The 280,880-nt window shown below is 39.4% G+C and overlaps 6 protein-coding genes across 17 annotated transcripts in view; 5 read left to right on the top strand and 1 right to left on the bottom strand.

The window, feature by feature from the left end:
• Positions 1 to 11,923: 11,923 nt before the first annotated feature.
• NNT (nicotinamide nucleotide transhydrogenase) lies at positions 11,924 to 90,561 on the bottom strand. Of its 4 annotated transcripts, none has more exons than XM_046672486.1 (22): positions 90,541 to 90,561; positions 85,798 to 86,001; positions 81,200 to 81,429; positions 78,534 to 78,751; positions 75,226 to 75,313; positions 70,323 to 70,411; positions 66,313 to 66,500; positions 51,820 to 51,953; positions 51,341 to 51,532; positions 50,418 to 50,571; positions 47,402 to 47,563; positions 46,246 to 46,356; positions 44,828 to 44,973; positions 43,413 to 43,608; positions 41,508 to 41,741; positions 40,210 to 40,370; positions 38,088 to 38,267; positions 34,396 to 34,555; positions 32,306 to 32,387; positions 15,832 to 15,950; positions 14,446 to 14,561; positions 11,924 to 12,904 (listed from the first exon to the last, which is right to left on the bottom strand). In XM_046672486.1, the coding sequence occupies exons 2-22, from the start codon at positions 85,952 to 85,954 to the stop codon at positions 12,755 to 12,757; spliced, it is 3,267 nt and encodes a 1,088-aa protein (XP_046528442.1). In that variant the 5' UTR covers positions 85,955 to 86,001; positions 90,541 to 90,561; the 3' UTR covers positions 11,924 to 12,754. The 4 variants fall into 4 exon arrangements, with proteins under 4 accessions (XP_046528442.1, XP_046528441.1, XP_046528439.1 ...); XM_046672485.1 differs by having other exon boundaries at positions 90,404 to 90,542; XM_046672483.1 differs by lacking the exon at positions 90,541 to 90,561 and adding an exon at positions 90,022 to 90,283.
• Positions 90,562 to 108,850: 18,289 nt separating this feature from the next.
• On the top strand, positions 108,851 to 136,040 carry PAIP1 (poly(A) binding protein interacting protein 1). 2 transcript variants are annotated; one of them, XM_046672488.1, is made up of 11 exons: positions 108,851 to 109,329; positions 109,888 to 110,057; positions 117,233 to 117,418; positions 120,374 to 120,486; positions 123,861 to 123,972; positions 125,360 to 125,485; positions 126,643 to 126,749; positions 127,299 to 127,416; positions 128,187 to 128,241; positions 132,433 to 132,526; positions 134,846 to 136,040. In XM_046672488.1, the coding sequence occupies exons 1-11, from the start codon at positions 109,062 to 109,064 to the stop codon at positions 134,937 to 134,939; spliced, it is 1,443 nt and encodes a 480-aa protein (XP_046528444.1). In that variant the 5' UTR covers positions 108,851 to 109,061; the 3' UTR covers positions 134,940 to 136,040. The 2 variants fall into 2 exon arrangements, with proteins under 2 accessions (XP_046528444.1, XP_046528445.1); XM_046672489.1 differs by having other exon boundaries at positions 108,856 to 109,089.
• Positions 136,041 to 139,686: 3,646 nt separating this feature from the next.
• C9H5orf34 (chromosome 9 C5orf34 homolog) lies at positions 139,687 to 166,531 on the top strand. 2 transcript variants are annotated; one of them, XM_046671955.1, is made up of 13 exons: positions 139,687 to 139,970; positions 143,061 to 143,294; positions 143,683 to 143,772; positions 146,656 to 147,302; positions 149,042 to 149,143; positions 150,298 to 150,421; positions 154,204 to 154,295; positions 155,193 to 155,262; positions 155,918 to 156,088; positions 156,512 to 156,606; positions 158,051 to 158,149; positions 160,952 to 160,992; positions 166,181 to 166,531. In XM_046671955.1, the coding sequence occupies exons 2-13, from the start codon at positions 143,100 to 143,102 to the stop codon at positions 166,369 to 166,371; spliced, it is 1,917 nt and encodes a 638-aa protein (XP_046527911.1). In that variant the 5' UTR covers positions 139,687 to 139,970; positions 143,061 to 143,099; the 3' UTR covers positions 166,372 to 166,531. The 2 variants fall into 2 exon arrangements, with proteins under 2 accessions (XP_046527911.1, XP_046527910.1); XM_046671954.1 differs by having other exon boundaries at positions 139,690 to 139,827.
• Positions 166,532 to 168,281: 1,750 nt separating this feature from the next.
• Positions 168,282 to 188,859, top strand: TMEM267 (transmembrane protein 267). 2 transcript variants are annotated; one of them, XM_046671105.1, is made up of 3 exons: positions 168,282 to 168,524; positions 182,984 to 183,371; positions 186,981 to 188,859. In XM_046671105.1, the coding sequence occupies exons 2-3, from the start codon at positions 183,057 to 183,059 to the stop codon at positions 187,314 to 187,316; spliced, it is 651 nt and encodes a 216-aa protein (XP_046527061.1). In that variant the 5' UTR covers positions 168,282 to 168,524; positions 182,984 to 183,056; the 3' UTR covers positions 187,317 to 188,859. The 2 variants fall into 2 exon arrangements, with proteins under 2 accessions (XP_046527061.1, XP_046527062.1); XM_046671106.1 differs by lacking the exon at positions 168,282 to 168,524 and adding an exon at positions 175,627 to 175,671.
• A 15,090-nt stretch (positions 188,860 to 203,949) lies between these two features.
• On the top strand, positions 203,950 to 241,058 carry CCL28 (C-C motif chemokine ligand 28). Of its 2 annotated transcripts, XR_006890179.1 has the most exons (4): positions 203,956 to 204,160; positions 225,776 to 225,902; positions 231,459 to 231,703; positions 240,675 to 241,058. XR_006890179.1 is itself a non-coding variant. In XM_046672251.1 (3 exons), the coding sequence occupies exons 1-3, from the start codon at positions 204,091 to 204,093 to the stop codon at positions 231,649 to 231,651; spliced, it is 390 nt and encodes a 129-aa protein (XP_046528207.1). In that variant the 5' UTR covers positions 203,950 to 204,090; the 3' UTR covers positions 231,652 to 233,276. The 2 variants fall into 2 exon arrangements, 1 of the variants encoding a protein (XP_046528207.1); XM_046672251.1 differs by lacking the exon at positions 240,675 to 241,058 and having other exon boundaries at positions 203,950 to 204,160; positions 231,459 to 233,276.
• Positions 241,059 to 276,573: 35,515 nt separating this feature from the next.
• HMGCS1 (3-hydroxy-3-methylglutaryl-CoA synthase 1) overlaps positions 276,574 to 280,880 on the top strand; it is a 21,624-nt gene continuing 17,317 nt past the window's right edge. For 2 of the 5 annotated variants that reach the window (XM_046671424.1, XM_046671420.1), the window contains exon 1: positions 276,574 to 276,699. The gene's annotated coding sequence lies outside the window, so the exon portion shown is untranslated. Of the gene's footprint in view, positions 276,700 to 280,005; positions 280,075 to 280,880 lie in introns of all 5 variants that reach the window. The other 3 variants (XM_046671422.1, XM_046671421.1, XM_046671425.1) reach the window with 3 other exon arrangements.

A 280,880-nucleotide genomic window follows, 5' to 3' on the forward strand; every position in this document is an offset into this window, starting at 1 on the left:
GCAAACTAGTTCTATGACAGCATAGTATTGTGGTTCAGAGTGGAGCCAGACGCCCGGGTTCAAATCCTGACTCTACCACCTACATAATTGAACTCTAAGTGGTCACATCTGTACAATGGGTTACCTACTCAAAGGATTGTTCTGTTGTGATTAGTGAGTTATTACATTGAAAGTCTTTAGAATCATCCCTGGTATCGAGTGAGTATTCAATGAATGTTAGCTATTATTGTAATTAGCATGCTTGTAGGAACAGGAACACAGTAAGTATTTCCTAGAACAAGAGGATCATAGGGCTACAGTTATGGCAAAGGCCAGGAGACAGGTCACCAGGCATTTGGTAAATGGCTATACCTCTCCATACGCCCAAGAGGAGACCTCTCTAGGTTACATCTCCAAAGTGTTTAGCAGAGCACACTTAAATTCCAAAAAGCATGCTAAAAAAATAAATAAATAAAAATGCTTAAATTTAAAAAGTCAGTGATCAGATGAAAATTGGAAATGCTATATATTATATCTTTTATTCTTGAAGAGTGATAGTGCATATTATCAGTCCAGTGATTAAAAAGGAAAAAATACTGTTAGATTGTGTTTAATCCAACATTTCCTAAACTTTTGTGACCATAGAACTCATCTTTCTCTTACCTGCCATTAGCATCACATTTCAGGAAATACTTCTCCAGGACAACTACTTCCCAAATATTCTAAACCGAAAATCAAAGAGCAGTTATCCCTAAGGAAATAAAAGTGGAGGCTCCTGACTCACAAACCCCAGAGAATTACAAAAATGCTATTCATAAGTTGAATATTGGTTAAATCATGATTGCTATTCTCACTCAATCCATTCAAAGTCAGAATAGCAATGTTAAAGCAAAACATGAAGGGGCTGGCTCTGTGGTTAAGTTCACGCACTCCACTTCGGTGGCCCAGGGTTTCACCAGTTTGGATCCTGGGCACGGACCTAGCACCACTCATCAAGCCATGCGGAGGTGGCATCCCACATAGCAGAACCAGAAGTACCTACAACTAGAATATACAGCTATGTACTCGGGGGGCTTTGGGGAGAAGAAAGAAAAAAGAAAAACAAGCTTGGCAACAAATGTTAGCTCAGGTGCCAATCTTTAAAATAAATAAATAAATAAATAAATAAAGCTCCAACGCATCCTTTTTTCCTGCTCGTCTTAATAAACCCACTACAAATAACTTTTCTGTTTAAGTTAATTATTACAGGCTTTAAAGGAGATAAATCTGAGAACTGCAAAGTGTATTAAAGCATTATAGTTCTTCCTTCATAAATCCAAAATTGTTTAATTATAGAAGAAAGGGAATCTTTTAACTATTATTGCATGGAAAAACAGGAATAATATTTATGGCAGCCCAGCAATGTTTTTACAATGCAAGCTAGTGCTCATGTTAGCTCTCATTAGTTTTCTTGCTTCTGGGAATGTTTTTATTTGTGGGTTAGAATTTAAATGGGTAAAGCATCGTAAGGGAGCCCACATTGCTCTAATAAGTCTTAGTTTCAGCATAGCAATCTTAGCTTTAATTTTCCCTCTTGAAACATCTCATAGAGCTTTTAGAATTCCATGTGCCTGCTTTCTTGCCCACACTAGTAATAAAACACCCAGTCCAGGCACAAAAATTTCTAAAGTAAGAGAGTTTAATTGTTCACAATCTCAGTTCATTCATTCATTCATTTAACAAACATGTATCGAGTACATTCCAAGTGTCAGAATATATGCTAAGTATCGTGGGCAAAAATAGACAAGATCTCTATCCTCTTGGAGCTTATGGTCCGGGGGCGGGGGGAGGAACAATATAACCACTTACAAAAAATGTTGAATTGAAATTACTCCGAAGGAGAGATATTTGGTTCTATGAGCACCTATAATAGGAGAATTGACTTAATCAGGGGGTTCCAGAACACTTCCCTAAGAAAGTACACATGGAGGCAGGAGCTGAAGGAAAAGCAGTAGTTAACTGCATGACAAAATAGAGGAAGAACCCAGCAGGCAGAAGTAAGCATGTGGGCAAGGGCCTAGCACACAGTCCCTCTCAGTGAGCCGTTTCCTAGGAAAGCAAAGGAACAAACTAACCCTGGCTCAATGGCGAATGACAGAGAATAACATTATGTGTCCTGGGATAGGTGCATGGTCATTCTTGGAGATGGAAATTCTTAGCTTAGGGGGAAAAAATTCATTATTTAAATAACGTTGAAATTTCAAGTATCAGGACAGGCTGATAAAGAAGATATTCTGAGGTAAGCAGGGGTTCCCTGTGTCTCCCCTCTCATGCTACCTAGAATAAGGGCCATCCATCCTCCCTTGCGAAAAGGGGAAGTAGAGACAATGGAAAGAAATAAGAAGGAATCTAAGGAAGGGGTAAAAAGGGTAAAATAATAATAATAATAATAACTTAGAACTAAGTTATTGCATAGTTTTTTTTTTAAGAAGAAGGAACAGTTGGTTATTAATGCTCTGTCATAGCTTGTCTCAGTCTTCCATTGCTGTGTAACCAACCACCCCTAAACAACAGTTTGTTATGTCTCAGAATTCTGTTTGTTAGGAATTCTGGCAAGGTTCAGCTGGTGCTTCTCCTGCTCCATGGATGTTGCTCATGCAGCTGCCTTCAGCTGGTGAGTCTGAGACAACCCTTAATCTTCCAAGACTCTCCAGGTTGCCTCTCATGATTCAGCCCAAGTTTCTGTATAGCATGGCAACAGGCTCCCAAAACGGAGCTTTCCAAAAGGCCAAGCCCCAAGGCACAAGCACTAATCAAGCTTCCATCTGCATGTCACGTGCTAATGCCTCACTGGCCAAAGCAAGTCACACGGTCAAGTCCAGAGTCAAAGAAAGAATGCTTTACAAATGCAAGAGCAAGTGCTCTTGGAATTACTAAAAACGGTGTCACTCTTTCTCTCTATGTGTGCATATACTATCACCAAAGCAACATTAAAAATATTTCGCCTCCTCCTTTTATTGTGTCTGCAAACTTTCTCCACACACACCCCCACTCCCTGCCACAAAGAAAACAAATTTTACAAGTGTTTCAAGTCCCCCGTGGCATTAAAGTGTGCTCTTTGGAAAAAGCAATCATTTATATGAAAGAGTCATTAACCAAATTCATCATTCGATCCTTTTGTAAAAGGCAATGAAATGTGAGTCACTCAATTTTGATATTTGTCAGGAGAAATGGTTGAAATTATTAAATGAGACATTTGATCGCCTGTAATTTCAATGACTTATACCATCCCAATTCCTCATCGCTACTAATAAGCACAAATTGGCTACATTAGCATTCATGAGATGTTGTAAGGGAATTGTACCAGTGAAGTTTCAATCAGGGAAGCAGAAGCACTACGAGTGACAGGGAAGAAGAGATTTACTAGGAATTCAACTTTACACAATTGTAGATGCTAGTGAAGAAGTTTATGAAAGGTTATGGGCTCTGTTTCTGGTGATGGGCCTGAAGTGACTATGGGTGAGCAGGCTGACAGCCAGCTGTGAAGTGGGCAAGAGCAAGGACAAACTGGAACCTTCGTCTGTCTCTCACACTCAACCACACAGGTGACCTGCAGAAGCTGGTGCCCTTCACCAGCGAGCTGTACACGTGCCTTGCCCAGAATGTCGAGAAACTGAAAAGAGCGATCCAGTCGAAGCAAAAGCATCTGGGGTCCCAGATGGTGTGCAAGGCCAACAAGTGGGCCTGGAGATGAGTCACAGTGTGAACGGAGCTGCAGCAGTACTCAGGACTCTGACCAAGCCTTCAGAATGAAATGGTTGCTGCTTCACTTCGTCTGCCAAATCTCACACAGTTTCTAACTTACAATCAGACAAAGAAGGAAATTCTGGGAAATCTACTTCCAGCTTAGCTAAGTTGACATAAAACTACAAAAACTATGCTCATCACCCATCAGAAACAGGGCTGCTTCTTGCCTGATAGACTGATCTTCTGAAATCAACCCAGAAGGCAAAGAAAATCCCAGACCTCAGAAAGAGGTGGAGGCAGTAGGACTACTGAAGTGCTGCTCCCCAGTATTAACTGACTCAATATTTTCCTGGTAGCCTGAGCCTTCTGTCTCACAAAGAACAGAATTCCTCCTTCCCTCTTGCTCTGACTAAGATGGGGTAAGTACTGTAAAGAATACTAGGAATATTATTTTTTATTTGACTTTTGCTTGACAGCAGTATAAGGGAGATTAGTCAGTACCAAAATTGACAAATGACTATTGAAAGGCAGTAAAAAACAAAGTGATTATTCCAAGAGTCATGACCCCAAGACTCCTCCTCACAATAACCCAAAAAATGGTAGTGCCCTAGCACAAGAATGTTATTTATAAAAAAATCAATATTGTGTTACGTATTTGAAGAGAATTACTTCCTTTGAAATGTCTTGATTCGGTGAATTTTCACATGCTTTCTCCTCCATTTAAAACGCCTGTTTCTTCCTTGTCTGACTAACCATCTCTTATTCAACTTCCAGAACCCTTCTCTGCAAAAGCTCCCCAGAAGTCCCTACTCTTACCCCAGGCAACAATAATCATTTTCATCTATGAGCTCCATCCATAACTTGAAAATCATTTAAATTTTGCACTTGCACCAAATTATAATTTTACTGTCTTTATGTGTATCCCACACTACATTGCAAGGGACCATGTCACATGTATCTGCAACCAGGCACAGCACACAAAACACAATAAATACTAACTGGTTGGGCTTGTCATTGCCACTTGATCATATATTTTATAGATGGGAGACCAAACCAAGTCAATGGTGGGGGAAACAGAATTAAAAACATTTCAAGTACTAGTTTCTAATTTCTCACATCTTCTTATAATCTAGAAAATGTCATTCACTGCTACCATTAGCTCTTTTTATGGCCTCATTTTAATTGTAACTCCTCACTCCACACTCCTTCCAAAAATCTCATGTCAGTGGTCTCTCTGACTCTCTGCCCCTTTAACATCACCTACCTCCATTTGGAAACTAAAAGAATTACTGTAGTTTGGGTTTTACCCATCTCACAAATGCTCTTTTGGTCTCTCTTTTCCCAGGGGTCTTTTCCCCTCATCTCACAGGAAGTGAATGGCCCCACGTGCTCATCAATGGTCACTTTACTCTTCTCACCCTGTGTCCCACCTTGCCCAGCTCCTCTCCTCCCACAGGCTCATATATCAAGAACATCTATGATGCTAACCTCTACCTTATTGCCCATGTTCTCCCTTGCAGCCTGTTCTAATTTCATGCTCAGGTGATGGCATAAAAATATTTATCATGGCAGTTTTAAACATGTTTATCTTCTTTGTTCCATTTTGCTCAACATCTTTTATTTCTGTGGGGGAAAAAAATATTATTCCAAAGGATCAAAAGCTTATATATAAAATAGGAACCATGACATTTATTGAAATGACTAAGCACTGGTAATTTGAGGAAAAAAGCTAATGAATTGGCAGAAGATATGGTTCTTGTTGTTCCCTCTGCCACAGAGTAATTCTGAGACGATTGTGATGCTTTGTGCTCCAATGAAAATTACAATTAACATACACAGAAATCACTATTTAAAAAAATACTTCATCAGTACTAAAAAATTAGATGGGCTAAAATTGCTAACTTGTATTCTTAAAAGGCAATAATTATCAAAAGAGCTGTGTTTTGACCTTTCTGTCTTTGTTTCAGATGTGCTCCAACTATGAATGAATGTTTCTTTTCAATTTTTGGCTATAGATTTAATACCAAAGCACTTTCGATAAAGTAGTAGAAATTAGATGATAGCACATTTTACATTCCTCACAGGGCAATGAGGCAAAAAAAACCCTTCCCCAAAACAACTCAATGTCTTATGAAATTTTTTAAAATAACAGATTCCTGCAGCAATTCAGTTAGGCTCAGGAGAATAATTCAATGGCTCTTCCTTAAAATTTCTTTGCTTGAAGCATTTGTATCAATTCTATTTCAAATTATTTAAGTGATAGAGTACCTACTACTTTTTTTGTAGAAATAACATAAATATTCCATTCTCATACAAAAGCTTTAAAAAGTTTCACCCCCAAATATAAATTGTAGTAACAGGAGAAATTGGCCAAAATATGGCACACATATCCTCCATCTTGTGTGCTTCTTCCTTGCCATTCCATATTACTTTAAACATCTTGTAACTTTTTATTTCATTTAGACCAAAGAAGAATTAGAGGATGTCAGTTTGCAAAGATAGTAGTAACCAAGACAGATAGGACCATATACATATCAGGATGAAGACCGAGGACCCAACCCTCTCCAACTTTGATGTTTTGTAATTCACCTTGCTCTCCACATCACTTTGCCTCTGAATGAAGATGTGTCCCCAGGAGTAGGAGGAAGAGAAGGAAACACCCTGAATTAAGGTCAAGTTTCCACTACCAGGGAAAATGGGAGCTCAAGAGAGGAATTAAGTTCAGTTATAGAAAAATAAAGTCATATTTTGGCACATCTGAGTCTGTAGCCAGGGAGATGACAGTTCACAGCAAAAAGCTTTGACTTGACTGTCAGGTGGGAAGGTGTTGAAGGTCAAAGCAGGCAAGGAGGTGTAGCTGGCATGGTCCTGGAAAGCAAAACCCAGAAAGGTAGAGGATCTGCTGCAAAGCCTTCTTTATTCTGCTACTAAGTAGGAAGCATCCTCAAGATTTAGGCTTTTGTGTATGAGGCAAAAATGGCAGCAGCTGCTTAGAGAGAACGGGTGGAAGGACAAATCATGACTGGATAAGGAGTAACTTTTGTTGAGATATGTAAAAACAGCAGACATTTGTTTCCTCTATGAAATTCACATTTCTCCCTGTCCTTTTGTAAGTGGTTGGCATCTTCTTGCTGAAATTTTGACTGGGTTTTTAAAAAAATATTTAAGTAGTTTAGTATGATATGGTTCTTCCCTCTTATGAGTGCCATCCTTTCCTTTAGCTATTTTTGTCTAACATTGACAGAGTGGTTAAGAGGACCTTAACCACTGGGTTAACCCACTGCCTAACCTACTAGGTTAGCCCACTGCCAGATCTGGGTTTAAGTCCCACTGTGTAATTTTCTATTATAGGATGCACTGAAAACCCACAGGAAGTTGTCTAGCACAAAATGAGTACTCATTAACTAGTAGCTACTGTTACTATTACCCACTCATTGAGCTACTAAAATGAATGAGGGGGAGTCTGTCTATCTGGAATTTTTTTCAAAAAGCTAAGTCAAACTTCCAGATAATGGGTCCTGAACAGAAGTCAACGCAGAACCCACATAAAAATGTGCTCCCCTCTCTCCCTCTGCCATGCACGACAATATATTTATTAAAATACCTTTGTGCTTAGTTTATCAAAAGGTGATACACTCTAAAAATGTAGGCAAGATCAAAAGTAATTCATCATGTAGAAAACAGTAATACCTTTTATGGTGATGCCATTATCCAACTACTCATCCTGGTTCATCACTAAAATTCACCCTTTGGCGCTGTTTACACAGATAGTATTCTGGGTTGAGATGCATTACAGCAAGGACCAAAACCAGTACAGGTATTCAGAAATTCTTACATGTGCAGTATCCCCATAAGATGTTCTGTTACAGTCCTTGAATGTTCTATTGGTCTCACTTACAATCACGATTCTAATCTTTCTAAGACCTGTAATTATACCCAACACTAATGAAGCACTAATACAGTTATTCCCAATCAGATACACGGGTGTGGACCTGAAGTATATCTAAGCTTCCATGCCCATATATATCCCAATGGGACGAAAGATTTGCAAGAACAAAATTTTCCATGAATCAGTAAAGCCCTGAAAGCTTCAAAAGGTCTTTTCTAGGAGTGATTTCTGAAGCACAGTGTTCCTGTAAATTCTGAGAGTAGTGACAAAACATTCTAAAGATAAAGCCACCGCATTCTGTTTCCTCCCTGCTGACATAACACAAAGTGGTTATCAAGTGATGCATTCTCCCATTTTTCTGGAGAAGTGTAGATGGGACCTTTCAGTTCTAAACCAGTGATGCTGCTGCCTGTGTGTGTGGTAGAGGACTAGAATCACGAGGTCTGAATAGAACTAACCCAGGCACAAGACCCTGCTCTACTAGTTTAAGCTCTGTACTCTTGCGGAAAGTGGACTCCTTAACAGGGAGAAAGAAAGGGAAAAAAAGACAAGACTGGCTGATAGCAACTCACCGGGTTTTGGAAAATCAGTTCCTAAAGAGGACTGACTGGTTTAGATAAAAGTTCACTGGCTAAATCTATTTCCATAACTTATTGGAGAAGTTTCCAAGTTCTGCTTTTACTATAGTAAGCCTAAACCAAAGTAGGAGGATAGAAAAAAAAGGACCTTATTTCAATTTCTAAATCATCCATTTCCATGGGTTTTTACTATCGCCTACAACAAATCACATGACTGTTGCATTTTTCATCTTCCCAAATACAACGGGAAGGAGGAAGAGAAAAAGTTCCTATTCCATCTTTACAATAGAGGAAAGAGAAGCACCTCTGACCCCCTACTCTGAGTTCTCACTTTCCTTTTCATGCCTCTCCATTGTGGGAAGGAACTAGCCAACCTAGTCATCCCATGTGTCACCTGCATACCCCAAATCCACATCCCCTCCTCAAATCTTCTCGAAGTCCATGACAACCACTTCTCCCTGAGATTCTATTGCTGCCACAGGTACTTCCGCCCTGAACTCACAGGCACCTTAGGTGAACTGGTCATCGGTACCATCTTCATTCCAGTACCTTCATGTCTTTGTTATTCACAATGACCCAAAGTACCCAGCTCTCTAAAGGTCTGGTTTGGTCTATGGATGAAATTTGAAATATCCAGTGGCAAATATCCTGTAGGCAATCTTTCCATTAGTATTAGTATTATTCTTCACAAATAGGCTTTTGGAAAGCACTGGACAGCAGAGCTCAAGGTTGTAACCTTTGGCAAGAACATGAAGTACAAATATTTTATATAGAACAAGGCAATCATATGCTTTGACAATCAACACAATAGAGATGTAGTATCTCCCTACTACTTAGGGTTCAAGCTTTTAAAGTTCTCCATAGTCATAAACTGACATCTCTCTAGCTATGCAATATGATTTTCCACTCTTCCCCCAAATAAATTATCTACTATGATCTAACCTTTTTTTCCTATCACTATCTTAATCATTACATGTAAGAGTTTCGATTAGTCATTCTAATTACTGTCTTGTCACCTACATCATTATTTTACCAGCATCCAAAAGATTTCCATCCAGAATGACAGTATACGCCGTGTTAAATGTCTATAATCACTTAACCAGTGAAGAAAACAGTTCAATTCCTTAGCCCAATATGTAACTTCTATGAGATAATAAGAACAGCAATCTTGAGTGCTTTGAAATTCAAATTTTACCATTTCTGCTGCTTTATTAAACCAATACTTTAAAAGTTTCACTTGGAAAAGTTTTATTTTTCTCTTTGTTAATTAACGTAATTCTTCCTTCCATTGAGAATCTAAAGATCAGCTAGATTAAGCAAATTGCTGCCACAAGAGTGAAGTTTTGGTTTGGGCTTTTTTTTTTTTTTTTTTTTTTTTTTTACTATTCTGACCCAGTAATATTTGTTGGCAAAGACTCTCAAAAACTGGCAAGAGCTATAAACTAGATATCTGAACTATTCTCCTCTATCTATACAAAAGAGCTGTCCAACTTCCCAGTACTAAAATACTTTAATTCACAAGACTTATGCCTTAAGGGACTAGAAAATTTGCCTCTAAGTCAGATTGACACAGGGGTTATAAGTTATCAATTACACAGAATAAGGCTTTGGGATCACATGAATTGAACTAAACTCTAAAGCTGACTGATATATAATATATCCCATATTTGTGTTGGATGAGAAAACAGCAAAATCTAAAAGTTAGGGTCATGACTTGGATGGAATCAGAAAGGCCAAGGCCAGATTCATTATCAAATACTTTAACTGATAATCCCTGACTCAGTAAAGGCCTGAAACCTAGTGCATGAAGAAATTAGTCCTCTCTCTCAGTGCTCTCTATTCCAATCCTAGAAAAGAGGATATAGAATGACAAAAAGATTCATATATCAGAAAACTGTCCAAAGTCTGATAGATAGGTAGATATAGACAGATAGAAACATATACATAATGTATAAAAACTTGTACATTTACTGTTATACATTCTTTTGTTTTTCTTAAAGATTGCCCTTGAGGTAAGGTCTGTTGCCAACCTTTTTTTTCTTCTTCTCCCCAAAGCACCCCACCCAGTACATAGTTGTATATTCCAGTTGTAGGTCCTTCTGGCTCTGTTACATGGGACACCACCTCAGCATGGCTTGAGGAGCGGTGCTGGGTCTGCACCCAGGATCCAAATCAGCAAAACCCTGGGCTGCCGGAGTGGAACACATGAACTTAACCACTCGGCCCCAGGGCCGGCCCCTACTTATATACATTCTTTACTCAGATGAGTAACTTAAACAAACTCCCAATTTAAGACAAACAAGAGAAAACAAAGGATGGTTAATAAGGTCTAAAAGACAAATCAACATTAGCATTTCACTGCCTAGGTGTAATTCTTTTTTGTTTTTTGGTAACAGACAGTAGGGGGTATAATGAATTTTTTTTTTTTTTAAAGATTGGCACCTGGGCTAACAACTGTTGCCTTTTTTTTTTTTCTGCTTTATCTCCCCAAACTCTCCGCCGTACATAGTTGCAGGTCTCTCTAGCTGTGGGATGTGGGACGCTGCCTCAACGTGGCCTAACGAGCAGTGCCATGTCCGCACCCAGGATCCGAACCCTGGGCCGCCGCAGTGGAGTGCGCGAACTTAACCACTCGGGCCACGGAGCCGGCCCCTGAATTTTTTTTAAAAAAGTATTTCCAGTTGAACACCAAAAAGATATAGTGAACAATACAAGAATAAAAATAAGTCCTATCTACCAGTTAGTTGTACGACTTAACAGAAAAGGAGGAATAATAAAATAGGATGGATGAAAATTATTTCTGTTCATTTTAAACTTCACCCTAATTAATAATCCAAGACCAGCAACCTTTTGGAGTACTAATTTAAGATCCATTAACCAATTGCATTTATCACTTAGGAAAAATGAGTCTTTCCTGCTTTAAAACACGTGCACATGCACACACACACACAGTTCTTAATCTCAGGGATATCAAAACAGAAATTGAGGGGCTAGCCCAGTGGCTTAGAGGTTAAGTTCACGCACTCCACTTCAGCGGTCCAGGGTTCGCATGTTCCAATCCCAGGTGCCAACCTACACACCTCTCATCAAGCCATGCTGTGGTGACGTCTCCTATATAAAAAATAGAGGAAGGGTGGCACAGATATTAGCTCAGGGACAATTCTTCCTCAAGCAAAAAGAGAAAGATTGGCAACAAATGTTAGCTCAGAGACAATCTTCCTCATCAAAAAAAACAAAAACCCAGAAGCTGATTACCAAACCAACAGATATTTTAAATTATAAATTCAGTAATCATGAGCATTACAGCAAAACATTTTGCAACAGTTATTTCTTTTTCTGGTTTAGAGATAATTTTTATGTGTTAAGAATTGTTTCAAGAAACTTAGTACCAAATTAATTATATAGACAGATATTCCAAGTATTCATCACATATTCAACCTATTATAGAGCTTTTCGTACAGCAGCAAAGTCATGAAGAAAATCTACAGCTTACTGCAAAAAGATACGATCTCTACTGGTGCTTAAACGAAGAGGTAGCTTAAAAAAGCGCCACCATTTCTCTCAAATGTTATCAATTGCATAACACCAAAACACATTCTGATTTGGGGGAAAAAATAGTCTGGCAAATAATTAAGACAGATTAATTTCATCTACTTCATGGTAGGAAATCCTCCCCAGATATCAATAACAGGCAGAACTATTCAATGTTAGCCTTTTGTCACCAGAGAAAATTGCTACATCACTATGCAAACAGGATAAACTCATTTTATTAGTCAAATAGTTGAATTCCATTCAAGTGCACTTAATACAGTACTACACATTATAAATTGATTGAAATTAAAGAGATCTCTGATTGGAAATGGGCTTTAAAAAAATACAACTAATACTGATTTCAAATTGTGTGTTTCATCGGTGTTCTAATGAAACATACAAAGCAAATGATTTAATTGTTTCCAGCATCTCTGAAGATTATCTAGTCCCTTAATGTATTAAAATAGAAGTGAGAAAATACACCTCTGAAACCTAGGCTTGGAAGTACAGTTTGAAAAATTGAAACCAATTTGATATGGTTAATTCAGATTATGGTTAAATGGTAAGAGGACAGCTTAGGAGTTGATGAAAGTTTCAAATCAGTCACATTTGTTGAACAAACATAAATGCAAGTGCCTGTAATGTTTACAGTGTGTCCGATTTTTCAGATCCGTGTGTAATGTAAGTCCTAAAATCCTAAAGACCTAATTTCTTAAAACATTGCTGACTATTGAGGAAGAATTAAAAAAAATATATCCAAATGGATTACATCTAAAATGAGGCTGTTTTTTCTCTTTTTATAAAATACTGCTGGAATTTATAACCCAAAAAATACACACAGAAAGACAATGAGAATTTTCAATCTCTTTTTACAATCGAGGGGTCACTGCTCTTGAAAAATCTCCCTGTATTTGCTTTGCTTTCTTCAGTCTTTCTTTTCTTCCAAGAGCTTTGCTACAGATGCATATCAGCTATATATATTGATACTTTATTCGCCTGTTCCCATAACTGAAGAGGTGGCTTTGTTCGACAACAGTTTGATCTTTAAAATTTACTTCTGGTAGGATTCTCTAATTTTCGCCTGCAGTGCATCACACGTTTTCTTGGCATCACCTAGAAGCATGGCCGTGTTAGGTTTGTAGAAGATTGGATTGTCCACTGCAGCATAGCCGACACCCAAGGACCTCTTCATGACAATGACCTAGGAACCAAAGATGAAATGAGAGAGAGCATTGAACTGACCTGGCTGGGACGTGGTAGGCACACAGACACTGCCCCTCCTAACTTTGAACAAAGCACGCACCACAACTAACTCTTTAGTACAGACTTTCAAAATACACAAGGAGGGTTTTCAAACGTTTACACTGTATTAATTTTAATTTTTAAAACGTGCCCATAACTCTTATATCCATTAGAGAAAAAAATCATGCTAACAAAAGGTTTCTCTCTGAGTGATAAGATTACAAGTGATTGTCTTCCCAGTGCTTTTCTCTTAGAGAGACTATGTATAACATTTTCTAGTCAGAAAAAGCAGCATATTTCTCTGAATGGGCTAAAGAGAACAAACTTAGTGCATAAGCTTCCAATACCAACCCTAATAAGACAAATGCAGTTGAGTGGGAAAATGGTATGACTCTTATTCCATCACTTTAAAGTACCTCAGAAGGTTGTAAGACAAGAGTCCAAAGAGCAATCCAGCTTGTCACAAGGACAGAGCTAATAACTACTATTACGCTCCTCCAAGCAAAAGGCAAGAGTAAGTCCATCTCTAATATTGACATGTTATAGACATTTACAATTACATGGATTACGGGTGTTACTCTCTTGTTGAATATCAAGTCAGTCCTTAACGAAATGAAAAGCCTTTCTACGGTCCTCTAGGACACGTAACCTATCCAAAACTGGAAGCAGTGCAAATTTATTCATGCTTCATACAGCATTAGTACAGTAACGCACTCTGCAACCTCTCAAATATTGATGACTGATGCAGTAATTTTTCATATACACATGAACAAGTACATGTCCTATCTACTCACTCACCACAAATACGAAGTTGCAAAGTCACATATATACAAGAGAGAGAAATAAAATTAAAGGGAAAATGTATATTACGTTCTTAGATGCTTAAAATTCCTATCTATGACTTGAGAGTGGTAAAGAGACATGCCCGCTGCTAGGGCAGAGAAAAATTTACAAGCCTTTGAGATCTTTACAATCTAGCAATCAGCTTCTTCAGAAGTAATGTGCGTGCGCAGGACTTGCTTCCTTATGCCATGGTATTGTTTGGATTTCTAAATCATCTTTCTTCTAGACACTCTATAACAACATACAAATTCCCTTTCAAAAAAATTCAATGAAAAAATGTGCTCGTCTTTGTATAGGAAGGTGATGATACTGACTCACTGTCCCAGAGGAAAGCCATCTGCTTCTCTGTACTCAACCTGGAATTCAGCCAGACTCATTCCAAAAGCTCACAGCTCCTTTTTCAGCTGTGGTTACAGATTTTGTTAATCCATCCACATAATCGCATCTAGTTCTAATCGAGATCAGGGCATTCACTCAGATTCTCTGGTGACCACAGAACAGACAGAAGCAGGATATAGAGAGCTGGCTCATAAATCGACTCTAATTCCTGGGCCTCCTAAAAGGCATCGTCATTTCTCAAGTGACTACAGAAAGTTCTGTGTGCATATTTTAAGAGACAGCCGATTATTAGAATGGAACACAAGTCTGAAATTTTACCTGCTTTGACTTCCAGACCTCGAGGACTGGCATGCCTGCAATAATAGAGTTGGGGTCTTCTTGAGCTGCTGAATTAACAGTGTCATTAGCTCCAATTACAAGGACCAAATCAGTGTCTACATAATAAAAGAAAAAAGAGAAAATGTAAAACTCAAAGGGGTCACTTTTACTTCTTTTCAGGCAAACTATAGTGATCTAACTTTACAACAATAACAGAAGCTAATATTTATAGGACACACATTTGTGCCAGGCACTGTACAAAGAGCTTTGTCAGAGAGGGTCAGTAACGTAACCAATGTCACACAACTAAAACGCAGTACATCTTTTAGCAGTAGGTCTGCATCCAAACCTGAGCATCCTGACTAGAGCCTGCACTATGATGCTTTCTCTCCCCTCAATGGATCTACCTAATCTGATTTTATAATCCTTTAATTATCCCAAAATGATCTTGCCAGTTACATTATCTTACAAGATTTACATTCCATTTTCAACTTTTAAAATAACCACTTAAGATGCAATTTGACGTCTAAAAGAAAATGGTCTAAGAGTCTGTACTGTATTATAGCTGTGTCCATAATTCCTGGAACTGGCAGGTCTCACACATAATTTAGCAACAGTGAAATCTGAAAGGAGGAACAAAATTAAAATGGCCTAAATTCCTTCTTTAAGGACTATAATATAAACCACCTTAGAACTTTGCCAAAAATACCATGTGAATCTAGACATACACACGATTTCATTATTTTCCTCCAATAAACAGTATTTTTTAAGTTTAAAGTGGATATTTGCCAGACAGAACTGCTTTAATTTTAACAAACATGATCTTGGGCCAAATATAATTGGCATTCGACATCTACCCAATCACAGTCATAAAGTACAGCACCTTATCTAGTGAAGTCCTAGTCTTTTAAAGAAAACAGAAAACTATCTTACTGATCATGAATTGGTACAATTGGAAACCAGTAAAATCTCAGACACTGGCAAGAATCAGACACTAAATCATCAGCAGAAGTGATTTTATAAATGAGGAACCTGAGGTTGAGTACCTAGTTCAAGGTCACAGGCAAGTGAGGGTGAGGACTTGGATTCCAGAGCCAGGTCTGTTGAGAGTCTCTGCCATGCGCTCCACTGCTCTGCCTCCCAAGACTTTCACCAGCCTTCAGTTCTCCTCACAGGATCAGAATTACTCATGCTGCTCACAAGTCTGTTCCACCTTATTCAGTACTGCCTTGCATTTATTTAATTTTAACTGTGCACCTACTAGAAGCAGGTTACTATTTATCTGACCAGCAAGTCTTCAGTGATCCCACAATTTATGTCCTAGGACTGGCACTGCTTTATTCACACTAAGAATATTTAAACTTTTCTGGCGCCCCCATCACTTACCTGGGAAATCGTGGTTGATCTCATCCATTTCCAACACAATATCATATGGCACCCCAGCCTCAGCCAGCAGCACATTAAGCTGACCGGGCATCCGGCCTGCAACTGGGTGAATTCCAAACCTAGACATCAAACAAATGAACAGCTGGCCTTAACTTGATGGGCCAAAATGTACAGAGACCCCAATATCACCTCCAAATTTGCACACTTTGTTCTTGGCACCTCTGCTTCTTCTGGTACTATCTGATCTCTACAAGCGGGAATAGAATTAGTCCAGATATGTGGTCAACCTGCAAATATTGAAGTTGGAGATTCTCATCTTATTAGGAGTTCCTAAATAACTCCTCTCAGAAAAATCGGTGTAACTTTAGAACCTGACTCTTCCATATATGTTTTAAGTACAACGAACTTCCAACCTCATTAATAAATAATATCACCTTACATTTAATAAGCATTGTGCTTTCTTATGATACTTTCTGATAAATCTTGAATCTTTGAAAACTTATGGAAGCCAGCCTAGAATTCAACATTTGCCATGAAAAATCAACATTATTCCATCAAAACCTGACTCCACATTCAACCTGAACCTCTATGTTCAAAGGTGGAAAAATAAAATACTGTCATGTGCCTGAGGTAAGGGCCTACAATCTTTCAGAGAGTGATATGAAGCATTACTCCACATCACACAAAAATGTGATAGTAACATGCTGGAGGGTTTAAAAGACAGAGTAATACACAAATCAGAGATCCACACTTTTATTAAGGCAAAGGAAACTGAAGCAATTTCTTTCAACCACAGCCATAATGGGATCTTTGGAGTCATTTAGTCCATCTTCTTGCCCACTGCATTGATCTCTGTCTCCTCAGCACTGGGCACAGGGCCTGGCACAGAGGAAGGGCTCAATAAAAAGTGAGTGAATGAATGAATCCAGTGAAGAAATGCATTTTATAATATCTCTTGGTGGGGATCCATCAAACCTCAGCTCAAATACCTTCGGTGACCAGAAACTTACTCCTTCCTAAGGTCTATTCCATTACTAGACAATCCCAATAAATTACTTATATATAAAACACACACATATATACATACATAATTATATTAAGCCAAAAGGAACCCCCATCTCATTGCTTTCCAAGGTCTGCAGTCTTGCCATCTGAAGCCATAATGAGTCTACTTCCTCTCTCATATGTGTATTCCTTTCAGCCATCCTAGGATGCTTTCTAAGCAAAACATCCTCAATTCTTTCAACTGTTCAATGACTGACAAGACTTCTGGACCCACCACTGTCCTGGTCACCTGTTCCTACACGGTCAATGCCAAGCTCAAACCCCAGTCCCCCAAAGTGAATATAATATGCTGGATGGGATCTAGATGCATATGGCACAACAAGAAAATCACATCCTCAGGTCTTCCACTGATGAAACCTAAGTCTGCACAGCCTTGAGAGCTGCCACAATACATTGCTGGCTTATGCAAAACTTACGGGCATTTAAGATGCCCTGTTACTTTCATAGGAACTGCTGCCAAGCCAGGCCTCCCCACTCTTAACACAGGCCCTGTTAGGAACAGGTTAAAGAAGCATAGGAAATGACCCTCCCAAAAAGGAGACCTGAAAAGAGGTAGAAAATGGCCATTTATATTACCTAAATAACCGATAAATGGTTTTCTGCAACTTTAAATTGATAATGAAGAGACTGAATTATTGGGGGGCCTGTAATTGGAAAATAAAAAAGGACATCAAGCAATAGGCGTTCTTTTTTACCGAAATCTCCTTTACATAATCTTCCTTCTGGGATCGCTGAATGTTCCTAAATAACCAATTTATGTTTAAGAAAACAGAAACTCAGGGCTCAAAGGAAACAAAACATTATCACCAGGTGGTTGTACAACAGATAATCATTTTATTTCTCTTCTTTTTTTATATTTTCCAGATTTTCTATGAGAATGTACAGTTTTATGGTGGAAAAAATTAACTTCATTTAAAATAAATTAACACTTCATGCTATTATATTGTGGTACAATTTACAAATGATTTATCATATATTATTTCATTCTACCCCTAATCATCTTTAACAATCTCCAACAAGAATTAGAATTTAAAGCAGTTGATTCAAATCCAGTACTTAGTTAAATAAACTGCTTGAGAGTTGTAGTCTTAGATCTAAAAAAACGAAGTAAGAATATAAATAAGAGGGGTTACTGGCATATATTTTGGAATAATAGCTAATACTGACTCTTTAAGTACGCTATGCAATTTGCTCGACTTTTAGTAAATAGTTAAGCTGGGATTCAAACTCTGGTCTTTCTGTCTCAAGAGTCTGAAGTTTTAACTACCATACAATATAGTTAGTATAGTCAAGCAATTTAAGAGGTGTTTTTGCTTAGTTCACAGCTCAGGTTAACTAGTTGTGTCATGTTGAACAAGCTACTTCATGACTCTCTCTGTCTCAGTTTTCCCACAGAATAGTAATCAGCTGTTATTATAAGCCCACATCATGCCAAGGGCTATATAAAACTCTGTGCAGAAGAGGTCTGAGAAATACCTATTTATCTCTGCTTGAAATAAGGAGTTCCAAGAATCCAATTTACAGGGTTCTCTGAGGAAATTGAGAGCCCAGAAAGTTTGAACAATGCTACAAGCTATAAAACAAAACAAAACAAAATTTTAAATAAAAAACATTAAATATTTGCATGAACAAATAGGAGAAAAAAATGTCTCTTAGTATGCAAAGTATCTACAACAATGCAAACCATTCACCAGCACGTCTTAAGTGCTGGGGAATCAGATTCTGAAAAATTACTAGGGGTGGGAGGTGGAAACAAACCATATAGAATGAATTATTAACAATCTAAGATTCTTTTGTGTGTGTGTGAGGAAGACTGGCCCTGAGCTAATATCTGGTGCCAATGTTCCTCTTTTTGCTTGAGGAAGATTCTCACTGAGCTAACTGCACCAATCTTCCTCTATTTTGTATGTGGGATGCAGCCACAGCATGACTTAGCAAGTGGCGCTAGGTCTGCACCTGGGATCCGAACCTGCAAACCCCAGGTCACAGAAGCAGAGCACGCAAACTTAACCATTACACCACTGGGCCAGCCTCCTAAGATTCTTTTAAAAGGAATTTATGATCTCTTCCCTCTGTGGGCTATCTGAAATTAAGGGCAGTCATCAGTTTACTCCAGACCACGGCCACTCAACCTCACCATCTCATAAGGGTTTAAGTTCTTCAACCACAAATTCTCCTATCATTTTTGGGAATGTAACAGTTCAACACTTGAGTAAAAATTTTAAAATGCTCTCTAAAAACAAGATTACTTTTTCTTTTAAACTAGAAATTTCTATCCTCATGTAATCATCTGTACCACAGCAGAGTTTTCAATCACTCCTAAAAACAAAAGAAATGAGGCAAAATACTGACAACTGATGTTCACACTCTTTGTGCAGTTATATAAGCTATATTCAGCATGACTGCAGCTACTTTCAAATTGTCTCAGGGAAAGCACCTCCAAAATGTTACACACTCTTTGGTTCAAATAGCAACTTTAAAAATTTAATGTTTTTCAGTGGCAAAAAGATGAAACATTTGAAAAAATAATTTCTCCAGGCACAAAAGTATATGCTCATTAAATGGGAGTTACTATTACTAAGCCTCTAATCTGAACATAAATATTATTTTAATATTTTAATAATAATAGTATAGCATTTTAAGCATGAATATAAAAAACAGACTTAGAAAATGCATTACATTAAAATAACCAAAATATACTCCTAAGACTGCTGATTGCCATGAATTTAGGAAAAGAAAAGACATGACGAATGGAAGTTTCAAAGGTGCTCGATTTGGGGAACAAGTACCAGTCTTCGGTTCAGGACTTTTAACCTCTTCTTCTATGAGGGGGATGGCTGAATAATCCCTTAGGTTCATGGGTAAAACAGAAGCAGTAAGAAAAAGATAATAACAGATTCAGAGAAGGTAAAGCTCACTTAAGTATAAGAAGCAATTCAAATTTTTTAAAAGAGGAAAGATTGAATTGGTATAATCCTTGCACAAAGCAAACAACTACATATAAGAGAGTGACATGGACACATGTGGCTTTAAAGGCACACATAACACTAAAGTGTGTAAAAATAAGAAAGTAATTTGAACATCAAAATAAACAAAGATTGCAATAGACTGTAACCCACTGGGGAAAATGGGAATTCATGAGTCAAGATTGATAACAGATTCATAAGTCAATAAGTAAACAAGTAAAACAAATAAATAAAGAAGAAGGGAACACTCTCTCCTACAGTGGTTGACTATTGACTGATAATGTGGGTCATAAAAATCACCATTTTGCAACTATCATAATAAACATTGGTTCAGATAAAAAATCATCAGCACATGTTCAATCTGGGGAGTAGAGTTTGATGAGGGGGCAAGATATTTGCAGTCAAAGTGGTTTGTCCCTGTCCCCTTATGCTTACCTCAACAGAGAAAGGGAAAAAATTTTATAGACTTTCAGTGCTTTCTCTGAGTGTTACTTTATGAAAGTTGATCAATAATAAGAATGAGTAGTTAGAAATAGTAACCATCCATACACTTTGCTCAATGGACATTTGATTAAGTGGACAGAGTCCATATTTCTCTTTCTCTCCAACTAATAGTTCCTTATAAATACCAAACAGAATAGATTACCAAGATTAACAAACCAAATCTCAGCCAAGAAGAACTTAAATGGGAACTAATTTACTATGTCTTTTAATGCATTGTTTGGTATACATGGGTACTGAGGGAATACTTTAACTCAAAGTTCTTCTAAATATTGTGTGGGAGAACTAAAGGCCTGGAGAACGTGCTCTAACAAAGGCAGAGATGCCATAATTAAATTTCAGGGCCCTGCTGTGTCATTATTTTTGAGTAATGATGGAACAAAATAACTTCCAAAGTCAAAAATTTTCATTTGAAAAGGTCATTTCACTTTACAGAGCTCCTTAGTAATATAGCTAACGTACCAAATTACATTATTAATCAGATGATTTTCAGTCCAGTTAATGCCAATTTGTATTTCAACTGTGTCAGTTTCAAGTCAACATTCCAAATTAATGCAGGGTTGTTTTCCCATATTTACAAAAAGGTACTCCTACTTCTATCACTGACTAGACCCAATGATAAAACTAAATTAGTTCAGGGAGCTGCAGCTTAAAAGATTCAGAGGGTAGGTGGATAAGGTTCAAGAGAAGCACAAAATACCTAATGACTTAGAAAATAACATACTCTAAGCGAAAAAAGATCAACTGGCTAGAAAAGAGGCAAAACTTGATTTTCAAGATGACCAAATAAAACAGAAGTTGACCAAATAGTCCTCATTTTCATAAAACAGAAGAAAATGGTCTTCAAATGCAAAAGAAAGAATCAGAATTAAATTAAAAAAAAAAAAAGACTTTCTGTTAACAATTTAAAACAAAGGTCTCAGTTAGGGAAAGTCTCAGGCTTCATTTCTGTGGATCAGGGAGAGAGAGGCTCATTAATCTTATGTACTAACCACTGCTTCAGTACAAAATGGACTCAAGGGTATTTCACATACAAATGCTAAGGGAGGCCGGTTGGCAGTGGCCATAATCAAGACAGTTACGGTAGCTGAGGCAGACCTTCATCTACGGGAGGAGAGAGAGGATCAAAACCAATGGTCTTAACCACTGGTTTTAGTGACAGTGAGCAGCAGCTTAGGTGGAACTCAGGATTTCCAGAACGACTATAAGACATTGCTCTACCTCAGTCATATAGTACTAATTGCCAGGAATTACTCATCGGTGCTCTTTTGAGATATTAATAGTAAACCTGGACACCAAAAATTTCTCCTACTCTTTCAATCCTCTGCTCACCAATAAGTATTTCCTGTTTCCCCCAGGTCCCTTCCTCTTCCCAAAACCTGATTGGTGGGACTTAAGAAAGACTAAGAGTCACTGTACTACTTGACATTTAAGGTCTGTATTAGTTTCCTATTGCTGCTGTAACAAATTTACTAGTTTAAAACAACACAAACTGATTCTCTTACAGTGCTGAATGTCAGAAGTCTAAAATCAGTTTCCCTACACTAAAATCAAGGTGTTAGCAGGGCTGCATTTCTTCTAGAGGCTTGAAGGAAAAATCCATTCCTTGCCTTTTCCAGCTTCTGGAGGCTGCCCCCATTCTGTGGCTTGTGGCTTCATCACTCCGACTTCTGCTTCCACTATCACATTTCCTTCTCTGACTCTGACCCTATTTCCTCTCTCTTATAAGGACCCTAGTGATTACACGGGCACACCCAAATAATCCAGGATAATCTCCCCATCTCAAACTCGTCACCTTAAATCTACAAAGTCCCTTTTGCTGTGTAAGGTAAATCATTCACAGGTTTTGGGGATCAGGAGGTGAATATCTTCAGGGGCCATTATTCAACCTATCACAAACTCCCTTTCCAGTGCTAAAATCCCATGAACTAGGGCTTCTATTTTAAGTGAATAAACCAATATACACTTTGTTATTTACTTTTGGATTTCAACTTTGTATCCCTTCTGGATTCCAGTCACTTTTTTAAATTTTAATTAATTTGTTTTTAATACTGCCTTTGTTTATCTTTAAATTAATCCATCTGCCTATCATCTTCATGCTTTAACTGAGGTGTCTCGGACCAAATTAGCAATCAAAGACGTCTAAATGTATTCATTATTACTGTAACGTTTGATTAGCTGCAGACTGCATAAAGACAATGTTTCCACTGAGCTAGTTATGAAGGGTAAATAATCACAAAGCTAACCAACATGTTATGCTGACTATCTCAAAGGACAGATCACTTTATATCTGTTTGTATAATAATTTATTATACTAAACTTTAATACTCTGTGGTTGGAGAAAAACACATGCAAGGCTATTACAAGAGAATGCCAATGTTTTGAGAGAAATAACAGAACACTAAATTTGTAGAAATATATGTGTGCATGTCGATGAGTCAATGTGAGTTTATAACAATTCTGGCCCATGGAACTGGCTAATCTTCAAAGTATGTATTGCAGTTAATTGTATCAGACGGTTGGCCATGACCGGCAATTTCCAGGAAATTGATGGCCAATGTTCCATCATCACATGAAGAATATCCAGAATTCCAAAACTTTGCAAAGCCTATCAGCCTTTTAGTTCTTCCCTTGAGCCATGGAAATTATCTTTATTCCACACATGCTTAACAAAAACAGATCAGCTTTCCCTGCCCACAACAAGATGCAACAGAAGAGAAATTACTACTAAAATGAGATGACAGAAAGATCTTCCACGTTCCCAGAAATCTTTCTTTAATGCACCTCTTCCTTATGAAGCACCACATCATAATAACTGGTTGACATGGCCACGCTCTCCAAATTGGGAGCAACTTGAGTGCAGGAACCAAGTCTTATTTATCAGTGCCCATAGTACCTGGCACTCTATTATACAGACTCAAATAAATGGAGGGAAGGAGGGACAGCGGGAAGGAAGGAAAGGGTCTTAAGTAACACAGTGTGTCCAATAAGGTACATTGACTCATAAACTTTCTATGTCTCATTTTAGAGAAAGGATTTAGGCAAGTAGTAAAGAAAAGCAGTTAAAAGCTCTAGAGTGCCACTGCCTGAGTTCAAAACATTTGGACGATTTACTTCTGTGTACCTCACTTTCTTCATATATACAATGGGATTGACAATAAAACCTCTTCAGAGGATTATTGTGAGATTTAAGTAAGATAATCCATTAAAGAGTTTTTTATTTGAAACACTTTAGACCAACGCCTGGCACAATAATAATAATGTAATCTGCAATTGTAATGTTCTATACATTTTTGTAATATAAATGTTCATCTGTATTTTTCAAATAAATGCACATTTTAATGACCATTTATATAAAAAGAAATACACATTTTTACATTAAAACAAATGTTGGTTTTATGGCAACATTTTCTGAACTGGTTTCCTAATTTTTACCTTAATATCTCAGCAAATACCAGTATAGTCCAATAAAAGCCAGAAATTCTTTGTACTTGCAACTATATCAAAAGACTAGAGAAATTATACAGTCAATATAGACTGAGGTCAATAACTGTGAACACTGGACTCACTGAGAACTTGGTCATGAGCAATATTAAAATACACATTTATTTGATAGAATCAAATTTCAAAAGGCCACATTTAACTCTTCCACAGACACTATTAGGCAAATAAGTACTGTTTCCTCGACTGACAGATACAACAAATGTCATCATCAAGTCAAGGTAATCTCTTCACTTATTCTGAAGTAAGAAAAATGTCAACACTTGCTATTTTCCTCTCTCAAATATGAAAATGATAAAGTCTTCCACAGAACATTATATGATAAAAGGTAAGCTCTCAGTCACCAATTAAAAATAGACCCAGGCATAGTTCAAAAATGTGAAATAATCTACGCAAATCAAACAACCTGATCTTCAGAGCCTTTTAAATTAACCAAGAAAGAATACAAATAAATAAGAGTATATACAAGAGCTATTTCAGAATACCACGTGACCTGGGTAAAATTTGGTAAAGGAGCAATTCAAAAAACATTGTATTTTTTTAAGTCTCTTTTATAATACATGATGATATAAATCCCATTCTTACACTTTTTTGAAACTTCACATTAGATTTCAGATACCACATGTTCTAAAACGGACACAACACTGTGAATTCCCATGACTACAGGCCATGGAGACAATATGTCCTGCCCAGCGTGCATTACAGCAGTTACTCTTGGACATGTGAGACTATTAAAGAGTATAAAACATTCACCACAGGGATCCTACCACAATTGCACAAATAAACTACATTTTCCTTCTTGCATTATGGAAATATCCAGATTTAGTTCAGCAATAAAACATGAAGAGCCAAATAACCCAACTCAACAAAAGAAACTGCAAGGACAACTGGGCCTGTTCTAAAGTAGAGTGTTTTCTCCATTTTGCAGCTTCCTGCTATTATTAATAATGAAAAGGATCTCCAGATTAAAAAAGAAAAAATCACTTTATGACCTTTAACTATTTTGTCACATGTTTTGTGAGTCACTGTGCAAAACCTATTTTCATACTCAAGATGTTCAAAGGATTAATGTCTTTTCTTTTACTGTGTGTAATATTTTAAAATCAAATTGTATACAGGACGATGTACATTGATAGCACTTTGGAATTCTGCCTTCCCAACAGCACATCCCACAACTGTCCTAAATATGTTATTCTAAGCTCCTAGGAGTTTGACTAATTAGGAAAAAGACACAACAAAAGGAAAATAAAAAGAGGCTTAATTTGCTAAAAGCCTACTTATTCTTCCTGTTTTTAACCATGAGTATTTATAAATCAATAAAATCTTAAGAGTTATAATAGACCATAAAGATTCTCCAATCCAACCACTTCCCAAGGCAGGAATCCTTTATTTAGAATTACACCAAAAATGTGTATACAGTGTTCTGTCACAAAGCAGGCTGGGAGTTCGACTGTAGCTACAAGAGAGAGTCCATTGTGTGGACTACACGTTAAGCACCCTTGTATTTTATGCTTGCAGGTGGCAATGCTCCATTCTGAGAACAGTTCGTGGAGGTGATAAAAGGTTTGTTACTATATTCAATATCTTTTTTTTAATTTAATTGTGTGTTTCACCTGTGAAAAATATGATGGGAGAACTGAAAAGGCAGGTTTCTTTGGTTTATCACATTCTGATCAGAACTTCTGGTTGTACTTATTAAAAGTACAAGGAAAAGTTATTTTTTAAAAAAAGTAATTTTAGTAAATGCAGTTGGGAATAAAACCTAATAAAACATGAAGTAAGCAGGATAAATATTACACAAATCATTCTTGCTGGTGAAAAAGCTGACATCAGCTGGGTGGAGTTAGCCTATCCGTCTGAAGAGAAACACATAATGAAATAGGGAAAATCTTCCTGACAAGGCAGTTGCTGTCCACAAAACCTGATTAATGCAAAAGGTTGTGGAATCAACTTTATGGCAAGGCTTCTTGGGCAAAAGGAAAGACACTCAGCTTCCTAAAAGTGTGAAAGTCCTTCTTAGAAGCAGTGGTTCAAACTGATTCATACAATTCCAAAAAAGAATTTTTAAATGTTCATTTAATTTCCTGGAACTTTCCAACAGCCAGAATTAGAGAACATTATGTACCTTTCTTTCTTTTTTTGAAGGCAAATAAGGGCTAAACTGCTACTCCAATCTGAAATCTGGTGTTCGTCCATGGCCTTCCCGTCTTGAGGAAAAAAATTATGAACGTTAAAGAGTTTACGAAAATGTCTCAGGGGCACCATATTTCTGGTACAGAATAATAGAACCTGTTCCATGACTGTGAATGAGGACATGTTTGACAGAAGGCTGCACTCACATTTTCCATCTGTACATGTGGTCTGTGACACTGAGGCCACCCAAAGAATGAGAAGTCATCTAAAGAGAATCAAGTCAGACAATCTAGAGCAAACATCAATGCAGTCCTCTGCAGAACCACGTCACAACACTACCTTTTCCACTCCAAGGAGATTATTACAGATTGTGCCCAAATATGGCTTTTCCATCACTGAACCCATTCTAGCTACCATGCCCAGAATAGAAACTGTATGATTACTGACACGGTTTTTATTTCAGTATAACCAACAAGACTATAAAGAATAATATCAGAGGAAAAACAAACTCTATTTGCCACTAATGTTCTAGAATATTATATTCTGACATATTGTAGAGATTTAGTAAAAATTATACATAATTTCATCTTTCTGTCTGAATGACTTTAAATATATTGTTGAATAGCTCTTGGAATGCAATGGCTAGTGAGCACCATAAAATGGAAATTATAAGCAAGATACTGAAGAATTCGAACATGAAATGAGAAGAGGGCTTTTATTTACTTATACTCTGCCACAGTTACATGAACCTCGTTGAAGAAAATCAACTAAAAGAGTTTATTATGATCTATACAAGAACTAGAAGCCAAAAATCACCCTGATGGTCTGAGGCACCGGTTTCATCAATACTGAGAGTTTCTCCCTCTGAACATTGGAATGCCCGTGACAAGAGTTTACAAAGAATGAGTCCTAGAACGGTATGGCTGGAAGAGGCTTTACAAAGCAGCTAAATCACAGGCTTTTCACATAGTCTTCAGTTCTTTCGGCCACACCAATATGCTGTGGATAGTATAAAGCTAAAGGTAGTCTGGTCAACAGGCAGAATCTGGGAGGAAGATGGTCACTTTCTAGGAGCGCAACAGACACCTTTGATCTTAGGGGTTACTAGCAATTCTACACAATAGGTTGAACGTAGATGTGTGTGTATGTGAATGCACATACTTTCTTTGGTTTTCCTCTCTTCTACCAAAAGTTTCACTCATTTGACCAATTACACAAATAAGTCCCATTCACATCCACCCTCCTGCCACCATGTTTTTCAAGAAGGCAGGTACATGCAAAGTGCAAAGAAACATATCATATTATTTCAGAAAACCAGAAGCACTGGCTATTCATCACCAAATAGTGCCATCTGTAACTCTGAAATTCTGATACAATAACCTACATTATAACTGTTATTCCTCATTTCAGACAGCATCTGAATTGAAGATACATTCGGGATATAAGTGTCTCCAATTTAGAATATCTTAAAATCTACTGAGTAACCTCCCAGTGAATGTAAATTCCACAGGGTCAGGAATTTTTATCTGCTGTATTCGCTGATGTATTCTCAGGACTTAGAACAGTGCCTGGAACAAAGTACTATATAATTATTTGTTCAGTGAATGATCAATGACATGAATAGTCAGGTCTAAAAAGAAAGTACTGGGGGCCAGCCCCATGGCTGAATGGTTGAAGTGCCATGCACTCCACTTCGGTGGCCCGGGGTTCGCTGGTTCAGATCCCGGGTGCGGACATGCTCCACTTATCAGCCATGCTGTAGAGGCATTCCATATACAAAGTAGAGGAAGACTGACACAGATGTTAGCTCAGGGCTAATCTTCCTCAAGCCAAACAAAAAAAGAGGAAGATTGGCAACGGATGTTAACTTGGCAAATCTTTCTCACCAAAAAAAAACAAAAAATAAACAAAAAGAAAGTATCACAAAGATGGCATGAAATTGCTAACTACTGTCTATTTCTTTACTCAAATACTATACTGGATCTTTTATTTGGGCTAATTTCTATTCTCTTCAGAAGCATTCCCTTTATTACTTTACAAATTACATGTCCTAACTCCTCCTGCATTCGAAAACATAACAAATCCAAGAAGGCTGAACTCTGTTTATTTGAAATACATTTAATCCATGAACAACAGGAAAATACAGTTAGATCGACAAAATGTTTCATCTTCAAGCATCTTCAAAGAATGGATTCCTGAGCAAAAATAACATATATTTAAACACAAAGCCATGTCACACAAGACTGTAAAACACTATTAAACTGTAAATACCATTGGCAGCTAGATGTGTTTAAACAGAGGATAAAAAAATTTTAAACATTTGTTTTTTAATGCCTGCAAAAAATGTCATGTTATGAGCAGTATAAAAAGTTTAAAATATTCCCTTGATAGTTAACTTCTCCACTCCTTTGCAACTCTACTCTACTTTTACTCTATTTTTCTTGGCATACTATCCCATTAAATGGAATTCACTCATTGATTCATTTGATTATAGATTTATTTTCTTTATAATGATAAACTTTTAAGAGTGGGAACTGGGCTTATCCTTGTATTCTCAGTACCTAGTAATAAAATTCTATCAATAAATTATTAATAGAAAGATATAGTTGAACAGTAACATGAAAGCAATATATAACATCAGTTAATCAAAGAAGTTGAAAGGTGGTTTCATAAATTCAAAAGACAGCATGATAATCCAAGCAATAATGCTTTATAAAAAGAAAATCAAGCAAAAAGGAAAAAATTACACCTCTTTGGAAGAATTATTCATTGGGAACACTATCTCTGCTTTATAATGAAAAGCCTATCATATCAATCCAAATATTGGGAAATAAAGAGAAAAAAATGTCTATACTCTTGTATCATAAGATTTTTGTAATAAAATGCTTTTAGAGATCAAGAATAAATTAGGTAAGCTACAGATGCAGTCTGGGCAACTGGGAAGCAACAATCCCAGCCACTATAGAAAATCTAAGTCAGTGAACTTGCATGACATTCTGATATAAGCTCTTGTCATGAAATCTCATGTGCTTCATTATATCATCTCAGCGCTCTGTGAGCATGTTATGACTATGGCCAAAGTAAAGGAAAACAAGACTGTCTCTAAATCAATCATGGCCATGAAGCCAGACAGACTGTATGACAGATGCAATTTTTCTTGGCACCACTTGGGCATAACTAATTGATGACAATCGTATGTCCACATTGGCACACATCCACAGGGGATGTGCGCGAGTATGTCACCACATCTGGATACTAGGCATGCTGAGGTCCTGAGGCACAAAGATCTACTAAAACCAGAGGCCCAGCAGCTGTGCTCAATGAACACTGTGGGAGCTCCACAGAGTGATGAAAGGACTCAATTACCACGAACTGTAAATACAGATTTATTTCATTAAAATACGAGGTAACCGCTGCAGTCATCTCTTGTTCAAACAGACATTTGTCTCTTTAAAAAAAGGTAGCATCATGTATATACATATTCCTAACTTCATAAAGAAAATTTGCATTTCTCCTATGAAAAGATGATGACATACATAAAGCAAAATCAAGTTTCTATGATTCTCTTTAAATTAAGAAAAAAAATCCCCACACAGAAGCTAGAAAGGAAAAATATGATAATCTACTGTCATCATGTTAAAAGAATAGTTGTCTTCCATTTAATGCAAATGTGAGATTTACAAAACTTTTTTCAAAGTCCATGTTGAAAATTCAACATACTATAGTAAAAAAAAAACAAAAAACTGTAATATATTAACATATAATTTCATCTTTAATACGAAATAATCAATATAAATGGCTAACTTTTCCTAACTCACAAATAGAGAAATCAGACTGAACAATAATTTTATTCTGATCCTACATAATAAATTAGTAATAAATTAGTAATAAATTATTTAAAGAAACTATGACAATCATGTGAAACAATCAAAAGCTTTCTCATGAAAAGCCTGCTGTTTTTAATTCACAAAATTACTTCAATAAAAAATTATAACTAAGAAACTATTCATATATGTTTAATTAAACACCTCCCATAAATCTTTAGTGAAATAATTACTTTTCCCATGCAGTGTGACAGAAATCATTCTAAAACAGCAGTTTATATTATGACCTCATGGTAAAACAGCAGTTTATATCATGACCTCATGGATAAAATTCAAATTTTAATCAGGTCGGAAACGAAAATTTCATTTGTCTTATCCTTTTTCTTTTCAGATCATTTTTTTCCATCTCTCTCCTTCCTTTCCTTTTACATCCTGCCTTCTGTCAAGCTGCCCAACAGTCTTAATGATGCTCTCCAACTTCGCATCCACCTAACACTGGACTGATTTTCCAAGATGTCTGGTTAACCTAGGCTGATCAATGACAATAAGAGAGGTATGTCAACTTAATCATTCCCTTCCCTAAGGAGAACTGAGACGTGAAAGCCATTTCCCTCTATTTTATTATGATTGCCACTCATCTCTTAAACATTTATGTGGTGATAGAAGGCATTACTAATACATTAGACTTTTTCACATGTGGATTGAATAAAGAAAAACAATTTCTTTTTAGGAAAATCATAAAAGATTCTTTAAAACATCCTTTCCACTTGTAAGTCTGCAAACGCTTTATGCGACAAGACTACATCTAAAAGGGAAGCACACTTTAATATCCTCCATGAAAAGAGGGGTGAGTTACTAAAACGAGACTTCTTATGTGAAAATTTAAAAAGTCAATGACTTTTCTCATCTTCTATCTTCAATTCCTCTAAGATTATATATACAGAAGGTGGAAACCATCTACATCACAGAAATGCTGGTCCTACCAGAAAATAGTATTTTGACTATGCATTTCAACACCACAGACTAACTATAGATGGCAGGAAGGCAGACAGTAGGAGAAGGAGTGAGAGAAGGAAGGAAGGGTGGAAAGAAAGGAAGAAATAAAATGCAGTTGACACTAACACATTTTAGATAACCCTCTGATTTCATCATCCAAGGCTCCTTTACCACTACTAACAGCTAGGACATTAAAGCTGAAGATGAAGATTCTGCATCCAGTCTCGCAGATCCTCTGACTAGCTCTAGGCACACTGTCTGGCTTATTTTCTTATCATCTGCCCCCCAACAAAAGTGTAAGATTGACATCTAAAAGGAATTTTTATGAATAGACATTACAACATACATTACCATCCTGGTGAACAAACTAATTTTACTTAATAATGGAGTTCTCTCTCTCTCTGACTTATGGTACCACATCAAGGAAACCACTGGTGACCCAGCTTCCACACCAAACAGGCCGCAGTTCTCTTCCCCGGGATGACCCCAGACAGTCCTTCACTGAGTCCCAACAGCAGAGCTCCAGAAAAGGGATCCAGAGGTGCGCAGGACAGATGCAAACTACTGCAAGGGTTCATCATCCACTGGCTCCACTTTTACATCCCTCAAACCCTTTATCCAAGGTCACGGGGAAAAATCTAGAAATACAGAGCCCTCAACTTTGCCATTCTGCTTAACATCCGCCCAAGAGCAGAGTCCAGCCCCACCACGGCAAGTGGGAGGAACAGCTGCTGCTCTAATTCATATTTCAGAAAGCGTATGGCTTCAGACAAAGAAAACCTTCAGCAGTCTTTTCCACCCTGACAGTGTGACAGCTAAACCAGTCAAACCTTAACCAGGCCACAGGTTCACCACAGAGACTCATTCTTCAAAGACCTCTCATTTGAGATGTTTTTCTTTAGTGTGAACAATAGAAACCAAAAAGACACAACTTGATATGGTTCAAATGCTTTGCTTGACCTCCTTCCCCAAATCAAACCAGAGAAAGAGGACTTCTGTGTTTCCCCATTAATAAACATCCTGGAATTTAGTATAATAAAATTTCCCTTTCTAAAATCAGCCTATATTGAGGTTTGATGCTATTACATAGAGACAGCAAAAACTAGGTAGTAGGACCAAGGCTAGAAGAGAGTTTTGACAACTTAGTTTCTTTACCTAGTATTATATATGTAAAACTGCACTTTAAGAAATAATCATCTAAAAGAGCCAACCTTGTGGCCAAGTGGTTAAAGTTCCACGCGTTCCATTTCAGTGGCCCAGGGTTCGTGGGTTTGGCTCCCAGGTACAGACCTACACACTGCTCATCAGCCATACCGTGGAGGTATCCCACATACAAAGCAGAGGAAGATTGGCACAGATGTTAGCTCAGGGAAAATCTTCTTCACAAAAAAAAAAAAAAAGAAAGAAAAAAATAGACATCTAAAAAAAGTCATCTCTTCTCCTTTTCTCTCACCCACACACTACAGGTCACTCACAGCAAGCACTCACCTGACTTTTTTGCCCTGTTCCGAGAGCATCTTTACCAAATCAGCGATGGGGTACTGAGCTTTGGCTGCACAGAGACCGTAGCCTATGAGGAACATTAAGAACACAGAAGAATGTGGTTTTTATTTCAAAATTTTATGAATTATAATTTCTTTCTTTGACTGAAGCATATTTTTATGCCAAAAAGAGCAATCATTTAATAGGACTAGAAGTGAAAGCAAACTTACAGACTTTTTAAAATCTTGGCCTAAATTTCAAGTTCAAAATCTAATGTTCCCTCCTCCACCTTCTGCAGTAGCTCACACTGCTGGGGCCCCTCCCCACACACCACACACGTGCTTGCGTGCGCCCGCACTCTCGCACTCTCTGTCTCTCGCGTAAATGTTTTCAAACTGTCTTCCCACTTGGCCTTGGTAACACTGCAGTCCTCTGGTTCCCTCCTAACTTTGTTGCTATTCTTGCTTGATTTCCTAGAATAGAGCTTCTTCTCTTCGCCCCCTGGGATTTAACTTTGCCCCTCACACTCTCCCTGGAAAATGCTTCAACAGCCACCCGATGACTCCCGATCTGTCTCCACACTCGGCCTATCATTTGAGCTCCAGCACAGCATTGCCCATCATCCCATCTCCACCTCAAACTTAAAGTCTCCAAAAAAGAACTTGAAATTTTCCCACTTTGCCAAAAAAATCACACATTTCCGATGTCATTACAGGTATGACCAAAGACTTCAGTCATCTTCCTTCTCCTTTAACACTGACATTCTGTCCATTCTCCTTGTATAATAATCTCACATCTTCCCCACTTTTCTACCCCCGATTTTCCCAAATACCAAGTCTCTGCTCAAGCTATTCCCTCTGCCTTCCCCTACCCCCAACACCATCCATCCCCTAAGGCCCGAAACAAATCCTCACTTCCTGACAATCCTTCTTAGATTCCCCATGGTAGAAAAATTATCTACCCAGTCCAGTTTAGCCCTTATCACAACCCACTTCACATTATTTATAGGTCTGACTTCTTCAGTAGATGGAATATGCCTAAAGGGAAAAGAGTGTGTCCTTTACATCCTTGTACCTTTACACTCCAGCATAGTGTTTCTCAACAAGTAACACCAATACCACTTGGCTGGGATAATTCAATATGCAGAAATGTCCCCTGCATTACAACAGCATATTTCGTTTCTCTGCTCCCACACACTAGCTGACAATAGCAGCCCCATCTTTGAGACAACCAAAAACCCAAACCCATGTGTCTCAAATGCCTCTAGAAAATGATATTATGCTCAGTGGAGAGGGCTTCCACCTGAGCATTCAATTCTGCTGATGTTTGTTATTTACATCTTAGTATAAAATCAACCAGCAAACTACCCAAGGTCTAATCAATACATTTTCTTTAGACAAAATTCCTATGATAAGTATGATAGTTAAAATCTTACTTCGAAACTAGTGTATTGCCTGTAATATCACAGCATTCAGTGATAAGAGTAAAGAAGAAGTGGGCCACACCTTGGAAAATTAGGAAAGTCAGTGCTGGAGAGATTAAATGACTTGGTCAACGTCATGCTAATTGTCAGAGGCAAAATTATGATCAAAATTGAGGTGCTGTGACGCCCAAACCAAGTGCTTTCTACTAGGCCATGTTACCTCATCTTGTTGGAAACCACATAATTCTCAATAATTTTTTAAATATTTACTTTTGAAAAGGAAGAGATGAACATTTACCAAGTCTAATGAGTGAGCTGGACACTTTCATATACTACATCTACTTTAATCCTGATGATAGGCCCAAACTTTATCAATGAGAAAAAAATAACCCAGACTCAAAGATGATTCGAACATTTGTATAGAATCACTGAAAGACATGGCTGGAACCCACTACATCGAATTGTAGAATCTCTACGTGATCCCCAAAATGTTAACCTAAGCCAAGAATTCTCAATATTTTCCACTTAGTCATCATAGGGTTGTTTGTAAGTTTCCATTATGTTTTTAAAAATGAAGACATTCCAATTCGATTTTTTCCCACTATAAGAAATTGTTTTCACATAATCAATTACAACAGCTATGATTGGTTGTTTGCCTTTTTTGGTTTTTTACCTGGAGTAATAATAATGCTATTAGCTTCTCGAATCATGTCAATTGCATTGTCAAGGTTGATCTCCGTGTGTGTGCCAGAAATTTCCATAGGTTTTCCACCAGCTGTTGAAGTGGTACCATAGCCTCCAAGAATCACATTAGCCAGGGAGCGATTCATCGCCTGGAGAGCAAAATGATCAGCTGTAAGAGTCTAATCCACGTAACTTTTTGAAAATGGTATGCATCTTGTGAATAGGATATTCAGAATCATTTAAAGAAGTTTATTTGATCATCTAAAACATTTTAACCAAATAAATTTGATCCAGCTTCTGAAAATTATTTCAAAAATATAAACAATAAGAAGACATCTGGGAAATCACATCTATTTTTTTTCTATAAAATCCACTACACACTGATGTATTTTCAGGAAAAGTATTCCAAAATATGAAATTATTCCAAAATATGAAATGAGTTAACAAATAAAATATTCATCTAACATTCACTTAACAATTATACTCATTTGAATGTGCCAGTTGTTAAGTCAGGCTCCACACACAAAGGCATATAATAAATTGCATCTTAAAATATCTTCCCTGTAAAATGAGCTTAATATTTCCCACCGGAATTAGTGTGGGGATTAGACGAGCTGGTATTTGCAGAGCATCCAGCATGATGCCCGCAGTACTGTGCTGTGCCCAAGCACGAGCAGTTATTTCATTGTTATCATTATTATGAATCACTCTGAGCTGCTAAGCACCAGCCATGAAGAAACAACGCCTTAGAATAAAGAAGCACAAGCTAAGAATCAGTGAGGATTAGTGTGAAAAGCCACAAGTCAGGAAAATTTAGAAGAAAAGAAAATTTCTATCTTCAAAATTGAAAAATATGGCAGGCTTGTTTTTGTTGTTGCCTTGTTTGCTTTGTAACGAGACCTAGGAGTAGAGAGGGTGCAGTAACAGGAGCCCTCCACGCATCACTGCGGGGAGCTTTGCCCGGAGAAGCCTTCGTGGAAATCAGTTTATCCACATCAACAGCCAACAGAAAGACCCTACTCCTTTTGACCCAGTAATTGTTCTTATAAAAATCTGACCTAAGAAAACAATCAACGATGCACAAAGAGGAATACTTCGCAGCAAAAAAACCCACAAAGTTAAAAACAACTACAAAGGATATGAACTTTGATAAATAAATTATGGTATGTCACTGTGATATAATAATATGTAAACACTAAAAAGTATTAGTTAGAAAACTACTAGTTAGAAAATTATTAGAAAATTAAACATAGAATATAGTTAAATGTACATATGAAAGACGACTAGAATTAGAATATTAAATGTTAACAGTTAAGTGGTAATGCGATTATAGATGATTTTATTTTTTTATCCTTTTCCATTTTCTTCCAAATTTCCCACATTGTTTTATTTTTTAATTGAATAATATTTTTTAAAAAATTAAAGCTTCCACTGTCCTTGAATCCAAATTAATACAATTTTCTATTAAAAACACAGCATCAATCTGACCCAGTATGATATTTATAGTCTCAGAGAGCATAAGAATACCTTGCCAGCCTTATATACAGCATAGGAATAAAAAAATATCTTCAGGGTGCTGACAATAAATGGCATGCCTGAGGCAGTGGAAACAGAGAGAAAGCAAAGAAATGGAAAAACTGGAGAAAACGGATCAAGAAATATGAAAGAATAGAAAAAAATGTAAGAGAAAGAAGATATAATTACAGAAGGACACATAGAAAAGAGTACTTTCAACAAGTACCTCTTACAGTCCTATTCTAGTTACTGTTATAGAATATAAAAGTTAATCTAACTAACAATAATAAAAGAAACTAAATGAAGAAAGGAAAGGAGAAGAAATAAAAGAGACACAGACAAACAGAAATTTGGAAAATACTCTTGACAAATTCAAGAACTTAAAGAAAACCATGTAAGAAAAAAATGATAAAGACAAGAAGGGACCCATGATGACACTCCAAGAACCAGATCCAAGTCTTCCCCCAATCCCCATATCAGTATGTCACTAGCTTTGTTAAAATTCAAATCCCCCCACTTAATTTGAAAATCAGTTATTTTGACCAACTGCAAGTTTAAGCATTAATGAAAATCTGCTGCCCCCTGCTGGTCATTCAAATTCACCAAATGAAGCCAAGTCAAACTAAGGGGGTTAGAAGTTCACTTTTAAAGAAAACTATTTCTAACAAAATGGAATAAACTTTTTCTTCCTCATAAAAATTTTTAAAAAAAAAAACCCAAAGCCTGACACTTTTCAAATAGGGGACACAAACTTCCACCTTTCCAAATTCCCAGGACAACTTGCGGGATTTCATCTTCAAATCTCTTAGCTTCTTTTAAACTTGAGCTATCAAAACCTTTCTTTTACAATATGGACAAAGAAAACTAACTTTTTATTATAAAATGGTCACTTCGGCATTCAACTTACAATGAGATTTTCAATTAAAACATAAGAGAAATTCTGAGTTGTCAAATAAGGTTTTTTTAATATTGTAATAAAACAATGAAGGTAGAGTATGTATCCTTTTTCTGCCTGAATTATTAATCAGTGTAAAGTCACACTCTGACTTCACTCAGTTTCATGTCTGTCTTTTCAAAATCATTCAAAACTATTATTTAGAGAATAATATCCATAACTTAAAAAAGTTAAATCTTTAATTATTTGCAGGATATCTTCTTGCCATCAAGAAGAGAATTAAAAACAAAAAGGAAGCTAGGAAGTATTGTCTTGTTAATTTCTTCTTTTCTTTTTTTAAAAAATCATGCTGACCACAAAACTTCGAGATAGGCACTCTCACAGATGACCAGTGGGAGTGTAAATTGGAGCAAGCTTTCCGGAAACAATACGGCAATAAGTAGAAAGAGCCTATAAAAATGAGCACAACCTTTCACTTCTAGAAATCAATCCTAAGACAAAAACCAGAAGTGCCAAACACGTGTTCACGTACAAGAGAAATGAAAGTCAAACAACTTAAAAAAGTACAGCATTAGGAAAAACTTAAATAAATTCTGTATACCCATATGATGGATTAGTATTAAGTCCGTTAAAATAATATTAAAAAGCATATTTAATGACAAGAAAATGGCAAGAATATAGTTTGTAAGATTAAAAAAGCGTACAATATGATCAGACAAGTAAATACACAGGTATATGATACCCAAAGAAAAAAATATGAAATAAATCAAAATCTTAAGAGTTTATCTCCAGATGGAGGGAGTCAAAAGATTTTTTTTTTTTTTGAGGAAGATTAGCCCTGAGCTAACTACTGCCAGTCCTCCTCTTTTTGCTGAGGAAGACTGGCCTTGAGCTAACATCCGTGCCCATCTTCCTCTACTTTATATGTGGGACGCCTACCACAGCATGGCATGCCAAGCGGTGCCACGTCCACACCCGGCATCCGAACCAGTAAACCCCGAGCCACTGAGAAGTGGAACGTGCAAACTTAACAGCTGCACTACCGGGCTGGCCCCTAAAAGATTTCTATCTTTATATTTAATCTTCCTAATTATCTATACTTGGGTACTTTAAAAGCAGTCTTGCAAATTTATTCAAACAAAACACTCTGATATTTCTGCTGAAGAGAATAAAAACTGACATAGTTATTTTTACGGCAAATAAATGAAATGACAAACACATTCTTATTTTCGGAATACCATCTGCTTTTCTTTCAAACGTGTGTTTCTTACCACACACATGATGTAGGACAGGATAGCACCAGAGGAGCCGATGAGCGCACCCACGATGGTCAGCAGGTTGTTGTTGAGCAGGAAGCCCTCCGCACACAGGGCCCAGCCTGAGTAGCTGTTCAGCACAGTGATGACTACTGGCATATCTGCACCCCCGATAGCAGCTGTCAAAGTCACACCCTGGGATGAAAACCAAAGCGGAACTCCAAATTAATAAAAGAAAAAATAAAACCTCTGACCATCAACATTTTAGTTCTTAAATCATTCCGGTTTTCCAATTAATATATTTACACATAAGTTCCACGGCTAGTAAGGACGAGTGCCTCCGATCTGACCAACCTTCCCACAGATATAACATCTGTCATCACCGAACCACCTCCCTGCAAAAAAATCCCTAAATCCCTAAAAGGCATTGATGAAAAGCAGGCAGAAATTGGAGGAGGGTCTATACTTGGAAAAAAGTAACAGCACTGAGGGAATTTCCCAGTTTTTATGGCATTCACCTAAGGGCAGGCCACTGTTGATGTCAAGTGAAACAGCTAAAACTAAAATATAAGCCCACAGTCTTCTTAGTTTGAAAATCCAAGGATAGGGTTTAGGGTGACTAAGGTAGCTGGAAAGCGAGAAGGGAAATTCTGCAAAGGAGTAGGCTAGAGAAAGAAAGTCCCAAATTCTGTATATCAACTCTGCCCAAATCTTTGGCTGACTCTTGAACTAGGCATACACGGGCAGACTCCAAGCAACTCTGTTAAGGATAAAATAACAATAGATTTCAGCTGCCGTCCATCATAGGGGAGCCAGAATTGGAAATTTGAATCCAGTCAAGTTAACTGCCTCCAAAAACAAATAAATAAAAAACAATAATCAATACTCTTTGGAGTAATTCAACAGAATTGAAAGTCTCTATAATGCATCATTCACAATGTTCACAATGCAACCCAAAATCACTAAACACAGGAAAGGAAACAGGATGGTAGGGAGAAAGACTTTTCCTTTTTCCCCTATATACTCCCACATATTTTGAGGTTGTTACAATGTGAACGCAATTCAGGTATTACTTAATTAATCCAAAAGCGATTACAATGTCCACAAAATATTTTCTCTTAGACATTCTCACACAGCCATTAAGTATCTTTTAAATATCAAATTCACCTCTTCTCAAAAACAACAATTCTTGAAGTTTTATATTTCTGTGCTATAGGTTTGATTTTGAGACCTTTTTTTGCCTCTTCTGTTTTATTAGATAAAAAATCTCAAAACTATTTTTCTCTTCTTTACAATAAAACAAAAATCAGTGCTATATACGCCAGAATAAAATAGAATTTTAAGTTACTTTTCAGTCTTCTAAAGTTTCTGTGTTGAAATCATTGCTTAACTCTTGGGATAACATTATAAATCTTGTGTTTCTGAATCAAGCAGCCAGTAAGTGTTTGATAAGCAGTTACTGTATGTCTAACTTTGTGCTAAATACTGAAGAATATTTAAAAACTGAACACACAAACCTTGTCTACAAAGTATACACTAGACTAGATAAACATGAAGCAATCAGTGAATAACACAGCTGTATGCAAAAAGCATCATACACCGATACAATAACATGCTAAATTATAACATATAAACAACTAAATAATACTGCATGTATCAATATGCCAAATGCAAAATCAGAGAGGAAGAGGGGGACCAAATCTATCATGAAAGGCTTCACTAAACCTCTGAACACACAGGGTTTATCAACTGCATTTTATTTTATATAATTATTTGATTTAGTGTCATAGCTTCCAATGAATGTAAGTGCAACTAACGGGCAGGGACTACCTGAAACTTACTGAGTAAACCTCAAACCACTATTTTGTAGGGCTTGTCACACAGTAAGTGCCTAATGAATAAAATTGACTTGGAATTGACAACTTTGAAAGGAATAATTAAGTGGAGAGAAAGAGTGATTTTCTTCTTATACTTTTCTATATTTTCTAGATTCTAAAAAGACGAACACAGAACATCATTTTAAAACATGTTTATTCCACCAAGAGTCTTGAAAAGATAGAAATATGATTAAACCATAATCTAACAAAAAATTCCCAGTTCCTCACTAAGTATGTGCTTTCCCTCTCTGACTTCTTACCATGATAGCAGAGAGAGCTGACACGGAGCCCAGACAGGTAATGCCAGTTGTAAAGCTGGGGTCCATCATGAATGGAATAACTCCACCCACGCTGGCAGCCAGCAAGCCCGCATTGAGTGCGTGCCTCCCAGGCAGCAGGAGCGGGGCAGATTTCAGGATACCTAGGAACAAGCGCATGGTCGTCAGAACCCAGAACATGTCATAAGAAACCCCCTCACACACACACAATTGGGTATGTCACTTAATCCTAAATTACTAAAATTTAAAATCAGAATAAAAACATGGCATTTAAAATGTCACCTTCTATCACCAGATACTGAAACATAAAAGCAAAGTAGAATTCTCACACATAACAAATATTAATGGAAGTTGGAAAAGTATGGCTCAACTTAACGATTCTTTTCTCTACTTTGGTCACCCAACAATTTCTTTACTCTTTGTCATGGAATCTTGAAAAGTGATTTTGCCCCTTATGACCAACACAGAAGTTGTGTAGTTTTATTTATTTAAAACTTCAAAACAGAGTCCTAGCACATTAGCATTTTTGATTCCATCAACGAAGCCCAAGGGAGAAGAGCCCTGGTTTGCTAGTTGTTTCTAAAAACAAAGGATGAGACAAAAATGATTTAGGCGTGAAGTTCTTTCGTGATTTTTAAGTTTCGTGGAGGTTTCTGACTTAATTTCAAGGACTTGAATACTGAGAGGCAAGAGCAGATTTTTAAATCACAAGCTAGTGTCTCTAGAGACTCACTTTTTCATGAGAACACTGAAAGCAGCCTATGTGGGGTTCCTTCCCTCCACTTCTATTTTCATGACTAGCTTTAGCAGTCGCAAAAGTTGCCAGGCTAGACTCCTAACATGTGTATTTGTTTTCAAAATAAGTATGGTATACTAATCAAACAAATCTATTTGATAAGTTTCTTTCCTATTCTGGAAAATGTATAAAGTTCATTTCTGTGAACTCTACACATGCATGTCTAACCAAGGATTATGAAAATGTATTTTGTTCATATGTATTATCAAATGTCAACTAGTCCTTCTGTGTAAATTTCTGTGCACTAGTTTCCTCCACTAGCTGTCTGCAGAAGAAATAGCTTCAAAGTTTTCCAAGATTTGTAAGGATCAATAAAGGGAAGCCATCTTAATGGAGAGAAAAAAGAACTTTTATATATTTCTGAGTGCTATGCAAATACTCTTCACTTAATAGGTTGTACTATTAAGCTACTTTCTGAAACTGAAATACGCCTAAATCCCCTAAACAATAGATTTTTACTTTTACGTAATGTTGAATCACTTACCCTGCAATTTTCCATAGGCAACAAGAGACCCACTGAACGTGACGCCACCGATGTAAGTACCGAGGTAGGCCACAATCTTGGTGAGATTTGCTGCTGCATCCGTAGCAAAATGAGGATATTCGACAATGTACTCAGCTATGCAAGTAAGCACAGCTGCCAAGCCCACTAAACTGTGGAAAGCAGCAACTAACTGAGGTAAATCAGAAATCTGGATGCGTTTGGCAATTGTCAATCCTGTTGGGAAATGAAAGTCAAAGAGAAATTAAAACTTGACAGACCTTTGAGAAGTAACCACAATAAAGACCACACTTAAGGGTTTCTTGCCATCATTGTCACCAATAAATATTTATCGGCTTCCTAGTACGAGTTAAATATACTCTACAGGGACTATGAAGAAGGTTAAGACGCTGGCTACAGATACCCATTCAAAATAGCAGCTTTTCTCAACACACCTAACCAAGGCCCAACTCCAAAGAACCCAAACACTCAGCATCAACACATGCTTCTGCCACTCACGACCTTCGAACTCTCCCCTGGCCTCCTGCATCTTCACATTACTTAAAGCTCCAATTAAATCTCCTTAAATTCTCCCCATTGCATGAATAACCCAGGCGCTCTTCTCTACAAGCCGACACTTGCTCCTGAGCACACAAGAAACACCTGGAATACGAAGAGGGCCTAGGTTTTCAGGTGGGTGGGCAGGAAGCAAGTCCAATGGTAAAGAAATGAAAACATCTGCGTAGTAAATGTCCAATTTAGGAGACTCTGAGGGAGTTGCACAGTTCTAGGTAGGTGAAATAGAAGGAGTGGGGCTCAGAATGTTTGCTAAGCTCATGCCTAAAGGTTTTCCTGCCATGAAACCTATAGCACAGGCATTTTCCTTCAAGTGTCTTTCTAGGGACTGCAGGAAAGAACTCCAAACTTGCCTGGGGAAGTATAAAAGAAGGCGTAAAGCTAATGTTGTGCTGGTAAATATCTAACCACCACCTCCTCAGGATAAAAACGTGTGCGTATACATACACATGAGTTTTTACTGATAAAAAGGTATCTGGCACACAATTTTCAAATAATAATAAAATATACAATATTCTTTATTGTAAATTCCATATAGCCAACTGATTTTCACGGAATGCTTTTGTTGATTTTTGCTAAACTCTGGTATCTGTAGCCAACTTAGTGTTTACAACCGACGAACGAGTGTAGTTCCCACATGAATGTTGGCTATTTGTGTTCACATTAACAAGTAAGACAAAAGTGAAATAAGGAGATGTATATGAGAACTTCATTCATTGTCAACCATATGAGTGACGACTTCACTGAATCTGGTAAGACTTTTCAAATACTAGAAGAGTATTTGCTCAATTTTTTGTGCTATCCATAATGTAATGGCTACAGACATAACACACTTTTAAGTTTAAGCTGCATTATTAACATCTTCTCCATCACTTTCTTAGGTCTGGACAATCAACAAAAGAATAAATGAAACCAAGATTTGTAGCATTTGTTGATTTCCATGGTGTAAATACAACCACCATGGCTGATTTCAAGCTACCAATGTGACGTCATTACAAAGGGAGTTGGGAAGAGATGAACAGTAGCCCACCATTATATCGTGCTTCTACCATACGGATACAATAAACATGGATAACCTCAAGAGCGTAAATCATAAAATCTAGTAAATAAATTAGAAAGTTATGAATAGTATTATTAACTTTGTTTCTAATATATTATTTTATTTTAGTGAAAAGTCATCACAGTTGGTATAATTCTCATTCAAATACAAACATTTTAACATTTAAATACAAAAATATTTAACATTGAGTTAAGTTCATCAATTGAGTCAAAAGAGTGAGCTGAAAAAATGGACATGGGTTCACACAAAGGCAGAAACCCACAAGTGCTTACCAATGGTACCGCCCAAAGCCATTGCTCCAGACATCTGAGCTAACAATTCAGGGCTTGGTTGTAGGCCTCCAAGGGTGGCTGCCAGGCCTCCAGCCACCCCAATCATGCCCAATGCATTGCCAAGACGAGCTGTTCCCTGGGTGGAAAGGCCAGCCAGGGCACCAACACAGCATAGACCTGAGGCCAGGTACATGATCTTTTCAAAGGAAAGGTAAGAAAGAGAAAGAGACTATCAAAACTTTCAGTCTATTAGCTTAGGGAGACCTCTCTCGAGGAAACATAATTCTCTAAGGACAATTTTAAATTCAGACAACAGAAGAACCAATATGAGCTCTTCTTTTAATATTTCAATATATTTTCTTATCCATTAGGGATATTAACATATTAAATCCTTTAAATTGTACCTGCAATTATAAAATATATGTAAATTGGTTTCTTCTGGATAAAAATACCTAAATTTAAGCAGAGTTATTATGGGATCTAGAGCAGACCAAATGCTATAAAGGAGCCAATTCCTGATGTTGTAAGTGCCCGGGACCACGCTGTATGCTTTACTTATGTTGTAACTCAGTCTCGTGAGATTCACAGGAGGAAAGAATCATCATCTTCATTTTACAAAAGAGAAAATCAAAACTTAAAGAGGTTACATAATTTTTCCAAGGTTAAATGATGATTACATAGCAAATCTAGGATTCAGATATGGGTCTCTCTGACTCACTGCTCCAACTCTTCTCAAAAAAGATTTTGTTCATCCAACAAATACTACATCTTGGAAACAGCAGAAACTAAGAGAGACATGATTTTCCCTCTGTCAGAGAGGCTGCAGTGTTGTGACAGTCATTGAAAAGAAATGGAAAATATTGAGATCAGAAGAAAGTTGAGTCTTTAACTGTAATTATATTTAGACACAGAACTTGCAAAGTTCAACTTGATTATTTCTGTTTTTCTATATAGCATTCACTTTTAAACTATCTTTTTTAAATGAATTGATATAACATCACCCAGTAACAAGAGACGATGCACTGGATTTGTAGGGGAAGAAAGTACATAGGAAAAAGACCAATAGTATTTAATAATAGAAATTTTTCAAATTTTTTACTAATTATTTCATTGTATCCTTACAAAAACTCCAGCCAAGTACATAAAGAGGATACTAATAACCTTCTCGACTCTTTTTACATGTGGAAAAACTTAGGGACTAACAAGTAAACCCACATTTACACAGCAGGTAAACCTGTCTCTAGAATCCAGGGTCTTGATTCTTAGGGGACGAGAATGTTCTATTTGACCACGATGTTTCTAGAGTTATTGTTGTATTTGCTTGGTAGGGTCTGAATTTTGGTAATGATAATGTTAAATCTAATTGGGAAGAAAACACAGCTGCAAAAATAAAAACTTGCAAAAGAGCCTCTTACTTGCTCAGTGTTATAACCACTGTAGAGAGCAGCCAAATATCCTCCCACAAAGGTGCCAGCAGGGAGCAGATACACGTAATTGTACTCTGGGGGATCAGTGGGGCGCTTGAACATGTCCAGCATTCTCTGAGTCACCAGAAAGCCACCTTATCAAAACAAATACAAACAGAAAGAGGTTATTTCACTGAGCAACAGGACTTTTTAAAGTGCTAGGATTTTTCTAGTTTAAGCACATCTTTATCATCTAGGAATAAATATAATTTGAAGTAACACTTTTTGTTGTTGGTGCTGTCAAGTTGATTCCAACTCCCAGTGATCCAACGTACAGCTGAGCAGAACCCCACCATGTCTTTTTGTGCCATCCTCTCCTCTTCCGGCACTAGCTCAGACAGTTCTCCACTGCTACTCATAGGGTTTTCACAGCGAATTGTTTCAAAGTGGGTGGCCAGGTCCTTTTTCCTATTCTGTCTTAGTCTGGAAGCTCTGCTGAAACCTGTCCACCATGAGTGACCCTGCTGGTATTTGAAATACCAGTGACATAGCTTTAGCATCACAGCCACATGCAGCCACCACAGTACAACAACCAACAGATGGGTGGTGTGGTTCCCTCACCGGGAGATGAACCCGGGCCACAGCGGTGAGAGCACCCAGTCTTAACCACTAGACCACCAGGGCTGGCTAAGTAACGCTTTAGAATCCCAAAATTAAAAGTTATTCTATTATTCAAGCCAGTTCCATTGAAGGGGGTAAAAAAACTCTATATTCAGAAAGAAAACTTGCTATCAGAGTGCGGAACCAACTATTTTTCCATGACTAAAATAGCCATTCAAACAGCTTGGGAATGCATAAGATCAAAGGCCAGTATTTTTTTCTAATAAGTTATCCTGTTTGTTAAACCCTATAATAAATGATAAAAGAAAAAAAATACCATATCAACAGGCACGAGGTTTCTTGGACACATTAAAGAATTTTTAGCTACAAAATAGCATCAAATGAGTTTTGTACACAAGTGATATGCTAGGCTTTCAATTTTTAAGAGCAAACACAGGCTAGGATAAGGCAAAAGGCTGAAACTTTATCTAAAATTATACTCATTTTAGAGATGTTATGGTGATAGCTTTAAGTCAACTTAATTCAAAACTATGCATTCACTAACTTTCCAGTTAACTTGCAGCAAGACATCATTTTATTTGTTTGGTCTGGGGCACTGTGGAGTGGTTTTTATCAAAAGAGTTTCTAAAAATTACAGATGGGCAAAATAACTAACGTTCCTTCACAAAGAGCATTTATGGTCTGAGTGAAACATTTTTTAAAGGCAAAAATTCTTAAAGTCAGAATGTCTATTTTATATCGATTTATATTTGCTTCTTATGCCTCTATTAAGAATAGCACTCTGGGTTCTTTCACCACCATCATACCTGCAATGTTGACGGACGATATGAATGTAGCAAGAGCAGCAAGGCCCTGAGAAGTTGTGGAAGGATACAAATGTCCTCCCATAAGCGCCAACCCACCAACTGCAGTCAACCCTGGGAAGAGAGTATCAATATGCGAATAGTTATAGTGACGCTGCCAAATCAAATGTCATAGCTGAAGGACCTCACGTGCACAGATTCATAAAGGAGAAAGTTCTTACACACCATTCTCACTGAAGTACTATTACAAGAAAAGGGTTAACAAAACTATTTCTCCTTTTGCATAAGAATTTGACCTTTCTTTAGCTTTCCAGCTCTGTTCCCCTGCTATAGATATAAATCAACAATATTATTAGACAACATTGCTTATGGCAAAAAGGGACCTCTGTGGATAAACTGCACCTGACCTGGAAGGAACTATGCATGAACTATAAATATATGATGGTGAAGCCAGAGTTTTGGGCTTTCCTGAGCACAGTACTTCTTGGAATTAGACATGTTCCCTGCGGAGATCCTGGAAGCTATGCTTGTGGCAATGTTATAAGAAATGCCCACTAGGGCCATGAGGCTTCCAAGCCAAGGCCACATCTCTCTAATGTGGGTCTCATTCTTCAGAACTGAGCCATTGCTGGGGGCAAAAGAGAACATCTCCTGGGCAGCCATGCGGACTGCTGCATGGGCCGCTCTGAAGACGTGTCACACCGAAGAGAAACGCCTGACACTGCCCTTCTGGCCAGTTGTATTTCTTGTCCCGTATGCTTCACAGTTTGACCTACTATAGACTTGCTGGACTGAAGGTTTAGGTGAATCTAAGATGATCCCCTAAAGGATAGTTGCAACTATGATTCTGAGAAACACCGGTTTCCAAACTTTATCAGAGGAATCCTTTCTTTAAAGGAAATCATAACAGAAAGAAATAACAGTGGCTCTGCAATGCTTGAAATGGGAGCAGCCCAAAGGCTTGACACATTCCCTCAGCCTCTGATTCTCCCAACCCCACCCCTGCACCCTCTGGGAGCCCAGCGCACCACCACCACCACCTCATATGCCATGCCATACAACTTGAAAACAGAGACCTTATAAACCTCTTTGAAAGTGCTCCTGGAGTTGAATAAGCCCATGAAAACCTAAGAGGAGGGAAAATAAGAGAAGAACAAACCTGAGATTGCATTAGTCACAGACATCAGTGGTGAGTGAAGAGCGGGTGTGACTCCCCAGACGGTGTGGTAGCCCACAATGCCGGCCAAGCCAAAAGTGGTCACCATCTGGGAAAAGGCCAAGTTGGGAGAAGCAATGCCCAAGCCCAGCATCCCGATGAGACCTAAAGAAAGAGAAGAAAGAGCGTGAGCTGACAACCAATTATCTCAGGAAGATTCGAAACACACACACAAACATGTGGCATAGTCAATGCTTTTAAATTCCACCTTTGCCAATATGAGATTTTTTTTTAGACATTTCATGATTGGGAGAGGGGGGAGAGGAGGTTAAAGATATTGTGAACAAAACTCAACTTCCTGACCACCACTCCCCAAAATAAAATAAATTGCAAAGATCTAGTAAAATTTATGAGTCACCTTAGTAACAATTTGCACATTTTGCTCTGTACAGCTCGCTGTTTTAACTTACATTGACAGTGCCACATGTGTTTAAAAAAGTGTTTTTATTCCAGAAGTAGAGGCCTATAGGGGATCTACCAAAGCATTTTCTACTTGGGTAAGACATAACCTTTATACAACAGGACTTTCGTGAGGCCAATTTCATGTCATTCTCAGACTTGGACAAGGAAGAGGGATTTGAAAAGAGTAGGCAGGATTTCATTCACTCCAGCACCTCCCCAAAACACATGGCTTCCACCCACCCGGGACAGAAGTTTTGCAATTGCTCCTGAATCTGGACTGCACTGCTGGCCAGGGCAGTCAGCTCCAGCCTCAACACCAAGTCAGCAAACAGGATTTTACAAAGAAAAGGAAAAAAAGATACAAATTAAATTAAGAATGTGCAGAATACAGTCAGCTCTGAACATACATCTTTAATTATCGCCTCTCCTAATAGGAAACATGTGGATGGCTGTTCTGCAACAGAAGAAAGGGTTACCTAGTGGTCAGTAAAAACAGAATGATAGTAGGTGACCAGAGAGCCAAAATTCAACTTTCCTGAATAAGGTATCTTTTTTCCATGATATGAACTATTTCTCTATAAGTGGCACAGCTAGAATATCTAGGAATTGACATTAATTTTACTTTAAACCATTCAATAAGACTGTAATTTTAATTTATATTTTCCTACCCATATATAAGATTTCCAGGGTTCCAGTGCATGACCTGTTAACCATCTATCCAGAGAGAGAATTAGATAGAGTATTGTTTTGTGTTCCAGTTTAACATTAGAGAAGCCATATAAATTTGTGGTTAAGAATACGTTTTCTTAAGCCAGATTGTCTGGTTCAAATCGGGACTCTGTGGCTTGCTAGCCGTGTGATCCCAGGCAAGCTACTTAACCCCTCTGTGTAATAGCATCCTTATCCATAAAATTATTAACCCTCTCTGTCCTCATCTGGAAAATGACAATAATAGTATGCCCACCTCACTGAGTTCTTACAAGGAATAAATGAGCTAAGGCATGTGAAATGTTTAGCATAACGCCTAGCACTCACTAAATGACCACATTAGTCAAGCAGCATTATCAGAACCACAGTACATTGTGTGGGGCATCTAAGATAGAAAGAACACATCTGAAGGTTTCCTTCTGAACCATTTAATAAACTAATATCTTTTCTATAATACATTCAATAAAGTCAAATGTGCCATTTCTATAGTTTGTATAACAGAGAAAAAGAGAAAAGCAGAGAAGAAAAGAAAGAAAAGGGGAAAAAAGCAAATCACGTTCTTTGAAGAATGCTATTCACATAGATTCCTAACACATATACAAGAAAAATACTTGTTTTTATTATAAAGAAGGAAGTTCAAGGTCAAAAACAAAGAAAGAAATATATGCATTTTTTTAAACTGGAATACGCCATTGTTACACACTCACACACTTTGACTTAAACATAAGAGAAACCCAGAAAAACAAATTACACATGCCTCACTCTATTTCCTTATGAATCTCCAAGAGAAAGGGAATTTACAATCCTACTGATCATACTCTCCATGTACAATAATCTAGTTTCTTTTCTTTTTTTTTTAAACAAGTAAGTGCAAGTAGGGACACTGCCCCATCTATTCACAACATCCACAACGAGAGGCTTTTCAGTCATTTTGCTGAGATTGCTCTTTATTCAAGGAGAGTTACATATTTAGCTTTAAAACATCTGGACTCACATGGGAATTTGGAGAATGCTGAGGCTACAAGAATTCTGTGTGCCTGGTGCTCATCCTTAATTCTTTATAGTTTGATTTTGTTTTGTTTTTGTTTTGGCTCTAAGCAGATCTAAACATTTTTAATTCATTCTATGAAAGAGAAACCAATTTAAAATCAAATATCATATTTCAGACTCTAACAACTCATAGCCAGAATAAATATTTATCACTATTTTACAATAATTCTTTAGTGTTTCCATGAAGATGAATTTAGAAGCAAAGAATTTGTGTTAAATTGTAAAGAGATAAATATTTTTAAAGTGAATTTTTTACTAGGTGAATAACTTAGAGTGTTAGTCAAATGTTCAAAGGCTATACCTAAATCAGTGTTTATTCTTCCATGTAAACATTTGGTTCCCCAGTCTTACTCAACTATGCAGATAGTCACAACTGATGTTTTATAAGCCACAAAAATAAATTAATAAATAACCACATTTATATGCATTAACAGCAATACAATCTAATGTACATCACTACTCTACATATTTGATGTAGATAAAATATTAATGATTATATTTAAAATGTTTATACTATAAAAGGAAAAGTATTAACAGCCTGCATACTATTTCACACATATTCATTGCAGTATTTAGCATAGTGCCTGTATCTCTTAGGGTGGGCAATCAATGTCCTGTCTTCAATTCTACAGAAGTAGACAAATAACATGTTTATGAAAATCACTTCTATCAGGCCAAATTCCTAATGGAATCCAAACAAGGACAACAGCATTTCACTTACTAATTCTTCTGACAATTAATATATTACCTATAAAGTTCAAATAATCAGGACTAGATCTTAATAAACGGGACCCCTCACCTGCTGTATATGCCGAAGCCGTTGTCATTGTCTTCTGGAAGGGTGTAATAGTAGCTGCTTTTTCAGCTTCCAGCTCAGCCACTGTCTTCTGTTTTACTGGGGCGCCCTGAGGAATATTTTTCGGTGTGGGAGCAGGAAAAATCACTTCACCATCCTAATAGAGATTAGAAAAAATCACATTTTTTAAAAAAATCAATCCAGTGTTTCAAAAACACAGATGAAAACTATAATGTTGCGAAAAACAAAAGTTCTTTCAAAAATAATTTTAGGGGCCGGGCTGGTGCCATAGGGGTTAAGTTCACACACTCCACTTAGGCAGCTGGGGTTCACGGGTTCGGATCCCAGGTGCAGACCTACACACCTCATGTCAAGCCATGCTCAACAGCATGCCACACACAAAATAGAGGAAGATTGGTACAGATGTTAGCTCAGGGCCAATTGTCCTCACACAAAAAAATAATAAGTTGTTAAATAAATATATAAATTCATATAATTTATAGCTTATCATGTTACATAAATATATAACATGTATATCAATACATAATGTTTGTGCTCTGTATACATGCATAGATATATAATTCTATGCGTATGGAACATACATGGAAGAATACAGATCAAACCCTTAAAAGCAGATAGGTGGGGGGAACAGTTAATCTTTACTTTATTCAGTTCTGGTTTTTTGTTTAGTCTGTTTCTGTTTTTCAAAAGCAACGCATATTTTAGGTGAGACGTTTGTATATAAGTCTTTGCAATATTTTCTTTAAATTGTACTGCATTTTTAAACAATTAAAATTGGCATAAACCCAACACATCAATACTTTATTAGAGTATATATCAATTCCAAAATAGGATTCTTTCATGAACAGAAATCCTAAAACAAATTTATATTAAAAACACAGAAAGGAACAGATCTCTTTACCTACCTTCATCACTACAGTTCCTCTAACGACATGACCCATTGTGCCAAAGTCAAAGTCATCTTTCACTTCAAAATAAAAGTTATCTTTGTCAGGGCTGATGGCCTTCAGGAGCTTGGTGATGTTGTTGGAATAGAGGGTGCTGGCCTGAGTGGCCATTCGGCTGGGAAGGTCTGTGTAGCCTATGTGAGTCACTCCCTAAATGAAGAAAAGTACAGTCAGAAAGATCCATTCCCATATGCTCATAAACTTTCTAGGACAATTCCCACATGGTCAAGGCTAAGTTTTTAAATTGTATATCTTTATAAATATACAAACATACAAACAAATACATATTTCAAAAAAAAGCTTTACATGTGCCTATTTTTAATCTTAAAAAATTTCAGGCCTCAGTTTCTCTAAAAATTTAAAGGAACAAACACCCTCTCGCAAATCACTAAAGATGTAAAAATTGGTTCATAGATAGAAGAAGCTTTTTGCTATACCTTGTGAACATAAAGTTCTCCTGGCTTAGTGGTTGCAAAGTTTCCGCCAGCCTCCGCAGCTAAATCAACAACAACTGAACCTTCCTTCATTGACTCGATCATTTCTTTACTAAATAAAACTGGAGCTTTTTTACCTAATAATATCAGAGGAAAAAAAGACAAATTATATTATAAAACTCTATATTCTAATTATTACAGTAGTCTCCAGGTATTCAGAAATTTAACATCTGAAATTTTAACTCTTCCAAGAGACCCCTAAAGCCCACAACACAAGTGAGACTGGTCATTCTCCTAAGGAAGAAATAGGATGAGTGTGACCAGCAAAGCCAGCGTGCAGGAGGGAGCCAATTAGTTAGCGAGAGAGCCTTGCCGTGTGCTCGGCAAGGAAATCTCAGTCAGCACAGCTCTTCTCAACTAATTTATATCCAGTACCACTCAGGAAGAAATCAACATTTTGCCTGGTTTTTTTAGAAATGCATAAGAAGAAGCTATTAAGGAAACTAGAATTGGACCCAAATTGCACCCAAATCGGACAACTCACAAAGATTACAAATGTCCAGGGAATATTCAACAGTAATTTATGTATCACAAAACAGAGTATTTCCAATCATTTTAACAAACGTCACCAGATTTCCCTCATGTTATATTAACCTACCTTAATTTGACACAGGATGACTTCGAGGAGAGACAGAGAAGTGCCATGAAATGAAAACAGTAGGCTACCACAACTCCAAAGGCTTAGGAGTCACTCATATGCATTCATGGCCACTTAATAACTATTTATTCTGTGCCTCTGATGAATCAAGTCCTATGCCTGGTGCGAGGAATATACTGGTAGATAAACAGAAAAGGTCTCCTCTGTTCTTACGGTACACATTCTCCTCATAAGATATTTCACATTTTAAATTCACAATGTGTTTTCAGAAGCTAATTCTTACACAGATGACAAAGCCCCAAACACAAGGATTTTTTTTTTTTTTAAAGATTTTATTTTTTGCTTTTTCTCCCCAAAGCCCCCCGGTACATAGTTGTGTATTCTTCGTTGTGGGTTCTTCTAGTTGTGGCATGTGGGACGCTGCCTCAGCGTGGTCTGATGAGCAGTGCCATGTCCGCGCCCAGGATTCGAACCAACGAAACACTGGGCCGCCTGCAGCGGAGCGCGCGAACTTAACCACTCGGCCACGGGGCCAGCCCCCCAAACATAAGGATTTTTCAAGCTAACATACATCAATACGTTCAGTGGGGGCCCATGCTGTCAGTATATTATTGTGTTTGTTTCATAAAACAATATAAATAGCTAAGCCAAAAGAAAAAAGGAAATAAAGTTGTGAAATTGGTAGTAGGGAAGCAGAGAGTTAATTGCCTAATTATCTTTATTTCTTCTTTTGAAAGTTTTCAACTCTGTTACAGAATTTTAGTAAAATAACATCGTCAATTTTATAAATGGAAACCAATTAAAAATAAAACTTGCACTATAAAAAACTGTTTTTTCAATCTGCTTGATTGGAATACATGTGATTCAAAAAAGAAAAATAACCCTTATTTGTAGTATTGTGGGGAAAAAAAAGTTGTGAATATACAAGCGGGTCTTTATGTAGTACTACCTCCTTTCTTGATGTAAACTTAGTACTTCCAAGATAAAAGTCTGATCCTAAGCCTCCTAATCCTGAAGGCCTTCCCCTTGGGTTGAAGTGCTCTTTCTAACATCCCTCTCATTACTGCCCCATTGGACCTTCTGCCCTGGCCACACTGGGCTAGCTGCCACATGGTTTGTTAGACGATCTCTGGTTCTCTCTTCTGAGTCTCCATGAAAGAGCAAGAATGAGGAGATAGTTTCCCCAAAGACAACACCCTGACATCCTGGTAGTTCACCACTTCCCCAAATTCTCTGGAAGTGTTCCTTTCTCCTTCCTTCCCCAACATAGTCCAACAAAGGTATCTTGAATATTTAACTAAACTTTACTCAAGCATGAGACTTTGGGGATGAAAACCACATACATCTGAGGGCTCTTCCCACAATAAGGTCATGCTGCTTAGTTCCGTAGTAAAGTTATGGATCATAAGGCTACAACCATATAAAGTGGCAAATTTAAAGTGTTAACCTGTACTTTCCAGGTGTTTAATGTCATCACCCTACCCTTTCTCTGGTCTAGAGCTTCTTCTCTATCAACCAGGATCTTGATTGTTATAGCTTTTCCTCCCACCTTACTGGTACCTTCCAGTCTTAGGTTGATATGCCTTAAACTACTCCTTTGGCTATATCTATTTGGATCCAGGTCCACCTCCTTTGACTTCTAACTGTACCAACTTTATGACCATCAACCTCACAAATTTGATTTGGCAACTAACTAATTTCTCCTGCCCCGGAAATTCTGGATTCCTTCTTTCTTCTGAGCCATCTATAGCTAAAGATCAGTCCCTGGACTGTAATGCTACCCATTTTACAAGACATCAAGTGGCCAAAACCATTTAGGCTCCCTAGAAAATATCCAATGTACAACCTATTTGTCCTCCTTGATTTTACTCATTCAACCTTCACAAAGCAATTATGCAGTGGCTAACACAACTTTAAACACACACATACACATTTTCATCTAGAGAGAGAAAGAGTGTTCTGTCTATATTATCACTCTGAAATTCAATCACTTTTGAAAGGATAGCATATTCTTTCACATAAAGTAATTTATTTAGTGTACAGCCAAACGACTGGAGGGTAAGTTTAAAAAATTTACTTAAGTCACAGAGGAATATTTAAAAGACATGGAATTATTATAAGTAAAAAGCACACAACAAAACAGTATGTATAGGATGCTTGTACTCTGTAAAAAAAAGTTTTTATATATACATACATAGGAATGTTTCATATATATACACTTACATAAAATTCTAGTAAATTCTCTATAGTATAGCATTTAACAATACCAGGATATCTTTGAGTGGTGAGACTAAGAATAATTTATTTTCTTCTTTGTGCTTTTCCTTATCTCGCAAATTTTCTATAAGAGCTCGTTTTAATTGCATAATTTAAAAATTTAATAAGGGCTAGAGGGAATACAATGATGAATATAATACTGCAGCTGCCTTCAGGCACTCACATGTGGATCAATTTTTTGAAAATTCTGGAAAGTGCAGAAATGAAAATTGAAAACAGAAGGGAAAAAAACAGAGCCAAAAGAGGAGCAGGGTAGTACATAAAAGTTCCAAACGAACAAATCCTCAAAAGAATAGGTCAAGAGGGAAAGATTGAGAAGGCAGTTTCAAAATACTATCTTACCCTGATGGCCTACAATGATACAAATGTGTGATAAATGTGGCATCACAAAAAGGAAAGAAGAAAAGGAATAGGTGATTAGTTAGGTATTAGGGGGAAAAAAATCTACCCAAATCTAATATCCTACTTCAAAATAAACTGTAAACTCTATAGATCAGAATTAATTATAAAATAAGAGAATCAACCCATAAAGAAAAAGCAAAAAGAAAACCTTAGAGAATATCTGTCTAGTCTTTGAATAAAAAAGTACTTCCCGAACTTAGAGCAATGGGGAAAATTACACAGAAAACATCAACAGATTTAAACATGAAAAATGTATATAAATACTACAATCTTCAAAAAAATAAATATGACAAAATATTAATATCATAAAAAGCTCACAGAAATTTAATAAACATCAAAACACGAAGATCCTAACAGAGAAATGAATAAATACAAATGGTCAACTCAAAGAGAAATAGTAACAATCAAATGAAAAAAAAATGTTCACCCGCACTAAGAATCAAAGAAATGTCAGTAAAAAAGTGAGATACTTTTTTTGCCTCTCAAACTGAAAGAGTCAAAAAATCATAATAATGTTGAAATGAAACAATCAGCTAGACAATCTGCTGATGAGATTATGAACTGCAAAATCTTTCAAGAAAGTATAGTTTATCAAGCATGTATCAATTGGCCAAAAATGCTGATACTTCTAAGATTTGTTTAATCCTGGGGAAATAAATGAAAATATAGCCATAAGAATTATGCAGAAAAAATGTTAGAGCATTATTTTTAACAGAAAAAAACTGGAAATAAATGAAAAGCTCAACTTTGAGGGAAGAGTATGGTACATTCAAACAAAAAAATTCTACAAAACCATTAAAATATACTTACAAAGAGTTCTTAATGACTCATCACATTATATTAAGGGGAAAACTTCAGATATAATATTAAATTGAGAAATAAGAAAGATACTCTGTCTTGATCTCAACATGATAAAAATGCATGGGAAATGGGCGAAAGAAAATGGTAAAATGTTAATAGTATTTATCACTAAGTAGAGGATCATGGATAATCTTTATTTTCTACTTTGTACTTTACTGTACTTCCAACAAAAGTCACATACCATTTTTTTGAAAAAGGTAAACAAATAAAGTACTCCTCAATAAGCACAGCCAGTTTCTCCAATGCGATGAGGAAATGGATTTAAAAATTGTAGTAGAAGAATTAGAACAAGTTAGAAATGGCCATTAGATCAACCTATTTACTGTCCAATTGAAAAGGTTCCACTCAAAGTCATCTGCTCTCCGTGCTACAGCAAATGAAGCTACACAGTTAGGACAGCCTTTCAAAGAGTGTGTCAAAACACTTATAAAGGGAGACAGAGGCATAACTAAAGATGGATAACCACTAGGAAGATGTGTACAGGTTTTTACAACATATAACACAGAAAACAATATATCCAATGTTTAATGCAAATCCTTCAACTATAAAGAGATGTCCCATATATCTCAGAGAGAGGTTTTAAAGATCCTAGATACAAGGATGAGGATCAAAAGAGCATAGCAGGTATTTCAAACACAACAGTAGGAGAAGGCAGAAAAGTGAATAAAAGAAGGCAGACAAGAGGTATTTTTTTCAGAGACACTATTGGGCTTTTCCTTTTTGACTGCTCATTCCTGTTAATTTTATCATTTAGCTGCAAAAGATGAGAAACACAAAAAGACCAAGAGTGTTACATTTCCTCAAACCACCCCACTAAAAAAAAAAAAATCACTTTGATAGAAAAAATTAACACGGAGAGAACTTTTTTCCTGGCACTATACAAACTGTGGGTGAAAGACTTGTCATGATGTCCAACTTCATGAAATTATTTCTTGGTTCCTTCTGGTTCATGGACATGAAGTTCCCTGGTAAGATTACTCAGTTCCCTCCCAGCTGGAAGTTTATTTCTGTACTTTCGTCAAGACAATGGCCAGACAGCATGCTCTCACAGTCATCATTCAAATAGTCATTCATTCATTGACTCAGTTAATACTTATTTTGCGCCTACCATGTGCAGGCTAGATTAGGACGGAAAATTTTACTTCTAGCTCTGAGTTCTAATAAATTAGAACTGAAAGAGGCTGCATTCAAAGGTTAGTGAACAGTTTTATTACTAGAATAGCTAATGTATTTAAAAGTACTCATATAAAATTTTAATTATAGAGTTTCCCAACTGGTTGGCCATTTTTGCAGGGGAGTAGGGGTGCCATAGATCACTGTAAGTTATCCTTGAATCCCTGTGTGCACCAAGAATTGACAGTAGACTGAATAAATGCCTCAAACATGTGCACTGTTTCTAGATGTACACATACATGGATGTGATTCATACAAATTTATTCTTAAATGTGACTAAATTCATACTATCTTTTCATACTCTTGTATTTTCTCATTAAAAAACAAGATGCAGTTTTAAAAGTATTAAAATTAGAAACCTAGAAAAAATTACTCATTTCTAAAAATAGCTTTAACAATTTATCACTACGTAGCAAAAGAATATATCATTGGCCTCTCTACAAGACTAAATTGAAAAAGTGATTTGACTTAAACTAAAGACCAATAGCTAAAGATTTACCAGAAAGTTTTGCAATATATTACACCTCTCTGAATGAATCAGGCCTAACACGATCATCTGAAATCAATAAATTCTCAGATTCTATCTTCCTGGGAAAAGAATCAAGCCTTCACAGATAATTTTAATCACACTAAAAAAGAAAAAAGAAAGAAAGAAATTAAGAGGAAACCACTAAAAATATTAAGAACAACAAAACACCACGATGAAATGGGTTTACCACAAAATTTTATAATGATTCCAAAGAGCACTTAGCATTATTTACTGGAATTATTCAATGGCATGTAATCAGATGGGGAAATTCCTAACTTCCTGGCCTGTAAGGCATCAAACTAGCCAGGCTCAAGAAAAACTTTCTGCTTTAATAAGAACTATATTTAACAATATAGTAGCAAAGAAGTTAATAATATAAATTAAAGAACATATTTATCCAAACCAAAATAAATTCTCATCAAGTACTAGTAAGACAAGGATAATTTTTAATGTAATGCAATACTATAATTGACTAAACGCAAAATAGAGTACGTAAAGACTTTCTGAACTATAGTATTTACACTTTAAGAAATGTCATGATAAGAACACAGTGTTGCACTGAGCATTGTTGGTGTTTACCCAGCATGCATTTCCTCCTCTTGTCACTACTCTAATTTCCATTTTCTCCACATAGTCTATGAACTTCAGGAGAAACGACCTCAGAAACTGCTCCACAGGCGGGCCTACCTGGCCTAAGGGTAATCTCATCACCTTACTAGTGGCTGGTTCTGAAATCCAGGTGTAAGCCGAGGAGCATCTGATTGCCCTGCCTACATGGACTGGTTCAGAAATGGGCACGTAACCCAATTAAGGCCAACTAGAAGAAAGGAAAGTTTGCTAAGGGCTTCTGAAAAAGAAGTTTCCTTGCTCTTTAAGAGGGAGCCAGCAGAGGTAGAGATACTGGCCTGTCTCGTCCTCTGGCTGTTGTGTTGTGTGAACTGCTGCTGCCTTCCACCACTGAGGATGAAATCAACTCAAAGAGAAGGGTGGAGCTGAAAGCATACAAAGGCACATAGCCAGAGTTCCCCTGACGCACCCCTATCCACAGCTACACCTGGACTTTTTTCAGTTACATAACCCAAGAAATTCCTTTCTTATTTAAGGCAGATTGTGTTGGAATTTCTGCTTCTGGTAGCCCAAGGCATCCTAACTGATATACATCAAAGGCTCTTTGGGAAATTTCAAAATCACAGATAGGGCTAAAGTTTAGGGTCTTGAGCTATAAAAACTTATACATATATGTAATACATATAAGGAAAAGAGCTCATTAATTATGTAATAGAGAGGATGTGGCAAAAAATTGCTAAACATTTGGTCCACTGGTCCATTATCTAATCAGTCTCCGATTTAGCCAGCCTAGTGGTGGTAGAGGTGGTAGTGGTGTTAGAGCAACGTATCGATGCAAGTCCTCCATCCTGTTATTGCTAAAGAGGCTATATGCAGCTGTGGTTGCAATCACAAAGAGATAAAGAGATTTTGACCCAAGCTTAAACAGTCAAGCAGAGTACTTTATATGAGAGTTCTCTCTCTGGAACCAGAGAAAAGAGTTCTCTGCATAATTAATTATTTGTATAAGGAACCAGAGAGAAAGGTTGGCAAATACTTGGATTTTACAAACTGGACGCCTTGAGATATTTCTAAATGTGATACTTAAAAACTAGGATTAGTCAACAGCGTATTTTAGCAGATTGGAGAAATCCCTAAAGATCTATTTAAAGAACAAACCTAAAAACAAGAACAGGTTTAAAAAATTTTTTAAGGATTAGCTTAATTTACCTCTCAAAGCTGCAAAAATTCTGTATAGATAAAAACCAAAATTAGTCAACATTTTACGATGGTTTCACAAGCTATGGGACTTCTCCAAAAAGGAAAACAATCTACCCAATTTAAATGGTAGCACAGATAAGGAAATATATAATATTCTTATATAAATTATAATTCTTTGTGTTCCCTTCAATACATGTTTAGATGTACATTAGCTATCAAAATCCCTTAAAATTAAAGCAATGAATATTTATTATACATTCTGATTTTACTACTTAACATCAAATAATTAAAAGATTATTTTTTTAAATAGAAATAATACTGTTTATTTCCCATGTCATTCAAATTAGGTCGGAATGAGGTAACTGACAAAAAAGCCTTAATGAAATGGCTAGCTTCAGAAAATTAAGATGAAAAATAAATAAGCTACATTTCTCGGCGGGAAAACCTAAGCCAGATGGCCATCTAATGAATGCTGGTTTTGTAACTTCACGGCTATGTCCATAAGCCTCCTGATCTCAGGGACGATCTTTGACATTCCATGCAATCCTTGAGAACGTCTGGACTTTCTATTGCAAAAGTCAACACGCATTTCAGTCCTGATCTGACATCCCCAATGGAAGAAAGAGGAATTGTGCTACTATTCTCTATGCCAGGCCCTAAACTGGGTTTTAGCTTCATCTATTCCTCAAAACAACTCTGCAAGGTAGAAATTTTTACCCCCTTTTCAGAGATGAGGAATCTGAGGTTTGGGAAGACACATCAGCTGATAAGCAGTGGAACTAGAATTAGAATCTACACTCTATGGCTCTAAATCCATAACCTGATTCCCAATAAAAGGATTAAACATCAGCAAATAAAATTACAAAGTGGGAAGAGAAAAGAGGCTGTTGGCTGCTCACAAAAATCCATGTTTATTATGGGCTAAATTGTGTCCCCTGAAAATTCAGATGTTGAAGCCCTAAGCCCCAGCACCTCAGAATGTGACTGTATTTGGAGTTAGGGCCTTTAAAGAAGTGATTAAGTTAAAACGAGGCCATTTGGGTGGGTCCTAACCCAACCTGACTGGTGTCTTTAGAACAAGAGGAAATGTGGAACAAAGACCATGTGAGGACACAGCAAGAAGAGGACCATCCATAAGCCAAGGAGAGAGGCCTCAGAAGAAACCAACCTGCTGACACTACGACTTTGGACGTCTAGCCTCCAGACTGTGAGAAAATAAATTTATGTTGTTTAAGCTGACCAGTCTGTGGGATTTTGTCATAGCAGCCTTAGCAAACTAATACAACATTCTCTCATTCCTGGGCACACAGCTAGGCAACAATCCCCAGCTTCCTTCACAGTTAAGTTTGACCATGTGACCAAGTCTTAGCAAAAGAAATGTGAGCAGGAGTGATGTATGGCACTTCCAGGCATTCCATTTATACTTCTCCAAGTCCGTTTCCCTTCTGGCTAGCTGGAATAGAGACAGTGCCCAGAGTGACTTCATAGCCTCATAATGATGACGGCAACAATGTTATACCTGAATCTGCAGATGACCACGTGAAGAAGAGTTGCCCACCAATGTGTCAACCACCCATTACTGTTAACTAAGCAAGAAGTAAATTTCTATAATGTCTGAGCCATTATACACTTTTAGGTTACTTTGCTATAGCAGCTAGGACCACCCTACCTAATACTGAGGTACAAGAAAGTATAGGGAGAATGGAAAGAAGGAAATACAGAAATGCATACGGTAGGAAGTACTAGTTGTTAACAGTAACTCTATTGGGTACTGCTTCACCAGAGACAGCCTCAGCCTCCCAATCCTTTTCAACTCAAAGACTGCCAAGGAGGGGAGCACAGTGCTTTCTAATCTTGTAACAGACTTTTGGAGAAATAACAGACCAAACCAGAACATAATTCTGTGCCATAAATTTCCTAACAGAACATTTATTAAATTTAGCCCAGTCACTCACTAAATGTGCTCAAACACACTCTAAGAAGTCAAGACTGGAAAATGACCATGGGAAACTCTACAATTTTGGCATCTTTCTCTTGATAACAAGTTGCCCTGTCTGTGTTGAAAGCTACCAAAAGGTGTATAGACAGCATGTGGTTTACCACCGTTTGATGTTGCAACATTTAAGTACTTCTCTCTGTCCTTCAAAATTCTCAAAACACAGGAAACTTTGTACAACTAATATTACAAAATTCCCAAAAGTCATATAACACATTTAAAGGAGGGGAAAATGGCAATAAATCAGATTAGTCAGTAAAAAAAAAAAAGTTAATTCCAAAAAAGTTGGAAGTCACTGATCTATATAGTTTTGTCCTTTAAGATCATGATGTTTACAGAAGAAGGAAAAGAACAATCTGAAAAATAAACCTTCACTTTAGAGAAAAACTGAATAGTCATCAAAACAATACTATCCTTGTGGAATTTCACAAATGGAGAGTATATCATTGTATTGAGTTTGACAACTACTGTGGAAAGTTGTTCTTTTGTACTATATTTCTGCTCCATGTGAAAGATGGATTCAAAGACACAGGCTGCACCAATCCTGATTTTCCTGCAGACTGTGAAATCTGTCTGGTTTGGCCTCATATGTGTGAGGCCCTTGCATAACAGGGGAAAATACCCCCTCCTAATTCTCCAGAGTCATGTAAAATTACTACAGGGGCCCTTTGAGAGGTGTATTCTAAGGCCCTAATTGGTATAGATAAAAATAAAAAGTACTGTTACCCTCATCTGGATTGTGCCTAAAAAGAGGTCCAAGTATACATGGCCTAAGGTATTACACTTTATAAGCAAACAATGAATTTCCTAGCTGATAGGACACTGTCTAACTCCTGAACAGACCTTCCACTACTTTCTAATTCTGTCTCCTGAGAGGTCCAGCTAACCACCTCAAATCGCAAACTGGGCAAGTGTCCTAGTTTTGAAAATTTAAGAAAGCTAGGATTCCATCTTTAAGTAGCCTCGCAATGTTTCTATCCAAAAGTGAGCCAACAGAGCGTGCTCTCTCTCTCCTTGGATAGCACTGGAAAAATAAAAGGGATTGTACCAATCGAGACCTAAGAAAAGTACCCGGAAGGATTAGCTCAGCAATATTTGCTGAGCCACTGTTATGTACAAGGCCCTATCCTAGTACCCAACAGGACAGCAGTAAACCAAACACTCCTGGTGCATGCACAGGGAGACAGGGCAACTAAGGAGCAGTGAGACTGAACTACTGGAATCTGAGGCACAGGCAAAGTGCTACAAATGCAGAAAAAGGAGTGTTTACTACTGAGTAGGAGATGGCAGAAACTGTGGAGGAAGTAGTAACTGAGTTGAGTAGGATTTCAGAAGGCAGGGACAGCATTCCAAAGAGAAGAAAATATGTGCAAAGGCCTGAAGGTCCTTGGCCTATTTGCGGAGACAACAGCAGCCAGCATGACTGAAATCAGGCCCAGAGAGTATGAAATTAGTTTAAAATGCATCCTGAAAGCTAACACAGGACTAGAAACTGAAAGGCAACCTCACAAAGGAGTGCAAACTTTACAGCACAGGTGATTCGGGAGAATGCGATCCAATCCTGATCACTTTAGATGGGCTTTATCTAGTGATGCTGGGAACCCGAGTGGTCCAAGATACCGTCATCATTACTAAACAAAACCCCAGGCTTTCCGATAGCCATGGTTCAATTACAAAATAAGGGCAACACCTGAGGTGTGGAAAGGGTGAGCTGGAAAGCTAGATGACCCTATGAAGCTTATCATTTTTTAATTAGGTGGTTATCAGGAAAGAATTTAATGGAAAAGGTTGTTTCTATCAGGGTTGACTCAGCATGTGCTCCACAGTACTCCTAATTCTCACTGGAATTTAGGCGAAATTTGCCTAACAGTCAGTCAGTGCTAAACCACTATGCTTCCTCCTCACACCACCCCAACACTCCCCTCCCTAACTTACCAACCAGATTTTCAATCTGATTCCTTCTCTTTCTGATTACATATTCCAAGTCTCTAAAAGGGTTCCAGAACAATAGGGATGCTGAAAATCTCTCATGTCTCAAAAAGTTTAGCAGAAAAGTTTATGAGCACAGCCTAAACATTACCAGAGAGCGGGGCTATCTTACTTTTTAATGGTAGCCCCAAAGGTCAAAGAGCTGGACAGCAAGGTAGGGAGCTTTCCCTTGTGCGCACAGTACCACAAAATGGGACCAGCAGCAGGGCTCTATCCTGAAGTTACCTACATTAATGAAATTCTAGCCTTTAACCCATCACCCAATCAAATCTAAGGGGTCTAGACGACGGTGCAAGTAAGCGGTACAAGATACCAGGCAGGATAATACCTAGCCGGCTACAGAAATATTTCATTCCATGTACAATCTACATAAGAACAATGTTACTGTTTTTTCCAACCCACTGACTGATGTGTGCCTAGGAGGAATGAAAATTTACTAACTCCATAAGATTGCTAGCTGAAGCTAGCTACCTGCCAGCGTCCCTCTCTCAACCTTCTTGTCCATGCCAGGTCTTCAGTACAGCCACGGAGATCTCCGTGAAAGGAATCTCAGCCTGGAGAACTTCTGACATTTCACTTAATCCCCTTTGGATTCGTTCAAGGAAAACATTAGAACAACTTCTGCCCCAAGAGTCTTTCAGGAGCTAGACACCAACAGGTGACCCACGCAAAGGCTCAGGACATAAACCAGCAAAGGTACAATGCCAAGGACACTGTTTTTCACAGAGCATTAGTGCCTTTATATAATCTTTTCAATCATTTTTTTAAATGCTCATGCTTTCAGGTTTCAGTCCCCAAGGGATATGAAAGATCTTTAAAAAGATCATCTTCTTCCTTATAACAATCTAATTAACTTTTGTCTTTTTTTGGTTTTCAAACAAGTAACAGAAAGGTCCTTCTCAGCCCAGCCTTCTGAGCACGAGCTCCGGGCCGATCCACTGGTCAAGGGCTTTGCACAAGTTTAACGCGCTCTGAGCAGACCACGGCTTCAGAAAAGGCTGAAAGCGGGAAAGGCTCAGTGGAACAGACTAACAAAACTTCTTCAACAAGTCTTCTTTAAGACTATTATACAATTTGACCTTTTACTAAAGTAAACGTATCATAAACTACTTAAAAAAATAAGATAGTATAGGGGGTAGGCCCTAAAACGCTGTATGTGTTTTAAATAAGAAATCTTGAGTTCTAGCACTCACTTCAAGCTTTATAATCAATAATAATTCTATATACTGTGTCCAAATTATCCTCAGTTCTTTATTAAGCGTCTGACTTGACTAAAACCAGCTTCACTTCTACTCCATGAGGAAATGTTTTAGCACCCTCTACTGGCCACTTCTTACATCTGGTCAGCTCACAACTCTCCTCAACCTGCGGCTACCTTTCAAAGGTCAGACAGTGGGTACAGCACAGGCCACCCTATCCTTCGAAACTGAGCCAGGAGTCCCTGAAACGAAACAAACAGACAAATCCTGAATTGCCCTCCTGCCACTGCTTGTTCATGAGTCTTGTTTGCTGGCAGATTTCACAAATACCACCCTGGGCCCTAGCTTGCCTGATCTGTATCCACCTCCAGTAACCAACCCTGGGCCTCATTTCTACACTCACAGATTCTTCTACAGGCTGAGCCCACATCACCCTCCTGCCGGTCCGCTTCATCTAGTCAGCTCTGGAGGGATGGGGGTGTCTGGTGAGACCAGCTCACCTATCAAGTATCACCTGGGTAAACAGAGGACAGAAATAAGAGCTTGGGAGGCACGTTTTCCCCTAAAAACTCAGAAATATGATGTCAATCAACCACCTGCCCTTGGCTTCATATTAGCCAGATTTTTTGGCGGTGGCAGGGATACCAGAAAAGAACTTCTCCTCTCCCATGACCTCATGACAAAGCAGCTTCTCCTAATTTTCCACAGTTCTCTAGAGAAAGCAAGGCACCTTTAGTAAGATCTAACACAAGTAACCATGAACCCTGTCAGCTCCCATTATCTGGCCCACTTTCTTTCAGATGAAAAATATTAGAGTCAGCATGGTACTCATTATTCAATAACAGAAGGAAAGAACAGGAGAAGAGAAGACGTAAAACTATAAAAGGTGGAGAGTTTCTTCATTCCCAAAGCTTGCTGGATCAAGCTACTGTTAACTGATGAACAACTGCTGATTGATTTGGCGTCAATCATCTATTGAGTGAAAAATATTCTTTAGAAGAGGATATTGTAAAGGGACTGGCAAGTAATTCCTGCCAGCAAAGAGCTCACGATCTGGTTGCAAAGACCAAGCATCAAAGCAAATAATTAGAAAGTGACAAAGTGGCATATTCTTAAGTTAAAAAATATATACTTGGAATTCCATAAATACATACACGCACACACAAAAACTCCCCCGCCATGTATGGAAAAATGATCATCAAAATATTAATAACAGTCATCTCTGGTGGAATTTCAGATTATCTGTACTTTTTTTCCTCCATATTTGTCAGTACTGTTTGAATTTCCTACAATAAGAAAGCATATCTTAACAAACAGAACAGAAATAAATTAAATATTAATTTATCAAGGGTGTAAACAGAGGAAATTCCCTACTAATTATTATACATAGAATATGATCTATGAACACAGCTATATAAAAATACACAGAAAAAAATGAAAGAAAATATACCCAATTATTTACAACCATTATCTCTAGGGCCCACAGTGATTTTGTCTTTTCTACTTTTCATATGCTTTCTCATTGTCTAACACTTTTACAGCAAAAATTGATCTTTACTTAAATTCGAATGTTAAATTTTCACCCTTATTTTAAAATACCATTAGTGAAGGTGCTTGACCGATGCCCATCGACTTGATGACACACCTGGAATAAGCGCCGTGCTGATAAGGATGTCCACTTCCTTGCACTGTTGAGCAAAGAGTTTCATTTCGGCTTCAATGAATTCCTTGGACATCTCTTTTGCATATCCTCCTTGTCCTTCGCCAGATTCCTTCAAGTCTACCTCTAACGGCTCAGCACCAAGAGACTTGAACTGCTCCAAAGCTGCAGCTCTGGCAACGACAGAAGGGAAAGCAGTGGTTATTTTAGGCCCCTGATACAGGAGTCAAGATCATCACTTACACGTACATTTTTTAAAAGGGCAAACTGTATATATTCAAAAGTGCAGTCCTTCTTTTGACGTCTCTGACTGGACTATTTCAATTTTTTTCTAAAGGCAGATAATACTTTTCTAATATTTTTTTCTGGAAAAAAAACATATAGGGAATTCCACCTTCTACTTAGTTAAGTTACAAAAAGAATTTCACCATTGCCAACTCTAGTAATCAATTATGCTTCTTGTGGCCCCACTGCCAATGATGATGTGAGATTTGACCTACAATAAGACTTGACATCATTCAAATCACTCAAGTTGAGGTTTTTCATTTGTAAATGTTAGGATTTATGGGGACTTTTCCCATATAAATGACTTATTTAGAAATATTTTAACGAAGTGATTTTTGCCTCCAGTCCTCATTAAATTGTGTTTGAAAAAAGCAACCTATAAACGGCATAAATGGTAAAATGTAAAGAGCCAACATATTTAAGTTATATAAAAATACATTCAGTTTAAAAATAAATAATGTAAATGTTAGCCAAGCTCTGTGCACGGGTTGGAAAACCAGAGCCAACAAAGATCTCAGCTTTGTGGTGCACAATGTGTTTAACTCACCAACATCCATCCCACTACAGTGAATCGCAAACTTCCCTAATGACAATGATCACTGCAGGTACTTGTCAAAAATTCAAATTACCAAGCCCCTTCCCAGACCCACTGAATTACAATCTCCAGCAGAGAGGCCAGAAGCTATATTTTTAGGAAGAGCTGCAGGTAATTCTTGCCATCATGGAAGTTTGGGAAACTCTGGTCTGAGCCCATCAGTCCCTAGCAACTGTCATGCTCAGGGAATGGACACAAAGGGTAGGATGTAAAAGGGCAGAAACGACATGGTTGAGCAAGAGGTTCTCTCCCTTTCTGCTGGCTAGAGCAAGGAAGCTTGTAACCAGGATTGCCTAGGGAGGTCAACTTGTGACACAAAAAAAATCAGCCAAAGCTGAGAACAGCAGAAAGAAGAGACAGAAGGAAGCTGGTCCCAGATAGCACCAATGAGCCACTGACTCTAGCATGAAAAGGAAGTCCTTCCCACAGCTTTTCACTTAGGCAGGATAAGGCATTTTCTTATAGTTTAAGCCAATATTCCTACTGGTATTTCTAATCAGCCAAAGGGATATAGACCTTTAAAGTTTTAGAAATGTCTACTGTTTTTAATGAAATAAGAAGAATTCAAAATGATATGTACGTGTGTGTGTATAAATATATATAAAATGATCCCAATTTTATTCAAAACGTATCTACATAAAAATCTGTAAGAAATTACACCAAAAAATCATTAGCAATTATATCTGGCTGAAGTACAAAAGATATTTTTATTTTCTTCCCTAGGTTTTTCTGTATTTTTCAATAATGAACACGTATAATTAAAAACATAAATGCTATTTTGGAATCTTTGCCTTCAAAATAATTTTATCATTTAAAACTATTATAATATATCAAAATTTAAGGTTGAATTTCTTTTAACCCAAAAATTCCATTTCTAGGAATTTATCCCAAGGAAATAATGAGATATCTCCAAATACATAGGTTCTTACACATGCATATATACAGTATTGGTTATATTTAGTACAAACGTCCATTTATGGAGGACTAGTTAAATAAGTCACTCTACTTCTATACAATGGAATCCCACGCAGCCATTAAACACATTTGTAGGTAAGTGAAGACCTTCATGATCTACTGTTAAGTTAAAAAAGTAAGTTAAATAGTGCTATTAGTAAAATTACATTTTTAATTAATGTGTAGAAAAGGGAACATGTACTAAAATGTTGGTAGTTATCTCTAGGCAGTAGGATTTAGGGTATTTTATTTTCACTTTTTGTACTTTTTTATATTCTTCTGAAATGGGGGAATAAGCATGTATTGTTTTTATGATCAGAAGGAAAGTAAACTAGATAAGCTATAAAATTGATTATATTTCCCTTTATATTATATAAAATAAGGCTAATTATCCCTACTTTACAGAGTTATTGTAAAGAACAAATAAAACACAGCATATAGCACAATGCCTGGAAGAGAGAAAGCATTTAGTATGAGTGTCTGAAAACTACAGCTCTTGAACTGTCAATTGTTTTTGTAAATAAAGCTTTATTGGAACTCACACACATACAAAAAGAAAGATAAAAAAGAAAATAAAGATTTTATCTTTCTAAACTTTGTAACACAGGTATTAGGCAAGATACTACTATTGTTATGAGGGGAATCTCCTAGCTATTCTTTGAAAAAATTCAAAAATCATATCCCTTTAAGATTACTGGGCAATGAGCTGTCCTTAAGTTTTTAGGATGTTTAACTGAAAATATATACCATTCAGTCTTCCAACAAAAATTTATAACGAAGTGTGCTTTCCAATACATTTGGATTTCATATTTATAATATGATACCAACTTCTTATCTCAAAATAGTGATTAGAATTAATGAGCTATAATCCTTAGAAAAGTATTATATCAGTTCAGCCATATCTTTCTTCATTGTGTACTTGAGTTATCTGAACAAACTAAATAAAAATGGAGTTAAGCAACAGCCATATTCCAGCTGTCGACTCTGTACACAGTCAAAACCAATGACATCAATAGAATCTAATAAGTTCTCAGTAGTTAACCCAACACTGAGTTTCAAATCATCTCTAAGTCAAATATATACATTTCTACTCTAATACTACTGTCCACTACAGTGAAAACTTGAACAACCTGCTTTCTCCAGGCTTGGAGGTATTCAAAAACTTCACATTAGCAAATATCAAAAATTAAAAGATAGGACTAATATGCTTAACTCTGGCTATCCTTGGCTTCCGCCTTGGTTACTTCAGAAACAGCTTTTCTCACTTCAGCAGGACAGCCTTTATCAACGCATCACTTCTCTAACTCCAGGTAAACACTGTAAACTGTATTCTATGGAACACTCTTTACTCTGAAAAGTTACAATCTTTCCAAATTTTTTTTTTAACATTCTAAATTCAAGATTAGCAGTGGCATTATTCTTCTATTGACTGCAGCTGATAATAAATAACTACGTTTCAACCTTGAAAAAGTATTGGAACACATAAATGATAACAATACTCGATAAGCATTTGATAAAATCTAGTATCTAGTGTCTTCTGAAAGGAAGAACAATTTTAATCAAACTTTAAAGAAATTCTATGAAAATGTTGATATGTCTGCTTTAAAGAAATATACAAAGAACATAATCAAGTACTTTCACTCAGGGGCTCTACCGCCGCCCAGTCAGCTTTATCTGCTCCCATCCACTCAAGACAGAGCACCCCCCGCATCCCCCAGTCTGTTCTCCAAGATGTCTCCTGTACTACTTTTCTTCATACAACAAACAGCTTTGCTCATGCCCTGCCTGGTGCCTAAACGCATTTGGAACAGAAATAGAACATGGCAGAGCAACAGGTTAGAAAGTCAAGAAAGAGAGAACTCTTGTCCAATTGGTAGTCTACATGAAAAAACAAAACTGAATGTGAAGAATTACTTTTGAATTCTTTTGTTTTTTAAATTATTCTGCTGTCCTGAGTCTGGGTTCTTAAATTTTTTTCCACTAAGTAATACTTTTTTCACTTTTGAGTTAACTTTGGAAAAGTAGAAACATTTTTAAATGGAAAGAGCACATATAGCAGTTTTCAACGTGCTACATCCATTTATAAATTCTGAGGAAAGCATACTACCCACCTGAAACAAAATGTTTTCACCGTAACAGCAATCACTAGTAAAGCACTCACCTCGTGTCAAAACCTCGAACAATTGCACCCATCGACTTCGCGGCACCTGCAGAAGCCAGCCCAGCAACGCCACCACCAACTATCAGAATCTAGGGAAAAAGGCAGAATCGGCATGTTCTAAATAAACTTCATTATCAACTGATTATGAAAAACCATCAACTAAGAGCTATCAGTGCCTGGTACACAGCATTCAATAATACCCCTGGTGGTCCTGTTGGTGACAACCAGCCCTCAATAAACGTACTGAGTGCATAGACTACTCTTTAACTGAAACACCACTGGAATTCTTTTTCCACCACTGTTTTTAAAAATTTAGCAAAGGAACAACTGCTGGCAAAGGCCAAAGACCTTTGAAAAACAGCCCGACAGCCAGCATCTCAGTGCAAAAGCAACATGCAGCACAATCAGCATTACATTTGTGAAAGATTAACCAGTTATTTCCCACTGTATAAAAGCTACTTCTATGAAAATGCTCAGTCTAGCATTTTAGCTATCTCACCCCTCTCAAATTTTAAGGTTTTTCTATGTTCATAAAATATCAAAATAAGTTTCAAAGATGGATACAACAGTAGTGAAACATCTACTCCAACCCCTATTTTGAACTGAAAGGAAGAGCAGGTGACCAACCACCTAATTTTGAACCATTTTGAATGAACTGTACCTGAAATGCAAAGCAATGTAACTAATCTCCCTAACCATGGAAGGATCAGAGCCAAGAAAACCAAAGAATTCCTCAGAAACAAGTCTCCCCCGTCTTCTAAGCAGCAAAATAAGAACAGTGTTGTCTCCAGTCTAGAGTGGGCCCTCCAGAGAAAAGTCCTATTATACTTCCCAGTCAATTGATGGCAACTCCTTGTTGCTGAAAAACAAAAGTCACCCACAGAAAGAGTGAAGTTTATAAATTCCCCCACCCATCATGCCCACACCTCCTTCCCCCTTTTTAAGAAGACTCAGCTAGTGGAACTGTGCTCCAGTGACCCCTAGGCAGGGTCTCAGAGATCACATGAATTGATCTTGACAGCGATGGTTTGTTGGGGGAGCGGAAGGTCGTCTACAGGACAAAGACGGACCAGAGGGAACAAGCAACAAGCAGGCTCTGTGCTCCAAGGCACCAACCCCGCTCCACACTCTACAGCCTCACCACTGCTAAAACAATGAAATAAAAATAAAATAAAATAAGTAAAAATTAGAGGACCAAGCCGTTATCCTGAATCAAGAAATAACAGAAGATCCCATAATTTAAAAGACAGAATTGCACAAGAACAAAGCTATGTAGATCTTACAAAAGGAATTTACTCTTTCACTGCAGCATGGGGTGAAGAAAAAGACAGAGATTAATAGTCAGAGAGCTTCAGTTCAAATCCTGACACCGCTACAGACTAGTTCTGGGTGACCTTGAGCAAACTGCTTAGCATCTGCAATAAAGCAGTCAAAACATCTTCCCAGAAGGTTGTTACACTGAACGATAAATCAAAAGCACTGACAGCTAACTGGCACACCATAGACATATACTCAAGAAGCAGCAGGTTAAGGGCAAGGGAAAGGAACCAACTTTAGAAATGTTCTTGATTTCGAGTCATGTAACCTGTTCCTCTCCACTTTCCCCATCTCAGTAAAGGGCACTAACTGTGCACACAATTGTTCAAGTCAAAATAGGGAGGTCGTCTTGAGTCCTCCCTTTGTGCATATTTCCACCTCCAATCCATCAGCAAGTACTATGGGTGTTAACCCCCAAAGATCTCCCAATCCATCCCCTTCTTTACATCTCTATTGCCACCACCTTCCCAGGGCACTATTTCTGTAATCAATTCCTAACAGATCGTGCTTTCACTCTTCTCTCTACTATCCATTCTCTCACAGAACAGTTGGATGATTTTCTGTAACCCTTGTGAAATAACAGAAAATATATATATTGGTTTCTGCCCCCGGTTCCTGGCACAGAGTTCCTAAAATTTCTCTAATTTCCTAAGTGAGAAGAGTACTAAGGGCATCTTTTGTTCTAACATTTGGTCTTTGGCCCCAGTTCCTGACACAGGGATCCTAATTCCCTTGGAATTTCCTGGGTGATAGCAGTGTCTTTTGTTATAATGAGGTGACTGTTGGTGGGCTCTTGGCTGGGGGCAGGTCACCAGAAAAACCAAGCCATGATTACAAGTTGGGAATTTTCAGCCCCATCTCTCGTTCTCTAGAGAGAGGAGAGGGGCTGGAAATGGAGTTAACGATCGATCATGCCTATGTGATGAAGCCTCCATAAAAATCCCAAAAGTACGGGGTTCGAAGAGCTTCCAGGTTGGTGAACATGGAGGTGCAGGGGGAGTGGTACGCCCAAAGAGAGCATGGAAGCTTCATGCCCCTTCCCACCTACCTTGCCCCACACATCTCTTCCATCTGGACATTCATCTGTACCCCTTAACGTATCCTTTTATACTAAACTGGTAAACAGCAAGTAAACTGTTTTCCTGAGTTCTATGAGCCACTCTAGCAAAGTAAATGAACCTGAGAAGGGGGTCATGGGAACCTCCGATTTATAGTCGGATCAGAAGCACAGGTAACACCTGGTCCTATGATTGGTATCCGAAGGGGGATGGGGGCAGTCATGTGGGGCTGAGCCCTTAACCTGTGGGATCTGACATTATCTCCAGGTAGATAGTGTTAGAATTGAGTTAAATTGTAGGACACCCAGCTAGTATCACAGAATTGCTTGGTATGGAGAAAAACCCCACACATTTGGTGACCAGAAGTGTCAAAAGTGAAGTGTTCTACGTGAAAGTAAAGGAGAGATACAGGAGCAAGAGTGAAGTTTTTCTAAAACAATCCTAAATGTGACATTTTCCTCATCTGCAAGAGAATCTGAACTCTATAACATGACCTATAAGAGAGGCCCCACATCATCCAGCACTACCCTACCTTTCCAATATCCTCTCAGATCACTCTCCACCTTGCTCACCACACTCCAAGACCAATGGCTTTCTTTACTCTTCTAGAACACACTGAACTCTTTCCCATCTCAGGGACTTTTTATGTGCTGTTCCTTTTACCTGGAATGCTAAACCCCTCCTTTCTTTCCTTCCATCCGTTAGGTCTCAGCTCAAATGTGAAAGGAGCCTTCCTCATCACCCTAACTAAAGTAGCTTGCTCCCATGACCCACTATCATATCACCATGTTCATTTCTTTTATATCTAAAATTACCTTGTATACTTATTTGACTGTTTATCTCCTCACTATGGCCCCTACCAGAATGGAAGTTTCATGTGGCAGGGATCTTGTTCGCCCTGTTCATGCCATATCCCCAGCTCCTAGAACAGCGCCTGACGTACCACAAGCCTTCAACAGATTGATTTTAGCTCATTCTAGACAAGTAAGAACGCTCCACGTTTAAAGGAAACCCAAATAAAATATTATGCAATCTACTTTGATAAGCCCATCTAGTGTCTAATTCTTCAATATCAGAAAACTATTTCTGACATGTAACCAAAGTCCCTTAAGCTACAATTTACATTCTCAGAAAGACAGTCACTTTTCCACCTCTTAAAGGCTGATGATTCCCCTTCCTTTAGGGACTCTTTTGTTTCACTTTTTCATCCCTTATATTCACAGCTTTCCTCTCAACTTCCACATGCTTCAAGAAAGATTCTAACCAAAATTGAGTAGCGGATCTGTGTATCAAAGCATTCAGCCAGTTTAAGAACAGCATCCAGCTTCTGGCCACAAGTGCCAGGTGTACTCTTATAATCCTGAGAAAGAGATCAAAATGTAACCACTTCACACATCACATCTCGGGTTGTTGCTCCTACTTTCTTGCTAAGTACTCTGTCTCCACTTGAACCACTTGCCATTTTCTTCACCTGGCCTTTTTTGAAAGCAATATATAACTAGGTTTCTCAAAGCTGCTATTATCTTTTTTTTCATTTTTTCTAGGAGATTTACTTCGTGTGAGAACTCTGGGTCTATATGACAAAGTTCTCAAGAGCAGGAAGCACCAAGTAAACCTGTACCCTTTGGACAGAGTATACTCTGCAGGTAGATGACAACATTTAAAGTCCTCTTTCCTATACCTTGCCAAACTGCTTACATTGTTATTTGGTCACAATATAATCTATTCTTTCACCTAGCCATCCCCACCTCTTGTCAACTGCTCCTCTCTGCTCTCGACCTAGATTAAAGAAACTGCACCCTTTCCCTCTGCCAAATACTGATTACACCACCTCCTGATTTCTGTCCTCTTGACCTAAAACTTGACAAAAAGTGAGGAAACCAAGACAATTATTTCCTATGAACCAAAATATGTTGCAACAATTGGGAAATTGAGAATTTGCTGAATGGTATCTTGAAGCTTTTTAGAAAATTAGTAACAAAAAGAACAAGTTATCCAAAATCCCTTTAAAATTCAGGTTAGTGGGGCCAGCCTGGTGGCATAGTGGTTAAGTTTACACACTCTGTTTCAGCAGCCCAGGGTTCACAAGTTCAGATCCCAGGCGCAGACTTGGCACCACTCATCAAGCCATGCTATGGTGGAATCCCACAAAAAATAGAGAAAGATTGGCAGAGATGTTAGCTCAGTGGCAATCTTCCTCAAGTAAAAAGAGGAAGACTGGCAACAGATGTTAGCTCAGGGACAATCTTCCTCACCAAAAAAAAAAAAGAATTCAAGTTAGTAAGTCAAAAACAGAAAAACAGACTAGAACAATCTTCTAGATTGACATTTCTAATGTCAAAATTCTTTTTTTTCAAGCAATCTTAAGCAGCTATGAGGATCTACCATATATGTGTAACATGCCACAAAAATCATCAGTGTGAAGTTAACAAGTAACAAAAATTTTAAAATAACTGTATTTTAAGACCATACATACCCTTGCCTTTAATTAATTCATAATATGAAGAAACATTAAAAGTTTTACCTACCTTAGCTGGCGGAACTTTTCCAGCAGCTGTGATCTGACCAGTAAAAAACCGTCCAAAATGATTTGCTGCTAGTACAACAGCCTTATAACTTAAAAAAAATAGATAAACAAATACATGGATAAATAATTCCATAACATGAAAGATCTTAGGCTCATATATCATCATTCATCAATTAAGCTTTAACTGTCAAATAATAATAGGTAACATTTATATAGTATCTACTATGTGTCAAAAAAAAGTTCTAAGTGCTATTTCTTATTCCTTTAATCTTCACCACAATCCTAAAGATGGGTACAAGTATTATCTTCATTCTCTAGGTGAGGAAACTAAGACACAGAGAGATGAAGAGACTTGTCCAAAGTCCCTCAGCTAATAAATGGCAAAGCCAAAAGTCTAACCCTGGCATCTTGCCTCCGGAAGCACACTCATCCATAATGCTCCCTGGTCTCTTTATAACAAATACTGCAGAAGATCAGTTGTGATCAAAAAAAAAAGAAATGAAGGAAAGACAAGAAAAGGCAAACAATGGTTTTCTTTTGGGGCTAGGACTACAGATACTTCAAACTTTCTGTTTTACTTTACTGTCCACGTTGTCTTTGACAACTACGTAGTATTTATATGATGGGGGAAAACTTTAAAATAAAAAAAAAATTAGATTAGGTACATGATTGTACATAATAAAATTCCAACCTCAGAACGAAAAACACTTCCCTTGATGTCTAATGGTTGAAAGCAGGGAATTTTGAGACACAGTGACCTCAGTTCAAGTCCTAGTTCTATCACTAACTAGTTTTGTGATCTTGGGCAAATTTCTTTAATTCTCTAATCCTTGGTTTCCTCATCTATAAAGTGGGACAAAGAAAGCATCTACCTCTTAGTGTTCTTAGGAGGGCTAAATGAGATAATGCAGGTAACACGCTCAGCATAAAGCCTGTCACTTAAGTGATTGGTAAATATTAGTATTTTTAGCTAAGGAAACACTATTTGCAACAAAACTAGTAAAATATACCATCTTTTCTTTAATAGGATATTTTTACTATTACACTAATTTCATTTTCATATCATTTTACACTTAAAAGGCACTTTTTCACATTCTTACTCAGGAACACACACTCTACCTTAATATTACAATCTAACTATTTAATGTGAAGCTCCATCTGCTAGCTGGAAACAAAATCTTTCCCTCATCATATTTTCATAAATATAATAATTAATGCAAAAGCATGTAACGGTTACCACTATTAATTTCAGTTAAATCATATTAGAGCAGGAAAACAGCATTTTAGAGATTACATTATTTGTTTGTCTTCTGAATCCAAGTGATAGAAATTTTCAAAGAGTAAACATGATAAAGATTCAAAGGCCATTGTAAGAAATTAATTTTGGAATTAATATTTTAAAAGATTCAGTTGCTATACTAAAGAAAATAACAAGAACGAGGCTAATTACACAGGAAATGCACAAGAAAACGTTGATAGTGAAAAAAAGTGATAAAAGTGGGCCTTTTTTTGATAAGAAAAAAGATCAGAATGAACATCAATAAACTTGGAGAGGCATGTCTTCACTGTAATATGGCTGTGTGTGAGTTAGGCAGATAATGATTTATCGCACATTGTATGGGTGTGTATACCAGATGATTCATCTCAAATTATGCTCCTCGCATGTATCAGCTCAGGACATAAGATAGTGATTCTTTAAATTGTGCCCCATTGATGTCCAAAGGTTCAAATTTCAGCCAACTCTGGGGCCAGAGTGGGTGGGATAGAGAACAGACATGTTTCTGGACACCCCTCCATCCCTCAATTCAACTAAGGCCACTCTGCTCTTAATTGGGTTTGTTTACATTGCCTCAAAATATTTCATTTGCTCAAAAGATTCTGCAGCTAAAAACCACTGATCTAGAGCTGCTGGTTTTGATAACCTTTCACATACATGCATTTCACATCACAAAATCAACAGCACCCTTAAAGGTTCACATTGTACGTTTTCTATATAAAATTTTAAGTCCCACATTGTGTAACATAACTCTTCTACAAACTAAATAAATATGGCAAAAATTTATTTTGTCCCTTGGTATATAATTTACACCACAAAAAGCATCTTCAAACCAGTCATTTGCCATATTACATTAAGGACAAGAAAATGTATTTTTAACTAGTTATTTTTGTTTATTGCATCTCATTTATATCAAAAGCGAAACCCAAAGTAGGATCCGTGCCATATCTGATATGTACACCTAAGACCTAAAACCTAAGAAAACCTTCAGCTCATGTGTTAGGCCATAAAAGTCTTTATTCAGGTTCATCTTTCTTTCATGTAGTTTTATTTTTCAAACATTTTCATTTGCTCTTGCTTGTTCATATTAGCAAATTGTCTCTACTAATATTTTTCATGCTTAAAATCTAATTCAACTAGTTTCTTACATGAGCTGATTTTGTAAGTATCATCTGATTCCTAGATTTTTCCCACTTTCTAGGTAAAGTCAGCAACACGCTTCACTCACATAGCTATTCCTATACCTCTCCCATGACAGGCACAGCCACACTCCTTTGAGCAGAATGGGCCTTAGAATCTTTCTCAACACAGCACTCCAGACAATAATTGGGGAATGCATTATTGCTGGAGAACAAATGAAGTTTATTGCCGTCTTGGCCTTAAAGGTAAGAGAACACAGTTAGCCCTCAATTATCAATAAGAGTTTTGACACCAGATGAAATTTCCTCAAGTGCAGACATTTTCCCTATTCTTTAAATATTTTATGAATTTAACCTAACAAAACCTAATTAAAATGGCAAATACAACCATTTTTGACCTGTAAAAACAATTTATGTTAACTAAACTTATTGTGGCATTTCACAATATATACATATATCAAATCATTATGTTGTACACCTTAAACTTATACAATGTTATATGTCAGTTATATCTCAATAAAACTGGAAAAAAAACAGCAATTTGAGCCTAATACATACAGGTATTCACACATATACACACATATATGAAATACAGTATATTCCTCACACAAATAATCTGACGGTCATTCCCTTTGGTGGAAGGAAATACTACTTCTCTTCCATTCATGAAGATTAAAAAGGAATGTAAAATAGAGTTCCATATGAAGAGCCATTTGCTATCTGATGACTGTGAAACAATAAAATGAGTCAAAAATAACTTAGTGCACTCTCAAAAGGCTGCAATCTCCAACAATTATTACAAGTAAAATCATTGTGAGAGAAAAGCTACAGTGAGCATGTTTCTGTAGTACCATTGTGCTTTTGTTCGTTTGAAATGGAAAAGAATCAACCTACCCAGCGATGTTGGCCATGGAGCTTAGCGCATCATATCCCTGAGCGATTGTGACTCTTGGAACCTGGTCCATGGCCAAAACTGTAGTTTTTCTTTTGGAAAGTTTATTTAGCAAGTCTGGATTTTGAGCCGGGTAAATAAAACTAATCAGTGTTCCTGATGTCTTTAAAAGGTCAGCTTCATGAACACCTAATGTTGGATTAACCATGGGGGCTCGCACCTGAGAAAAAAATCAAGTCACGGATTAAAAATATAAATACCTCCATCATATTTTTAAGTAAACAAGACAATTGGGTAATATACCATGATTGAAATAATAGTCCAAGAGTAAATCTTTCAGCAATAAATTTCTGACTAAATTCCTAAACAAGGCAAGGCACACAAAGATCTCTGCCATCTACCCTCTGACAGATGACCTATGAACTGGTCTGAGTAAAGAGTACACACACCTGGAAATAGTGTCAGGACAGGTTTGACAATGAACTGTAGTGCAGTGGGGAAATACGGAGGTTCTACAACAAACGTGTTCTCCCAAAACCTATTATTCTGGTAAGATTAAGAGACATTAGAATAAACAGACGGGAAGTTTTTGTTGGGTGTTCAAAGTTTCAATTCTTGCTGATTTGGGTAAGCACAAATGTTTGGAGTAGTAAGAAGTTAAGAACATTGTAAACTAAAATCTCCAGGGCAGTATGTAGAGATTTATCTTCCAGAATATAATTCCAGAGCTTAATATTGCAGAAGAATATTTACAGAGGATCACAATTCAAACTAGCAGCCGTGCTGAACTGAGTTTAAGCAAAAAGCTATAATATATTCTGTTATGCTAAGAAGTATCAAGTCAGTCAATGAACACACACTCCACATTCTTAAAACTTTCAAATATCCATTTTTTAAAGCCGAATTTTTTAAAAATTCCATTTTAAAAGTGTTTTAAACAGTGTTTTACACCCAAGTTTAAAATCAATCTTCAATTAAAGTATATCATTTCCTTAGCTCCCAGTTCACAGCAGGGCTTTTAGGCGAGTAAGCACAGAAAAAACAGCTCTGAGACTTAAGTTTTAAAAGGAAATAGAAACACAAATACTGGGTCAATACTTCCATTTCAGAGTATTTCATCTCAGTTTACCTATGAGGTACCTTTATCTGGCATTCCCCATTTCTGTGGTTGATCTGGTGATGCATGTGATTTTAGGTTCTGGACTTTAATTAAAGACTCTGTGACAAGGTCTATTTTTCCTCAGTGAGAATCTACAATATACATTTAATAAAAATCAGAGGACAACTTTGAATTAGTTCTACCAGCCCCTATCAAATGCTTAGCTGAGACTGCTGGCATCTGAGTGAGTTAAGCCAAAAGAATGTTTCCCTGAATGTGCTTTTCGGATCACTAGTTCCTCAAGATATTAACAAGTTTGACTCAAAAAGAGGTCCTAAGGTCAAGTAGTTGACAGGCAAGTACAGTTTAAGGCAAGTATAAAGTTATATAAGTTTCTATACTATAGGATTTCTCAGTGACTTTAACATGCTCATACACAGCATGAATCTCTAAAAGGAACACAGAGCATTACCAAAACTTATGTGCACTCTACTAAACCTTTTTTGTAGGACATCTCAAAAGATTTTGATCCCTAGAACATACACTGGAATGGATTATACTTATTTTTCTATTTTCTCTAAGCTCTTTTACTATACAAAGTTATATCACCAAGTTTCTGTACACCTAAACACTTTAAAAACTTCAGCTGAATTAGAATTTATCTCCATAACATAACTTCACTATTAATTTTCTATAGCAAAAAGAGTTTTGTGTCTCCTGCAAAAACCATTGTTTTTTAAAAGTATATCAAGTTATTCAGTGAACTTTACATTTAAAAAAAAAGCTATGTGATTGATTCCCCTTTAGAAATTAATACAGAAAAAAGCTGGTCTTTCCTGAAAAAGTCAGAAGCTTATTTTCACCTCATAATCATACTTATATAATCTATACTCCCTGATTGCCTTGGTTGTGGAAGGCTTAGAATTTAAGTTAATGATCAACTCTAGTAACCTATGCTGGACTCTTGACACAGTCTCTCTTCCTTTCTCTGTATTATTTTTTACTTCAGATTTTATTTCTAAAGTTCTTCAGCATATAGATTTCTATTCTATATTACCTTAACACCTTTTATTAAAGTAGGTAAGGCTACCTCGCCACTAGCCCAGTGCTGTTTTCTCCAGAACAGTCCTGCCCTCTCTAGAAATAGCACTAAATGTCAGTTAAATCGCTGTTCCTTCCAGGTATCAGAAGATCACTGAACATTCAGTCCCAGGAGTTCCATGCCTTCTTTCTACTCTAGTAGCAGTTAAATATTCACCTGTGGGTATTTTGGATCTATATGAACCACGTAGCACAAATTTTCCCTAGCCAATAGAAACAGAACTTCCACATAGCAAATGTAAAAAGGAAGATCACTTTTTCTCCTATGGTCAGACATAGATCACATTGACTGATAAAAGTTCTACTGGAACATGAAGAATATTCACAACGTGCAACCATGTCTTTGAGAAAAAGGTATCATTTGAAAATATGAAAAGCCGTAACAATAGAGAAAGCAATTTGACTTTTCTACAAGAAGATTTTGAAAAGACAGCATGCCATAAACAGAAGGGGAAAAGGAATAATTACTTTGACCACCAAATCAGAGGCCAGCACTTCCTTCGCCCCTTGGATTTGGGCACCTGCTGCTCTGTAGTGATCATCGGAGAACTTGGAAGATTCGCCAGCACCTGATTCCACAACAACATTAAAACCCTGCTTCACCAAGGCCTGGACGCCAGCAGGAGACAATGCCACTCGCTTCTCATTTTGGAAAATCTCCTTGGGGACCCCAACAGTCAGTTGCTTATATGGAACTCCTACAAACAAAGGCAAAAAAAAATTTTGGTAGAAAACAACACCAAACATCAACGTCTTAATAACAGAGTTCAGAAAATGAAAATGGGCAGTCTACTCAAAATATACTGCACATACAATTTGGTGTTCAAAATGATGTTTCTGATTCATAATCAAAATTCTTTGACTTTGTTTGATAGATAATGGGAAATTTTTATGCCCACTCTCCTAAAAATTCTAAATATTTTATTTACCCAAATGGTTCCCTTCAAGGCACATGACTAGCTTAGTTTGTTCTCAGGAAAAAATGCATTGAGAGATCACTCACATTGCTAACTCTACTCTTTAAACTAACCATCTCGGGTTTACACTGTCCTCGTACTTACCTTTAAGGATGACAAAAGTAATTAACTATTTCGAAGAACATCTCTATACTAAACACTTCGATGTTCTGTCACACCCAAAGTCCCCTTCCTGGCAATCTGGCCACATAGAATTCCTCCTAGATTTCCAAGTGCTGTATCTTGAGACCGTACAATCTTGGCCACAACTGATTAGAACAGAGGTCAGCAGCCAGGTCAAAAATAATAGTCTACAGGCCAGATATAAGGAAAACCAGCAGTCTATGAAATGACATAGAGGAACTCTGCCCAAGGGCACTCCATGTTAGCCAGTGACTACCCAACCTAACCAGGTTCTCTCTCAGGGAGTTTGATGGGAGACTCACAAAAAAGGTCAAAGAGAACAGAATGGAGCAGCAGCTATTTTTAAGCACTGCCATGAGGTAACTAAAGGGAGGCCAGTAGCAACAGTAGTAGAAACATCAGTAGTGGACACGTGAAGGGGAAATATGAGTCATAGCTACAAGATCCAGAACACCATTCCATTTCTCCAAGTAGCTGAAGGGTTTCTTGGCTCTCATACTTCTCAAGAATCCATACAATAAACTCTCATCACAAAATATAACCTGATACGATTCTGTTCCTTGCACCCAAAGAAGTGTGTATAATACAGAGTTAAAGTATTTATATATGATTCAGAACAGCTTTAGCTAAAATACATTAGTTTCTTCTGTTGTTTTACTCAATATGTGGATATAGATTTTTTTTAAATAAAGAGGATCTGCTTCTATACCTTTTACTAAAGTTCAGGAAGTCTACTCTAGCAATCTAAACTCTGATATACATAATAAGAAAATAAACCAAATTATCTCTATGGAGTAACTTATTAAGGGAGACCTTAGATTAAGTCAATCTAAAAATATCTGCATTTGAACGCAGTCTTAGATCCCACACTACTTAAGCAGTAATAATTGACAGTAAGCCAAAGACAAACATGGGCTGAATCTCACTCTCTACTTGAAGGTCAGGGAAGAAAACAATAGAAAGCTGGAAAATATTTTGGGTTGACGTGCAAAATTAAATCCCATATACTTATCTGGAGTTCACTTATCTGACAACCTCAAATTCTCTAGGCTCTACATACCACAAGTCAAGGAAGCTACCAAAGACAAATGAAGTCACATCACAAGGATTTCGGAGCCAGCCTGAAAGGGCTTCTACTGGCCAAATATGAGACAACTGGAGCATCAAAAAGAATAATAATTAATTGCAATGTAGTAAAACACATCTAGGAATGATAAAATCCATGACTTCATGATGATACTCAAAAAATAAATGAATATTTTTTAAAAGCTTCATTGGTCAACTTTGGAGGAAGTAATGCGTGGTAGGCAGAATAATGATCTCCCATGGATACCCATGTCCTAACCCTCAGAACACATGAATATGTTACAATACGTGGCAAATGGGAATTATGGTTACTAATCAGCTGACTTGAAATAGGGAGATTATCCTGTATCATCTGGGTGGGCCCAATGTAATCACAAGTGTCCCTAAACGTGGACAAAGGAGGCAGAAGAGTCAGAGTGAAAGAGTAATTTGAAGATGCTATGCTGCTGGCTTCGAGGACGGAGGAAGGAGCCATGAGCCAAGGAATTCAGGCCGACTCCATAAGCCGGAAAAGGCAAGAAACAGATTCCCCGCTAAGGCCTCCAACAGGAATGCAGACCTGCCAACACCTTGACATAAGCCTAGTGAAAGCCATTTCAGACTTCGACCTCCAGAAGTGTAAGATAATAAATTTGTGTTGTACGAAGCCAGTAAGTAGGTGATCATTTGTTACAGCAGAAATAAAAAAACATAAGGCAACCAAGTGATTATTACCAACGCTAGTAAATAATGGAAAGAATCATTTATCTCATCTTACGAGTACAATCTCAGGGTAACTAAGTAATAGAGGGAAAGTTTTTCTTTATAGAAAAGTTCTAGCTAATAAATGAAGCTAGAGCGATGGAACATCGCCATTTTAAGACCCCTGATAAAATCATGGGTTTAGTTAATGATCATCAAATGGCTGCTACAGGCTTGAGTGAAAAATTGATGGGAACTTCAAATACATGGATCATATTAACAATATCCAAACTCACTGACTAACCTTCTTGATATAATGCAATAGATAGTACCCGGCATCACCCATGAAATATCCCTGGCAAAAAAAGCAACACTGAGTCTGATCAAGCCTCTAGATCAGCTGAATGTTACAGAAAATACAAAGGACAGAGAAACTGGTTAAATAATACCAATGGAATTCAGTCAGCCAAACCTAGAATGTGAGAAATTCTAAAGGGCAACAACTAAATTCTTTAACAAATAAATCAAAAAGAAAAAAGAGGAAGAGAATATACAGATCAAAAGAGACATAGCAAGCAAATACTACAGTGGACCCTGTCTGGATCATTATTTGAACAAGGCAACTGTAAAAAAAAAAAATAAAGAAGAAAAGAAAAGAAAAGAAAAAACTGAAAAAATATGAATACTGACTGGAATTACTTTTCATGCTTTTCATATTGAAATCATGGTCCTATTAAGGAAGAAATAGAATCCTGATAGAGATAAATAATTATTCAGGAAATAGTCAAGAACCAGAAATCAAACAAACAAATAAAAAGTCTCATGCGTAGTCAATATAGAGATCTTGATGTCCATGCATTTACTCACAAGGACAATTCTCATGTCTCAAAGAAGTAATTTACTTTTATTTTATACACAATTTTATCACACCAGGTTATCTGGCTTTCTGGAACACTTTAAAAAAAACTCTGCAGATAAAGTTGAAGGCTCTCAGGGGCAGGTACCTGCCAATAGTGACTTCTCATGTGACAACAAGAAAAGAGGCTGTAAAATCTATTAAAGGCAGATGTAAGAACTCAAAAAGCCTAGCAGTTTAGGGGTCCTTAACGCACAAACAGTCCTACAAACTTAAATAAAAAAGAAAGGCATTACTCTACCTGGCAAAGACTTGTTTGCCCCCCAAATATCCATCCCGTTCCTCTGCCTTAGTAACAGAATGCCATTTTTGGTTGAGTATGTTACCATCTAGAATAAAAGACTGAATGCCCGAGTCTCCCTTACAGCTAATAAGGTCCAGCTGTCTGCGTTCTGGCCAATCAGATGTAGACAGAGGGCTGGGAGGGTCTCTGGGCATGCTTAAAGGGATCTGACTCAGCTTAGAAGAGCCCCCTCTCAGACTCTCCCCCAACTGGCCTGCACCTCAGAACAGAAACAAGTAGGGGTCCTAGCAGGGAAGGCCTTGTGGGCCACTGTAAGTCTTCAGCTCTTACTCTGTATGAGCTGGGAAGCTAGCGGCAAATTTTGAGAAGACTGATGTGATCTTTCATTCGAAAAAGATTATTCTCGCTGTTGTGTACAGAACAAACTGTAGGGGGGCAGAGGTAGAAAGCAGAGAGCGTTTAGGACACTAGAGGAATATTTCAGGTGACAGATGATGATGGCTTGGGCCAGGATGATAACAGCGTGATGGCAAGAGGACAGATTCTAGATAGAATGTAGAGCTGATCTATACATACTAAGAGGATCTAGGATGACCCCAAGGTTTCTAACCTGAGCAACTGAGATGAAGCTGCTAGTTACTAAACTGAGAAGCATTCTTGCAGATCACATTTGGTTCCTAATTCTTGAGCACAGATGAGCCATATAGGGTACACGTCCCCAATACTGATGAGGAGAGAGGAAGAGCGGCTAGGACAAATGGTTACTATGAGCAATAGTTTCCTGGGTACAACTCAACTGGTTTATCATTTTTCTTTTTCTATTATCTTTTCTTCTCTATGAGCACTGACAATGAAGAACTTATATACATGGAAAAGAGGCACTCATTTTCCATGAGGTATTCATTTGGTTTTTTATTCAAAATGATCACTCACAAGCACCAGGCTGTGAAACTACATGGCCTTCCTTTTATCTATCATCAGATCTCTCAGCTGCTAGGCCTCGAAGGTTTGATTTACGCACACTGAAGTGAGACTTTACCTGGTTTCACAGGGGCTTTACACCACAGCGCCTGATGAGTATGAAATGTTCGTAAAAAGTCCTTCTTCCCAGGTAGAACCTTACAGGATCCCAAATTGCTAAGAAAAGGACATGAACAGCCCGTCACCACTGTTTTCAGGAGGTTCGCCATGGTCATAGGAGCTCCCAACTTTCTGAATCCCCAATTTCCTTGACGGTAAATCACTAAAAGGAAAGAAAATAAAATATTTACTCGCCAACAAAAACATACTTTGTCTTTCGAACATCAAAAAAAAAAGGCTAATCCAAAGAGCTTGGAATATAACACAAATGTGGGCATCTACGGTGAATTTATTTGGCCAAGTTCTTTATTTACACAAGATGCTTCAAAAGTTTCTTTCCAATTCAGGTATTTAAAACTTGGAATCCATTTTCCCACTGAAATCGTAGTTATAAAATCACTATTTAGTTCCAAGCCTAGGTCACATAAGTCTAACTGATCCTTAATGTAGTTGGAAAGTTTTTTAAAAAATTGCTAGAGTCCTGTCACATCTTACACAAAAGTTTTCTTCTACGTAAGCATGTCCAGAAAAAATTGCATATAATCAAAGCTACCCTTAAATTTCCCTAAAATTGTCTAAAATACCGTAGAGTACAGTAGTAAAGCCACCATGTGTACAGAACACCAGCTTTCTATCCAGTGCAGCAGGGTCTCTCATCCTGTGAGACCCCCCAACAGAGGTGGAGTGAACACGAGATTCATGTTTGCCAAGTGCACGTCTCAAGAAAATTAAATATGCATGGGATATGACTCCAATAAAAAAAAGAAAGGAAGAGAAAAAATTCCATGGTTATCTTTATCACATAGCTTTCTGCCTGTAGACGTGGGCGTAACTAGGAACTTTTCTGTCAGTCGTTCTCACAAGTAGCCACTTTTTGCCAGCTCTAACGAGGCTGGGTGAAGCATCATTGACCTTTGCTGTTACTGAGGCTTCAACGGCTACCTCCACTGCTCTCCTTGGCAGATCCCCAGGGGTGCATGGAAGGCAGTCCCACCACACCCATGATTCCTGATGTTCCTCCATCTTTCTCTTCTTTCCTTCAAAAATTGGAAGAAGCAAAGGACCTGGAACTCTGCCCCATCATGTGGGCCCTCGCAGGGCCAGCACCTAAACCCAGCAGACTCCACAACCCTTCTTCCAGCCTCCAAAAGAAGAAGAATCTAGCAAATTTTTAATTTCAGAACTGTTACCACAACTCCCTAAAGCAACTTCTTGCAACACCAGAAAGCAACACTAGGAATGGAAATCCTCAAGCCAGGTGGTGCTTATTCTTAAAATACCCTTTAATTCAACAAACATGTATCAAGGGCTGAGTCTCACAGGCACAGCAGTTAGGAGCATCTGTAGAACCAAACTAGAGATAAGAAAAGTCAACGTGTGTTAATACCACAATGTACAGTAACGCCCAAGTTCAAAGTTCTTGGGGGATCAAAGAAGGAGATCATGTCCTCTTACAGGGCTCAGAAAAGAAAGGGAAAGTCATTCAAGATAGAATATGGAAAAAAGGCTAAGGAAGAAGGAATATTCAAGATGTGTTCATGCATGCAATCAAAAATGTACATGAATAATTCTCTGCATTTGAACAGAAGGTTTTATATTTTCAAAGTGCTTCCAAATATTCATTTCATTTCAGTCCTAAAGCATTCCTGAGTCCCATAAATACTCTCCTCATTCATGCATGGGTCACTTAGGGTTATTCATGGCTGAGAATGGAGAGCAAACTGAGTTCAAAATTTAGCCACATATTCAAAACATTTACTGAAACTATGCCAAGAACTGAAGGAGATAGATATATAAAGATAACTCTTGTCTTGAGAGAGATTTTTTTCCTACCATTACTAACGACATAGTCCTATCCTACGCTCCACTTACCCTAGGATCTCTTCTTAGATCATCCCAGCTTTCCAATGACCACCTTTCTCACAGGGCTGATGGGGCTTACCAGACCTCATCAGCCAAAGAACAAAGCTCGCTCTATAGCTAGCCCTGTATTGTCTAAGTCTGCCACGCACTTGCTGTTTAACCTGAATCCTTCTGCGCCTCAGTCTGCTCATCTATAAAAGGAGCACAGGAAAGCTGGTTTGCAGGGCCCTGTTAGGCTCTAGAAATTTTATGATCAAATAAGATTTTGCAACACTTTAAAGCTGAAGTCCCATTCCATGGCCTGGAGACTGGAAATTTTGCCCTGCCTACTTGGAAAATGGTAATTTGATGTTGAGCACACCCCTGGCATCAGATGCCAATATGGCCAAGGCCTTCAGAGGCCAATTGCTCCCCAAAATTCCAGTTGATTCAGGTTATGAACATACAGGGCAGTGATCAGGAGGTAGTTTATAGGGAAGAGCCGTCCCTACACTAAGCTTGAATCAAATACAAATGACCGTGAAGGATATTCAGAGAATATTTGAACACTGTTATCACAAGCTGGTACTTGTTTACATTAAAGACAGGATTCCTTCTTAATTGTCACATTTTCCCCTAAAATAAAGTTCTCTGCTGTTTTATTATCCATGTGTTCCATAGCATTGAAGCAATGGAGAAAAACTACAACTCAAAATTGAAAGAAAACAAATGTTTTAGTATGGCGTTCATACCGTCATTCTATGTAAGTTATTTGGGTATTTTCTCCCCTAATAGATATTCAAATTCTTGAGGGCAAGCACGTGACCTAGAGAAGATAGCATAGAGGGGGTGGGTTCCAACTGTGGGTTGGAAGCCCCTACTCTGCAACTTAACTGTGTGACCTTGGCAAGTCAGTCAGTTAACTTCTCTGTACCTGTAATGGCAATATAACTATATTGCTATAATACGCCTGCTATAATTATAATGCTATAATAATAATAGCACCTACCTTATAGGGTGGTTGTGAGGATTAAGAAAACACAACATGTTTATTGCTATTACTATTCACTTTAGTATTACCTCTGGTCCAGTGCTTTGCACAAAACAGAGGAAACCAACAAGCATTTTTTGACTGAATGAATGAATAACTAGGGCTAGGTAAACTGAAGCCTGGATATCTATGGAACACACTCTCCAAGGAGTTTCAAGAAATTTCCTTTGAAAATGAAAGGCCGTGCAGCCTTATGGAAAACTGATTCCATCAGCAAAGGTAAGCAGTTGGAGCACATTTGCTGATAAGAATCGTAAACTGGCCATTCAATCAAAAAACAGCGAGGTTTGCTAATAAAAAGGGTGCGGTGGAGAGGAGGGGTGCATTTTAAATAAAAGTTGGCACGCAAGCCCCACGATTCCGCATGGAGCTTGTCCTCCAAGACTCCTTAGGAACAGATCCCTCAGGGACTGCCCTGCACCTCAGGACGAATAAAGGACGCCTGCAACAGTAAACAAGCCACGCTTTTAAAGCGAGACATACCAACCAAGGACACAATACCCGACGGAAGCTTACACTGGCGGGCAACGTGGCCTTGCCCAAAGTCACCGGTACCGCCACTCCCTCAGCACCTAAACTGCCACCAGGCTGGCATCTGCCCGGGACCGCTATTTATAACCTTCCCCGGAAGCCCATTGGCGGAGGCTGCGTCAGAGGCAGTCCGCCTGCGGAGTTCGAATCAGCTCTGCCCCCTCCGCTGCCTCTCCCCCCTCGCCGGCCCGGGCCCACTCTCTGCCCGGGAGAAGCTTGCCCCGACCACCCTAGGCCGCCCCGACCCGACGTACGCTCGCAACTTTCGATCGCCACTTCCTATGTCTCCAGCCGGTCACTCACCCCGAATTCCCTCAAGGTTTAAGCACCATTTCGGGGCGTCCAGCTGCTAGCTCTCTGGGTGCACCCCCTATCGAGAGTCCTCAATGACCTCCCTCCCATCTCCCATCTTGCGGGCCGAAATGACCCCGTACAACTCCTGCCTCTCCCCAAAGCTCCCAGATCGGCACCTGCACAGCTGCCGCCTCGTCCCCTGCCATCAACGGGGTCCCAGTTGCCGAATCCACCGACCCACTCTCGTCCACGTCGCCCCAGCAAGAGACAAGAAACCGGGCCCTCGAGGCACGGTTCTCCTTCCCGGCCCAAGCCTCGGCCCGCGGGCGCCCAGGTGCACCCCGCGCCGGGTCACTGCCGACCCCGCCCCCTTCTGCTCTTTTGACAGGTCTCCCTCCCGGCGGTGGCCCGCAGCGTCCCGGCCGGCCCGCGCCCCTTCCCCAGCTGTGCCCCAGGCACGCTCACCTTGGCGGGGAGGCCGGGCGGCCGTGGGCGGTGCGCCGCGGGCCGCGAGGGGACGCCGTGCTGGCAAAGCGGGCTCGGGCCCCGCGGCACTGCGCCTGCAACCCGGAAGAACAGCCCCAACCCGGCGGCGGCGGCCACGTGACGGCGACGGAGCCCCCACCCCGGCCAGGCGCCCCTTCCCCGCAAGGCCTTTCTTCCCGCCTGCCCTCTTCGTGGCCGAGAGAGCGACCCCACGAACTGCCCCCTAGAACGCAAAGGCCAGTTACCCCAAGGACCCCTTCCCTCTCCTCGGTGGGCAGCCAAAACCCCTTTGTCTGGGGCTCGCCCCGCGGCCCCCAGCCCCGCCCCACGCATTCCCTTGGCCCGTCCTTGTCAATCAAACCTGCAGCCGAACCCGGGCGCTGAAGTTCTCAAGGCTACATTTGTCCTCCGCCCCTGCAGTTACGGTTACAAAGTGTGGTTTCCTCTCTAGTGTTCCGCCAGAACAAATAAGAGGTAATATAACTCCACTTGTGGTACCTGACTTTCCTCTAGCTCTTTAGGGAAAATCAGAACCTCTCTAACAGGAGAAGACCAAAAGGAAAGCGGGAGGAGGCCGGGCGGTGGTGAAGGGCGGGAATGAGGGTGTTGTTTTTCCTTTCGGGTCGAAGAGGTGGAGTTAAACTTTTCAGAAACGATGTGAAGGCCCGAAAATTAACATACATCTGTGTACTTGTCTTCCAACGGCTGGCCCAGAGAAGGCCGTGCATGTCCTGCGGCTGGAGGGCAGCCTTGGTGGACGTTAAGTGTCCTGACCAGGTCTAGGCTGATTTTGGCAAAACTATTAAAGGACTCCAAAACATAATGTCCTAGGTGTTCTTTGCACATAGTTCTGTTGCTTGGTCTGCAGGTGTCTTCTGATTAAAAATGGGAGGAAAAAAACAGAAAGTATAAAATGGTTCACTTACCCAAAGCTGAATCATCATGCAATGTCAGTACGGTCACTGCTTTTTATTTTAATTGAAATATTTAAGATGAGTAAAAGAATTCTGAATCTGAAAGACATAAGCCAGAACAGATATTCTACATCCTTAAAAAGAAAGAAACTGCAGGGAAACCCTTACTTTGGGAACATCTCTTGTGTTTAACCAGCACAAAATGTCATTCGACTAATGGACTCCCACTCCCCTTCAGACAAAGTAAAACACTGTCCTTGTCCTGCAAGAGTTCACAGATGGCAAAGGACACAGCCTCACGTTTTAAAGTAATAATAAACCATGATAAGTGCAACCTATAAAGACAGGTTCAAGATACTGCAGGTACAATGAGGCAAGAATAATTGATGAGTAATTGATAAAACTAAGTTCCTTTCACAATATGTGTAAATCAAATCATTATGCTGTACTCCTTAAACATATACAGTGCTAAATGTCAATTATATCTCAATAAAACTGGGGGGAACTAAGTTTTTGTTTTAAAACACTTGTGGGGGGATGCATGTAGTAGAGGTTTGCTTCTTTTCTTTTCAAGGCTTAAAACTCAGTGGTTCCCAGCTGGGGAGAATTTTGTCCTACGGTGACTGGAGATATTTTCATCGTCACAACCGGAAAGGGGAGGCACCTAATGGGTAGAGGCCAGGGATACTGCTAAACACTCTATATTACACAGTCCCTTACAACAAACAATTATCTGGCCCCAAATGTCAGTAGTGCTAAGATTAGAAAAACTCTGGCTTAAATAAATGCTCAATGAGTTATTTTACTTGACTGACTTAAGATAATATCACATCAGAACAAATCCAAAGACGACGAGTCACCTTTCACTTTTCCTGTTAAATAGTAAGCATATGATAATTTTTAAATTCATTCTGCTCATTTGTCCAAAACAATTTGGGTGCTGTTGCTCCAGATGAAAACATCTGTCATTTGGAAGGTTCTATTTTAGGTCATAAGCTCCTACAAAGTAATTACAATATATTCATGGGAGTCCCCAAAGAAAATTGAATTAAGTTCCAAAAGTTTGTTTGTAAATTAATTTTTTATGAATCTTAGACACTGTCTTATATAAATTTTTGCAAAGATTTTATATCCCCCATTAAGTTGTGAGGGGTTTGTCTATTTTGATATGTGCTCCTTCCTCCTTGGCTTTCTCAGCGTCCACACCCCTATTTAGAACAGTACCTCTCACATACAGGCACATTTTCACTGCAGATTGTTCTATGATTGGATAATTTTAAATTTACTTTAAAATCACGGTACACATCAAAATTTAAACCCTCTGAAATTTAGATTTTGTACCCACAAATGCTTAAAGATAGTATTTAATATTTAGAGTCCCACCCAAAAGCAAAAAAGGTTAAATCTTTAGACGAATTTAACACACCATTAGAGTCTGCTTTGAAACCTCAAACCAGAGAGGTGCCCAATAGCCAAAAATCAAAATGTAGACTGAGCCTGAGATGATAGGTGATCAGAAACTGAATTCTGGTGGGGGAGAGAGGAGGCGGTTAAGAGGGACATTTGTACAGTGACAGATGGAAACCAAACTTTTGGTGGTGAACACAATATTGTCTATACAGAAGTCAAAAGATGATGATGTACACCTGAAATGTATATAATGTTATAAACCAATGTTACCGCAATTAAAAAAAAATTTTTTAACTGAACTCTAAAGACAACATGTTACGAAAACTCTGCATCTAGTTAAAGCCAGGCCAGAGAACAGGTCAGTTTAATGTGTTTTCATTGTGGTTATTACATTAAACAGTTACCAGCAGTTTATTGTTTCAAGCTTCTCTTTTATAAGTAATTATTAGCAAAGTGAACCACTCCAATGAGAGTGTATTCTTAGACTCTGGGCATTTTTAATCATGCAGACACCTGACAGATTTTAAGGCTACCATCACTAACTCAATCTCAGCCTCTTCTCCCAGGCAGACCCAGACAACAGTGTGTTTGAATTAGAATTGTTGTGAGCATCTAAAAAACTAGCTCTTAGCATAAATTTGCGGATATTGTTCTCTCCATATAGTAAGTGCCAATGATAAAAATCCATGGTATTTTTTTATGGGTGTAGAAATTTTTTTATTTAATGAAACATTGTGGGCCTGGGAAGATGGTGAGGGATAGGGGGCCATATTAGCATCCTAGGGCTGCTGTAACAAATTACCACAAACTGGGTGATTTAAACCAACAGAAATGTATTCTCTCAGAGTTCTGGAGGCCGGAAGCCCGAAATCAAGGTGTCAGCAGGGTTGAGTCCTCCGGAGCCTCTGAGGGAGGAACTGTCCCATGCCTGTCTCCAAGCTTCTGGTTGTCGGCAATCCTTCGTGTTCCTTGGCTTGTAGACACATCACTCCATTCTCTGCCTTCTCTTCACATTGCTACCTTCTCTATGTGTCTCTCTGTGCCCAAATCTCCCTCTCCTTTCTCTTATAAAAACACCACTCAGTGGATTTAAGGTCTGCCGTAAATCCAGGATGATTTCATCTCGAGATCCTTAACTAATTACCTCTATAAAGACTGTAATTCCAAATAAGGGTGGTCACAAATTTTGGCGGGACACTATTCAACCCACTACAGTGGCATTCTGTGTGTTTAAGGGTACTATAATGTAAAGATGGTTTTTTGGTTGATTTTTTAAAAACATGGATAGATTTACCAGTTCTTGAGTTTAAAGTGAAAATCCAAATTATTTGGGGAAATTCAGGTGAAAGTCGTTTTGTATTAATAATTAAAAGAATTTCCTTATATATTTGTTTTGCTTTCTTAATAAAGATTCAACCTAGTTGAATTTTTCCTTAGTTTTTTAATAGTATATATAACTATATATATTATACAGTTATTACCATTATCAAACTACAGTCATGTGCCATATAACAACATTTCAGTCAACCGTGAACCACAACAGTGGTCCCATAAGATTAGTACCATATAGCCTAGGTGTGTAGCAGGCTATAACATCTAGGCTTATGTGAGTATACTCTATGACATTCACACAACAACAAAATCCCCTAACAACACATTTCTCTAACATATCCCTCTCATTAAGTGATACATGACTACACTTGATTATAAAATTCCAGAATAGCAGTTAACATGTTTATATTTAACTGTTTAAATAATGCATTTGATGAAAACTCTAGTTCAGATAATTTTTCTTTTTTAATGTACTGTTGGCACTTTTTTTTTCTCCTTCCTTGCCGAAGCCCCAATACATAGTTATATATTCTAGTTGTAAGTCATTCTAGTTCTTCTATGTGAGCCACCACCACAGCAAGGCTACTGTCAGATGAGTGGTGTGGTTCTGTACCCAGGAACCCAACCCAGGCTGCCGAAGCAGGGTGTGCCAAATTTTAACCACTAGGCCATCAGGGCTGGCTCTCAAATACTTTTTAAACAGTTTGGTGAGATATCATCTCTTTGTAGATCATTGTTTGTTTATTTTGCTGAGGAAGATTCACCCTGAGCTAACATCTATTGCCACCATGACAGCATGGCCACTGACAGACCAGAGGTGTAGGTCCATGCCCAGGAACTGAACCCAAGCTGCTGAAGTGGAGTGCACTAAACTTAACCACTAGGCCACCAGGGCTGGCCCTGTAGATCTTTTTTCATGCTAGATGTTACCCAGAACAGGAAAGGAAAAACCAGCATTTCTCACCTCCATTGTCTTTTGTCATACCACTCTCCTATCTCCTCCTACTTCTTTAACCATTCATTCCAAGTTCTTTCACCACTTAAATGTGCAAATGTTTCAAATGTTCCCTTGACCCTCTTTCCTTTCAACTCTAATACTTTGTTCCTGGAAGTCCAATGTCAGTTGTTCTATGACAACTCCCAAAGCTCAATGTCCAGCCCAAATCTCTCTCCTGAGCTCCAGACTCACACAGCTAACTGCCTCCTGGTCATTTCCATTGAGATATCCACAGATGTCTTAAACTCGACATGAGAAAACTTCTCCTTTTCCTCTCCTGTTAGACATAACAAAATACTTGATGCTTACCAAATGTATGAAGCTATTCTACGCCCCACCCCCTGAGCCTTTTTATAGGAATGGAATGCTCTCCTTCTCCACCCTATTTTTGCAAACCTGTGCTCATCCTTGGGGTCTAGCTTTTGTCTCTTCTTCTGTGAAGCATTCCAGGATGCCTTATTGGACTCATTTCCCTGAGCTTATTACAGTGCTTGGCACAGAACAGATGCTAAATAATTATTTTGCAGGTTGTTGTGAAGAAGAGAAAAAACTTGTGTAAAGAAGATAGCTCAGGGTATGGCACATAATAGATTTTCAAAAGTGTACCCCGTTCAATTTTAGCAAAGGTGCAAAAGCAATTCAGTGGAGAAAAGAAAGGCTTTTCAACAAATGGTGTTGAAGTAATTGGACATCCACAGGCAAAAAAAAATTTAATGAACCACAACCTAAATCTCACAGTTTATACATTAAATCAGAATGAAATACAGACTTAAATGTAAAACCATAAAACTTTCAGAAAAAAATAGGAAAAAATCTCCGAGACCTAGGGCTTGGCTTGACACCAATAGTATGATATATAGAAGGAAAAATTGACAAATTGAGCCTCATCAAAATAAAAACCTTTAGCTCTGTGGAAGACCTGGTTAAGAGGGTAAAAAGACAAGCTAGAGACTGGGAGAAAATATTTGCAAAACACATTTCTACAAAGGACTTGTATTTAGAATACATAAAGAAGTCTCAAAACTCAACCACTTAAAAAAAATTCAAGTAGAAAATGGGCAAAAGACATATTTTACTGAAGACGAATATAAGCACATGAAAAGATGTTCAATATCATTAGTCATTAAGTAAATGAAAATTAAAACCACAATGAGATATCACTACACATCTATAAGAATGTCTGAAATAAAACATAGTGACAATACCAAATACTGGTAATGATTGGGAGAAGCTGGATCACTCATACATGGCTGATGGGGATGTAAAATTGTACTAGTCACTCTGGAAACCAGTTTGGTGGTTTCTTAAAAAACTAAACATGCAACTACCATATGACCCAGCAGTTATACTCCTGGGCAGTTCTCCCAGAGAACTGAACACTTATGTTCACGCAAAAACCCATACATGAATGTTCATAGTAGCTTTATTCATAGTAGCCCCAAACTGAAAATAACCCAGAAGTCCTTCAACAGGCGAATGGTTGAACAGATTGTTGTTGTACATCCTGAAAATGGAATACTTCTAAGCAATGAAAAGGAATGAACTGTTGATATACACAACAACTTGGAATAATCTCCAGAGAATTATGCTGAGAGAAAAAAAGCCAATCTCAAAAGGTTACGTGCTCTATGATTCCATTTATATAACATTCTTTTTTTTTTTTTTGAGGAAGATTAGCCCTGAGCTAACTACTGCCAATCCTCCTCTTTTTGCTGAGGAAGACTGGCCCTGAGCTAACATCCATGCCCATCTTCCTCTACTTTATATGTGGGACGCCTACCGCAGCATGGCTTTTTGCCAAGCAGTGCCATGTCTGCACCCGGGATCCGAACCTGCGAACCTCGGGCTGCCGAGAAGCAGAATGTGCGAACTTAACTGCTGCACCACCGGGCCGGCCCCCAACATTCTTGAAATAACAAAATTATGGAATAGAGACTAGATTACTAGTTTCTGGAGCTTAAGGAGGTGAGGGTGGATGTGACTATAAAAGGGCAACCGGAGAGATTTTTGTGATGATGGAAATGTTCTGTATCTTCATGGTATCAGTCAATATCCTGATTGTGACACTGTAGTATAGTTTTGCAGGATGTTACCATTGGGGAAACTAGGTAAAGAGTACAGATGTTCTCTCTGTATTATTTCTTACACCTGCATGTGAATCAACAATCATCTGAAAGTAAAATATTTAATTTAAAAAAGAAACCTGGCAAGTATAGTAAAATGTCAATGGTAGAATCTAGGTGGTGGATATACAAGTGAGTATATAAAATTCTTTCAAATTAGCTGAATTTTTGCAATTTTTCTAGTAAAATTAGAAAGAAAAATTTAACATTAACTATTGTAGTTGTACTGAGACAAAGTCTGCCCACTCCTATAATGTAAAGGATAAAAGTACCATGGATTCAACTCATTAGAATCAGCATTCCTAAGGGCCTCTTTCCCTGTGTCATGGGTTTGTCAAATGAGTTTGCCCATGGAACAAGAAACCAATTCCATGAAATGGTTTTTCACACAGTGGGGCTTTTCTGAAGTAGAGAAAGCAAATGTTGGTGGTTCAAGATACCTCCTAAGTTTGGGGGTAAAGATTTTTTCTTCCTCCTCCCATCCCATCTCACCTGTAGTCAGCATTTCCAATCCTATTAGGTCTGCTAATGGTCAAATTCCCCTCTCTACTGATCTTTTTCTCCCTAGAATGGCCAAGGTACTCTAAGGATTGCATTGCTCACTCTACTGCTAGGTGATATTTTAGCTGCCACATCTTCTCTGTTGTGGCTTTTGAGTAGAGGACACAATTACAATAATTTACAGCATTACCTCAAACACTTTAAGTAGCTTCAAGGAAAAATTCATTTCAGAGCTTAAACTTGGCAAACCTGAAAAGTAGGTATAAATCCATAGTGATGATTAGGGGTTCTTTGTTTCTTAATCTCCATAATGGGCTCAAGAGTACAAAAGCAGGCTGGCCCCGTGGCCGAGTGGTTAGGTTCACGTGCTGCGCTGTGGTGGCCCAGGGTTTCGCTGGTTCGGATCCTGGGCACGGACATGGCACCGCTCGTCAGGCCACGTTGAGGCGGCATCCTACACGCCACAACTAGAAGGACCTGCAACTAAGATATACAACCATGTTGGGGGGGGGGGCGCGATTTGAGGAGATAAAGCAGAAAAAAAAAAAAAGAGAGAAGATTGGCAACAGTTGTTAGCTCAGGTGCCAATCTTTAAAAAAAAAAAGCGTACAAAAGCATTTGGCATGCCACCTTAGGACACTAAGAAGAGTTAAAATTTGCGTAATATTTTACACAGCACTTTCCCATGTATTTCTTCATTGGATTATTTCAATAACTCTGAAGTAGTATTGTTATTCCTGTTTTAAGATGAAGAAACTGGCTTGAGGTTAACTGACACATCTAAAGTCACATCAATAGATATTGCTGAGTCTTAAATGTAGACCTTCTGGGCTCTAAATCCAGTGATTCCCGGTGGGGAAGAGTATCCTCCAGGTAGGGGACGCTAAGATGACTGAACTCTGGGAATGAAGGTACCAAGAGAAGTAAGGAAAACAGAGGCCCCTTCAAAGAGAGAGATGCCTCTCTGAACATCAAGAGGCCCTCTCATTTCCCCCTCCCCACTGACTTGCCTGAATTACACCTACTACTTCATTTCATTTGAGATAAGACCTTCTCACAGAAGCCTTTCCTGACCACCCAAGGTTGAGTTAGGTAACCTCCCCTAAGACCCAAGTTTTAACATAATTATAGTGTGTATCATTCTGCCTTGTTACTGCCTATTTGTCTGATTGCTACACTTAAGCGTAAGCTTCTTAAGGACATATTTTATCTTATCCATTGACATGTCATGAACACCTGACAGACTGTCTGGATTTATTAGGCAGCCAACAAATATTTGTTAAAACAAAGAAAAACATTGTGAGTGCCCTGTAGGAGTTGAAACAGAAAGAAGATACTGGCTTTTGACCTCACGCCAACAAAAAGGGCAGTGAATAGATTGTGCCAGAGAGAGAGAGAAACAGAACGCACCAGTAGCAAAAGACCTCTTACTTGATATTTGTACATTAAACATTGATGTTCCTAATTGTCTTTCGAATGCCAAATTTAGACTCTGAAAAGAGCATTTCCAGCTATTACATTACCTTGCTACTGGCCAGCAAGCACTTCAGTTCAATTAGTTGAATTGTGCAATTAGTAGAATATTGCATGTTGTATTATTCACTCAGAACTCTAAAATGTTCAACTCCGATATCTCATGCGCTCACCACTGCTTTCTTCCTTTCCAACTCCCTTACTTCCATCTCTTCATCCTCCTTTTCCTTCCAATCTATCAGTTATCTTTCGTCATCAACCCTTTCTCTATCTAGCTTAAACCATGAACAGCCTCTTAGCCTCTTTGTCTTTACTCTTCTGCCTTAACTTCATAATGAAATTACACTTCCACTAACAGGTTTCTCAGTTCCTACACCAGGTTGTCAAGAGAAAAGTCACAGAATTGTTCAGTGTTACCTCTACATGTCCCTGGTCTCCAACCTCAGTGGGACTTTCTGAACCCCCCAGCAGTTCTCCTATGCACATCCACTCCCCCATCAGCTTCCTCTCCCAGAGCAGCTTTTGCAACCATTTCCCACCCTCACAGCAAAGACATTTCCTCTCTTTTACTGAGAACACGGAGGTCATCTTAAGTTTCCAGCACCCTCCCCCTCCTGTAATTTGTCTGCGGCTCCTTCCATTTTTTAGTGAAAGCTTTTCTCCCATCCAAAGTTATTCCTGCCACCTGTACTCTGAATTTATGATCCACCGCCTCCTCTGGTCCTTTATTCCCTTAATTTTCCCCCTTTTCCCTGACATGTTCCCTCGCCTCACTGTCTTTAGCAAACAAACTCATGTTTCTCCCACCTTTTAAAAAAACTATAATAACAACAAAAACGTCTTCAATACACTTGTCTTGCAAACTTTCCATATCTCTCCCATTTATTTCCCCATCAAGCTCAGAGCTGTCTATACTTCCTGATACTCACAATTGTTTGCACCCAGATCACTCACAAATCTATATTATTCCAATTGTTAATATCATTGGAATGCCCATTTATTAATTTTTAGTGAGAAATATAGCTCAAGGAGAGTAGAAGGTTTGCATCAGCATGTCCCACTGATTCCGGAGACAAAGTGCAGCATATTGTTTCAGCTTGTAGACTCTGAACTTAACAGAACTGAGTTGCTAACTATTTATGTCATCTTGGGCAAGTCTAGTAACCTCTCTGAACCTCAGTATTTAAATCTACAAAATGGGGTAAGTAATAGTACCCACCTCAGAGGGTTGTTTTAAAGATTAAATGAGACAATTAAATCATTCATGTAAAATGTTTACTTGGACTATAGTAAGTGCTAAATATTAGCTATTATTATGATTGCTATTGTTCCTCTCAAAATGCAAATTTAGGCAGATAGTCAAATTATGATCAGAATGTTGCATGGTGAAGGAGGACTTGTTTCCCAGAGGCAGTTGTTCATTTAGTTGTGTAATGGCTCAGGCAGGACACACCCGCCAAGGTGTATAGAGTGCTCAAGCTCAGAAAATGGTGCACTTTCATAGATTCTTTAGACTCCTACTCGTATTTAACATCTCTGCAACATTTGACACTCTTGGGCTCACACTCTTTAACCTTCTATTCCCCACTGGCTTCTCTCAGTTTTAGTCCTATGTAAACAGAGTAAACAGATTCCTCGTCTTTAACTCAGCCATTAAACTTGGTGCTTCTCTTTCTCTTCTGCCTCTATACCCTTTTCCTAAGAAATCTCACTTCATCCTGTAGCTTCAGCTCTCAAATCTCTAACTCTAGGCAACATTCTTCTGAATTCCCACTCCATAACTTAACTGTCCACTGAACAATTCCACTTGGTTGCTCCAGGTGCCAAATGAAATGTCCAAAATGGAATTAGTGAGAGTCTGCCCCACTATGGTGTATCCATTCTTAGGGACTGAGGCAATGAAGTCAGAAGCCTGGGAGTCGACCTTATCTCTAGCCTCTCATTAAGCCTCACATACATCTGTCAACTTCTTCCTAAATATCTCTTGAATTTGACCCTTCTCTCCAACCCCACTCCCACTACCTTAGTAGCCACCACCATTTTTTGCCAGAATTTCTGCCATGGCCACCAAACAAGTCTTCTTGCTTCTGGTCTCATACACCTCACACCTAGTAATCTCAAGGCCCTGCATATCCTCAGCACCTAGAACAGTGTTTGGCACAGAGTAGACATGCAATAAATATTTATCGAATGAATGGATGAGTGAATGAATGAATTTCTATCCTGGTGGAGTTTATAGTCCAGCTAAGAGATTAACATTAAACAAGTAAGCACACTAGATGTTGGGGACAGCCCCAGCAGCACTCCTGGCTCTCAGACACAAAGATGTTTTGGAGCCCTAACCCAGATGGGAATCAAGTGCTGACTGGCTGGGGCTATAATTCATAGCAGACCCAAGAGACCAGGAGAGGAAGACAATTTACACAATGAGACCCAAGAGAACAAACACATCAGCTAATTCTTCTTCTCTCTCTTAATGATGCCCCCACTAATTTATAATGATGTGAAAGTTGCTGTGATGATTTAGGTGGAGAGGAGTGAACTGAACTAGCTAGGAAATGGTTGGGAGTGATGGAACAAGATGGAACAAGGCTTATGTATATGCGTTTGGTTTTTAAAACTTTTTATTTAGAATCAACGTAGATTCACATGCAGTTGTAATAAATAATACAGACAGATGTTGTTTACCCTTCACCCAGTTTCCCCTGATGATAACAGCTTGTACAACTGCAATACAGCCAGGAAATTGGCAATATACAATCCACCTACGTTAGTTTTACATGCACTTGTGTGTGCATGCCCCCCCCAACACGTGTATTTAGTTCTATGCAATTTTATCACATGTGTAGATTCATGTGACCACCACCACAGTCAAGAAAAAAATAGTTCCATCTCAAGGATTCCTCATTGTACCTACCTTTCAATAGCCATACCTACTTCCCTCCAAAACTCACCCCCTCCTTAACCCCTGGCAACCACTAATCTGTTCTCCATCTCTATAATTTTGCCATTTGAAGGTTGTGTAAGTGGAATCATATAATAACCTTTTGAGATTGGCTTTTTTTCTTCTCAGCATAATTCCCTTGAGAGCTGTCAAAGTTGTGTGTATCAGTAGTTGTTCCTTTTTCTTGCTGAGTAGTATTCTATGGTATGAATGTACCACAGTTAGACGATTCATCCCTTAAAGAACACCTGGGCTGTTTCCAAATTGGGGCTATTATGAATGAATCTGCTGTAAAAATTTGGGTTACAGGTTTCTGTGTGAACATAAATCTTCATTTCTCGGGCATAAATGCCTAGTTTGGGCTGCTTTAAGAAAATACTGTAGACTGGGTGGTTTAAACAACAAATTTATTTCTCACAGTTCTGGTGGCTGGGAAGTACAAAATCAGGGTGCCAGGCTGGGCAGGTTCTGGTGAGGTCCCTCTTCCTGGTTTGCAGATGGCCATCTTCTTATTATGTCCTCACATGGTGCAAAGAGGACTCTGGTCTCTTCCTCTTCTTATAAGGGCATGAATCCCATTATGGAGGCTCCATCCTAATGACCTCGTCTAAACCTAATTACCTTCCAAAGACCCTGCCTATTGGGGATTAGGGCTTCTACATACAAGTTTGGATAGGACACATTTAGTCCATTGCATTCTGCCCCTGGCCCCCAAAATTCATGTCCTTCTTGCATGCAAATACATTCATTCCTCCTACCAGCCCCAAAAGCCTTAACTCATTCCAGTATCAACTCTAAAATCTGAAATCCAAAATCTCATCTAAATGTCACCTAAATCACATATGGATGAGATTTAAGGTACAATTCATCATGAGGCAAAATTCCTCTCCAGTTGTGAACTGGTGAAACCAGCTAAGTTATGTGTTTACAAACTACAGTGGTGGGACAGGCATAGGATAGACATTCTCATTCCAAAAGGGAGAATAGAAAAGAAAGAAGGGGCGTGGGCCCAAGCAAATCCAAAACCTGGCGAGGCAAATTCCATGATATCTTAAGACTTGAGAATAATCCTCCTTGGCTATATGGTCTGCCCTCCAGGCCCACTGGAGTGCCAAAGGATGCCACTCCACATCTTGTGGGGTTGCATCTCCAGGGCTCTGCCAGGCAGGGGATCATACTCCAAAAGCTCTGAGCAGCACTGTCCCCATGGCTTTGGTTGGAGGTTGTCTGGCCTGTTGAAACCAAGGTGGTGGCCCTGATGACCTCTGAATCACTTTTGGGGGCCATTCATCCCCTTTCTTGAAGAATAGCACAAATTCACAGTTGAATAGTTTATCATCCTGTCCCATACATTCGAAGTCTGACAGCTTTTTCTCCATTGTTCAATAACATCGTCCTCATTTCTTTTTTTTTAGAATTATATACTTTTAATTTTTATGCTGTGTATTATCTCTTTCTGATTATAAATTTTAAATATACAAAATGTATAAATTAATAAATGAAATTTGTGAGTAATCACAGGACACAGAGAGTAACCACTGTTGGATTTGTGATGTGAACTTTCTCATTCTCTCTCTGGTACGGATAGAGCTGTCATTTCTTGAGTGATTACCAAGTGCTTGGAGAATTTTACATGTATTAAGGAAGTTCACTCTCACAGCAATCTTCTGAGGTGGGTACAAAGATTATCTCCAATTCATCAGTGAAGTTCAGCTTCTGGTTCAAGACTTTGCAGCTGGGAAGTGGCAGAACCAGGTCGTGGAACCACGATGTTCTGGCTCCGAGTCTGTGCACTTAACCTCTCTCTCCATGGCTTTGATACATTTATAAACACATATTTACCAAAGTGAGATTATATTGCACCTAATGTCTCGTAACCTGATTTTTCTATTTAATGTATCTGAAGGGCATTCCAAGTCAGTAGAGATAAATCTGTTTCAGTATTTTTAATGTCTGCACTGTATTTCACTTTTTTATTTTATTTTTTGGTTGTAACATTGGTTTACAACACTATATAAATTTCAGGCATACAGCATTATATTTCGATTCCTGTGTAGATTACACCATGTTCACCACCCAAAGACTAATTACAATGCATCACCACACATATGTGCCTAATCATCCCTTTCGCCCTCCTCCCTTCCCCTTTCCCCTCCGGTAACCACCCATCTAATCTCTGTCTCTATGTGATTGTTTGTTGTTGTTTTTATCTTCTACTTATGAGTGAGATTATACAGTATTTGACTTTCTCCCTCTGACTTATTTTGCTTAGCCTAATACCCTCAAGGTCCAGCATGGTCCTCATTTCTGTCTGAGACCAAGTCAGAATGGCCTTTACCGTCCATATTTCTGCCAACATTCTATACATGATTATTTATCATCTCTAAGATGACAAATAAAAACGGCAAGCAATAGGAGTATATGAGGAAGCCATTTGGTGTAAACCTAATTCGGCCTGACCTTGTCTTTCCAAAAGGGCCTGACCGAGGCCGTTGAGCATGCATTGTATATCTGCTTTAGAGATTCCCTATGGCAAGAGCAAAGGCCCTTGAGATAAAGGTGCAACTTCCCTCCCCCTCCCAATGTTGGCATCTCCTTAAGGATTAAGTATCTTTCCTTAGGCTAGAAACTGATTGCTGCGCTCACCGGTGACCGCCCAGCTCGAGACAATAGACTTGCCTCCTGCTACCTGCTGTGTCCATCAAGCGCTGTGCTGACAGGGCAATCTTGTGACTATTGTGGGAGGGACATTTCAATCATATGTGAAACACCCTCTTTGAGGGTATATAACCGCCCTGTGTACCCCCACTTCTTTGGAGTGCTCTGTTCCCTTGTGGAAAGACTCTCCTGGGTTATAATCCTAAGATTTAAGCTCAGAATAAACTCAGCCAAATTTTCATTTATAGATTGGTTATGGATTATTTTTGTCGACAAAGAAGATGGAAGTTTTCTCTACAGCTTCCTTTTCTTCCTGAGCTCTCACCAGAATTACCTTAGCAGTCCCTTCATGCAATGTCAGCTTTTTCTAGCATGCACCAGAAAACACTACCAGCCTCTACCCATTAACTGCTTCCAAACTACGTCCACATTTTTTCAGGTATTTGTCACAGCAGCACCCCACTTCTCAGTACCAATTTCTGTCTCAGAGTTCTCCAGGGAAACAGAACTAATGAGTTAAATATATATATATATATATATGATTTATTATGAGGAATTGGGTCACGTGGTTATGGAGACTGAGAAGTCTAATGATTTGCTGTCTGTAAGCTGGAGACTCAGGAAAGCTAGTGGTGTAGTTCCAGTCTCAATCTGGAGGCCTGAGAACCAGAACACCAGTGGTGAAAGCCCTGGTCCAAGGCCAGGAGAAGACCAATTTCCCAGCTTAGCAAATCAAGCAGGGAGATGAAATGCTCCTTTTCTCTTCCTTTTTGCTCTCTTCAGGCCCTCAATGGATTAGGTGATGCCCACCCACATTGGGGAGGGCCATCTGCTTTACTCAGTCCACCAATTCAAATGCTAATCTCTTCCAGGAACACCCCCATAGACACATGCAGAAATAATGTTTAACCAGATATCTGGGCATTTCATGGACTAAACTGACACATAAAATTAATCGTCACAAATGCCCAGGAGTGCAATTTTGGGGTTGCATAGTAGTTACATGTATAATTTTTAAGGAAATTGCCAAACTATTTTCTAGAGTGATTACATCATTTTACATTCCCGCCAGCAAAGTTTGAGTGACTCAGTTTCTAGTTTCTCCACATCCTTGCAAGCATTTGGTGTCGTCACTATATTCTATTTGAGCCATTCTGATAAGATGATGGTGAAATCTCACTGGGGTTTTAATTTTCATTTACCTAATGGCTAATGATGTTGAACACTTTCTTTCACGGGTTTAAATGCCATCTGTACATTCTCATCAGTGAAACCTCTATTCATGTATTTTGTCCATTTTCTAACTGGATTATTCTTTCCAAGTTGAGTTTTGAGACTTTTTCATGTGTTCTAGAAACAAATCTTTTGTCAGCATGTGCTTTGCAAATATTTCCCCCATATTTATGGAAACTTTTTCCTCTTAGCTGGACCTGAAAGCCTGCACTGTCTATCCCCATATGGTCCAATGACGATCTCGAAGTCAATAAGTTCTTCAAGGTTTCTGAAAACCAGTCTTCTTTACCCTCATTATACTGGTGACCCAACGAAAAGCAGGAGTATTGCAGGTGAGTCCAATTATGTTAAAAGCGTATTATGTACCAAGTACTGAGCTAAAATGTAAAAGTGTAGAGATTAAAAGGTGTCCTCTACCTTGAGAAGGCTTGTTTAGTGGAGGAGACAGTTAAATCAAATGTTAACAATCCAGCACACTAAGCGCCAAGTCACAGTTTTTCCAAGATGCAACTATCACAAAGGAGGAAATTGAAGACTAGGGAGCTTGTGGAAGTCTTCCTGGAAAAGATCTTTCGAGCCCAACTTAAAGAAACAAATCTTTTCCATAGTTCAGAGCAGGTCCTTTTCCCATGTTACAACATATTTTCCAACCTCTCAGAATTTAGTCCTCCTACTTTCCTTTCACCATAAATCAATAAGAAAGGTGTAAATGTGGAGGAGGAGCTTGTTTGATGATTCTCTTCAGAGTCCCAGATGGTGCTTACATTTGTGTTTGTGTGTGGCCCCTTGGCATTTTACAATACCTAACATCTGCCAGTTAGCCCTATAACGGTCCCCAGATAGATTTGAGCCCCCATAATATCTTAGCACCTTTTCTTTTTTTTTTTTTTTTTTAAAGATTTTATTTTTTCCTTTTTCTCCCCAAAGCCCCCCGGTACATAGTTGTGTATTCTTCGTTGTGGGTTCTTCTAGTTGTGGCATGTGGGACGCTGCCTCAGCGTGGTTTGATGAGCAGTGCCATGTCCGCGCCCAGGATTCGAACTAACGAAACACTGGGCCGCCTGCAGCGGAGCGCGCGAACTTAACCACTCGGCCACGGGGCCAGCCCCTCTTAGCACCTTTTCTGTAAAATGGGGACAATTGGAATGTTTACTTCATAGGATGTGAGGATTGAATCAAACGATAAAAGTTAAGCTTGTGGAACAGTGGCTGGCATATAATAAACAGTCAACAAATATTAGCTATTGTTATTATCATGAATATAAATCCATTCATGTTATCCCCAAGTCCACTTTTATATGTCATAAGGCTAAAGTTACCTAGTAGCAAATGAGAAGACAAAGGATGACATCGCAATTATCTAACTTATCTAACAAAAGGAGGTTGTAAGGACTCCCTGATGTCACCACGGATGCACAATAGCCTTATCCTCAGATAAGAAAGTCTCAGGTGTAGAAAAGGTGCTATCCACCATAAAAGTTCTAAGGGGAAAAAAAGTTTGTGACAGGAGTGGGGCATCTACTTCAGTGGAACACACAGGATAACTCACTCTCACGTTTGTTCAGCATACAGTTTGTGGCTTTTCCTATATAACAGAAAAGTCCAGGCAAGAAGAGATTGATGACTACATGAAAGAATAGATTTTAATGTTATGAACATTACCTTATCTAATTTTTAAATTGTAATCTTGTCTTTGTAATATATACTCAGTGCTACAACATGCTTATTATTTTTTAGATGAGGAAACTGAGGGTCAGAAAAGCTAAATTCCTTACTCAAGATCACACAGGCATTTAAGGGTCAAAGCCAGGATCCAAACCAAGCTCCAGCCTACTTTGAATCCTATCTTCTTTCTTCTTTGCTGGCTTCCTTCCCTGACTTCATTATTTTTGCCAATCATCAACAGCATGAATCATTTATTCATGATTGCCCTCATTAAAGCCATTTTTTCTCATTTGTTTAGGTGAAGATGTTATTTTCTGTATTGACAAGAGAAAATGATTAACAAGAGTTTTGTTCCTAATTGAAATGATTCTCAAGATGACAAGACTGAAAAAACATTAAGAACTGCTTAAAATACAGGGCCACAATCAGAATTTGGGAAGATGTTTCAATCTAACAGTAAAGAAATCAATTTTTTTTCCTATTCTTTTCATTACTTACATTCATCCTTCATTTGGCTTTAACTCTGTCAGGCCTGACAAACACAACAATTTACACCTAAATAATATCTACAACTTTGCCATGCAATGAGGCAGCCACTAGTCACATGTGGCTATAGACCACTTGAAATGTGCCTCATCCCACTTGAGATGTGCCGAAAGTGTAAAATACACGTTGGATTTTAATTACTATGAAAAGAAGACAATATCTCAATATTTTAATATTAATTACACGTCAAAATGATACCATTTTGGATATATTTAAGTAAAATATATTAGAATTAAAATTAATTTCACCTTCTTTTACTCTCATTTGTCTTCTAGAAAATTTATAATTACATAAGTGGCTTGCATATGTGGCTCGCACTATTGTTATGGACAGCACTGGTAGAAGATGAGAAAGAGGGGCGTTTCATTGAAAGGTAGTGTATTTTCCTAAAATTCCGGGAGGGGAAGAGAAAAGGGAAGAGACTGAAGCTTGGTCACGGTAGTTGTGACCTGCCGTGATAAACAGCTACCGCGAATTGAAAAGGGCGCGGGGAGGGGGGAGTCTTTCGAGTCAGTTTCCACTCCCCTCTCCGGCTCTAAGGAAGCAGGCGGCAGAGCTGCTTCCCGAGGACCCCTTCGCGCCCAGTCCTCGGGGCGCGCTCCACGCCGGGCATTGATCACACCTGCGCGCCCACGGGGGTGTGCGTCCGCGAACAGCGGCGCGGCTCCACGCCCCCTCCCCCCGTACTTTTATTTTCCCGGCACCAACGGTCAGTCTCGCCAGTCTCTCCTGAGACCCACCGCGTAGGTTGCGCCCGCCTCGGGTAAGCGCTGCTCTCTGCCCCCCGCCCGGCCCCGGTGGCGGGCAGGGCCGTCCAGTCACGGAGACGCCGCTGGTGCGGCGGCCTGCTGGGCCGCGGCGGTTGCCAGCCCGCGGTGAACGAGCGGAGCCGCCGCGGCGGGCGCGCCCGGGGCCTCCGGGCCGCGGGGGGCCGCTGTGACCCGCCTTCGTCCCCGCCGCGCCGGAGGCGGGGAGCCGGGTTTTCGGGGAGAATCGGCAAGTGGAGGGGAGCCGGGGGGCGGGCACTGTGGAGCGGCGGCTTCGGCGGGGGCTCCAGCTGCCGCCGGCTCTGCCCGAAGCGCGGAGGAGCCGAGCGGGGGCCCGCAGCCCTCCTCCTCCATGAGGCCCGAGTGAGCGCGGCTGCGAGAGCCGGCCCGCGGCGCCTCCCCCCGCGTCCTCCCCAGCGCAGCGGCCGCGGCCCCCGGAGGAGGCGGAGGAGGAGCATGTCGGACGGTTTCGATCGGGCCCCAGGTGCTGGTCGGGGCCGGAGCCGGGGCCTGGGCCGCGGAGGGGGCGGGCCTGAGGGCGGCGGTTTCCCGAACGGAGCGGGGCCTGCTGAGCGGCCGCGGCACCCGCCGCCGCCGCAGCCCAAAGCCCCGGGCTTCCTGCAGCCGCCGCCGCTGCGCCAGCCCAGGACGGCCCCGCCGCCAGGGGCCCAGTGCGAGGTCCCCGCCGGCCCCCAGCGGCCTCCGCGGCCCGGGGCGCTCCCAGGTACGGAGCCGCTGTGGGGACCCCGTCCTCCTGGGCCAGCGCTTCCGCCGAGGGCCGGCGCGCTGGCTCCTCCTTGGCCCCGGCTCCCCGAAAGCGTTGCCCGCGGGGCCGGGTTGGGGGGGTGGAGGCGGGCCCGGAACGGGTTTGGAAGGGGCTGCTGGAATCCTTTGTGCGCCCCGGCGGGGGAGGGGCCCCCGCGCGGTCTCGGAGTTGTGCTGTCCCGGGAGGAAGTCCAAATCGCCGCCCCCTCCCCAGCGCTGGAAAGGGGAGACCTTTGGGCGAGCGACCACCTCTTTAACCGACTCCTTAAAAAACGAAGAAAAAAAAAAGCCCACAGGCATTCACTTGGGAGGCAGGTGTGTTCAGAAATGAGTTAAAAGCAAGTCTATTGTTCCTTTTTGCAGGCTTTTGGTACATATCCTGGCGACAACCTTAAATTTCTTGATGGTCCTTGTTGAACTCCTAAAAGCCGGCCCCTCTTAGATGGCTTTTCAGTATATAGCAAGTTGTTGCACAAAGGCGTGAACGCCTTTAACACCCCTTTTTTTCCTTTCGCAGAACAAGCGAGGCCCCTGAGAGCTCCACCTATTTCACAGGATACTGTCCCACAGCAGAACTCGGAGTCAGCAATGGCCAAACCCCAGGTGGTTGTTGCTCCTGTATTAATGTCTAAGCTGTCTGTGAACGCCCCTGAATTTTACCCATCAGGTTATTCTTCTAATTATGCAGTAAGTACACCCTTTTACTACAACTCCAGTTTAATATTACTGGAATAGTGTTACTTCATTAATCAGAGTATGCTGATTAATGCTTTCTGTACTAGACGTAAAAACATTTTATTATGAATTCATTGAACTCATGAGAAAACAAAACTGACTCAGGATTATATTTTGTAGTTATTAAAAGTTATATTCAGAATGTGAGCTTGGGAGTAGACATTCTTGTTTGTTTTGTTCACTGCTGTATTTCCACCATGTATGGAATATCTCTAGGCTAATAAACTAAAATGTGTCCATACTTTATGGACAGCCTGCCTGTAGAATAGTGGCCTGGCAAAGCTGATTTTCAATTTGATTTTAGCAAGATGGCTGAATATTCATTGGTAGCTTTACAGTAAATTAAAGAGTTGTTTTGCTGCAGACTAATTGAGGTAGGTTTTTGAACGCTGAGAAGTACACATGTGGGCTCTGTTATATTAAAAGAGAAGTCTTTCTGGTTCTAATTAACTACTGTTATGCAGAAATGTTGTAGGGGTTTTGATAAAGTGTTTACATAGGTATAAAGAACTTTTAAACTTCCAGATTAACCTTTGTCAATATTATAAGAATTTTAAAAATTGGTCACGCTTAAATAGCAGGAGAAAACACAAAGCACAATTGGAATATTTAGAAAAGAATCTGTTCTAGGTAAATGTATAGCAATTAATTATAGATAAATGGGATAGGAAACATTCTGAAGAAATGATTGATAATACTTTAACATGTCCTATATTCTTAGTTTTATTGACATACATAACATAGAATAGTGTACATAAAGGTTAGCTCAGAGTTTCTTAGAGTGAACACTCAGGCAACCAGCATCCAAATCAAGAAAAGAAGCGTTAGCAACGTCCTTAAAGCCCCTTCTGTCCCTTCTAATCATTACCGCTCTCCAAGGGTAACCACTGTTTTGACTTAACGATAATTTTGCCTGTTTTCAAAGTTTATATAAATGGAGTCATACAGAATATATTATTTTTGTTTCTCACTTTCATTCATCATCAAAGTTAATCCATGTGGTAGCATGTAATTGGAGGTGTCTTATTCTCATAGCATTCTGTTGTGTGAACCACAGTCCCGTTTGTTGATGAACATTGGGTGGCTTCTCCTTTGGGGCTATTTTGAGTAGGATTGCTCTTCTTTTCCTTGTCTTGGTGGCTATCTGCCCTTGTTTCAGTTTGGAGTATACCTAGAAGTGGAATTGCTGGGACAGAGTGTAGCCAGCTTTAGTAGAAACTTGCCAGATAGTTTTCCGAAGAGACTGTCGCAGTGTACTCTCTGAGGACTGTGTGGTTTCCACTTGCTCTACTTCCTTGTCACCACTTGGTATTTTCTGTTTAAGTTGAACCATTCAGTGAGTGTGTGGTATCTAGTTATGGTTTTAATTTGTGTTTACCTGATAACTAATGGTGGCAAACCTTTTTTGTTACTCTTTTTTTTTTTTGGTTTTTCCTCCATATTTGATAGAAAAAGTATAGAAAAGCTGTATTCCATATTTTAGAAATTCCATGCAGCTTGGACTTTTTGGGAAAAAGCTTTCGGCCTGAAAAGGGAAAGTATAGTCATAGCAGGAAGAACAGTTGATTTTGGGTGAAAAGAGCCATCAGTCATAGAAGGTAGAAGTGAGAACTGCTTGGGTTCGTGCCAGAAGATAGTATTTGGCTCAGAGAAGAAAGGAACCATTGGAGAGCTGTGAGTAATTGAATAAACTCTTGAGGATACTTACCTTCTAACAGCCACAAACAGTTCCGCCTTTGTCTGCGTCCCTCTTGACTTGGGCAATTTTATGATGGGGGAGGGATGCAGTTTTTTCCACAGTTCTGTACCAACATACTTCAAGTGAGTCCTGGGCTATAGAGCAGTGAATTGAGCCATGTTAGTCCACTTACTTTGAGTCACTGTCATCTTTTAGGCATTCCTTGGTATCTTCCAGTAGGTCGGCTTCTTCTGTGCTCAAGTCTCCAGAACAGATTGCAGGCCTGTGGCTCACATGTGGCCTCCAGGTATATCTTTGGCCCTCAGAGTTTTTTGTCTTCTTTTTTTTCTTTTAATAAGTTGCCAACGCTTAAGTTAGATACTGCAAATCTGAATTTTCTGGTTTCTCTTGAAATCCTAAGATCTGGCCATACTGGACTGTTATTTTGATAGAGCAAAAAATTGGCGGGAGCTGAAGAGAGGCAGCCCCTTTAGATGGAGTGTGTGAGCTCTAATTTGCTCACTGGTTTACTTCATTCGTTTGTAATCCACCTGTATTCTATAAGCATTCAAACTTGCTAGCCCTGCTCTGGTACATTCTCTGGCCTTACTCCTTTACCCTTTCACCCCTGGCTGAGTTTTTCTCAATCCACTTCACAGAAGAGCAGTATCTTTGTTTTTCCTGACTCTTGTGATAAAATGTTATTGTGAGGGAAACTTTTCCTCATAGTAACCGTAATCAAAAGTTAGCTACATTCACTCACTCATTCAACAAATAGTTGGATACTTAACATGAGTCAAGCACAGAGGATACAGCAGTGAACAAATCAACAAAAATTCCTGCCTTCGTGGAGCCTCTTTTCTAGTGGTCTCCTGGCTTGGTTTCCAGAAGCTCCTTGAGTCTGCTTTTGTTAATACACGTAAAAATCTATTGCTTGAGCTGGATCTGCTGTCAAGAATGCATGCTTTTTCTAAAAGCCTTGATAATAGTCCTTTGCTGTTTTCTTAACCCTTCTACAACTGCAAGCCCTTCAATCTTTCCTCTAATCTCACTGCCAGAATTTCCTGCTTTGTATGCCTTCTTACCAGTGAGCTGCTGTATCCATCTATTCCTGGCCATTACTTCTTCTCAGAGTAACTATCACATCCTAAACACTTAATCACAGAACCAGAAATTCCACCTAGGAACTTAAAAAGCATTTAAGAGACAAAATTCCCACACACACACACACACAAATCCCAGCTTTTTTCTAAAAACATCCTCCTTGAAGTTACTGCCCAGTTTTTCTTCTGCCTTTCAGTGATAACGTTCTCCAAGGTGTAAAATTATTCACTGTTGGTACTACTGAACTTCTCACTGACTGTTCAGACCTCTGGAGAACAATCCCACTAATTGTATTGATGCTGTTTTTGCGACAGTTACTGCTGCTCTTTGGGTTTTAAAATGTCCTCTTAACCCTCATCTTACTAGACTTTGTTGACCACAGTATGACATGTAAGGTTTAACAAGTCCCAGTGTGCCAGGCCCTGCACCAGGTGCCAAGGGTACCTTTCTGTCTTTCAGAAGTTCCTCTTATTTTTATAAGAACTGAATATTTAAGATACTAATTTTCGTTTTAATTTTTCCCTCTCTGTGTATAGTCTCCTTCACTCCCAGACTCTGCAACCACTCTTCTCCCAGATTTCAACCTACGAAATTGTTCTGTGGCGTTTGATATCATGAGCACCTCTTCCCATTTACCTTTTCCTTTGGCTTCTGTGGCAGTACTCTTCCTTTATCCTTCCAACTTGCAGATCATTCCTTCTTCCCTCACCCTGTAATCGCTGAGGTTCTGTCTTTTCTCCATTTTATTACCTCGTTTGATCCTACCGGTCCCCTAGAATCTGACCATTGCCTGCCTATCTGCTGACAACTTGGAAATCTAATTCTTCCTCTGAGTTCCAGGCTTGTGTCTCCATTTCTTTGACCTCTTCATGAGGATCTCACATTCAAACTCAAAGATTAAAGAAGAGTTTATCTTCTGCATACCTCTTATGTTTTTATATTCTAACCAGCTGCTCAGGCTAAACGCTTGATGGTATATTGACTCCTCTTTCTCTTTCACCCTCTTGCCCACCTTCAATCCAGTTAAAGTAGTCTTAATTATTCCATCATCTGAGTGATCAGTTTTCTTTTGGTCCCACTGTTTTAGATTAGGTTTTCATCCCACCAGTGTAGTCAAAGTACCTACCGTGAAAAGTGAGTTTTCTGATTGCTGTCCCTCCTAATCTCGTTACAGAATTCTTTCTAAGAAAAATAAATAAAACTTAAATATTTCTCAGCGTGGAAGACATTTGACTCCACATTGAAAACTGAAGAAATTAAAAATCTGGTACTAGAGAACTAATGCAAGCTTTGATTCAAACACATTGGAGTGTATATCTGTTCAGGATGTTCTTTGCCTTCTCTTTTCTTAAAACGACAGGCTCTGAATCCCCTGTTCTGCTGTATTCAGAGCAGCTCTATGTTCCCTTTTTACTTCTGGGCTTCAGATTTTCTTAAAAGAGAGTTTGCTAATTTGAAGGAAAAAAAAAAAGACTGAAACCAGTGTTCTAAACCGCGTTTTACCACAATGAATCACATTTGATAGAAACAGGAAATTAACACCTTCAGCTGGGACCTGTAGACTTCCTGCATTTCATTATCATTTATAGGATGCTACAAGTGTGTAAAACTAAACTATATATCAAAAACTTAAACTAGTTTTTAATTGTAAAATTCACACGTGTGGTTGACATTAAGTATATTAATGTATGCATTTATAATTCTTAACTGCTTTCACAATTTTATAATAAAGGGTCAGTATTTATAATATGAACATTTCTTCACTCCAGAGGTAACTACTATTATTCCTTCTCTATCTTTCCAGAAATTTTCATTGCCTATAAATCTTTTTTTAAAAATTAAATTGTACTAAAATATGGTTCTGTATTCTCTTTTCATTTAACACACTGTATTGGCAATATTTCTGTATTGGTACACGTAAATATATCTTGTTTTCTTAAGTGACTATGTGATATTCCATTATACAGATATAAGGTAACATATTTCACCAGTTCCTTGTTGATGGATTGTTAAGATGAGTCTTTGGCAATGAATATCCTTGTATGTATCTCAGAGTTGAGCGTTAAGCCTTTGGTTATTTGGAGTATAGCGTAGAAGTTAAAAAGTACAGGATTTGTTCTGCGCTCAGTTCTTCTAACTAGCTGTGTGACTATGCACGAATTACTTAAGTTGGCACGTGGTCCTTCCTTGTTCAAACCTACCCCAGCAGTCTTTCACCCCCAACTCCACCCGCCATGGCTTTCCTACTGCCTTTTGAGCCAGTGTCCTCACTATGGTCCCCAAGACCCTACATGATCTCCCTGTCTGCCTCATTGATCTCATTAGCTACTGCCCCATCGTCAATTTCTTTGTTCTGGCCTTTCTTTCTCAAAGGTATCAGGCAAGCAGCTATCTCGTTGGGGCCTATATGCTTCTTATGCCCACTGCATAGAATATCTTCCCTAAGGTATTTGCATGGCTGGATTTTTTTTTTCTTTCTGTTGCAGTTTAGATGTTAACTCTTCAGAATCCTTCCCTGACCATTTTTTCCATACTATGTCTCAGCGTCCGAATAATGTCTTCCATTATGGAATATAAGCTCCATGAGAGGAGGACTTTGTCTCCTGTATTCACGGCATGATAGTACTTCCAGCACCTAGAACAGTCTTTGGCACTTAGTAAGCACTCAAACGATTTGGAGTGAATAACATATACACACTTGGTGGCTTTTAGCTTTTTGATGAATTAATCAGTTAGAGTACCATCCTAGGTACCAAGAAGTATAGCTTTTATTCTGTTTTTGGAAGCTTCTACACTTTAGCCCCTTTAGGTTTGAGAACATGGCTATTGCATTTGGGATATGTTTCACTATTTTCCTAGAAATTTAAAAATTTATTTATTGAACACTTAGTGCCTTACTGTGTGCTAGTCACTGGTCCAGGGGCATTTACTCATTAACTCACTTAACTCATTAACTGGTTTAATCCTCAGTCACACAGCTGTAATGTTTATGGTTCATAAATTTGAGTTTCATCAGCATTAGTACCTTTATCTTACAGTAATTTAATTTGGATTCAGTTGTGTGATCAGACAAACATTTAATGTGTGAGCGTTTCCCTGCTCTTCTGCTCAGTGAACGCTGTATGAGCATGATAGGGGTGCATGAATCTGCTATTCCTGCAGCTGGTCTTATTTTCTGAGTGCCTCTCATAGTACATGAAACTTGTCATGTTAAGTATCACTTTAGTGTCTAGAAATATATAAAAATCATGCAACATGGCCTCTAACTTGTGGTCAGCTGAAGAAATAGTGGCCAGCACCAACAATAGAGGAACCACTGGCTGTGTCAGTCTTTCCACTAAGATTGTATGTTCATCTCCAACATGGAACTTTCCTAAAGGGAATTTTGACTAGATGTGGGGTTTTTTCCCCCATATGGATTCCCTGACTTTAGAATGTGACCCCTTCATAAAATGCTTCTATAGTGCAGTCATAATTCTTTCATGTGGTTCCTCATTTGACTCCTTTTGGGGAGGGGTAAATTTCATCACGCAATATATTATTAAATCATAACTGTTAAGTAAACTTCAGAATGCTTTGGAGGGTACTCCAGGCACTGCGAGTGTAAGGGTTCATAACTGTGATCTGATACTTTTTGCAGTACTCATCCTGCTCAGCCTCCTGCCATTTATTAAAAGGTTGGGGACTTCCAAAGGTGATAGTGGTGGAGACCTTAGTTGGAAATTACTGCTGCTATCAAGATTGGCTAGAAACTTGGATATAGCAGCCAAAAAGTCTCCTACCACTGTACAATATGATGAAATTTTATAGTCACTTAACCATATATATTTCCTGTCCTTGGGGATTGACAAATGACAGCCCTACTAGCTTTCTTGTTTTCAATATAGAAAATGTCCACTATCTACAAGAACATTGAGAATGGTATAATGAATCACCGTAGTCTCAACAGTTAGCTACATGTGGCCATTCTTGTTTCCATATCCATGGCCTCTGCTCCCCTCCCATTTTGAAGCAAATCCTAGATCTTATTGTAAAGTAAATACATTAAAATCTTAATTTTGTTATTGGTATTATAGTGATATATTGGTTTAAACTTTATTTCTCAGCCATTTTGTAGATCTGCCAGGGATAAGATGACAATTCCCTACCCAGTGAGATGGAGCCCTTCTGTTACAACATTTTAGCCATTGGGCAAGGAAGAAGGATAGCTCAGTGGACTTAATTTTATTGAGGAAAATAACAAATTTTATCATGTGAAGGATCCTTAAAAAAAATTATTTGTGCTAGATACATCCCAACTTGAAACTGCTTCATTTTTATTTATTTTTTACCTTCTGATCTATAGGAATCCTATGAGGATGGTTGTGAGGATTATCCCACTCTATCAGAATATGTTCAGGATTTCTTGAATCATCTTACAGAGCAGCCTGGCAGTTTTGAAACTGAAATTGAGCAGTTTGCAGAGACCCTGAATGGCTGGGTTACAACAGATGATGCTTTGCAAGAACTTGTGGAACTCATCTATCAACAGGTAGGTTGGCTATAGCACGGAGTGATCATCAGGTGGCTTCCTTGAAGCCCAGGGATGGTGGCTGCTCTTTGAGGGAGGCCAGGTTCATGTTCACCTGCCTCCACACTTGTTAGCTCTTTATGGTTCATAGGAGCTTTTAAGTCTCTGCTGTGTAAAATTCCTGTAGTTAGGGATCCAGGGCTGGAGCCAGACCTCAGATTCACCTGTGTAGCCATGGCTCTGTCCAGGCCGTTGGAAGGAGCTTTGGGCATCTATGAGGAAAGCTACATAAGTATCATACCTTTTTTCCACTCCGCTCTGTTTTATAGGATGTGAGATTAACAGTACACAAAAAAGACTGCATTTCTTTTCTCCTGGATGTTAAATTATATACCATTATTGGATTAGGGGAGAAAAAAACATGAGAGAACTTTCTTGCCTCATAAATGTCTTGGGGAAAAACAAAAAAGGACCACAAAACACCCTGTCTTGAGTCTTAACATTTCTGCTTGTCTTCACTTTAAAATTTTCAAGGATTTACATCTTAATTCCTTATTCCTTGAAAGTCAAATGTCAGTGTAGATTGTTTCTTCACACAAAGTTTAGTTTTGATCCTAGCATATTGGTCATTGACACGTTAATGCTATTTTTAGGGAGAAAAATAAACACTGGACTTTGAAGACAAGTTTAAGGTCAGTGTGTGAGACTGGCCAAAAACAGAGTAGGATATGAACAGACCTATAACCTTTAGTATTCTTTAGTTCATTGCTGCTAGAGCAACTCAAACTTGGCATGTATGGAAAAGTGATTGTGATAGCAGGTTGATTTTTCTTTTGCCTGGTGTTTCATTTGACTACTTTTCTGATTTGTTCTGTATTCTTACTGAAGCCCAGTATTACCTAACCAACTCTCAGATTTCCGGAAATGCCTGAGATCTTAGGAAGATAGAACTGCTGCATTTGTCCTGATACCTACTCTCAGCTTCTAAATGGGTTGAAGAGAAAAATGAGAGAAAATGGAAGAATTATACTTATTGCTTTCTGGTTTCTCTTCTGTTTAGTTTCAGCTCTTCAGTAGGCTGCCTGATTATAGTTCTTCATGGCTGGACAGAAGGACTGTAGCCTGACAAACTGCAGTTTCTGTGATTGTCTCAAAGCCAATTCCTCACATACAGTCATGCGCAACGTATACAACAGTGGTCCCATAAGATTAGTGCCATAGAGCCTAGGTGTGTAGAAGGCTATGCCATCTAGGTTTGTGTAAGTACACTCTATGATGATCGCACAAAGACAAAATCGCCTAACAGCGCATTTCTCAGAATGTATCCCTGTTGTTAAGCCATGCATGACTGTATGTACTCAGTATTTTAAGTTTTAACATTCTGGGGTCAGTGATACACAGATTTACCAACATTTCTCAAGTTTCATTGAGAGAATTTACTCATAGCAACTAGCAGAAGAAGACCTGTTCTAAGAAGAAAAACAAATGGCAAATTAAAAATTTAATTTAAAAAGCCAGACGCCCGTAAGGACTGAGATGGGGAAAGGAGATAGAAGTACCAGTTTTGGAGACTACAAAGCAGGAGAGTGAGTGATAAATGACTTGGCAGGTCTAAAAAGTTGAATTCCAAGACAGTGGAGAAAGCTGAGAATCACCCTGATTTATAATACAGAATCTCCAAAAGGTTCTGGATAAGGATGGAAGGAGGCTAAAAATATTGTTTAAAAATCTAAAAAAATTAGACTATCTAGATCTTTTTCTGAGTAGCCAGTTTGAAGTTTTATTGTAACCCTTGAGAAGTTATTGAAGGAGGTATTCCACCAAAAAGAGGAATTAAGCTAAGAAAGAAGACGTGGGAACTAGGAAATGGGGAATTTTATAGGAGAGGCCAAGTGGATCATCCAGATGATGGTGTACAGGGTCCCATGTGAGCAAGAAAATAATCAGAAATAAAAAGACCTAATAATTATAAAGTACTTACTACATGCCAGGCAATACTAAACACTTGACATGAAGTTAACTCATTTAATCCTCAGCGGTTGCGAGGTATTACACTTAGCCCCATTTTATACCTATCTTAACAGAGATGGTTAAAGGACTTGTCTAAGGTTACCACAACTAGTAATTAGACCTAACATAGGGTAGGAGGGGCACCAGGCCATTTGTTAGCTCTAGACTGGTTAACTACAACCTTTGTGACCTTGGCCAAGTCCCTTAACCGCTTAATGTGTTTTACTTACCTAACATTAGGTAGTGAACTATGTTCTGTATATCTCTATTCTTTAAAAACTGAGATGAAAGTTAAACTTCCTGAGTACTGCTTTGGTTGTATCAGTCTTTGATACATAGTGTGTTCTCACTGTCTTATTTTTTTAAATAGCTTATCTATTTTGATTTCCTCTTTACCCCAGTTGTTTTTGGATTGTTCTTTAAGTGTTAATCTCTCGCACCATGTATGAGTAATCACCTCTTTAGAAATCCAGAAACTGAAGCTCAGGGAGGTTTAGTGATGTCCAAGGTCACAAAGCAGAAGGTCTGAGAGTCTTGTTCTGGACTGCTGGATGCCAGAGTCGGTGCCATCCTATCCTTGAGAAACACCACAGATCAATAGTTCAGCAAATGCTCTTGTTCATAATTGGCACTGTGCAACTGGCTCTACATGTACATATTTTGTGCAAAAATGGGTTAGTTTAAAGAGATATTGTCTATTTGCTTTCTGGTAACCTCAGGCAAATGATGGGGAGAACTTGCCTTAAACATTTTTCTTTGTACTTGTTCTGATTCTTGGTGTAAGGTTGGGAGGGAGAGTTAACAATTTCCTTATGCCTAACAATTACAAAAGACTTGTACATTTTTCTGTACAATATGGTCAGTTTTGGGGACAGAAATGGTTTCCTCTTTAGAATGTTGCTCTGAAGTATTTGCATTAATAACTTGCTGTGTCTGTGTCATACAAAACTTTTTTCTTTTTGAAAGGCCACATCTATCCCGAATTTCTCTTATATGGGAGCTCGACTCTGTAATTACCTGTCTCATCATCTGACAATTAGCCCACAGAGTGGCAACTTCCGCCAGTTGTTGCTTAAAAGGTTAGTGTGAATATATGAACTTAAAGGAAAACTACTACTAAACGTACTAGAATTTGACCATTCCTCTTTTCTAGAGACTACGTAATAGAAAGTTGCAGTGGAGAATAGGGCAGGCCTTTCTTACTTGTATAGTATTGAAAGCTTGTAGTCACATATTTTAGTCTTTTTCTGTAATGGTCTCTGCCATTGATTTTTGTCTTTAGGAAGGCCTTTTCTTTCCTAAGATCTTAAAAATGATCACTTAACATATTTCTTAGCACTTTGCTACTTTTGGTTTGACTAAGGATCCAGTTTCATTTATTGCCACAACTTTAACCAGTTTTTCCCATACCACTTTTGTGAATGGTCCATTACCTTACTGATTTGAACTACCTTTGTCGCACTACATCCTTATATTTGGGTTTTGATTCTGGACTTTCATTATATTCAGTTCATCACTTTTCTATTCCTATTTCATTACCATACTATTAAAAAGCTCTAATTTTTTAATATCTAGTCTAGATAGTTCCCCATTCTTTTTTTGTGGAATCTTCTTTCCTGTTCTTGCATGCTCATTTTCTCCAGTCAACTTTAGAATCAGTACATGAAATTACCCAAATCTTGTTGGTATTTACTAAGGTATTTTGGGGATGACATTGCATTCATAAGCTAATTTAGGGAAATTAATTTACTTATAATTGGCATTATTTTATTCAATAACAAGGTTGTCTTTGAGTTTATATAGTTTGCCCATTAGTTCTCTAAAGATACTTGCAGTGGTTGCAGAATATTCCGTTGTATGAGAAGACTGCACTGGAACAGAATAAAGATTCCAAAAGTACATTTCTGAGACACTTGAAAATTAAGCTTTTGATGAAGGTGGTACCTCAAATACATATGTGAAAGATAAACTGTGCTGCTGACACAGCTAATCATTCATGGGGAGAAAGCAAAACAAAGATGGGTTTCTGTCTTACTCTTTACACCAAAATATATTTCAAATATATCAAAGATTTAAGTAAAAGTGAAACAGTAAATACTAGGGGGAAAATTGACAATTAAAATCTTAGGTTGGTAATGTCCTTTTAAGCAAGCCAAGATACCCACAGTCCCTAAAGCAAGAGATTAAACTTAATTACATATAGAATATAATATTTAGGGAGGTGTCATCAATTTCTTTGAAATAAAAATAGGGATGCGTGTAACACGTGGCAACAAGCTCATTTATTTAATATGAAAAGCGGGGCATCTTAGGAATAAGTAAGAAAAAGACCAGTATTTTAATAGAAATATTAGGAATGTCTCTGAATAGGTGCAATTTGGAAAAATATAAATGACAAAGTTATAAAAAGATATCTAACCTTCCCTGTAATTAAAAAAAATGCAAATTATAGCTTCTAGAAAGATGTGAAAGTGGGCCCTTTTAGAAGGTAGGATGGCAGAAAGCCTTGCTTATCATCTTCCCCAGTGCTGCTCTCCCCTGGCTGTGCCTTACAGTTACCTAGAGACTTAAAGTAGGGCTGAGACCCTGCCCCCACTCTTGGACATTCCTATGTAACTGGGCTTAGGTGGAATCTGGGCTTGGTTTTTTAAAGCTCCCCAAGTGGTTCTACTGGGTAGCCATGGTTGAGAACCACGCTTCTGACTCTTTTGACCCTTTACCCATGTATGTGCTTCTATAGTAATATGATACTGTCAAAAATATTAACATGGAGAAATGCCAATCATAAAACAAGTGAAAAATGGCATAGTTCTATTACCTAACTTAAAAATCTATACATACTTTGAAAAAGCAGTTACCTTCACAGCATTTATCTCTGGGTTGCAGTGACTTTGTTGTTTATATTTCTCTCTGTTGCAACCTTTGTGAAATAAGCATGTATTGCTTTTATAATTGAAAATCTTTAGCTTAAAAAGGTTCGGGGTCTTTCATCTCGCTTAGATAATCAGCCATGTACAGGGATAGGGATTTACTTTTGCACATAAATTAACACATCTTAATGTATAATGGGATAGTTACAGCATTTATAAAACAAAAGGGAAGTCACCTGCAAAGTTGTAAAAGAAAGGACAGAGAAAGGAGACCAGCCAGTAGGTGCTCGGATAACTGAATTGGCATTAGTTAACTGATCCTTTCCATTATTAACCAGAGTGTTCTGTTTATAGATATCCCAACTTTTCTTCTAATGAGGAATTAATATGTATGAGAAGGTAACAAATATCTTCTCTGACTCAAACAGATGATGTTGCTCATTTAATATAGCTTGTAAGCATTGGAATCGGCCACATAGGCACAATAACCTATCCCGAGTTTATGGTTAGTTCACACCCTGACCCAAGGTAAATTCTTGGGCAAGAAGTGACTTTTTTTCTTCTTTGAAGAAATTTTTTTACAAAGCCAACCTAAACTGATCCCTCCTGTACGAAGCCATTAACTCGCTGTAAGCTCCTCCCTTGGTCTTTAAAAGAAGTTCTATCAAAATCAGTTTTATAAAGCACACGACTTTCCTGGAGTTGTCTCATCACCTTATCAGTAAAGATGAGAAAAAATATTTAACACCAAAATGGTAAACATTTAAAGCCTATTTTAAAAATCCATTCTAGTAGTAGTAGCTGACACCATAATTCACTGACACAGACAATTACAGGCTTATTGTGATTAGTTTAGATATCTTGTAGGAACTTTGTCTGTAAGCTCCAAGAAGAGGATTTCTTTTTATTATTTGTGTAAGGCAGATGGGGGGAAATAAAGCAAGGGAAAATAAGTTATTTGACTCCTTCATTCTCTGTTGGAAGTAGGGACCAAATTAATTGCTTTCTGTGTTTCTATGTGGTTTCAACTGGGGACTTTTTTCCTCATTTTTCTTCTCTGATTTTTATAATGGAAATTAGAAGGATAATGGGCTCAATAAGATTTCATTTTCAGCTTAGTTGGAGGCCATCTATGTGTATTTTTAAAGCTCTATTTCAAAGTTTGTATATTCATAAAGAGTAGAACATTTTACAGAGACAATTTGAAGTAAAAATAGTTCTGTCTTAAAAAACCTGTAAGGCAATAAATAAGGTATGGCATTTTTTTTCTTTCTTTTTGATACCCATATACAATGAACCTTGTGAAACGTATGTTGCTTAAACATCGCAATCTTAATATGATACAGATAGTTGAAAATAAACCCATCAGTTTCTTAAAACTAGGAATCGTAATATGAAAAGATGGTGCATATTCTGGTCCCTACAATGGACAGGAACACTTTTTATTATAGAAAGTCAGGATGTTGGTGTCTTGTACTTGGCTCTGTATTGCTTGTAGACAGCCAAACCAACAAACAGTCATCTTGTTTGACTACTTAAAAAAACAAAGCAATGTGATATTATAAAAGATGTATCTTTATTAGATGTCGGACTGAATATGAAGTTAAAGATCAAGCAGCTAAAGGGGATGAAGTGACTCGAAAACGATTCCATGCATTTGTACTCTTTCTGGGAGAACTTTATCTTAACCTGGAGGTGAGAAGAAATTTTTCTTTTGTTAAGTACTGACAAAGCCTGAGAACATAAATTGATCTCAGTTAAGGAATTTGTGTTTACGTTCTACTTTTACAATGTTTAGAGTGAAATGGAAGAAGGGGAATGAGAGAGAAGGAAAATGATGTCTTAGTACCTGCTTATGGTAGTCTCTGTCCTCTAATGGGACGTCTGTAATATTTATGTCTCCTGTTCAAGGGCCGGGTGTTAGGAAGTAGCTACTAAGCATTTTAAAGTCTTTATGTACTTCTGGAAAGCCATGGGTTACGTGGAAGTTTAAGCTTTTGAAATATAGACAGTCATACCTTTTTGAATCCTGGTATCATAAATATTAGTACATTTACTATGTTGACTTTCAGATGGTGGCTCAAAAGCGACTTGCCCTACAAAACACAAAGCTTTGAGTGAAGAGGGGAGAGATTAGAGTTTCTAGTTTTTTCACCCTAATTCACCCAGAATGGTTCTTCTTGGTCCTATTTTATATATTAATCTTCCGCATAGAATGCATTTGTACAAAGTCTACAGCTAAACACGTTTATAAATTGGTGTACTTGAGTATATGCTTATCAGTGAGCGACATAAGTGTTGACTGAATATTACTTTGTAATGGATTTGCTTGATTTTTTTTTTTGCACTGGTTACTTCCTTAAGCTCTGATTTAAGGACTGAGTATCATAAACCCCACTGAAAAGACACGTGTATCCACCATCAAATGTGCATGTCAGACAGTGTATTTAAAATGTCTAGGTCCATTCTAGTGCCTAATTTACCATCCCCTTTTACCACAGATGGACTTAATTTTTTAAAAATCTCGTGCTTTAATCTTTTTCAGTTTTTTAATTTAAACCAAAATAAGAGTACCGATCTAAAATGTGCTTTAAATCAAGGGTCATTTTAAGAATGCTGTTGAGTGTTTCCTACGTGGAACTATTCTTGGGAAATAGAAGGATAAGGCATGGCTTCTGAACCTAAACTTCTTCTAGCCAGAGAGCTAAGATACGTACCATTCTAATGCAAAATAGAACATTTTTAAATAATATAAGAATCAGAATAAAATGCTATATGTTCCCCAAAAGATGGTAAATTAGTAGACTAGAGAACGCTTTATGTAGCAGTAATATTAAAGAAGGTTTAAATTATCCTGATCATATGCTATGTGTGATAAATGAAAAATTTTAGTTATAGACTGCTGGTTTTATTAGAGGTCTTAGTTACAGGTAAAGTCAGTCTAATTTTGGAAGATACCAGAGTGTGTTCCTATGATTTTTGTTTAACTTAAAACATTATTTTGTCAACATATTGTTAGACCATTTATGTATCTGTATTATATTTTGGCATGGTTACTTTTCATTTTCTTTTGTCACAAAAGATCAAGGGAACAAATGGACAGGTCACAAGAGCAGATATTCTTCAGGTTGGTCTTCGGGAGTTGCTGAATGCCCTCTTTTCTAATCCTATGGATGACAACTTAATTTGTGCAGTAAAATTACTGAAGGTAGGTTTTACTTACTTTTTTCATAAAAATTTAACGGTTCCACCCCGTTAGTGTATACTTTAGAGGAAGGAAAGTATGTATAGTGCACAAATGAATTCAAGATTAAGTTATTAAGTTAAATATTGACAGTTTACTCTTGATTTAAATATTGAAAAAGCAATATGTACTTAATTGTTTAATAATATAAGAAGCAAAATTTAGAAGTGAAAAAGGAAGTTCTTCACTCTGTCCCCATCTATAAGTACACTTTTCTCCCTTTCCCGTGTCTGTGTGTATGCTCTCATGAGTAAGATCTTATCCTGTCCTGGCTTGCTTTTTTAGCACCTAACAAACATCTTGGATCTTTGCATGAAACACAGGTATGCAGTCGTTTTTTTCAGGAGCTTCCTGGTATTCCAGTGCACGCACACACATTGTTTATCCATTCTGTCATTGAACAGTTGGGGTATTTTCAGTTTAGCCACTGCAGCACTGTCAGTAATCTTTCATCGTGTCTTCAAGTGTGCAGTTGTTTATGTAGTTTAAATTCCTACACATCCATCTGGTGGCTCAGGAAGCATGTATACTTTAATTTGATAAGTAATGCCTCCTAGCAGTGAGTGAGTACACCTCTTGCCCCATATCCTCATTAGTGATGAGATATGATCTGTCTTGGGTTTTGTTTTGGCATAGGTGGTGAGTAAAAACAAAAACCTCATTTTCATTTGCATTTTCCTGATCACCAGTGAATTTAAGCTTTTCTTCATGTTGATTAGCCATTTTTTAATTTCTGTGAACTACCTGTTTATATTCTTAATTCATTTTTTTCTGATGAAAGTTTTTTTTTTTTTAAATTCAAAAGGCCTATATTTATTACATCTTAAAAGTGATAGGTTGACGAAAATTGCGTAGCTTATCTTGGTCATACAAGGACTATACCGTATTGCCATTGACACATAAAACCTATGATTAAAGTTCTGCTATAATTCATTCTTTTAGTTTCTTTCAGTTAAGAAAAACAGCGGGTATAGAGATCCTTGAATATTAGATGGTAGAGAATAATTGAGAATATTTAATTTGCTAAATTCATCTTGTTCAAGGAATGCTTGAAGTGCTACTAATGTCTTTTCAGAATTTCTGTATTAAATTCCTTATTTTACTGATACCTGCTTTTTTAGTTGACAGGGTCAGTTTTGGAAGATGCCTGGAAGGAAAAAGGAAAGATTGATATGGAAGAAATTATTCAGAGAATTGAAAATGTTGTCCTAGATGCAAATTGCAGCAGGTAGGAAAAGAAGTAATGTAGATAGCCAGTAGATCTAAATTTCTTACTTTTTCTCTGGGGGTGGTTTTTTAATCTGCTATACTTCATCAGAATAATTGAAATAGATTGATCTACAGAAGTATTTTCTTTATAATATTTTACCTATGGCTTCTGCTCACTTATCCACTTTTATTCCATTATGTTTATAAAATAAAGAAGTTAAGATTTTCCTGTGGTAAGATATGAGTCCATTGAAAAATGTTTCAGACTTTAAATTGTTCAATAAATATTTGGATAAAGTACTATTATAAATCCAGTAGGAGGCATAAATGTTTGCAGGATTGCCACTGCTTGTAAGAACCATATGGTCACAGTTACATGGAACAAATTTCAAGGCTGTTTTAAAAAAAAAAATAATAAATTCATGTCATTATAGGAAATATCTAGAAAATTAAAGCATTGGATATACGTATTAAATTTGTGAAACAAAGTTTTAGAAGTCTGTGGTGTTTTAGAGCCTGACAATACTTGTGGTGGATATACTTTAACTTATTTTTGACTTGTCTGCAGAGATGTAAAACAGATGCTTTTGAAGCTTGTAGAACTCCGGTCAAGTAACTGGGGTAGAGTCCATGCAACCTCAACATACAGAGAAGCAACACCTGAAAATGACCCTAACTATTTTATGGTATGCCGGCGTTGACATTTTAAGTTTTGCTTATTGCTTGAATTCAATTTTAGAAATTTCTAGATGAGTTATATAAAGCTGTTCTCAGAATTTAATGCCTAATAATTCTTTTCACTGGCTTAGGGTCACATGGCAGCCAGCAGACCAGGTAAATAGGAGAAGAAACATGGCATCCTCCAGTGAAAGGGTGGACTAGAGAAAGATCCATCCAGTGGCAAGGGAAATTGATAAGGCTTGCCCGCAGGTGAACATAGGGATTCCAGGAAGCAGTTCTTCTGGAGAATTCATAACCAAAGACCTGCATCTCAAACTTTTACCTTGCATGTTGTAGTAAAGTAAATTAAGAAAATAAAAACGGTTATCAAGCCAGTGATGCCCTGAAGTTCCCAACATGACCAGACACAAAGCAACTATAGAATAACCCTCCTACAACCCCAGTCTTGGAAATTCTTAAAGAAAAAATTGGTGGGGAGGGGGTAACCACAACTAAAAACAAGCTGACACTAAATCACAGTGCACAACAAAACAATTCACTGAGAGTGTGACAGACAAGAGACAGCAGAGTTAGAACCACAAGAACTTAAGATAATAGAAATCTGAAAACCATAGACTTCTCCAAAGAAATGGAAATGGCTGTGAGGAAGTTAGTTTTTTACTTGTTCTTGCATTATCAGGTGCAGACAAGTGACATCAGCCATGCTTCATTAATGTGCTTTTAAAAAATCAATTCTGAAATGATTACATATTTTTATCACTTTGATTCATCCTAGAATGAACCAACATTTTATACATCTGATGGTGTTCCTTTCACTGCAGCCGATCCAGGTATGTTGTCTCAGTCATTTTTCCCTCCATTTTTTGGTAAGAGAGTAAATTACAGGAAACCATACTCCCACCAGCACAAACTTGTAGCTTTTTGAGGAGTTCACATCATTCTAAAATAAGGTAAAAGTTTGTTGCATATAGAATATTCTTTAGTGACCACTTAGAACTACTTCAGATGGAAAGTCTGACTCAGTATGTAGTGTCCTGTCATCCTAACAATGGAGGATTGGAAGAATCTCTCAATTAAATGCAGCCATTTTTATTTTATATTTTCTCTGATATTTTGTTTTTATACTCTATACTTTCCAGTGGTTAGAATGGAAGAGATAGATGGTTCTAGTTCACTATGTAATCAGCAACTTTCATTAATATGGATTAATACTTGTAGATGCTAAGAATTACAGATTCAATACTTGGTGGATCAAAGTTAGTTAACTCTAAATCGCTGACACCTTCCCTTCCAGACAAAGGTCATTTATAGAAAGGTTGCTTTAATTGTGATAAATGGGAGTGCAGTGAGAGCAAGAGAGAAATTTTTCCCATTTGGTACAAACTACAACCAGCTTATTGTCGGAATACTCCTATTTGTTTCCTCTGGATAGCAGGCACTGACTATCCTGTGCCTCCAGCACAAATGAGGTAGAAAGAACTGCTTAACCTTCAGCTTTAAATTATGAAACATTCAAAAAATATAAAAAAAACTGACTACTGATTCACTGTCAAGATTAAAGCAATGTAGTTTTGTTATTTTAATATATACTTTGGGTCTTTCTAAAGAGAGAAAACCCTATAGATACTACTGAACTATTCGCAGTTCTGTGATTGATCCCTCACCCCAAGTCCAGTCCTTCCATCACTTCTCTCCCAGAGGTAATTACTATCCTGAAGTGGGTGTCATTGCGATTATCTTTTTACTTCATTTGTGTCTGTAAATAATAGGTATTATCACACACGGTAGTATTAACCTAAATGGTATGTTATGCACATCCTTTTGCAACTTATTTTTTATTCAGTATTATTTTCAGTATTTATCCATGTTGCTATATATAGCTTTACATCATTTATTTTAAATGCAAATAATATTCCACTTAGGGGAGCTGTAAACTGTGGTTTACTCTACTTATGGATGGTCAGGTGGTTCACACTTGTTACTACAGACAGTACTGTACAAACATCTTTAGTCTTTGTGCACAGGCAAGAGTTTCTTTGGGGAAGGGAGTGTGCGTCTTCAACTTCATGAAATGTTGCTCAAGTGCTTTCCAACATGATTATACCACTTAATATTCCCACAGCAGCCTCTGAGCATGTTTCTCATCCTTGGCAGCACTTATTGTCATCAGACCTAATTTTTGTCAGTCTGATTGTATGAAATTGTAAACTTGTGTTTCCCTACTAGTGATAGGAATTTCTTTTCATGTTTCTATTGACCTTTTGATTTCTTCCTTTGAGAATTGCCTGACTCTCTTCTTTGCTTCTATTGGATCATCTCTTTCTTATTGATTTGTAATTCCTTACATAGCCTAGCAAGTGATCCTTAGCTTCTCCCAGTATGTGCTGTCTTCCCATTTTGTTTATGATGTCTTGTCATATAGAAACTCTGAGTTTTGATGTAAACTAAATATATCTGTCTTGTTTTGCCCTCTGTGACTTAAGTTTCCTTACAATTATCAAATTCCATTTTCTTCTAAAAAATCTTACTTTGCTGTTTTTCATATTTAGATCTTTAATCTATCTGGCTAATTTTTATATATGGGATATAGTAGGAATTAAATATTTTTTCCATAGTCTCTTGTCTCAGCAACAGGTGTTGAGTCATCCTTGCTCTCCTAGAGAAAAAGTCCCTCTGTTGTGTACCCTGGAACTCCTCTGTAAACTTGTGTCTTATTCCCATGTCTATGCATGTGGATCTTTCTTCTTTTTATCTCAAGACCAATACTGCATTCTAAATTATTCTTACCTTACTGTAAATCTTGCTATGTCTGGTAAGACAGACTTTCTTCCTTCCCTTATTCTTCAAAGTTAGCTTGATTCTTTGTTCCTCATCTTTGTCTAATCTGTTTATTCTATTTAATATTTTATTTCTGGTAACTATTTTGTTTAGAAATTCAGTTTGGTTTTTCAAATTGAATTTTATTTCCATTTTGTTCAAAGTATCTTGATCTTTTCTCACAGTTTTGAGTCCTTTTTTCTCATTCTAAACATGCTTATTTTTATTTCATATTTTCATTCTGTGTTTTAATTCTAATCCTGCCGTTATTTCTGATTATCACACACAAAATTGTTTCCTTAAGTTGTGATCATTTTTACTGCAATCTCGTATTTAACTTAAACTTTTTTTTGGAAATGATTTCAAACTTACAGAAAAATTACAAAGGTAAAAATTGTACAAAGAACGTCCATCTACCCTTTACTCAGATGTACCTTTGTTAATGGTTTACTCCATCTGCTTTATCGTTTGTTCTCTCCACACTTATTTTTTTTCCCCTAAACCATTTGAAGTTGTTACATATATTTTGGCCCTAGATGAATGCTCCAGTGTTTTAACTGCCTTTTTGTTTTTCTTCATGAAAACTCCTTGTGGCTTGGATTATAGGAACATCTATCCAAAGTGGATTTTATATTTGCTCCTGCCAGGAGCCACAGGGGTAACATTGGCTTGGGCAAGTTTTTATTTTCTTGTCGTGGGGGTTCTTTATGTGGGTAGTAGAAATTTGAGGTGCAGGCCCATTGTTACAAATTCTCTGGGAAACGAGTTTCTTCGGAGTACTTCTGTCTCCACTCCAAACCCAGGCAGAGACAACCAAGCTCCTTTGCCATCTCCCTGTGCCACCAGGGTGTTTTTTGTTTTGTTTTTTCCTGGTCCACTTTTTGCTTGAGAATATCAGCCCTTTGAAGGCCCCGGGTTTGTGCAGGGTGATGTGGGCATGGGACCTGAATTCCTTCTCCCTACTTCACATGGACCCAAGACCTTACTTTCTGACCTTCCGTGGGTTTTAAAATCCAAGCCCTTTGTTTCTGAGACCACACGGTCTGCCAGCCACCAACTGCAGTAGTTGTGTGTGGCTTCAGTTCCTTTTGCACTTCTAACATGTGGTTACTGGATTGTCTCTTTTGTGAACTCATTTGTACATTTAAAAGGATGTTTGTCTTATGTGTTACCTCCAGTATTTGTTGAGGAAGGTTTTATAGTTAAAATGGTCTCCAGATTGCCAAAATTGGATGTCAAAATATCACCAGTGGTTTAAGCTGGAATAAGTGTTTTACAGAGACTGACAATTTTGGAAAAATATGGTCTTTACTCAGTCTAATGTAATTATATTATCCTCTTGAAATTTGAGCTGTTGGTAGCTGTTGGTCACAAGAAACTAATTTTAAGCTAACTAGTTTTAATATACACTGATCTATTTTATTATTCAAAGGTGAGGCCTCCATACAGACATGCTGATCTTAAAAGATACTCAGTAACTCTAAGACAGTTGGTAAATGGAGAGAGATAATATCACATATTACCTTGGAAGAGCCCAACCTGGGGAAAGTTGGTAGAACTGAAACATTTATCAGGTAGCTACCTTCCAGCTGTCTCCAGGGGGAAGGAAGACAAGAAAATCCCCTGTGCTCAGAACCTTTGCTAGGTTAGCCTCCTCTGATTGAGAAACATGGAACAATGGCTGTGACCTCTTAGCAGGTGGCTCACTGTACCTCCTTGGAGAGGAGTAATTGGGAAGCCAGAAGCCAGGATGTTTGATTGAAATCCTTCCTTCTGCGAGGAAAAACAGGAATATGGCAGGAACTTGTTCTTCCCCGACAAGTTATATAGCCAATACTTTGTCTGATAGAAAGAAGCAGTAGAGAATGTAAACAGCATACACATTGGCCGTGAAATGTACTCTGGTATATTCACAGTGGCTTTGATTTCCAGCTTATATTTAGAGGAATATTATATATATATATATATATATATATATATATATATATATAACTAATATTTATGAGCATGCAGGGAGGCAAAAGCAAGCCAATTAGAATATGTTTTATAAAAGCTATTCTTAAATACGTAATTGGAAGCTTACTGCTAATTAAACATTGGATCTACTTAAATGAAAAGTCATAATAAAAATAATTTTTAGGGATAACAGGCCATTTCATATGAATTTTTTCAGCATGTAAACTTTTTTCTTTATTTTTTTATAGATTACCAAGAGAAATATCAAGAGTTACTTGAAAGAGAAGACTTTTTTCCAGATTATGAAGAAAATGGAACAGATTTATCAGGGGCTGGTGATCCGTAAGTTCTCTTCAGCTACTAACTTCCTTTGTGAAATTTTCTGTGGCCACAGTTTGTAGACAGTTTATACTAGAAAAAAGTAGATGAAAGAATGTGCATTTTGATTTGATGGTAATATGGTTGTATATATGTAGTACTTATTTACCAAAAATTTTTAGAAAATCGGATTAGAAAACATGTAAACTGTGATTCTGAAAATTTACATATAGTTGAGGGGAAAAAATATTAAAATGTAGCATAGTCAAGCATAATTAGTTTCTTGCGTTTTTGTTGTTTTCCAGGGGAAGATTCACCCTAAACTAACATCTGTTGCCAAACTTCCTCCTTTTTTCTTCCTTCCCCCCATCCCACCCCACCCCACCCCAAAGCCCCAGTACATAGTTGTGTATACTTGTAAGTTGTTCTGGTTCTGTGTGAGCCACTGCCACAGTATGGCTACTGACAGATGGGTGGTATGGTTCTGGGCCTGGAACCGAACCCGGGCTGCCGAAGCAGAGCATGCCAAACTTCAACCATTAGGCCATCAGGGCTGACTCTTAATTAGTTTTTGTAAAATAGATGCTGTTATTGTACCTAAGACTTTAAAATAAGTAGCTCTAATACAGTAAGATCTTGGGCTAGTTCTGTGCCTGTTTGTCCATCCATAAAGTAGGAACAGTAGCAGCCCTTGAATATTTTTGGGAAGTAAATGAAAATACATAAATACTTAGAACAGTCTTCTGGCACATAGTAAAAGGCTCAAATCTTAGCTGTCAGTGGATAAATTAAGATTAAAGAAAATAGATATTCCTATATAAAATGTTTGGACTGATGGGAAGATGTAAGTTATAGTCCTGTTCTCATCACTCCATTTCTTCACCTGTCATTTTTTGTAATAAAAGAAATTTTTATCGTATTACTCATTTACCTTCAGATTGCACTACTTTTGTTATAGAAGAACCAAGAACTTGTGAGGTTTAGTCCTAGTCCTAGCCCTGTTAACAATTTCTATGAACTTGGACAAGCTACTTAGATTCTCTTCTTCCTAAGTAAAAGCGAGAACAAATTAAATCTGACTTCAATTTTTCTTGTATCTCATCTCTCACGTGTGTTGTAGATTAAAAAAAAAAAAACGTGAACCACCTTTATCCTCTCCTGTTTAGTGACATTTTAATTATAAGTCGGTTTTTGAGATCTTCTAATATAAGGTTGCCATACTTTTACATACTACTAGTTTAATAGAAAAAAATATGGGGATGTAAGGACCCAGGCACAGTTAGGCAGATTCAGCCCTGCTGGGCATAGCACTGGAAGTTCAAGTTGTTCTTGGCATTGAATTCAGGTTATCCTCTAAAGTTTTGCTTGGTAAGCAGCATAGTCTCTTGCCCTAATGAACTTGTGGCCATTTCAACACATGGCCTTATACTGGAAATGGGGGAGGAACAAAGCGAGAGAGAACCATCAGCAATTGCTTGGAGTGGCAAGATAGTTTTGTCACACATGTAGGTGGAAAGGCTTTTTGGGGAGTGGGGAGACATATGGACAGCATCTTGTTGTAAAGGAAAAGTGCAGAAAAGAGAAAGGATCTGGAGTCAAATTCTGGTCTGCAGCATACTTACCCAAATCCTGTTATTTATTTAACCTCCAAGAGTCTTTTTTTGTTTTTTAATCTCTAAAATGAAGATGATGGTAGTACGTATTTTTTTAAGATGGCTATGGGAATTCAGCAAGACTGTGCGTATTAAACCCTTAGTGGGCGCCTAAAATTTTTCCCCTATTCTTAGCCATGGAAAGCCTTGTATGCCATCATTTTAATAAGTGGGAAAAAAATCTGAAACAAATTATCCAGAAAGTAGCTTCTTGTTACGAAAGTCTAATTCCAAATGAGAATGTAACTAAACTGTCATCACAGGAATATTTCTGGTGTTAAGTAGACATAAAATATTGTATCATAGAAGTGAATGGCATATCTGAAATTATGTTCTCATTATAGTGTAATTGTTGATGAGGTAAATTTGTGAAATTAATATCAATCTTGAGCCCCTATGTCAAGTCTTTGATTTAGCTTTGAGATTAAATAATTTAACCTATGTCTAAAAGTATAGCAGAATCTTAATTTCAAACACAAGGGGCCTCAGAATCCAGTGTAAAATTTAACTCATCAAATTAAGCATTTGTTGGTTTGAGGACTGCCATTTTTGTAATTCTAAGCAGTGCTTGAGTTCTAACTCGGTCTAGGAGAGTTATGTCACATACTTTCCTTAATCGTGGCGTAGCATCTCGGACGTTTTCTGAATTGAAAAACATTAAACTTGTGAATCATCTTTGCTTCTTTCACAGATACTTGGATGATATTGATGATGAGATGGACCCAGAGATAGAAGAAGCATATGAAAAGTTTTGTTTGGAATCAGAGCGTAAGCGAAAGCAGTAGAGCTAAATTTCAGCATATCAGTTTTATGAAGCAGTTTAGGTTATGGTGATTTAGCAGAACACAGGAAAGCAAGAAAATGTGTCATACTTATACCAAATTAAGGATTTTGAGTTATGTTACTAATGTATGCAACTTTAATTTTGTTTAACACTATCTGCCAAAATAAACTTTATTCCCTATAACTTAAAATGTGTATATATATATAATAGTTTATTATGTACAGTTAATTCCACTGTTTTGGCTGCAATAAAATCGATTTTGAAATAAAATGTTGAAAGTAAATTTTGCTAGCTGGTTAGAAGCTTATCCTTTAAATTCTCCTTTTCTTGAGGTAAAAAGTCTTTGCCTGGAAATACATATTACTGCAAAAATGTAGCATCCTTTTTTTAGATATGAGTATTACAGCTATCATTTAGTTTTACATTTAGTGTCTCAGTGAATTGGGTTTCAAAGATGAATCACAATCGTGAAATTCTTTAGCACTGAAGTCTTAGACTATTATTAACAACTGACTTACATATCCAGATGCTATTTGATACCAAGGGCTTTTAAAATCTCATTTAAAAAAAAAAACTTGGAACTCCCAACCAAACAACTAAGATTCCTCACTGAGGCTTTATTGCAATTCTAGAGCTATTCATTTTTTTCACCTAACTTCATTACTCTAAAGCCTAGAACATTATTCTGCTTTATTTATATGGTTTTCTCATTTTTATTTTGTAGCATGAGTTGCATTGACTTTTTTACTAGAGAATTTTACTAGATCTTTGTCACTCAAGTTTTCATCTGCTTTACAATTGATATACCTTGAGGATCACTTTTCTAATACTTTTACTACAACGTGGTACCACCTCAGCCCTAGTTAAGTAATATTTTTACCTAATGTCAAATCTTTTTCCAACTAACTAAAAGTAAAACTTATGTACAAAAGGATTGCTTGTAAATATGCATGTAAATAGTTCTGTTAATAACCCACTGTTGTACATTTGGTACATCTGTGTCTGCTAATACAGTTAGCTTTCTCACTTTTCTCCTTGTTTGTTCAGTCTGGATTAAAATTAGACTTTGGAAATAAAATTTAAATAGCTTTGTTTCCTCTAAGTTTTTTGGAGTGGTATCTGGTATTTTTAAATAACTTGTTGAACATGATGATAATCATTACATGATACCATAAAATTAAGGTTTGAAATCAGAGAAACTGTGCTAGGATAGAAGATGTTCTGTTCAGAGTCTGTTGAATAAGAAGTCAGTTCAATAACAAGTCTACCTGGGAAAACTAGCAAATATAAAACATTAAAACTTTTAGATACCTTATTGTAGAAGGGAAGTATATATATATATATAATTGGGGATTTTGGAAATTATAATAGAATTCTTTTTTCAAAATGGCTGCTGTAACATGGTGGCTATTACCTTAATCCACAGTTCTCTAAAGACTGTTTCCTGTAAAGCTTACTGTCAATCGCAGGGGTGTAAATCTCAGGGAGGAAAAGGGTGTAGGGAAGGGGCAGTACCTTGGACCAGGGCCAACCATATGCTACCTGAATATGCTTTAAACTTCTCATTGCTCTGTGAATAACCATCCAGTTTTGTCCCCTAGCTTATTGTCGCCAATCACTGCTATAAAGTCATGCACCACATAATGACAATTTGGGCAACAATGGACCACATATATGACAGTGGCCCCAAAAGATTAGTACCATATAGCGTAGGTGTGCAGTAGGCTATACCATATAGGTTTGTGTAAGTATACTCTGTGATGTTTGCACAACGACAAAATCGCCTAACAACACGTTTCTCAGAATGTAGCCCAATCATGAAGTGATGCATGACTAAACTCACACTAGCTACCGACAGGATCAACATATGTTCCAGTTACTAGTGCTGCTTAAGTAACCACTCAGACTTAGAGTCTTCAAACAATAAGCACTTTATTATGCTCTTGGATTTTGTGACTCAGGAATTTGGACAGAGCACAGTAGGGATGGGTTTTTCTCTTCTGCAGGGTTTGAGGCCTCAGCTGCGACAACTAAGGACTAGGGCTGGCTTGCAGCTGGGGGCTGTAATCATCTGGAGTCTTCTTTACTCGTGTCACTGACATAGCTGATGTCTGGGCTGAGATGACTTGAAGCAGTCACTCAACCAGAACCACTTACACATGGCCTATCTATATGGCTTACTTCTCACAGCATGGTAGCTGGATTTTGAGAGGGATATTGCAGAAGACCCAGCAAGAACTGCCTTAGGAAGCTGCACACAGCCATTACTTCCACCACAGCCTTTTGGTGCTAAGTGAGTCTAAAGCCACATCAGATAGGAGATCATCAAGGAATAAGTGGACATACTTTAAAACTGCAGAAGTCATACTGAAAGGAAGAGTTGGCCCTGTGCCACAGTTGTTGGCCTTTAGGATTGCTATATCTTCAACAGAAACATAGGTCAGTCAGTCTTTTGTCGGGATTATTAGTACAGGTCTCCAATGAGCAAGGACACAAAGGTTCCAGTGAATGTCACTGTCTTCTGGCAACAAAGTGAAAATATTGGTTTGAACCTGGCAGTCATGTCATCAACTCAGGCCCTCTGTCTCTGTGTTATCAGTGCCCTTCCAGCCAAAGACTACTAGGAACACACCTGTACCTGAATATTTTGGGTTTAGTACTTGTCGCAGTAAGGCAGAATATACACCATGGGGAACTGTGGGGTGTCAGTAAGAGGGTGTTAGAAAGAACCTATTATAGGATTTGGGCTTTGCTTGGATAATTTGGGAGAGGATCTAAGAAACTGGAGGTTCACTGTGGATTGGATTGTCAGAAAGCAGGCAATTCTATGAGTAGGTATTTCATTCAGTTTTATCTATAGGAAGGACAGATAGGTATGGATTAAGTTGTAATTTGTTAAAAAATCAGTCACATTTAGCAAGAGGGAAGATGCTTGGTATGAAAGAGTGAAAACCTGTCCAGGACTGAAGGATTGAAAATCGGTTCCAACTGAAAAATCAAAAAGCAGCCCTGCCATTTATCAGGCCGGGAGGCCAGGCACAGATAAAGCCAGCTGCCAAGTCAACAGGAAACATTGTTTCGTCCAAGGTCATGCAGCAGCTATAGAATGCCAGCACGTCCCCCTCTTTGTGTGACCACAGCTTTATTAGCAATGAGGCCCCCAGACATGCTTTGCTATCCCCATCCATCTATTACTGGGGATACCCAATTACTAAACCACTCTTGGCTCACGGCAGCACCCAGTCCCTAGTTAATCCCTGCCTCTCCTTATCCCGCTGCAGAAACAGCATCCAGCCGGCACTGGTCCCCCTTCCCTTAGAGCTTCCTCAGGATCCTTCAGCAGGAACCCAATATCACCAAACATGGCACCCCCGTCCCCTTGTGGATCACGCCATCCACGGTTCCCCTGGAGAGTGTTCCCTTGCTTTCAACCCTTTCAAGGGGGCAAGATCTTTCCTTTGAGCCTCAGGGCTCTAACACAGGCTGTTAGCTCTGCTTGAAACACTTTCCCCCTGCTTTACGTGGGTAACACCTACTTATCCTTTGGATTGCAGTGAAAATATTTCCCCAGCATAGGTTAGGTCTGCCCACTATATGCTCTCACAGACCTCTGTATTTTATGTTAGGAACACTTACCACAACCGTGATTAAATTATTGTCTAACCGTTCCTTTCCGGTTATGCTCTAGTGCCCATCCCCAAACCCAAGGAACTGGGTCTCATTCTCTGATTTATCCGCAGCATGCCTAGCACATAATAAGTTCTTCATAAAAAATTGTTTAATGTCGGCGGCTCAGTGGCCGAGTGGTTAAGTTCGCGCGCTCTGCTGCAGCGGCCCAGGGTTCGGATCCAGGGCGCGGACATGGCACGGCTCTCAGGTCACGTTGAGGCGGCGTCCCACATCCCACAACTAGAAGGACCTGCAACTAAGATATACAACTATGTAACTATGTACGGGGGCGGGGTTGGGGAGATAAAGCAGGAAAAAAAAAAAGATTGGCAACAGTTGTTAGCCCAGGTGCCAATCTTTAAAAAAAAAAAATTTGTTTAATGTCAGTAAATAAATATAGCACGTCTATTTGCTGTTTTAGGGGAAAAAAAAGGTGTAGCTAGGTAGTTGAAAGACATTATTTTTCGATACCAAATTAGGAAAAAAAGAGGTCTCTATCTTCGGCCACTTTTTTTCTTTTTGAAGAAAACTGGCCCTGAGCTAACACCTGTGCCCATGTTCTTCTACTTTATATATGGGATGCAGCCATAGCATGGCTTGATGAGCAGCGCGTAGATCCCAACCCCGGATCCAAACCGGCAACTCAGACCGCCTACGCAGAAGGCGTGAATTTAACCGCTACCCACGGGGCTGCTCAGCCACTTTATTTTATTTTTCTTAACAGCTTTACTGTGGTATAATTGTTGTTTAGATTATTTAAATAAGCATCACTCCAGTAAAATCCATCCGTGTGGTTCTTTGCTGGACCGTCACAACGCAGCTCCTCACAAGGTTTAATTACAAACAGCTCACAACAGTTCCGTGTGTGGTACCGGAACTACAGACAGCAGAGAAAGCAACCAGATGCCGGACGAGGAACTCCCGCCTCCCCGACTTCCGGTCCCGCCCTTCGCAGCGGCACGACGGGGTGTGGCCGCGGAGCGGAGGGCACGGTCAGGGCGGGACTTCCGGCTTTCTTCCGGAGGCAAGGCGCTTGCCCGGGGTGCGGGAAGGTTTGAACTGGCGTTCTTTCCTGTGCTTTCTCTCCGGGCTTACAGCTGATGCAGCCGTCGCTTTCCCGCTCTTCGGACTTGACGGAGGTTTCGCCCAAAACACTCTGTGTGACCTTATTCCTCTGCGGTTGTGATTGTTTTTCTTTCATCAAGAAACATCACTTGTTGGTAATTTGTCAAATTCAAGGAATAGCCCCCCCGAGAAGCGGTCGCGGGCAGGCGCAGACGCCGAGGGCGAGCATTTTGGCAAATTAAAGACAGGGGCTGTTGATTGGCCTCATTCCCAAGACTTTTAAGCTCAGAACGGCTGTGTGAGTGCAAGACCTTGGTTGTTGTTTTGATGAGGGTTTTCTGTAACTAGATACTGCATTTTGAAAAATGAGGTTCCCATGGATGTCAAAAACCGACTTGTGGCTTTTTGATCGTTAAACATACTCTGGTGTAATGTGTTGGGTGGTGAAAACACAAACAGAAATAAGGCAGTAGAGAGGAGGCTGAAAATGTGGGTTGGAACCAGATTATGGCTTTTAGTGATACGCCAGAAACTTTAGACATTGCACTGTTTCTTGTGCATGCTTTCTGTTTTTAAAAAGACCTTGGGCAAAGATAGAAATCGTTTTCCAATAGGTATTAGAAAATAAAAGTTTTCCATCTGTGTATCTGCACCTTTTTTTCCCTGAAATAGCAAGTAGACATCTGATATATATATATATAGCTGCAATATAAATACATTTATTGCCATTAACATTTATTGCCATTTAACAAGTATGTAAACAAGTGATGTTAGGCAGTTGGTATGGTCTGGGTTGTGGAAAATTACCTATAGCAGCAATACTGGAGATGGATTGCAGAGGGGAAAAACTGGAGAAAGGTCCCAGACAGTTGCACGAGTTGAGGGAAGAGTTGATGGCCTGAAACAGAAAAAGAGGAGCCAGGTTCATGAGAGAGACTTAGAAAATCAACAGTACTTGTTACAGGGGTAAGGAGGGGAATAGAGTGAGAGTCAAATTCTGCTAACATTGGCTGCTAACATTGAGTTGCCATAAACTCAAATTGCAAATTCAGGGAGAGCAAGAATTTTAAAATTCACTTATTTATTCGTTCACCGTTAAATAAATATTTATTGCACCCTTGTTATTTGCCAAGTATTGTTTTAGTTGCCAGAGATACAATTGTGAATAGGCAGAGGAGGTCCCTGCTCTGATTGAGTTTATATCTGAGTGGGAAAAGAAAGAGAGCAGGTAAATAAATAGACTCAGTTTTTATAGTGATAGACGCTTTGAAGAAAAGAAGATGAAATGGATAAAAAGTGATTGGGAGATTGTTAGGCACAATTTTAAGTGAGACAGTCAAGTCAAGACTTTGAGGAAGTGATATTGGTGCTGAGATCTTACTGGTGGCAAAGAGCCAACCAAAGTGATGAGACAATGAAAGGACATGCTAGGCAGGAAGAACAGTGCAAAGGTTCTCAGATGGGAAAAAGCCTGTTTTAAAAACATTAAAAAGGCCGGTGTAGCTAAAGTGTCCTGAACAAGGAGAGAGTTAGGAGATGACATTTGAAGAGGTAGATGGGGCCAGACTGTGTAGCTGTTGTAGGCTGTGGTTAGGAATTTGGATTTTATTCTAAGTGCAAATGGTGGTCTATAATCCAGGGAGTAACCTCATTTTTATTAAAAGATCCGTCTGGCTACTGTATGTAGACTGGACTGAGAGGAAAGAGTGAAAGTGAAATTAGAGGATAATACAGAAGTCTGCTTTTGGTGCAAGTGTTTCAGTTCCATTTTAGTCATGTTGATTTATACATGGGACAGGGATGTGAAGAGAGGTCTAGCAGGCAGCTGGAAGCTTTGGAAAGAGGCCAGGTAGATTTGGAAGTTCTCTAGAGAAAGAAAATACTTGAAGTCGTCTGAATCTCGTCAGCAGAGACCATATGGCTTAATACTATATTATAGTACATATAATATTAATATTATATCCTGACATAGTCAACAAAAGATTATAGGCCATGTCATATGTAGCTAATTACATACATTGAAAAGGGGTAAGATTTTTTTTAAAAGGGAGGGTGGGCATAACAGCAACATGAGTGAATATAGTAAGAAAGGATGAAATGGGAACTAAGGTCAGTCTTGAATCCTTCTTCTTGGTGAAGAAAAGAAATGATTAAAAACAGAGGTAGATGTAGGGGAAACCATGGCAGCCTTTTCTTTCTTTCTTTCTTTAAATAAAAGGCAGAGGAAGAGAGAGTTTGGTGCAAGGGAAGGTAGACAATGCTGTCACAGGTTGACCAGTTGAGTAGGATGAAGACTAAAGTCATTGGATGTAGGAAGACGTTGGTGACCATTGTGAAACGATTTCAGTAGAGAGATGGAGGAGAAAGCTGAATTGCAATGAATTGAAGATTAATGGGAAAGAAAGTGGACAATGAGTGGATACTACACTTGAGAAGTTTATTAGTAAGGAATCTGGGTAAACTGGGGAAAGTGATATTTATGGAAAGTTATTTTTTTCTGTCAGGTGAAACTTGATCACCTGAGTGGTGGAAGGAGATAATGTCCTAGAAGGGGATGAGGTTAGCATTAGAAAGGAATCATAAGATTTGTTGAGCTCCTACAACACGACATTTGTGATACTGGGCACTGTCATCTGTGTTGTCTCATTTAATCCTCATAACAATCCTGTTACTATCCCCATTTTACAAATAAGGAAACAACCTGAGGCTTAGAGCTGTGGAGTACTAGTGGAACCCAACCCTCTAATTCCCCTTCAGTCGTACCTATGTGGAAAGCACAGGTGAAGATACAGAGTCATTTTAGAGGTAGAGAAGAGGAAATTGGATTCAGAAATAAAGATGAATCAAAGACACTAGGAGATTAATTAGCTTGCTTAGTAGTGACGTGGAGCTACTTCCATAATGCCAGGCTGGGGTGACAAAAAGCCAGGTATTTGGATTTCTTTTTCAGTGTTGTTTCTTCTTAGTTACTTTCGGTCTGCCTTTTGCATGCATTACAGATGATTTGCTATATTCTTATTGCGATGGAATTTGTTCTTTGAAATGAGATACTGAGCACATAATTTACAGAAATTAAACTTCAGGAGAAGTAAAGCTGCTAAAATTATAAAGACAGTTATAACTGGGTGGGCTAGCCTCTCCCTCTAGGTTATCTTCCCACACAGGAGTCCGTAAATCCCAAAGGGTTAATCAAGGCATTAGTTACAAGGGATGTTAATTTCAGATCATTTAACAGTATGTAGTAAAATGATCACATTTTCTCCAACTAAAATAAATGCAATGGCAATGTGTTTTGCTTATATTCTTAGAAAATGCATCCATTTATTTTGATATAACTTGTGTACATTAAGAGAACCATTTGTGCAACTGTGTTTCCTATTTCCATCAGTCTTCACCTTGGAAGGACATTTTATCCATAGTCGTAGTAATGGCGGCTGAAGTGCGAATGGTGCTTTATGAAGATGATTCAGTGCAAGTACAATATGTTGATGGTTCCAGACTGCAGCTTTCTCCCTGTGGCTCTGAATTTTTATTTGAAAAGGCACCTCCTGTTTCAGCACATCCTTTGGAACAACCAGAAAGAATTCGCCAAAGGACACACTTTGTTATTAGCACTTACCGAGTAAGTAAACATGACACTTAACTCTTAAACAACAAATATTGTTGAGGTGGCCACAATATGGAAAGTAATTAGTATTCTGGACTACTGTCATTCTAAATTGATTCTCAAGTTGGTTTTTTTTTTGTGAGGAAGATTGGCCCTGGACTAATATCTGTTGCCATTCTTCCTCTTTTTGCTTGAGGGAGATTGTCGCTGAGCTAACACCTCTGCCAATCTTCCTCTGTTTTATGTGGGATGCTGCCACAGCATGGCTTGATGAGCAGCGCTAGGTCTGCACCAGGGATCCAAACCTGCGAACCCAGGCCTCTGAAGCAGAGCGCATTAACTTTACCACCAGGCTGGCCCCTCAAGTTTTTTTAAGATTACATTTTGTATTTCTTTTTTGTAGGAGCAATTACAGCGAGCACTAGATTTTCGAAACTCTTCTGCTACTTGCCCTTTTTTATCTGACAGCATCATACCTTCTGAAAAAAAAAAGGTAATTTTTTAAACTTCATTTTTATAAGTAATATTTGAGAACAAGTAATTAGAAACAGGTAGTTTAATATTTAATATTTTTCTTCATGACACTTGGGAATAGACACATTGCTATAGAATGCATAGGCCTATATATTACACCAGACTTGGGTGTTTTTATGTTCTGTGTATTGATTGAGACACAAAAGTTACATAGTTCATCTCCCTGCCTTTTTCTTTATAGCCAAGGATTATACTCAAAACTTTTCAGATTGGTGACTTTTTGATTCTTGGAGGTGTCAAAACTAAGAAACTATGTGGCAAATTTTAGTAGGTTGTGTGTAGTTATTTGTTAATGTGCACTAGAGATGTGTAGTTACTTATGGGTATACACATTTTATTCTTTTTTTTGAGGAAGATTAGCTCTGAGCTAACATCTGCTGCCAGTCCTCCTCTTTTTGCTGAGGAAGACTCGTCATGAGCTCACATCCGTACCCATCTTCCTCTACTTTATATGTGGGACGCCTGCCACTGCATGGCTTGACAAGTGGTGCGGAGGTCCACACCCAGGCTCCAAACCAGCGAACCCCAGGCTGCCAAAGCGTAACAAGTGAACTTAACCACTGTGCCACCAGGCCGGCCCCTATGCATTTTATTCTTTTCCTAAATTCTACTTTGAACTTTTAGGAGTAATAATAATAACTATCATTTATTGAGGGTTTACTGTGTGCCAAGAACTAGGAATGATATTAAAAATATTTAATAACACCAGTACGGCATGGGTACCTGCTGATCGAAATGGATGTCCAACCAATCAGAACAGGTACATTGGCTTGATATAAGCCCCTTTTCCAGGAAATTTTCTAAGTGGCAAAGTCAGGATTTGAACCCAGCCTGTCTGACTCTGAAGACTGTCTTTAACCACCTTCTGCCACCGTCATGTTGTTTGCCTGTCTACTGAGTAATTTTCTAGTATATTGTCTCATGGCAAAGGAGCCATGAAAAATTTTAAGCTGTGACTTAGACAACAAGGCTGATTTCCCCTGTATCTTTTGAGTAGCTTTATTCATTGAAACTCTGTAGCTTGCTGCTGATGCTGCCTTAGGATTAGTAGAAAGTCTAATTCTAGAAGGGAACTTTCTTAAATGACCAACCTTACAAACCAGCTTTGCCATCAGTGAATACTGTACTAACATCTGTACACATAGATAGCACTGTAAATTTAAGACGCTTTCTTGACAATAGTTTTTATAAATTTAAGGTTTTATATAAATGGAAGTTGAAATGTTTCACTGTTGGCAAGATTAACTGATTAAAAGACCGTTATGCGACACCTACTGTTTTTATCTTATATGAAAAGATACGTCAGGCACTGTTAGCTGTTAGGAGTCTGTGTGCTATTGGTCAGGATCAATTTACCTTTGAGTAGTTCAGTTTTTTTAAATGTTACTCTTTTTTCTTTCTTTAAAGATTTTATTTTTCCTTTTTCTCCCCAAAGCCCCCTGGTGCATAGTTGTGTATTTTTTTTTAAAAGATTTTATTTTTTCCTTTTTCTCCCCAAGGCCCCCCGGTACATAGTTGTATATTCTTCGTTATGGGTCCTTCTAGTTGTGGCATGTGGGACGCTGCCTCAGCGTGGTTTGATGAGCAGTGTCATGTCCGCGCCCAGGATTCGAACCAACGAAACACTGGGCCGCCTGCAGCGGAGCGCACGAACTTAACCACTCGGCCACGGGGCCAGCCCCCATAGTTGTGTATTTTTAGTTGTGGGTCCTTCTAGTTGTGGCATGTGGGACGCCGCCTCAGCATGGCTTGATGAGCAGTGCCATGTCCGCACCCAGGATCCGAACCGGCGAGACCCTGAGCTGCTGAAGTGGTGTGTGCGACCGTAACCACTTGGCCATGGGGCTGGCCCCTAAAATTTTACTCTTTAAGTCATCTGGAATTTATTTCATTCCAGCATGCCAGGTGCTATCTAGGACAGATACTTTATCCGTGGTATTCTGTTTAGTCCATGTGATAACCCTTTACTATTTCCCAAATGCTATTCAATAATTTCAGTACTGTTTGTTAAATAATTCTCCCTTTCCCCCTTTGTTTTGAAAAGCTCATGTTATCACATGTAACACTTTAAGATATGAGTGGTCTATTTCTGTGTTCTATGAGTTGTTCTGTTGAAGATTTTTATGCTAGTTCCATACCATTTAAGTTATGATTGCTTTTAATATAGTGCATTGTAGTGCTCATCTTCCCTCGTTTATGTTCTTTTTCAGAGTAGACTTTTGGGAGAGTCTGGAAATCTATTCATCTCTGATTCAGTGTACATTTTAAACAAAAATATTTCTAACACTAAATATGATCTGAATGATTTTTTCTTTTTCTTTTCTCTCATTTTTTGTCAGTGTGTGTGTGTTTTACATCTTTTTTTCTAAATGAGATAATATTATCAATATCAAACATTCTGTTGAAAATCTTGTATAGGTTGACACCTGGTTCTCCATTTTTCTTTTCTTTTCTTTTTTTTAAAGATTGGCACCTGAACTAACACCTGTTGCCAGTCTCCTTTTTTCTTTTCTTCTCCCCAAAGTCCCCCAGTACATAGTTGTATATTCTAGTTGCAGGTCCCTCTGGCTCTGCTATGTGGGATGCTACCTCAGCATAGCTTGTTGAGCTGTGCTAGGTCTGTGCCCAGGATCTGAACCAGCAAAACCCTGGGCCGCTGTAGCGAAGTATGAGAACTTAACCACTCAGCCACAGGGCCAGCCCTCCATTTTTCATTTTATCTGATTGTAAACCACAAACAAAACTTTGAGCTCTCTTACACAATGTGTAAGTATCAAATGTTTGGGAACATTGAACTGTTAACAGAAAATACTCACCATCTCTTCTTTTCCCCTCAACTCAGCGTATCTTCATTGACGTCTCAGAAGTGAGATGGCCCAGTCTTGATACTGATGATGGCGTGATACGTATGCAGAGTGGCACCGTGAAGATATCATCTTTAGACGGTCACGCGTACCTTTGCCTGCCCAAATCTCAGCAAGAATTTACAGTACAATTTTTGTGTAAAGTAAGCCAGAAACCAGACTCATCTAGAGTATTGTCAGAAAAAAATAATCAAGCCAAAAAGGACAAACCAGTTGAGAAAGCAGGCAAAATCTGTACTTATGGAAATTTATCAGGACAGAGACTGAAGAATAAAGAAAATGAACTTCATTGTCAGATCTTGAAACCCAGAGATCCTTTAGAGAAGAAGAGTTGTGTAAATGGAACTAAAGGGAGGGAGGAGCTGCCCTCGTCTGGTACAAAATACACATGTGTGTACACGTGGGTAAAGCAGTGCTGGTCTGTGGCCTCCTGTCCAGAGGAATGGAAATACCCTTTGTCTTTAGCACTTCGTTTTCATAATAAAATCAGCAATATGTCTAGAATTGATGTAAATATCACTCAGAGTGGAATTTTAACTTCTGATGTTTCAGAGGAAAGAGGAAAAGAGGTTTCTGTTCTTCCCAGAGCCCTGTTACTCAGCTGTCCTGCCCCACACCTGCACAGGTAATGAAGAATGACTTATTTGTCATAAAGCTTTTGTCAGAACTAGTCCTTACCTTAGGATAATTTTTCTTGCTAAATCATCTGATACCATTCATAAAGGAAGTTCATTCAGTCGATCTAAAACTTTGCTTATAACTAGTAGTAAATAATTTCCCTAGTCAGTGTGTTGCTTGTGTTTCTTACTCTGTCCATGCATTGAATGTTGATGGAAGGCTATACACTTGACACTTTGTAAGGCACAGAGAATATAAAGATGAATAAGACACAGGCCCTGCTTTCTAGGAGCTTAGAGCCTAGTGAAGGTCACTGTTGCTGAAAAGATTATTAGAGTGTGGTAAGTGATGGCATAGGGCTCTGTGGGAGCTAGCACGGAGGAGTATCAGCTGCTGCTCAGTGGAGCCCGTTACCTTGGTCACTTGGATCTGACAAGTTTACAATCGTGGGTTCTTTCTTTCATACCTTTCTCAGAGGCCACCCTTATCTTTGGTTAACTGATTATAAATATGTCCATCTTCAAAAGGGGTAAACATGGAGAGGCTTCTGGAGGGCTAGGTATAAACCTTTTATCTCCACTAATTGGTGAATAACCTAATGCTTATAGATTTGTGACATGAACTTTGTGTAAGTAGTGCAGTAATACTGGAGAATAGCTAACACAAAGCACTATGTGCCAGGCCCAGCTGTGCTTTGCCCATTTGACCCACATAATAATCCCATGAGGCAAGTACTATTATCATCCCGACTTTGTAGAGGAACCTGAGGCACAGAAATGTTAAATGCCCTGAGCAAAGTCCCACCGCTAGTCCTTGTAGGATTGGGATTGATCCCAGGTAGTCTCTGAGTACCTGTTTGTTATTTAAACAAAACATGGGAATGATTTTCAGGCTTGTCATGATCATCTAGTTAAAAGTGGAAATTCCAGTATTATAAGTACACATCAAAAGAGATTCATGCTTCTAAATTAACGACTGTTAAATAACTTGCCACTGGCCTTAGATTGAAATCCATTATCCTTAAACATGGTTGAACAGGCCTTCTGTTATCTGGTCCCTTCCTATATCCATAATCCTCCACCCTCTCACTACTCTTGCCCTCTTGCCTCTCACCACTCTTGCTTTCCCGACTCTTGCTGAACTGGACTTCTTGCAATCCTTAGAGTGCTTGCTCTAAGCCTCTCTGCACCTTTCTTCTGCCAGGAACACTCCCTTTATCTCTCAGCTCGCCAGCTTATGCTTATTTCCACATCTCAGCATAGGCCTTACTTCCTGAGGGTGGTCATCCCAAGGCAGGATTAGGTTCTTATACAATCCCGTAGCATCTAGGAACTCTTTCTTTATGCTCAATATTTACTATTTAATGTCCTTGCTAGATAGGAATCTCCATTGAGGGCAGTGACCATGTCAGCTTTTTTGGGTGTTATATCCCCAGTGTGAACAGTACAGTGCCTGGTTCACCATAGATATTTCAGTAAATATTTGTTGTTTGAATCCTAAATTTTAAAGTTAGTGAAACTGTTAATTTAGGTAATTGTGCTGATATTTAATAATGAGATTATTGAAAATACGTGGAAAAATAAGACATTTTTAAATTTCATTAATATGCTTTCATATTCATTTTTACTTTTCTTTGATCTAACAAATTAAGCAAGAAGTAAATTTGTTACAGCAGCACTGTGCAGACTTGTAAAGGTAATTTTGTGGAGCAACCAGAATCAATAGTTTGTATTTTGTCCTTCACAGGTGGAATTTTTGTGATTCGCTTTCACAGAGACAGTCTGAGGAAGAAGAATATTCCTATCCTGAACCAGTGAAAGTGGTTTGGTACCAGGGTATTACATATAGGTAAGGCACCTGTGTTGGAGTGGGAGCTATTTAGTGATGTTACAGAGGGGATGGGACTAGCCTTGCAGACAGACTCCCAAAGAGGACACAGTTTTGTCAGGGCCATTGTGCTCCTGTGTTTGGTCCTGAGTTTTACAGGTCTCAAAACTTAATTTTATGAGGGCACACAGGGCTCTTGTGACTAATTCACATTAACCATATTTTTGTGATAACTCCAAAGCCAGTGAGGGTTTACTTTTGCTAGTGAATGAAATACTCATGTCAGTTATTTAGGATACCCCTTCCAAGCATCAGTGGATCTAGTTGTCTGAATTAGTCACATCAGAAGGTTGCCTGTTGAGCATGGAATTAGAGAAGGTAGATAGCCTAGGGGGGTTTCGGCCTTCATTCACACAGCAAATATGCATCGAGGGGCTGCTCTGTGCCCACACCATTGCATTGTATTATCCCTGCCCCGCTACGAGTTACACCTCTGTAGTGACTGGAATACTAGTGTGGGCCAGACTCAGAGTTTTACTTCCATAAATAATGCTAGAAGAGCACTGTGAAATTTTTGTTTCTTGGGCCCTCCTTTTTCCACATGAAGACACACTCCCTTCTTAAAATATATTCTTCATCTGTTTCAGTAAAATTGGCTTGGCTCAAGTTTTTATCCTTTCAGTACCCAATACCTTGGTTATGCCTGGCTGCTCCAGGTACAGTCAATCTCTTAGGGATGGCTCCTTTTACATAAGCCTAATCTCTTCCATCAGCTATTGATTCTTCTTGTTTCATTATTAAAGAATAATCTTATTTTCAGGTTCTGGAGGTGTCATATTTAACTCCTATGCACTGGGCATTGTTTTAGTGACTATTTTGTGCCAGCTACTGTGATTGGCAGCGAGGATATCAGGATGATAAGACAAGATGCCAACTTCCAGAAGCTGAGCTTAATTGTTGAAATAGATGCATTAACCAGTTCTTGTTTGTTCTGTTTATCTTTTGCAAAAAGATTAATTTAGCTGGTTGGGGTGCAGAGTATGAAACTATTAGCTTTTCTATATAGGCCAAACCCCATACTTCTTTGCTTTTTCTTTTTATAATGATTGCCTTCATGTATGTTTTAATCTCAATTAGAAAAAAAAATTTTTTTAATGATTATTTCTCTGCCTTAGACTTACCCATAAAAATGTGAACTCAATAGAGATTTATCCTGGAGATGGATCTATTTTCAAATCAGAAGGAGCATATTTTGGGAATTATTTTACATATTATTCCATTCAAGAAGGATCAGAAGAGGTAAGCTGACAATGAGATCTCAGAAGATCTAAGAAGATTTTTGGTATATAGCTGTTTCTAAATAATTCTGAATATCTATGAGAAGTTTGATCTATATATATCATTACTTGCTACTACTCCAACACTGGCACAGTAATTATTAACCACCGTATTTTTACTGTATTCTCATACTGTTTTCTGTCATCCATTTGCCTAAGCAATTCGTGTTTAAATCAGAAGCTAAATTTCTTCTGTCATAGAATGTATCAGTAGAAAACACTGAAACCGGCAGCATTACTTTGAATCAATATCCTTCTTTGAATTAATATTTGCACATTAAAAAGCACATTCTTTTTTCCCCCACCATGTCATTGTTTGCACATTTTAAATACCTCGTAATTCCTAAATCTCGATCATACAACTACAAGTTGAACAAGATTGTTCTCTGTTGCTGAAAACAGTGAAACATAACATGATGGATTTAATATATCAGACCAAAATGTAATAATGTGGATGTTTTGTTAGTGAGTCTTAATTTGCTGGTTCCATCTTGACATTGGCATCCACCCATTTTTAGGGATCTCCATAGTATCGCATGGCTTGGCTTTGCAGGGTGGAACATAAATATGTTTTCTTTCTCCATTAGAGGGTGGAGTATTTGGGTGATGAGATTATCAGAGTTGCTAGGAAGAAGAGTTAAAACTAGAGCAGATTTTTTTTTTTCTTAAAGATTGGCCCCTGAGCTAACAACTGTTGCCAATCTTCTTTTTTTTTTCTGCTTTTTTCTCCCCAAATCCCCCAGTACATAGTTGTGTATTTTTAGTTATGAGTCGTTCTAGTTGTGGCATGTGGGACGCCACTTCAATGTGGCTTGATGAGCGGTGCCATGTCCAGGCCCAGGATCAGAACCACGGCCGCTGAAGTGGAGCACGTGAACTTAACCACTCGGCCACGGGGCCAGCCCCTAGATTTTTTTTTTAACTATGGAAAATTTCAAATATACGAAAGTAGAAAGACAAGTAAATAGACTTAGTACATCTTCCTGGAGGTTCAGTTTTACTCAAAGGTGTTGGGGGAAGGGGTGAAAATTTTTATACTGAAGCAAACATCATGGAGTAGAAGCATGAGCTTTTGGGGTAAAACACAAAACTTCCAAACAAGTTGTGCCTTTGTGGTGGGCTGCTTTGGGCTTCACTCTCACATGTCTGTGTTCATCACATTCCCTCTCCTCTGTCTACTTGAGTGAAAAGATTTAGAAACAATTGGCTGTCTTTTGGGGATAAAATTGTTTGCTTCTTACTTTAACCCATACTCCAAAATAAATTCCAGATGGATTAAAGAGCTTAAATATAAGAAAGCAAACTTTATGATGCTTAGAAGAAAATACAGAAGGAAGAGTGTTTATGATCTTGGGTGGGGGAGGCCTTCTTAAGTACAATACAAAACACCAGAAAGCATAAAAGTTTGATTAGCTGGAAACTTTCAAACTTATATTAAATTTTAAATATTTAACTTCTCTTAAATTAGATAAAGTCAAAAAGAAAAGCAAAGGGCTGGGAGAAAATATTCTACACTATAAATCAGTAATAAAAACCCTAATAGAAAAATGAGTAAAGGATAAAAATGGTGAAGCCACAGAAAAGGCAATATAAATAATCCATAATGTTTGAAAACATGTTCAACTTTACTACTACTTGCATCAAAGAAATACAATTAAAAGAAATGAAAATGACATGACGTTTTTCACTCTGTGCAAAATTGTCGAAAACTAAAAAGGTTGGTAATATCTACTGCCAACAAGGGTGTGTGGAAAGGGCTGCTTTCATAGTGTTGGTTGGAGTGTAAATTGGTTCAGCCTTCATGAAGGACAATTTGATAATATCAAGTAAAATTGGCCAGAAATTCTTCTAGATATCTATTCTAGAAAAATATTAGCACATAAATACAAAGAAGCATGGCCAAGGATGTAGGTAGTGGCATTGTTCATAGTAGCAAAAAACTGGAAGCAATGTAAATGTTCATCAACAGGGAATTGGTGAAATAAGCTAAGGTGATCAGATTATGGGAATGCTCTGCAGCAGTTTGAAAGAATGAGAAAGATGTAGAAGCTTAAGAGGGAGAGCTTGACAGATCTCCAAGACACTGTTGAGTGAAAAAAGAAAGTTGCATAAGAACATGTAGAATGATATTTTTTGGGTAAAGAACAAAAAACAGACCCCAAACCTATATATTACCATATATTATACACATGTTAATGCACAGGGAAAGACGTATGCAGGTATACACTGAACTGAAGTGGTTACTTTGGGGGAAGAGTCTGGGATTTTGTGAGGGAGGAAGAGTCAGGAGGGACTTAAATCATATTTGTTGAACTTACTTTTTTTTCCCCAAGAGAAACATGTTGAAGTTGAGACGTCTTTGTGATAAGCAGGGGAGAAGCCCAGTAGAGATGTAGATATTCAAGTCCACAGTCCAGGATAAAAGGGGAAAGACTGTTGTTTGAGTACCTACTATATACTAAATTCTGTCCCAGGTGCATTCTTTTTGTGTTATAGCTTTAATCCTCAGGACCGTCTGGATTGGTAGGTAGTATCCCCATTGCACAGATTGTAGTCACTGAGGCTTACAAAAGGTTGTATAACCTGCCCATCATTATAGTTAGTAAGAGGCAGACCTGCAATTTGAGTTCAGATCTTCTGACTTTGTAGCCCATCTTCTCTCAGTGATGGTAAAGTATGGGCTACACTCTCTTGAGGTTCAAATCAGATCTCTGCCACTTCTTAGCCTCAAGCCTCAATTTCTTCACCTAAAAAATAGTCATTAGTAGTTCTTATCTTTCAGAGTTATTTTGAGGGGTAAATGAGATCATACATGTAAACTGCATAGCACCTAGCACATAATATTTGTTCAATAAATGTTAGCTGTTGCTACTATGATTTTTTTTTTTTGAGGAAGATTAGCCCTGAGCTAATATCTGTTGCCAATCCTCCTCTTTTTTGCTGAGGAAGACTGGCCCTGAGCTAACATTTGTGCTCATCTTCCTCTACTTTATATGTGGGACGCTTACCACACCATGGCTTGCCAAGTGGTGCCATGTCCACACCCAGGATCCAAACCGGCAAACCCCAGGCCACCAAAGTGAAACGTGCACATTTAACCACTGAGCCCCCGGGCCGGCCCCCACTATTATGATTTTTATGAACATAGCTTTGGACCCTATTGGAATCACCCAAGAAGAAATCAGGAACTCAGAAGAAAAGGCGGGAAACAGTTCTGGGAAACTCTAGCAGTAAAGAGTCTGAGAAAGAGGAAATTCAGAAGGAATAACAAAATAATTTTTTAAAGTTCAACACCCTGAGCTTGTAAATAATATTGTCTTCCATAAACTGTAGCAATAATTCTTCCCTTAGTAAAATATGACAAAATTCTATATTCATTCAATTAAAATAATTTTTAACCTATATAGCCAATTTTGTTGTAGTTGTTGTCTAAAGGGAAAAGTTTATGTGGTAAGTTTCTTGCTAATGTGTAGGAAAATTAGTTTGGTAACCATGTTAAGTATAGCCAAGATAGAAATTGGGCAGTAAGTTATAGGCTATTAGAATGAAACTTTTGAATGGGTAGGAGAAATAGGAAAATGGAAAAGTATCATAAAATACCTTTAAAAATGTACCTTTTATGGGCTTTAAGTTAAAATAACTGCTTGCCTTGTCACTATGTAAATATGTATTTCAAGAAAGAAATAACTGTAATGGCCAAAATTTATAATTAGTGAGATTTTTTCATTTTAAACTAATTTTCAGAGAGAAGAGAAAACATATTCAGTAAATAACCTTCCTCCAGATAGACCAGGAAGTCTGTTCTCTGTGCGTTCTCTAATTAAACAGGCAACCAGGTAAGTTCTCCACCTTCAACTGAGTCAAGTGTTATGTGTCTGAGATCTTGATACATTTTCTAGTGGTTGGGATAAGATTAAGAATTGGTAGGTACAGTGGAAATAGATGTCTTTGGTAAAATCTATCAACTTTTCTAATCTCATCATTTATAACATAAGGTAGTCACTATATCATTATAAGAGAACTTCTGGCTTTGAAAGTTAAAGTTAAATATGGAGGAACATCCATATATGGTGGGCAAGTGCTGGTAGGAAGTAAGTGACTTTTCTGTGGGTAAGTGTGGCATCATTACTGTAGCGTGGAATCAGGTTGAGGATTTGATGATACCTTTCAAATTTTCATTTCTTTATTAGCCTCAGAGTAATAAAGATTTCTAGAGTGTACAGAAGATGAAGTGTAGTTTGGTTCTTTGGCTCATATGTTTTTTTAATTCTCCTAATTAATCAATCTGTAGCACCCAAGAGAATGAAAGTGGATTGTTGAATTAAATTATTTATGTTTATAAACTTATGTCTAAGCAACTTCAAAGTGGATTTGAAGGAGCGGAATTTGTCTTTTGATTTCACACCCCCCCCCCCCCTTAGACTATGCTAACCCTTTCAAGGGCTGCGAATCTATTACCTCTTCTAAAGGAGCACAGGAAAATGCTATTTGGAGTCATTTCATTCCTAAAAATTAGAGGAATAACCTTAACTAGGTACGATTAGCACAAAGGGAAGCAACAGGAGTAGTTCCCCTCTAAGGGCTTAAGGATTTCTGGAAGAAAAGCAGTCTGGACTGTTTCAGTGGAAATGAGTTACTTGCCTACAGTGTTGTATGGCATTGAGAATGGTTTGCTAGAATTGGAAAAATGCCATTATTTGCAAATGTTTAAGTAGTGTTTTTCATGTTCACAGAATTCTTCAACATTGTGCCAAGATGAGGCTTTCTTTAAGCCATAACTATCGTGTATGCTGCTGGAAAATGGTATCTTAAAATTATTTCAAAAGCAGGATATTTTTAAATTGTTTTACTCTTTGCATACATACTTCTAAGTTCAAATTACTTTCATCTAAGTCATGAGAAATTCTTTGTAGCGTTAATATTGGTTTGTTCCGGAGAATATCCACTTAATAGATAAACACTGCAAAATCAGGCTTTTATGTTATACTTTTATTGTATATAGTTTGTTTTTGTTTCTTTTTTTTTAACAGAGGGGGAAGGGCAGGGGAGTTGATTGAATTTGAAGTATCTTTTTATAATAAACCATGATGTTACTGTATTCTATTCTATTTCCCTAGCTGTAAAAGTAAATTCTTTAATTGTGATTTGGAGGAAGTGGTTCTCAGACTTTGCTTTCTGTAATTTCATTGTAAACCTATATATTGCTGTAGTTGCTAATTTTTGTTTATGTTCTATGTAAAGTTCAGAACAGAACGGTGAGTTTACAAAGATCTTAGAACTTAATCTGCTTGTGATAGACTCTTTTGGGTATCCACTTCTGGAAAAGTTGAAACATACATAAGGATTCCACAATATTCAACTTCTGAGTAAGAATCTGAGGTTGCCTTAGAGTTCATTAATCATTTAAATCTTATTAATGGATAACTATTTCCCGCTATTTTTATTTACTTGGTTTTAGGTACCTGGGATAAATGATAGCAATATACTGCCTGTGCTTTTGAGAGAATCTCTCATACCCAGCGTGGGAAGATTTCTTGCATACTCCGATGACAAAGTACATGCTATCTTTTTAGATGGCGTTACTCTAACCCTAAATTGGAATTTTGCCTCTTTTACTGAAAAGGGACAGGTGAGTGTACTTCAGACTGAAATACATTTTTTATTGTTTTTTAATCTGTGGAAATAGTGTTGTACTTTGTTTTCCTTGTTCTATCTTTGTTTTTTGAAGTATAAAATCTGTCAAGAGGCTTTACTGATCTCATTGGATTTCTAGCAAAAATTAGAAAAGTGTGACAAATAGTATTTTATAAAGGTAACTCCTTATAGAGAGAGGGACTAGTACTTTTTTGCTTTTGATAATTATCTATATAAGAGTGGTGGTTAAATAATACGCATATCCCATGTAAAATATACCTTTTAAATTAGTCAAAATAAATTTTTAATGATTTATCTACTTATTTTTTTAATTGATAAGTTAGAAGAGGGTTTTGTTTTGGGTTTTTTTTTTCAGTTTTAGAATGATAAAGCTTACCTTTCCTCCTTGCTTCTTAAGGTAAATCGAGGCCTCCAGTTAGGTTGGTGTAAGTTAACTTTTCCTGATGGACAAGATCAGTTAATTCAAGTTGAACACCCTGGACCTTATGAAAGGTACTGCAAAGCAATGTTTTAAATTATTTTCATGTTAGTAAATAACTTTTAATTGACAGAGAGGAAACATAATAAACATTATTTACATGTTAAATCTTTTTTTAGCTTTTCCATGTGGATAATTTGAATGAAGTCATTTCAGCAGGTTTCAAAGTTTATAGTTATATTGGCATCTAGCATAACTAAATAGATCAGGTCAGCTTTAATCATTTCCATTTTTATTCAAGTGATTTTTCAAAATGAATGTATTACAGATATAACTGGTCAGCTCTCTTAACCAATTAACTAATTAATCCACTAACCAATTTGAAATAAGGTTTGCAAGCACAAATAAACTTCCATATATTTCTATAAGGTGGAAAGAAATTAGCTGATGGTGGTTCTTAAATTGGAGAAGAATCTTGAAATCAGCTTTTTATGAATATACTTTTTCTCTTTTGGTTTATGTAATTTGTTATAATTATTGCACTTGTGATATTCTTGACATTTTAGTGATTTTACTTGAGAATCTTCACAAAAGAATTGCTTTCTTATCTCTTGAATTTATTTTTCTATTGAGATTTATTGCATTTTGGTCAAAATGCTGCAACACTCGTTGCTAGTTTGAATAATTTACCCCCAAAAAATAGTGTCTTTAGAAAACATTATTTTTTTCAGCCAATCACTTTATTTTTTTTAATTTATTTTTTTTTGAGGAAGATTAGCCCTGAGCTAACTACTGCCAATCCTCCTCTTTTTGCTGAGGAAGACTGACCCAGAGCTAACATCCATGCCCATCTTCCTCCACTTTATATGTGGGATGCCTACCACAGCATGGCCTGCCAAGCGGTGCCCTGTCCGCACGCGGGATCAGAACCAGCGAACCCCGGGCCGCCGAGAAGTGAAATGTGCAAACTTAACCCCTGCACCACCGGGCTGGCCCCTCAGCCAATCACTGTAGATCGTTCATTGTATTAAACTTGATACTTGTTTCGTATATTCAGTCATTTACATATAATTGTATATGTATGTGTATGCATTAATGGATGTTTTCTGGTTTAAGTTTTGGAAAGCAAATGCTCAGTTTCATATATGTAAAGACATTTTTATGATAAAATTTAATGAAACTCATTTTATTTTGAAAAACTAAAAGGAGAATTTAGACATTTGAATTTGAACTTTGAATGAAATCCAAGTATCACATTTGCTCTGCTTCTTAAATCTCATCTTTATTAATCATGAACGTGAGTAAATCACTTTATTCTTGAAGACTGAGGATAACTTGCCTTTTTTATTTCCAATGAAAAAGATGCAGAAAATTGCCCGGTAAATACCTTACTTTAGAATTCATTTCTTTATTTCTTTTTTCCCCAAATTGTCTTAATGATTTTTTCATTTTTTGAATACTTTTATAAATATTATCCAAGTTCATTTTCAAATATTTATTTGAATGTATTCAATCTAGATATGTGGCAGCAGTAATATTGTGGTGCAGAAGACTGGCGCAGACTAGTCAGAGAGAGCAGCCCAGACGTCCCTCATCTTCTATTCTTGAAGAAAATTGGTATTTATATATTTTTTAAACTCAATCTGTGTAGAAGAGCCAACTAATACTCAAATATTACAATGTCAAATGGTAAACTCGAAGGCTTTTTTCCCAAAAAACTTTCTCGTAGTTAAATATATTTAACTCCTATAATGTTTTTGATAGCTTAAGCTTGAAAATAATTTATCTTTAATCAGATACCTAATTTATTACATTTCATCATCTTCTATTTCCTCTGAATGTCAGAAGACTGCATTGAAAACTTCATATCAAAATGGGTGACTTTTAATGTGATAAATTCATCCTGAAAACTTTATGGAAAAATTTAAAGGAGTTTCTTTAAAATTTTAGTAATATTAAAGGAAATAAAATGTTGACTAACACAATAAGCTTTCAGAAAAAGTTGATTTTTAAATAATTTCTATTAATTATCTCCCAAAAATTAATTGTCAAATCAACAAGTAAAGCAAGTATTTTAGTCCCTCCTGTGTGCCTTTCACTGTGCAGGGGACTAGAACTGGGCTTCAAAGGGATAGTTAGGGAAATTAAGACATTTTAGGGAGGAAGCAAGGACAGAGGTCAAAAAAAAAAAGAAAAGAAAGGGTAAAGGATATTTTGACCTGTGGAGATAGTGAGAAGATAGTTTTTATGGAGCAGATGCCATTTGTTCAGGTGTAGTATGAGTTTTGACAGATAGGAATGGATTTCTAATCAATAGAGAAGTTCAGACTTGATGGAATTACAAGTTGCTAAATAGAAAAATGACAGGAAGCAAGATCATTAGAAAGGTTAGTATCACTGACAGTATAATCTCCAATGATATATTGGAAAAGAAGGATACCATGAACAATTTAGGAAGCTTTAACGTAAGTCGTGTCTTATTATAGCTTGGTGAAAAAAATACAAACATTAAGCCTGACTCTTATCACCTTTTCATTCCTAAGTTGCTTAGAGAAAGAGGTACAATCAGTAGGTGTTGTTTGAATAGTTCAGGTATCTTAAGGATCCAGCTTTCCAGATCCCTCATTCTTCAGCTACAGCTGTTTGGGAGCAGAAAAGTTGTCCAAGTAGCTATTGAAAAACATAGTTGGGAGGAAAGAGAAATTGCACATGGCTGTAAAATTGGTCACTTCATCATTGCTTCGCTGGCAGGGTTTGTAAAATGCCAGCCTTTTTATATGAAAGCTTAGAAGAAAATAACTGTCAGAATACACTAAAAAGTGAGAGTGAGAGAAGTGAAGACGGGTGATAGCAGTTATGGGTGGAAGCAACGAGGAGCAGCAGAGAGACAGAGGGATTGAGGAGGAGTAGGGAGGGAAGATGCAGCCGCTTGCAATTGCTCCATGCCCCTTGCAAAGCCTAAGACATCTCTATCTTGTCAAAAAGAGTATGTTGAAGGAGGAGAAGAGATTGTGCTATAAACAGCTACCTAAATTGTATTTCAGTATTTTTTTCAACTCACCTTCTATCATTAGCTTACTGATTCAACTTTTTAGTAGGGATGCTAGTCAAAAAATACTGCAGAAGACATTTCATAAGAAGATGGTTCATGGTATGAGCAACAGCATTAAAGGTAGTTTGTATTGTTGCTTACACCCAGAAAAATGAGTAAAAAAAAAAAAGGTATTTTGCAGTGATGAACAATCAACAGGCCTTGGAGTAAGTCATATCCAAATCTTTACCATGGATGCTTAAAATGATGAAAGATCTCTTTCATTCTCCGTGCATAGGCTGGAGTAAGAGTAAAGAGTGCAAGCTGACAAGTGCAAGAATGTGGTCCATTGTATAAAGCAGACAAGTCATCCTATTATGAACTGTGAAGAAGACCTTTCTAGTGACTTGAATAAAGAGATGTGTTAGACATTAATATCCTCATTAATTTTGTAGAGAGCTAGTCAAGTTACTCTAGTTTCTACTTGTGTGCCACTGCTCATATTTTCGTTCTAGCTTGATGAGGAAAAATACAAAGAACACACACATAAGAGGTTCTGCTGGAGTTGTATACATTCAGCCCTCTACCCCATACCAGTTGCTCCAATATCTGTTTCTGTGCAACATGGTAAGAGCTAATGTTCATATGTTAACCCTCTGAGTCAAGGAGAAGAGAATGTTTAGTATACTGTGCTTAATAAAATGATGAAATGAGTAGGTTGTCTATTCCAGAAGAAATTTAGTAGAAAATAGTTATGTTTTGACACCTAATTCAGCTGTGTAAAAACTTGGTCCTCCAAAACCATCCATTTTCTGAGAGTTCCATATAAATGAGGTCTTACTAGATGTGCACAGTACAGAAGAATAAGAAAAGATCCTTTCTACTGAAAGAGACCATCTAGGTATGAAGATCAGAAAATTAATTCAAGAGAGGACATTACAAATGAGTATACGATTAATTAACATAATGCTATAGGAATTCAAGGACGGAGAGAACACTTCTTTCACAGAAGTGATGGGATTTTAGTAGGTTTTTAAAGTTTGCGTAAACTTTGAGGAGGAAAGTAGAGGGTATGCCAGGTTAGTACTAAGAAGTTGTAGCAGGAAGGCCCATTACCTTCAGATCAATACTTGATTCAGAAGTGCTTGAGGCGGGGACTTTTATTCACTGGCCTTACTCATTAAAAGCACTCAATAAGGATCAGGATCACTTGAGTCAAGTTGACTCGTTGCTAAATAAAGCCAATATAAAGGGAATTCTTAACTTCTAGGTTCTTCTGTCTAAAATTCTAAGCTTTATGAAAAAAAATCAAGTATGCCTATTTGAAATATTGTGGATATAAAGGACTCACTCAACCAGCATGAACTTAACGTTTTTTTTGTGCACAGGTCTGTGGCGTCTGAACTTGAAAAGATACAGAAGTTTAACTGTATCCTTTGAACAGAATGTATTGTCCTGCATAATTACTCCCTTTCCAGTCTAGGCTTAATTCAAAACTCTGTATATTAATTCATACATGCATATTGTGGAGCTTTACTGAATAATGTTTATGATTGTAATTTAAGATGTATCTTGTCTATAGAAAGTACATCATGTTAACATTTATACTTTTCATTGAGTTTAAATTAGGCAAAGGACAGTGAGCTAGGGTTAAGGTCTCTGGAGACTTTTTCACTTATGTAATTATACTCTAACTTGTAACTGAGACCTATATTTGACTTGCTTTTCTTTTTTCCTTTTTTTTTTAAGGATTTTTGTTATTTTTTATTTTTTTAAATTTCAGCTTCATGAGGTATAATTGACAAACAAAATTATGAGATATTTAAAGTGTACATCATGTGACCTGACACACATATATATTATGAAAGGATTACCCTGTCTCATTAGTTAACACATCCATCACCTCACATATCCAGCCCTCCCCTTCCCTTTTCTTTTCGTGAGAACATCTGAATTCCACCCTCCCAGCAAACCTCAACCATACAACACAATGTTATCAGCTATAGTCACCATGTTATACATTAAATCCTCAGACCTTATTCATCTTCTAGCTGAAGCTTCATGCCCTTTTATCACCCTCTCCCTACTTCCCCCACAATGCCAGCTCTTGGCAACCACCATTCTGCTCTCTGTCTCTATGAGTTTGACTTTTTAAAAAATACCACATATAAGTTACATTGTGCAGTATTTGTCTTTCTCTGTCTGGCTTATTTCACTTAGCATAATGCCCTCAAGGTCCATCTCTGTTGTTGCAAATGGCAGGATTTCTTCTTACTCATGGCTATATACTATTCCATGGTGTGTGTATATGTGTATATATGTGGGGGTGTGTGTGTGTATATATGTATATCTTCTTTATCCCTTCATCCTTAATGGACACTTAGGTTGTTTTCACATTTTGACTATTTTGAATAATGCCATGAACTTGGGAGTGCAGATCTCTCTTCAAAAGTCTGTTTGATTTCCTTTGGATATATACCCAGAAATGGGATTGCTGAATTACATGGTAGTTCTATTTTTAATTTTTTGAGGAACTTCCATACTGTTTCCCATAGTGGCTGTACTGGTTTACGTTTCCACCAAAGTACACAAGGGTTCTCTTTTCTCCACATCCTCGCCAACACTTGTATCTCTTGTCTTTTTGATGATAGGTATGAAGCTCAGAGCTGATATCTCATTGTGGTTTTGATTTGCATTTCCCTGATGATTGGGGATGTTGAGCACCTTTTCATATACCTGTTGGCCATTTGTATGTCTTTGGGAAAATGTCTATTCAGTACTTCTGCCCACTTTTTAATCAGATTTTTTTTTTTTGCTTTTGAGTTGTATGAGTTCTTTATATATTTGTATATTAACCCCTCTTCACATATGATTTGAAAATATTTTCTTCCATTCCACAGGTTGCCTTTTCATTTCGTTGATGATTTCCTTTGCTGTGCAGAAGATTTTTAGTTTGATATAGTCCCATTTGTTTATTTTTAATTTTGTTGCTTTTGCTTCTTGTGTGAAATCCAAAAAATTATTGCCAAGACTGATGTCAAGGAGCTTACTACCCACAACGTTTTCTTCTAGAGGTTTTGTGGTTTCAGGTCTTATGTTCAAGTCTTTAATCCATTTTAAGTTGATTTTTGTGTGTGCTGTAAGATAGGGTCCAGTTTTCCCAACACCATTTATTGAAAAGACTGTCCTTTCCCCTTTGTATGTTCTTGGCTCCTTTGTTGTAACTTAATTGACCGTATATACATGAGTTTATTTCTGGGCTCTCTATTCTGTTTCATTGATGTATTTGTCTGGTTTTATGCCAATACCATACTGTTTTGATTACTCTAGCTTTGTAATATAGTTTGAATTAAGGATGCATGATGCCTCCAGCTTTGTTCTTCTTTCTCAAGATTGCTTTGGCTATTCTTTTGTAGTTCCATACATATTCTAGGATTGTTTGTTCTAGTTCTGTGAAAAATGCCATTGGAATTTTTATAGGGATTGCATTGAATCTGTAGATTGCTGTGGGTGGTATGGACATTTTAATAATATTTGTTCTTCCAGTCCATGAGTATGGAGTATCTTTCCATTTATTTCTATCTTTTTTAGTTTCTTTCTTCAGTGTCTTATAGTTTTCAGCGTGCAGATCTTTCACCTACTTGCTTAAATTTATTCCTAGGTATTTTATTCTTTTTTATGTAATTGTAAATGGGATTGTTTTCTTAATTTCTCTTCCTGATAGTTTGTTGTAGGTGTATAGAAGTGCAGCTGATTTTTTAATACAGGCATACCCCAGAGATATTGTGGGTTTGGTTCCTGACCACTGCAATAAAGCAAATATTGCAATAAAGCAAGGCACACAAAGTTTTTGGTTTCCTAAGTGCATATAAAAGTTAGGTTTGCACTTGGACCAGCCGGTGTTGTAGTGGTTAAGTTCACACACTACACTTCAGCAGCCCAGGGTTTGCAGGGTTTGCACAGACCTATGCACTGCTTATCAAGCCATGCTGTGGCAGGCGTCCCACATATAAAATAGAGGAAGATGGGCACGGATGTTAGCTCAGGGCCAATCTCCCTCAGCAGAAAGAGGAGGATTGGCAGCAGATGTTAGCTCAGGGCTAATCTTCCTCAAAAAAAAAAAAAAAGGTTTACACGATACTATAGTCTGCTAAGTGTGCAATAGCATTATGTCTAAAAAACAATGTACATACCTTAATTAAAAAGTACTTTATTGCTAAAATATGCTAACCATCATCTGAGCCTTCAGCGAGTTGTAATCTTTTTGCTTGTGGAGGGTCTTGTACAAAATGCAGTTATCTGTGAAGTGCAGTAAAGTGACACACAATAAAATGAGGTATGCCTGTATTGATTTTGTATCCTGCAACTTTACTGAATTTGGTTATTAGGTCTAACAGCTTTTTGGTGGAGTCTTTAGCATCTTCTATATATAACATCATGTCATCTGCAAATAGGGACACTTTTACTTCCTCCATTCCAATTTGTATGCCTTTTATTTCTTTTTCTTGCCTAATTGCTCTGGCTAGGACTTCGAGTACTATGTTGAATAAAAGTGGTGAAAAGGGGCATTCTTGTCTTATTCCTGATCTAAGAAGAAAAGCTTTTAGCTTTTCACCATTTAGTAGGATGTTAGCTGTCAGCTACTCATATATGGCCTTTGTTATGTTGAGGTACATTTCCTCTATACCTGGTTTGTTGAGAATTCTTCTGCATCTATTGACATGATTATATGATTTTTATTCTTCATTTTGTTAATGAGGTGGTTCACATTGATTTTCATAGGTTGAAACTTCTTTGCATCCTTGGAATAAATCCCACTTCGTTGTGGTGTATGATTATTTTAATATATTGTTGAATTCCATTTGCTAATGTTCTGTTGAGGATTTTTGCATCTGTGTTCATCAGGGATATTGGTCTGTAATTTTCTTTTCTTGTAGTGTCCTTGTCCGGTTCTGGTTGTTAGGGTAATCCTTTGTAAAATGAATTTGGAAGTCTTCCCTCCTCTTCTGTTTTTTGGAAGAGTTTGAAAAGGATTGGTATTAATTTTTCTTTAAATGTTTGGTAGAATTGACCAGTGAAACCATCTGATCCTGGGCTCTTGTTTGTTGAGAGGTTTTTGATTAGTGATTCAATCTCCTTAACTGTAATTGGTCAGATTTTCTATTTCTTCATGATTCAGGCTCTCTAGGTTGTGTTTCTAGGAATTTACCCATTGCCTCTAGGTTGTCCAATTTGTTGGTATATAATTGTACACAGTAATCTCTTATGATCCTTTGTATTGTGTGGTATCAGTTGTAATTTCTCCTCTTTCTTATTTTGAGTCCTCTCTTTTTTTCTTTTGGTAAGTCTAGCTAAAACTTTGTCTATTTTCTTTATCTTGAAAAAAAAAAACAGCTCTTTGTTTCATTTATCTTTTCTATTGTCTTTTTACATGTGCACAAGCTCCTTCCAGGGAGAGAGCTGGTAACCTGGAACAGGCCAGAGGGAGAATGTGGAGATGTCACCTGCCAGCCTCTGGGGAGAATTACACTCAGCTCCTAGATGTGTGCTAAATTAGAACCCTGACCCTCAGGCAGCAGCTTTTAAAGTATGCAGTTAGGCCTCTTTTAGGGAAAGACTGGGAAATGAGTGTTTCTGTCTGCTCCCGCTGTGCTGAGTCCTGGGGGAGGGTCCCAGTGAGTCCTTACAAACCCATTAAGAACTGTTTCTTTGTTAGCTATAGCTTGTGGGTCTCTTGGACACAAGCCCTGTTGGCTTTCAGAGGTAGGTGTCTTGGAGGCCCATCCCTCAGGTGGAAGTCTTAAAAGTTGGAGCATTAGATGTTGGATCCAAACCCTTTGCTCCTGAGGGAGAAGCTGGGAGTCATGAATTCCCTCCTGATTGTATGTTGCTATGCTGGGGCTGGGGTTTATGGCGAGAGAGCATCTCAGCCTTTTCTACCTGTTTCAGTGTGGGTATTTTCTCATTTGCCAGATGTATAGAAGTTGCCCAGGTAGTTCCTGGATTTCTTTCAGAGGGAACTGCTTCATGTGTAGCTGTAGACTCGGTGTGTTTGTGGTAGGAGGTGAGTTCGGGAGCCCTCTATGTTGCCATCTTGTATAGGACCCTGACTTCTTTTTCTTATGAAACCTTTGTTCTGTGCATTCCCACCCATTCATCTAAATTTCTTTTATCTTGTGATTTTTCTGTAATCCTATTCATATAATAAAGTAGCTCTGCAACAGAGGACAGGTTTTTCACTCTAGATCTTTTTTAAGTTAAAAAATAACTACACAGATTGTTTATAGTCCTAGCACCCCTACTTTTGTTCCCTTTTATTCCTGCTTTACTTCTTCACTTAAACGTTACTGAGATTTTCTTTTATTTCCTCCCTGTCACCAAACCTCTATCCAAGCACACACATGTACATCCTCTTTCCTTTCCCCCTCTTATGCTGTAACCATTTCTTCATCTATAAGGGTAAACTTGATAAGTGCTGAAGTCCCAATTCTATTAGGAATCCAAGAGATCTTCCTTCCAATGGAAAAATATTTTAATATGAAGGCCAGGCTTTCTGAAATTAAAAATACTTATATAATAAAAAATGTGGGGGAACGATCCTTAATTAAGCAACTTAGTGTTATTGGAGAATAGTGGTATCCTAAACCAGACTGCTAAGAAGACAAATGAACAGTCTTCTGATCAGTATGAACCAAAATCTTCAGAAACCGTGCTAGAAGTTAATGAAAACAGAGTATTGGCAGCATTGAAAAAAACCTCTGAAATCCTTCAGGATATTGACTGTCTTCTATCAAACTCTAAAAAGTGAAAATGGAATTATTACAATATATTATTAAACCTTAAGGATGTTGTTTCAAGTAACTGGTACAAAGTTACTAGTAAGCCAAGAAGTTGTATATATTACTTCTGTACAATGATTATATGATAAATGGCATTTAACTTGGGAGATCTTTTACCTAACTTGTAAATTTTAAAATATTTATTTATAATATATGTTATTAATAAAGAACTTTTGAAATTCTGTACAATTTATTTCAGATTTATGAGAAAAAAATTTATAAAATTATAATTGCTGTTTTATCTTGTAGAGCATTCATTATTAATCTTCAAGATTTTTTTTTCATTTTTTTTAATAGGCAGAATTGTGTGCATTTGGTCATTTGGTACTTAGTCTCTCTATTCCAAGCATTTTTCAACAGATCTATAAGAAGAGAATTAGATCTTAAGAAAAAAAGAAAACTTAATGTAGGTAATGCTGCTTCAAGCTAAGAATCGAGCCCTTCAGCAAAGACTAAATAGTATCTGAAGTGTCTCATGAACCAGATATTTTCACTTCTTTTGAACATCTGAAAATATTTATACTACAAAGTATGCGAAAAGAAAAGAGGAATGAGCTCACCAAAAGTCCTATTTATTACAACCTTGTCTATTGGGAAGGAACAAAACCACACACCTAAAAAGACCTCAAGATTATACCAATATAGCCAGAAATGTTCTAATTATCTTCTGATTTCTCGAAAAGATCAGGCTCTTCACATAAAAGGGAAAAAGCACCAGAGGAAACAAGGAGAAAAAGGAAGAAAGCAGGCAAAGCCTAGTAGATTAGAAGAGACAATGTCAGCGCACAATGTTCTCTCAGCTCCTCACGCTGGGCTCCTTGCCACCTTCAGGGCTCAGCACAAGTATCACTTCTTCAGAGGGGCCTCCCTGACCGCCCTATGTAAGTTGGCCTCTCAGTTATCCTCTATTACGTCACCCAATTTATTTCCTTTACAGCACCTATAACAATCATCCAACTTGTTTGGCTCTTGTTTGGTCTATATCCTCTACTACAACTTGAGCTCCATAAAGTCATTCTGTAACCTTGTTACCAAGCATAACACCTGGCACACTGAGAGCACTCAGCGTGTGTTGTATAAATGAACCAGTGCCTCGAGGCAGTAGATTGACCACGGAGAAAAGAACCCTAACAATTTTGTTGTTTTGGTTGCAAGAAGCCATCTATGTCTGTCCCTCAACAGCTCTAGAAAGCCTAGAGTATAAGACATGTACATGCTGCCGTAAGGGTAATGCCAAATTGTTACTGCACTCAGACAGAAACCTGTCCTTAACATGACTAAAAGCACCCAATATTGTGGTTAATCTATTTGGTCATATTTTTAAGTAGCTTTTAAAATGTTAAAATGTGTGTAATTTTCCCCTTCAGTTGAGTCATTTCTATTAGCTAAGAACCAGGAGTGTGACAAGCAATGAAAAGTTCTATCAGTGAGAAACTGAGCCACACTTTAAGGTTCTGTGTGAGACCTAGGAATTTGCTTGAGACTGAAGATTCCAATATTCTACTATATAATTCTGCTTCAACTATGTAATTCATATAATTCCACTGCTGCTCTTGCTTTCCATCTGACACTTGTTTTGAGAAATCGTAGGTAGGAAGGAGAAAGAAATGTCCCTCTTTGAGCCTGTTCTTTGGGGCTAGTGCTTCGTAAAGCCAAATGTCAAGCTAGACATCTCCACGCTGAGAGCACCCACCACTCCAAGGCAGGGGGCCGGGATGGGACCTGACCATAGTCCCAGTAAACAAGCTGCATCTTGTGAGTCCAGTTAATTAGGGTCAAGCTACCCTTTATGCAATTGCTTTTTCGACTCCTGAGCGTTTAGTATCATGATTAAGTGTTCCAGCCATGTCACCGCTATCCACAAGAAAGGAGCCCACAACGTCGGCCTGCGTAGTGGCAAAGAACGATTAGTAAAAAATCCCCAAGGGGGCGGTGAAGCGCTACGGCGGAGCGTCTGGTCCACGAGGTCGCGCGGTCCCTCGGTCTTGTGGAAAGCTCTCTCCGACGCCCACCTTGAAGGATCCATTAAAGGCAGTCGGAAATATCTACACCTTCGGGACCCACGCCGGCTCGCGGCTCCCAGCTCAACCGTCTGGGAAGAAGGCCTGCGCATCCGACACTGGTGAGGACACTTCCGCGTCCCCAGCTTCCCGGCCGCCACTTGGGTGCACTGTGGGTATGTCGGCGGCTACCTCTGTGGCACGGCGCCGGCGAAGCCGAGAACGAATCCTCTGGTTTGACACAAGGGAACCAACAAGGCACTTGTCACTTCTCACCCCGTCGTCCCAAAGTCTCCCCTTTTAGGGCAGGCCGGGAGAGAACTCGTAGTACCCCGTGGCTCGACCAAGGAGCACAGAACTACCGGTTTCCTTCGGCTCAGAATGGGGCCAGTATCCCGGCTTCCTCGCGGCCGGCTTTGTGGGCTGGAGCCCTTCTGGCCGGCGGGCTGCATCTCTATGGTGCCGACCGAGAGTAGGAGGAGAGGGGCGGGGCTATCGTTCGCTGGGCTACCGTTGGCGGGGCCCGTTTCACCCGCGAAAGCCAAGGGTGGGTGCGGCTGAGCTGCTGCGAGGTCTGGGCGGGAGTGGCCGGGAGTGGGTGGGACGGACGCCGCAAAACTGGCTCCTGAAGTGGGAGGTCGGAGGCGGAGACCGCTTGAGCCCGAAGTCTGGAAGATCCAGCCTCCAGATGTAGAGGGCTTGCGGGGCTGGCAGGCGCGTGGACCCCAGAGCAAGTGAGGCGTGCGACGCCCCGGCGCCGACCCCCGCTGGGTCGCGCCTTCTGGATCCCGTAGGCGCCCCGCCCTCGCCTAGGCTCCGCCACCCGGCGTTTCCCTGGCCTGGGCTGGAGTGCTGGGGGCCTTGGGGGGAGCCCGTTGCCGTCCTTACTAGTCTTGAGAGCCCGTCTGCCCCGCGGGTTCTGGAGGCGTGAACACTCTAAGTGTGACGTGGCCCTTTCCCTGCGTAGGAAATGTTTGGTTCCTATGGCGCCAGGGCTTCCTGCCCTATTTTCTTAACCGATATTTTAATAATCATTGCATCATACCGACCTTAAGAAAGAATGACTTTGGGAATTTGCTGAGACTTGAAACATGTTGAAATCCAGCATTGTATGTTTTATTCGTAATGGTCATAGGAACTAAAGGTTTTATATGCAGGCTGTAACAGGTTTCCGTGAGAGTGAACCGCATTTGTGTTTCCTTCCTTTGCAAATTAGTTGTACTAGATTTGGCATCTACTTTAGGTATTATAACATTAAAAGATGTGTATACATATATATTAACTTTCGCGGCAACTGCAGTTCAGTGAAGAGGACTTGTAAAGCATGCTAAAGGCAGTTATCGGATTTGCTTTTACTTCAGGTTTTTGTAAATATTTGCGGAGCGGGGGTATTGGGAAGGGCTGAAGCAGAAGATGACGTTGAATTTTTTAGCTCTTGTTTTGGCAGAAATAATTCTAAGAGATTATTAACAGACAATGCACAATAGTGTATAAGTAAAGTAACTGGCTAATTATATGTTTGTGGAGTTAAGGAAAGGGAAGATGACTACTATGTTTACTTTGAAAGCACCATAGTTGATGGCATTTTACTATAATGGGGATCGGGAGGTGGCAGAGTTTGGCCGTTGTAGAAAGTGGCTCCTGCAAGTCAGAGAGAAATTTATGATCTGGGTAACTTACGGGAGAGAAGTCATCCCAAATAATATCTTTAGTTATAGGCTGAGGATTGCTTACCCCTTGTATTAGGATAATGAAATATTTACTAAACACCTTGAGCACATTAGATTTTAGGCATGATAGGGTTAAAAGATTATAATTACTACTCTTAAGAAACCTGGCCAACAAAAGTGAATATGTAAAATAAATATAAAGCTATTTTACAGTTTAGGAGGTTCTGGAGTCCGTTCTATTTGTAGTGGGAGGAGCAGAAGGTGGAAAAAGACAGCGGTAAGGGGAAAAGAATGGGCACACTTAGGTGTTCTACTCAGAGACAATAAATAAGAGGAAGTACACTTCTTAAATTTCTTTCTCATGTTCAGAATTTGATCCAGAGATGTGAAATATCTGCACCAATGATAGGAGTGGAATAGACGTCTGAATTGTGTGTTTCTGGGACCATAAATATACCTTTCTAAAAAACAGAAACATACTGTTTTAGTTATCTGTTGCTGCATAACAAATTACTCCAAAACTTAGAGGCTGGAGACAGTGAACAGTTATTATCTCACTGAGTCTGTGAGCCAGGACTTCGGAAAAGGCTTAACTGAGTGATTCTGGCCCAGAGTCTCATGATGTTACAGTCTTGATATTGGCAGGGCTGCAGGCATCTCAAGGCTTCACTGGGCTGAAGGATCTACTTCCAGGTTCACTCATGTGAGATTTTTGTTCCTCTCTCCTCAAGTAGACTGAGTTTTTTGGGTTTTTTTGTTTTTTGAGGAAGTTTAGCCTTAAGCTAACATCTGCTGCCAATCCTCCCCTTTTTGCTGAGGAAGACTGGCCGTGAGCTAACATCCATTCCCATCTCCCTCTACTTTGTATGTAGGACACCTGCCACAGCATGCTTGACAAGTGGTGCGGACGGAGGTCCACACCCGGATCCGAACCGGCAAACCTGGGCCGCCAAAGCGGAATGTGTGAACTTAACCACTGCACCACCCGGCCAGCCCCAAGCAGGCTGTTTTATACTTTCCATTTATAAAATGCGTTTTGCACTGCCTCATTATTTTCATGTTCTGATCGTAAGCCACAATACAGTTATTTTGTAAACAATACTTTTTTTTCACATACTTTGAATTTGGGTCATCATTTAAATACTTGATCTTTTGATGTTTCACTTTGCTTTATTAGTCACCTGATCTTTTTAGAACCTAAACTCATGTAAAATATAAGGTTAGAAACATTTAAATATGTTTTGTGATTATAAAAATTGTTTCATGAGTAAAAGAAGATGGATGTAATGCAATGGCTTTATAGAAATATCATGCAATTTGCAATTAAGTGGATGGATGATGACATTTTATTTTTGTCTGCTTTCTGGGATAAAATATGAAAATATAATTTCAATTAAATGCAAATAGAAGCATATTTTGAGTGGCAGCAGAGTTTTTCTGTTAGGGTTCTGTGTAGTCTGTGCCCAGCCTACATTCTCCTCACGCTTATCCACCCGAATGGCCTTCTTTCTCCTTTGGGCTAACTGACAGGCCTCAGTTTACCGAAGGAGGGGAATATTGCTGCTGCTGCTGCAGCCACCGCCGCCCCACTTCTCTAGCTTGGTCATTAATTCAAGCTTTCTGTGTCCCGGTTCCTATCCAGCTAAGTGGATAATGGCGTTTGTCTTTGGTTCAAAGGGATACTTTATAAAGTTTATATTACTAAACCTTTAAAGACTGACTTCTTTATTCATTCAAATGTCTATTTTGTAAAGTAGAGACAAATGATTCATAATTTGTGGGACTATAAATCCTGAGGTTTATAGAAAGGATTTATGACTTTGGAGGTATCTTTTTAGTGTTCTTATTCAGTAATTGTATTTTTTGAAGCATTCATTTTACTATGCACTGCTTCTGTTGACCTTTTATTTGGGCAGTCAAGTATTTCATCTTAATCTCTTTCTTGTCTTCAGATTGCTCCTTTAACATGAAAGCCTGCTGTTGTTATTGACAATAAAGTATATTTTCCTAACTTTTTAACATTTTTATTGGAGTATAATTGATATGTAATAAACTGTATGTATTTAAAATGTACAATTTGATATGTTTTGATGTATATATGAAACTATGAACCATGAAATTATTACCACAATCAAGATAATGAACAGCTCTGTCCCCCTAAAGTTTCCCGATGCTCCTTTTTAATCCTTTCTGCCTCTCCTATTCCCAGGCAACCACTGATCTGCTTTCTGTCACTTAGATCAGTTTGCATTTTCTAGAATTTTATGTAAATGGAATCGTATATGTACTCTTTAAAAAAACATTTCTAAATGAAAATTTCAAACGTACAGAAAAGTAGAAGATAGTAGAATGAACTGCAGTGTATCCATTACCTAAATTTAACAATTATAACATTTTCCCATACTTGCTTCATTTATTTACTTTTTTTAATTAATACTTTATTTTTTATAGCAGTTTTAGGTTTACAGAAAAATTGAGCGGATAGTACGAAGTGTTTCCATATTCCCTCTCCCTCTGCACATATCTCCATATTATTAACATTTTGCATTAATGTGGTAGGTACATTTGTTACAACTAATGAGCCAATATTGATACATTATTATTGACTAAGGTCCATAGTTTACATCAGGGTTCATTCTTTGTGTTGTAGGTTCTATGGGTTTTGACTATGTACTCTTTTTTTTTGGTCCTACCTTCTTTCACTTAGTATTATTTTGAGGTTTCATCCATGTTTTTGTATGTATCACTTTTTTTTTTTCTTCTTCTTCTTTCTTTTTATTCCACCGTTTGTTTATCCAGTTGGGTTGTTTCCAGCTTAGAGCTAATGTAGATAAGGCTGCTATGAACATTCATGTACAAGTCTTTGCATGAATGTGTGCTTTCATTTTTCTTAAGCTAAATACCTAGGAGTTGAATGACTGAGTCATATGGCAGGAGTATGTTTAACTTTTTGAGAAACTGGAAAGTGGTTGCACCATTTTACATTTCCACCGGTAGCATATGAGAGTTCTGGTTGCTCCACATCTTGTCACCATTTGGGATAGTCAGTCTTTAATTTTAGCCATTCTAATAGGTATATTTGGTATCTCACTCTGGTTTTAATTTGCATTTCCCTAATAATTAATAATGCTGAGCATCTTTCACATGCTTATTGGCTATCTGTATATCATCTTTGTAAAGTACCTTTACAAATCTTGCCTATTTTTGTATTGATTTGTTCTTCTGTTATTGTTTTGAGAATTATTTATTCTGCATACAAATTTTTTATCAAATATGAGATATGCAAATATTTTCCCCTACTCTGTAGCTTGTCATTTTCTTAACATTGTCTTTCAAAGAGCAGAAGTTCTTAATTTTGATGAAGTTCAATTTATCAATTTTTTTAAACAGATTGAGCTTTTGATGTTACATCTAAGAACTCTTTGTATAACCTAAGGATACAAAAATATTCTCCTATGTTTTCTTCCAGAAGTTTTATAGTTTCATGTTTTACTTTTAGGTCTGTGATCTAATTGAGTTAATTTTTGTATATGGAGTAAGGCATGGATTGAAGTTCATTATTTCTGCATATGGATATCCATGGATATCCTTTTGTTCCAGCATCATTTGTTGAAAAGGATATCTTTTCTCCATTCGCTTGCTTTTCCATGTTTGTCAAAAATCAATTGGCAGGGGCTGGCTCAGTGGCATAGTGGTTAAGTTTGCACGCTCAGCTTCAGCGACCCTGAGTTTGCAGGTTCAGATCCCAGGCACAGACCTAGTACCGCTCATCAAGCCACACTATGGCAGCATCCCACATAAAATAGAGGAAGATTGGCACAGATGTTAGCTCAGCGGCAGTCTTCCTCAAGCAAAAAGAGGAACATTGGCAACAGATGTTAGCTCAAGGCCAGTCTTCCTCACACACACACACAAACACACAAAAAATCAATTGACCATGTATGTGTGGATCTATTTCTGATCCCACTCTCTATTCTGTTCCATTGATCTATTTGTCTATTTTTATACCAATACCACACTGTCTTCTTTACTCTATCTTTATAATAAGGCTTGAAATCAGATGGTGTAAGCCTTTCAACTACGTTCCTCTTTTTCAAAGTTATTTTCCTGTTCTAGGTCTCTTGCATTTCCCTATAAGTTTCAGAATATATATAATGAGCTATGTATAGTTTTTATTATACAACGAAAGTTGAATCATTCTCAAGAAATCATTTAGGTATTCTTTAGTCTCAGAATTAAAACAAAATAATACAAAACAAAAACTTATGGTTACACACAATATTAGCTTTAACTAGATAAATGATTTCAATATTTTTTGCCAGGTAAGCACTCAGCACAGAATTCTGATTGCCTTTTTATATCCGTTAAGGTTCTTTGGTTAGAGGCAACAGAAAGGAAAATAGGATTTATTGGAAAAATGCTGGGGTAGCTCATAGAAGTGAAGAGTGAGCTGGGCACTAGGAAGTAAGGCAGCTCTGAGAACCTTAGAGATGGGACCTGAGGACTTGGTGTCCTCATCAGTCTTTTTCCTAGGCTGTTTCATTTGGTGGAGCCTCTGGTCTGCAAGAAGAAAAGGAACTTTCCCCACCCACTCCACTTAGGAAAATTCTGGAAAAGAGTCTGGTCAGCCCAGCCTGGGTCACCTTCATCACTAGATTAATCAGTACTAATCTAATCACTACTGGAAAATAATTACTAATTACTGATTAATCACTACTGCTAATAAAGGAGATAGGGAATTCTAATTGGTTGGCTCTGGAGTTTAGGTATTATGATAAGCACTTTTCTCAAAGGAAGGGGATGCTGTTACCAGAAGTAAGGAAAGTAGTTGCTGAGTTCATGACACAATGGATGCCCGCTACCACGCAGTACACATTGCTAAGAGAACTAGTCGATGACCTGAAAGTAATAGATTACAGTCGATGGGCTTTCTTAAAATTCTCTTGATACATATTACCATATAAACCGTTGCTCCTACAAAGGTAATTTATTCTCTTTAGGTCCCATGGCATATTATATATAACAGGTAAGAAATACCAGTTTTTATACTTAAAAGTTGCTAAGAGAGTAGATCTTAAATGTTCTCACCAAAAAAAGGTAACTATATGAAGTGATGGGTGTGTTAACTAACCTTATTGTGGTGATCATTTCACCATATATACATATATCAAACCATCATGTTGTATACCTTAATCTTACACAGTATTATGTATTAATTATAGCTCAGTAAAGCTGGGAAAAATAAAATGAAATTACTGACAACTGTTTAAAAAAATAGCAATTTTTAGACTTAGGACCAAGATGGCAGCATGAGTAGTCTTCTTTGTCTCTCCCCCTTCGAATCTACAACTAATTGGACATTCATCGCTTAACAAAGGATATCCATATAGCATCTCAGGACGCCTGAGAGACCCGTGCTGCTATACATCGGAAGGCGGACGGACTTCGCCCCGGGAGGAGGTGGAGATAGGTGAAAACTCTCCAACCCCTAAACAGCCTGGTACCTGCAAGCGGCTTTCTTCCAGCAGATGCCCCCAGAACATCGCCACACACCAAGGGCAGGAGGGTGTGCACACCAGAGGAGCGACGGTGGAAACAGGTGACCACAGCCCTACCTAAGCCCCCCGCGGTTACACCTAAGCCCAGGGGGAAACTCCAGAGTTCCACACCGGAGGCGGCAGGGAAAACCTCTACTGGCCATTAGTGGAGAGGCCCCGCCCAGCATCCAGAACGCTGGGAGGCTCCCGGAGAGAATCCCGAAGTGGGCAGCAGCCCGCCAGCTGCCACCGCCGGTCTCACAGACTGTGGCTGTCACCCGGTCGGGGCACGGGGCTACCGGAGATCTCCTGGGAGAGGACTGGGGCTGGGTGGAGTTCCAGCGGCCGGCTCCGCAGCCCAGGGGAAAACCCCAGGCTTCCGTCCTGGCAGCAGGCAAAGCCTCTACCCGCCATTCGCGGAGAGGCTCCGCCCAGCATCCACAACGCCGGGAGGCTCCCAGAGAGATTCCCAAACGGGGCGGCAGCCCACCAGCTGCCACTGTCAGTCCCACAGACTGCAGCTGTCACCCGATCGGGGCACGGGACTACCGGAGATCTCCTGGGAGAGGACTGGGGCTGGGTTGAGTTCCAGCAGCCAGCTCCATGGCCCAGGGGGGATCTCCAGGATCCCGTTTTGGCAGCAGGCAAAGCCTCTACTTGCCATTAGCTGAGAGGCCCCGCCCAGCATCCAGAACACCGGGAGGCTCCTGAAGAGAATCCCGAACGGGGCAGCAGCCCGCCAGCTGCCGCTGCTGATCTCATGGATTGCAGCTGTCACCCAGTCAGGGCACGGGGCTACCGGAGATCTCTTGGGAGAGGACTGGGGCTGGGTGGAGTTCCAGTGGCTGGCTCCGTGGCCCATGGGGAAACTCTGGGGTCCCGATCTGGCAGCAGGGAAAGCCTCTACAGGCCATTAGTAGAGAGGGCTCCGCCCAGCGTTCAGAACGCCGGGAGGGTCCTGAAGAGGAGAATCCCAGGCAGGGCAGCAGCCAGCCAGCCACCACTGAACTCATGGTTTCCGGCTGTCCCCCAGACAGGGCAAGGGGCTCCCCGAGATCCTGGGGGAGAGGACGGGGGCTGGGTGGAGTTCCAGCGGCCCAGCTCCGTGGCCCAGGGGGAAACTCTACAGTCTCACAGCAGCCTCAGCGAAAGCCTCTGCACAGCACTAATAGAGAGCCCCCACCCAGCAACCACAAGGCTGGAAGACCCTGGGACAAAAGTAGCATAGCTAGGTGAGCTAACCACAGATGTAGAAGATGCCCATACCTCCTCTGTGACCTATAGTGGACAAGTGAGATTTTGTGGGCGCCAACAGTGACAGAGCTGCAAATATAGGTGATCCTGCCCTGGCTGCTGGGAAAGCCCATAATACCACTGCAGACCCCAAGGAGGGAGCACGTCTAGGTGGTCTGCAACAGTAGGCACCAGCAGCCTGAAACCCCCTTGTGACTGCCCCCACAGCTGAAGAGGGACCCCACAGGACCACTGTGACTACGAGGAGGGGCCCAGGCCCAGTTAGCAACAGCTGATAGGGTTCCTTGTCGGTGCAGTATAAACAGCTGTTCCCCCACCACATCAGTAGAAACAAGTGGAAGCAGTAACTAAACTCTATCTCTATGCAGAGGCACAAATCTACACCATCAAGCAATATGAAAAAATCTATTAAATCTCCAGAACAATATCCAGAAAACAATCCCAAAGACAATGAAATATATAACCTAAATGACGATGACTTCAAAACAGCCATCATTAAAAAACTCAATGAGTTGGGGCTGGCCCCATGGCCGAGTGGTTAAGTTTGTGTGCTCCGCTGCAGGCGGCCCAGTGTTTCGTTGGTTCGAATCCTGGGCACGGACATGGCACTGCTCATCAAACCACGCTGAGGCAGCGTCCCACATGCCACAACTAGAAGGACCCACAACGAAGAATATACAACTATGTACTGGGGGGCTTTGGGGAGAAGAAGGAAAAAAATAAAATCTTTGGAAAAAAAAAAACTCAATGAGTTAAAAGAGAATTCAGATAGACAACTCAACGAGTTCAGGAGCTATGTCACAAAAGAGTTTGATACTATAAAGAAGAACCAAACAGAAATACTGGAAATGAAGAACACAATAGAGGAGATTAAGAAAAATCTAGACACACTGAATAGTAGGGCCGATAATATGGAGGACAGAATTAGCAATTTGGAAGATAGGAATATAGAAATGCTGCAGGCAGAGGAGGAGAGACAACTAAGACTAAAAAGAAATGAAGAAACTCTCCAAGAATTATCTGACTCAATTAGGAGATGCAACATAAGGATTATAGGTATACCAGAGGGAGAAGAGAAGAAGGGGGCAGAAAGCCTGTTCAAAGAAATAATGGCTGAGAACTTCCCAAACCTGGGGAGAGAGATGGAACTTCATCTGACAGAAGCCAACAGATCTCCAAACTTTATCACTGCAAGAAGACCAACCCCAAGGCATATAGTAGTGAAGCTAGCAAAAGTCAACGACAAGGAGAAAATACTAAGGGCAGCCAGGCAGAAGAAAATAAGCTACAAAGGAACCCCCATAAGGCTATCAGCAGATTTCTCAGCAGAAACTTTACAGGCTAGAAGAGAGTGGAATGAGATATTAAAAACTCTGAAGGACAAAAACCTGCAGCCAAGAATACTCTACCCAGCAAAAATATCCTTCAAATACGATGGAGAAATAAAAACTTTCCCAGATAAACAAAAATTAAGGGAGTTCATTGCCACAAAACCTCCTCTTCAAGAAATGCTCAGGAAAACCCTCATAACTGAAAAATCAAAAAAAGGAAAGGGGCTACAAAACCAAGAGAAAAGGAGATAAGTAGAAGGACAATAATAGAAAGTAGCAGCTCTCCATCAGAACAGGTTAGCAAAAGTTAAATAAAACATTAAAGATAAAAGGAAGGGAAACACCAAGAATAAATATAACCCTGTCATTTTAACCACAAACTCACAACACAAGAAAGAAGGGAAAAAAAAAAATCTGACAATAACAACCTAGAAGGGGAAGAGAAAAGGGATAGAAGGTTTTAATTTAAGGAAATAAGAGGCTATCAGAAAATGGAGTATCTCATCTATGAGATGTTCTATACTAACCATATGGTAACCACTAAACAAATAACAAGAATAAAGACACAAATTACAAATAAGAAGACACCCAATACAGAAATTTACATACCTGAATTAGTAATCCAAAAACCATGCGATAAGAAACAAAGGAAATGCAAGAGAACCGGAAAACATGAGATAAAATGGCAGCAGTAGGCCCCTACATTTCAATAATCACTCTAAATGTAAATGGATTGAACTCTCCAATCAAAAGACACAGAGTGGCAGGATGGATAAAAGAACAAGAACCAACAATATGCTGCCTCCAGGAAACACACCTCAGCCCCAAAGACAAACACAGACTCAGAGTGAAGGGATGGAGAACAATACTCCAAGCTAATAATGAACAAAAGAAAGCAGGTGTCGCTATACTAATATCAGACAAAGTAGACCAAAACAAAACAGATAAAGAAAGACAAAGAGGGACAATACATAATGATAAAAGGGACACTCCACCAAGATGATATAACACTTATAAATATATACGCACCCAACACAGGAGCACCAAAATTTGTAAAGCAACTCTTAACAGAACTAAAAGGAGACATCAACAACCATACAATAATAGTAGGGGACCTTAACACCCCATTAACACCAATGGATAGATCATCCAGACAGAAAGTCAACAGGGAAATTATAGAATTAAATGAAAAATTAGACCAGTTGGACTTAATAGATATATAGAGAACACTTCATCCAAAAACAGCAGGTTACACATTCTTCTCAAGTGCACTTGGAACATTCTCAAGGATAGACCATATTCTGGGAAACAAAGCAAGCATCAATAAATACAAGAGAGTTGAAATAATATCAAGCATCTTTTCTGATCATAATGCTATGAAACTAGAAATCAACTACAAGAATAAAGCAGGGAAAGGTGCAAAAATGTGGAGACTAAACAACATGCTACTGAACAAACAATGGATTATTGAAGAAATCAAATATTATCTGGAGACAAATGAAAATGAAAACACACCATACCAACTCATTTGGGACGCAGCAAAAGCAGTCCTAAGGGGGAAACTCATTGCAATACAGGCTCACCTCACTAAACAAGAAAAATCTCACATAAGCAACCTCAAACAACACCTAACAGAATTAGAAAAAGAAGAACAAACAAAGCCCAAAGTCAGTAGAAGGAGAGAAATAATAAAAATTAGAGCAGAAATAAACAATATTGAAACAAAAAAGACAGTAGAAAGGATCAACGCAACAAAGAGTTGGTTCTTCAAAAAAATTAACAAAATCGACAAACCCTTAGCCAGACTCACTAAGAAAAGAAGAGAGAAATCTCAAATAAATAAAATTAGGAATGAGAGAGGAGAAATCACAACAGATACCAAAGAAATACAAGGGATCATAAGAGAATACTATGAAAAACTATATGCCAACAAATTGAACAACCTAGAAGAAATGGACAAATTCCTAGACTCTTACAACCTCCCCAAACTGAATCAGGAAGAAATAGAGAATCTGAATAGACCAATCACAAGTAAAGAAATAGAAACAGTAATCAAAAACCTCCCCAAAAATAAGAGTCCAGGACCAGACAGCTTCTCTAGAGAATTCTACCAAACATTCAAAGAAGATTTAATACCTATCCTTCTCAAACTATTCCAGAAAATTGAGGAAGATGGAGCACTCCCTAACACATTCTATGAAGCCAACATCACTCTGATCCCCAAACCTGACAAGGACAACACAAAGAAGGAAAACTACAGGCCGATATCACTGATGAACATAGATGCAAAAATCCTCAACAAAATTCTGGCAAACTGAATACAGCAATACCTCAAAAAGATTATACACCATGATCAAGTGGGATTTATACCAGGGACACAGGGATGGTTCAACATCCGCAAGTCAATCAACGTGATACACTACATTAACAAAATGAGAAACAAAAACCACATGATCATCTCAATAGATGCAGAGAAAGCATTCAACAAGATCCAACATCCATTTATGATAAAAACCCTCAATAAAATGGGTACAGAAGGAAAGTACTTCAACATAATAAAAGCCATATATGACAAACCCACAGCCAACATCATACTCAACGGACAAAAACTGAAACCCATCCCTCTCAGAACAGGAACAAGACAAGGGTGCCCACTTTCACCACTCCTATTCAACATAGTACTGGAGGTGTTGGCCAGAGCAATTTGGCAGGAAAAAGAAATAAAAGGAATCCAAATAGGCAATGAAGAAGTAAAACTCTTGCTGTTTGCAGATGACATGATCTTATATATAGAAAACCCCAAAGAATCCATAGGAAAACTATTAGAAACAATCAACAGCTACAGCAAAGTTTCAGGGTATAAAATCAACATACATAAATCAGTAGCATTTCTATACACTAACAATAAACTAACAGAAAAAGAACTCAAGAACTCAATCCCATTCACAATCACAATGAAAAGAATAAAATACCTTGGGATAAATTTAACCAAGGAAGTGAAAGATTTATACAATGAAAACTACAAGACTTTCTTGAAAGAAATTGATGACGACATAAAGAGATGGAAAGACATTCCATGCACATGGATTGGAAGAATAAACATAGTTAAAATGTCCATACTACCTAAAGCAATCTACAGATTCAACGCTATCCCAATCAGAATCCCAATGACATTCTTTACAGAAATTGAACAAAGAATCCTAAAATTCATATGGGGCAACAAAAGACCGCGAATTGCTAAAGCAATCCTGAGTAAGAAAAACAAAGCCAGAGGCATCACAATCCCTGATTTCAAAACATACTACAAAGCTACAGTGATCAAAACAGCATGGTACTGGTACAAAAACAGGTGCACAGATCAATGGAACAGAATCGAGAGCCCAGAAATAAAACCACACATCTATGGACAGCTAATCTTTGACAAAGGAGCTGAGGGCCTACAATGGAGGAAAGAAAGTCTATTTAACAAATGGTGCCGGGAAAACTGGACAGCCACATGTAAAAGATTGAAAATTGACCATTATTTTTCACCATTCATAAAAATAAACTCAAAATGGATCAAAGACCTAAAGATTAGGCCTGAAACAATAAGTCTTCTAGAAGAGAATATAGGCAGTACACTCTTAACATCAGTTTCAAAAGAATCTTTTTGGACACCATAACTCCTCAGATGAAGGAAACAAGAAGAAGAATAAACAAATGGGACTTCATCAGACTAAAGAGCTTCTTCAAGGCAAGGGAAAACCGGATTGAAACAAAAAACAGCCCGCTAATTGGGAAAAAATATTTACAAGCTACTTATCCAACAAAGGGTTAATCTCCATAATATATAAAGAACTCACACAGCTCAACAAAAAAAAACAAACAACCCGATCAAAAAATGGGCAGAGGACATGAACAGACATTTCTCCAAAGAAGATATAAGGATGGCCAATAGACACATTAAAAGATGCTCTTCATCACTAATCATGAGGGAAATGCAAATCAAAACTACACTAAGATATCACCTTACACCCATTAGACTGGCAAAAACATCCAAAATCAAGAGTGACAAATGTTGGAGAGGTTGTGGAGAAAAAGGAACCCTCATACACTGTTGGTGGGAATGCAAACTGGTGCAGCCACTATGGAAAACAGTATGGAGATTTCTCAAAAAGTTAAAAATAGAAATACCTTATGACCCAGCCATCCCACTACTGGGTATCTATCCTAAGAACCTGAAATCAGCAATTCCAAGAGTCCCATGCACCCCTATGTTCATCGCAGCATTATTTACAATAGCCAAGACGTGGAACCAACCTAAGTGCCCAGCAACTGATGATTGGATAAAGAAAATATGGTATATATACACAATGGAATACTACTCAGCCATAAAAAAGGATAAAATCGTCCCATTCTCATCAACATGGATGGACATTGAGGGTATTATGTTAAGTGAAATAAGCCAGACAGAGAAAGACGAACTCTATATGACTCCACTCATAGGTGGAAGTTAACATATAGACAAGGAGAACTGATCGGTGGTTACCAGGGAAAGGGGGGTAGGGGGGTGGGGGGGTGGGGGGAGGGTACAAAGGGTGATGTGGTGTACCCACAACATGACTAACAATAATGTACAACTGAAATCTCACGAGGTTGTAATCTATCGTAATCTTAATTTAAAAAGTCAAAAAAATAGCAATTTTTACCACTTGGTTTTATATTTGTGAAATTATTGCTGATATTCTGTTCAAATGTTATATGGCAACCCATAATCTTCATTAATGTTTTTCTCTGCTTTCTATTTTAGGGTAACTGGAAATGTAAACAAGAATAAGTTGTTTGTTTCCTGATGGCTTTTGGTAGATACTGACACATTGTTTATGATGGCATCCGAGACTGAGAAGACCCATACTTTACTCCAGTCTTGTAGCACTGAATCTCTTATTTCCAGCCTTGGTCTGGGAATATTTTGTCTAGTAGCTGACAGACTTCTTCAGTTTTCTATAATTCAGCAAAATGACTGGGTTCGTGCCCTCTCAGATAATGCGGTACATTGTGTGATTGGCATGTGGTCGTGGGCAATAGTCATTGGAGTCAAGAAGAAGACTGACTTTGGAGAAATCGTTTTAGCTGGATTTTTAGCATCTGTTATTGATGTCGACCACTTTCTTCTAGCTGGATCCCTATCTTTACAGGTGAGAAGCATATATGTTAAATTTTTACAGTCTTTCCCTTCATTTCTTTGGCACCATTTTATTGATCTTCACAGTGTCATTTTAGTTAGAGCTAGAGATTTGCCTTATTTTAAAATAAGAAAGCTCATTCATCCAACTTTTTCGAGCGGTTGGTATCTCCCTGAAGATACATACAGATATGTTGCTAATCAAGTTATTTGGCATCACAAAGTGCATGGATGTGCACATGAGGACTCACTGATTGCATCTGAGGCATTACGTGCTGGCTTTACAAAGGATGTATTTAACCAAGTCTTGAAGGAAGGATTAGCCAACTGGTTTAGAGTAATAGGGGGTCATTCTCGAGGCTGTCCTAGTTTTTATATCAGTGTTCTTTCTTCAGGACTACACTTAAAGTTTCCCCTTATTCATATGTTTAACAGTTAATATGGAGCTCCCAAGCGCTCTGTAACAGTTGAGTCGTTTTAAGATTATTTCCATTCCTGGGGAATGATTTTAAAGGGTTCAGTCCCTGAGTCCCTCTTGGGAGCAAAGGTGCGCATTTCAGTGGGCTGATGAGGACACAGTCCTTGATGGAGAAATTGAAGAATTTCATTAAGGCTTCAGGGGTTAGCTATACATTAACCTATTAGCCTTGCAAATGAACTATACTGAAAGTGGCAGTTAAGATCATATTTTCTAAGTGTAGTCAACAGATTTGCCTATTTTTTATGTGTTTATGATCTGTAAACATTTCAGGAAAGAAATACAAACTCATAGAGCAAGGACTTTATCTGCGTGGTTCACCACCGGCCTAGAGCAGTGCCTGGCTCACCTCGTAGGTGTTCAGTCAATATTTGTTGAAAAAGATGAGAAATGATCATTTCTTCTTCCTGTTGTGTGTCAAGTACTGTAACAGGTATTTCTCAGAGGTTGTCTCACTTAATTAGAAACTTATCAGTCAGGAATCAGTAATTTCTGATTAAAGACAAATTTTAGCTTTATTGCTGTAAGTGGAGACAGCACAACATTGCTGTTTAAGATTGGAATCAGAAAACCTGAGTTTGAATCCTAGTTGTGAGGTGTTAGAAGAGCACTTTTCTGCTTTCAGTCAGTTTTCTCATTTATAAAATGTGGATCATAGCGTAACTTACCTCATAGGGTTGTTGTGAGGAGTAAATGAGCATGTTATGTGACATACCCTGGCAAATAGTTAATAATAAGTGTTAGTAAAGATTGGGCTAACCTGTGAAGTATTATGAAAAGTGTGGTTCAAAAATGCATTCATCTAGAGTTTAACTATCCTGTTGTAGTTTTTAAAAACATAGAGGCTGTCTACTGTATTTATTCTTTGATTCATTTAGAAGCAGTAGTGTTAAGAATATGAGCCACTGGGCGCTGGCCCAGTAGTGTAGTGGTTAGGTTTGTGCACTCCACTTCAGCGGCCTGGCGTTCACCAGTTTGGATCCTGGGCGTGGACCCGCACACTGTGCATCAAGTCGTGCTGTGGGAGCATCCCACATAGAAGAACTAGAAGGACTTACAACTAGGATACACAACTATGTACTGGGGCTTTGGGGAAAAAAAAAAAAAGAGGAAGATTGGCAACAGATGTTAGCTCAGGGCCAATCTTCCCCACAAAAAAAAAAAAAGAAAGAATATGAGCCACAGAGTCAGACAGAGCCAGTATCAAATCCAAGCTCTGCCACTTAATCACTGCAAGACATGGGGAGAGTTACTTAGTCTGCTTAAGTCTCGGTTTCCTCCTCTGTAAAATAATCCCCACCTCAAGACTGTTATAAGGATTGAATGAGGTAGTGCACGTAAAGTATAGTGTAGTGCTGGCATTGATCCTTACTTTTGAATGAAATCCTAAACTTTTTTCACTTTCATTATAAGATTGTATGTGATCATCAGTATCAGTAATACATATCAAAACTGAGTATTCATGATACTTATTTTTAAGTATCTATTTTGACTTCTATTTTTTAAGTGATTTATTTTTACTTCAATAATTTTGATACTGTCCTTTTCTTCTTTCATTATTCGTTATTTTTCTATGAGTGAAAAATCTGCATTGATATTTTAGAAATTAGCCCGAGCAACAGCAAGTTTTTTCTTCTTCTTTAGCATCTATTAATATAAATAGACTTCACATGTAAGTGTGAAGAGTCAGTGGCCCTCCAGATGTAGCCAGAGCATAACTGCTAATCATCTCAACATCAAGCTAGTGCTTTCTTCCAAGTGTGGATGACCGTAGGCCCCCTCATCCCACTCTGCTATCAGGAGCATGATATATTGTGGGTATAGAACTTAAAAACAAAAGTGGGGACAGAAATGGAACAGTACAACAGAAATGTTATGTGCGCTGAGAAAGTAGAAATGAAACAACTAAAAATGTGGAGGAGAAGGGAGAGGGAAGAGGAATGTAGAATAAACCCTTTGCTCGACGTGCAGTCAATAGGTGGGAGTTAAAGAACACTGGTTCAAGGAGTGGATTTACAAGGTTCCCAGTTTCAAGGTGGTCGATTTGACAGTGTGGCAAGGTACAGTGTCTCTGATGGATGAATTTTTTTTTTTATGTGGTAGGAAGGTGATGTCCTCTACATTTTTTCTTTACTGCTTCTTTTCCCCTTTACCACCTCATCTCTGAAGGGTACCTCTCCCTTCCTTTTCACCATCTTCTCCCGCAGAACCAATGGCTTCTAAAGCTTTGTATTATTCCCACTTAAAGTCCTTTCTCTGTGGTCAGTGCTCTGATCGACCATGACCCTTGCCAGTGTTTTCACATTAGGTTGGACTCTCTTCCCAGTGGTAACTGTAGGTCGATCTTAGGTTTCCCCTCCTCTCTCTTCAATGCAATTTTTCCTGGCTTGTGGTGGGTTCGTGAGAGAGCTCACTGATTTAGTGTTGATTTCATCACTCGAGTATCTGAAGTTTGAGCATTCTCTGAATTCTGTCTGTACTGAATGGGGTTTGGTAATAGTTTTATTTGTCCTTGTTCTGTAAATGTTTTGCAGGCCATGTGGGGAAATTTGGATTTAGGCAATCTATCCTCAGCTTTCTTTTTATTGGGAATTATCTAGTTGCAAATTAGCCTTTAAAAAATGAGAGAATAAAAGCTTACTCATGGATCATTCAGGGGTTAAGCCTGAAATTTTCATTCGTTCAGATATTGATTACGTTTTTTTGCAGTGATTTAGAAATTTTATTGAAGTTTATTTAATTCAGCTTTAGAATACTTATTTAAGGTAATATAATCTTTCTAAATGTTGTAAATAAATTCTGAAAGTATTCAAGGCTAATATAAAGTGGTTATAACAAAAACATTCCCCTTTTGTGCCTTTATTAATTGAAGAATATTTTATTCTGTTGTGAGATTTTTCTCAATCTTCTTAGAGTCCCCAGATAATTCTTTGAAACTCCAAATTTACCCAAATCATACATTTAGGATATAGATTATGTTTGTATTGTGACTTTTCTAAGCAAATAATAGGAAACAAAAAAATTAATCACCATGTTCTTGAGATCCTGATATTATTTTTAATGCAAAGGATGTTGTGCTCACACTTTTATCTTCTTTGCCTTATACAGAATGGATTTAATGCATTCTACTCCTTTCCCCCTCAGGCTGCTCTGACTCTTCCAAGAAGACCTTTCCTTCACTGTTCTACTGTGATACCCGTTGTGGTTCTGACCCTGAAGTTTACTGTGCACTTTTTCAAGCTCAAAGACTTGTGGTGCTTTCTTCCCTGGATGTTATTTATATCCTGGACCTCACACCATATCCGAGATGGAATTCGTCACGGCTTGTGGATATGCCCATTTGGAAAAACTTCTCCTTTGCCATTCTGGCTTTATGTAATAATTACATCATCTTTACCTCACATCTGTTCATTCGTTATGTATTTAACAGGGACCAGACGAGCGATGTCTTCAAAACACGGAATTCATATTGATGTCTGAGGTAGCCATATGGCAGTCTTAGAGAAGCAACTGATTCAGACATCGATGAGTAAGGGTAGCCAACATTAACGTGAATTTTTAAAAACATATTAGCTCTTTATATTAATGATTATAATTCCTGAATCCTCTTGCTTAGGAGGCATGTACAATTTTTAAAAATTTTATATATTTTTTGTAATTCTATTTCTCTCTTCTATAATACTCTAGTGCAATATTAGAGTTTCATTTATTCCATGATATATTTTTAATGTTTCTTCTGTTGGTCTGGCTTTACTAACAGCTCTATTAGATTAACATCCATTAAGTTTTCTGGGAGTAAACCTTTAAGGTAGTGCATTTCCTGATGAAAAACTGCTCACATTTTAGGGGGACTAATTTGTGGAAAGTTAGCATTATATTTGGATCCACATTTTCCTGAGATACTGAAACAGTGAAATGGCCAAAATAAATGAGGTCATGAATAAGATGTATAGTGAACACGAACATTTCTTGATTTCACCTAAGTTGATCCTGACTGAAGTTTAATTTGCCAAGTGCCTTAGTGAGTTGTGGTTACTAGCAGAATCTACTTTGTTACACTTCTGAGAAATCACTATAATATTCATAAAAGACAGTAACTAACATTATGTCTGCTTATTGTTTCAGAAATCAGTTTAGGAAATAATTACTGTAATATGTTGGCTATAGTAACATCTTACTCAAGTATTATTTTTTGAGTATCTTTGCCCAAAAATTGAATGTTAGGGTTTTAACTGCTTTGAAAAACATAACTATATTTAACAAAATATTTGTTAAAAATTAACGTGAACAAAATATTGATACTTGGCTCATAAACATAGAATTTGAATTCACACAAAAAAGGACGTACCAGTAACGTCATTTCAAATGTAAATTCCTGAATGTGCGATTAAAATTGTTTTAGTTGTTATCAATTTGTTTACACACTATTGTAAAGTATTATACCAGTTAAATAATTTTTTAAAAATCTGCCTGATAAAAAACATATTTTTTCAAAATAAAGTAATTTTAGGAAATTTGCTTTTTCCTTTGTTCTTTCAGATTGATCTTCTGTTAAAAGTGATTAACCTTTATTAGAGAAGGAAAATTTAGTCACTGTGAATTTTGCATTTGCACAGGTTAATGTTACTTTGATATAAAGGTCAATGCCCCAAAGGCATCTGCTTTTTTTGGTAGGATGTGTGTTATCTGCTGTCTTCAGATTGTCTTACATATTTGATTTGTAATGCTGGTGGTTGTGTGCCCTATTCTCTGAGAAATGATGAAGCAATGGCTTATCCACAGCAGATTTTTCTTACTTATTAAGTTAAACAGAGTTCTGTAAATTGTTATAAAATTTCAAGCTCTAATTTGGTTTAGTTTCTCTTTTTGTTGTTAACCAATTGGTCTCATTCCATTTTATTTTATAATCTGCTAGATCTTATAATCTGTTAGTATCTTTCTAGAGCAATTATTGTGTAAATTTGGTTGTTTTAATAGTAAATATTATATAAGTGGGTAAATTTGATTAAGTTAGGGATTTTTAAAAAGCATATGATTTCAGAAATCTATGGAAATAAAGCATACATCTTGTGTAACTTTGAGTAAATTATAAAACACTCCTTTTTTCTTTCTCCACATTAAACAAAAGAATATCATTAGAATATAAGGCCTTATTTAAGAATGTCACATTGGCATTTTGGGGGTTGTCCTAACTTTCTTTATTAGATTGGGAATCCACTTTGACCATGACTCCTTGCTTAAACAATAACTGCAAATTTTAAGAGTGGGTTTGTCTTTGTTCCTACCTCTACCATCAAAAATGTTTCTTGTCCTCTAAATGGTCTTTGAAAGCTGTGGTTATAACCTCTAGAAATATAGCAGCCAACTTCCCATGCTACCATTTCGTTCCTGCTCCTAGTGAGAGAGTTTGTGTCAATACAACATTATGTTGAAAGTTGGATTGTATCTTGTTTGCATGTGTGTGTTTTTTCCATCCTCAAGGTGTTCCCTATTCCCTTAGTGGTTTCTCTCTCTGCTGTTTCACTGATATGACCTCCCCATCCACTGTTTTCTTGAGCCATGTTAGTTATGCTGGCTACTCAAAGAGAACTTCCACCCCTGAACTATTTTCTACTCATCCCCAAGCCTAGTTTTCTTTAGTGGTGAGCTAAGACCCCTGTTTCATATGGATTAAAACTCCCATTTTTCCTCATGTTCTTTCTTGAGTCAGCCAGCCCCACCCCACACCCCCAACACCCACCCAATTGGGCAGATGCTCCCTGGCTCCTTTTTCTTTGGAAGTTGAAACAATTACTTAGTTTTTCACCTTTTCCCAACTGAATGGAGGAGGAATAAGGGCTCTTCTGGTTCTTGCTCACCACTGTCATAGCTAAACCTTTTATCCATCATAGTTCTCAGTTTTCTTCATTTGCTATCTCATTCTATTGCTCGCTCCCAATCCTCAGCCTCACATACTACCGTCTAAGACTTCTTTGACGGTATGAGTACTTGGATCCCTTCTTCCCTTTTATCCCTTTGATTTTGTCCTCAGTCATCTGATGGGCTCCAATAGTCCCCACTTCTTGTATACCACTGACTCTCATCACCACATTACATCAGCCATCCGCCAGTACCACAGCCCTCGGTACCTCCTTTTTAGGTGACATTGCACATCTCTGAGATCTCAAACTTTGTTTCCTTTTTCTAGACCAGTGGTTCTCAAACTCTAGCATACATCAGAATCACCTGTACGGCTTGTTAAAACAGGGATTGCCTGACACCCACTCCCAGAGTTTTAACTTGGTAGGTCCCGAGAATTTTCCAACAAGTTCCCAATTGATATTGGTGCTATTGTTCAGGACCCATACTTTAAGAAGCCCTGCTCTGGACCCATCCCGTTTCTTTAACTTCATTTTTCTCCCCTCCCTTCTCTTCATTGAGCCAACTCTTTGCCTTATCGATCTCTTTCATTGTTCTTAAACTTCCTTTGTAATCAGGTCCATCAGCCTTCTGCTAGGGACATTAACTGTTCTTGCCCTACCTACCGTGGTGCTGTAGGTTATTGTTTCAACTATTTCAATACCCTACTACCCCAGACTTCCTCGTGAACTAATCCAATTAGCCAACCCTGAATAATCCGCTTAGTCCACTTTCCCTGTTCTACTTTAGACCACATGTCTCTAAAGTAGTTATGGAACCAGGCTTGCTTGGCCTACTACCATTCATACTGTCTGACTTCAGCTGGGTACTTAATAACACTCTGCTCACTACTGAGCAATTTTTTCCCAAATATTGTACCAGACAAGACAAGCCTCAGACTCTCTGCCCACATTAGGTCTATCCCCAAGCCAGGAGGCTCACAGCATTCCATTGATCTGAGCAACTCCTATTAATAATTGATCTCCACAGTTACTTTGCACTTTGCATAAATCCAAGGCATTGCCACATGCGTCCCCTTGGCATTTCTTTACTTCCCAGGAATAATGATAATAATTAAAGGGTTCCTGAAGCATTTTACCCTTTTGACTGACCTTGCAAGGAGTTATTTGGCTTACATACCCGCCAGCACTGATTAATGTTGCTTCACGTCTGGGAAGCATTCCAATCCCATCAACCCCATAATTTTCTGAACAGGATAGGAATGTCAGACAAGAGCTCTGACCTCTCCTCCACTCTGACCCTCCTCAGACATCTGCGTGGACTCTTAAGGAAAGCTCCCATCAGAATTCCCACACCATCCCTCAGTCAACAGTCACCTGACTTCATTTGAGTGTCGCCCAGGTTTCCAGGTCAGCAATATTGATACCATGCACTTAAAGTGGAAGGCAGAGAGAAAATGTTCCCTGAATATCTGGGTGACGCTAAATAAAGTATAAAATGTGGGATAGTGGTCACATAACAGACCGCATGCAAGTGTTCCATGTCTAAATGATGGTGATCATACCTCACCACCCTCGGTTATTTCACACAATCACAGGGAGTGGCTGAAGCTTTTTAAAAGCATTCTTGAGAGACCAGCCATAAGGAACACTGTATGCTGCCGAGGCCCTGCTCTTCTTGGAAAGTCATGTGTAAATACTCCACTTCCTTCTTCCTGCACCTCCTTGGCTTTTTGCCCAGTCTATAACAATAGCCTCTCAGTTTTAGGCCTGATTCCCCAGCCAGCAGAGACTCAGGTGTTTCTCTTGAGTCTCAACTGCTTGGCACAGGGCTGCTTGGTTAATCCGACCTCATAAAGGGTGGCATGGGCCCCAGGCCAATCCTGGAAAGGGCTCTGCCACTCCTAGTGTGTGAGCCGCACAGCAAATCACTCTGCAGGCCCTCTGCTCCCATCTCGACGAGTCAAGCCAAGTGATATGGGATTAAAATAAACCTCAAGGGATCTTTAAAAGGATAAAAATACTACAAAAAAGTGAGAAGAAAGAATGGAAGAGAGATGGGAAGCCTGCCTCCTTGGCCTGCTTAGAGGTTCTAGGGTGTGTGTGTATGTATCCTGTATTACTCTTCTTTTGCAAGACAAATGTATTATCTTACAGTTTGTTGTCAGAAATCCAACACAGGTCTCATTGGGTTAAAATCAAGGCATCAGCAGGGCTGTATTCCATCTGAAGCTTCCAGGGGAGAATCTGTTTCCTTGCCTCTTTCAGTTTCTAGAAGCCACCTGCATTCCTTGGCTCCTGGCCCTCTTATTCCATCTTCAAAGCCAGCAATGGCAGGTCAGTTTCCTTTCCACGTTGCATCTTTCTGATCCTCCTTCCACACTCATGTCTCTCTCCAACTACAGCTGGGGAAGGTTCTTCAATTTAAGGACCCATGTGATTATATTGGGCCACGTGGATAATCCAAGCTAAGCTCCTCATCTCAAGTCATATTTGCAAAGCCTCTTTTGCAATGTAAGCTAACATATTCACAGGTTCCAGGCATTAGGATGTGGAGATCTTTGGAGGCCATTATTCTGCCTCCCCTTAGATATTTTTAGTGGTTGTTTTGTTGGTGGTGATTTTATTTTCTTTTTTGGCTGGGAAAAATTTGCCCTGAGCTAACATTTGTTGTCAATCTTCCTCTCTTTTTCCTCTTTTTTTTCTTTTTTCCTCCCCAAAGCCCTAGTACATAGTTATATATGCTGTAAGTCCTTCTAGCTCTTCTCTGTGAGCCACTGCCACAGGATGGCTACTCATGGACGAGTGGTGTGGTTCTGTGACCAGAAACCCAACATGGGATGCCAAAGCCAAGCATGCTGAATTTTAATCACTAGGCCATCAGGGCTGGCTCTGTTGGTGGTGGTTTTGTTGGTTTAACATGAGCATTCCTGAGACCACTTTCTTGAATCCTGTGCACTGGACCAGGCTCTTGTCCTGGTGTCTTTGGACGAGTCACTCATCCTCTTTGAGCCAATGAGGAATAGGCTAGCTGCTTTCCAAGACTCCTCTCCTGCTGTAACTTTCTAGAGCCCACAGCTCCTTATCCTAGTGATGGTGGGGCTCCTCAAATTCTGGGGAAATGGCCTCCAACTTGCCTTGCCAGAGTTAAGTTTGTTCTCGGGATAAGAATGTCCTTTTCTTCCCTTGCTATTAACACTTATGGTTGTATTTCTCCTCTGTTTTCTCCATGTAGAACTATAGAATCTTTATACAAACCCTTTCTCTACTCTCCGTGAAAAAAAAAAAAAGATTTAAATTCATAAAAGTCTTGGCCAGTTAAACATTCATAGTTCCTTTGGGTGAAAATGAATACAATACTTGCCGTGTTCTAATGGCGAAAAAGATGCAGACCCTTAAAAGAACTCCTAGGCTAGTTATGGAGAAACACAGGAGACGGGACATTTCAGTACAGCCTGGTAAGTGGTGCAAGAGAAAACACAGGGTTTCTGAAGTCCCACTGGGGAAGAAAGGGAAGTTCCCTGAGAAGTAAAAGAAAGGCCAGAGGGCTCCAGTGAGCGTGAGGGTGAGGTGATGGGAGAGGGTGGGAAGATCCCAGAAGGCAGAGGGAAGAGCATTTACAAAGGCCCTGCGTGACAGCTCATGGGTGAGATCGGAGATAACTCAGCATTGCTAGAGCAGAGTGCTTGAGGTGGGAGAGTGGTGAGGGTTGAAGGCAGTAAACTGACCTTGACTCAAGCCTGGAAAACGTTGTCAGCCTGTTAAGGAGTTGGGAATTTGTCCAGAGGGCAATGTGGAAGCATTGAGAGGTTTAAGCCTGAGGTTGGTACCATCGGGTTTGAGTTTATTCCTGGAGGCTATAACTGGGAGCCAAATCCAAGAGCTCCTACATTCTAATTGATGTCACGTAGCCATGTGGCCTTCCCATCAAGAACTTTGAAGGTTAGAGGCACGGCAGCAATAAGAAGCCTCTATACTCAGTGCCAGTGACCTCTAAATTTGGGCTACTTATAATCTAAGAACAAAATAGTCGAAATAGTATCTAAGCAAAATCACCCCTACCTTAAACAAACCAGGGATGTGGTCTCTCTCCCCTTGACTGTAGCCTTTTTGGATCAAGTCTGGCCTCTTTCCATGGAGCACTGGACAATCTACAGTCTTAGAATGGAACATGCTAGGGCTCTCCTTTGTGCACATGCTGTTCCCTCTATCTGGAAGGCTTTTCCTTCACAATTAAGCATCTGGGTAGCTCTTACTCTCCCTTCAAGACTCACCTCAAGTGTGTCCTGTCTGTAAGCCATTTTTATAAACCCTCTCAATCCAGCCTCTGAGGCAGAGCTGGGGCTCCCACTTCAGCGCAGTCTTCTGCATCCTTCTGTTTTGTCTTATCATGGTGTGATGTGGTGGCAAATGCTTTTCCTGTCCTGTCCTTACTCAGCTACTTCACCCCTGACTCCGCCACAAGGCCAGGAGAGAAGCCTTGTAATTAGAACACGTTTGGACATTTACCATTTATTATCAGTTAATGTAGAATTAAGGCAAATGCTATTTTAGTATAGTAGCACCAGGATATTAGTTAACAAGAAACCAGTGCAAAGATATGTTAATGAAAAGGGTAGGCCTTTCTCATCTCACATGGAGTTCAAATGGAATTCATCTTGGGTGGAGTGCTGAACCAACCATAGCCCTGCATGATTTTTCTCTTTGCTGGGAGCAGTAACTGGGCAGAGGAGGAAAGGACAGGGATGCAATATCTGCAAGTCAGCACAAGGCCCTGGTGAGGATGGAGACTTGATTATTTCCATAGGGAGGTGCCAGGCTCTGGGGAAAGGAACACTGAACAGGCGAATGCTAAGGGGAGAAGCCTGCAGGCAGGGAGGCAGGAGTGGGGAGATACTGGAAAGGATGCTCACCTGAGGATGCCCTCTAAAGGCCCAGGGAGGAGTCCCTGGAGAGGTCCAGGTGATAAGGCCTTGCCCCGAGAAAGAAGAGCTCAAACAGTGTGTGTTCACTTTGAAGAAAAATATAAGGAATTATCAGGAAAATTGATAGATGAGGTACTCTAGAGGTTTCCAAATTTTCTTGGCTTACAGTTGGTGTTCTTAATATCTCGGTAGTTTCTTCACCATGCCACTAAGGCCAAAAGAAATACCATATAGTTTTTATTTAGTTAGATTCAAACAACTTAATAGTAGTAGCTGTGTGGCGTCCAGCAGATGTCCCTATGTTTCCCTCCACGGTTTAGAATATTCCACAGCACCCATAAGAGTTCATTTCAGCACCCTGGGGTGCCTCGGCACATAGTTTGGGAACTGCATTACTAATTTTAATGCAATGGCAGCCTTCTTTTTGAGGACTTGGCTGCTAGGAAGCTTCAATCCCAGACAAGACAAAGACCCAGCTGAAGACCTCTAAGCTGAAGGTTGACTCCAATAGACTTAAACAAAATGAAGTTTATTCAGGGTTTTAGGACGGCAGCCCAGGAACACAGGTTCAAGCAGCACAAAGGCCAAGAAGAAAAAAAAAAGAAAGGAATGTCTTTTAACAAATTCCAGGTGCAAGGTAGTCATGGGGTAAGGGTCAGTTGAAATAAGCCACTAAAATATAGGAATGTAGAAGACAACCCTGACGGGAATGAAGGTTCTGTCCCCATTATCTTATCTTCCTTGAGAAGAAGTGCAGGTGCATTTCAGGCATCTAATGAGTTCAAGAGTTCATCCTGAAGGAGGAATTTGTTCTTCTCTTCATGTCCACCCTGCTCCATTTTAGTGCCTTAACATGAGAGACTCCATCTTTTTTCAGTTCTACACTATTACAGGAATTAATACTGAAACTGTTGTTCTCCTTCTCTCCCCCACCAACATGGGCTCCTTGAGGGCAAAGACATTGTCTCCATTTCTTACTCTTTCCTTAGGGCTGTGTTCCGTTCAGGGTGGGGACTCAATACATTTTTGTTAAATGAATGAATGAACGATTATATCTATTTCCCCTTTCCCTATTTTCTTAGAAGATAAGAGCTGACATGTTCTAGACAGTCCTAACTCAGAATTCTTCCCTGAAGTATCTTAGAATTTCAGCCAAAAGAAGGAAAATATAATTATCCAGATTCAAAGCCCGCAGCAAAGACCTCACGAGATCTTCAAATTTCTTTTGTTCTTCACCCTAAGGGAAATGTAAGGAGAAAGGTGATCTATGAGTATGAAAAGAAAGATGGACATTACTTTGATGTTTTATTATTTAATATTGTGGGGCCTTTTTCTTGATGCTTTTAACAAAAAGAATAGATAAATTATTGGGATGATTTGGGTACAGGCTAGCTCTGGGATAGAGGAATAAATTAATCAAACTTTTTCTTTTCTTTTTTTTTTTTTGAGGAAGATTAGCCCTGAGCTAACATCTGCCAATCCTCCTCTTTTTGCTGAGGAAGACTGGCCCTGAGCTAACCTCCATGCCCATCTTCCTCTACTTTATATGTAGGATGCCTACCACAGCATGGCTTGCCAAGCGGTGCCCTGGCTGCACCCGGGATCCAAACCGGCGAACCCCAGGCTGCCGAAGTGGAGTGTGCAAACTTAACTGCTGTACCACGGGGCCAGCCCCTAATCAACCTTTTTGAGGCAGACTGACAGCACTATTTCAAGTCCTCATGCTCTTCTAGAACTTTGCCATTCTCCATTGAGAGGTGAAGTCTATTTCCCCTCCCCTTCAACATGAGTAGGACTTTGTGACTATCCCAACTAATGGAATGCAGTAGAAATGAACCTGCTTAAATGTCCGAGACAGGCCATGAAGGCAATGTAGCTTCCACCTGGCTTGCTTTCTCATTCATGGGATACTTGCCCTTGGAACCCAGCCACCATGCTGTGAGGAAGGCAAACTAGTCACAAGGAGAGGCCCACGTACAGAGCAACTGAAGTCCCCAGCTGACACCCAGCAGCAACTGCCGGATATGGGAATGAGTGAGCCGTCCAGATGATTCCAGCTCCCAGCCTTCAAACCACTCCAGGTGACACTGAGTGGAGAGGATGTGAGCCGTCCCCTGCTTAAGCTGCAGATTCAGGAGCAAACTAAATGCTGTAGTTGTTTAAGTCACAAGTGCTGGCATATTTGTTATATAGCCTCAGTCACTGGAACACTTAAAACATTTTTTTTTCCTCTGTATTTGAACAATACATACATAAGGTAGTGAGGAACACAGAACTCTAAATATATACTGCCTGGTTTCCAGTGGTAGCTCCAACACTTACAAGCTCTGTGACTTTAGGCAAATTCCTTAAACTCATGCCTCATTTCCTTATCTGTAAATAGGGGTTATAAGAATTCTTGCTTCATAGGATTGTTCTGACCATTAAGCGACAATATGTGCAAAGCATTTGGAACAGTGCCTATTACGAAATAAGCTCTATATAAGTATTAGATATTATTGTGGTGGTGATGGTGGTTTTATAGTTGGTAATATTGGTGTGGTAGGCAGAATTCTAAGACCCCAGTGACTCTTGCCCCCTGATATCCAAGCCACTGTATGATCCCCTCGCCTTGAGTGCAGTGAAACCCATGATTTGCTTGCAGTCAATAGAACACGGCAAAGATGCAGGAATTTTGCAGATGTAATTAAAGTCCCTAAAGTTGACTTCAAGTGAATCGAAAGGGAAATTATCAGGTGAATTCTTTAAAAGAGTATCTAGAGCTCAGAGACTTTCTCTCCTGCTGGCCTTGAAGAAGCCAAGACACCATGAGTTCAACAACTGCCAGGAAATGAATGATGCCAACTACCCCGTGAGCTTGGAAAGGACTTCTAGCCTCCGATGAAAATGCAGCTCTGGCTTAGGTTGCAACGTCGGTTGTGAGATCCTGAGCAGAGGCCCCAGTTCAGTGTTACTCAACTCCTGACCCACGGAAATTGTGCACTAACAAACAGATGTTGTTTTAAGCCACGATGTTTGTGCTAATTTGTTATTCAGCTGTAGAAAACTAATACAATTAGTAAAAATTCAAATCATAAAAAAGTATAGACAATGAAAAGAAAAGGAGATTTTTCTACCACCCTAGACCTTCACTTTCTCAGAGGCAGCCACTAATAAGAACTTGTGCTGCATCACTCCAGAAATCTTCTTTGCCTCTATAAACATCTACATGTGTCTGTGTGTTGCATATGTGCATTTCATCTCTCTATATATACACACATGGGTGTATATATTTATATATGTGGATATATCTCGAAACTAGGGCCAAGGGCAGTGAGTGAGTAGGTGTGTCTGATATATTAGAAATCTGTATCCTTTAGAAACCAGATAGAACATCCCCCAGCTGAGATGGCTTTTAGGAGAACCAGGCTAAGGCCCTTTTGGTGCTGCGGTTTCATGATTTACACTCTGTAATTAAATGTGTGATGGGGTTGGGCATCAATATGCCCAAGTAAACAGAGAGGAAAGAATGTCGGACTATATATTTTTCCACTGCTCTGCACCTTGTTTGTTTTTTTCACTTGCAGACCAGAGATCTTTCCTTACAGCACATTATTATTATTATTACTTTTACTGTTGCATTGCAGTCCATTGGAGTATGCCATAATTTATTTTTCTAGTAACTTCTTGATGGATATGCAGGTTGTTTTTCTTAAAGATTTTATTTTTTCTTTTTCTCCCCAAAGCCCCCCGTCCATAGTTGTGTATTTTTAGTTGTGGGTCCTTTTAGTTGTTATGCAGGTTGTTTTTAATAATTTGCTATTAAAAATAATGCTGCAATGAGATTCTTATACTTACATCTTTGCATACATGTGTCTGTATCTTAGTGTAAATTCCGATAGTGAAACTCTTAAGTCAAAGGATATCTTCATTTTAAATGGATAGGTATTGCCAAATTAACCTCCTAAGTATTTGCACCAATTTACCCTCCTACTCACCCATGAGTGAATACTTGCTAACCCAGCGTCATATTGAACGCTTTGACCTTCACCAGCCTGGTAGGTGAAAAGTCCATCTGTGAACTACCTGTTCATACCCGTAGCCCATTTTCCTATTGAGTCATTCGCCTCTTATTGATAGTCAAGATCTCTTTATATAACAGCCGTTTGTTGCCTTACAAATGTCCGCTCCACCCACCCACACAACATTTTGCCATTTGTCTTTTTTTTTTAAAGATTTTATTTTTTCCTTTTTCTCCCCAAAGCCCCCCGGTACATAGTTGTATATTCTTCGTTGTGGGTTCTTCTAGTTGTGGCATGTGGGACGCTGCCTCAGCGTGGTTTGATGAGCAGTGCCATGTCCGCGCCCAGGATTCGAACCAACGAAACACTGGGCCGCCTGCAGCGGAGCGTGGGAACTTGACCACTCGGCCACGGGGCCAGCCCCTGCCATTTGTCTTTTATTCAGTTTTATTTTTCCATGATGGAATTTCACTTTTTTGTATAGTCAAATTTTTCATTCTTTTCTCTATAGCTTCGAAGACTTGTTTTATGCATAGAAAGTTCTTCCCTCTCCAAAAGTTTAAAAAAACACACAACTTCCATATTTCCTTTGGATACTTTTATATTTTAATCATTTACATTAAATATTTAATACATCTGGAATTTAAAGCTTCAACTTTATCTTTTTCCACATGGTTAACCAGTTGTTTCCAAACCATTCACTAAATAATCCACAGTTTTCCTTGATATAAAATGCTAACTTTACTATGTATCCAATTCGCACAAGCATTATATCTTCTGGATTATGCATTGGTGTCTACAGTCTACTATAGCTATTTTAATTACAGTAGATTTACAACATATTTTGACATCCAGAGGGACTAGTCACTCCTCAAGGCTCTTCTTTTTCAGATTTTCCTGGGGGCATTCTTTTTGTGTTTCTTCGCTTGAGTTACTATTCTGCTCTATGATTCCCAATTTATTGACTAATCTTTGCCAAGTGACCTAACTTCTGTGCCTCAGCATCCTAATAAAACTCATAACAATGACATTAAAATGAATTTGGATTCTTTACATATCTGGAAAGCATGAATGCTAAAAAAGCAAACAGTTATGTTTAAGTCTAGAAAGGAAACTATTGTGTTAACCAGGAATAAGAAATTCAGTGCAAGGGAAATTCCCTACTTTGGCACTAGGTTCAAACTCTGTTTCCACTGATCAGTCTTGCATTCTTTCCTCTCTGTTTGCTTTGGCATACCTGATGCCCAACCCTATCACATGTTTAATTCAGAGTGTAAATCATGAAACCACAGCACCGAAAAGGACCTTAGCCTGGCTCTCCTAAAAGTTCTTAAATCCTGATTTGGGAAACAGATCTTCCGAGGAGGGAAGGGCCCTGCCATGTGCTCCGCAGAGCCATTTTAAAGCATGTGATTTGCTTTATATAATTAGAGTTGTCATGTGGGATGCCGGAAAAAATGTGGAAAGTGTTGGAGAAAAAGATGTAGGTAAATTTTTCAGCTTAACGGCCTGAATATGTATCAAAAGGCTTTCAAACAACTGTGCCCTTTAGCTTTGCAATTCTGCTTTTCAAAATTTATTCTAAAGAGTGAGCATAAAGGTTTAAATTATATAAGGGATTCACTGCAGAATTGTTTATAATAGTGAAAAAAACACTTTTAAATCTAAACTTTCAGAATTGAGAGGTTGGTTCACCAAAGTACAATACCTCTGTATTATAAAACACTAAACTTGGCAGCAGTTAGAAAGCATCTTTTAGAGCTGGTTCATTCCCAGACTGGGTGAACCGCCCCTGCTCTGGGTGCCTTAAGCATTGCACTACCCTGTGCTGGCACTTACCCTTTCATTATTGTTGTGGCTGCTTAATTGTCTGACCTCCGGGCATCAGAGACTGTGTCCTCTTAGCTCACCATTCATCTAACACATCTTGCATATGGTAGATCCCTAATAAAGCTTGACTCAGTGCATGAATGACTAGATACGCACAGAAAGAAGACTGGAGGAATAGCCACCAAAGGGTAAGAAAGCTCATTGCTGGCTATTTAAATATTTCCTTCCTTATACTTTTTTTTTTACACATTCCACATTTTCTACAGTGGACCCAATATAATTCTGTAATTAGAAGAGAAGATACTATCTTTAAAAATTGTAACTCAGAGCCTGCCGTAATGTATTTGGAGCCCAGTTTTGAATACGAGACCCCGTTTGGCTCTGCTTCAACAAATCCACCATCTACAAATCAGAACTCAAATATCACATAGTTTGCTAAAGGGTGATTATTCTCAGCATGGGAAGATTCATGGAAGGCATCCATTAAATTGTAGATTCTTCTAGAACATTTAAATGTCGACATCATTTTCAAAATAGTCCATCTACATACTAATTTTCAAGACAAATCTTTAAGGGAAGTTTACTGGCTTAATTTTATTAAGCTACTGTTTAGAAATAGTCTTCATTCCCCTAATCCAAATGGGTTGTTTTACCTAGAGCACTGATAACATCAAGTATTTTTATGATAGCCTGAGGTTTACACTTTACTTCTCTTTAAAGCGAAAACAATTGGGTTTTTCCTAGGAGAGTAAAGAAAAGGTAAAAAAAACTTTTTTTAAAAGGTTGCATCCCTGTGTTCTTTTTGTTTTTAAGATTGGTCTCTGAGCTAACAACTGTTGCCGATCTTTTTTTCTTCTTCTCCTCTTCCTCCTTCCCTTCCCTCTCCTCCTCCTCCTCTTCCTCCTTCTTCTTCTTCTCCCCAAACCCTCCCAGTACATAGTTGTATACTGTAGTTGTCAGTGCCTCTGGTTGTGCCACGTGGGTGCCGCCTCAGCCTCACCTGATGAGCAGTGCCATGTCCGTGCCCAGGATCCGAACCGGTGAAATCCTGAGCCACCAAAGCAAGTCCAGGAACTTAACCACTCGGCCATGGGGCAGCCGCCATCCCCGTGTTCTTAGCCAGGACATTTCACAGTGGAAAACACAAAAGCATACATGGCTTTAATTGTCCTCAAACTGTTTATTTCATCCTATGGCCCTACCCTCCAACTATCCCCTGGTCCTGTAAGCACTCATTTCCCAGGCTCCTTGTCATTTGGTTCTGTAGAAGCCCCAAGTCCAGATAAAAATATTTAAATAATGAAAATTGCTCTGATCGCACTCTTTGGAGGCTCTTTCCTAGTTAATTGTGGTCCATGTCTGCCTAATGAACACGCCAGCCACACACAGACACATGAACCCCATAATTATAGCTTGCAACATGAGCTCTGCAGACAAAAATCCCATCATTCAGTTTACCCCTCGTCCCAATCAAAACTGATCTGCCCAGCATTCCTCTCATCCATGTCTTGTTATATAATGTCATGGTATAGAGTTTTCCAGTAGTTTATTGGTCACTGCTGGAAGATGTCAGGGTTTGCTGCTTAACCCCACGTTAACATAATGCCCTCCCCGAGGCCAGGATTCTAATGGCAGGGGTTTCATGCATGCAGGCTTTAATAATTTTGGCTCCACATATCATACCAACTGTCTTCCAGTAACCACCACCCAACCCACCATCTCATTCCAGTGCCCCCCAGGAAGGAGTAGGAAGGAGAGGGAACGTGCTCGTCACCTGTGACAGCTCAAGGAAGGGCCCCTGTGCTTTCCAACCCCTTGGATTCTGTCCCTATGCCTTCTTCCTGGCAGGGCCATGGTGACATTTCCTATCAGAAGAAACAGGCACACAGTGAAAGGGAAGCTGTCCTGTCAAACAGAGAAACAAATAAGAGAATAGCACATGAGTAAGCTCACAGGGTCTGTCTAACTCCAGGCTTCCTTGTCGGTGCCCTAATAGTTCTGCGTAAATTATGTCCTGTTGGATTAAAAAATCACTCCTATTAGCCAACAGTCACCCTCCAACTGATCCAAACAGAGGCTTTTTTCTACTGCAGAGAAGCCATCCTCAGGAAGGACTCAGGGTGGGAATTCAGGCGCAGCGGCAGGCTGGTAAACGTCTAGGCATGGGAGTTCTTTTGTAATTTTCGCTACTTCAGGCTATGACTTTTACGCAGCTTCCCACTCTTAAGTTCAGAGCATACTGCTGGTTCCAGAGAGGCTACTGTGGTTGTGGTGGGTGCACAAAATTTCACAGGCCTTGACAGTCACCTCTGCAGGTTCTCTGTGCTCTGAGACCTGTGGCAAAGTCCCCTTGCTTAGTGGCAGCGTCTGGAAGTGCTACACTGTGTGACTGGGTCTTCTCATTCAGGAGGTCACCATCTTTGTCCTCCAACGATTTCACTTCCTATTTTATTATAACTCCAGTTCATGACAGTGAAATTGGAGACTGGTTAAGTACCACAACTTGATGGGGGCGGGGGGGGGGGGGGGGGGGGACGATTCTGACCTCAAGCTCTTGACCTTTTAAAGTGGCACTGCCCATTGCAAATATAATGGAAGCTACACATGCAATTTAAAATTTTCTGAGCAGTCACATTAACAAAGTTAAAAAAAACAGATAAAATTAATTTTAGTAATATATCTTATCTAATTCAATATGTCCAGATATTATCACTTCAGCATGTGATCAACATGAAAATTATTAACAAGATAGTTTATATTTTTTGGTACTAAGTCTTTGAAATCTGGCATGCATTTTACACTGACAGCATGTCTGAATTTGGACTACTACATTTCAAATGCTCAGGGGCCACATGTGGACAAAAGGCTACCGCATGGGACAGTGCAGTGAGAGAGAAAGCATGATGTGGAGATCAGCCAGCCCAACTCCTTATTCACAGAAAAGCTAAGTACGTTTTCTGAGGTTATGCAACCAGTTAGGAGAAAAGGTACAGCCTAGAGGGAGTGGGAAGAGGCCCCTCTACCTGTCTTACCCGTCTCAAATAAACTGACAGCTTCACTGGAAACAGTTTGGCTGCAAACCAAAGACCAGAGTGGGATCAAATTTTTCCATATCTTTCCACCAGATATTTTTTTTATGACTTGTCACCCTTGTTCCCAGAAACGCCTAGTTTCAACAAGCTACTTAAACACTGATTCCTTTATGCAATGGAGGTATCCATCAGAATCACCTATGGAGCTTTTTTAAAAATTCAAATTACTGGTCCCGTGCCCCCAATTCTGATGTATAGATCTGTGGAGAAATTCATGTAGACAGCTATTTTTTTTTAATAGTTCCCAAGTGATTCTGATGCACACCCCCAACTCACAATGACCTCACCAGCTGCCAGATTGTCTGGCCACTGACATCGTCTAACACTGCTCCCCATTCCGTGGTTTGACCACAAGTCTGCTCTTAAGAAAGAATCTGGTCTCAAGGAAAGAAACAGGAGAAACAGGTACCCCAGCACCTCCCAGGGCGGGGCTTCCTGGCTTATTTTTCCTCCGCGCGCTTTTTCTGCACCCAAGGACACCTTTGGCTTCATTTCCTGATCTCACTGCCTCACCTGCGGTGCTGTCCCAGCTGGTGGAGCAGGCGGGCATGCAGCAGACAGGACTCGCTCTCGCCCTCGCGGCTTTGGCTGCCTGTGTGGCTCTTCGCACCTCCGAAGGTGAGTGGGGGCGCCTGCTAACTAAGCCTCCGGTGGGAGGAGGGAGGGGTGCCGCCCAAGATGGAGCTGGAAGGAGCTCCGTGCTGCCATCAATTTGGGTTAGGAATTTCAATCTTTTCAGGTAGGAATTTCCAGTTATCTACAAGAGAATGGCATAGGTTTAAATTCCGGATCTTCAAGAAGAAATTTCGGGAAGGAACCTCATGAGCAACAAGATTAGTAATTTACCACCTGGAGGATGAGATCTTTCACGTCAGTCAGTGCAACTTTGAGCTGCGTGTCCTTTTCTGAGGACAGTGTCTTAGAAAATCCCCAGGTAGAGGTTGGAGGAAAGCCCCTGTTGTTCATCTGTCTCCCCCTGCCCCTAACCTGCTAACCTGTCTGGGTACGAGTGTGCACATTCCTGGAAGAGAGACTCGCTTGACCTTCTGTGTTAGGATTTGGGAAACTGCAACTTCTCTGAACAAAGTCAGCCCTGTGGATACAGAAAACCAAAACTTCACTCTGACCTTTAAAAAGGGACCCAAGATAAAGGAGGTTGAACCATACAAATTATGTCAAAGAGAAACTTAAACTGTGAGTTGCTAGCATATATATGAAGATTACAACCATATTTGGACAGGAGGCAATCTTTTCTACTGTATTTAGGAAACTCTAAATATAGCAACTTAATACTTGGCTGATTTGACTCTTTTCCACTGTCTTCTTTTCTGAAACTTTATCCTGAACAGATTCTCTAAATCCAGAACAGAGGAGAAATATAGATTTTGTTTGGTCTGCTTTTTAAAAAAGTAAGCCAACATTTTAAAACTGGTGAATTTCACATACACATATTCATATATAAACATACATACAAACTGGATTTTAAAGCTTCTCTTGAAAAATCAGGTCTGGCGTCTATGGTTCCACGTTCCCTGGCAAGAACTGGCCGGAGCAGACTAGCCTCTGTCCTTCTCTGAAGTTGGCTATCATCCCATTAATTGCATTTGTTTAGGGACCCCCCATATAGTGCATCAATATACTGGGCTTGTATTACTGAGCACAGGAAAAATCTGGATAATCTCTGATTGATTTCAATCAATCTATCTTCTCAAGACAAAGACAAGAGTCTGTTATTTTATATGTTTCTGTAAAATTTTTCAGAAAAACTCACCATTGAAATTTTAAGACTCACTTGCACCGTTTCTCAAAGGTCTGCCTGCTAAGGCTTTATTCCTAGTTTTAGCAATGCAAGGTTTTTTTCCATATAAAACTTTGCAATAAAGGTGTATTATTTCTCTCCCTTCAGCTTTCTGACCTGTTTCCAGCTGTCCCCACAGCAGCAGCCGCCCTCCTACAGGCAAGGAGGGAGGGAGGGCAGGGCAGGGCAGGCCAAGGGCAGGGGTGATGAGGGAAGCCCTGCCAGACCCAAGGCCAGGCATCATATGGGACAGTCTTGGCAGAGGGAGTGCTACAGCAAAACACAGAGTTGTTTGAAAAGGAACAACTGGTGAAGATAAGAAAGAAAGGGAGCTGAGGAGACTCAGCAGTAGCCTTTTGGGTTGATTTCAGGGCTTTTCCTAAGTCAGTTTGGGCCACAGGACAATCCCAGTGTCTGAGAAGCCCCAAGCCTCCGCCATTTAAAAATAAGTGATGTCGGGTTAAAATACCTGAAAGTACGCCTGAGAACAGTTGTGGAACTGAGAGGGGCAACTCCACTGCCTTGTGTGGCAAACTTCCATTCAAGTGTCTGTGTGTGCCAATGCCCTGGGGGAGGCTCTAAGGGGTTCGGGCTTCAGGGAGGGAGGTGGGGAATACTGAGCAGTGCAGGGAAGAGGGTATAGGTGGCCTTGGCAACTGTTGCAGGCTGGGGGAGGGGATAAGGAAGTGGCCTGTGCCAGTTTGGGACTTTGGAAAATACTTTTTGTTCTTCCAGGCACTAACAGTTCCATTGCCTTAATGATACCTTAAATGGCCACCTTGATGTGATGGCTCAGTAGTTAGTATTCCCAAAGGGTTCTGCATAAATCAAGAAGCAGCTGACTGACCCATAATTAAAAGCCTAGGATTCTACACAAAGGTAAGGCATGCTCCACACCTGCTGACATGGCTTTTGGCTCCCAGAACTCAATGCCGAGTCCATAAAAATGTTGATCATCCACTCTCGGGGGCCCTGAGCCAGATTATTTAAAGCCACAACCTAGGGCTTTGTGGGCCCGGCTGTTTTTATTGTACGTTCAGACTGGGGCTCCGCTTGTGTCCAGCAGATGCGAGTTGAGGGCTTTTGCTTCACTGAGTCCCCAACTGGCTTCGTTCTGACAAGCTGCTTTCTCGCAGTAGATGGCTCTTGATTATACAGATGCTTGCTAGGGACTTGCTTCTTGCATCCTAAAAGAAAACTTTCTCTTTTGTTTGTTTGAATCATAGGAGGCTCACTAGGGAGCGTTACGCAGAGTATGCATTTGTGCTTGAAAGCTGTTCTGCACAGCTGGGACTCTCCATTTCACCAGGCGTGGTCCCTGAGAGGCCTGGCATGATGGGCCGGTAATTGGCCGTTCAGTTTCTCTCCAGGTGTGCCCTTTAGTTAAAACAATACGTCCTGCATTCCCTGAATTCAGTACCATTGTTAGATTAAGCATCTAGATTTTGGTTCCAAAACCCTGTCATCATATCTGTAATGTATTTCAGGGTTTTTTATGTCCTTTTCTATGTCTAGAGAAGCAGAGTGGTATAATAGCAATCTTCTCAAATTTGAGTCATAAATGAGTCTCTTTAAAGGAAGACGTTCTCTTTACTGTTGATGGGAGGATGCCTTTCAAATTATTTTACTATGTTACTTGATGTATAAACATAAAGCCAGGTATAAACCCTTGTGTATCTCTCTCTTCTGCAATTGTAGAGCCAAAATAAATTTAAAATTTAAATAAAAACGCAACTACAAAGCCAAGAAAATTTAAATGTGACAACATTAATTTAATGTAGTAGTGTTTGGCCAAAACTAAAATCACCATTCCAAACGTGAGTACAGCACTAATTCTTGAGTTGCAGTTTTTTTGAGTTTTCTGTGCATATGTTGCCATGTTCAGAATGTGAGGTGTTTTCTTCCCCACCACTGTTTTCTGTTTGAGCCATGATATAATCTGGCCCTCCCTTGGCATGAATGCCTTATGAAATTCCACTCTGTTCTTTTCTGATTCGCCTGGGACAATTAAGGGAGGATGTGACTTTGGTAAGAACACTAGCATAAACATAAGCAAAATTCAGATGTCTGAAGTGCTCTTTTAAGATGGTCTTCCAGAAGATCCAGAACATATCTACTTAAAGATTATCATTGAAATGACATACTAAAATTTAGGAATTGTCTGGAGAGTTCATGAACCTTGAGAACACGTCTATGGGCCTCCTCTCAGAGGTCTATAAAACTCAGTTTAAGAAACACTAGCATGGTGGGAAGAGTCTGGACTTTGGATTCCAAAAGGCCAAGGCAGAATTCTAACATGAAGTTGGAAAATTGCTTAATCACTCTGAGACCCAGTTTTCTTATCAGTAAAATAGGAATAACAATGCCTCTCTCATTCGCACGATTAAATGAGATAATATATGGAAAGTGTCTGGCATATAATAGGTGCTCAATAATTGTTAGTTCCTTCCCTGTCCTCCCACACAAGGTTCTATCACCTGCTGACTTTTTTAAATTAAAATTACAAAAGTCACAAAAATTAAAGAATTTAATTCCTAAAATTATAAAAATTATAACAGTAACAATAGTGTACATTTTTAAAATATAAAATATAAAATAAAAAAATGAAAGTCACCCTTCTCCATTCCCTTAATCCCTCTTCCCTCCCCAGAGGTAATATCCCTTCTGGGCTCTCTGTATCCTTCCAGAACTTCCTCGATACTTACAAATATGAACCCGTGCACATCCACACAGATTTTTTGTTTTGTAAAGATTGGCACCTGAGCTAACAACTGTTGCCAAGTTTCTTTTTTTTTTTCTGTTTTTTCTCCCCAAATCCCCCCAGTACGTGGTTGTATATTTTAGTTGTGGGTCCTTCTAGTTGTGGCATGTGGGATGCCGCCTCAACATGGCCTGACGAACGGTGCCATGTCTGCACCCAGGATCCAAACCAGCGAAACCCTGGGCTGTGGAAGCAGAGAGCACGAACTTAACCACTCGGCCAGGGGGCCGGCCCCCACACAGATTTTTAAAAGTATAAATAGGACTATCATCTACATATTGTTTTACTTATTTTTTTCACTTAATCACAGATAGCAGTATATCTGTTCAACACACATAGTCATTTCTTAAAAGTTTGCATCATTCATCTTACAGACAACATACAGATTTCCCAGAGCAATTGGAAATGTTAAAATTTCATTATCTTTCAGGGTCCTATCAAGAGACAGAAACCAGATGATAATTCGAATAGGGAAAGTTTAATATAACAAATTATTAACTAAAACAAGAGACAGGCTAAAAGAAGTAAAGAGATCGCTAACGAATATAGGAATAGTAGATATTCCTAGGACTGAAACGGAGTTTTCAAGGAAAAGATCCTGTACCCTTGCCTGCCCAGTGGAGATCCAGACCTTGTTGGAGAGGACATAGCCAGGGCTCGCCAAATCCATTTTTTGTCTGTCTTCCAGTTTGTGGGGGGAAGTTCCTCACAGGGAGCTGTCTCCCTAGAGGCCTCTGCTACTGAACTGCCTGGGGAGGGGAGGATGCTCCGAGCCGCCCTGCACTCCCAGGGCCGGGGCTGGGGCAGCCGCAGCTCTGCAGGAGTTGGGCCTAGAGGAGCCTGCTGCCCGGAGCACACTGGAGCCAGGAAGGAAAGCCCCTTCTTCCTGCAATGTCTTTCCTGGGTCCTCTACCAACAAAGTTTAACATCATGCCAGCTGGCAGAGGAAAAATATTTCAAGGGCCCATCTTAATTTCCTAGGACTGGCAATTAAGGGTGAATTTGAAGCTGAGAGGCAGTAAATAGACAATGGGCACATCCCATGAACACTTAATAGGCACCTGAATACCTACTATGGGGCAAGCACTATGCTGCCCATTGGCCCCTAGATAATGTTTTTTTTTGTTTGTTTCCATTTATTGAGTCTACTACTTGTCACCCCCGTTCTAAGCACCTAAATCTATCAACTTATGCAATCTTCATAACAACCCTATGAGGTAGGTGTTATTACCATCCTCATATTACAGAGAAAGAAACTGAGACACAGAGAATTAAGTAACTCACCCAACTTCAGCTAGTCAGTGCCAGGAACTGAACCTGGTTGTCTGTGTCCATATGCTTAACTACTGTGCAGTAATGCCTCTCAGCACATCTCTATGGCATAAAATCATCCAGTCCCTTTCGAGACTCCCCCCGACCGGTCCAGCTTCCATGCTGGGAGAAGTACTGGTGACCAAATGTGTTCATATAAAGGTAAAGAAAAACCCTCACTCACTCTCCATTACTCCAACATTATCCCAGGGTTCCAAATAGTGTCTGGGAGGACTTTATTTGGGCATAGCAGTTTCAGGCATCATGGCTTGGTAAGTCCTTCCTGCCTGCTCAGTGACACCAGAGGATACCTTTAAAGGCATCCACAATGTGATGTGGCTCCATGAAGGCAGGAAGTCCACTAGAATGGGGAAGTGTGTCCCTAACCAACCACATTCAGAACGTTATGTTTATTTACAAATTGCCTCGCTTAAATTGCATTCATAGACTGGAGATACGACAGCAGCCAAGTGAATCTTTCTTACTGTTTTTTATCTTTATCCTGGGAATCCTTTCTCCAACAATGGCATGTACCTTTACTCTATATCCATTTTGCTGTGTCCTATGAAGTGTTCTTTATACCAGTACTTTTTCAAACTACATTTCTAATAAGCCCCCAAGTAATGCCATTGCTGCAGCTCTGGGAACTGCACTTTGAGTAGCAAGACCCTGTACAAAACATCTAAGTAAGAGAGGAGGCTGGTTCACCTCTCTACAGTAACAGGATCCTTTCCTTAAAACCCAGAATCTCATTTTTACATCACGAATTTGATGTGTAGTGTTTTAGGTCATGAGTACAGAAATCTTTAAAGCCTTCTAGTGACCACAATTGGGTCACAGACAGAACCAAGTCAGGGAGACATTCGTGGCAAATCACCCATCCGACTCTCTGACACTTAATACTGGAAACAATGACAACCACCCCAAACCAACAGGATCAATTGCAATAACACTCTAATTAATGACAAATAGTAATGCTTTTAATGAGATACTAACACCATCTTTAAAATATGAAATATAGGGGCCAGCCAGGTGGCACAGCAGTTAAGTGTGCACATTCTGCTTCGGAGGCCCAGGGTTCGCCGGTTTGGATCCCAGGTCAAGACATGGCACTGCTTGGCAAGCCATGCTGTGGTAGGTGTTCCACATATAAAGTGGAGGAAGATGGGCACAAATGTTAGCTCAGGGCCAGTCTTCCTCAGTAAAAAGAGGAGGATTGGCAGATGTTGGCTCAGGGCTAACCTTCCTAAAAAAAAAAATTAAATACACTGAACAAATGATTTATCATATTGAGTTGACCCCTAATTACCTGAGGGTGGAAGAACGGTATGTTTCTGAAAAGTACTGTGTAGTTTTAGGACATTTGGAACATAAGACCTTGACCAAAAACTGCTAATCTTATTTCCTAAAAAAGGAAAAATATTTTAATGGCATTAAAAGCCTTAAAACAAAATAAAATGAAACATCACTTAAGACTACAACAGAGCTTAGTTCAGCTCAAGAGACATTTCCTCAGCACTAATGCCAAGCCCAGTGCTATGTGGTGTGGGTACAAAGATATCCTGAGGGAGCTCACAATCAAAATGCGTAGTCACATAAATCCTTAATTTTACATATGGTGAAGACAGGAAAGCACAGGGTGCTGTGGGACTGCAGATTGATGTGGGGAAAGGGCAAGGCTGGGAGAAGGAGGCAGCTGGGAGGCTCAGCAGGCCAGGAGCCAACTAATGAGGTCTTGAACTTGAGCAGTGGAGGGGACGAATGCAGAGGAGACAAATCTGAGAAATGTTAATGGAGTAAAATTGACAGGACCTTGGGATTGGCTGTGAAGAGTGCAGACGGATGGAATGACACAGGGGTTTCTGGCTTGGGCAAATGGGCAAATGGTAAATGATGGTTAACTGAGATGAGAAAAGGAAAAGGAATAGATTTACATTGGCAGATGTCTTCAGTTGGGGATTTATTGAGGTAGGAAACCTGTGGGATATCCAAACGGATGTTCAACAGCAGTTGGATATATGTCAGGACATTATGGTAGAGATTAGACAAAGATGTGTATTTTTGTGTGTGTGAGGAAGAGGTTGGCCCTGAGCTAACATCTGTGCCCATCTTCCTCTATTTTATGTGGAATGCTGCCACAATGTGGCTTGGCAAGCGGTGCATAGGTCTGAGCCCTGGATGCGGGCCCACAAACCTGGGGCCACCGAAGTGGAGTGCGTGAACTTAACCACTACGCCACCGGGCTAGGCCCTAGACAAAGATATTTTGAAGTTACTGACATAGATCGTGATTTAAAGCATGAGAGATGTAAATGGCAAGAAAAGAGTGGAAGGTCAAGGATGGAACTTTGAGGAATGCTAACTATTGAGGAGAGGGCAAAGGAGTTCAAGAGGCAGAGAAAGTAATTTCTCAGTACTAGGAGAACGGGGAGAGATGAGTGTCTTGTAAACCAAGGATATGGAAAACTTCCAGGAAGGAATGAGTAACAATGTCACAGGCAGCAGGGAGGTTTCGTAAGATAACGTTAGAAAAACATCTATTGTAGGCACTCTGAGGGCAGGTACAATGAGTTACTAATTTTTGTATACTTAGTTCCTGGAACAATGAATGACACAGGTAGGTACTCAATAAACGCTTAAGGAATTTTACTGATATGGCAATCACTTTCTTTTTTTTCCTATCAAATTCCTTTTTTTTATTGCAGTAACATTGGTTTATAACATTATATAAATTTCAGGTGTATATCGTTATATATTTTGATTTCTGTGTAGATTACATCATGTTCACCACCCAAAGACTAATTACAATCCTTCACCACACACATGTGCCTGATCACTCCTTTCACCCTACCCCCTCGCCCCTTCCCCTCTGGTAACCGTCAATCCAATCTCTGTCTCTGTGAGATTGTTTGTTGTTGTTTTTATCTTCTACTTACGAGTGAGATCATAGGGTATCTGACTTTCTCTTTCCGACTTATTTCACTCAGCATAATACCCTCAAGGTCCATCCATGTTGTCACAAATGGCCGGATTTCATCGTTTCTTATGGCTGAGTAGTATTCCATTGTGTATAAATACCACATCTTCTTTATCTGTTCCTCCCTTGATGGGCACCTAGGCTGCTTCCAAGTCTTGGCTATTGTGAATAATACTGTGATGAACATAGGGGTGCATGTATCTTTATGCATTCATGTTTTCATGTTCTTTGGATATACAGTGGAATAGCTGGATCATATAGATCTATTCTCAATTTTTTTAAGGAATCACCATACTGTTTTCCAATCACTTTCCTTAGTAAAATAATACACTTAAACGTTTCAAACTGGAGAACATTTGTGTTGATATTTTCTCAAGGATGTTTTTTCTTGATCTAACCCAGTCTAAATTTTCAGTAAAAAAAAAATAAAGGAAATGTAGAAAACTTATCAATCCAACAGAAGGGGGAAAAAAGCAAAGAAAAGGGATGATAAGAAAACAAAATGTGGATAAATAAATTTAACCAAAAGTTCGTTGTTGCACTATTAAATCAGAAAACACAGAATTTAAGCAAAAAGCTGTAATAGGACTGGAGAAATCTTACGGAAGAATAAAAAGAATCAATTCACTAAGAAGGTACACCCAGGGCTGGAGAATAAGGTGAGGCAAGTGAGGTGATTGAGGTGAGTCGTTAAAGGGCAGGGTCGGATTTTCTTTTCATTTAAAATTGTAGTATTTTAGTCTTCATCTATTTTTGGCATTTTTACTTTAAAAAATATTGCATTAAAATGTGATTTATCTTGATTACTCGGGTTTTTGGCGCCTCTTTAAATTTTCCACCCAAGGTCAGTGCCTCACTCTAACCCGGGCTGTGGACCAGGAGGGTATTTGTACGCATCTGAAAATATAAACCCAAGGGATTACTGCAGGAGAGAACAGATTCGCAAGAAAAAAATCTGCTATAAATCCCAACAATAGTGTAAGATTTTTAACATACCCACATCGGAAACTGATATATCAATCAAAAAACTAACAGGAGTAGGAAAGACGGGCACAACACAACTAAGGTTTTGCTACAGCTCCAGGAAAAGCAGCCCCGCGGGAGGCCAGGTCTGGGCGCCTCCGAGCTGGCGCGGGCAGCCGAGGAGGCGCGTCCCCAGGACGCTGGGGAACAAAGGCTGGGCTGCGATCGGCCTGGGGACGGAGCAGGCACCGCGGAGCAGGCGCCCGCAGCTCCCCCAAGTCGCGGCGCAAGACGCTTGAGCTTGCAGGCGCCTGTGGGCGAAGGAGTAGTGCCGCCGCCCCGCGCTGGCCACGGGCCGCCATCCTCCTCTCCCGTGGTCCTGATGACGCCAGGGCCGCTTCTCGGCGCCACACGCACCATCCACCGCTCAGGGAGAAGCCGCCCAACCGCGCCGCTGGCGCCAACCAGGTTGCGCACGAGCAGATACCAGAAGAGCAGCGGGATGTGGCCCCGGTACATATGACAAGCACAACGGCTTCTTGTGGCTGCCATTCGGCACTCCTCCTCCTCCTTGGTCTTGGGCTTTGCTTCGCTCCAGGTCCCACACTTGGCGTCCCGCTCCCAGGCTCGCCAGCAGCACGGCCGCCCTGACGGCAGATACGCGTAGCGCGAAAGCCGTAAAGCATCTCGATGTCGTGCTTTGGTCTTTTTCCCGTGTTTGAGAAGATTTTCCTTTCCTAGGTTGTTGAGTTAACGCCTAGTTATTTTTTCGTGTGTGTGTTTTAAATAAGTGCACTTAGGCCAGATTTAACTATATCCCACTTGTTATAGTAAGTTGTACTTCCACCGTTTATCAGAATATTTTGTGATTTCCTCTTTAACCTAGGAGTTAAATGAATTTTTTAGTTTCAAAACAAACGATATTTGTAAATTTATAAATATGTTTTATATATTATTTAGATCCAAACTTTTAAATGATTATTTTTGCGTAGGAACTCCCTATTCAAACACTATATAAGAACGAAAAAGGAGTCCTAACTACAGATAGGGTAAGATAATACTATGCAGTTCTGTGATGTAGGGGAGGAAGAAACAATCTTTCCCTCTACTCTTCTAGGTTCTGGACTGGGGCTCCTGTAACAAAAATAGATTAACAGGAGAAAAGCATACAAATTTATTTATTGATTTTTATTAAAATTTTTAAAATTGAAGTGTAGTTGGCATACAATATTGTATTAATTTCAGGTGTTCAACATAGTGATTTGGCATTTAGATACATTACAAAATGATTACCTTGATAAGACTAGTAATCATCTGTCATCATACAAAGGGATTACAATATTGTTGACTATATTCTGTATGCTGTACATTACATCCTCATGACTTATTTTATAACTGCAAATTTGTTCTCTTAATCCCCTTCACCTATTTCACTCTTCTCCCCTACCCCTTCCCCTCTGGCAGCTACCAATTTGTCCTCTGTATCTATGAGTCTGTTTCTGTTTTGTTCATTTGTTTTTTTTGTTTTTTAGATTCCACATATAAGTAAAATCATATTGTGGTCTTCTTTCTCTGGCTAGCTTATTTCACTCAGCATAATATCCTCTAGATCCATCCATGTTGTCGCAAATGGCAGGCTTTCATTCTTTTTTATGGCTGAGTAATATTCCACATTATACATATCTATCTATCACATCTTCTTTACCCATTCGTATACTGATGGACACTTAAGTTGCTTCCATATCTTGTCTATTGTAAATAATGATGCAGTGAACATATGGGTGCATATATCTGTTCAAATTAGTGTTTTATTTTATTCAGATAAATACCCAGAAGTGGTATTGCTGAATTGTATAGTAGTTCTGTTTTTAATTTTTTTGAGGAACCTCCATACTGTTTTCCATAGTGGTTGCACCAATTACATTCCCGCCAATAATGCACAGAGGTCCCCTTTTCTCCACATCCTTGCCAACACTTGTTATTTCTTATCTTTTTGATAATAGCCATTTTGACAAATGTGAGGTAATAATCTCATTGTGGTTTTGATCTGCATTTCCCTGATGATTAGTGATGTTGAGCACCTTTTCGTGTACCTGTTGGCCATCTGTTTGTCTTCTTTGAAAAAACGTCTATTCAGGTCCTCTGCCCATTTTTTAATTGGATTGTTTTTTTGATATTGAGTTGTATGAATTGTTTATATATTTTGGATATTAACCCCTTATTGGATATATAATTTGCAAATATATTCCTCCATTCAGTAGGTTGCCTTTTCATTTTGTTGAAGGAAACCATCAACAAAAGCTTCTTAGTTTGATGTAGTCCCATTTGTTTATTTGCTTTTGTTGCCCTTGCCATATCCCAAAAATATTGCTAAGACTAATGTCAAAGAGCTGGCTGCCTGTGTTTTCTTCTAGGAGTTTTATGGTTTCAGGGCTTAATTTAAGTCTTTAATTCATTTTGAGTTTATTTTTGTATATGGTGTAAGAAAGTGGTCAAGTTTCATTCTTTTGCACGTATCTGTCCACTTTTCCCAACCTCATTTATTTGAAGAGACTGTATTTTCCGCAATGTATATTCTTGTCTCTTTGTTGAGGAGTAATTGACCATACATGCGTGGGTTTATTTGTGGCTCTCCATTGTGTTCCATTGACCTATGCGTCCATTTTTGTGGCATACAAATTTATTTAATGTAAGTTTTACTTGACATGGGAGCATAAGGAAATGTAGACTCAAAGAAGCAGTTTGAGCCAATGCTCAAATATTGTTATTATATTAATATTGTATCAAGTTGGACAAAGAGTGCTAAACTATGAAAACGTGACAAGACAGAGGGGCTTGGGCTAGGGCAGTTAATCATGGGAAAGTACCAGAAAGATAAGGGTTAGTTTAACAAGGTTTGTTTGTACAGATTTCTCTTGGCCCAAGCTTCCAGTGGAGTAGAGATGGGATGTTGCCCTTTGATGATAAAAAATGTCTTTCTTCCTCCAGGTGCAAGGAGGGGACCTTTTACGTGAGAGTTTTATTTCCTGCTTCTAGGAAGGTCAGAGTGCCCTTTTTGCATCTGCTATTTTTTTAAGTGGCTTTAACTTAAAATAATATGCCAGAGTGGCGTATTTTGGGGTGGTATATTCTGAATTCTTCAGTGACAAAAATGAGAAATTGTAGATGAAATGGACAATTACTTAGAAAACTAAGATATCAATATTGACTCAAGAAGATATGGAAATCTAAATAAGTGAATAACTATTAAAGAATTAAATCAGAGTTGAACATCTTTCCCTCAAACAAACACCAGGCCTAGATGGTTTTGGCAAATATTGGAAGAACAGAGAATCCTTATCTTATACAAACTCTTTCAAATAACAGAAAAACAGAGAAAACTACCCAATGCAATTTGAGATGAATATAACCTTAATACCCCAAATATTCAACTATGATATCAGGGAATAAAAGTATGGACTAATCTTGTTTATGAACATAGATGCAAAAACCTAAATAAATAGCAAATTAAACACAGGATCATATAAAATTAATACTTTATGACTAAGTATGGTTTATCCCAGGAGAGCAAGGAAGAAAATAGATTAATCCATAATATTAAGATTTAGGTATTGAGCTTAAATGGGCTAGGCTCTGTTCTATGCATTTACCAAAGTAACACATTTTAAAGGAGAAAAGCCTTTAATTCCTATACAGGAATTGAAAACAAAGAGATAAAAACATCTCTTTACCTAGAAAACCAAAGAGTATTTACCCCAAACTATTACAACTAATAAAGTTCGGCAAAGTTGCTGGATACAAGATCAACATAAAACAATCAATAGCATTCTTATACATCAAAAATAACTAATTAGAAAAAGGAATTTTTAAAAAGACCGTTCACAATAGCACAAAATCTATCAGTTACCCAGGAATAGATCTAAGATAAGATATACAACGTTTTACAACTTTCTTCACAAAGGTCTGGAAGGCCATAAAAGAAAATCTGAATAGCTAGAGAGATAATTAAGTCCATATTTATGGATAAGAAAACAATGTTTTTTAGACGTCAGGTCTCCCAAAACTTAGTCACCAATTTATTACAATTCCAACCAAAATTTCAAAGATTTTTGCAAAACTTAACATGAGGATCCTAAAATTTATAAGAGGGATAAAAGGCCAAGAACAGCCCAGACAATTCTGAAGAAGAAGAAGTTGGGTGGGGGACTTATTGCATCAGATAGCAAGATATATTGAAAAGTCATCTTAGTTGAAACAGTATGGAATTGGTGCAAAGACAGATAAAAAGAGCAATGAAACGGAAGTGAAAGCCCAGAAACAGACCTGTGTGTATACGGAAACGTGAAGATTTAAGGGGACTGTGTGGTTCTCTTGGGAAAAGGAAACCATCCTGCCAACAAAAGATCCATCTGTACGCATATAGAAGAGAGAATACAGTATATGATTGAGTAAGCCTTAACAGATTTACAAGCTGTGAGGTAAAACGAAGGTGACTGAAATTACAACAGAATCTCACACATTTTATACAGCAAAGCAGAAGGAAGGATAAAAACTTCTCTTATCTCCTCAAAAGACAAAAGAGTTGTACCTTGTGACAGTCCCTGTCCATCTTGTGAGAGACCCTGAGCTAATTCTGGAGGTACGTTATACGTATCTAGAGGTCGTTTGCCCAGTGACCTTAGATATCTAGCTATAATATAACAACTGGAGGCTGGCTTTAATCCTTAGAGAGATTTACCTCTTCTCCAAAGGTTAGAGCAAGGATTCAAATTCACGATGTCTCTAAGGAAACTCTCTTAAGAAAGGAGGAAGGGGAAAAATGTCTCTTTCCCTTTTGTAAATGGAGAAAATAACTTTCATTTACACTTAAAGTTCTGAGACATTATGCAAAAAAAAATCTTTTCCTGACTCACAGCATACATAAAATAAATTCCAGATGTAAAAAGCAGAGCTTTTTATTTTTCATTAGAAAATATTTACTGAACACCAATTATGTCCTGGGTACCAAAGATATGAAAATGGATAAAGCACAGTCCCTTTGATCAAGGAACTTAGATTCTTGTGAAGGAAGTAGACATATAAACAAAAAATGATGATAAAATGTAAATACTCTAAAAGGAAGTGCAGGGTGCCCGAGGGAAGACAGGTGGGGCCAGTGCTGTGATGTTGAGATTTGATCATGGGATCTGACACCAGGTCCCAAGTCCTCAACTGCCTGTGCTAAGCTACATTTTGGGGGGAAATTGGCCAAGAAGCTGCTCTAGTTAAGGAAGTACTCACACTAGCTGGAACCTTGGCCTCAAACCCCAACATGGATCCACAGGCTTTGTGAGCTGGCCTCCGCCGCCTGGAATTGACAGCCTCAGTTGCTAAAAAGCAAAACTTTTACAACAAAATGTTATTTTCATGACTTCTGGCTAGGGAAAGATTCGCTAAATAAGACAAATAGCAAACTATAAAGAAAAATTTTAAATAAAGTGAGAAGATAAGCTACCAAGTGAGAGAAAATATTTTCTAATAACTAATGAAACATTGGTGTCCAAAATATTTTTTGAATTCCTGTAAATAAATAAGACAAAAACCGAACCAAAAAAACCTGGCAAAAATAGGATTTGGCACTTTAAAAAGGAAATTTAATGATCAATAATTCACTAATAGAGAAATGGCAAGTCAAGCCAACTGAGATATTTCAACCCCATCAGATTGGCAAAAAAAATTTTGTGTGTGTGTGAGGAAGATTGGCTCTGAGCTAATATCTGTGCCAGTCTTCCTCTGTTTTATGTGGGATGCCACCACAGCGGGGCTTGGTGAGTGGTACTAGGTCTGCAACCAAGATCCCAAACTGTGAACCACGGCTGCCCAGGCAGAGCACGTAAACTTAACCACTACCCCACCAGGCTGGCCCCTGGGAAAATTTTAAAGTGGCATTTTGAAGTGTTGTTGAGGATATGCAGAAATGGAACTCTCATCCGCTGCAAGTGGGAGTGTCAATCGGCGCGATCACTTTGTAGAGCAATGTTTCTGTATCAAATACTGTTGAAGGAGCGTATATCCTCTGTGTCTCGTTTCAATTTTAGTATGTGTGCTGCCAAAGCGACCGTATCCTACAACCTAGCAATTCCATGTACAGGTCCATCTTCCTAGAGCAGTGGTTCTCCAAGTGCGTTCCAGGATTTGCGGTATCGGCACCCCTTGGGTAGTCGTTAGATATGCACATTTTCAGTCCTCATCCCGGACTACTGAATCAGGAACCTGAGGTGGGGGAGGGAGTGACAACAAGCTGTGGTTTCGAAAGCCCTCCAAATGATTCTGATGCACGTTCAACTTTGAGAACCACTGCCCTAGAGAAACTCTTACAGAAACCCCCAAGAGACGTATAGAGGAATAACAAAGCATAGCCCAGTGGTTTAAAAAGGTGCCAGACATGGGGCCAGCCTGGTGGTGTAGTAGTTAAGTTCCCGTGCTCTGCCTTGGCAGCCTGGGTTCACAGGCCAGGATCCCGAGCACGGACCTAGCACTGCTTGTCAAGCCATGCTGTGGTGGCATCCCACATAAAATAGAGGAAGATTAGCACAGATATTAGCTCAGCGACAGTCTTCCTCAAGCAAAAAGAGAAAGATTGGCAACAGATGTTACCTCAGGGCCAGTATTCCTCACCAATAAAAAAAAAAAAAAAAAGTGCCAGACTGTCTCCATTCCAATTTCAGCCCCACCATTTCTTGGCCATTTGATCTGGGGAAAGTTATATAGCTTTTCTCTGTTTTAGGTATCCATCTATAAAATGGGAATGAATGTAGTACCTTCTGCATATAGTTGCTGTGAATGAACTAATTCACATATGGCAGTCACACTAGCGCCTGGCACAGAGTGAGGACTCAAGAAATGTAACCTCTTATTGTCATGAGGAGCCTCTTATGATTCATTGCAGCCTTGCTTGTAACACTAAAGTATTGCAAACAGATTTCTTAAAAATAAGACTGAAAGCAAGCATGGAAAAGGATTAAAATTAGTAAAATTTGGATGGTGGGTATATAGGTGTTTTTATCTTTCTTGGTACTTTTCTATGTGTTGAAATATTTTACGAGCAAAGAATAGTAGTAATGTCATCAATTATCTATTCACATTTAGATTTCCACAGAAGAGTGTTAAAATAAATCATCATGTCTTCATTAAAAATGTTTCCATAGAAAGAGGTTACTGAACTTGTGTTATTGATATAAAATATAAGGCAATCTGGTGCCAACATCCTTTTCACTTCTTCCCCTTACAAATTACATTCATAAATTCTATAATTCCAACCAAATTTGCATAAGTTCTGTCTTTTCCCACTTTTGTGCCATTCTACCTGTTGTCTCCTTGACATTTACTGCCCTATTCAAACTCTATCCAACTTTCAAGTCCCCAGCTTACGTTAGAAATGTTTTCCCTCTATTTCACACTTCTTATACAGAAGCAAATCATCCTTTATAATGGAGCAAAGATGGACATAATCCCCAAAATGATTCAAATATTGACTTCAATTCACTGAGTACACACATCAAATGCTACCCATGGAAACTGTATGGCCTGGGTTTCACTGGCTAGTGAATAGAAATTATGATGTTCTGAGTCCCCACCTTCTTGCCTAGCAGTCATTACAGGTTTTTTTCAGGATTTCCGAATCCAAAGATTTTTGATAATTCTCAGATTGCAGGTCCTCGAGAAGGGTCCGTTCCTTCTAACAGTCTGCCGGGAGGTGGACTGATAGGGTAGGGAGGCTCATCTCTCGCATGAGCAGAGCCCCTCCCTGCAGTTTTATGTGCCTCTGTGGGCATTTGACCCACTCCCCACCCACTGGTGGCCACCTGCTTCCTTCAGAGGACTGACCTTAGCCCAGCAGAGAAATGCGTTAACTGCTCTCGTAAATCACCTTTCAAAGGAGCTTCCCAGGTGGAGCTCTTGGGCTGACACACTCTGTAGTGTCCTTCCCAAAGTAAAGAGGAATGTCTGGAGGGGTTAGGGAAGGGGCTGGGGGTGGAGCAGGTAAAACCTCACAATAAACCTCAGATCCTTGCTCCTTCATACCTCCGCCCTGCTGTTTTATCAAGCCCACTCTACAAGACTTCTTTCTTATTTGCAATAATTTTCACTATTTTCCTCCAGGGAAACCCTTACTCCATCAGATAGGTCTGTTTGTGTGAACTCCAGTTTGGGAATAAAAGCAGGTTCTTTCCCATGAGATTCCTGGCCTTATGCACCAGAGAGGTCTTTGAGGGGAGGCTTCGCTTCTTTAATCTCTTATCAGCTTGCTTCCCCAACCAAGCAATTGTATTATCTCAATAGAAAATATATAAATGCAGAAGAAACGTCACCAAATCTTTTTTTGACCTTATTGACACCGATAAATCTCTCCTATATGGAAATTCAGGATCATTGTTGAAATCAGAAGAAATTGCTCACTCGTCTTTAAAAATGGAAATATTCTGACAAGAGGCTTCTCGAGAAAACCTCTAGGGGGCAATGTTTTCTAAAAGAATCTTACCGTTGCCTTAGTCCAACCATTCTGACAGCATTCTTCATTGCCCAACTGGGTAGGCGCTCTTCAAAGGATCTCATCTTTCCTGGCCTTCTATATTTCCAGCTGCCTCAGGAGGGCACCAGTCACATCTACCAACATGTAATAAATGCTCTAATTACATGCCTCTTGCCTTTTGATTGTTAATCTGACTTAGGTCAAGTGATCTCCAGGTGAGCCATCCTACCTTTATATTTGAGAAATGTAATCCAGTTTTCTAAGTACATATAGGTCCTGGGTGCCTTTCTGGCTTAAAATTATTCCTTGAATTGATGTCATCACTCAGACAACTCAAAATCCTAAACATACAGGTTTGCCTATGATTCCCATAGTGCGTTTGAAAGTCTGTTTTGTGTTTTATAGTTGCTTGGGTCTCAACTAATAGCAGTGGTCTGTGTAGGAGCTCTTTGAAGCTAGTAACTCTTCATCTTTCTACCCCCAGAGTGTAGCAGAGTGATTCACTCTATAAGAATTCATGGATATAGATAGTGGTTCAGGGCCAGCCCCGAGGCCGAGTGTTTAGGTTCACACGCTCTGCTGCGGCGGCCCAGGGTTTTGCCAGTTCGAATGCTGGGCACAGACATGGCACTGCTCATCAGGCCTTGCTGAGGCGGCGCCCCACATGCCTCAACTAGAAGGACCCACAACTAAAATATACAACTATGTACCAGGGGGCTTTGGGGAGAAAACAGAAAAAAAAAAAAAGATAGTGATTCACTCTATAAGAATTCATATAGTGATTCTTATAGCGTAAGATGGGTGAATGAATGCATAGATACACGAATATACCCAAAACCTTATTTTGGGATGTTAAACAGTTTGACTTAGAGAATAGGCAGCACAGTGTAGCTAAAGAAAGAAACAACTGATTTTAGGAAATCAATGTATTAATAAATATAAGGACAACCAGTGTCCCATTCTCCTATAGCACTTTTTAAAAAAATTGAAATATTGGGCTGGCCTGGTGGCGTAGTGATTAAGCTCGTGTGCTCTGCTTTGGTGGCCAGGGGTTCACAGGTTCGAGTTCCATGTGCACACCTAGGGCTGCTTGTCAAGCCACACTGTGGCGGCATCCCACGTGAAATAGAGGAAGGTTGACACAGATCTTAGCAACAATCTTCCTCAAGCAAAAAATGTAGAACTGTTAACACTCTGTATCACTTGTGTGGGTATATTTCAACTACATCTATTAATTTAAATGCATGGTTTAGAAGTTATTGAAGACATACATTTTTGTAAATGAATTTATGTAAAAATGAATTCATGTAAATATATCATTAATATATATTTGGGGATTTTATGTATATTCTAATTTCCCGAGAATTAAAAAATATGTATATTGGGCTGATGCTGGGTTGTTACTGCTCTAGATCTCAAGCTGAGAGTCTCTTCCAAATGGAGCAGCACTGGGTTATTCAGGACAGGCAGGACAAGAGAGGCAGGTCAAAGTCTTTCTTTCTGGAGGGAGACAGCTCCAATTAATTTTATGCAGATCCTCCTTGAGGCTCTGGGACTAGGGTCAAGGCATTTTCCCCAGGGCCTGAGCATGACTAGAAGTCAACGCAGAGATTTCTGTACCATTGTTAACAAGAATCTTGCCAGAGTAGACTTGCCCCACTCTAAGACATCAGATTCTGTGAGTTTGACTCAGATTCTGTGAGATATACAACTCAAACAAGCAATCCGTTCTTGTCTACCCCAGCACTCTTGACGTATAGCTCCTTCTACTTAGATTGCTCCACTCCCTTTCTCAGTCAGGTGAATTCTGCTCCTCCTTTAAAATTCAGTCCAAACTTCATGTCCTCTGTCTTCCTACCCTGTCTCCCCTAGGCAGAGTTAATTTCTGTAATCTTCTGTGTTTCTCTAGGGCTTGGTTCAGTTCTGCATAGCAATAGAGGTTTTAAAAAACTGCAAGTTTTACATGCTAGTTGAAAATCTCCCTGCTTTCTGGAAGTAGTCATTGCTTATAAATTTGGGCATATACTTCCATATCTTTCCCTCTGTGTATGTATGTACACTCTTTTTATGAAAATGGGATCATATATAATTCTTGCACTGAAACTTACATTTCTCACTTAACAATAAATTATGGACATTCATCTATCTCTGTGTAAATATATCTACCTCGTCCTTTATTGCATTTGGATGTACCATTGTTTATTTAACTATTGATAGACATTGAGATGGCCTCTAGTGTTTTGCTATAGTGAACAGCTGTGCACCTGTCTTTATGACTTGGGAGACCTTTAGAAGAACAGAATTCCAGAAGTACAATTATAGTGAGTCAATGGGATTGTATCCTAAGCACTTAGTTCCAAATCTGTCTCCTCTACCACAGCCTCTTGGGGACAGGGTCATATTGTTTTATTTATGTTTGTATCCCCCAGTGACTAGCATTGTGCCTGGAACATTTTAATTGCTCAATAAATGTTTGTTGAATAATTGAATAAGTGAAAGAATGAATGGCAATGGAAGGTTTTGAGACCCAGTGGGTGAGTCACATGGACACGCTTAATTTGGTATTCAGCTCCTCCTTCTCTACTGCATGGCTGTGAGTAGGCCCCATGTTTCCATGGGGGCAAAGCGTGGGTACAGAGATCTCTCCCTGTTACAAGGGCAGCTACCTCTATTGCTTAGAGCTGACCGTGTAGAGGGCTTCAACCATTTCTTTTAATCCCTAATTCAGTGGCTAACTTCTTTCTGCTATGATGAGGTTGCCACCTGCAGCCACCGTTGGCTGTAATTTCTAATTTTTTAATTTTATTTACTACTCACTTGGTGGATTGGGAAGCATAGGAGAATACTGTGTGCATGTGACATTAGGAATTTGCAGATACACATTTTCCTAGGGGAGTGGATTTCCTTTCATATTTGTGTTTCCTTCTTTTCCTTACATCTGAGTAACACAAGCTCCTTGTACCCTCACCTCCTGCCCCGGTCTCTCCCCACTTTCATCCGTCTTATCACTGCGAGACGGATTTTCCTAAAACCCTTCTCCTTTCTCAAATCTTTAGTGGTCCCTATTTCATAAAAGCTAAACCTCCTTAGAGTAACCTTCAAGGCCTTAGTGGTGTAACCTCAGTCTATCCTTTAATCACGTCTCCCATCACTCACCTTCCTAGACACTCAATACAGAGAAAGTGGCCTATTTTCCTCCATACCCTAAATGTGCCTTGGGCTTTCCTGTCTCAGAAGTCTTAACCTTGCACTTCCTTTAGTCTGAACAAGTCTTCTCCATTTTTCTTCATCCATCCAAATCCTTTAAGACTCAGTCAAGTCCTTCCCTGGTGGGAAAATTGCAAAGCTGCTCCAGGGGCCCATGTGGTCGTTCTCTTCTAATTGTGTGGGACATTCTGTCAACCTCTTCTTTCCTCTTCAGTCAAGTCAGTCTGCAACCCCACTAATATCCTTGACAGGAGCTGTTTTGGTTTTTGTGAGGAAGACTGGCCCTGAGCTAACATCTGTGCCAGTCTTTCTCTATTTTGTATGTGGGATGCTGCCACAGCATAGCTTGAGGAGTGGTGTGTAGGTCCATGCCCAGGATTTCATACCGCGAACCCCCAGCCCTCAAAGTGAAGCACGTGAATTTAACCACAGCTCCACTGGGCCTGCCCCCTGGAGCTGATTTTTCATTTCTTCACTTGTTTTGTGTCCTTGCCTGTACTTAGTTTTATCTCCTGCAAATACTGTGTAAGTTCTGGAAGGTAGAGATGTGTCCTGCCCCAGATCTGCATGCACAAAGCCCTCAGTTAGTGTTTATCCTTTGCTAGAGTGGATTATCATTCTGCTCCTCTGGAGTCTTTAAGATGAGAGCCAGGCCATTTTTTTACAAACTGTAATATTTAAGGTTTTTTTCTTTTCTTCTTTTAGCCATACTTCCCATTGCTTCCAGCTGCTGCACCGAGGTTTCCCATCATATTTCCAGAAGGCTTTTGGAAAAAGTGAATTCATGTCGCATTCAGAGAGCTGATGGGGATTGTGACTTGGCTGCTGTCATGTGAGTGTTCTTCAGCAGGGGGATCTGAATCTGCACAGTGGTCATTTCTTGGCCAATGAACAGTAGGCCGAGAAGGCTTTACCTAATACACAACATACAAATAATCATCTCAACAAGAGTGGGAGAGTAAATATTCTGCCTTCTGTCCGGGCTCCCTGGAGTGAACGCACAATCTTTCTGCACTAGGATGTCCAGAGCCCACATTACCCTCTGCCCCCCACCTCTGTAATGCTATGATAAGGGCTAAATGCCTTCAGTCACCCGACAGCGTGCACGACTTTCCTAAGCAAAACAAGGGACACTCTGGGTGAAAAAATACAACAAAAATAAAAACGGAAGGCCACAGTTCTATTTCATGGCTTTAACTGTAACTTTTTCCAGGCCAGTATATAAGTTGCTGTCATTTTCACTCTCTGAATTCATCAGGAGTGTATGTGCATGTAAGGTTCAGATAGAAGTGTAGAGATGAGATGTCTGTGCCTGTCACAAGTGCTACTTGCAATCAAGCACAAATGCCTTTCTTTGCCTTTGGTTCTGGGCTGTTGGCTCATGGTGAAGCCTCTCCCCACTCCTACCCCCATCCCTGGCTCAGTTATTGAAAACTTTAGACTTATATGTACTTAAGGTCTCCATGGAGACTTTACAATTTGAAATGCATTGATATTTAGCAAATCTAGATTCTGACAACAATGCTGTGAGAAAGACATAAATTATCTCCACGTCACCCAGGAGAAAGCTGTGACTGAGGAGATTATGTAGCTCACCTGGTGACATACAGCTAGTGAATGGCAGAAACGGGATGTGAGCTGCCCAGGTCTCTTTGTTCAGAACACTGTATACCTCCAAGCTCTCTCAAAAGCACTGGTGGGGGCCGGCCCTGTGGCTGAGTGGTTAAGTTCAGGTGCTCCACTTCAACAACCCAGGGTTTCATTGGTTCGGATTCTGGGCGCGGACGTGGCACCACTCATCAGGCCATGCTGAGGCGGCAACCCACATAGCATAACCAGAAGGACCTACAACTAGTATATACAGCTATGTACTAGAGGCCTTAAGGAAGAAGAAGAAGGAAAAAAAAGCGATGGCGGGACTAGCCATAAAATGCTCTCCCCAAACTCCATTACATTTGGCACCTTCAAAGCATATCAGGCATCTCCCTGGCATGCTCATTTAATACCACTTATGGCTCCAGGTGATGCTGATGAGCCATTTGGTACCCCTTCTTTGGGCTACAAATAAGCCCATTGCTTATACCTGTGTTTCTGAGAACTGGGGAACCTCTTTATTTATTCAATGAATTCAACCAATATTTGTTGCTTAGCATTTATGTACCAAGCACCGTTCCATGTGGCGGAGATGCAGCAGTGATAAAATAGACTCTGCCCTCTTACAGTCTCTAGAAGACTCTATCCAGCCCATCCTGCAGACCATTTTTTCCCCGCTTCAGAGGAATCCATCCATTACCCAACTTTGAGAAACACTGCTCCAAGAAACGGTTCTTAAAAGTTCAGAGGATGAGTTTGTAAGATGTCCATTGATAGACTTCCCTTAGGTCAAGGAGCTGTGAACTCCCTGAAATTTATGGGTATGAATGTCTGAACATTTTTCTGGGGTGAAGGTCCGTAGGTTTTATAAGATCCTCAAAAGGGGCTTCAATCTAATAAAGTTTAAAAATCACACTTGGAGTTAGATATGCAGAGGAAGACAATTCCTGGCCCAAACGTTTCATAAGGATGAGCGTCTATGTGGGAGAAGGGAGAGGATTGAGAACTCTCTTAGCAGCTCCTCAGTTCATGCCACCACACTCCATCCATCGGCTCAGGTGGTTTAGTCACTGGGAACCAGTGTATCCGATAGCAATCCACAAAATACTTACTAATGAGGTACGTTCTGAGGGGTGCTTCCAGTTCCCAGCTTCTTTGAAAAACTCCCTTAGTAAGTGCCTGGCTGAGATTCTATCAGTCTTCTGTTTAATCTTAATATATAGTGCTGGTAATAGTTGGAGAGTAAAAATTCATAGGCACTTCATGGACAAACAGTGCTCTGGAAAATTGGAAACATCTGGATATTTGTGTGACATCTACCTAGCTGAATTAAATCTGCCTGAGGCTGCCCTGGCTATTCCAGAAACTCCAAATTCTTAACTTTTGGTTCCTTCCACCTCCTTGACATTTGTCACTTCAGACTAATGAAGGCTTCAAAACTTGAAAGGGCTCCCATTGGACTCCCAGGCAGGCATGGGGAAAGAACCAGAGGAAGTTTCTGTGTGTGTGTAAGAGTAAGAGATAGATGCTGGGGATTATTGCTATTGGTAACAGGATTTTCAGAGAAGTTTCTTTGGGACAAGCAGGTGTGAGATAGAGATCTTAAAGGTATAAGAACAGAAATTATGTAAGTCCTCATTTTGATAAGGAAAAGTATGATAAAAAACATGAGTCTTCACTTTAAAAAGGACTTAATTTTAATTGAAGGGAAACTATGAAGCCAATCCCTTGGATCTAAGAATATTTTATTCAAATACAAGTTTGTAAGTTGAGCTCTCTGTGCTGATAAGACAGCTGAAAAATATAGAGTAGTTATGACCTGGTCTCAAGATTAAATTTGACTGTGTAGCATTTTTAATCATAAATTACAGATCTTCTCTGTTGTGTTTCCTGAAATTCAACATAAAAATATAAAAGTTCTCTTGTTTTCAATTTATTTTTCTACAGAACACATCTTTACTTATCCAAAATATAGCCCCTTAACTTTGAATGTGTATAAAGACTTTAATGTTTGAGTCAAGTGTGTTAGATAGAGGAAATATTGCAAGCATTGGAAATATAATTCCCAAAGGGCATGTGTTATTATAAATCGCAATTAACTAATATCAATTAAGTTACAGTGAACTCACTAGATTTCTTTCCTCTTTCTTTTCTGCCTAGAAATGGGTCCTTTGTTTCACACCCTGTGAATGATCATTGTAATTTTTGATGTCTAAGACTGCAGTTTGCTTGCTTAAATCTCTACAGTGACTTAGTTAAAGAGCTTCTGGCTGTTTCTAACCATAAATACAATGAAAAGTTGTTTATCTTGGGCAGAGAGCTGAGCTTTCTTGAACCATACAGATATTATCTGTTAGGAAGAAAATTGGGGGTTATTAAATAAGGATGTCTGGGAGGCTTGAGTATTTTTTCAGGAGTGGTTGTTAAGGGCTGTTGTGCTTAGAGGAATGGGTAAACAAAGAGAGTGTAGGGAACAATGACAGCGACGATCTCTGGCAGGGCCACCCCTTTGGGTCCATTGGACTGTCTCTAGCTCCCCTCTTGCGGGTAAAAGAAGCAGGGAATTCGCCTTATGGTTTCTTAGAGTCAAACTCTCCACCTAGAAATTCACAATGGGTGGGTCGCTCGGAGCCCATCAGAATACTGTGGAGTTGGCAGCAGGGGAGGGAGTGTGGAATAGGCCACGTCCTTGCCCAGCATGACTTCGTCTCTTTTTATCCTGATGGAATACACAGAGGATACAGGTGGAGGTTTAAGCAGTCTTTAAACTTTAGGATTTGAAAACATCATAGCATCTTGGGTTTGGGAGCTGTGTTCTGGTAGCTGATTTTCCCCTTGTGTGACATTGACAGGTTGAGGCCTCACTGGTAGGCCTTTGAAAAGCGTCCCCATGGGGTTGTTGCCTGTTTTTCTGTGGCTCTCTGCCTCCCTGCATCCTCTGTCTCCAGCCCCCATCCAGTTCTCCCTTCGGCCCCCTGCCAGTGCCCATCCCTGAAGCTCCTCACTGCCCACGGAATAATGGAGTTGAGCCCTAGTTTTCTTCTGTGTAATCTGTGGGCTTGTCTGGTTGTCAGTGGACTGTCAGTGGACTCCACTGCCTGTTGCCCGGGTTCTTGCTGACACCACAGGGAAAGGAGACAGTTTTAGTCCTTTGCAAAGCATAGGAGCTTCAACTCTTTGTTTTTGTTTTTTCCTCCACATTAGTACTACAGCCAAGTTTCCTCCTGTAATAGTTAAAGGCAAACCAACCAGCATAGTGAGAAGTAGCTTTTCTTTTGCAGCCTCCCAGGCTAATACACTTAGAGAATATATTGTCCTCCTATTAAGATGCCTCACTTCTTTCAAACTAATATCCCCACATGCCAGCTTTATTATGCTTAAGTTTGTTCAAGCCTGTCCTAACTTTCCCTCCCATTTGTTGGCTGATGATTCTGCCTGGGTCATCTGGAGATATGGCAGCCTACTCTCTGTCCCCCATACTTTCCCCCACATAACAGGGTCAGGAGTTTCAGTTTATCCAGACACAGAAATATCGTATATGTAGAGCCAGCAGGATTTGTGACATTTAATAAGAGCTGGAGGGCACCTGATGGGGAGTTAAAAGTCACAATATCTTTTGTAACAAGAAATTCTTCTATTTAACAGAAATTGTGAATGCTGCTATAGGATTCTCCTACCCCAAGTTCAAAGTTTCATGTAGAAAAAATGAAAGGAAAACAAATTCTGACATATGGTATAGATTTATATTACATTAAAATATTAACAAAAGCTTAGAATATTTTAGTTAATTGTTTGTTGAAAACAGAACCAGACTTTTCTTATTTTGAACAATTTTCCCTTTATATATACAAGTAATTACTGAATTGCTACTGTGCACAAGGCCTTTTCAAGACAAACTTCCAGACTAGTCCTCCTTCAAGGAGCATAACATCACAGGGAAAGGAGAAAGTTTGAGACCCCACTCAAATAAAAGAGCAAACAAGGGCCGGCCCAGTGGCGCAGTGGTTAAGTCCACACATTCTGCTTCGGTGGCCCTGGGGTTCGCAGGTTCAGATCCTGGGTGTGAACATGGCACCGCTTGGCGGGCCATGCCGTGGTAAGCGTCCCATATATAAAGTGGAGGAAAATGGGCACGGATGTTAGCTCAGGGCCAGTCTTCCTCAGCAAACAGGGGAAGATTGGCGGCAGATGTTAGCTCAGGGCTAATCTTCCTTAAAAAAAAAAAAAAAAAGAGCAAACTAGCACCAGTAGAGAAGTAATCAGCACCACAGAGACGCAAAGGAAAAAAGAGAGCATTTAGCTGAGAAGATCTAGAAAAACCTAATGGAGGAGGATATGTTTGAGATGCGCAATGAGGAGTGAATTGGTTTTGATGAGTGAAGCTTGGGGTCTGGAAAGAAAATTTTCACCTGGTTTTTCTTCTCTCCCTCCTCTGCCTCCTCCTCATATTCTTTTCTCCTTTGTCTTTTTCTTTTTTACTCACTGACTTGTAAAGTACCCTCCTTTTTATTCAGGTTCTTCCTTTTTAAAAATTTTTTTTCTATTATAGTTTATATATACATATACATTTTATTGCAATCTCCTTCTCCATCTTTTCACACTTCCTGCCGATGTCTGAGGAAACACAGGCAACAGTGTAGTAAGGTTAAGATTCAGCCTTGTGGTGCTCAGCTTTAGGATTCAGTCTCTAAGAAAACACTAAAAGTGTCTGAAAGTGGGAACTGCCCAGAAGTCACTAAGCTTTTACTTACTTGTACTTTCTATCAGTGATTTTATTTTATTCCCTTCTTGGCAGCCTTCATGTCAAGCGCAGAAGAATCTGTGTCAGCCCGCACAGTCATAATATTAAGAAGTGGATGAAAGAACAAGCAGCCAAGAAAAATGCTAAAGGCACCATTTGCCATAAGAAGAAACACCCCAGCAAGAGGAACAGTAAAGGGGCACATCATAGGAAACATGAAACACACGACCATGAAACGCCTTATTAGAGAGTTGACGAGTGAATCTACGCAGATGATTCCTGAAGTGAACTTGGCCACGGTTGGTTATTAATTTATCACGTGAATGTTCCTTATTGGAAGCCAAGAGGGCAAAACAAAATATTTGTTTTTAAAAGGAACAATTATACAGTAGGCAAATGTAATCAGTAATATACTCAACTGAAAAATGAAATCAAAAGATAATACAGTCATGTGCCGCATAAGGACGTTTCTATAAACAATGGACCACATATCCGATGGCAGTTCCATCAGATTAGTACCACAGAGCCTAGGTGTGTAGAAGGCTATGCCATCTGGTTTGTGTAAGTACAATCTATGATGTTCGCACAAGGACGAAATTGCCTAACAACACATTTCTCAGAATGAATCCCCATCGTTAAGCGGAGTATAACTGTACTCATCTTCATATGATATTTTGAGAGCAGCATACAGACATAATTTCCCCAACTTTTTTATTATGAAATTTTCCAAACCTACAAAGAAGTTGAAAGAATGGTACAGTGAACACCTGTATATCTTTCACTTAATCATTGTTAATATTTTGCCACATTTGCTTTCTCTCTCTCTTCTCTTTGTATGTATGTGTATATAAAACATTTTATATCTATATAAATATGTAACTTTTTGCTAAACAATTTGAAAATAAGTTGCAAACATCATGATACTTCACTCCTAAATTTTTTTTGGTGTTACAACTTGGCATCCCTCAAGAATAAAGACATTTTATATATAATCACATTACCAGCTTTAGACCTAAAAAATTAATAGTTTCAATAATATATACAAATACATATTAATCTAACCTAATATATAATATTGTCATCTAATATATATTATATATATTTACGTTTCTACATCCAAATTTCCCCGACTATTTCCAGAGCATTTTATATAGGTTTTTTTAAAACCAATCAAGGTTCACATATTGCAATGAATTGTTATATTTCTTTCATATCTTTTAATCTAAGAAAGTTCTTCCGCTTTTTTTCTTTTCTTTCCTCCCATGACATGGACTTTTTAACAGAGCATGAGCCATAATCTGCTCCACATTCTGGATTTGTCTGTTTTCTCATGATCACGTTCAGGTTTAACATTTTTGGTAAGAATGCTTCCTGTATGAATTTGTATATTTATTATTGCAGTATTTGGAGTTCATGAACATTAGAGTTCATTTTCTACGTAGAAAAGTTTTAGCTGCATATCACTTTAAAACACCTAGTTTGAGCACTACTGTTGTTTGGATTGATAAATTCTGATGCTGAAAAAAAAAATCTGCTTTGCTTCAGCGGCTGTCTGCCTCCCACAGTCGGCTCTTGGAGCAGCACTAGGGAGGGGTCCAGAGTTGGGTTTCAGGAGGGACGATTTGACGCTTTCCCTAAACAAGGGGCCTACGTCTTTCAACTCCTAACCTTTCCCACATCTTGTGCATTGATTCCCATGGCACTGCTCCTCTTTTGGACTCTTTTTTGCTCACAGAAGCTTCGAGATATAGAGTAAGATCTAGCTTTCATAAACAGTGTCAACACAAATAATCCATAATCAATCTATAAATCAAAATTGGGGGGCCAGCCCAGTGGTGCAGTGGTTGGGTTCTCACGTTCTGCTTTAGCAGCCCAGGGTTCACTGGTTTGGATCCCGGGTGCGGACATGGCACCACTTGGCAAGCCATTGCTGTGGTAGGTGTCCCACATATAAAGTAGAGGAAGATGAGCACGGATGTCAGCTCAGGGCCAGTCTTCCTCAGCAAAAAGAGGAGGATTGGCAGCAGATGTTAGCTCAGGGCTAATCTTCCTAAAAAAAAAAAAAAAAAAATTGGGATGAATTTATTATATGAGCAAGTTTTTTAAAATTATCTTTTTAAAGATTGGCACCTGAGCTAACATCTGTTGCCAATCTTCTTTTTTTCCCCCTCTCCTCCCCAAAGCCCCCCAGTACATAGTTGTATATTCTAGCTGTAGGTCCTTCTGGTTATGCTATGTGGGACACTGCCTTAGCATGGCTTGATGAGTGGTGCCATGTCCGCACGCAGGATCCAAACCGGCAAAACCCTGGGCCACTGAAGTGGACTGTGCAAACTTAACTACTAGGCCATGGGGTCGGCCCCTACATGAGGCAGTTTTGAGGACTATAGCCTGGGAGAGAACCTTCACCAAGGAAGGAAGCACTCTGAAGAACCGTGGTCATATATCGTCTTAGAACAAAGAACTCCCATCAAATATGACAGGAATCTCTCTCTTACTACAGTCACAAGATGTTTTTCTAGCACAGCAGGTCAGTGGTCACAAGATGAGCACAGCAGATCAGTAATCAATCCTTAGGTTCTGGGAAGAAAGGCTTATCTTTAGAGAAATGCTGATATGGGGAGGAGGCATACATCCTTATCTTTAAGGGCATCATTCTTGGCTTTGGGACATTATAAATGTTTAAAGCAGATGTACAATGTATGCTTGATAGGCCATGTTCAGCTTTTCTGGAAAAACAAGGCCAGGCCAAGTTAGTTTTAAACTAAGTGGCTTCCTCATGTACCCCAATATATCTTATTGCTTTTCACTTATTCATCAACAGCCATCAGATGGCAGGAGCACAGCGTTCACTTTGCCAGGGGTCAGGTGTCCTGTGCCTCACTTCTGGCCAGTCCCAGGAAGTGGTGTTGCCAGGACAATTTGGAGCGGATAATGGGACACATGGGGGTGCTGAACGTGATGTAGGTTAAAGTATCACCAAATAGCCTTTGTGATAAAATATCACCAAATTGCTCCTTGACACTAATTTAGCATGTGATTTATTTATTCTCACCAACAATCCTGCAAGCTTTGTACTGATATTTCCACCTTATGGAGGAGGAAACCTGAGGCTCATAGAGATAAAATGACTTGCTCAAGGTCAAGATAAAAGGCTCCCTCTGTGCTCTGGTCACCCTGGGGTAGTGGGTGAGTTTTATATTTACCCCCTTTTTTGTGTGTAGGAGGAAGAGTCCCCCTGAGCTAATATCCATTGTCAATCCTTCTCTTTTTTTTTTGCTTGAGAAAGATTAGCGCTGAGCTAACTTCTGTACCAGTCTTCTTCTACTTTGTATGTGTGATGCCTCCACAGCATGGCTAATGCGTAGAGTAGGTCCGCACCCAGGATCCAAACCTAGAACCCCAGGCTGCTGAAGTGGAGCACACAGAACCTTAACCGCTTGGCCATGGGGCTGGCCCCCTATATTTACCCTTTTTGATGGGAAGATTACTGCAGCTTTCAATTTAATCTAAGTTGAAAAGGATCTCCCTTTTTATAGAAACATGGACTCTCTGTTTAGTGCCATTAAACATCCACTAACTATTCCAGTCCAAATTGGGTTGGCTAGCAGATAATCCAAAATGTTCCCTCTTTCTTGTACGATGGAGTTTGACTAACCAATGCGGGAAGGTGGGTGAAGATTACCTAAGAGGGGTATTAGTGCCCCTCCCTGTGAGATCTAAACTTTTATATTATCACAGAACAAATCGAACTATGACATATGTTTCACAATTTACATAATCAACGTGATGCTCTTTTGACAATTATGCACATTGTTTTTTTTTATAATTATAGAATCATGCTTTCCCTCTGGTCAATTTAAGAGAACTTCAAGTTCATCCCATCCTACCCCCAATGCTGTGATTCTGCTGTTCCTCATAATTCATTGTCAGATAATTTGATTAATTGGCAAATTGTAGCCTCTCTACCTCTACCTCCGCGTAAACTACCAAAACAGTGGGCATCTCCTTCCTTCATCTGGGGCTTAGCACATAGTAGATATTCAATAAATATTTACTGATAAAGCATACGTAAGCAAGTGGCCTCTCATTTGGCTAATTATGATGAAAACAAGACACCACATAACAGTCATACACCCCTGTAGTGACCAGCCTGTACTGAAGAGTGAGAAGGATAGTAAGGGTTAAATTCTGCCAAGACCTGGTTGGGAGAGTGAATTAAATAAACCCAGTGTGAGTGGGCTCCTCTGTTTTCAAGCTTTTCTTCATCTCAGAATTTTTATGTTCTTTACCTCTTCCCTACAGCTCTGACATCAACCTCCATAAAATGGACTGTGTCTCAATTCTGTTCACTTTTCTCTTCAGGGCATAATGATCTGTATCAGTGAGTTAAAGAACCTTCTTTGCAGAGGAGGTAGAGCAGAAGAGATGGCTTCTGACAGATTGACTTTGCTAAACCCAGATTACAATGGAGGCAAATTGTACAATCTGTGAGAAAACCTAGGTTTGGGAAGAAAGTGGGGTCATGGTGTCCTCAGGGATTATAAAGCATGAAGAAAAGTGATGACTCCCTGTTTGATTCTCGACTTTCAGAGTGACCCTGGACCTACCAGAATGGGTAAAATTAAAAAGATGAAAATACTAAGTGTTGGCAAGGATGTGGAGCAACCAGAACTCTTATGTGTGCTGGGGGTAGGGGGGGAGGTGTAAATTAGTAAAACCACTTTGGAAAACTGTCTAGTCGTATATACTAAAGCCATGTAACTACCCTATGACCCCAAAAATTCCACACTTAAGTAATATCGAGTTAAGTGAATATGTTCACCAAAACAAATGTATAAGAATGTTCATAGCAGCCTGAAAATGGGAAACTATCTAAGTGCCCATCAACGTTAGAATGGATAGATTTTAAATGTTATATTCATAAAATGAAATGCTATCCACCAATGAGGAAGGGCAATCTATAATTCATGCAACAATATAGATGTATCTCACAAGTTTATTGATGAGGGAACAAGATCAGACACAAAGGAGTCAGTATCACGAACCCCAGCGAGCAGCTCCCCAACATGCCTACCTTATTTGTGCAGCTTAACTTCAATTCACTTCATTGTCAGTTCTGGTTAGTGATTTGAAGATTTGCAGGGGAGACATCAGAAATGCCCATTTCTAGACTTCATAGGTTAGCAAAGTGATAGACAACCAAAATTTCATATATAAAACATTCGGTGGCATAAATATACAAAATATTTTTTATTTATATATAACATCCGATACAACACACATGCACATGTTTTGCTTTTGTGGAAAACTACTGTCCTTTCTTTCTCCCCCTCAACTCCCACCTGCAACGCATCACTTTGCTCTGTGTTGCTCTAGTTAAAAAATAATCACATATGATCTCACTTGAATGTGCAATCTAAAAAACCTGAGCTCACAGAGAATAGATTGCTGGTTGCCAGAGGTGGGGGTTTGGTGGGTGGGAAAAATGAGTAAATGTGAACAAAAGGTACAAACTTCCTGCTATAAAATAAAAGAGTCATGAGATCTAATGTACAGCATGGTGACTATAGTTAACAATACTGTATTGGACATTTGAAAGTTGCTAAGAAAGTAGATCTTAAATGTTCTCATCACAAGAAAAAAAATTGTAACGTTTCACAGCAACAGATGTTAACTAAACATACTGTGGTGATCATTTTGCAATATATACATATATCAAATCATTGTGTTGTATACCTAAAACTAATACAATGTTATATGTCAATTATATCTCAGTGAAAAAAAAATCACAATGTTTGTTGGAAAATGAAGTCTGTAAATAAGAATTCTCCGGAGTCAAGCAGATAAAGTCTCATCCTTCTCTCTCCCCAAAGATGAAGACAGGTGAAGCAGTGCTATTGTGGTTTCAATTATCTCAGCCTCTTTTTTTCTGGGCAGAGACAGGAAGTCACCTTGGGATGTGATTTGGTAGTCTCAGTTGTTCTGTGAAGGGTTTCTTGAGTGGCTTCCTTTGCTGCATAAATGTAAAGGTCAGTGGGCAAAGGCAAAGGTCACAATAAGATCTCCCACTCCCCCTTTATGGCTTAGCGGCAGTTTCTTCCACTGATCTATGCAAAATTCTGGGGAAGAAGTATACGATTTGCACAAGGGGGCCAGAGCATCTGGGAAAAGGGACCAGCACTCTAACCTGAACTGCTGAAATGAGAGTTAGGAAAACCTGTCAGGATAACAATCCAAGGTCCACTGGCAGGCAAGGCATCAACTGGCACTAAGGGAAATTCCCCTGAAGGGAGGATTCTTCTCAGCTTATGACTCAGACTCGACATCACAAGAGGCCTGGTGTTTGGGCCCGGAGGCGGATTCTTTCTACCTCAGTGTGTGGTTGAGAGACAAGGCTCACAAGACCCTGCCACTTAGGACACAGTGTCTGAGCTTGTGTGTGACCCAGGAGGGCTGCAATTGTGGAGCTCTCCCTAAGCTGGTCTGTATGTCTGGTCCAGTAAGGGCATCATCCTCTGGGCCCCATTGTATTGGGAAAGGCTGATTACAGAAGCCATCTCTAGTGTGTTTCCAGCTACATCCATGGTGCCTAACACAGTGTCTGGTACATAGAAGGTGCTCAGTGAATATCTGAGCGTAGAAGTTGCTAATAAAGGATACAGGAGCTGGAATTCAGTAACAACGCCATATGGTAGCAAGCACAGCAACCATGCTAGGAGACTCCAATCTCTGTCTCTACCTGGTTTTGGAAAGTAGGACTGCTCTGCTGTGGGTTGAATTCTTATACTATTCAGGTGGAGGAGACAGAGAGGCCTTGAGAAGGAAATAGTCTAGTTCTTGTGAATAAAGGTAAATTGATTTGCAATTGATTGATTGGAAAAATAAAAGAAATGTGACTGTATTTACAGCCCAAGCCAATGGAGCAAGGCTTACTAGTTGCATAAGATATTATTTCAGATATCTGACTCGTGTAGACAACAGATGACAATTCCAAGGTTCTGTTTCCCTTAAAGGACATGCCCAAATGAGGCTTATTTCCCCTGGGTGTGATCCTTAATACAACTACATCAATTTTTTAAGTTAGAAATAGCTCCTGGATCCAAAATGGGCTCAAGCCACTTTCCAAGAGTAAAAGGAGAAACTTGGCATTTCTAGTTCCCCAAAACCAAATGTCAAAATCTGGTCAATTTTCCCATATTTCAGGCTCATAAGTCAGAGGCATTGAAGGCAGAGCAGATGTTGTATATTATCTTGAGCTAATATACCATATTCACAATGACCACTATGTAAATAGTTAAAATAAAATATTAGTATTAATATGCTTGCCTGAGTTTTTGTTAGAGTTAGCAGTTGCTATTTAAAAACTACATATACAACTTAGGAACTGTATGTGAATCTCTTTTCTATAAACTAAACATTCCTGAAAACTATGTCAGTATTCAATTTATTTTTATAAATCGAATTCAATTGTAAATACAGTAGAAGAGTTTTTTAAAGAAATTTCTCCAAAAAATCATTTGATAAAATGAATGTTTTTTTAAAGCTAATGTTAACATTTGAGTTTTTATTCATGCAGCATTATGTGGTAGAAAAAGCACTGGATTGTTGGGGTCAGACCAGCCTTGATTGGAGTCCTTGTACAGAGTGTCAGTTTGGAAGGCAGATTTGAGAAAACCTATCCTCCCACCTTCTCATTTTGGCTGATTCGAACAAACCTTTCTCCATCTCCAAAAAAAAAAAAAAAATAAGAAGAAGAATGTTGGTTTGTTTATCTGTAAATGGCCGTAAATGGAGATGATAAAACCTGGCTCAAAGATTGTTGTTGTGAACAATCATGGATGGACCTTGAGGGTATTATGTTAAGCAAAATAAGCCAGACAGAGAAAGACAAACACCATGTGATTTCACTCATATGTGGAAGATAAAGAAACACGTGGACAAAGAGAACAATTCAGTGGTTACCAGAGGGGAGGGTGGGCAAAAGGGGTAAAGGGACACATTTATATGGTGAAGGATAAAAATTAGACTGTTAGTGGTGAGCACGATACTGTCTATACAGAAACTGATAAATAATAATGTACACCTGAAATTTCATAATGTTATAAACCATGATGACCTCAACTAAAAAAAAAAAAAGATTGTGGTTTTGGAGTCAGAGACGGGGATGTGACAACAGAAGAATGATCTGTCTCTGAGAAGAACTGTGCTGGTCTGTGAGAAAAATTCGACCCACTGTGGCTGGCTTAGAATCTGGAGGAAGAGAGCCACAAGCCCATGAATAAGGCAGCTTCTAGAAGTTGGAAAGTGCAAGGACGCAGATGCTCCCCTGGGGCCTCCGAAAGGAAGGCAGCCCTGCAGATCCCTCGAGTTTAGCCCAGCAAGACTCATTTCAGATTTCTCACTTTCAGAACGTTAAGATAATAAATTTGTGTTGTTTGAGTTTGAAGTCATTAAAAACAAAAAGATTCTTGTGAGGATTTAACGTAAAGCACAGTGCTTGCTACATAAGGGGTGCTCAGTAACGATTAGTTCTTTTTAGGGGAAGACTGTATTCTGGTTCGTTTAAATTGAGAAAAACCGTTGAGATGGTATTCTCTCCAACTCGACTCTCACCCTCTGATTCCTAGCACTTGCACCCCTGTTAGACATTACAACCTGGCCTCCATCTGGCTGTGGAGAGCTCAGGAAGGATCAGCTTTGTGTTCAGAAAGAATAGCTAAGGGGAGAGCAGTGTCCTCACAGGGCCTGGGTGGTGACATTGGGGGCCATCACCAATGGGACAGAGGATGGCTCTGCCCCTAAGAGCAGCAACTTCATGTTGGTCATTGATAGGTGAGGCAGCAGAAACAAGGCCGGAGTAAAAGCACACAAATCATCTGTCCGCAAGCACAGTTGAGACAATACCCCTGGGCCCTGGGGGGTCACACTGAAGAAAGGTAAAATCTGATCATTTGGCTGGTGGTATTACAAGATATTCTCATTGGGCATCAAAAAAACGTATCCCTATCTTTTAGGCATGTGTGTTACTTGTTTCACAGCATGGAAATAGCTTCTGTTTCATTGATTTGCGTTGGATTGGAGAGAAGTTTGAGAAAATGTCACAGTCTAACCTCCTCTTGCCGTTTATCAGGAACTTCTGAGACTTGGGTGGGAGGGAGGTAGAAAGAGAGAGAACCCAAGAGCAAAGGATAAAGTATAAATACAGCTCTTTGAGATACGGGCGCTTTGTAATGTTTTGTTTTTGCTTTTTTTTCCCTCTTGTGAAAGATGACATGAGTAGAGCCATATTAAAATAGAGCCAGAGCAGCCGTTTCAGAGGAACTGCCTTGCACGTCTTGTTTTCTTTATCTTCCAAACTGGACAAAACCACCAACATTCCAAGAAGTCAGTGAGAACAAGAATATCCTGTCTGTCAGGACTGATGAAATTGGACTTTGCTGATGATGGAATCGCTAACCAGTCAATGAAGTACAAACCTAGCCTTCCCTTATCTAGCACCAATGAACTCTTCTTTAATACAACTCAGCTCATCTCCTTTTTTCCCATAAAACCCCCAAGTTTTTCTCCTATAATTGGGACACTATTTTAGGTGTATACCTAAATCCGTGCTCCCTGAATTGCAATTCTTTGATCCCAAATAAACGCTTTGCCTCTTAAAACCAATTTCTGTTTTTGTTGGTTGACATACGGTGTTAGAAGTGGGATCTGAAGTGATCTCACATTTGAGGACTACCATTCCCTAGAAACAGGTTTGGTACCAACACAAGCCCTCTTGTGTACTTAGCCGCTTCCACACACAGATGACTCCTCCAATCGTGGGGCCTCTCAGGCTCAGATCTCCCTCCCTTTGGTTGAGGTTAGTGCCCTTCTTTGGGATGGGTGCAGTGGCTGTGGTCATTGCAGGAGAGGTTTCCCTCATGCAATGAGGGGACTCCCGCTGACAGTGTTGATGCAGCGTTTGCTGGGAGGGAATGCCCCCCGTAGATATGTGAGTACTTTGAATTTTGGAGGGATTCACTCAGTAAAATTCTCTGCTTAGATGAACGTTGCTGTGGGTTAATATGCACATGAAGTAAAAGCTATTGCTATGGGACATCTTGGAAGCCAAGGGCGAAAAATTGGTGGGCATGTGTTGAGCATTTAAAAGCCATTAGCATGCTCACCACCTTAAGAGATCTCCCAGATAAGGTGGTCACAAAACAGGTTAGACTAACACTGTGTTACCTGTCAACCTCAAGAAAACTTCTATGTAATGAGGTACACTGTAAAAACATCACACAATCTCCAACCCCATGAAAGATCCCTCTTAAGTATTAGTTTGGCTACGAGAGACTCAAGGCTTAGCTAACCCATTAATGTACATGTAAAGAAACCTATTGTCATTCTAAGGTGCAAGCTTTTCTTTACTATGGGACTTTTATAAATTTTTGTCCCCGTAGACTGATAATACTAAAGATGGTTTAAAATTACCGTGGACACTTTGGGGCTTCTCTAAGCTTCCAAAACTTGTCTTTTTGAGCACTAGATTTGAGAACCATGGACCAGACAAATTAAATGCAATCTTTAATTTCTAAAGAGTCAAGCACACCACCTTCCAGCACACCTGCTTAAAAACTACAGTCTTGGAAGCTATAAATATTTACAAAGAACAACAAAATCTTACTAAGCTTATTTCATGTCCTGAGAGCTTGGCTTGGTAACCATCAGGTTGGGGACCCAAAGTATGGTCAGACAGAAATGGGGGTTGCACCCCATTTGCAGTCAGATATGGCTGGACAGAAATGTGGGTTGAACTTCATTTGTGACTAGGGTCCTACCAAACTGCTGTCAGCCTCAGAGGAATTACATTGGCCATTAGAAGTAGTGTTCCAATTAGATGAGATTATTTAAGAAGTGCATTTAAAAGCAAAGGCTTTGAAATTCCAAAGTAGCCTTATGGAAAGTTTTGTTGCAAAAAGCTAATGAAAAATTACAATATGAGAGGGACCTAAATGAAAAGACTATAAAAAAGTCTGGTAAGTTAATGGCTTTTCAGACACCCCCATATCTACTTTGAAGGAGGGCCCTCGTATGGGCTCCTTCCAGAATTAATGAAACTCTGAGAGATTTCCTGGTACACTGCTACATTATTCCCATATACAGTCAAGGAGAAACTAAAATTAAAAATTAATGGAATTGCCGGTGGGACCAAGATGGCAGAGTGAGTGGTCTTCTTTGCTTCTCCCCCTTCGAATCTACAACTAATTGGGCATTCACCAATTAACAAAGGATGTCCAGATAGCATCTCAAGATGCCTAAGAGACTTGTGCTGCTATACATCGGAAGGAGGATGGACTTCTCCCTGGGAGGAGGTGGAAATAGGTGAAAACTCTCCGACTCCCAACCCCCAACCCCTGGACAGCCTAGTACCTGCTAGAGGCTCTCTTCCAGCGGACTCCCCCATAGCATCGTCATGCACCAAGGGTGGGAGTGTGCACTCACCAGCGGAGTGACGGTGGAAACAGGTGACAACAGCCCTACCTAAGCCCCCCGTGATTACATCTAAGCCCAGGGGGAATCTCCAGGGTCCCGCACCCGCTGGCAGGGAAGGCCTCTGCTCACCATTAACAGGGAGGCCCCGCCCAGAAACCAGAGCAAAAGGAAGCTCCCAGGGAGTGGATTCCCCGGCACAGCACCAGCCCGCCAGCTGCTGCTGGGCCCATGGTCTCCGGCCATGCACGCGTCAGTGCAGGGGGTGCCCGGACTTCCCTTGGACATACTGAGGGACTGGGTGGAACTCCAGCGCCCGGCTCTGCGGCCCAGGGAGAGGCTCCAGGGTCCTGCACCCCCTGGCAGGGAGGGCCTCTGCTCGCCATTGGCAGGGAGGCCCCGTCCAGTATTCGGAACACCAGGAAGCTCCCTAGAGAAGAATTCCCCGCAAGGCAGCGGCTTGTCAGCCGCTGCCAGGTCCACAAACTCTGGCCGTGTCCCAGACGAGGCAAGGGGCTCCCAGAGATTCCATGAGAGTGGTGTGGGGCAGAGTGGAGCTCCAGTGAAACGGCTACGTGGCCCAGGGGGGAACTCCAGGTTCCTACAGCAGCCTCAGTGAAAGCCTCTTCACAGCACTAGTGGAGAGGTCCTGACTGGCAATCACAAGGCTGGAAGGCCCTGGGGCAAAAGTAGCACAGCTAGGTGAGCTAACGACAGACTGCAGAAGATACCCATAGCTCTGCTGGGACCTATAGTGGACAAGTGTGATCTTGTGGGCTCTGTCAGGGACAAAGCTGCGATTACAGGTGATCCTGCTCCTGGCTGCTGGGAAAGCCCATAACACCGCTGCAGAACCCAAGGAGGGAGCATGTCTAAGTGGGCTGCAACAGTAGGCACCAGCAGCCTGAGGCCTGCTTGTGATTGCCCCCACAACCAACGAGGGACCCCACAGGACCACTGTGACTATGAGGAGGGGTCCAGGTCCAGTCAGTAACAGCTGACAGGGTTCCTTGTTGGTGCAGTCTAAACAGCTGCTCCCCACCCCCACACCAGTCACAACAAGTGGAAGCAGCGACTAAACTCTATCTCTAGGCAGAGGCACAAATCCATGCCATCAACCAGTATGAAAAAATATATTAAATCTCCAGAACAGAAGGAAAATGATAAGCACCCAGAAAACAATCCCAAAGACAATGAAATCTATAACCTAAATGACGATGACTTCAAAACAGCCATTATTAAAAAACTCAATGAGTTAAAAGAGAATTCAGATAGACAACTCAATGAGTTCAGGAGCTATGTCACAAAAGACCTTGACACTATAAAGAAGAACCAATTAGAAATACTGGAGATGAAGAACACAATGGAGGAGATTAAGAAAAATCTGGACTCTCTGAACAGTAGGGTCGATAATATGGAGGACAGAGTTAGCAATTTGGAGGACAGGAATATAGAAATGCTGCAGACAGAGGAGGAGAGAGAACTAAGACTAAAAAGAAATGAAGAAACTCTCCGAGAATTATCTGACTCAATTAGGAGATGCAACATAAGGATTATAGGTATACCAGAGGGAGAAGAGGAGGAGAAGGGGGCAGAAGACCTGTTCAAAGAAATAATGGCTGAGAACTTCCCAAACCTGGGAAGAGAGATGGAACTTCATCTGACAGAAGCCAATATATCTCCAAACTTTATTAATGCAAGAAGACCAACCCCAAGGCATACAGTAGTGAAACTAGCAAAAGTCAATGACAAAGAGAAAATACTAAGGGCAGCCAGGCAGAAGAAAATAACTTACAAAGGAAACCCCATAAGGCTATCAGCAGATTTCTCAGGAGAGACCTTACAGGCTAGAAGCAATTGGAATGAAATATTCAAAACTCTGAAGGACAAAAACCTGCAGCCAAGAATACTCTACCCAGCAAAAATATCCTTCAAATACGATGGAGAAATAAAAACTTTCCCAGATAAACAAAAGTTAAGGAAGTTCATTGCCACAAAACCTCCTCTTCAAGAAATGCTCAGGAAGAACCTCATTCCTGAAAAATCAAAAAAGGAAAGGGGTTACAAAACCCAGAACAAAGGAGATAAGCAGGAGGACAATAACACAAAGTAACAGCTCTCCATCAGGACAGGTTAGCAAAAGTTAAATAAAACATTAAAGATAAATGGAATGGAAACACCAAGAATAAATATAACCTAGTCATTTTAACCACAAACTCACAACACAAAAAAGAAGAGAAAAAAAAATCTGACAATAACAACTTAGAAGGGGAAGAGAAAAGGGATGGAACGTTTTAATTTAAGGAAATAAGTGGCTATCGGAAAAAGGAGTATCTCATCTACGAGATGTGTTATACAAACCACCTGGTAACCACTAAACAAATAACAAGAATAAAGACACAAATTACAAATAAGAAGAAAGCCAATACAGAAATTTACCTACTTGAATTAGGAATCCAAAAATCATGGGACGAGAAACAAAGGAAATGCAAAAGAACCAGAAAACAAGTGATAAAATGGCAACAGTAGGCCCCCACGTTTCAATAATCACTCTAAATGTAAATGGATTGAACTCTCCAATCAAAAGGCACAGAGTGGCAGGATGAATCAAAGAACAAGATCCAACAATATGCTGCCTCCAGGAAACACACCTCAGCCCCAAAGACAAACACGGACTCAGATTGAAGGGATGGAACACTATAGTCCAAGCTAACAATGAACAAAAGAAAGCAGGTGTTGCCATACTTTTATCAGACAAAGTAGACTTCAAAGCAAAACAGATAACGAAAGACAAAGAGGGGCAGTATATAATGATAAAAGGGACGGTCCACCAAGATGACATAACAGTTATAAATATATACGCACCTAACACAGGAGCACCAAAATTCGTAAAGAAACCATTAACAAAACTAAAAGGAGACATCAACAGCAATACAATAATAGTAGGGGACCTCAACACCCCATTAACACCAATGGACAGATCATCCAGACAGAAAATCAACAAGGAAATTATAGAATTAAATGAAAAATTAGATCAGATGGACCTAATAGATATATATAGGACACTTCATCCAAAAACAGCAGGTTACACATTCTTCTCAAGTGCGCATGGAACATTCTCAAGGATAGACCATATCTTGGGAAAGAAAGCAAGCATCAATAAGTTCAAGAGGGTTGAAATAATATCAAGCATCTTTTCTGATCATAATGCTATAAAACTAAAAATCAACTACAAGAATAAAGCTGGGAAAGGGGCAAAAATGTGGAGACTCAACAACATGCTACTGAACAAACAATGGATTATTGAAGAAATTAAAGAAGAAATCAAATATTATCTGGAGACAAATGAAAATGAAAACACACCGTACCAACTAATTTGGGACGGAGCAAAGGCAGTCCTAAGAAGGAAATCCATTGCAATACAGGCTCACCTCAATAAGCAAGAAAAATCTTACATAAACAACCTCAAACGACAGCTAACGGAATTAGAAAAAGAAGAACAAAGCCCAAAGTCAGTAGAAGGAGGGAAATAATAAAAATTAGAGCAGAAATAAATGATATTGAAACAAAAAGACAGTAGAAAGGATCAATGAAACAAAGAGTTGGTTCTTCGAAAAAATTAACAACATGGATAGACCTTGAGGGTACTATGTTGAGTGAAATAAGCCAGACAGAGAAAGACAAACTCTTTATGACTCCACTCACAGGTGGCAGTTAACATATGGACAAAGAGAACTGATCGGTGGTTACCAGGGAAAAGGGGGGCTGGGGGGAGGGCACTAGGGGTGAAGTGGTGTACCTACAACATGACTAGTAATGATGTACAACTGTAATTTCACAAGGTTGTTAACTACCATAATCTTAATAAAACAATATGGAAAAATATATATATATTTTCACATGTATGTAGGACTCAAAATATTCTTGCAGCACATAACATTCCAAGCCATTTCCTTATATGCAAAACAGATTTTTTAAAAAGCAGGAAGACACTGGCAGTATTCCTAAATATTTTCTGCAGATACTGTTTTATTCCTGCATTGTCATTCAGAGTTTAATTTGTCACTACAGCATGTTTCTATAGTTGTTTGTATGATAAGACACCGGTGTTTGGCCTTTTTCTTGTAGGAAAAATAAATCTTGAATTTTGTGTATCAAGTCTTAAAAAAAATTAATTGAATTGTTTAATACTGTCAGAAATATTTACTGTTTGTCCTGGCTGAAATTTGACAAGACCTTTGAAAGGATTTAATAAGCTATGATCAGAAATTTGGCCAGACTGGAAGCTGATATTTGGAGCCAGATAGAAATTTTTTATAGGTCTTCTTCCTTAAGTTAAAATAAAACTACACACCCAGAGGGAATGAAGAAAATTAGGGATGATGTAATTGGACAGGTTGATCAAACTATAATGTCATTTAAGTCACAATCTAATTTCTGAGGAACTGAGAGCAATTATCCTTATCTCGCAAAACTGGAAATGCAGCTCTAGAAGCAGTTCAGATTCCACCCACTCCCTTTCACCATCCCAAAACCTCCCCTATTTATCTCAAAAAGCTTGTAACCAGGGCTGGCCCAGTGGTGCAGCAGTTAAGTGCGCATGTTCTGCTTCGGCAGCCTAGGGTTCACCGGTTTGGATCCCGGGTGCGCACATGGCACCACTTGGCACGCCCTGCTGTGGTAGGCGTCCCACATATAAAGTAGAGGAAGATGGGTACAGATGTTGGCTCAGGGCCAGTCTTCCTCAGCAAAGAGAGGAGGATTGGCAGCAGTTAGCTCAGGGCTAATCTTCCTCAAAAAAAAAATCCATAAAATTAAATTTAAAAAAAGCTTGTAACCTCTCCAGGAACTGTTACCTAGACCATTACCAATTTCTAAGACTGAAAAAAAAAAGAAAAAAGAGAAAAATGTCTATAGAAATGCCCTTTTCCAAAATCTAACATCTTTAAGTAAATGTAAGTAAGATTAAAAGATTTTTTTAGGTGAACTTTTAAGCAACAATTGTGTTATGGTATATGTACTTAAAAATAACCTCAAAACATTTTGATAACTCAAAACCTTAGAGTTTTGCTAAATTAAGTTAAACAATGGAAATTTACTGAGTATCTAGTCATTTCCAAATAAGACAAAATACTAGATATTAATTACTAAACATAGGTTTATCTACTTTCAGCTTCTTATTACAGAAAAAACTAAAAGATGTTTAGGTCTGTTAATAAACATGTCTTGTACCATGTATGTTTTCAGTAACAAAAAAGAAGGATTAAGAAATGGAGATATTTTTGTTGAGAAAGCAAATTTGTTCTAAAGTAAGCCTGGGTAAAAAAAGGGCAAATTCTGAATGTAAAAAAGAAAGTTAGAGAAGGTTTACTGAAAAGGAACCCTGAGAAAAGAGTTTTGTGGATGGTCAAGCTGGCTAAGTTTGAAATTGATTTAATTAAGTAAATGAGTTTTAGTATCAAAAGTAAGCTGGCAAAAAAATTAGACTTGAAACCAAAAAACAACCCACCAATTGGGAAAAAATATTTGTAAGTCAGGTATCTGACAAAGGGTTAATCTCCATACTACATAAAGAACTCACACAACTCAAAAAATCAAACCACCTGATCAAAAAATGGTCAGGGGACGTGAACAGACGTTTCTCCAAAGAAGATATATGGATGGCCAATAGGCACAAGAAAAGATGCTCATCATCACTGATCATCAGGGAAATGCAAATCAAAACTACACGATATCACCTGACACCTGTTAGAATGGCAAAAATAACCAAAGCAGAAAAGTAACAAATGTTGGAGATGTTGTGGAGAAAAATGAACCCTCATACACTGCTGGTGGGAATGCAAACTGGTGCAGCCACTATGGAAAACAGTATGGAGAGTTCTCAAAAAATTAAAAATAGAAATACCTTATGACTCAGCCATCCCACTACTGGGTATCTATCCTAAGAACCTGAAATCAGCAATTCCAAAAGTCCCATGCACCCCTATGTTCATTGCAGCATTATTTACAATAGCCAAGACGTGGAAGCAACCTAAGTGCCCAGCAACTGATGATTGGATAAAGAAGATATGGTACACACACACACACACACACACACACACACACACACACACACAGTGGAATACTACTCAGCCATAAAAAAGGATAAAATCATCCCATTCACAACAACATGGATGGACCTTGAGGGTATTATGTTAAGTGAAATAAGCCAGATAGAGAAAGACAATCTCTGTATGACTCCACTCGTATCATATGTAGAAGTTAAACATGTAGACAAAGAGAACAGATTAGTGGCTACCAGGGGAAAGGTGGGGTGGGGAGTGGGCACAAAGGGTGGTGCACCTACAACATGAATGACAAACAATAATGTACAACTGAAATTTCACAAGGTTGTAAACTATCATAATCTCAATAAAAAGTTTTAAAAAAAGGAAATCTTTCTCCTTTGGTTTTGGCATTTTGGGTTTGTCATCAGAAGCATCATCTGTACATGAATCTAGAAAATTCTTTAGTACATTTAATTACCAGTGTCTCCGCCATTCCTCCCCTAATTTATTGTGCTAGGTGTCTAGAACTTCTCGTCTAACCAATCTAACCTCCAGAGATTTAAGAGGTAACTGCTGTGAACACCTCTTGTTTTACTTGGCTAAACACCTCTGGCAAGGTAAAGATGGAACTAGACAGAATTTGGGCACAAGCCAAATGGTTAAATGGAGTGCCCACTGGCATCTTGTGGTTCCTTGATCTCTTTAGCTTGCTGCCCTCGGACTTTGCCTCCTGGTCAGGTCTAAAAACACCACTCGGATAATGGTCACTCGGTGCTTTGAAACGATTACTAAGGCTTGTGAAACTTCACATGAGAAACTTCAAGAAACAGAAGATGTTTACCTTTAAAAGAACTTGATGGCTAGAGCCTTCTCTGCTCTGGTTCTCTTTATGCTCAAATGTGGTCTAAAAGTTCTTGAGGAAACCGCTTTCCCTCCTACGTGGGACATGGCACATCAGGAATGAGCCTTCCTGGTGCTGAGGAACCAATGATGGATGTTTAGCGATGCTTTCCAATAGTTGATCAGCAATACTTTCCAGTGTTTGATCAGTGATGCTTTTGGAGACAGATCATGATCAAAAGGGGGAAAATGTGAAAGATGATCTGAGTGGAGCGATATTAAAATAGAACCCAAGCAGCCATTTCTGAGGAATTGCCTTGCATGTTTTGTTTTCTCCTCCAAACTGGACCAAACTGCCAACATTCCAAGAAGTCAGTAAGGACAAGAATATCCTGTCTGTAAGGACTGATGAAATTGGACTTTGTTGATGATGGACTTGCTAACTAATCAATGAAACACAAGTCTAGCCTTTTGCCTGATCATTGAACCTCAAGCCAATCTACAAAGTACAAATCTAGCCTTACCTTATCTAGCACCAATGAATTCTTCCTTAAGACAACTGACTTCATCCTCCCTTTTTCCCATAAAAATCCTAAGCCCCTCTCCTATAATTGAGATACTATTTGGCTTTCTACTTAAATATGTGCTCCCTGAATTGTAATTCTTTGATCCCTAATAAAGGTTCTTGCTTTCCCTCTTAAACTAATTTCTATTTTTGAAGGTTGCCATTCTCTTTCCACTTTCCACCAAGGCTGCTTCCCCAATACCATAGCTGAAGATCAATGACAATAACTCTTACTGGCTTTCCTGTCATCCATATCAAGAGTGGTGTCAAAGCAGGTTCTTTCCTGGACTGAAATTGGGATCCACTGTGATCATCTGTGATATATTGCATTATTGGCTCCAATTCTTCATCCTTCCCTGTAGCCACGCCCATTGCCATGTAACTTTGCAGCTCCTCCCACAAAAGCAGAGTGTATTTCCTCTCCCCTTGACTTGAGACTTGACCCCATGACTTACTTTGGCACATTAGCAAAAGTGATGCAAACGGGAGCTTAAAAAGCGCTTGTGCAGCAGGCCTGGCTCTCTTGTCATTGGAGAAGAATCCTCTGCTCCAGGTAGCTTCTCCCTCCATTCTGGGTCCCAGAATGAAAACACATAGAGAAGAGATTTAAGGTGGCCAGACCCAGAGCTTCAACAGAGCTGTTCTGCTGAACCCAGTTTGAATCAGCTGATCCTGGCTAGCAAATAAATGATTGCCATTTTAAATCACTGAGTTTGGGGTGATTTGTTATACAATAGTAGCTGATTAATATACTACATTTTTGTGAAAAGGAAGTAGAGAGGCAGGAATGCTTTTTTCATAGGGATTCATCTGTCACAGGGGAAATGCCACTACATCAGAAAATGGAGGAGAAGAGAAGAGGTGATGGGCCAGAGTGACAATGAAGCTATGAGAAAAACAAGACAAACCTAGAGGACGAGAGAAAATAAACTCAGAGGAGTATCACCCCTTAGTAGTAGGCTAAGTACTACTATTTCTTTAGTACATTTAATTATCGATGTAGGCTGCACCATGTAACTTCCTTCCAAAAAGTATAGTATGGAAAGGGAAAAAAGAATATACTATACTCTCACAGTGGAGAAACCTAAGCAACACAGCATTATCCAGGTGATCAAGGTCAACATCAACAGGGATAAGTCCTGCTGATGGTATGTAACCTTGATAGGATGTGATGAGAGTGGCACTTTAACTTCTGAGGACTTCCTCCAAAAAGCCCATAAATCCAGGCGAACCATGAGAAAAACAACAGACAAACCCAAGTTGAAGGGAATTCTACAAAACAGTTGACCAGTATTTCTCAAAACTGTCAAGATCATCAAAAACAGGGAAAGTCTGAGGGGTGGGGGATTTGGATGAAGAAGGTCAAAATGTACAAACTTCCAGTTATAAGGTAAATAAGTACTGGGGATGTAATGTACAACATGATGACTATAGTTGACATTGCTGTATGGCATATTTGAAAGTTGCTAAGAGAGTCGATCCTAAAAATTCTCCTCACAAGGAAAATATATTTTTCCTTTTTTTGTACCTATTTGAGATAATGGATGTTAACTAAACTTATTGCAGTAATCATTTCACAATATATGCAAGTCCAGTCACTATGCTGTACACCTTAAATTTACACAGTGCTGTATGTCAATTATAGCTCAATAAAACTGAAAGAAAAAGTACTTTTAAAGCAAAAAAACAAAACAAAACAGGAAAAGTCTGAGAAACTGTCACAGCCTAAGGTGATGTAACAATTTAATGTAACGTGGTATCCTGGACAGAAAAAGAACATTAGGCAAAAACTGAGGAAATTTAGATTTAGAACACAATAATCTATCAATATTGGTTCATTAGTTGTGACAAATGTACCTTATGTAAGACATTAACAATAGGGGGATCTGAGTGTGGAGTATAGGGGGACTCTGTAAATATTTGCAACTTTTCTGTAAACCTAAAACTAATCTAAAATAAAAGTTTATTAAAAAAAAATACAAGAGTAGATTTTCTTAATCAAATTTTCACTTTTCCCAAAAGGCTTTTTTGATTTGATTTCACTCACTGATATCTCTTCCTCTCTTTGCTCAAGACCTAGAAATTCTGTGTCACCTGCCTCTCTGAGATAGTGCATTCAATTTCTCTTCTTGCCCTTCCATTTGCTCCCATGCCGCCTGCTGTCATCCTAGTCCTCTGACCAGGTTTCCTGCTCCCTGATTGGTGGGTGCCAGTAGCAGGCTGCCCCAGGCAGAGCAAGACAGGGTGGGTCAGGGTGGCCAAGCCAATATGGTTTCAGCAACTCAAACTTTGTCACCTTATATAACACATCTTTCTCCTCAGGGCACAGATTATCTCTCTGAAGAGCTGTGAAAACAATCTAGCATTCTCATTTTAGGCAATGAAAAGAAAATCTTAGAATTTAAGAACATCACAGGAATTCTGAAAATCATCTGACCAAAACCTCTCATTTTAAAGATGAAGAGAATGAGGGCCAGAACCGATAAGGCTATAACAAGGGTGAGCTGAAAATCAGGTTTCCTGATTCAGAGATCATATGTGCAGCTCATTACACAACATTTTTAGGGAAATAATGACCCAGATCAAATATATTCATTTCAGAAAAATAGTTGTTAAGGATCTACTTTGGGCAAAACATTGTGCTAGATGCTAGAGGCAATAGAAACATTAGCCAGAAAAGTGTCTGTCCCCAAGGAGTTTCTAATCTAAGGATGTGTGGGAAATAACATCAATATGTGGAATAACTTATATGTGCCGTAAGAGGTATAAGGTACTAAAGAAGGAGGCATGACATCCAGTTAAGGATATCAAGAAAAATTCATGGAGTGGGTGTCATTTGTGGTGAACTTTGAAGGGCAGGTGAGATTTTGGTGGGTGGAGATGAGGGCCAAGACTCTCCAGAGAGAAGGAGAGCACAAGTCAAGGCAGAAATATGGGGAAGTGTGGATTGCATTTTAGGCAGAGTAGATGCACTGGTTTGGTGAGAAAATTCTGCAAGGGATCAGAATACTATTAAGGGAGGCTTTGAATGACTGTGGCTTTGGTATTTAATTCTGTAAGTAATGAGGAATGCCTGATTTGTGCCGCTGGTGGCAAAGATTAGGACTACCTGGCTTGGTGTTTTTCAGTGTAGAGTGGTAAGAAGGTCAGAGCCACATTTATCTCAATGTGGGGGCAGAGCATAAGATGCACTGGAGGAAGGCACGTCCCTTGAATGAGGCCGGAACCGACTGGGGAACCCAAAGTGTTCTATGAGAAGATGGGGCTTAAGTGGAACAACACAAGCATTGCCAGTTAAATGTGTGAGCCAGGAGGAATGAGACGTGCACCAGAGTACGGCCATAAGTGCAAAACTTGCCTCCAGTTTAAGAACTAGGGATGCCAAGAGATGTCCTGAGCAGTGAATGATGGAACAAGATGAGAGTGAGGGCAGGAAGTTCAGGAAACTACCAACAAAAGGCTCATTAGTCTAGACTATTCTCTTAAGCTGAACATCAGGAAGGTGCAAAAGAAAATTAAATTGGTATAATAGATATAAAATTCCAAAGTGAGTGCTAGAATAAGATGCATATTGTCAAAGGTAATACTCAAGCATTGGTTTCACAATTCTAAAAATACTCAACCCATAATAAGGGTGTGATGGTCAGTTTTATGTTTCAACTTAGCTAGGCTACAGTTCCCAGTGATTCAGTCCAACACTGATGCAGGTGAGAAGGTATTTTGTAGATTTGATTGAAATCCAAAGTCAATTGACTATAAGGGCGATTATCCTAGATAATCTCAGTGGGCCTGATTCAATTGGTTGAAAGGCTTTAGGAGCAGAGCTGAGGCTTCCCTGAAGAAAAAGCCTTCACCTATGGAGTGCAGCCTCCTGGAGAGTTCCAGCCTGCCCTTCCTGGGGGCCTGCCCTTCCTGGGGGCCTGCCCTTCCTGGGGGCCTGCCCTATGGGTTTGCCTCCACCACCATGTAAGTCAATTCCTTGCAATAACTCTCAATACATATCTCTTACTTGTTCTGTTTCTCTGGCTGAACCCTGACTAATACAAAGATATTAATGAATTGAAAGAAGAGTGCTTGAGAGACAATTTAGTGAGGAGAATTTCTTTGGACAGGGATGTGCTTTGATTTCGTCTCCTCGAATTGAGTGACGCTTCAGTAGGACCACTGAGAGTTCCCGTGTGTTCTCTGAAGTTGACAGCAGCATGGACTGAGAACAGCTCCTGAGGGGAAGAATTGGTGGGCTCCTCCTTTAGCAGAGCAGCCACTAAAACCACGGCAGAGACCTCCAAGTAAAGATGAATTAAACGTACATTGATATTTGCTTCCTAGTGAAACTGGCTAAAATGATCATACATAGATTTTCTAAAAAGCCATAAATCCAGGGGCTGGCCCCGTGGCTGAGTGGTTAAGTTAGCACGCTCCGCTTCACCGGCCCAGAGTTTCCTCAGTTCGAATCCTGGGCGCGGACACGGCACTGCTCATCAAGCCATGCTGAGGCAGGGTCCCACATGCCACAACTAGAAGGACCCACAACTAAAAATGCACGGCTATGTACTGGGGAGCTTTGGGGAGAAAAAGGAAAAATAAAATCTTTAAAAAAATAAATAAATAAAAAATAAAAAGCTATAAATCCATAAAGATTGGAAGCCTAGGGAAAGAGGTGACAGGAACAAACTTTCATTGGGAAGGAGATAAAGGAGTGGTAAAAACCTAGCAGAACCTATGAGTATCATCTGAATACATAATCAGCTATCTGGAGAAGAAAAATTCTCAGTGTTCCCTTAGAGGGAACAACAGAGAGTGCAAATATTTACCTCCAAGCTCTCAGCTGCCTGTGGATAAACACAGATATTTACTACTTTAGTGTGGGGTTACCCTGAACTTTCAAAAGCATTTAAGAGTGTCAGAAAATAGAATCAAGTTGATATCACTGTAAAATACAATCAAATCAGTGTCTAGGTATGCCGGTTATGGATCTGTTGCCTCTCAGCTCCAAATTCACCATTTTTGCCTGCTTTGTGAAAACAGTTCTGGAACCTTTAAATATTTTTCCATTGTCAGCTGGCATGATCGATGCTAAGGTTTGTCAGTAGAGGGGTGCTAGAAAGGTATTGCAGGAGTTAAAGAGGAGATTTTGCTTCCTAATTCCTTGTCTCCCCCTCAATGGGCTCCTGGGGAGCACAGTGCACTGGGTGGCAGGGGGGTGAGTGGTGGCAGCAGCTCTCCCCCTCCCCCTTCTGGTTCCTTACCTGGAGCAGCCTTGTAGCCCAGTGCCTCCAGTGGACCCCAACAACTTCCCCAGCACCCTGGAAGGTGAATTTCCAGCAAATTCCAAAGGACATGGCACTACGTCAATTTCTCTGCCGTTCCTTGAGCCACAGCCAAGGTCTTTCCAACAAAGTCTGGCTCTCAGCCTGGTGGAGCTGAGGTGTCTCCTTTGAAGGTCTCTCTCAGCTCTAGGGATGGTGGCTACTCCCTCTATCTGCTATTCCTATATTCTGTAGAGTTCTCTTTACTTCTGGACTAGTTTATCCCTCTTATACCAATCATGTTTTTAGTTAAAACTTCTTTATATTAAAATTTTCCGGGGCCGGACCGGTGGCGCAGTGGTTAAGTTCACACGTTCCGCTTCTCGGTGGCCCAGGGTTCACCAGTTTGGATCCCGGGTGCGGACATGGCACTGCTTGGCACGCCATGCTGTGGTAGGCATCCCACATATAAAGTAGAGGAAGATGGGCACGATGTTAACTCAGGGCCAGGCTTCCTCAGCAAAAAGAGGAGGACTGGCAGATGTTAGCTCAGGGCTAATCTTCCTCAAAATTAATTAATTAATTAATTAAATTAAATTTTCCTGTTTAAATTACTGTGCATTTTCTCTTTCCTGATTGGATCCAGACTGGTATAGAAGAAAAAAAGAATAGCAAAACAGACAAATATTAAACTTCTAAAATTTTACTCTGAAAGTACACATGGAATCATTTGTATAAATCTGTTAGAGTCTGAGGGGGGCTTAAATAAAAAGCTGTCTTCTTCTGTCAAGTTCTGAAACAGCTAGGGGTTGAGATTTAAATATTGCCTTTGATGAAAGCCAAGGTAAAGGACGTGGTCTAGGTGTATGGTATTGATACCGACCCTCATATCAGTTTCCCTACATTAAACCCAGCATATATGGGGTTAAAACCAAAACACTCATTCCCTGCTTACTCCCTGCCTTCCTGCCTCCAGAATTCACTATCCTCTATGGAGACAGACACCACCAAGGACAAGCACCTGGTGGGAAAGCTGGTGGGAAAGCTCCGACCAGCAAGGCCATGTGCTGCCCCTCCCCTACCTAAAACCCCAAATAAAAACTCTTCCTTTTAGGTTTTCGGATTTCAGCGTTAGCTGCGCTCTCTCTTTGCTCAGCTCCGTGCAATAATAAAATTCCTACTTTCTTCCATCACACCCAGTGTTGGAGATTGCCTTGTTGCACAACGGGTGAGTGAACTCACTTCAGGTTCAGTATAAATTTGGCGTCCCAGATGGGACAATGTCCCAGGTGGACGTCTTGCCTGTGGCACACTGGCCTCTGGCTACAGGCCTCTCTTAGAAGCTGTCCTACAGCTGCCTGAGCCCCTTGTCTCAGGGACAGCCCCAAGTGACTGGCTGCTGACCAGACGTCATTGGCCCACAGCGCTTTTGCTTTGGTGGTGGAAGAAACTAGGTTTATGACTTAGGAAGACATCTCTTGTAAGTAGCTGGTAGTTTTTGTCTTTGTCTTTGTGTTAACCTTTTCCAACAAGACCGGCTGGAAATAATGGGTATCCAGCAGTCCTCTGGGCTCCCTTTGTTTTGAAGTTGCGATGCCCTGGCCAGATTTTGGTAAGTCCCCTGGGTGTGCACAACCGAGGTCCCTTGTCCTTGCTCATTTGGGAAGATCTGTGTAGCGGATCTTCATTTGTTGGGTGCCCCCCGAGTGCAGGACACAGACTAAGCTGGGACTGGAAGCACTCTGGCTTGGGGATTTGATTTTGGTTTTTGGTTTCTGTTTGTGGCTGAGAGCTTTTGGGAAAGCGTGCTTGTTTGGTATTTGTTATTGTTTGTCTGTTTGTCTTTCCTTTTAAAAGTTTTAACATGGGAGGTGCCCCATCTATTCCACCTAAGAGCCCCTTGGGAAAAACTTTGGCTGATGGTTGACCTATAGCTATAAGCCAATGTCTAAATGGGGATGATTTTCTTTTCTAACACCACATGGCCACAATATTCTTTAGACTCCGGAGAGAAAAAAAAAATGGCCAAATGATGGATCCTCAAGTTGGGAAACTTTTTAGAGAGCTCTTATAATAAACAGCTGTTTTATTGGTACCTAAAAAAGACCAATTAAAAGGAAACTATAATGACTAGTCTTAAGAACTTAAGCAAACTTGGGGTGTCAGTTTCTTCCTGTGGTCTTACAGATGCTAATGAAAACATTAACAAAAAGAAATTAGAAAAGGATGAGTCACAGGACTCACCCCAACGGGATAAAAATCTTTAGCTAGTTATTGAAAAGAAAAATGGGATAAATGGAACAGACATGAATAAAGTTAAAACAAAAATTTTAATAAAACACTGCCTAAGTTTGGATGGTCTAAAGGGATCCCCTATTAGCTCCCCAACATTAAAGGACATCAGACAAACCTGTTCTATTTACCCCAGTTTGAAAAAATTTAAAAGATCAGGAGGCAGAAATCAGAATAAGAAACCTGACCACCAATTGTTTGGGGCAACAGTTAGACTACTAAGGTTAACAAGACTATAAAGATTAAAGAGTTTAAGCTAATATTATATGAAGGCCATGTGCTCAACTTTGCCTGAATGTTTGCTTTGGGAATAAATGTTATGTCTAACTGGAAATGTTTCCCCTACACAATATAGTAATACCAAAGCTTGTTAATGGAATTCTAATGTAAGTTATAATTAAAAGCATAAGAGTTAGTAAAACTAGGATAAAGTTTTGTAAAAATTAATATACTTAAATGGGCCAATTTCAGTTCACCCAAACTGATGTATGCAATTGAAAAAGCCAGCTACAACAACGGAAAACCTGTTTTAATCTTTTGAGCCTTCTAAATAAAATCAGAAATACTTTACTGCCTCTTTAAGAGAAAATAATTAAATAATTAAACATGCCAGCAGCCAAACCCAAATCTGCTGCTTTTGTCTACTCTCTTGCTGAGCTTCCCAGCAAGCTGAACTTCACTTCAGCTCCCCCAAAATTCCTGATCTAAAATTGAACAAATGAAAATAAATAAGCTTTTGAAATAATTTGGAATGGTAACGGCCATTCTGAGAAACCCATTTCAGAAAAGAGAGGATTCAAAATCTCTCAGTGAAATTCAGTCTTCAATTAATATGCAAAAACTTCTAAGAGACAAAGTTATTTAACATGATATAAAATGATCTTTGATGAATGAAAGCCTGTTTCAGTTTGCTGGTTTAATTTAAAATAGACATGTCCTCAAAGTTATCAGCGTTGGATATGATGCAGACACACAGCCTGGGTTTACTGGTTATCGTGTCATCTCTGCTACAAAATTTATCAGCAAAACTGATAACTCAGTATAACAGCTGATTTTGTTTAATGTCTTGTGAGGTTTTTGTAGATGATCTAAATATAATTGCTAAAGACAAGTAAACTAAATAAATGTAAAAAGATAAACATTTTGGAACAACTTTTTAACGATAATTATATGTATCATGACATATGTACTTAAAACGACTTAAAATAATGGTTCACTACTTTAATGTCACATAAAGTTTTTAAGAGTAATTTAAACATAATTATTAAAAGTGCATAAGAGTTTTGAGTACAATAATTATGTTTCGTAGTCTGCATACTTAAAAAACAGCTTCCAAAATCGTTTTGGAAACTTAAACTTTGAGCTTTATTAAGGTAAGTTAAATAATAACAGTTTATTGAGTGTCTAGGTCATTTCCACATCAGATAAAATATTAAAGGTTAACTACTAAGCATATATTTGTCTGCCTTTGGTTTCTTACATCAAAGAAACTGAAAAATGCTTAGGTTTATTGATAAACGTATCTATGCTGAGGAATTTTCCATGAAAAAACATATATTTCTAAAAGATCTGTATACAAGGAAAGTAAAATATATGTTTTCAGTAAAAAGATAGAAAGAATAAAAATATTTTTGTTTCTTGAGTTGAGAAAGATAACTTTGTCCTAAAGTACTGGGACAAATTCTGAATGTAAAAAAAAATAACTAAATATTTGTAAATATAAAGCCCTAAAGAGTTTTATATATGGTCAAGTTGGCTAAGATTAAAGTAAATCCAATTAAGTAAATAAATTTATATGTCAAAAATAAACTGGCACTAAACTAAAACTTGGTTTCCTCCTTCTTCAAAGATAATTTTCCTAAACTTTTAATCTGCTCTTGATAAAAAGATTATAAAAAGGCTTTTTTTTTTTTTTTTTTACTATTTTAACTGTTTCCCCTTGACTGTTTCTGTTGTCACTTTGAATAGATACCTGAACATGGTTTCACAGTGAAACTGGTTTCCTATCTGAATAAATGTTTTAAAGCTTTTAATATTTTTGACAAGCTTCCCCCCACACACAAACATTCAAGTCCTGAATAAAAGCTTTCTTTCGACCTGGAGAAGGAGAAAAAGTTTCTCTGGGGATTTTCAGAGGGCCCCTGAGACTTCTCAGAGGGATTTGCTCTCTTCCTCTAAGAAAAAATGCTAAACTAATTAGGCTTGTTAGACTATATGGGAAGTGTTGTCAAATAAGTAATAATAAACTTTCTTAAATGGTATTATGTGAATGAGTGTTATTAATACAAGTATTTTAAAGATTATCTAGAATTCTGATCTGTTCTGATTGTCAGCCATGATTCTCATTATTATCTCAAAATGTACATCACAGAGATGGTCAAATGTCTTTGTAAATTGCCACTTTTTAAATGTTTTGTTATTTACGACAGTTGTTTGATGTTTTTGCAAATGTGTTTCATCTTCGGAGAAATTCATAGAAAGGACTCTAACACTCTAGAACACAGGTTTCTAATAAACTCTGAGATTATAAAACTAAACTGGGTAAAAATTACAGAACTCTAACAGAGAAACTGATGACCTCACAGACTGCTACCAAGATTAAGATCAAGAACCAATTACACAGTACTAAATAAACCAATAGGGATGATTATAATTTTTATGGCTTTTTACTTAAGATATTGCTGATTTTTTATGTTTTGTTTTTTTCAGATTTAAGGAAACCTTTTTCTCTTAAAAACCTGTGACTTATAGCAATTTGTAAACAAAATTGAAACATTTATCTTTTTCTCCCTATCTGAGCCCTCCAAAATGTAAAAACTCCTGATGAGTAAGTATTCTTATTCTCATGGCAATATGGTTGTTTGCATAAGTTCAGTAAGAATCTGTTCTTCTTATAACAGGACACGATTGGAAACACTGGTTATATTACCAAGGCTTTGACTGGAATATCATATTTGAAAAAAACATACGGGCTTGGATATAACAAGACAACTTTTGAGGAAGAAAGGTTGACATTCTGGAATAAAGCCACTTGGAAATATTGGCCTGGTACCTTGCTTATGGGTTCAGTGACCTGGTAAGGTTGAGCAAAGAATGTCACTGCCTTTGGCAGGTACAAGGAAACTCAATATTTTGGGGAACCTCACGAAGAGAGGGATTCACCCAAATCTGTAAGTACTGCAGGTGGAATCTGATGACAGATCCTTTGCTTGGCTTTCCTTGAGAGGCCTTTAAAATTCAACTGAGATTCCTTATGAGGTTCCAGCAAAGCAGATTTAAAAGAGCCTATATAATCAATTACTATTCTTGCTATACTTATGTAAATAATTATGCCAAATTTATTTAAAACTAGACATATTTTGCAAACCAGTTAGTCTTAATTTGGCTATGTCTAGTGAAATTGAGGGTGATTTTAGAGAAAAAGATTATGTTTCAATAGAAACTATAATACACATTTATGGATATTAAATTTTGGTTTTGTCAATCATCTTTAAGATTTTTGTTACATCTGTTAACTGGACTGGATCCTGAATTCTTTTAGTCTCCTGAAATATCTGGCTACAAACCTCCGAACTAATATTTTCAGGGTTGTTTTCCCATCATTTTCATTTGGAGTCATTGAAAACGAAATCTGCCCTTTTTCTTAAAGACTTGCAAACTGAAGCTGGAGGACTCAGTCTAAACCTAAGAGAGATTCACGTCCACTGCTGTGTAAGCCTCTCAAGAAGTGACCTGAGTGCCCGATGGCACCATCAGAAACCTTTCAAACTGCAAAAGATGCTTCAACCCTGACTTTAGGAATCTTGATTTGCTGCCCCCTGGGCTTAGAAACTGGTTTATAATTTGCTCCAACCATTAACCTTGTTTTTCTCTTTTTGTTTCTCTAAAAAAAACTTCTTATTAAACACCTGGTTACTTACATGATACAGGCCTAACTTTGGGAGCCCACCAGCATCACTGCCTTATTAAAAGACTGGTTCAGTGAGATGAAACAACCTATGCCCCATTTCAGCAGGAAGTAGATGGATCAGTTGCCACCCCAAATCCCTCAAGATGGACATAAAATAGGGGGAATTGATACTGACCCTCATATCAGTTTCCCTACATTAAACCCAGCATATATGGGGTTAAAACCAAAACACTCATTCCCTGCTTACTCCCTGCCTTCCTGCCTCCAGAATCTGATATCCTTCATGGAGACAGACACCACCAAGGACAAGCACTTGGGTTCACTATGTCCTCCCCGCAAAGAGATACAGGCTGGTGGGAAAGCTGCTGACCAGCAAGGTCACAGGCTCCCTCCTCTCTGCAAGTAGTCTCAAGGCCAAAGACAGGCTGGTGGGAAAGCTCTGTCCAGCAAGGCCATATGCTCCCCTCCCCAACCTAAAACCTCAAATAAAAACCCTTCCTTTTAGCTTTTTGGGGAATTTGGGATTTCAGTGTTAGCTGCCCTCTCTCCTTGCTCAGTGCTGTGCAATAATAAAATTCCTACTTTCTTCCACCACTACATCCTGTGTTAGAGATTGGCTTGCTGCACAAAAGGTGAGTGAACTCACTTCAGGTTCGGTATCAGTATCTGTGGGCTTCCTAACACTGCACCCCAGAATCAGAGACTCACCCTCCCAGGTGTCAGCAGTGATAGACCAGGGCAGGCCTATTTCAGAAGGGCCAGGCTGACGCTGCAACTTACCACATGGTAGAGCGCAAAGGAAAGCACCTGTTCTCTGCAGGCTGACTGCTCCCAACAGGGACAGAGGAGGAGCTGTGCCACACATATCTGGTGCTTTCTCCCAAAGCCTATAATTAGGTAAGTCACTCTTTCCTCCCACAGGAGCCGGGAGTAAGTAAGTACGGAGAGGCCTGTAGGATTATACAGTCATGCCCTCCACATGCCTCCACCCAACCTCACCAAGGTCTATGCCATTTTTATGTTATTTTTCTGGGTTTCACAAGGACCAATTAAAAAAAGACATTGGCACAGTTGGCTTATAACACATATCCATTAAAGTCCCATGTTTATAATCTCCCAATACCAATATGAAGATCAAATAACTTCAGAGGTTTGTTTTTTTTTTTAAATATAAAATTAAGTACAATAAATTCAGCAAGTTGCAACTATAGAAAGTTAGCCATTGTATCAGACACCATTTCTGGCTGGTTTAAACCAAAAAGGGATTTATTGAAATGATATTGGGCATCTTGGAGAATTTCAGGGAAGGCTGAAAAATTAGGATTGGAAAATGGGCAAAAATAAAGGGAGGCTAACCATAATCATGCCAGTCAGGAAGGGCTTGTTGCCCCTGTTGAACACATGGAGGGCAGTGGCTTGAATCACTGATTCTGAACACCCTTTTGGCTTTTGCCCCTGGGAAATGGAAGTTCAGTCACAGCAGCCACTGTCAGAAAGGACTGTCCACTTGTCTTGCTTCTTTGCAACGTTAGCTTCAGATTTAAAGTCCCAGGTGGAGGCAGCTGACAGGTTGAATGCAGGTCATTTACGTTCTCTAACAGGTGATCTGGGAAAGTGATTATCTGCTGTTCTCATCTTCTGACTGTGGGAGAAAGACATCAAGAAACATTCATGCAGAAGTCCCTAAATATAGGAAAGAGGTTCATGCGCTAAGAAGTGAAGAAGAAAAACATGACAAATGTGCACTCCAACTATTTTTGACATGAGTGCAAATAACCAAATGTTTGCATGGATTAAAATAGGTCATGCCTGGGGGGCAGCCTGGTGGCATAGTGGTTAAGTTCACGGATCCACTTTGGAGGCCCAGAGTTTGTGGGCCCTGATCCCAGGCACAGACCTAGCACTGCTCTTCAGCCCACACTGTGGTGGCATCCCACATAAAATAGAGAAAGATTGGCACGGATGTTAGCTCAGGACCAATCTTCCTCACACACACACAACAAAAGGTCATGCCTAAACCTACAATTTTGTATTCTGTAGTACCCTTATTACAACAAGAGAGATGAGACACAAAGTTCTCCTTTTAAATAATTAAAGTCTACAAAACAAAAAGTTAGTGCAGCAAAAAATGTTTATCTTCATTCCAATTAGGAGAATCAAGTAAGAAATACCTAAACCAAGAAAGATGAAAGTTCTCATGTTCATGAAATCATATATTTACATGACTTTTTAAAGTGGAAGTATTCAGTATGTGGGTACAGTGATTTAGCATCCTTTTCTCAGTTCAGAAACTGAGTTTCAAGCCAATATTCAAAAACAGCAACCAAACTTTCATTTTTTTTCTTCTGGTCTTTTTCTCAAGCATTCTGCTTCAGTAACAGTGTTGATAAATGTTCTGGGCATAATGCCCCTTAATTATTCTTTATCTTAACATTTGCTCCAATCTGGGACTCTCATTTTTGAGAGTAAGGTTATAACGGAACATAAACAATTAGTATTTTAAAACAATTTTTGCATAGTAGCATTTCGTTCGCTAGGCTGGAAGCCATGAGAGTTAGCTCCCTCTTCTTTTCCCACATAAAGAAGGCATTAATGCTGCACGGGGCATACCTTCACACACCAAAGATATTTTCAAAAAAGTGTCTTTTTTTAACTTGTTTGTGAACTGACATTTCATATTATTGACTACATATTTTATTTGCGCTTTTCCAGGCAGCCATATTTGAAACTGGCATTCTGATTATAACACGCGTCATAAACTTGGTTGATGTGAGTTTACTTCTGAGCCTTTTACTAAAAGCGGGTTTCGGAGCCCACCAGGCCAAGTGCCAAACCCTTGAGCATGTTTAGTTCCTCAAAGAAATGAGTACTGTCCTGTGTGGCCTCTCTGTAGAAGCTACCCACCATCCGTCTCTTTCCAATGTCTGACACCCACTCCATCCCTAGACAAAACTGTGCTTCTTTTGGGTACATAGAATAGTGGAGAGAGCATGAGTTTTGGCACAGAAAACATGGATTTGAATCTCAACTTTGCCATTTATTGTGGGCAAATTACTTAAACTCTCTGCAGCTCAATTCTTCACTTATAAATTGAGAATAATATCTACTTGTAGGTTGGTGGGTAGGATAACATACCTAGGATGCCTATTACAATGCCTAGAAAACAGTAGACATTCAATAAATGGTAACTAGTATTAAAACATTTTCAAGTAATTAGCAGGAAACTCCTAGAATCACAGACCATGGAACTCACTTCTTTTGCCCAGGCGGGAACAGAGGAAAAACCCAGCATGTGAGAAAATTTCTATGCTACTGACCATAACTTCCACATTTTCCCTCATTCTCATGGTCTATTGTTACTTTTAAGATAAGTGTCTCTTTTGTGGTTACAGTTATGGTCCCCACACTGCTACTCTTCTTTTTGCCTTAAATAAATTACCATCATCCCCACCCCTCTATCTCCAAGTCTGGCTAACTCCTGTTAGTTCTTTAAAACTCGGCTCAGTCATGCCTGCCTTTCATCTGTTCTTCAAACAGGTGAAGTTATTTCTGTCTCAGAACCTTTGTACTTGCTGTTCTTCTTTCTGCAACACCCAGAGCCCATATGGTTGGCTCCTTCTCATTGATTTCTCAGCTCAACTGTCACTAGAAATGAATGTTTTCCTAACCACCTCATGTATCGCCATCCTCCTCCTAGCCAATCATATTCTAACTGTTAAAAAACAAAATCCAGCTGAGTAAATTTGGAGATCTAATTGGCTTTATTCAACAAGTCATGAACTGGGCAGCATCCCTTCTAGCAAATAGGAAGGAACTCCAAGGAGCTGTACCAAATGGAAGGCTTTTATAGGCAGAAGGGGGTGGGAAAAAGGAAGTTTCTAGCAGAGTAGATTATTTTAGGCAAGGTCACCTTCCTTTGGGGTCTTTTGTGATTTATAACAAACCCCTTTCAATCACACCTGAGTTTATGTTAACAAAGTGACTTTTGGAAAGCACTTAAGGATAGAGGCTGGTTGCCAGGGGAACCAACCATGTAATTAGAAGGTTGGAACTTTAAGTCTCACCCGCCCCCTCCCCCCTGCCATGCCCCTAACCTCCAGGGAGGGAAGAGGGGCTGGAGATTGAATCCAATTACCCAATGGCCAGTGATTCAATCAAACATGCCTAGGAAAGGAAGGGTTTGGAGAACTTCCGGGTTGGTGAAGAAGAAGGTACCCATATGCTGGGAGGGTGGCATACCCGAAACTCCACAGGAACTGATGCTCCTGTACTTGAGACCCTTCTGGACCTTGCCTTATGTATCTCTTCATCTGTTTGTTGGTTTATATCCTTTGCTATCCTTTGTAATAAGCCAGAAATCTAGTAGGTAAACTGTTTCCCGGAGTTCTGTGAGCTGCTATAGCAAATTAATTGAACCTGAGGAGGGGGGGTCATGGGAATCTCCAATTTACAGCTGGTGGGTCTGAAACATCGGTAACAAACTAGACTTGTGATGGTGTCTAAAGTGGGTTAGATGGGGGGCAGTCTTGTCGGACTGGGCCCTTAACCTGTGGGATCTGACACTATTTCCAGGTAGATGGTGTCAGAATTAAATTGTAGAACCCCCAGCCGGTGTTGAAGAATTGCTTGCTGTGTAGAAAACTCACATCTGGTGTCAGAAGTGAAGTAGTGTTGCAGTACAGTATTGAGAGTAGAGGGGACACACAGGAATGCGTTTTTTCCTTAGACTACCACACTAGACAGTAAGCTCTATGAAGACAGTAACTTTGCCTGTCTTGTTCCTGACTGGCAACCTTGTAGGATGGGAATCTTGAGCAAGAAGGGAGCTCTTCTGAGAAAAATGCCAACACTGAGGAAATCATTCCTGAAAGATGGAGAGCACAATAATAGTAAAAGACATCAACTGTCGTCTTGGATCCAATTATCCTTGAAACAAAACAAACCTCCTGGATTTTTCATTATGTGAACCAATTGATTAAGCTAGTTTGTGTTGGTTTCTGTTCTTTACAACCAACTGTATTGACTAACACACCAATAAATGGAATCTACAAAGCAAATCAACCAGCAACCAATTAGGGCTTAAAGAGAGTATATTGTCATAAAACCCCAAGCCTGGCAGGAAGAGTCTTGTAATTGTTAAACCTCCATGCAGCCCCCAGGTACCCATACCCACCCATAAGAAGGAAGCTACTCAAGTGGACCAGCTCACAGCTGGGGATTCCTCCACATGGCAGACATAGTTTCTGCCTCTCCTTCAGCCCTTTGCTTCATCTTCCTTGTGAAGAGAATCCAGAATTTCTTTTATGGAAGGCTCAAGCTAATTATGATCATTGTATTCCCCCACAATAATTGACTTAGGAATGGGCATGTGGTGCAATTCTGCCCAATGACATATGAGAGGAAGTCCCTGGGGAGCTTCAGAAAAGTTGTCTTTGCTCTTCCAAAGTGATTTAGAGAAGGATGCCCTTTTGCCCTCTTCCAGCCTTTGGATATTATGTGAGGACATGATGCTTAGACCTGTTACAACCATTTTGTGAGGTGAGGAAATAAGCCTGAAGACAAAAGCTAAACAAAGCCATGGGGGTGGTGGGGTAAAACCACAGCAAGGTCTATAGGCGGCAGCCATACAGTTCTTGCTCCTCCTGTACTATGAGCACCTTTATATGGAGCCATGGCAAGCACTGAAGTTCTCTTTATTACTCTCTTAGTGTTATGGTCTCCTAGGATAGGGGTATTCCCCCATCTTCTTCCTAGGCACTGGAAAAATGGACTACAGTCTACCCTTACCTTCATGAGACCATTCCAACAAGTTTCCTTTCAAAAATCTACAGCCCAAAAAGCAGGCACCAATTTCTATGTTTACACGCTCACCTCCTCTCCCCTGGGGGATGTATGTAAAGCTCTTCTAAAAATTCTCTCTCCACGCCCTACAGTGCTCCTAAGGCAGCAGAGGGCCCTGCATTCAGCAATCAGCCAGTGGGAGAGAGAAATATCAGTCTCCCCTTCCTGTCAACAACCCCAAACCTTGTTTTAACCTGGGGGGAACAGAGGAAGAACCACACTTCTCCACAGGGCAGGAACAAATTGCCCTCTCCTTAGAATACTGCACTCCTCCTGGGGCTGTTGCCTCTTGACCTCTCTTCCTATCCTCACCATCCCATATTCTTTCAGGTTGTGGAGGTAGAGCAGGTGGTAGTTGATCATAGAAAGGTTTTTCTTTCAACAATTCAAAAGTCCTTTGAAGGAACGTACCTGGCCCTAGTATTGCTCTTAGAATGTAAGGTATCCAGTGCTTCTTTATTTCTCAACTTTGAGCCTCAATGTTCATGCCCGCCTGTGGGCTCCAAATGTAGGGTGACTCACTTGTAACCACATTGCATAATTCGTCTGTGTCGGGGCTGGATACCGTCCTAATACATTCGTTCCATACACTACTGTGAGGCAAGTGAGGGCAGTATGTGCTTTCGGTAGGTGGGCTCTACTGTGAGGTGTCCCCCAAGGACCTGGAAATGAGATCATCTGCTGAGGAATAAGCTGTAAAAAATTGACATATATTGGAGTAGAGATAGAAAAATTCACTTTCAAGAAACCAAATGTCACTCAGGCAGTTAAGACTAGACTTTACCCTGATTGATTGTACTGATTGATTGTGACTTGTTTAGAGAAGTCACAGCTGGAAGTGGAGATGGTTAGCCATGGACTCTGAAAAAAGGGGAGTCACAGATACAAATGCAAACAGTGTCCAACTAAGGACAGTCCACAGAAGAAGAGAGCGTAGCAGTGGATTTCAAGTGTTCTAGTCTTACTAGCAAAGCCAGTCTTAAAGTGGCATGAGTGAAGGCAATCAGCAGCTTTATGACCTTGGCATATCTCCACTCCGACTGGGAAGACTATCTTATTGAGAAATGGATATGTTATGTCATCTTAACCCGATAGCTTGAAAGAGCCGTGTTTCTAACTTTCCTCCCAATTCCATCTTTACCAATCAGTGTTCCGAGGATGACTTGGTTTCCCGTGTAGGTTAACCTGGAGGGTGAGTCACGTAGACTTTGAGGGTTGTGGCCCCTCTTGTACTACAAATAGTAAACTGACATTCTGATCTTATACATCATAAACTTGGTTAATGTAGCGCACCCCTCAGAGATGGACTGTTCTTAGCAAGCTGATACAAGAAGTCTGCTGAGCCCATGAGCCAAGCATCAGAACTGTTCTGTGATAAGACTCCTCAGGGCAATAGGTGCTATCCTCTGAGGCCTCTCAGGAGAAGAAAACTACCCTCTCTTATTTGACATCTACCACCCCACCCCAGTCCACCTTATCTTTGAGCACAACTGTGTTTTTATAGAGAGAAACAGTGGAAGGAACATGGGCTATAACATCAGAAGACCTGGGTTTCAATCTCAGTTTTGCTTCTTTGTGATTGACTAACTTGGAACAAGTTACTTAACCTCTCTGTGTCTCAGTGTCCTCATTTTAAATTGGGGTTTACCCAGTGGGGTTGACTGGAGGGAAAAGGTATATAAGACACTTAGAATCTCTGGAAAATGGTAGATAGTAAACTCTCATTACAAGTGTTGACAAATGAGTAGTAGATTACTCTCAGGGTCACAGTGTGGGAAGGATATTCCATTGAACTCATTCCTTTCCCTCCCAATGTACAGAGAAAATGTTGCAGCCTGCTCCATCAACAGTCTTTTTACCTGAAAAACCCAGCACAAGGGAGATTTCACTGCTATTTACCGGATCTTTGACTTATTTATTACTCTTGATTAAAGTTGCAGTTCCCACATCGTACAGTTAATGGATCCCTTTCCCTGAAATGACTACTCCTTCCCTTTGTCTTCTTCCTGCCCCTTGGTCCACAACCCACATAACTCCTTCAAAACTCAGCTCAGACACATGGGCCTTTTGTTTCCTGTTCTTAAAACAGGCAAGCCTTTGGCCCTCCTCGTCCCACCCCTTGCATTGTTCTGCCCCCAGAGCTTCATAGACTGGCTCCTTCTCATCCTTCAACTGTCACTATTTCAGAGGGATCCTTCCTAACCACCTTGTGCATGTATCCACCCCGTAGTCATTTTCATTACTCTGCATTATTTTCTTCATAGTATTATCACTGTCTGAAGATACCTCAACTTACTATTTTTCTTACATAATGTTTCGTTTTCCTCCACTAAGCTTGACTGGATCAGAAATTGTGTTTGTGTACCACATAGAACCCCTGAGCCTAGGACAGCACCTGGCACACAATCATGCTCAATAAACGTTTCTGAATGTGATACATGAACGACTATCGCCTGCTCTGGAAAGTCTTCCTAACCACCAGGATGGATTAGTCCTCCCTTGAACCTCCATTGTCCTTTGGGCATGCTTCTTGGTGTAGCACTGGAACTATATTGTAATTGTTAATTGTGCTATTTAAAAAATACCTTTCAGGGCTGGCCCTGTTGCCTAGTGGTTAAGTTCAGCACACTCCGCTTTGGCAGTCCATGTTTGGTTCCCAGGTGAGGACCTATCCCACTCATTGGCGGCCATGCTATGGCAGTGACCTACATACAAAGTAGAGGAAGATTGGCACAGATGTTAGCTCAGGGTGAATCTTCCTCAGCAAAAAGAGAAAACCTTTCATACAATCCCATTTACAATTGTAACAAAAAGAACAAAATATCTAGGAACAAATTTAACCAAGGAGGTGAAAGACCTATATAATGAAAACTATAAGACATTATTGAAAAAAATCGATGATGACATAAAGAAATGGAAAGATATTCCATGCACATGGATTGGAAGAATAAATATAGTTAAAATGTCCATATTACCTTAAGCAATCTACAGATTCAGTGCAATCCCAGTCAGAATCCCAATGACATTCTTCATGGAAATAGAACAAAGAACCTAAAATTCATACAGGGCATCAAAAGACTCTGAATATTGGGGCCAGCCTGGTGGGGCAGTGGTTAAGTTCACACATTCTGCTTCAGTGGCCTAGGGTTTGCCAGTTCAGATCCCGGGTGCAGACATGGCACCACTTGGCACACCATGCTGTGGTAGGTGTCCCACATATAAAGTGGAGGAAGATGGGCATGGATGTTAGCTCAGGGCCAGTCTTCCTCAGTGAAAAGAGGAGGATTAGCAGCAGTTAGCTCAGGGCTAATCTTCCTCAAAAAAAAAAAAAAAAAAGACTCCAATAGCTAAAGCAATCCTGAGAAAAAAGAACAAAGCTGGAGGCATCACAATCCCTGACTTCAAAATATACTACAAAGTTATAGTAATTGAAACAGCATGGTACTGATACAAAAACAGACACATGGATCAATGGAACTGAATTGAAAGCCCAGAAATAAAACCACACATCTACAGACAGCTAATCTTCAACAAAGGAACCAAGAGCATACAATGGAAAAAGGAAAGTCTCTTCAATAAATGGTGTTGGGAAAACTGGACAGCCACATGCAAAAGAATGAAAGTAGAACATTATCTTGCACCACACACCAAAATTAACTCAAAATGGATTAACGACTTTAAGGCAAGATGTGAAACCATAAAACTCCTAGAAGAAAATATAGGCAGTACACTCTTTGACATCAGTCTTAGAAACATCTTTTCAAATACCATGTCTACTCAGGCAAGGGAAACAAAATAAAAAATAAACAAGTGGGAGTTCATTGGACTAAAGAGCTTCTGCAAGGCTAAGGAAACCAGGACCAAAACAAAAAGACAACCCATCAACTGGGAGAAACTATTTGCAAATCATATATCCAACAAGGGGTTAATCTCCAAAATATATAAAGAACTCATGCAACTCAACAACAAAAAAACAAAAAACCCAATCAAAAAAACGGGCAGAGGATATGAACAGACATTTTTCCAAAGAAGATATACAGATGGCCAACAGGGACGTGAAAAGATGTTCAACATCACTAATCATTAGGGAAGTGCGAATCAAAACTACAATGAGATATCACCTCACACCCATAAGAATGGCTATAATCACCAAGACAAAAAATAACAAATGTTGGAGAGGATGTGGAGAAAAAGGAACCCTCATACCCTGCTGGTGGGAATGCAAACTAATGCTGCCACTATGGAAAACAGTATGGAGAGTTCTCAAAAAGTTAAAAATAAGGATGTCAGTGTCATGGCAGAGTGAGCTCGCCCGAGACTCCCTCCTCTCCAAATTACAACCAAAAGGAGCAACTGCATTCCAACAAAAAAATCCTAATAGCACAGAAATCATCAAAGACCCACAGCAGCCAAACGACGGAAGGCGGAGAGGCTGCAGCCCTCCTCAGAGGAGCTGGATCGGGGTAAGAGAAAACTTTGCTCCCTTCCCTAGAGACTGGGATCGCTGTCCAGGGAGGATCCCTGAGGGAAGGAGAAGAGGAGGGGCCGGATGTCTGGGGGATGGTCCAGGACTCCCACAGATCAGAAACCATCTAACAGGGAAAGCTTTCACATGGGGGGACCCCATCAAGCCAAGGCCCCAGGAAACCAGAGAGCAAGAGCCGATTGGAATCAAAAAGTTAAAAATAGAGACACCATATGACCCAGCTATCCCACTACTGCGTTATTTATCCAAAGAACTTGAAATCAACAATTCAAGAGACTTATGCACCCCTACGTTCACTGCAGCACTATTCACAACAGCCAAGACATGGAAGGAACCCAAGTGCCCATCAACTGATGAATGGATAAAGAAGATGTGCTGTATATATATATACATACATATATATATATATATATATATATACACATACACACACACACACACACACACACACATATGTATACACACACACATACAAAGGAATACTACTCAGCCACAAAAAAAGACAAAATTGTCCCATTTGCAACAACATGGATAGACCTTGAGGGTACTATGTTAAGCGAGATAAGCCAGACAGAGAAAGACAAACACCACAGGATTGCACTCATATGTGTAAGATACACAAACACATGGACAAAGAGAACGGATAAGTGTTTACCAGAAGGGAAGGGGGTTGGGAGGGTGGGCATAAGGGGTAAAGGGGCACATACATATGGTGACTGATAAATAATAACGTACAAGTGAAATTTCACAATGTTGTAAACTATTATGACCTCAATAAAATAATAAAATAAAAAAAAACCCAGGTGGATTATAGCAGATAATGGTAATAAACTACTATAAACTTAAAAGAAAATACCTTTCATGCATCCTCCCATAGTAGTAACTCTTTTAGAACCAGATGGGAAAGAGGAAGGGCAAGAGGTAAAATTCTAGAGGGGAGTAGTTTTGGAACCAATACTGGATTGTTGGGTTGGGAGTGCTAAATCAGTGGGGTTTTCAATCAAGTTCCCATTAAGAACTCTTGGGTGGGAGGGCGGATAGTTCTAGAGAGAGGAGACTATCTCCTGAACCACAAGCCTACTTGGAGTATAACAGTAGAGTAGAACTAGTGTCATCATGCAGTCGGGTAGGGACAGGGCCCTGAGCCTCCTTCAGCTCCTGAGTTGTGTGGAAGCATTACAGAAGCTCCTCATGTCATGCAGAAGAAAGAAAACAGCTGAAACTCTGGTTGGCAGGGTTGAGGGGTTTAGAAAATCCCTCAAAACTCCTGTGAAAGGGGCTGAGTGAGCCTATAGTTGAGGGCTGCTATAGGGCTGCTGAAGCAGACTAGGGGATAGGCTATCAAATGAGAGCTGTGGTGAACCTTAGGATTCTGCAGCACCAGAGAGAGACAAGGCCAGGTCCTGGCCAGCAAAAGGAGGCCAGTACAAGAATCCACAAGTTGGGCTGAGCCACCTCCTCCGATGCAACAACTCAGTAAACTCCATAAAATCCAGATGCCATCTTGGACTAGAAGAGAAATAGCCCTGATGGGGAATTAAACTTTGAATTGATGGGACATTTAGGCAAAATAAAGCTGTTTAAAGCTTTAACTGACAAATCTGAAGTTTCCTCCTACCCTACCCTCTCCTATTCTTTATCTAGTGAGATACAGCCTAGAAACTCAGCTCTCTGCATATTTGTTTTTTTCTCCTTCACTCTTTAGATTACGAGCTCTTTAAGGACAGAGTCTATCTTTCGATTGTGTCTTCCTACTGTCTAGCACAAATGGGGGCCACAAATGGGAGCTGCATATGTACTTTGACATTTTCTAGCAGCCACATTAAAAACTAAAAAGAAACAGGTGAAATTAATTATAATAATATATTTTACTTAACCCAATATAACAAAAATATTATCGTTATGACATGTAATCAATATAAAAATTATTGTTTCCTTTTTTTGTACTAAATCTTTAGAATCTGGAGCGTATGTTGCACTTATGGCACATCTCATTTTGGACCAGCCACGTTTCAAGTGTTCAACAGCCACATCTAGCTAGGGCTTGCCCTATTGGACAGCACAGGTCTGGCACAACCTCTGTCATGGAAAAGGTAAAAAGTAAATGTTTGTTCACGGAATTCATAATACTAAATGCTATCAGTACATCTTCCTGCCTCTTAAAAAACTTTTGTTCCTTTCAATGTAGGGCAGAAAAATAAATTATACTTTACTTTTGGCATACAGCATCTACAGAGCTTGACCAATACTACTTAGCATTAGATTAAGAAACAATATAACAAAACATATATTTTAACATGTCTTAAAAATGCACATTTGTTGGGGCTGGCCCCGTGGCTGAGTGGTTAAGTTCGCATGCTCCGCTGCAGGCGGCCCACTGTTTCGTTGGTTCGAATCCTGAGTGCGGACATGGCACTGCTCATCAAACCACGCTGAGGCAGCATCCCACATGCCACAACTAGGTGGACCCACAACGAAGAATATACAACTATGTAACGGCGGGGGGCTTTGGGGAGAAAAAGGAAAAAAAAATTTAAAAAATCTTTAAAAAAAAAAAAGCACATTTGTTATGCTTGTGCCAAACTGTAGCTCAAAAAAACTTGCAGTCTTTTCAAAAATAAATACATGTATACTTTGTCCTCAATTGCATGGGCTATAGCAAATATTTGTATAGCCTGGTATAATCTACTATTATATTTCACAGAATCTCAGAGGTTTGTTTTTTAAAATTCAATTGAGATGTTCTATATCTAATTATCAACCCATTTCGTTGTCCACTGCTTGGCTTCCCAATAATCAATAACCATGCTCACTTTGCTGAATTGAAGATTAACTTGATCAAAAACCAGTCTGTGCCTTGTGGGAATTTCCTGTTGTACAAGATGATCACCCTCTCTACCACCTGGCTAATCATTTGCTATTGTATGCTCCTGGAGTTGGAACTATTTGCTATCCCCTTCTAAGGACAAAGCTGTGTCTTCTTGTGTTTGTCCTTACTGACTTTTGATGCATTCTAACATACCAAGAATGTTTAATTTGCCCCTCAAAATTGCTGTTGATTACAATCAGGCAATTTCTCTTTCTCTTTATCACCTAGTTACTTTATGAATGTATGAAACGACATTGATTCTGGAACAGAATGAATGTCATGGGCAATATCGTGGAGCGATTACCATTACTGAGTGTTCCTGTCCCCCAACTAATACCACTACTTCGCGGTGGTTCCATTGCCAATATATTTTGCCACTTTGCTGCTGAGAATGTCTCTTACTAGGTTAGTATCTAGAGTGGATAATAAATTTCATGTAACAGTAGTTGTGAGATGCACAGAATCATCAGTGAACCCTTCTCACCAGAGTTCCTGGGTTGTAAGGAAACTTAGAGGCAGGGAGATACAAATAACTCTGAACTTCTGGTCCCCCACCAAAGCTAAGTATTATGGTTTCTCTATCTGAGGAGGAGAGGCGGCACAGTCTAATATAAGGCCATAATTGTCCTCCTTTGGATTCTCCCAAATAGTATTTTAGTGATTTCTTCGAGCTTGAATTTCTATTTTCTGGGGTGGCTGGCAATCCTTATCCTGTGGATTCCCTATACTGAGAATTACAGGGCCCCTTTCTTCTTTCAACAGTCTTATATTTGGCACCTACCACATATCAAGGTCAGAAGACACAGTGGGGAACGGCCAGATGGAGCCCTTTCTCTCAGAGCACGTGGACTAGCAAAAATCCTAGACTCAGGATCGACTTCCCTGCTCAGGCAAGGCCCCTTCCCCACCTCACTGGTGTCTAACCCCCAACTACCTAGTTTTAGGTTTAGTTAGGAAGAATTGTCTCAATAACAGTCTCTTAAAAAGATAGTTTTGAATAGAGATGACAATATTGCGTATTTACAAATCGGATATTTATAATATTTGCAAATTTACAAATTCTGGGTCACGTATTCTGCTCCAACTTGTAATGCAGGCGCACTTGGCTGCTCTGGAAACCAGAAAACGTTGAGATTGAATTCAAATCAAGTATTTCAGAAATCTCACAGGTGAAGCCCAGCTCCTGGTTGCTGGGCAACCTGACCGCCTCTCCAGCAGGGACCAACTTGCCTCCCACACTTGACCATCTCTCCCCAGCGGTGGGACGCGGAGGCCTCATTGGCCCCCATCTCCACTCACTGGGTTCCAATTGGTCGGAGAATCTCTCACTCCGTTCCCGTTGGCTCCCGTCGTCTCTCGCCGCTCTGTCATTGGCACGCCGGCTCTCGGGCCACCCCACGTCACTCTCTCACCCCACTACCTTGGCCCTCCGACTTTATCCCCGCCCCTTCCCCCGCCCTTCCAGCCACGAGGGACAGCCCTCGCGAGTGCCCGCCTCTACTTTGCTTCGGATTGGTAGAAGCCGGGCTGGGGGGCGGGCTCTGCCGGGCTATTCTGCCTGCCGCGATTGGCTGCTGGAGCCACTGTCCCGCCTCCCGCCGACTCCCGGCTGTGCCGGAGTCGGGTGCGTCGGCGGCTATAAAGCTGTTGGCGGAGGTGGGGCTCCGCGTACTGCCTCTTCGCGGCTCGCTCCCCTTTCCTGGTCACCGCACGGTCACGTTTGGGTGAGTGCCCTGCGCGGAGGTGGGGAACTGGGCTGCCGAGGCGTCGCGGGCGGGGTGGAGGCCGGGCGGAGGCGGTCACCTTGACCAGGCCCGGAGAAGCCCCGGCTCCGTCCGGGTCAGGGCGGAGGCATAGACCTGGCTTGGGAGCATGGGGCGCCGAGAGCCGGCGCCATGCGGGGCCTCCCCTGCCAGGGACCTGGGGCCGACAGCGGCGGGTGTGAGGAGGGCCCGAGGACACTGTGTGGGCAGGCCAGTCACGGAGGGGAGAAGGCGAAAGGGCGTTGAGAGCTAGGGTTCTAATGACATAGTCGGCCAGGAGCTGGAGGTGCTAGGGAGGTGGCTGTTGCCACCGGGAGGGGATTGGAGTGGGGGGTGCATCAGGAAAGGACGAGAAAGGAGCTGGGCTGCCAGGGCGTTCCCGGAGCCTCGGGTTAAGGGTGGACACCGAAGGATGGGGAATATCACGCTTACATGGAGACTTGTAGGGTGGCAGGGGGTGTGTCCTCCTGCTGCCGTAGATCAAAAGTTGATGGGAGGAATGGGAGTGGTCAGCATTACTTTTCTTCCGTAACTCAGATGCAAGAAAGCTTCACAACCGTGATTTAACCTGGCTAAGTACTTGGGCTCTGGACTGGTTCGGTCTGCGCTTGCTTCACGTATCACAGATTCCTGCCTCCTGCCTTCCTCCCTCCCTGTTTTTATGCCCATTTTAAAAAACAGATTTCCTCAGTGTTCTGAAGTCCTGTACTTCCCTCCTGCTAATAGCTTCGGGGACAGCCTGACCTGATATGAGATGTAATGGGCAAGCACCCATAGGGCCTTCACACTCAGTAGGTTTAGGGTTAAACCAAGGACATTTCAAAACCAAGTATATGGAGTCTTTGAAAACATGTGTCCTGCCTTGACCAGTGGTGGAGAAAAGACTACTCTGACCCACCCTGGAGGAGGAATTTGGACAACAAGTAATGTGAGGTTGTCCCTGCTTGTCATGCTTGCCCTGTGGCCTTGGCCTTAGGGCGGCCCTGGCCCTTTCGCTGCTCACCTGCTGCAGCGCTTTCCCTCCTGCTGATGCTCTTGCCAACCTGCTGCAGTAGGATGAGTTCTTGCGGCTGCTGAGTAACTTTTCCTCTGTTTCAGGGATGAAGCATGAAAAACAATGGCAAGATAAGTGACAAAATTAAGACAAATGGAAGTGTTCGTACAGTTAACAGATTTTTTTCTTCTCAGATGGAGTTTGGACTTCTTTTGCACAGATTCTGTTAGAAGGCAGATTGAAAGTCCTCAACATGTATCTGTGCCGAATGGTTCCTTGCAGCTTGAGACATCTAAGCAGTCTGTGTTCTTTCTTTGATCAAAACTTTATTTTTTTAAATTTCAGTTATTTTTGTGTGGATAAGGAGGGAGGGAGAGCATATCTTAGGGGAGAGGAGAAAGACTTCTTTGTGTCTACCCTTTATAGATCTCTCTTGCCTAAGTTTGTAAGTTTGCCCCATATTCACTTCTAGTTTAGCCAGTAAACCCAGTTCCTAGAAAGTCTTTCTGATGGGGAGAGTTAGATGGGTATTATGTTTGGGGCCCTACAAGACCACGTCGTCTGTTGGGTTAATTCTGGGCCTTGCTTTTGGTTTGTGTTTATTTTCTTTTTAAATAATCCTGCAGAGTGCTTTTACATCTTGTTTCTCCTAACTGTGGGATTGATTTGAGATTTTTGACTGAGATTTTAGATAGCTTTTCTCACAGGAAATGCAAAACCCTGATGTTGATGTAAGGTGTGTTTCCTGGGTACCCTAGAATTTAAAACCATAATCCAGTGGAACTGAATGTGGGGAGATGCGTTTGGCTTTGTGGATGGAGGAGCTCGATGGGCTATATATCAGAATCTCTATTTAGTTTCATTTGGAAAGGAATATAGAGTCTTATAAGTTTATGTTGGATTACTAAAAACCCTAATATCCTAGAAGGGTATGATAATTTTATATTTCTCTAGAAGGTAGTATAGATTTAAAAGGTTGAGAAACATGTTAGCCAGTCTAATGGGAGGGTGCTAGTACTCAGTTCAGTTCTTAATAATCTGTTCATCCTAAAGCTTGGCACTAGGGGCTGCTCACTTTGTTCTCTCTGAGCTGAGTGTAGTTGGAGCTGTAGAGGAGAAGCTAACCTTTCAAAGCTCACAGTCTTCATCATTGCAGGGTTTATGGTTGGGGAGAGGTGCATGTGCGAATGATTGTAAGACCAACAAATGTGCTCTTCTGATTTCATTTGGATTCCATATGTTTTTCAGGTTAGGATCTGAGAACAATTGAAACCTACCCTTTGCTTTGAACAGCGGTAGTAGAAAGCCAGTTTTCTTAAACTTCTAGGCACACTTTGGTGCTGCACCTTGTCTTAAAAGTGATAGCAAAAAGAACTTGACTAATGAGGGCTACTTCAAGTACTTAAATCTGAAAGATTTGTCCTCTAATTGTTCTAACTCCAAATTCAGCCCCTTAAGAAATGGCAGTTGAGTGCCCCTTTACTCCAGGGTCCCAAAGGGATTTCAAAAGAAAATACAGCTCCTCTCTCAACAGGGGTCTAGGAGTCCAGCGTGGACAAGCAGGCTGCCCATAACTAGTTTTCCATAGAGAGTAGACTGTGAAGACATAGGTGCTGTGGGAGTGCAGGGCCCTGATTAGAAAGCTCGAGGAAACGTCCTTGGGAGAGGTAGCTTAGAACAAGGCCTTGAAATATGAATAGAATCTCTGATAAGCAGACCAGTAACTCAAGGGGAGGCAGGGATGTTCATATTTTTTCCTTAGAGAACTAGACCAGAGTGTACAGGCGTGAGCAAGTCTTTCTTTGTTTTTGTTTTTTTTTTTTTAAAGATTGGCACCTGAGCTAACAACTATTGCCAATCTTTTTTTTTTCTGCTTTTTCTCGCCAAATTCCCCCAGTACATAGTTGTGTATTTTAGTTGTGGGTCCTTCTAGTTGTGGCATGTGGGATGCCGCCTCACCATGGCCTGATGAGCGGTGCTATGTCTGCGCCCAGGATCCAAACCGGCGAAACCCTGGGCTGCCGAAGCGGAGCATGTGAACTTAACCACTCAGCCACTGGGCCGGCCCCAAGGCTTTCTTTTTTTATTATTATTACTTTATTGAGGTCATATTGGTTTATAACAGTGTGAGATTTCAGGTGTACGTTATTACTTATCAGTATTCTGTATAGACTGCATCATGCTCACCACCAATAGTCTAATTTTTATCTGTCACCATATATATGTGGTGGGCAAGGCTTTCTTAATCGTAGTTTTGCTTGCTTGCTCCTAAGGAGGAAAGGTTGCCAGCTCATTCTCAATTTCCTGGATTTCTCGCCTGTAACAGTGAAAAAGATCAGCAGGTAACTGCTCATAGTTTATCACAGTACCAAAATGTATACTGGATGAACTTCAACCACTTGTTTGAATCAAGGCTAAGGAGGAAGCCAGACTTCAGAACACTGAATAAACCCCAGAAGAAAGTATCATTTCAGGAACCTGGTTGGGCCTAGGCAGTCTCATCATTCTTCAGTTTTAATCTTTGCCAAACTCACGAAGTGCCTATGGTCTGGCCCTGGAGTCTCCAGATGTGGTTTGTGGTGACCTGCCCAGCAGCTGGTGCTTCGTTAACTGCTTCCTGACCAGAGTTGCTTCCCCCTATCTCTTGCCTTGAAAAGACCTTCTGTTAGAAATAAGCTGACCTGCTTGAGGCTTTCGCAGTGCTTGAGGCTTTCGCAGTGCTGTTTTAGTCAGAATAGCAATGAACCCTTCTAGCTGTTGCTGAGGAGAGGGAAGCCTGGTCCCTTTCTGCCGGACTCTTCCCCACAGTGGCGTTTGCTGCCTCCATTTCCTTCCCTGGTCTCCCGGCCCCTCTTTCTCCTGAGTTTAAGTAGCGCAGCAGTCCTCTGGGAGTCGTCTTTGTCCTTCTGTTTCTTTCTTTGCTCAGTGCTGCTCTCCCTCATCTTCTGCCTCTTCTTTTTCCTCTTCCCTCTCCCTCTCCCTCTCCTTCTCCCTCTGCTTTTCTCTCTCTCTCCCTTCCTCCTGCCTCCCCCTCTCTCTCCCTCCCCAGCTAACCTCCCACCCCCCAGCTAACCTCCCTCCCCCCCAGCTAACCTCCCTCTCTCCCCAGCTAACCTCCCTCCCTCCCCAGCTAACCTCCCTCCCTCCC

The sequence above is a fragment of the Equus quagga genome, chromosome 9 (assembly GCF_021613505.1).
Source record: "Equus quagga isolate Etosha38 chromosome 9, UCLA_HA_Equagga_1.0, whole genome shotgun sequence".
Taxonomy (NCBI): domain Eukaryota; kingdom Metazoa; phylum Chordata; class Mammalia; order Perissodactyla; family Equidae; genus Equus; species Equus quagga.

Coding starts and splice junctions, on each gene's coding strand:
- PAIP1 (XM_046672488.1), top strand. CDS start 109,062: ATGTCGGACGGTTTCGATCGGGCCCCAGGTGCTGGTCGGGGCCGGAGC. Junction 123,973..125,359: donor AACTTTATCTTAACCTGGAG/GTGAGAAGAAAT, acceptor TTGTCACAAAAG/ATCAAGGGAACAAATGGACA. Junction 128,242..132,432: donor TTTCACTGCAGCCGATCCAG/GTATGTTGTCTC, acceptor ATTTTTTTATAG/ATTACCAAGAGAAATATCAA.
- NNT (XM_046672486.1), bottom strand. CDS start 85,954: ATGACCATGGCGAACCTCCTGAAAACAGTGGTGACGGGCTGTTCATGT. Junction 78,752..81,199: donor CCTCTGATTTGGTGGTCAAA/GTAATTATTCCT, acceptor TTTTTTTCTCAG/GTGCGAGCCCCCATGGTTAA. Junction 46,357..47,401: donor TGTGACTAATGCAATCTCAG/GTTTGTTCTTCT, acceptor CTCTCTTCCCAG/GGTTGACTGCAGTTGGTGGG.
- C9H5orf34 (XM_046671954.1), top strand. CDS start 139,708: ATGCAGCCGTCGCTTTCCCGCTCTTCGGACTTGACGGAGGTTTCGCCC. Junction 139,828..143,060: donor TCAAGAAACATCACTTGTTG/GTAATTTGTCAA, acceptor TATTTCCATCAG/TCTTCACCTTGGAAGGACAT. Junction 143,773..146,655: donor TACCTTCTGAAAAAAAAAAG/GTAATTTTTTAA, acceptor CCCTCAACTCAG/CGTATCTTCATTGACGTCTC.
- CCL28 (XM_046672251.1), top strand. CDS start 204,091: ATGCAGCAGACAGGACTCGCTCTCGCCCTCGCGGCTTTGGCTGCCTGT. Junction 204,161..225,775: donor GGCTCTTCGCACCTCCGAAG/GTGAGTGGGGGC, acceptor TTCTTCTTTTAG/CCATACTTCCCATTGCTTCC. Junction 225,903..231,458: donor TGTGACTTGGCTGCTGTCAT/GTGAGTGTTCTT, acceptor CCTTCTTGGCAG/CCTTCATGTCAAGCGCAGAA.
- TMEM267 (XM_046671105.1), top strand. CDS start 183,057: ATGATGGCATCCGAGACTGAGAAGACCCATACTTTACTCCAGTCTTGT. Junction 183,372..186,980: donor CTGGATCCCTATCTTTACAG/GTGAGAAGCATA, acceptor TTTCCCCCTCAG/GCTGCTCTGACTCTTCCAAG.